Source organism: Capricornis sumatraensis, chromosome 3, assembly GCF_032405125.1.
Source record: "Capricornis sumatraensis isolate serow.1 chromosome 3, serow.2, whole genome shotgun sequence".
Lineage (NCBI taxonomy): Eukaryota > Metazoa > Chordata > Mammalia > Artiodactyla > Bovidae > Capricornis > Capricornis sumatraensis.
The window spans coordinates 171,552,310-171,829,822 of NC_091071.1; the positions used below are offsets into that span (position 1 = coordinate 171,552,310).

Sequence of the window (277,513 nt, forward strand, 5' to 3'; positions counted from 1 at the left end):
CACTGTGGAATTATGTTAGAAATGAATATCAAAAGATATTTGAAAATAACCCGCATATTTTCAAGCCTGAACTGTTTTTATTCCTCAGTTCAGTTCAGTCGCTCAGTCGTGTCTGACTCTTTGCGACCCCATGAATCGCAGCACGCCAGGCCTCCCTGTCCATCACCATCTCCTGGAGTTCACTCAGAGTCACGTCCATCGAGTCCGTGATGCCATCCAGCCATCTCATCCTCGGTCGTCCCCTTCTCCTCCTGCCCCCAATCCCTCCCAGCATCAAAGTCTTTTCCAATGAGTCAACTCTTCGCATGAGGTGGCCAAAGTACTGGAGCTTCAGCTTTAGCATCATTCCTTCCAAAGAAATCCCAGGGTTGGTCTCCTTCAGAATGGACTGGTTGGATCTCCTTGCAGTCCAAGGGACTCTCAAGAGTCTTCTCCAATACCACAGTTCAAAAGCATCAATTCTTCGGTGCTCAGCCTTCTTCACCGTCCAACTCGCACATCCATACATGACCACAGGAAAAACCATAGCCTTGACTAGACGGACCTTAGTCAGCAAAGTAATGTCTCTGCTTTTGAATATGCTATCTAGGTTGCTCATAACTTTTCTTCCAAGGAGTAAGCGTCTTTTAATTTCATGGCTGCAGTCACCATGTGCAGTGATTTTGGAGCCCCCCAAAATTAAGTCTGACACTGTTTCCACTGTTTCCCCATCTATTTCCCATGGAGTGATGGGACCAGATGCCATGATCTTCGTTTTCTGAATGTTGAGCTTTAAGCCAACTTTTTTGCTCTCCTCTTTCACTTTCATCAAGAGGCTTTTTAGCTCCTCTTCACTCTCTGCTATAAGGGTGGTGTCATCTCCATATCTGAGGTTATTGATATTTCTCCTGGCAATCTTGATTCCAGCTTGTGTTTCTTCCAGTCCAGCGTTTCTCATGATGTACTCTGCATAGAAGTTAAATAAGCAGGGTGACAATAGACAGCCTTGACATACTCCTTTCCCAATTTGGAACCAGTCTGTTGTTCCATGTCCAGTTCTGACTGTTGCTTCCTGACCTGCATACAGATTTCTCAAGAGGCAGGTCAGATGGTCTGGTATTCCCTTCTCTTTCAGAATTTTCCACAGTTTATTGTGATCCACACAGTCAAAGGCTTTGGCATAGTCAATAAAGCAGAAATAGGTGTTTTTCTGAAACTCTCTTGCTTTTTCCATGATCCAGCGGATGTTGGCGATTTGATCTCTGGTTCCTCTGCCTTTTCTAAAATGAGCTTGAACATGAGGGAGTTCACGGTTCACGTATTGCTGAAGCCTGGCTTGGAGAATTTTGAGCATTACTTTACTAGCATGTGAGATGACTGCAGTTGTGCAGTAGTTTGAGCATTCTTTGGCATTGCCTTTCTTTGGGATTGGAATGAAAACTGACCTTTTCCAGTCCTGTGGCCACTGCTGAGTTTTCCAAATTTGCTGGCATATTGAGTGCAGCACTTTCACAGCATCATCTTTCAGGATTTGAAACAGCTCAGTTGGAATTCCATCACCTCCACTAGCTTTGTTCCTAGTGACGCTTTCCAAGGCCCACTTGATTTCACATTCCAAGATGTCTGGTTCTAGATTAGTGATCACATCATCATGACTATCTGGGTCGTGAAGATCTTTTTTGTACAGTTCTTCCGTGTATTCTTGCCACCTCTTCTTAATATCTTCTGCATCTGTTAGGTCCATACCATTTCTGTCCTTTATCGAGCCCATCTTTGCATGAAATGTTCCCCTGGTATCTCTAATTTTCTTGAAGAGATCTCTAGTCTTTCCCAATCTGTTGTCTTCCTCTATTTCTTTGCATTGATCGCTGAAGAAGGCTTTCTTATCTCTTCTTGCTATTCTTTGGAACTCTGCATTCAGATGCTTATATCTTTCCTTTTCTCCTTTGCTTTTCGCCTCTCTTCTCTTCACAGCTATTTGTAAGGCCTCCCCAGACAGCCATTTTGCTTTTTTGCATTTCTTTTCCATGGGAATGGTCTTGATCCCTGTCTCCTGTACAATGTCACGAACCTCATTCCATAGTTCATCAGGCACTCAATCTATCAGATCTAGTCCCTTAAATCTATTTCTCACTTCCACTCTATAATCATAAGGGATTTGATTTAGGTCATACCTGAATGGTCTAGCGGTTTTCCCTACTTTCTTCAATTTCAGTCTGAATTTGGTAATAAGGAGTTCATGATCTGAGCCACAGTCAGCTCCTGGTCTTGTTTTTGTTGCCAGTACAGAGCTTCTCCATCTTTGGCTGCAAAGAATATAATCAATCTGATTTTGGTGTTGACCATCTGGCGATGTCCATGTGTAGAGTCTTCTCTTGTGTTGTTGGAAGAGGGTGTTTGCTATGACCAGTGCATTTTCTTGGCAACACTCTATTAGCCTTTGCCCTGCTTCATTCCGCATTCCAAGGCCAAATTTGCCTGTTACTCCAGGTGTTTCTTGACTTCCTACTTTTGCATTCCAGTCCCCTATAATGAAAAGGACATCTTTTTTGGGTGTTAGTTCTAAAAGGTCTTGTAGGTCTTCATAAAACCGTTCAACTTCAGCTTCTTCAGCGTTACTGGTTGGGGCATAGACTTGGATTACTGTGATATTGAATGGTTTGCCTTGGAGATGAACAGAAATTATTCTGTCATTTTTGAGATTGCATCCAAGTACTGCATTTCAGACTCTTTTGTTGACCATGATGGCTACTCCATTTCTTCTGAGGGATTCCTGCCTGCAGTAGTAGATATAATGGTCATCTGAGTTAAATTCACCTATTCCAGTCCATTTTAGTTTGCTGATTCCTAGAATGTCAACGTTCACCCTTGCCATCTCTTGTTTGACCACTTCCAATTTGCCTTGATTCATGGACCTGACATTCCAGGTTCCTATGCAATATTGCTCTTTACAGCATCAGATCTTGCTTCTATCACTAGTCACATCCACAACTGGGTATTGTTTTTGCTTTGGCTCCATCCTTTCATTCTTTCTGGAGTTATTTCTCCACTGATCTCCAGTAGCATATTGGGCACCTAATGACCTGGGGAGTTCCTCTTTCAGTATCCTATCATTTTGCCTTTTCATACTGTTCATGGGGTTCTCAAGGCAAGAATACTGAAGTGGCTTGCCATTCCCTTCTCCAGTGGACCACGGTCTGTCAGACCTCTCCACCATGACCCGCCCGTCTTGGGTTGCCCCGCAGGCATGGCTTGGTTTCATTGAGTTAGACAAAGCTGTGGTCCTAGTATGATTAGATTGACTAGTTTTCTGTGAGTATGGTTTCAGAGTGTCTGCCCTCTGATGCCCTCTTGCAACACCTACCATCTTACCTGGGTTTCTCTTACCTTGGACATGGGGGTATCTCTTCACGGCTGCTCCAGCAAAGCACAGCTGCTGCTCCTTACCTTGGATGAGGGGTATCTCCTTACTGCCACCTTTCCTGACCTTCAACGTGGGATAGCCCCTCTAGGCCCTCCTGCACCTGCGTAGCCACCGCTCCTGGGTTGCTCCTCCCGGCTGCGGGCCCTGGCCTCGGGCTCGAGGTGGCTCCTCAGGGTCACCGCCCTTGGCCTCGGGCACGAGGTGGCTTCTCCCGGCCGCCACTGGCCTCAGACGTGGGGTGTCTCCTCCCGGCTGCCACCCTGACCTCAGACGCGGGGTGTCTCTCAGTGTTTACTTATTTTTGATGTGATTATGTGCAATGTTACTTTATTAATTTTTTATTGAGATATTATTGACATCTAACATTATATTAGTTTTAGGCATACAACATAATGATTCAACATTTGCATATATTGTAAACTGATCATCACAAGTCCAGTTAACATCTGTCACAATACATAGCATACTTTTTTTTTCTTATGATGAGAACTTTTAAAGAATTTTTTCTTTTGACAACTTTCAAATAGGCTATACATTATTACTAACTACAGTCACCATGCTCTATATTATATCAGTTCAGTCACTCAGTTGTGTCTGACTCTTTGTGACCCCATGGACTGCAGCACGCCAGGATATATTATATCCCTATGAGTAATGTATTTTGTACCCAGATGATGTAGAGATGTTGTACCTTTTGACCTGATTCACCCATTTCATTCATTCCCTACTGCCTCTTTATGACAACCACCACTCTTTCCTCTGTATCTATGAGCTTGTTCTTTTTTTTGGTTGTTGTTGTTTGTTGTTGCTCATATCAGTGAGATCATACAGTGTTTGTCTTTCTCTGTCTGACTTATTTTACTAAGCATAACACCTTAAGGTCCATTCACATTGTTGCAAATGGCAAGATTTCATTTCTTTTTATGGCTAAATAGCATTCCATTCTGTGTATGTGTATCTATGTATGGCTTTATGCCACATTTTCTTTATCCGTTCATCCATCGATACTTAGGTTGTTATTTTAATGCTGAAAGCAAGGGAGAAAGAAAGGAAAATACAGATATCCTGAGTAGGCTTTTGATAAATGATTAAGCACATTATGATCTGTTCTACCAATGAGATATTCTGGGGTTATTAAAAGTGGTTTTTGTGTGTTTCCCCCAGAAGTATCATTCTGACCATGGAGAATGTTGAGTATAGGAACAACACTGAATTCATCTCCCTTTTCCCGAAGCTGAGCGGATAGCCAGACACGAACTAGATGCTGCGTGTGGTAGCAACTCATGCTGACCACCAAATATTTGTTTCTTCTCCTATCGCCCTTCCTTACCCCCTGAAGTTAGTTGTGGCCATGTGACGTGCTTTAACCAATGAAACATGAAAGAATGTGCTGTATGTCACCCCTGAGAAGAGACTTTAATAGCCAGTGTGCAACTTTCCATACTTCAGCCTCTGCAGAGGTGGCTGGATGCACCTCAAGGCTGCTCCATCAGCCTGGCCCTGGAGTGAGGATGACGAAGAATAGAGACACTGACAATGGACGTGTAGAATGAGCAAGAAATACAATCTGCTTTAAATTGCTAAGATAGTGTTGTTATTACTGCAGCAAACCTAACTCATCCTGACTAGTATAAATATTTATAAGTAGGATAAATATTTGTTGAAAAAGATAAATGAAACTAAAAAGTAGAACATTAAATTCTGTCTTGTCTAAAACTATGAAAAAGATGTCAGAAAATCGGCTGTAAACTTAAGGAAGGTAAAGTCAGAGTGTTAAAGGAGGGGATTTGGGGTGAATTGTTTCTCTTTTAAAAGTGTCTTTTGGGACTTTTCTGATGGTCCAGTGGTTAGGAATCCATTTGCTTATACGGGGGACACACGTTTGATCCCTGGTCCAGGAAGATCCCACATGCCTTGGGGCAACTGAGCCTGTGTGCTGAAACTATGGAGCCAGCATGCTGCTACTGAAGCCCACGTGCCTGGAGCCCGTGCTCTGAAACAAGGGAAGCCACCACGATGAGAGGTCCATGCACCGCAGCTAGAGAGGAGCCCCCACCGGCTGCAACTGGAGAAAGCCCTCACACAGCAGTGAAGACCCAGCACAGCCGCAAACAAATAAATAAGATTAAAAGTGTCTTTTGGATTCCTGGACCCAATCCCAATGTCTATGTGAGTTGGGGGAGGGGCGAACTCCCACACGACACTGAACGATTCTCAGACCCAGCAAGGCTTCTGAGAATTCAACTCAGTTCTGATACTCTCTACCCAGAAACAGCATCAGATCCCACAGGTTTAAGAACTCAGTCCCACAGGACCACCCCTCTCTCCCATTTCAGATGCCAGTGCTTCTGACCAACCAGCTATGGGTCAGAGGTTCCAATAACCCCTTGCTTGGGTCTGATTAACTTGCTACAGGGTTTTAGAAACCCTGTGTCAGGAACAGGGTCAAAGACAAATGTTAGAACAAGAGATGCTCTTAGTGCCCGCCTCGCTTAGGACATGACAAGGATTTCAGAAGCTCTATGTCAGAAACGGGGCCAGAGATCAGATGTATTTCTTTTAATAAATCACAGTAGCACAGTGTGTTTTAATGGATATTCAGCCTCACTCATAATGGGGGAAATGTGAAGCAAAAGAAAACCAAGATTCCATTTGCACGTAGCACTTTGGCAAACATCAAAAGGTTTAACTCACACTCAGTTGGTGGAAGTGTAAATTAGTCCAATGTGAAGAAGTGTACTTTAGTGATAACTATCAAAATCCCCTTTGATCTGATAATTCTGCTTCTAGGACTTCAACTTGCAAAAATCCTTCAACACAGGCAAATGTTGTAGTGAAGAAAACATCTTTGTTTTTCGCCCCCACTGCCTGTGAAGACACTTTCTGCAGCTGGGTCTTGTTGTCCCTTGGTTGAAACCAAGAGCAGATTTCATGACTTCACTGAACGCTCTCAGATTTTAAAAGTTTCCGATCACGTAAGTCATGAAATAGTTTCTGTAATTTGAAAGAGTTGAGTCACAACTTCAGACCTCTCTCCCAGCCCAGGCTTGCTCCACAATGAAGACATCTTTCCTTTCCCTTTCCTCCCTCTTTTTCTCCCTCCCTCCACTCCATTAACCTCTGTTGAGCACCTACTATGTGTTAGGAACTCTTCCAGTTCATAAATAGCAGGGATCAGAAAGGACGGGTGACTCTGGGGTCATCAGTATGGCAATGATAGGGACAGAGTAAAGGGACCAAGTAGGTAATTAAATAGTTAATCCCACTAGAGAATTGTAAGTGAAAAAAAAAAAAAAAAAACAGAAGAAGGTGTAGGAGACCCCTGTAAGTTAATGATTACTCAAGAAAGAAAGTTAACGATTCAGTTCAGTTTAGTCACTCGGTCGTGTCTGACTTTTTGTGATCCCATGGACTGCAGCACCCCAGGCTTCCCTGTCCATCACAAACTCCCAGAGCTTACTCAGATTCAAAGTCCATTAGCTTACAGTCTAATGGAAAAGACAACAATAAAATAGGAAATCAATTGCAGAAATTAATGATTACTTAACCACAAAGCCAAGCAGGTTACTTGGCATAAAGTGCATGCAGCGGAAGCGTGAGACATGCCCCCAGACAATAAGGTGGTGCCATGAGACCCACATCCTGCCCAGTGAGCTCAGTTAATGGCTCCCTAGGACATGCTCGCTGCACACACACACACAAACAATAACTCATGGAAAGGTGACATTTCAAGCAAAGACTCTCGTTGTGCTGAGACCTAGAACTAGTTTTCCATGGTGCCTGACAGTCCTGCATGACAGCCCTTCGGAGCTGTCTTCTTTTGGACGGGAGCCTGGGGCTTTCTCCAATGGCTCTGGCTTGACCCTGTAGGGACAAGAAAATTCCCCTGCCCAACCTGGAGAAGGCGCTGATGATGGAAGGGTGATATCTACTCAAGAATGAGGAAGAAGGTGGCCTTTTCCCCTCCCCACTTGTCCCCACTAACTGCTCCATGTGCAGCACTTACCCACTTGTAAGCCTCATAAGCATCCTATTCTGATAAACCACTGACCTACGGCTTTGCCTTTCGTGGAATTCTTTCTGTGCTGAGACATAAAGGACCAGATTTCCTTGGAGCTCCCTGAAGTGCCACCTAGCATTTTCTGCAGGCACGCTGAGTGTCCAGAAGGAAAATGAGACTGGGATGGATTATCAGAGGTCCTGCGTGGGATAGGGGTGCTGTTGAGGATTGGATGCCAGTTGATATAAGTGGTCAGGGAAAGCCTCCGCTGGTAAGGTGACATTTAAGTAGAGATGTGAAGGAAGGGGCAGCCAGACATTCAGCTTTTTGGAGCCAGGCCCAGATTCATGGCCATGGAACCCGTGCAGTCACATGGGGCTCTGTGCTCTGAAGGGTCCCATGCTTGATTTAATACTCTGCTATTGCTGTCTTGAAATTTTTAAGTTTTGAACAAAGCCCTGCATTTTTGTTTGGGCCCCAGAAAGTAAGTAATAGGTCCTGTCTGGGGGCAAAGTGAGCTTCAGACAGAAGGAGCATCCAGTGCAAAGTCAAAGGGATGGGGATGTGTTGGCAGCTTGAGTCTGGAGTAGGAAGGGAGCCAGGGTGGCACCATGACTGGCTCCTTTATGCCTGCCACATGAGGCTGCACCCCTTCCCGCAGCAGGTTATAGGATCAGGAATTAGCTGACTTAACCCTCTGTGTTGAGCTTGTTTTCTTGCTTTCCAGGTTTATTGGGCTTCCCTGGTGGCTCAGATGGTAAAGAATCTGCAGGAGACTTAAGAGACTTGGATTCAATCCCTGGGTTGGGCAGATCCCCTGGAGAAGGGAAAGGCTACCCACTCTAATATTCTTGTCTGGAGAATTCCATGGACAGGGGAGCCTGGCGGGCTACAGTCCATGAGGTCGCAAAGAGTCGACACAACTAAGCGACTAACACTTTCACTTTTAGGTTTGCTGTTGTTATTGTTGTTGTATAGTTGTTGGGTTGCGTCTGACTTTTTAGGGACCACATGGACTGGGGTCCGCCAAGCTCCTCTGTCCATGGGATTTCCCAGGCAAGAATTCTGGAGTTGGGTTGTCATTTTCTTCTCCTGGGGATCTTCCTAACTCAGGGATCGAACTGGAGTCTCCTGCATTGGCAAGTGAATTCTTTAACCGCTGAGCCAGAGGGAAAACCCCAGGCTTGGCAGAGATTTAAAACTGACTCTTTCTTCCTGTGGGTGGGTCTGCTTTCCTGGAAGCCCTGGTCTGGTTTTTCCCCAAATCAGAGCCTGAAACAGAGACTTAAGTGCAGATAGTTTATTTGGGAGATGATCGCTGGAAGTGAAGGGAGGGAGTGGGCGAGACCAGAAAGGAGGCCGAGCACAAGGGAGGAGGTGTCTGCCGGTCTGCCCTGCAGACAGGGCCCTTCGGAGCTGTCTTCTTTTGGACAGGAGCCTGGGGCTTTCTCCAACGGCTCTGACACACCAGTGGGTGAGGGCTGCTCCCAGGGTGTTGGCCGCCTGCATTTCTAGTCTGCAGCTCAGCTGGTAGGCTGAGCTAGAGCTTCCAAGAGAGCCCTGAGGCCAGAAAGGAGAGGCAGGCTTGGTGGGTGCTTGGAGTGGGGCTGGGGTCAGCACGTTCTGAACAGTCTGCCATTGCTGAGGCTGAAATCTTGGTGGGCCAAGAAGATATGGCCTGGGCCACTCCTGTGTTTGCCACACGGGATGGTCACTGTGGGGCCTCCCACCTGGCGATCCCTTGCTTCCCTTGCTGAGAACAAAGTGCATCCACCAGCCAGTTGCTTACAGTGAACCTGCCCTGTTCCCAGAACATCTCAGGACACCTCCAGCCTCCTTCTGCTGAGGCACTGGGCCATTTCTGGAGACCGCTCGGGCGGGATCTAAGGCTGCCCCAGGCTGACTCTCTCCTATGACCCAGTTCTGATCGGGCGCAGCACAGACCCATGACCTGCTCATGCACGAGTGCAGTTCCCTCCCACTGCCCCTTCCTCTGCTGCTACTAACCCCTCGGGGTCCTTAGGTAAGAGTTAGAGACCAGCCACAGAGTCCAGCCCATTACCTCTCTGACTGGTCTCCCTGCAGCCACCTCACTAGGCTTGAAATGAGAAGAAAACCATCCCATCCCACCTAGCTCTCACCAGAAAAAAACCCTCTCTCTAACTCGTCTCCCCACCGCCCCCAGGGCTGAAGCCATCCCGCCTTGACTCCCTGCATTCTAGCATCACCAACACCCCTGCCTTTCCAGTGCCCTCTGCTGCCACCAGGCCCCCTATATTTAGTTTTCCATCCCCTAAACTTACCCCGCCACTCTGTGCCTTTGCACATATTGTTCCCTCTGCCTTGAAAATTCTTCCCCCTCCCCAGGGCTTGGGGAGAAACTCCTCATACTGTAAGCCTCGCCCCAAGTGGGCTTGACACAGAGAATCTCTGTAGGAAGCCAGTCCCTCCTGCATTGCACTCCCCGTGCACCAAGCACGGTTGAGATTACGGTCTTGAGTCAGATTCCCCGGGTTCCAACTCTGGCTTGGCTATGTGTATGAGTCAGGAATAGCTTTAACGATGCTGTGTAACAAACCATTTCAAAGTTTGGGGGCTTACCACAAATTTTCTTTACTTTGTTTTTCTCACCTATTGGCAGAGGGATGGAGTAAAGAATTGAAACAGACTGATAGTTGGCCTTTATCGAGCAGTCCCTCTGTGCCAGGCTCTGTGAACATGTCACATGTATTATTTCATTTAGTCCTCATGCCAACCCTATATGGTGGGTATCATTAGCCTGTTTGAGAGTGAAGGATATATATAACTTGCTGGTAAGTGGTAGAACTAAAATGTGAATCCAGGTAGGACACATTCATGTGCCTCACGGCTTTGCTGCCTCCAGAAGACGGAAGCACTTGCTTGGGGGGAAAAGACAAGAATGTGTTCCAGGGACTTCCCCTCGTGGTCCAGTGGCTAAGACTCTGTACTCCCAAAGCAGGGGGCCTAGGTTCGACCCCTGGTCAAGCTCAGGCGCCCCCTTCATCCTTTCTCTTACTTCCAGTCCACTGAAGCCCTTCCAGATGGCCTCCCCACTCAGAGCCCGACCTCTGAGGCCTTTGGCTCTTCAAGCCTGCCCAGAAATCCAGTCTTCCTGTTCCTTCAAGGGCCGAGCCCGGCACCTGGGAGGGCAGGTGGATATTGCACAGGTTATAGAATAACTTGTTCCCCTTTCCAGGGACAGGACTCAAAGGCTTATTGGGGCTCTGGGATCCTGGAGCAGTGGAGTCACTGGGCCTCAACCAGGTGGCCTGAGCCAGGGGAGGGCAGGGAAGGGAGGTGCCCTTGGCTGCCCTGGGGCTGCTCTCACCCTCCCTGGGCTGGAAGGAGTCGGAGCAGAGGGCAGGGAAGGACGCGTGCTGGCCCCACAGCTCCACTCTTTGATACCAGTACTGTGTAGCAGCTAAGAGCTGGACTTGGATCTAAGTCTGCCACTAGGCAACTGGGTGACCTTGGGCAAGTAGGATCCTCTCGAGCCCGCTTCCTCATCTGCAAACAGAGATAATGACAGCACCCCGCCACGGCCTTACAGTGTGTCTAACGGGCTTTGCACATGGCAAGTGCGTCATGACTGATCACTGTTCCTACTTTTATTATTTTTATCATTTAGTTCTCAAGTATCCAAGCCAAGTTTCCTGGTTAAGTGGTTTTTCTCCCCCAAGCACAAATATAGGTTCACTTATGCACGTGTGTGTGTCTGCATGCTCAGTCACTTCAGTCGTGTCTGACTCTTTGCGACCCCATGGACTGTAGCCCGCCAGGCTCCTCAGTCCATGGGATTTTCCCGGCTAGAATACTGGAGTGGGTTGCCATGCCGTCCTCCAGGGGATCTTCCTGACCCAGGGATCGAACCTGCGTCTCCTGCATCTCCTGCCCAGACCCTAAATACACCCTGAGTTATAAGACCTAGGATATGTCATTTCTCTTCACTGAGCTTCATGTTTTCTAGCCATAAAATGGAGAGCAACACATTCAATGAGGCCAAAGGAGAGAATTTAACAGTCTCATGTCCCCTTTCTGAGCCTCAATTTCCCAATTTGTGAAATGAGTTAATAGGATTATCTGGATCAAAGGAGGTAGTTTTGCCCATGGCAAGAGCTTAATAAACTATCACTTTAAAAACAAGTCCAGGGACTTCCCTAGTGGTCCAGTGGTGAGCACTCCTTGCTCCCAGTGCAGGGGGCCAGGGTTCGATCCCTGGTCAGGAAACTAGACCTGACATGCGGCACCTAAAGATCCTGCAGGACGCAACAAAAAGAATCCACACGCCACAACTTAAAGAACCTGCATCCTGCAAAGAAGATCGAAGATCCAGCTTGCCATAGTTAAGACCTGGCACAGCCAAATAGATAAATAAATAGATATAAAAACAACACAAAACAAACAAGTCCAGGACAGAGCAGATGTTCCACAAATGGAAACTGAATCCAGATCACCTTTCAAGTTTTTATTCACTATGGTAGAATATGTTTCATCATGTAGAATGTAATCTCCATAATGTCCTTACTTGTTTTCATTTGCTATACCCTACCTGTTCTAAATGATCAGATTTTCTATGCCACTTTTCCTAGCTATAAGAGCAATGGAGATTTAAGTAATTCTTGTGTGCTTGTCTGAACCTGTAGAAGTAAAGACTTATTTCATCCTATTACATTATGATTATACAGGTTTTGTTATAAAAGAGAAATGTACACTCCTCTAGTACATTGCAGTTGACAAACAACGTTCATTATCTACTTTAGTTTTACTTACTTCTCCTAACACCCCTGTCAGGTTGGTATTATTAGCTCTGTTTTACAGGTAATAAAACTAAGGCCCACCGAGAACAAGGAAACTTGCCCAAGATCACATGGTTAGTTGGGGTAGCACCAGAACCTGGATCCTGTCATCATGCCTTTGCCCCACAACTGTCCCTCTGAATAGGCTCAGAGCTCCCTGAAGGCAGGGGTTGTTCCCGGAGACAGTCTCCCCTCAGTTCCATCCATCAGGCTGATGCTTCCCAGACAGGTCCGGGTTTCTCCCCACTCATCCCAGTCCAGATCTTTACATACCTGAGGAGCAGACAAGCCCTGCCATTGTTGGTCCAGTATCTCCTGAGGGCCTGCTAGGGGCAGGGATAGTCTACCCTTCAGGTACTCCCTCTCCTGCTGGGAGATGTTACACCAGGGAGTAGAAAGCGGACTTTTGTTTGGCCACATGGAAAAGCCTGTGGAAACTTGGATCCGTGACCAGGGATTGAAGTTGTGGCCTCAGCAGTGAAAGCGCTGAGACCTAACCACTGGACCACGAGGGAATTCCCACAGCAGGTGTTTTAATGGAAGTCTAAATAGTGTGTCTTGGGCTGAGCAGGGTAGGTTAGGGAAAGCTGCCCGAAGACAGCGCTTTAGGTGGGGACTTGAATAAGACAGAGGTGTAGGGGAGGGGTGGAGCGAGGTGAAGATGGGGGAAGGTCAGGCGAATCTGACCAGAAGCGGCCATCTGAGGTGGGCTGTGTGGGTTTACGTGGCTTCAGGGCTGGGCTGCGGGCTCTCACTGGAAAATTCGGGTGCTCCAGCTCCGGCTCGCCGCCTCCCTCTCGGGTCAGCCAGGTCCAGACTCCGGAGCTTGCGGCTCAAGTCGCCGGAAGTGGGAGCGACTCCTCAGCTGAGCAGCAACTTCTGCTTTCTCAGCCTCCGAGTCCCCCTCGGCCCCAAAGACGCAGGACCTCGCCAGGCTGTCGTCGCCGGTGTGGGTGACCCCTCTTGCCCCCGTGTGCAACACGTGGGCGCGGGGGTGAGGGTGCTGCTGGCGCCCGGCCAGGCCGGCTCGGTGGGCGGGCGGGATCACCCAGGCCTGGGCAGGCGGCGGCCGGGTCCTGAGCCCCGAACCCAGAGTCTGCGGCCAGTCCTCCCCCGACTCGGGGCGGGGCCTCCGCCCGGCCGCACCCGTTTATCTGCGCTCCGGATGCCTGGATGCCGAGGGCAGCCTCTCGCAGCTCGGCTCGGCTCGGCCGCAGGTACCCGGCTGCCGGAGAGCTGGGGGTGTTGGGCAGCGGGGCCGGGCGGGGCGCAGGGTGCATCCGAGACTCGGGGCTGGGTGTCTTGGTTTGAGGGGGTGCCGGGCGGGGAGAGGCACGTGGGGAGGGAGGGAGACACACGGGACCACGCCGGCAGAGAGGGAGCATCTCCCGCTGGGAGGCTGACGGTGAATCAGCTGGAGGGGGCGCCGCTGCGGAGGGACTGGATTAGGAGGAGCGCAGCTGGAGGGGAGCCTCTCGGGGAGGAGCGGGAGGAGGCTGGAGGCTGGGGCAGTCAGAGCCGCAAGGAGGAGCACGCCTGTGAGGGGGGCGGGCGGTGGGGCGAGCTGGCCCCGGGGAGGACTGCAGAGTCGGAGGACGATGGGCCCGGACCACGCTCCTCCCACGAAAGGGGGAATCTAGGGAGATTCTGGGGGTGAAAGGGGGTGTGAGTACCTGGAACTGAGTGGTGTGACGGACTCCCAGTTGGGAAACCGGAAACAGTGGAAGAGCCCGGCAGGGGGCTCGGAGGGGTTCTCACGCCAAAGGAGCGTAGGTCCGTTGGGATCGGGGTTCCTTTGGTGTCAGGAGACCATGAGGGATTCCCCCCAACTCGTTGAGGGACGCAGGTGTCTCGAGACTATAGGGTTTGAGGACCTATAGGGAAACCAGAAAATTCCCTGGAGCATCCGCCCACTACTACCCAACTAAGCCTGGCAGGAGTGAGAGGTCAGGTCTGACCAAGACTGGGGAGTTGAGTGTGATATATTTTCAGGGCCTGGCTGCTCCTAGGTGGATGTCCCCGACACTGGAGAGGGACCCAGCCTCCCATCCTGGGGCTTGTACCACCGCGGGGCCCCTTAGTGAGAGGCTGCTTTTCCCCAGCTTAGTTCCCCTGCCAAGAGGTCGGTAGGGAAACTGGTCAGTGCTAAACCCAGGTCCCTTTTCTGTCCCCATGTCCTGGGCAATTGTAGCTAGCTCACCTGGGCCTGCTTTCCTCCAGCAGGTGTTCCCCTATCCTCAGAGCAGTTGTGAGTCTGAGACCCAAAGAGGAATTCCTTTAAGAGTGATTTATTTCATTCTGATCACACGGTTCAGTACAAATGGAGGACCAAAGTGCAGTTATAAAAAACAAAAGAGGTTTCTGTTCAGTTTTGGAAGACATGAAGGAGCTTTTTCTTTAAACTCAGTGGGAGGAACTGGCGAATTGGTTTGCACTGAGGGAGGTGACCTAGTTGCTGAGATATCAAGAAGCCAGTCAGGGATGGAAACTTTGCTTGTATAATCTGTGGCCACCCACTGGGTGCCTGGGAGTTGACCGCAGTGGATGAAGGGCAAGAGCACTGGTTTTGGAGTAAGATAGGCATGCTCTGTCATCCTGCCTCCCTCCGGGGCTGTGACAGCAGCGTAGCCACAGGTTCAAAGAGTTGCTGAGAGGGAGAGGTGAAATGTGTGTAAAGCCGTTGTAAATGATAACTGATAGTGCCTAGTCTCAGTAATGATATTTCAGGCTCTGTCATATTGTGTTATCCTTGTCAGGACCACACTGGCCTGACCTTAATTGTTTTTATCTAATGAGGTTAAACTTACCTTCCAAGGCAAGATAAAGTTGTCTTTAAGAGAGTGTGCTGAACTGTCAGGGCCCAGAGAAGCAAAGATGAATATTTTGCTTGACAGGAAGGAGGCAAAAGAAGTAGAATTTTAATCAAATATACTTATAATAGATGGTATTTAGTAAGGCTGTTATGGAGAAGGAAATGGCAACCCACTCCAGTATTCTTGCCTGGAGAATCCCACGGACAAAGGAGCCTGGTGGGCTACAGTCCATGGGGTCACAAAGAGTCGGAGAGGACTGAGCGACTAACACACACACAAGGCTGTTAAGCTCCAAGAGGGCAGGGTATGAATACCCTTAGGTGTTACCCTTTAGCTGTTAATTAACTGGGCTATTAGTTCTCTGAGGGTGGTGTTTTAACTGCTTTGTTCACAGCTGAAGCTCCAGCTTCTGACACTAAGAACTGAACTGAACTGAACTGAAGCCTAAAACAAATTCTGTTGGAATGTCTTAGGGCCTAAAGGGCCCTTTGAAGTCACTGGAGAATGCATTCTGTCCTTCGACATTTGGAGAAACAGGGCCAAGAACAGAAGGGACTTGTCAGGGCCACACAAGGATTGAGTAGCTGAGTCAGGACTAGAATCAACAAAGCTGGTGGAGCCAAAGCCGTGCCAGAGCCAACATCCAGCATCTGTGACTTTGTTTTTCTTGAGGTAGCTATTATTATTCTCAGATTTTTAAATGGACAGGTACAGAGAGGTGAAGCAAAGTCACACAACTGGTAAGTTCCAAACCTGAAATCCCATCCTCACATGAAAACAAGGACCTGGCTTGTCTTGAAATAACTGCCCGAGGAAACAGGTGAGCAGATGCCCCCCCTGGGAGCCCCAGCTCTCTGCAGTTCTCCGTGATTACCAGCCAGGGGGCTTCTGTCTGGGCTTTATTTATTTATTTTCCTGGGCTCAGGGGTATTTCATTTGTGTGGGTGAGCCCCATCAGGCAGCCTGTCTGCTTTGCTCACCATATGCCCCCAGCCTGGCAGCCCCATGCCCCGCGTACAGTACTCATTGAGTAAAATCTGTGAGATTGGTACAACCCAGGGCTCTCCCACTCCGAAGCCCATTCACCACCTAATCCCCACAAACTGGTCTGCTGTTTTGTCCCCAGAGATATTAAGGAGCCTCTCTCTGACAGTGTGTATCAGGGGGAGACCAGGGGAACTTGGGGGTGGTAAGCTTTGGTTGAGGAAGCAGGTGAGGAGGTTGACCTTGAGTTTAGAAAAGGGACATGTAAATTGGAAGAGCTGAGGAGGTGGGAGGGGAGAAGAAGAAGAAGATCCTCAGGCTGACAGAAGACTTCCCACTGGTGGTCAAGTGGTTAAGAATCCACCTGCCAATGCAGGGGACACAGGTTCAATCCCTGGTCGGGGAAATTACCACATGCTGCAGGGTAATTAAGCCCACGCACCACAACCACGGAGCCTGGGTGCCCCAGAGCCTGTGTTCTGTAATAAGAGAAGCCACTGAAATGAGAACTCTGCACACCACGATGGAGAGCAGCCACCATTCATAGCAACGAAAATCTGCAAGCAGCAAGGAAGGTCGAGCAGAGTCAAAAATAAGTAAAATAAACTTAAAAAAAAAAGACAAAAAGACATCCCACTTGGCCCATGGAGATCCCAGTTCTGAAGTTCAGCCAAACCAGAAGGCTCCCAAACCTGCAAGACCGGCCACATATTACCGGCTAGCTCATTCTTCCACCTTTACTCTCCTGCTCAGGGATGGGGCTCCTGGGGCAGCTGGGGCTGAAGCCCCTGTTCTCTGGGGATTTCACTTCTCTTGGGTCAATGGGCAAGTGCAAATCTTCAGGGCTCTGTGAATCCAGAGAGGTTACTCTGAATAGCCTTTGCTAAGAACACTTTAATTATTAAATAAGGTCAGTGTCCCCAGAAGTCCAAACTCCAGCCATATTGTCCTGGTCCCTAAATGTACCCTCAGAGGAAGGTAAATGTTTAAAGAGATACAGATAATTTTGTAAGGCCTCCAAACCCAGTGGAACCAGATATTGAGGCCTAAAAGAGCACTGAGATTTTTTTAGAGAACCCAAAGCAAACTTTTCAACTTGGGAATGTTTTAAATGCTAATATTCAGGCTAGGAATATTTCAAATGCTACTACTATTAATAATTGATACTAATAATAGGAATCATTTACTGAATCCCTAAACTGTGCTAAAACTGTTCTCATAGATTTCATATTTGTAGCAGTCTATGCGAAGAGTCAGATACGACTTCACTTTCACTTTCACTTTTCACTTTCATGCATTGGAGAAGGCAATGGCAACCCACTCCAGTGTTCTTGCCTGGAGAATCCCAGGGACGGGGGAGCCTGGTGGGCTGCTATCTATGGGGTCGCACAGAGTCGGACACGACTGAAGTGACTTAGCAGCAGCAGCATGAGGTGGATAATGTTAAAATTCCCATGAGGGGCTGAGGATTAGAGACGGTAAGTCACTTGTCTTAGGTCACACAGCTAGTGTGTTATGGAATCAGAAGCCAACTTGGTTTGTCTGAATCTGAAGTCCATCTGCTTCATGAGCCTTTATAGTGTCTGTTTTCTCCTTGATTCCTAACTTCCTTCCATTCTGATTCCCACTGAGTAGGGGACAGAAGCCTGTCAAGTTTGCCTGATATCCATCAACCAGGCCCTTGACACTTGGTCTCAGCCCAGCTTTGCCTGCCTTGCCGTGTGATCTTGGGTAAGTCACAACATTTCGGCTAGCTCTCAGTTTCCCCAAATATTTCATGCAGAGGTTAACCATGAGCTTCCTTCTATAGCTGAGGCCTGGCTCATGGAGGCAGAGTTTAGTCTGGATTTGACCAAAGTAGTAGTGGTAATAGAGGGGAGGGGGGAGGGGGGAGGTGGTCTTTAGCCCCACCCTCTAGTGACATCACACAAGACACCTACAGTCCCTGGAAGCCCCACCCCTAGTGACCCTCACCTGTGGAAGTGCCATCCAGTGCCTGGCATCTGGTGAATTTTTTCTGTTCTGTAGCAGAAGTCATCAGCCCTAGTGTTCAAGAGAAACCCTTAGGTAACTAGTGCAATTAGGGAGACTTGGAGGGGGGCCATGGGGCTTCCCAGGTGGTGTTAGTGGTAAAGAACCTGCTTTCCAATGTTCAGTCCCTGGGTCAGGAAGGTCCCCTGGAGAATGGCATGGCAACCCACTCCAATATTCTTGCCTGGAGAATCCCATGGACAGAAGACCCTGGCAGGCTACAATCCATGGGGTTGTAACGAGCTGGACATGCTGAAGTGACTGAGCATGGAGGAGGTCCATGAAGGTGTACTGGACTGGGGTGGGATGCCTGGAACAAGACTGGGGTTGGCAAACTACTCAGAGGATGCCCTGAGCCTGCCCTCTGGATGTCCACCCTCATCCTTCTGGTCATGCTAGACTCCTGCCCCTGCTTCTTTCCCTTGGATCCAGGGCCCCTTTCATGGAGTCAGGAGATGGGAACCAATTCTGAAAATAGAGCTGCTCACATGGAACTGGGCTGCTGGCTGAGGTCTAAAGGAAACAGGGCGACTTGACCTCTGTTATCCCAGGATCTGATGTCTGGGTTCTGCGCTCAGAGTCCACTGTGTGGGGGGGAGGGGGAGGACAGGGAGTGAGAGCTATCACCCCCCTCAAGAGGTGGCTGTGAGCCAGGCTTCACTGGTACAGAGAGTAGGGTGCTGGTAACTGGGTGAGACTGAGGTCCTCGGATACAAGTCAGTTGCTAGAAGCCTAAGGAAGCAGTTTGCAGGAAAGGACCTGGTCACCTGCTTTAGAACAGCGTTTTCCAAAGTGGTTCTGTGGGATGCGGTTGGCTGTGACAGGAAGCAGGGCAACAGGAGTGGCTGAGGGTATCTGGGCTCTGCAGTCACAGAGCTGGGTCCAGATCCTGGCTTCACCTCTCTCTACCTACCTCACAGGCTAGTTATGAGAGTTGCAACAAGGCTATGAGTGAGAAAGTGAAAGTGAAAGTCGCTCAGTCGTGTCCCACTCTTTGCGACCCCATGGACTGCATTTCCAGGCCAGAATACTGGAATGGGTAGCTGTTCCCATCTCCAGGGGATCTTTTCAACCCAGGGATCGAACCCAGGTCTCCTGCATTACAGGCAGATTCTTTACCAGCTGAGCCACCAGGCTATGAGTGAGCATATAGTAAACTCTTACTACATTTCAGCTAGCTTTATAATCATTACTGGGAAAGGAAACCCTTGTCATGTAAGCTTGGCAAATGTATTGAGCTGGTCAAAAAGTGTTTGGGTTTTCCCATTAACATCTTATGGAAAAACCTGTATGACGTTTTTGGCCAACCCAATAGGTTCAACAAAGTGAAGCAGGCTTCTTTGGTGCAGGCCTTCTCTGATCTTTTAATATGCTCTTAGGACTTGGGAAGTTCTAAGAGTGGGGCATGGAGCATTGAACTGGATGTAACAGATTTTAGGGAGCCAGGAACTAAGGCACTATTGCATGTCATCATTCCCAGGCCTTTGTCCTCATGGTGGAATGGAAAGCTAGCTGAATTGGGCAACTCTCGGGAAAGCCTTCCTGTCTCTGGGCTCCTGTTTTCTCAAGGTAAAACAAAGGAACTGCATGAGATGCTTTCAGAGGCCTTTTCTGGTTCCCTGAGGTTCTGAGTTGGGAAGACAAAGCTGTAGACAAGGGTGGAGGCCAGACTGTGGAGGCTAAAGACTGGTCTCTCGGAGAGGAGAAGAAATCCAGTTCTGGCAAGTGGATTCAACCAGCAAGTGGGCCGGGGGATTCTTGTGCTCTGCACGGAAGCGGCCCCACTCCTGTCATTAGCAAGGTCTTGCTGATGAATTGGTTCATCAGCAGGGTCTGATTCCTAAACCTGCCAGGCCATCTTGGAAAATAAAGTAGAAGACTCCTGTACTCCCCTGTGGTAGCACCTCCCATGCAGTGGTGTAATGACTTATTTAACGCGTACTTCCCTACCAGGCTGGGAAAGGTCAGAGGCCAGAGCTGACTCCATAAGGTAACGTGGTAGGAACTAAGGGATGCAAGTCAGGCTGGGGGTGAGGTGGAGTGTGGGCTGGGAGTGGCTTGATGTTGCCTTTGCACAACAAGCACCCTCTGTTTGCTTGGACTGTGTGCGAATTATTGGGGCTTTGTGGGTGATCATGGTGCTGCTGATGGCGGAGAACTTGAGTGCTTTATCTTGCCCAGATTTCTTGCATTTCAGAATGACTGGTGCAAAGGAAGTTGCAGTAGATATCTGATGAATGATGAACAGAGTAAGTTTGGTTGCTGCGTTCATTAAGCTTCTTGGGGAGAATTTGAGGGAGGGGAGTTGTCTGTCTAGCTAAGTTGTCTGGATAGTTTATCAATACATATTTGATTTAATGAATGGCACAGTGAGTAATGATAAGCCTGAATTAAGCAACTAGTATCAGGCAAAAACAGTATATAATTATTAAATTATTAATAGTACTTGCCACCTTGTCTTGCAGAGGGCAGTTTTGGGAAGTAGTTAAAATTACAAACTGAGAGACTTCCCCAGTGGTCCAGTGGTTAAGACTCCATGTTTCCAATGCAAGGGCTGCAGATACAATCCCTGGTTAGGGAACTAAAATCCTACATGCTGTGCAGTGCTGTCAAAAAATAAAATAATAGTAATAATAATAAAAAGACTGCAAACTGAATTTATATCATGCCTCTACTGCTTCTTAGGCAGGGTACTCAACTTCTCTGTGCTTCAGTTTCCTTGTCTGAAAAATGGGCATATGATAGTACCTATCTCATAGGGTGTTGTGTTGATTAAATGAATCAAATATGCATAAATTGCTTAAGACACTGTCTGGCACACAGCACACGCTATGTAAGCATTTGCTATGCTTTGGTTTCCTCTCTATAATCTCTACCATATTATGAAGTTCCTGAAGGCAAGGATCAAATTCTTTTCCACTCTCCTCCCACCCCACACTCTGGGACTCAGCACAGGACATGAGGCAGAGAAGGAGCTCAGTAAGTGTTTGCTAAATGAATAAATGAATGAATATGTTTTAAATGATAACTTATATAATCCATTATAGATATTCCACAGGGGAAAATGAGGGGGCATTAAGGAGGTGGCAGCTTAAAGGATTTCAGTAGAGGGAAAGGAAGTTGGCACAGGGTCTACATTTAGGTTAGGTGGGAAATGAGGATGGGAGCAGGTCATGGGGTCTTGAATGCAGGGTGAGGGGTTAGATTGGATTTATTTGCAGTTAGCAATGTGGAAGGTCTGGAGGCAGGAACTTTTCAGCAGGGGTGTGGCTAGGGCTGTTTTTATAGGATCAGTTGTTACTAGGGACTTGCAGGGGGAAAACTGGCTTTTTGAGTTGGGCCTTGAAGGCTACGAAGTATTATCAGGATGCTATTATGCTGATTTTTCATTCCACAAGCATGAAATGAATGAAAATGAGCACTAGTTACCTGCGAAGCACCAGGGGTTCACAAAATAATAAGACAAATAAGCCTACCCTGGAGGAGCTTGCATTAACAACTTAATGCCTATGAGAAGTGTTGTAATGGTCAAAGGACAGTAGGCATTCGAGTAGAAGGGTCAGCGTTAGAGGACTGGGGGCGAGGGAAACCTGGGAAGATATCACAGAAGAAATGGGTTTTGAGGAATGACTAGGAGCTTGCCAGACAGGCAAGATGAGGTAAATGTTTCAGATGGAGCGAACAGACATGTGAACAGACATGTGGAACAGCAGGTCCAGGGCCTTGATGAGGCTGTGGCTGGGTGTGATGTGTGCTGTGGTTGAGTACTAACGCTGGGAAAGGCGTAGGGACCGGATCATGTAGGGTGATGGAGGGTTAGTGGGAGACCCAGGCCATTTGGAAGAAGCTGAAGGTAGAGGCAGCAAATCTGTTCTTAGCAAGGACATTGTCACCACCGTGTGAGCACTGATGGCAGCATGAACACAGGAGGAAAACGATGGGGGCTGCTGTATGGAGCCTGGGCTGGAAAGGAGTTGGCTGACTCCTGAGCCTCTTTAAGTAACGCCTGCCTCAGACATTTATTGAGCACCTTCTATATGCCAGGCACTATTCTAGGCCCTTGGGATAGATCAAGGAGCCAAAGAATCGTGAGACAGAGCTGAGCTCTCCCTAAGGACAACTCTGTTCCTTTTTAACTCAGTGTAGGGATAAGGGGGTAGGGAAGAGGGAGGAAGAACTGGGCAGCAAAGCCCCCCCAGTTGCTGCTCACGGGGCAGCTGGGGAGGACACCAGCTCCCTAACTTTACTCGGGCCTCTCTTTTCCAGCCCCCCGCCCAGCCCACAGCCATGGCCACGATGGTGGCCCAGAAGCTCAACCACCTCCTGCCCGGTCTGCGGCAGGTCCACCAGGAGCCTCAGCCGTCTGTGCCATCAGAGCCTGTGTTCACCGTGGATCGAGCCGAGGTGCCGCCCCTCTTCTGGAAGCCGTACATCTATGTGGGCTACCGGCCGCTGCATCAGACCTGGCGCTTCTACTTCCGCACGCTGTTCCAGCAGCACAACGAGGCAGTGAACGTCTGGACGCACCTGCTGGCCGCGCTGGTGCTGCTGCTGCGGCTCGCCATCTTTGTGGGCACCGTGGACTTCTGGGGAGACCCGCATGCCCGGCCCCTCTTCATCATCGTCCTCGCCTCCTTCACCTACCTCTCCCTCAGTGCCTTAGCTCACCTCCTGCAGGCCAAGTCTGAGTTCTGGCATTACAGCTTCTTCTTCCTGGACTATGTGGGTGTGGCCGTGTACCAGTTTGGCAGCGCCCTGGCACACTTCTACTATGCCATTGAGCCCGCCTGGCACGCCCAAGTGCAGACCATCTTCCTGCCCACGGCTGCCTTTCTTGCTTGGCTTTCCTGCACTGGCTCCTGCTACAACAAATACATCCAGAAGCCTGGCCTGCTGGGCCGCACTTGCCAGGAGGTACCCTCCGCGCTGGCCTACGCACTGGACATCAGCCCCGTGGCGCACCGCATCCTTGTGTCCCCCGACCCTGCCACAGACGACCCGGCTCTTCTCTACCACAAATGCCAGGTGGTCTTCTTCCTGTTGGCTGCGGCTTTCTTCTCTGCCTTCATGCCTGAGCGCTGGTTCCCTGGCAGCTGCCATGTCTTCGGGCAGGGCCACCAGCTCTTCCATGTCTTTTTGGTACTGTGCACGCTGGCCCAGCTGGAGGCTGTGGCGCTGGACTATGAGGCCCGGCGGCCCATCTATGAGCCTCTGCACACCCGCTGGCCCCACAACTTCTCCGGCCTCTTCTTGCTCACCGTAGGCAGCAGCATCCTCACTGCATTCCTCCTGAGCCAGCTGGTACGGCGCAAACTTGATCTTGATCGGAAGACTCAGTGAAGGGGGTGGCAGCTGGTAGGGAGGGAGGTATAGTGGGGGCCCAAAGGTCCGGATGGGAACAGATGGGAATAGGTGGGAACCTTGGCTCCAGATGGGAACAAGTCCTGGTAAAGTTGTTTGTATCTGGCCCGTGGTGATTCTCTGTGCACGCCTCAGCTGCCAAGGGCAGCACTGGCCAGTCCTTGGATTTGAGGATTGGCTGGAGCTGCTGGGGTCTACTCTTGGGCCTGCCCCAGTTGCCTGCCCTGGGAGAGGGAAAGAGAAAGATGTGTGTCACCCTGGTTTTGCCTCCCCTCTCTGCCTCTCTCACTTAGGGGTGAGGATAGGGGATCAGCTGGGGCCAAGACCCTGACTTGGGGCTTCCAGATTATATGGGAGGGGGTGAAGTTGGGATTTAGGTTAGAGTCAGATCTGAGCTGAGGGACAGGGGAAGCATCAGCAGTGCCCTCTACCCAGATCCCGTTGGGAACTGTTGTGTGCAGTACTTTAAGGTTCCTTGAACTCCAGCTTGGAGTTTGGGTGCTCCAGAGAACCCTCAAAGGTTGAAGATTGTGCCAGGTGGAAATGGATCCCATCCAGTGCCCCACAGCTCACTGTCCCAGTGAGCTCCACCCTCCTATCACTGGACTCTGTATCCCACTCATCCTGTTCCCATCTTCTTTCCTGGGTCCCTTGTTCACAACTCAGTGTTTATCCATTCAGTGTTTCTTGGGCCTCTACTCAGACACAGGGTATTGATGGGGCCCTGTGGATTAATGCAGGATGGTAAAGGCTTTACTATCGAATGAACTGTCAGGGGAAACACTAAGGAGGGAATAATTAATGCTGCCTGGGACCCTCAGGGTCTTGGGTTGAGAAGGGTGAATAGGAGTTTGCAGACGAAGAGGAAGTGTATTCCAGGGAGAGGGAAAAACCTGTTCAAAGGCCAAGAGGAATGGAAGGAGGAGTCACTGGAGCTGAAATCAGGGGTGGTCTGGACTCTGATGTCCTGGATGCAATAAAATGCCTGTGCTAACAGTTGCCTTCTTGCTTCTTGTCTCCTATCCTGGAGAGAGGGCCCTGGTGCACCCCTTGGGCCTGCTCATTGTGTTGGAGGAGGTTTTCAGGGGGAGCTTGGGGGTGGGCAAAGGGAAGAGATCCTGTTTTATCTTTGGCTGGGGATGGGCCTTATTTACTGTATATGGGAACTTTTTTTTGATAGGAAAGGTGAGGCAGTTTTATTACTAAATTAATATTAGACGTTAAAAGAATATGTTTAAAATATATAATTTGACAAATATTTCATTTCTTGGTCTTTTAATCAAGGAAGGTCTTTATGTTAACTTTTATGATATCATTACATGTCAACATTTACAGTATTGCCTTTTCCCCAGTACATAAGCAATAAATGGCAACATATGTACAGTGAAGGAAAATGAGGAAGTACAGGTAAGAAAAGCAAAAAATCTTGAATGAATAAGGAATATCATTCCACTGCTAAAATACCATGTCGTGCATGTATTTCATCTGTGGAGATTGTGGTTATGTATGCTAGCTTTTTTGTATTTCTGAGGACTTAGAACAATGTGTGGTGTGTGTGTGTGTGTGTGTTTGCTGCTCAGTCATGTCCTACTCTTTGTGACCCCATGGACTGTACCCCACCAGGCTCTTCTGTCCATTGGATTTCCAGGCAAGAATACTGGACTGGGCTGCCATTTCCTTCTCCAGAGGATCTTCCTGACCCAGGGATTGAACCCCCATCTCTTGTGTCTCCTGCATTGGCAGACAAATTCTTTACCAACTGCACCAACTGGGAAGTCCAGGTGCATTTCTGAGGGGCTTTCAGAATTTGCAAAGTACGTTCACAAAACTTGCTTGATTCTCTTTAAAATTCAAGGCCACACAGTAAGTACTGAAAGCTAGTTCTTGACTCCAAAGTTCTAGTTTTCATTCTACTTAACATTTTCCAAATCCTTTCCCATGAGGTTTCCTAGTTATGCTTAGTTTTTTGTTTTGAATTACAAATGTAATCCGTTTAAGGTAATGCTGAGGATCCCAGCTATGGAGCTGGCAGACCAGAACCTCCTCTCCTCTTTTTGAGATGTTCCTAGGTGTTCCTAGGCTTCCTAGATGTTCCTTGGCTTCCCAGGTGGCGCTAGTGGTAAAGAACCGGCCTGCCAATGCAGGTACGCCATAAGAGACACAGGTTCGATCCCTGGGTCAGGAAGATCCCCTAGCGGAGGAAATGGCTACCCATTCCAGTATTCTTGTCTGGAGAATCCCATGGACAGAGGAGCCTGGCTGGGTACGGTCCATAGGGTCGCAAAGAGTCAGATACGACTGAAGCGACTAAGTATGCATAAGAACTCAGCGATAAGACAAGGAAAAGATCTTCCGGTTATGAGGAAGAGTGCAACTAACTCAACAAAAAGAAAATGCATATTCCTTGTGCAGCGTCGCGAACGCGTTCACTCAACACAGTTCCGAATACAACTTTTGGATCAGAAAGCCAGAATGAACTTGGCTTTGGTAATCCGCTCCACGCCTCACCGTTGTCCTGGTTAAGGCCTTAAGACCGCAGGGCTGGGGAAAGGGGGCGGGGCTTGGTCCGGGGCGGAGCTGACGCTGAGGGCGGTGCCTGCGCCGGGGCGGTCGCGGCGTAGCCCCGCCCCCAGCGTTGGCGGGAGATCCGAACGTCCGCAGAGTCTCTGATGGCGGTTGCGTGAGGTGGCTCGAGCTTCCAGCGGGTGTCCCGTTGGCTTGGTCTTCTCAGCGGCCATGAGGCGCAGAGACCCGGAGAAGGAGGAGGAGGCCTGCGGCGTGTGGCTGGACGCAGCGGCGCTGAAGAGGCGGAAAGCGCAGGTGAGTCGTTGCGGGGGAGAGAGGGTGGTTCGGGATGGCCTAGGGGCCCAAAGGTGTGTGAAGAGAGGCTTTTGGGTGAACCTGGAGATGGTGGAGGTAGAGTCGAGGGGCGAGAACGAACATATTTGGCAGTTGAGGGGAGAGAGGGGCTGGAGTCTGAAAAAGGCTGAAAAGAGTGGAGAGAAGAAAATGGGGTAGGAAGGCTGACAGGCAGGCTGAGTGGGGCGGCATGTGAAGAGGCTGGGACGGCGAGGTTTCGAGGTGAGGGAGAGGTTGGAGAGAAACTTTGCTTTGAGGAGCGTAATGGAGCGGACAGACTCCTTAAGGTAGAATCCCTGCGGGAAGGTAGCAGAGGCTGAAGTACGCGGAGGGGTGGGTGCGTATGCAAAGGGAAGTTCTCGCCGGGAGGGTCCGCTGCCCAGAACTGGTAACTTCAGGGGGTAAAAAAATAGAAGAAAGGAAAAACAGAAAAATAGCATCCAGTGGATGTCACATACTGTAGTAAGTATTTAATATGTATTATTTGTATCATCCATCACCTTTATGGGAGTAAGGAGACTGAGGTGAGGTTAATTAAGCCAGGTTCAACCAACTTGGAGAATTGGAAATCACACACAGGTTTGGCACATATGCAAGATTCTGTTAGTCATTACAAAGAAACAAAAGTATGAGATAATATTTACTGTTTATTGAGCATTTTAAGCCGGACATTGTGCTGAATATTTCCGACGAGTTATTTTGTTTGGTCCAATTCTATGTAGTAGTAACATATGTAATGTATGTAGTAATATGTTTAACTTATGTGGTAAAATATCTAACATTTATAACCTTTCCTTGTCTCAGAGGCCACAACTTTCTTGGGTATCCTTCCAGAGATAATCTGTGCATCTACAAGCAAATGCATAGCTATTCTTTTAAATAGTAGCATCATGTATATTGTTCTGAAGCTTACTTATTTCACTCACTGCATCTTAAGGATTATTTCATATGGCTCACAGAAAGCTGCTTCATTCATTTTAAGGACTACATAGCATTCTGTTATGAAATAGTATCCATTATATGCAATAATAATGTCTTAGTCAGCTGGGCTGCCATAACAGAATACCATAGATTGGGTGGCTTAAACCAACAGAATTAATTTTTTCATTGTTCTGGAGGCTGGAAGTCTGAGATCAGGGTGCCAGTATGGTTCGATTCTGGTGAGGACTTCCTGTCTTGAAAACAACTGCCTTATTCTTGTGTCCTCAAGTGGTCGTTTCTTGGTGTGTATGTGTATGTGTAGAGAGAGACAGAGATATATGCGTGTACTTGACCTGAAGCCCAAGAAGGCTAGTGTTGCTGAAGCAGAGTGAGGCAAACAGGAGCAGATGAGATCTAAAGAGTGTGAGAGAGCATAGGTGGCCAAATAATGTCATGTGGGTATTAGAGCCTCAACATACAAATTTTGGAGTACGATTCAGCCATCGCAAGTATATATGTGCTGTGCTTAGTTGCGCAGTCACATCCGACTCTGTGACCCCATGGAGTGTAGCCCACCAGGCTCCTCTGTCCATGAGGATTCTCCAGGCAAGAATACTGGAGTGGATTGCCATGCTCTCCTCCAGGGAATCTTCCCAACCCAGGGATCAAACTCAGGTCTCCCACATTGCAGGCGGATTCTTTACTGTGTAAGTCATAGGGAAGCCCGCAAGTATATACAGTATTTATGTTTACCAGTCTTTTCTTGATAAGAAGCTGTCTCTAATCTTTTGCTGTTAAAACACTTACAAAATGAAGAGTTTTATACACACATCCTTTTGTACATATGCAAATAAATCGTCTGCAGGATCAATTTCTAGAAATGAGATAACTCATTAAAGAATGTATGTTTTTAAAATTAAGAACACGAAACATGTAACCTTGTTTAGTAAATACAAAAGTCTCTTTCTTCTATGCAGTGGTTAAAATGTAGATCACTTTAGAAATCTGAAACATATTTCCTATAGCACAGGAGTTCTTGAGAGAGAGTCTGTGTCAGCCTTATATTTTTTGTTAACTATGTTTGTTGAATTAGCAAAGTTATCTTGCTTGCTTGTCAACTTTTTTGTTCTTCTCTAGTGTGTGAATGAGTATGCCCCCAAATAGGAGTTTTATCATATTATAGCATAGATAGAATGCTATCTATCCCCACATATAGGGGAAAAGGCTAATTAATGGGTGGTAGGGAAATAAACATATTTATCAAAAATGACCAAAATGTGCAATGGGTGTTTTTTACTTCTGGAGTTAAGATAAGCCTTTTATACTTTTAGAATAAATACATTCTTGATTTATGTGAGGTGGATGGGAAATCTGTGTACCAGTTTAATTTAGAAACAGAAGTAGAAGAGAGCTAGGAGAGAAAAAGGGAATATCCCTCAGGGAAGAGGAGAATCAATATTTGTTTCTATGTCTGTAACTCTGACACTCCAAATCACACCTTTTCCTTTGATGATGTTATGATGAAAACATTTGTCTGTTGATCTGGTGCATGGCAGGAGTCCTCTCTTCAGGATCTCTAGGCCCTTTACTTTCCTCTGATTTCTGGAGGCCAGAAATGGCACCCCACTCCAGTACTCTTGCCTGGAAAATCTCATGGATGGAGGAGCCTGGTAGGCTACAGTCCATGGGGTCGCGAAGAGTTGGACACGACTGAGCGACTTCACTTTCACTTTTCACTTTCATGCTTTGGAGAAGGAAATGGCAACCCACTTCAGTGTTCTTGCCTGGAGAATCCCAGGGACGGGGGAGCCTGGTGGGCTGCCATCTCTGGGGTGGCACAGAGTCAGACAGACACGACTGAAGTGACTTAGCAGTAGCAGGACCTTATGACTGTAGTCACTGACGCCATTATTCCTAAAACTACTTTGGTATTTTATTCCTAAAGATACTTTTATAAACTTTTGTTCTTCCACTAGTTCCTGTTCCTCTGGTGTTAAGATTTCCAGCCCAAAGCAAAGTCCTAAAGATTCCCTTTTACAGGAATCCTGCTTCTTCCTAGATTAGCTATCCAATAGGCCTGAATGAGTTTTAATGTCAAGTGTCAATGAAAAATTAATAGTTAATTTAAGAAAGAAAGGGGAAATTTTATTTGGGCCAGCTTGAGGATTATAATCTGGGAGACAGTTTTTCAGAAAGCTCTGAGGACTATTCCTCCTATAGAGGTCAAGGCAAGGTTATATAAGCTTTTGAGACAAATGGTTATATGCAAAGTAATAAATTGAGTTTACATAGGCAGGAGGAGAAGGGGATGACAGAGGATGAGATGGTTGGATGGCATCACCGACTCAATGGACATGAGTTTGAGCAAGCTCCAGGAGTTGGTGATGGACAGGGAAGCCTGGTGTGCTGCAGCTCATGGGGTTGTAGAGTCGGATACAACTGAGCAACTGAACTAATTATGAAAAGAACATCTGTTTTTGGTGTTAGTTCTAGAAGGTCTTGTAGATCTTCATAGAACTGTTCAGCTTCTTCGGCATTAGTGGTTAGGCCATAGACTTGGATTACTGTGGCCTTGGCCTTGGAAACAAACAGAGATCATGCTGTCGTTTTTGAGATTGCACCCAAGTACTGCATTTCGGACTCTTTCGTTGACTATGAGGGCTACTCCATTTCTTCTAAGAGATTCTTTTCCACAGTAGTAGATATAATGGTCATCTGAACTGAATTTGCCCATTCCTGTCATAGCTTTTCTTCCAAGGAGCAAGTGTCTTTTAATTTCATGGCTGCAGTCACTATCTGCAGTGATTTTGGAGTCCAAGGAAATAAAATCTGTCACTGTTTCTGTGGTTTCCCTATCTATTTGCCATGAAGTGATGGGAGTGGACGCCTTGATCTTCATTTTTTTAATGTTGAGTTTTAAGCCAGCTTTTTCACTTTTCTCTTTCACCTTCATCAAGAGGCTCTTTAGTTCTCCTTCACTTTCTGCCATAAAGATGGTGTCATCTGAATATCTGAGGTTATGGATATTTCTCCCTGCAATCTTGATTCCAGCTTGTGCTTCATCCAGCCTGGCATTTCTCATGATGTACTCTGCATATAAGTTAAATAAGCAGGAGAACAATATACAGCCTTGACGTACTCCTTTCCCAATTTGGAACCAGTCCGTTGTTCCATGTCTGGTTCTAACTGTTGCTTCTTGACCTGCATACAGGTTTCTCAGGAGGGAGGAAAGGTGGTCTGGTATTCCCATCTCTTGAAGAATTCTCCAGTTTATTGTGATCCACACAGTAAAAGGCTTTAGCGTAGTCAATGAAGCAGATGTTTTTCTGGAACTCTTGGCTTTTTCGATAATCCAACAGTTGTTGGCAATTTGATCTTTGATTCCGCTCCCTTTTCTAAATCCAGCTTGAACATCTGGAAGTTCTTGGTTCATGTACTATTGAAGCCTAGCTTGGAGAATTTGGAGCATTACTTTGCTAGGATGTGAAATGAGTACAAGTGTGTGGTAGTTTGAACATTCTTTGGCATTCCCTTTCTTAGGGACTGGAATGAAAACTGACCTTTTCCAGTCCTGTGGCCACTGCTGAGTTTTCCATACTTGCTGACATTGAGTGCAGCACTTTCACAGAATCATCTTTTAGGATATGAAATAGCTCAGCTGGAATTCCTTCACCTCCACAGCTTTGTTCGTAGTGAGGCTTCCTAAGGGCCACTTGACTTCACATTCCAGGATGTCTGGCTCTAGAGTGATCACACCATCGTGGTTATCTCGGTCTAAAATGTAGTACTTGGGTACTTTTTATTGGCCATCTTTGAAAAAGACAATTACAGTTTTTTGTAGTTTTCAGCAAACTCAAAAAAATTGGAGCCATTATTTCTAAGTATATTTTCTGCCGTCTTTCACCTTGTTCTTTGGACTTCTTGTTATATGTGTGCTCCATAGACCATTAAGAATTTATTCTTTTCAGTTTCTCACTCTGCTTCATTTTGGATTGTTCATATTGTTATAACTTCAGGTCCCACTGTTTTTTTTTTTCTGTAGTCTCTATAATCTATTAAGCCCATCTAGTAAATGTTTCATAACTTCTATTTCTTTCATTATTTTCACATTTTCCTTTAAATCCTTGAGCATATTTAAAGTTTGCTAATTCTGTCATCATATATATACACACACACACACACACACATACATACATACATACATACATACATACATATGGGCCTAACAGGTCAGCTTGCAGTTCCTGGATCTTAGTTCCCTGACCAGGGAGTGAACCCAGGTTCTCAGCAGTGAAAGGGTGAAGTCCTAACCACTAAACTGCCAGGGAATTCCCAGTCATCCCTGGTTTTTCTGAGTCTGTTTCCATTAACTGATACCCCACTCCACCCCCACCTCCCCATTATGGGTTATTTTCCTGCATTTCACATATCTAGCAATGTTTTGTTGGGTGCTCGACCATGGTTCTACATTGCTGGGGGTCTGGATTTTGTTGTCTTTAGAGAATATTGAAATTTGTTTTGGCAGGTAGTTACTTGCTAATCACCTTGCTCTTTTTTAAAAAAAGTATTCATTTATATTTATTTTTGGCTGTGCTAGTCTTCACTGATACATTGACTTTCCTCTAGTTGCAGAGTGGAGGCTGCTCTAGTTGCGGTTGCGGGCTTCTCCTTGCTGTGGTTTCTCCTGTGGAGCGCGGGTTCTGGGGTGCACAGGCTACAGTAGTTGTGCCTCCTGGGCTCTAGAGCACAGGCTCAATCAGTATTTGCGGTGCGTGGGCTTAGTTGTTTCTTGGCATGTGGTATCTTCCTGAATCAGGAATGGAATCCATGTCTCCTGCATTGGCAGGTGGATTCTTTACCACTGAGCCACCAGGGAAGTCCCAGTCAGCTTGTTTTTAAGCTTTGTTAGGACTAGTTGATTCAACAAACATGAACTTGGGGAAACTCTGGGCGACGGTGAGGGACGGTGCTGGAGTCTATGGGGTTGCCAAGAGTCAGACATGACTTGGTGACTGAAAAACAATAGCAGGATAGGTTTGGAATAGTTTTTGTTCTGGGGCCAGTTTAGAATTGCTAAGGGGTGATCCTTCTACTAATTCTGCTAAATGTCACTGATGTTAAAAAGGTCTTTCTAGGAAGAAATGTGTCTTTAGGTCTTTCATCCATTTTTTGATTTTTTTTTTTTTTAATTGAGCTCCATAAGCTGTTTGTGTAATTTGGAGATTGGTCTTTTGTTTGTTGCTTTGTTTGAAAATATTTTCTCCCATTCTGAGAGTTGTCTTTTCATCTTATTTATGGTTTCCTTTGCTGTGCAAAAGCTTTTAAGTTTAATTAGGTTCCATTTGTTTATTTTTGTTTTTGTTTTCATTACTCTAGGAGGTGGGTTGAAAGAGATCTTGCTGTGGTTTATGTCAGAGTATATTTCCTGTGTTTTCCTCTAAGAGTTTTATAGTGTCCGGTCATACATTTAGGTCTTTAATCTAAGTATCATATATTAACACATACATGTAGAGTCTAGAAAAATGGTACAGATGAACTTATTTCCAGGGCAGGAAAAGAGATGCAGATGCAGAGAATGGATGTGTGGACATGGGGAGAAGGTGAGGGTGGGATGGGCTGGGAAATTAGGACTGGCATACATACACTACCGCGTGTGAAACAGATGGCTGATGGGAACCTTCTGTATACTACAGGGAGATCAGCTTGGTGCTCTGTGATGACCTAGATGGGTGGGATAGGGGTGTGGGTGGGAGGGAGGTCCCAGAGGGAGGAGTTATACGGCTCAAACAGTAAAGAATCTGCCTGCAGTGCAGGAGACCTGGGTTCGGTCCCTGAGTTAGGCAGATTTCCTGGAGAAGGAAACGGCCACCCACTCCAGTATTCTTGTCTGGAGAATTCCATGGACAAAGGAGCCTGGTGGGCTACAGTAAATGGGGTCATGAAGAGTCAGACCCAACTGAGCGACTAACACTTTCACTCCTCACTTAGTTGTACAGCAGAAACTAACAACACTGGAAAGCAATTATACTCCAATTTAAAAAAAAGTGTTTCTTCTGTGGCTAGCGAGAACCCTCCCAGCCCTGTGTGAGCTCTAGGAATTGTTCATCTTGCGCTCCTGGCATTTTTTGTCTGACCTCGTGGGGTGGGTTTGTTTTCAGTAATGAACTGAAGGGCTCTCTATGTAGATTTCTGGATGTGCTTCTCTGTGCTGCAAATCCCAGCCACCTCATCTTTCCCCGAATTCCAGTCTCAGCCTGCTCGATTCACCAAGACTGCAGTGCTCTGCCTAGGTATCTCTCTACATACAATGCAATCTGACAAGTGCTACCTAGGGCAATCCAGGATTCACCTTATTTCTCCTGCTTTCAGGGATCACAGTCCTGCACTGCCTGTTATCCATCATCCAAAATCAGTTGTTTCTGCATCTGATTCAGTTTTCTAGTTTTGTATGGTGGAAGGAAATACTCCATACTAATACTACAAGTCTATGAATTTTATGCCCAGGATTTTCCAAATGTTAAAATGAAGTCAACTTTGGGCTAGAATTAATAACATGGGTTCAAATTTCAGGCCTACTTCCAAATTGGTACATTGTTGTTGTTCATTTGCTAAGTTGTGTCCAGCTTTGTGACCCCATGGACTGCAGCAGGCCAGGCTTTCCTGTCCTTCACTGTCTCCTGGAGTTTGCTGAAACTCATGTCTATTGAGTTGGTGTTGCCATCCAACTCTGTCCAACCATCTCATCCTCTGTCGTCCCCTTCTCCTGCCTTAATCTTTCCCAGTCAGGGTCTTTTCCAATGAGTCGGCTCTTTGCATCAGGTGGCCAAAGTATTGGAGCTTCAGCATCAGTCCTTCCAATGAATATTCAGGGTTGATTTCCTTTAGGATTGACTGGTTTGATCTCCTTGCAGTCCATGGGACTCTCAGAGTATTCTCCAGCACCACAGTTTGAAAGCATCATTTCTTTGGCACTCAGCCTTCTTTGTGGTCCAATTCTTACATCCATACATGACTACTGGAAAAACCATAGCTTTGACTATATGGACCTTTGTTGGCAAAGTTGTGTCTCTGCTTTTTAATATGCTGTCTAGGTTTGTCATAGCTTTTCATCCAAGGAGCAAGTGTCTCCTTGTCAAGTGGGCCTTAGGAAGAATTACTACAAACAAAACTAGTGGAGGTGATGAAATTCCAGCTGAGCTATTTCAAATCCTAAAAGATGATGCTGTTAAACTGCTGCACTCAATATGCCAGCAAATTTGGAAAACTCAGCAGTGGCCACAGGACTGGAAAAGGTTAGTTTTCATTCCAATCCCAAAGGCAATGACAAAGAATGTTCAAACTACTGTTCAAATGTGCTTGTTTTGCATGCTAGCAAGATAATGCTCAAAATCCTTCAAGTAGCCATGAAATTAAAAGACGCTTACTCCTTGGAAGAAAAGTTATGACCAACCTAGATAGCATATTCAAAAGCAGAGACATTACTTTGCCGACTAAGGTCCGTCTAGTCAAGGCTATGGTTTTTCCAGTGGTCATGTATGGATGTGAGAGTTGGACTGTGAAGAAAGCTGAGTGCTGAAGAATTGATGCTTTTGAACTGTGGTGTTGGAGAAGACTCTTGAGAGTCCCTTGGACTGCAAGGAGATCCAACCAGTCCATTCTGAAGGAGATCAGCCCTGGGATTTCTTTGGAAGGAATGATGCTAAAGCTGAAGCTCCAGTACTTTGGCCACCTCGTGAAGAGTTGACTCATTGGAAAAGACTTTGATGCTGGGAGGGATTGGGGGCAGGAGAGGGGGACGACCGAGGATGAGATGGCTGGATGGCATCACTGACTCAATGGATGTGAGTCTGAGTGAACTCCGGGAGTTGGTGATGGACAGGGAGGCCTGGCATGCTGTGATTCATGGGGTCGCAAAGAGTCGGACACGACTGAGTGACTGAACTGAACGCTTCAACAGTACGTGAAATTGGTACATGGATATTGGCAAATCTCATTCTTTGACTTTCACAGCAAATTTAATATAATCCTACTTTCCCTACTTTTTGGGCATTCCACAACAAGAAAATAGAAACAAAATCAAATCACAAATAAAGGAGCATGGGATGAGTGTAAGTGTAGTGAGATTTGTGCTGCTTCATTGCTCTTCTTCTTCAGTTCAGTTCAGTCGCTCAGTCGTGTCCGACTCTTTGTGACTCCATGAATTGCAGCGCGCCAGGCCTCCCTGTCCATCACCAACTCCCGGAGTTCACTCAGACTCAGGTCCATCGAGTCAGTGATGCCATCCAGCCATCTCATTCTTCTTAACAGCCAACTATTATTAAACGTTGTCTATGTATGAGAATTGTGTAAGCCTTTTATATGAATTAACTCACCAAATCCTCCTAACTCCCCTGTGGGCTTGGTACTGTTATTGTCGCCATTTCACAGATGAGAATGATACAGAGATCAAACAACTTCTAGAAGGTCATGCAGCTAATGGGCTGTGGCAAAACTGGTGTTAATTTGAGCAGGTGTGTGACTCAGGAGCCATGCTGTTAAACCACTATGTGACTATTTGAAAACTATTGAAAATGAATCAACTGCTGCTGCTGTAGAATCATAAATTATCTTTAAGTATAAGGGAGAGACTATCTTCTGTGGAATCCCTTCAACAGATCCTGTTTTTTTAGTCAGCCTGATGATTTCTACAGGGAAGCACAAAGAATGGGCTAGAATTGAATATATGATTCTTGAGGAAAAACAGACACCATCAGTATGGCAGAAAACGGTGGAAGGTGAGGTACAGCCAAAACTAGAGAAGCGTTTATGCGTGGAGTCCAAAAGATCTAGTGTGGTTCCAAGAGGGCAACTGGTGTTTATTGAGTCTTTCCTGTCTGAGCTGTCTTGATATTAATCGTTTCTATTATTCTTTTTCTTCCCTTCCTTAGACACATTTAATCAAGTCAAGCACCAAAATGTTAACACTCCTTCCTGGAGAGAGAAAAGCTGAAATTTCTTTTACTCAAAGAAGCTGTCCATCTGCAGGCACTCGGCAGACCAGCATTGCTTCCTTTCTCTCCTTGCAGCCAGGTATGGTGAGCACTGAAAGCCATCAGGGTGCAAAAAGGAGGGCACTCATTTTTCCAAGCTGCAACATTTATGAGAAGTGGTGTCACTAGTGCTTTGTGTTAAACTTAGCTGACTTATTAGACGAGTTATAAAGCACAAGAAAACATCGTCTTTTGGAAAGCAATATATACGTGCTTTTACAAACATGCTTTTCTGGTTCTGTTTATCACAGTCTAAAATTAAATACTGGTATTCTTTGACAGAGCAGTGAGGAAAGGTACACTTGAGGATTGGGGGTGCAGAGGGGAGCCATTAGTAAGGTATATGTATTAGTAAGGTATATGTCTTGGATTGGCCACAGTTAGTAGTCTGTATAAGATTAATTGATAATTGCTATGTCTATATGAAGCTTCTCAAATTAATCAAAGTTCAAAGGTGTTTTTTTCTTAGAAAGCTTGGCATAAGGTTGGCTTGTGTCTCATTCCTTGGCAATTCTTTGTTTGCATGTTTCTCTTTGGGGACCAGCTGCCTCAGAGCAGGCTGGGGCTTACACAGCAGGATTCTTGTCAGTTGAAGGGTGCTGGGAAGAGTTCTAATTCTTGGTGCCATTCCCAGGACTGCTTTGCCTAAGCCTTCAAAATGCTTTCTCCCTACCAGAAACAAAAACTTAAAACAATCTTTTGCTTTAAGCAACGTGTGCAGATTTTTTCAAAACCACTTTCCAATTCAAAATTCTTATATATTCTATATAGTCTGTATTGAAATCTTAGAAAAAGTTGAGAACGCTTTTAAAAAACTATTTCTGTAGTATATTTCTTGGAGAAGGAAAGAAAGTTATCAGCTTTGTTTATAATTAGATCTTGGCATCATTTGTGGGGGAGTAGGAGTTTCATGTTACATTTATCCTTAAGGCAGACAGGATCCATTCCACACCTGATAAAACATACAGGCTGGACACTAATAATTTTGTCCTTTCTACTGATTGACTTAGCAGATAATTGTATCTTTATTCCATTTTCCATGAAATATTTGGGGAGCAGGGGACCTACATTCTGTCAGGAGATTTCTGAGTTGGCTGGTTAATGTGATCTGTAAGACTTTACAAAAATGGTATAATATCCAGGAGTAATATTTGGCCAGTATCACTATTCAGAAAAAACTACATGTTAAATAAAAAACAAAAGCAAAACTGATCTGCCCTCCTGTGTTACACAAACCCATAATATGAAAATGTGAAGAGCAGGCTGTGGTCTGATTATATGCCATGTTTATTAGGTAGGTCAAAGCAAGCACCCATATATTTGAGAAGGGGAATATAAGAGCTGTGTTTTAGACTGGAGATTGAAAGCAGGAAGATCAAAGGTAGTATGGTAGCCAATACTGATTACAGAAAAAGCCACCTGAATCCTACTCAGGTGGAGTTTTCCTGCAGAATAAAATTTGTTCATCTGTTTTACTAGGAAAGACAAACGGTGCTGACCAGAGGAGTGTTTCATCTCATACAGAAAGTTGGACCAACAAAGAGTCTAAGGAAGACGCAGCCCAGCTGGAACATCTGACCCAGGGCTTGCGGGATGACTTCACAGCACCCCCTTTAGCCACTTCAACACCTGCAGACATCCAGGAAGCTAGACTTTCTCCTCAGTTTCTGAAGGCTTCTTGCCACCATGGAATAGGAACCCCATACTTGACTGTGCCGTCTTTGTTCCGGCCTGATACCTCAGTCTGTGCTGGAGAGAGTAAGGCCTCACTGGCCTGCTCCTTCACCCAAGACCTGGAGAGTTCTTGCTTGCTGGACCAAAAAGAGGGAGAGGATTCTTCCTGTGAAAGGGAATGGCTTCATGGATCTAAGAAAAATAATTATCAGAGTGTGGAGAGACACAGTAAAACAACTGGGCACAAGGGCCATCAGCTCTTGGATAAGACTAACTGGGAAAATGTGTCTGCCAAAAGCAACAGGCAGGCCCCTGTCCTTCAAACATACAAGGATTCCCAGCACAGAGCAAACATGAAAGCAGTGAAACAAAGCTCTTGCCCTATTCCTGAGTTTTCCTGGGACAGTGAAAGGAATGACAAGGACTCCTGGAGTCAGCTTTTCACCGAGGATTCTCAGGGCCAGCGGGTCATTGCCCACAACTCTAGAGCTCCTTTCCGAGATGTAACCAATGACCAAAATCAGGGCTGTGGGCAGGTTCCTAATAGCCTTTGGGCTCAGTGCCAGGACAGGACCACCCAGTTCAATCTGCAGCCTGATTTGCTCTTTACCCAGGACTCTGAAGGTAATCAAGTTATCAGGCACCAAGCCTAAATGTCTTTGTGAGGGTTTGGGTGTTTGGTGCTAAAAGTACCTAGAAATGACATATAAGAAAACATCTTCAAGGGGTGAGTATGTTTGAGTAGGGGAACGGAAGATTTTTGTTTTAGAAAGGTCATTCAGGAGAATGATCTTTGGTGGGAGGGAAGCATGGGATGAAGCTGTTGTTATTGAGCATTTTCTTAGTGTCAATAAAGCAGATGGTACCACTTGTTGAGATAGTGTGATTGGCTTCATGTCTTGCCCTGAGGATGAGGTGGCTGGTGAATTCCCTGCACGAGTTGTGGTGAGCACTGAAGGGGCAGGGCAGGTACTCATCCCTCCACTAGAGCCCGCTACACAGCCTGCATAGAGGGACCTCTTTGCCCTTTTAGATGCTTCTGACTTGGAAGGTGCTGCTTATGGATATGTGTTTTTCTAATCTTTGGCTGTAATTTTACCCATTCAACCTAAGCTTGTCACCATTATTCTTGACTTTTTTGAGTGATGAGGCAATTCTCCCAGACCCAGGCATACAGGGGCAGGGAGGATAGACAGAGAAGTAGAATGATTAAGTAGTTTTGTTATTTTATTTTTGTGGTAACTTTACAGCATTTTAAGGTTATATATGTTTAAACATCTCCCTGAAAAGGGCTGACTTATAATGATCTAAACGTGACTGTATCATTCTTCTACTACAAGGTGGGAGAGAACTCCCTTTGTAAAACTATGAATCCAAATAAATGACTGTTTAAAAAACTGGCTCTGATGGTAACTAAAACATTACCAATTTCGTTTTTTTGAAAAAGCAATGTTCCATCACTGCCATGGGTCTGATCTGAACACAAATCCAATCTGATTTGTGTTCTATTCAAGACATCATCCACCGGGCAGCAGTTTCCCATGTTGCAGGTGTGGTACGTAGGAGGCTTAAAAATAAGCCTCTAGGGGCAAGCGTGCAAGTTATAGGATGGACTGGCTTTAAGAAGTGTTTCTAAAGGGAACAAGAAGCTCCCTAGGGAAGAAGCTTCCTCCTATAAAGGCAGGAACCTGTTTACAAAAGCTCATATACCTTGAAATTAACAGGAATTCTATACCTGTGGGGGATACTGGGTGGTCACAACTCAAGAGATGGACACAACCAACGCAGTATCTCTCCAGATCCTTCCTTTAATGTCAGGTAATGCTTCAACCCAAACACAGGATACATACTGTAATGAAAAGGACCTGAGGGCATCTGAATCATGCATGGTATAGTAAGTACAAACCTTGGCCCCACGCAAAGGAGCAGTCAAGGGCCTGGAAGATTCACCTCTTCATTTCTCTTCCCTGCTGGGCTTAAAGTCCATGGAAGAGAAAGAGCTTTCAATCAGTGGAACCAATGAGGCATCAGGGCCTTGGAGGATAGATTTGGTTGTACAGTATTACAAAATATATTTAAGAAAAAAACAGCCCAGGCCTCCCAGCAGTATCCCAAGCCTCGGTGGGTCCAGTGGCCCAACCTCTACATGTAAGTGTTAAGACAGGGAAGGGGGAGAGAATGATTGCTGGGCACTGGTGTCAGTTCATGATGGAGCAGCATAAGATTTTCCCTGCCCTGTGAACGTGCACATACATTTATAGCCCCCTCCCCTCAGCCCTGCTCTGCTGCAAGGAAGCAGCTGAGAGTGAGTGACAGCTGGGCACAAAGTGTTCGGTGAGACCAATTACGGGGTCTAGTGCAGTGAAGTCAGTCTTTCATTTAGGACTTACTTTCACACAAGAGAAAGGAAAAACCAGAAAGTTGTATCTCACCCTTTAAATTGAGACATTTCCAACGTATATAATTACCTGTGTCTCAGCTCAAAACAGTCCTTTAGCTTCTAAGGTTTGCGTATGGAAAACATATAATGCAGCTCTTCTTAGTCCAAGCTCTAGCTTTCAGCAAGACTGTTGCAGATTTTTAACTGATGGGCAGAAACATCTGCGGTGAGGAAGGCAGCTACTGAAGGAATTCCAGGAGCGTGAGACTGAGTTGCAGAGCTGAGTGATATCAGTTCCCTTTTCTACTGATATCTTCTTCCTTCAGAGCAAACTTCCTCCTTAGGACCTCAGAGATAAGAACAGCAGGATCTTCCTCCTTCAGTGAACTCCGGCTCCTAGAAATAGAATAATAGCTTGTTTATTGAGTACTTTGGTTTTTCCAGTAGTCATGTATGGATGTGAGAGTTGGACTATAAAGAAAGCTGAGTGCCGAAGAATTGATGCTTTTGAACTGTGGTGTTGGAGAAGACTCTTGAGAGTCCCTTGGACTGCAAGGAGATCCAACCAGTCCATCCTAAAGGAGATCAGTCCTGAGTATTCATTGGAAAGACTGATGTTGAAGCTGAAACTCCAGTACTTTGGCCACCTGATGTGAAGAGCTGACTCATTTGAAAAGACCCTGATGCTGGGAAAGATTGAGGGCAGGAGAAGGGGACAACAGAGGATGAAATGGTTGGATGGCATCACCGACTCAATGTACATAAGTTTGGGTCAATTCTGGGAGTTGGTGATGGACAGGGAGGCCTGGCATGCTGCAGTCCATGTGGTCGCAAAGAGTTGGACACGACTGAGCGACTGAAATGATTGAGTACTTATTCTGTCCTGAGAAGTGTTTTGTGTGTTGGAATACAATCTTATTCCTCACAACACTCTTATAAGGTAGAAGCTATTACAACCTTTTTTTTTAACCAATGAGGAGATTGAAGCACAGCAATGTTATGACTATGCCCAAAGTCATTAGTAAGCGAAGAGTCCAGAGTTTAAAACCAAGCTTGCAGATCTCATCTTTTAATTAGACATGGTTTTACTATTCCCTGCAATGGCTATAAAATGTGGGCAAAGGACCATTAACCTGTTGGTATTGGCCTGTCGTGGCTAAGCTTCTGACCCCACCTTCTGGCTCTATCTTATAAGCAATCCAGAATTTACAGGTAAATGTTCACATTATAAGGGACCCATGGGAGCAAAACCAGTTCCAGATTAGGGTAGGTTCAAATTACCTGATAACCTCAGGTATCTTCCAAAAGTAGTTGCTTGAAATCCTAGTGAACTTACATATATACATCCTCACGAAGGCATTTTATTGGTCATATAAGGGCTAAGATTATTATTAAACCTTGAAAACCAAACCAAGAGGAACTGCCTTCAGTCTGTCACATTTCTGAACCTTGAGGACAGGACTACTTTCCCATTCTCACTCATCAACCCAGCTCCTTCTATCAACAAAGGAGAAAAGATCCCAGGGCATGAGTGAGAAGAAGGGCTTAGCAGTAGGGGATCACAGATCTAACTGGTACAAGAGGCAAGTGTAAGAAAGTTGGAGAGTCAATCTATAAAATACTGATAAGAAGAAAGCAGCAGCAGCTGAATTTGGAAATGCTGGAAATCAAAGAACTGGGGGGGTCTGTGTGACCAGCCTGACTAGGAACAGGTGGTAGGATCCACTGCCAGCACCCTTGTCTAGTTTTCAGAAGAAAATGGGACCAGAAAACAAAAAGGGATCTTGTGTGAGGCGAGTCACCGTCCCTTTAGGAGTAACTTTATCGTTCCAGGAGGCAGCCCTCACCTCCCCAGCCCTGAAAACAGCGTTTTTTTTTTTTTAGGCAAAATAATTTTTAATGGCATAAATGAATAAGCAAACAATGTACAACGTCTGAGCCTTAGTTAACTCATGTGTAGCTACAGATTGATTAATCTGTAGGTTCACAGATGGGTTCTGTAACTAGGACACTTAACAAAGGATAATTCTGAAATGTAAGATTTACACGTCTGCAGATACTGGCTTATTTGCATCCACCCAACAATTTTTCTTTATTATTGAAGGATAATTGCTTTACACAATTTTGCTGTTTTCTGTCAAACCACAACATGCATCAGCCATAGGTATACATATATCCCCTCTCTTCTGAACCTCCCCACATTTCTCTCCCTACCCCACCCCTCTAGGTTGATATAGAGCCCCTGTTTGAGTTTCCTGAGCCATATAGCAAATTCCCATTGGCTATCTATTTTACGGCAATGTAAGTTTCCATGTTACTCTTTCCATACATCTCACCCTCTCCTCCCCTCTCCCCATGTCCATAAGTCTGTTCTCTACGTCTGTTTCTCCACTGCTGCCCTATAGATAATTCTTCAGAACCATTTTTCTAGATTCCATATATATGTGTTAGAATATGGTATTTATCTTTCTCTTTCTGACTCACTTCACTCTGTATTATAGGTTCTAGGTTCATCCATTCACCTCATTACAACTGACTCAAACGTGTTCTTTTATGGCTAATATTCCACTGTGTGTATGTACCACAACTTCTTTATTCATTCATCTTCAATGGACATCTATGTTGCTTCCATGTTCTATCTATTGTAAATAGTGCTGCAATGAACAATGGTATACATGTGTCTCTTTCAATTTTGGTTTCCTCAGGGTATATGCCTAGGAGTGGGATTGCTGGGTCATATGGTAGTTTTATTCCTAGTTTTTTAAGGAATCTCCATACCGTCTTCCATAGTGCTGTATTAATTTACATTCCCACCAACAGTGCAAGAGTGTTCCCTTTTCTCCACGCCCTCTCCAGCATTTTTTGTTTGTAGACTTTGATGAGGGCCATTCTGACTGATGTGAGGTGATATCTCGTATTTTTGATTTGCATTTCTCTAATAATGAGCAATGTTGAGCATCTTTTCATGTGTTTGTTAGCCATCTGTATGTCTTCTTTGGAGAAATGTCTGTTTTAGGTCTTTCCCCTACTTTTTGATTGGGTTGTTTGTTTTTCTGGCATTGAGCTGTATGAGCTGTTTGTATGTTTTGGAAATTGATCCTTTGTCAGTTGTTTCATTTGCTATTATTTTCTCCCATTCTGAGGGTTGTCTTTTCACCTTGCTTATAGTCTCCTTTGCTGTGCAAAAGCTTTTAAGTTTAATCATGTCCCACTTGTTTACTTTTGTTTTTATTTCCATTACTCTAGGAGGTGGGTCATAGAGAATCTTGCTTTGATTTCTGTCATCGAGTGTTCTGCTTATTTTCCTCTAATAAGAGTTTTTTAGTTTCTAGTCTTACATTTAGGTCTTTAATCTATTTTGAGTTTATCTTTGTGTATGGTGTTAGGAGCTGTTCTAATTTCATTCTTTTACATATAGCTGTCCAGTTTTCCCAGCATCATTTATTGAAGAGGCTGAAAACAGCTTTTTAACGGCATTAAAAAATACAGCTGCACACCTGGCCTCTGGACTTTGAGGTTAAGATGTCAAATATTTCAATGTCCAGGAATCTACATTTAAATAAACACTTCTGGTATATCCCATGCAGCAGAGAAACACTGCAAGCAGGTGACTCTCAAGCTGGAGCTCTAGGGCTTCTCTGCTAGATGAGTTTCTCATGGTAGGTATTTTCCAGATCCCCTCACACTCCCATCAGAAACACCCAGTGTTCTGCTTTGGTAAGTTTAAGGTGCATTTTGAACAAACCCAAGCAATTCTGATAGGCAGCCAGAGTTAGGCACTAGGCATCTCAAAAGCTTTGTTCGTAAATCTGTGTTTCCAGGGTTGGTTTGAATAATGGACCACTGTTTAAAGGGAATTCTCCTTCCACCAAGTCTACTTTTTTGAGATACTAAAATAACTGTTATGCAACTGTACTTTGAAGGATGGGGCACAGGGACACTTATTACTAGCAGTATGAGAACCAAAGTGGTGAAGCCTCACTGGAGGACAGAAGCTGGATTAGATGAACCTTCTTATTAAACCTCTGTTTAGTAACATTTCCTTGGGTTAGACCACCCCAACCAAATGTAAAGTGTTCCTCTTTTTTCAAACTGGGGTCCCCAGGCACTAGCAAGCGGACAGCAAGCTTTGTGAATGAAATTACACATTGCTACTAATGAGGATTTACTATGTCAGTATTTACTTTCTTTGGATAATTGGCCACAGGCAACTTAAACAGTAAATAGACCAGCATAGGGGATTCAGTGGCTAAGACTCTGAGGTCCCAATGCAGAGGGCCTGGGTCCAATCCCTGGTCAGGGAACTAGATCCCACATATCACAACGAAGGTCCCATATCCCGAGTGGAATAATGAAGACCCAGCACAGCCCCCTTTGCCCACCCCCCAAAATAATCACCATAAGCTCCTTAACGTATACTTACAGGTCTTGGCTCTGCTTCATCCGGTGGAAGTCCTTTAGGATACCCATCATATCTGCAAAGCTGCTGGCCTTGGACAGAGAGACGCAGTCATCTTCTTCAGATGAGCTGCAGGTAGCTTTGTGTTCTGGTCTGCAACATTCAGGGCTGGCAGAACAAAGCAGGGGGACTGATGGAAGCTCAGGGACCTCTATCTCGGTCTCCTCGGTGATGTCACTAATGACAAAGGAAGTTGTAGAGTGGAATGAGGATCCAAAACAAGGTAAGGGAGAAGAGACATTTGAACTTCCTGGAGATAAGAAATCTGGCGTTAAAGAAGCCGAAGCTGAAAGAGAAAACAATAGGCATGGATGGACACTGGGGCTAAAATACAGCAGTTACATCCCCCCACAAGCACTGCCTACCGAATATTCATTTCCTGGGCTGACACCGTGACATTCTGGGTTCCTCCAACTACCTTCCCCTCTCAGGATCTCAAGAAGATGTAGCAGTACTACGCTTTTCCAGTGTTCAGAAGGGCAGAAAGACCCACCCCATAAAGGCCTTGCTTCCTAAAAGCTCCCATTTTGCAGTGGGCAATGGAAGGACAGCACTTTTTAGACTGAGGCAATAGTGTAGAACCATGGCCTGAATTTGTCCTTTTCTCTAACTAGGCCAGTGCTTCTGACTGTGCTCCTTTAAATGCAGCTATCTGTGACTAGAAGAACTGTTCTACAGCCAAAAACCAGAATGGTGATAGTTCTCCCAGTTCCCAAATTTTAATGGAGAGAATTTCCTCAATTTCTAAGTTTCTAGGGAATATTTTTGGATTTTTCCTAAACTACTTCAGCATGTCTCTTGGATGATTAAAAAAAAAATGTAGCAAACAACTATATATGGAAAATTCAAGTCCATTTTCTCTATAAAACTGCCACATGAGGGAATTAAATACATAAAAATTTCAGAGAGAAAACCATGATTTTCACATGTTCTACCAACTGACAAGGTTTGGGAGCTATAACTTTGAGTCAATGAATAGGAAAAAAGTGAGAATGGGAGGAATATGAGGGTTAAACACGGAGCATCCTGGGAGAGATCCACCTGTTGGTATTTCCTACATCTGGTCAGCCCATCCATTCCCAGTGATTTTCCCTTAACTGCAGACAGAAAGGCTGAGGGATGGAGAGATGGTCTTTGGTAGAAAGTCAGAATGCAAGGAAACGGAAAATATGCTTACAAAGGGGGATATCTCTCAGTGGTAGGGAACACTTATTTCTCATATTGAAAAGGAAAGCCAGAAGCTCATGGAGCACTCATGGAAGACATGATCTTAAAAGACATTTGGAAGAGAGTTGGTTTTTGTGGCTGAGGGAGGGAATCTGCCTGGGGCCCCAGATTAAGTGAAGATTTTGTTCCTAACCCAACCAGTCTGCCCCAAATGGCTGAGAGAAACCATCCAAAGGTTATACAGGCTAGCCAGGCTTTAGGGCAGTCCAGAGCCCTAGACTCCAGCACCCCCGAATCAAGGACCATTCTTATCCCTATCCTGTCCAAAAGCTAAGCAAAAACAAACAGCCTGCTATTTGGTCCTGGCTCAGGGGCTCCTACCTGCATCAGCTGCCACTATTTTGGCAATCTGGCTGCGCAGGTGGCTCAGCTCATCCTGCAACTCGGTGGTGCGGCTGAGGGCTGGCAGGGCTGGCTTCTTCAGGGCCAGGAGCCTCTCCTCCGACCCGCGCAGGTTGGGCACTGAGGCATTGCGCTGCATGACGATCAGAGGGCTGGGCTTCCAGGTGTGCCTCAGGGGGCGTGTATCGCTCCTGGACCAGGGAGAGAAAAGTGTCAGAGACATGGGCCACTGCACTGCTTCCAAAATTCCATCATACACCCCTGCAAGAGATATATAGCCAGACTTCCCTGGTGGTCCAGTGATTAAGAATCTGCCTGCCAATGCAGAGAACAGGGTTGCACCCCCATCTGGGAAGATTCCTCATGCTGCAGGGCAACTGAACTGTGTGCCACAGCTACTGAAGTCCATGCCCCTAGAGCCAATGCTCCGCAATAAGAGAAGCCACTGCAATGAGAAGCCTGCGCACAGCAACCAAGTGCAGCCAAAAATTAAATAAACAAAGGAGGTTAATCTCCTTACTCTTAAAAAATAAAAGTAACACAGCCAGGTTCTACTCTCACTCCTGTTGCCCTCCATCTCACTCTTTCATTCCCCAGTCGGCAGGCTACTGCCTCAGCTACCTGACCCGGGCATAAGTCTCCTCTTCATCTGCAGCAATCCAGGCGATGTCAGCCAGGGTAGGAACTGGGGGCACATCCCTCAGACACAGGTCAGAGATGTTGGGCAGGGTCTGTGGGGAAGGAAAATTCATTAACATTTACTGCCATCGTGATGAGACAACTGGAAACTGGGCAAAATACATAGGAGAACATCTAATCCAGCACTGGGTGTAGGGAAGACTTCCTAAAGGAGGTCCCAGTTGGAGGCAGTTTGAATAAGAGGCCAGAAGAAAGAGTCTGTGAAATTACAAATAATTCAGCATGGCTGGAACAGGAAGGATAGAGTGGTGGGGAGTTGGGAGAGACTGGGAAGTGAATTAGGAGCTTTGAAATAATGAGCCATTGAAAGGTCAAGTAAGTAAGGATTAAATGTGAGGTTTTAAAAGATTAGTCTGGCTACGGTTTGGAGCATGGATGGGAAGGTGGAGAGCAATCAGAAGATTTTATTGGAAAAAAAGAGTCACACTCATTTGAGTCTTACCTGTCATGGCTTTTAAGCTATAACTGCAGAAGTAAGTAGCTGTAATGGAGACCGGTATGGCCCAGAGCCTAAAATATTCACTATCTGGTCCTCTGCTGACCCCTGGCTAGAGCAAAGAAATCTTCAGTAGGACTGGCAAGAGTTACTTTTTAACAGAGATGCCCACTGTCTAGCCTTCTGGTTGTGAGAATACAGGTGCAAGGACATGGACAATCTGTTATATCAACAGGAAATTTCTCCTGGCAAGCTCTTTACAACACCTTTGTAGCATACTGGGATCTACATGTTATAGCAACACTGTTAGAAACAAAGTTGATAATTTGACTATTTAGATTTAAATTTAAAAAAATAGCTAATTAGACAAAAGGAATCAATGTAATTCCTTAAAATAGCTCCTCCACCCAAATGAACAACTAGGGAACAGGGAGATTGAGTGACACCATGTTAAATGAAAAATTAGGAAGGTTCAATTATATTCTGACTGTTTACAACAAAGAAAAATACATGCTTAGAAAAAGACAGGAAAGAACTAAAACATGTGTCATGACTATGTGATTACAGGCAACTTGTTTCCCTTTCTTTTTTCATAATTTAATATTTTCATATGGGTAAATTAAAAAATAAATCAGTAAGATTCCCTTAAAAATATTTAAGGTAATCAATTTACAACAAATCTAGAGGCAGTTTCTCAAAAATGCACCTATATATGAGTTAAATTCAGATGCTTCTGCTATAGACTGTTCAGTAGGTAGATCCGGAACTGACAGGTCTGACTTTTTGATAGGGAATCTGGGTCTCATAGAAGTGAAGTGATGCTCCAAGGTTACAAAGGAGCTAATGACGCAGGAGTTAATGCTAAGATGGGCCATTTAGGGGACGCCTCCATTTGCTTTCCTTGATTAGCCAGAGGGCTCCTCTGCTATTGGCAATTAAATGAGTTAACAAATATAAAGTACTTAGCACAGTGCCTGGCACACAGTGTGGGCTCCATAAATGTAGCTGGTATTACTACTTCTGCTCTGTGGGAGCCTGTGCCCTTGATCACCTCTGCCCAGCAGCATCCAGCCAAAGGACTGGAGAGGCTATAGTCAAATGTGGGGGCAACCATGACTGACTCATGCTTCCGAGCTGTCCTTCCCTTTGTTCCTGATGCTTGAGGCAGCCAGGGCCACATTCAGCCCTAGGCAATAACCGGCAATCTGGGTCAAGAGACAGCACCCTGCACCGAACCCCAAACCCATTCCAATTCAGACTCCAGATAAGCTCCTACACAGTTTGCAGCTCAGCATCCGATATACAAACTCAGCTCCTTCATTTGTTTCGCCCCAGGCCTACATCTTTTCAGGCACATATTTCTGTCTCCTTTGTGTAGGCAGAAAGCTGAAGTAGTTCTTTTGTGTTCCAGCTCCCCAAAGGCACAGACCTTAAGCATCTAACTTGGAGCTGATGCTTAACCATTAGTTCTTACAGGGTGGCAGCTAGGACCAATAAATGCTACTTAGCTTTTCACTGCACAAGGGAGTCTTACTATAGAGTGAATGCTAAAGGCCCCCTGGGCACAGAGGTGAGACTGAAATAGCCCAGTAAAGGAACGGCTAAACTTGGCTAGAAAAGAGGGGATGAGGAATAAAGACATCAGGGAAATACTGTAAATAGGTAGCTAAGCAGGGCAAGCCTTAGGGCTGGTGAAGAAAAGCAGTTTAAGTGTTAGTCACTCAGTTGTGTCCGACTTTTTGCAACCCCATGGACTGTAGCCCACCAGGCTCCTCTGTCCATGGGATTTCCCATGCAATACTGGGTGCCATTTCCTTCTCCAGGGATATTCCTGACCCAGGCATCAAACCTGGGTCCCTCGTGGTGCAGGTAGATTCTCTACTGTCTGAGCCACCAGGGAAGCCCTGAGTGACAACACCATATTAAAAGAAAAGCAGAGTTCATCTCAAAATCACACACAGCACTCAGTGTTCTGTGAGGGGACCTGCCAGGGTTGCAGGCACACACCTCAGAGCACAGACATGGCTAGTCTGGAGATCCAGTTCAGCAGGGGCCTTTGGCCTACTCTGACACACTGGATTGCTGGAGCCTGATGAAATTTGAGTTGCTTAGCAGAGGCATCAAAGATGCAATATGATTAATTTATGGGCAGATTGGAAGCTTGACTTGTGGTCACAGGTTTGTGTGCAATCAGGAAGCCACAGTGACCAGGATACATTAAAAGCAGTTAAATTCTTTTTGAAAAATGCAGATGTGATCAGGAAGGCAGCCTGTCTTGGGAACGCCAAGGAGTCTGGGCCACAGAAGCAGCAGCACTCCCCGTACACTCTGGGCCACTATTTTCCAGCTCACTTACCTCAAAGGATGCCCGGGGACATGGCTTCAGGGGCAAGTTGGTCCCAATTCTCCTCACTACACTTCGAGCAGCGCCATGCGGCTTATTTTGCCAGATTGGGATGGTCTAAAGCACAGAGAGACAGCCACAACCTCAGAAAAAATCCAACTGCTGTGCCCATCCTCTCCCCTACCTTCCCTTTAGCAGCAGTCAACCTTCACTTTGGCCAGATACATAAGAGGACACCTGCTGCTGCTGAGGCACAGTAAATGCTGGGAGGATCCAGAGAAAAGGGTGAGGAATTAGCGGCCCTCCCTTCCCACTACACAGAGTGATGGAAACACACTGACCCCCTAACTGCTCCAATATCATAGTTGGTTCTGCCTGGAGGGAGGGGATGGAAGGCAGGACCCTTCAATTCCAAGCCTAAGTTGGGGAAGAGTTAACTTGAGGATCTTAGAACTTCCTATAGAACTTTAGCAGGTCTAGTGTTTAATCTTCCCCACTTCACCCTTGCCTTGGGAACGCCCCTTACCACATTGGCTTCCATTCCTGACGTTTCAACTGGCTCCTGCACTTGAAGGACAAGGCAGCCACCGGGCAGCGCTAGAGGCTTGGGGAGGCAGGGAGTGTGACGCCTTCATATCAGGCCATCTCAAGGAACACCAGACTTCTCTTCCTGTGAAACAATCCCCACAGGAGACTCAGTGGCTACCACACAAGCCCACACAAGTCACTCAGTCGTGTTCAACTCTTTGCGACCCCATGGACTGTAGCCCACTAGGCTCCTCTGTCCATGGGATTCTCCAGGCAAGAATACTGGAGTGGGTAGCCAGTCCCTCCTCCAGGGAATCTTCCCAACCCAGGTCTCCCACATTGCAGGCAGATTCTTTACCATCTGAGCCACCAGGGAAGCCCATGACTAACAGTGAGGCTTCTCTGACGTTTCACAGGGGAAGAAAACCAGCCAAAGAGGCTGCGCTCACCCAACCATGGCTTCTACAAATCCAGACCGTTAGAGGTTACTTTCAGATGCACCATGTGAGCTTGGCCAAAGCTGGGAGCCTTCCTGAGTCCTTAGGTTTCCTGAGGCAAAACTTCTAAAGAATATGTATGTATAACTGAATCACTGTGCTGTATACCCGAAAGAAACATGATGTTGTAAAATAACTATACTTTAACTAAAAAACTTTTTTAAGTTGGTAAGATAAAAACAAACTTTGATGTAAATAGAACCCTTTGGTAGATAAAAAAGCTCATGAGAAAGGCAGAGTGTAAGGTGCCATCCAAGTCCAACATTCATTCCTGAGGATAAGATGTAAAAAGTCCAGCATGTGCCACCCAGCCTAGCTCTGGTGGGCCACTACACCAGGCAGATGTGAGTGAAACAGACAACGGGAGAAAGAAGCCAGTCTGGCCAAATTCAGTCTACCGGGCTACTGGGGAAGAGCCAAAACTTTTTATCCCGGCTCAGCCTTCAACTGGCTTAATAGCCTTAGGCAAGTCACTTAATCTTTCAGAATGTAGTTTCTCTTATGGGTAAGAAGATAGGAAGAGCTGCCACTCAGGGATACCAAGAAGGTCAATCAGTGAAATAAGATTTTAGAGTACTTAATGAACTGTTGAAACAAGACACAGATGGGCAGATTCCTCATAGCTGCCCTTGCATGGTGAGCAGTTGCAGTCAATGAACTCATTCAGTCCCTTGTTCATCAAACACTTAATACTCGCTCTGTGCCAGGACCTATGCTGGGCACTGTAGGGGCTATGGAAAGAGTAAGACACAGCCATGCTCTCAAGGAACTCATAATCTAGAAGAGAGACAGGACTCAAATACCTAATTCTACCAGAGGCTGAATATCATTGTCTAAGAAAGGCACATCAGGCAGCTGGCCAGGTGAGTTCAGTTCCCTGGCCCCAAGGCCCCATAGTGAGTTCAGAGGAGCTACGGGAAAGAAAACAGCAACAATAACACAGGTCTAGGAAAAGAAGGTGAAGAGATGTATAAAGAACAGAGTATGGTCTCAGGCCATAAAGGTTGGGGGGGGGGGGGGGCGCATGTCAGGTAATGGTCAGGTCTCCAGGGCTGGGAATGTTCTAGGTAAGGAGTCAGTGCAGAGCCAAGGGCAGCCTCTGAAGAGGGGATAGGCTGGACTAACCAGCTCTTTCCAGAAACCTCCCTTGGAGGGTCTCTCTTCACCTCTAAGAGAGGAGGTATTTACTCTGCGATACATGAGGAAAGGAAGCTAGAAAAGATGGACTGCCTTAACGTCACTTAGTGGCCATGGCAGTAGAAAGCACCCAAGTCTGGTCCAGATCCTCCTGCCTCCAACCTGGGTTCCATCTTCTCAGCAAAGTTCAAGACTTTTTATAAGTCCTTCGGTGTGCCAGGCTCTGTGCTAAGTGTCAGTGCCTGCCACAAGCTCCACACAACAGTGCTTCCCTGTGCTTCTCACTGCAGCCACTACCTCTCCAAACTTACCTCCAAACTCGGTTGGGCCTAACCCTCACGTGGCAGCCAGAGGCCTCTTTTCAGAACACACCGGGAATAGATCTCTGCCAAGCTTCAACCCCTCATGCTTGCTAGAGCAAAGAAGGTAACACCAAGCCTCTTCAGCATGGCCAGCAGGCCCTCCGTCTTTCTCTCCCAGCCGACAAGGCCTCTCCACTCTGGTCCCTGCATGCTTCACCGCCACACCCGCCTTCCCCTGCCCTCCACCCACACTGGCCTTGCAGCCCCTCAATGGCCCTGTCTACTCTATTCCCTCTGCTCGAAACCCTACCAGCCTCTTCACCAAGCTCATCCTCAATTACCCCTGGAGCTCAGCTGAAGCACTGCCTGCCCTTCCCGGACCGGCGTCCCGCGTTTCCTCCGGAGCAGCAGTAACCAGATAACGGTGTAGCTTGTGCAGTTGTCCGAAGGGCGGGGCTTCCAGGTACAGCCCTGAGCCCGCTCCGTACCCGGCAGGCACTCGAGCCTTTGTTAAGAAACGAACCAACGAGAACGCCGACTTAGCCTTGAACCCTGCACAAGTGTCTGCTTCGAAGACTCCCCACGGCTCACTGGCCGTGCGCCTGGTTCCCACCACCTCCGAACTCGCACTGCCCTTTCCGGGTCTGCTGTCCTGGTGTTTTTACATACGGTCCCCCTGCGCCTCCCGAGCGGGGCCCGGCCGCATCATCCCGGTCCCCGCCGAGGCCGCTGCGCTCAGCGCCGTTCTCTGCCGGGGGAGGGGGAGCCGCCGCCGGGGCCTTTGTCCAGGACACGCCTCCCTTCCCCCCGCAACAGCCCGACCAGACGGGGTCAAGGTCGGCCAAGTTCTCGCCTCGGCTCGGGAGTGGGGGGGCGCCCATGAACTCAAAGGCCCGGCGCCGGGTCCCGGAGGAAGCGAGGAGGCGGCCGAAACGAGAAGCCTCTGGTGCGGCTGGGTGACTCGGGCGAGCAACTGCCCCCCGGGGACTCAGTTTCCCCTCAGCCGAGTGTGCCGAACAACACGAGTTGCCCCGAAAACCGGCGCGGGCCCAGCAGCCTTGGGCAGCGCACGGCGCCCGGCACTCGGCCGCGCGACATGCCGGGCAGGACGGCCGCGCTCCCGCTCGCGTTCCCGCTCTGGGGCGGCACTCGGACCTAGTCTCACCTCAGACTGCGGCTCCGGATTCACTCACCTCACGGCCCCTCCTACCACAGCGGGCCGCCCAGCTTCACTCGCCCTCACTTCCGCTGACCCACCCCCCGGAAGCGATCCCTTGCAGCTGCGCGCCGAGCCGCGGCCGCGCGCGTCTTCCGGAAGCGGGCCCTGCTGGGGGTGGGGCGAGAGAGGATCCTGCGGGGCCGAGGCGGGGCGGTAGAGGGGATACGCCTACCATAGGCCACGCCCCCTGGGGAAAAAGTTGTTGGTGCCGGGAAACCCCTGAGGTCAACCGGCTCTTTACCGCTCTCCACGCTTAGTCCCAATCCAACATTTGGGAGGGATCTGTGTTGCTATTCCGCCTCCAAATTGATCGGTGTCTGCTGTCCCCACCTCGATTACAAACTTCAGAAGCTTCGCGCCGGCGTTCAAGGCTCCAGGCTTAGTGCTTGCCCGACCTCATCTCACTCTGGTTCCTTCAATTTATTTTTATTTTTTGTAAATGAATTTAATTGGAGACTAGTTACTTTACAATATTGTAGTGGTTTTTGCCATACATTCACATGAATCAGCCATGGGTGTACATGTGTCCCCCATCGTCAACCCCTCTCCCACCTCCCTCTGGTTCCTTCAGTTTATGCTTCCCAGCCAAGACCCTCTACAGTCTTCTCTGCACCAAGAAATGAGCCTCTTTCTCCTCTTGCCTCTTGCCCTCCAGTGCTTTGTGGCTTTCTTTTATTTTAGCTGTTGTGTATCACACACTCATACCCACCACGATATATTGTGAGTTGGTTGCTCAGATGGGTAGCCCGAGAAGCAAGACACCAGAGGCATTGCAAAAGAGACCCACATTCCTTCCAGGCTCGCTCACGCACTCCCTTCTTGTGCTCAACCCCCCGAAGTCTTGGTCACCACGGCATCCAGGCCTGGGTCACATGCCCTCCTCTGACTTCTGTGTGACTATGCCTGGCTCCCAGGCTGTTGTTCTTTGGCCTCTAAGCTTGAAAGTCCCAGCTGCCAGGGACAGATGGGCTTCATGGTGGGGAGAATCTGTGCTGTCACACAGGCCTCCTATCAAACAAACTCCTTGCTTTAATGCCCTATTGTTGCTGTCTTGAAATTAACACAAAAAATTTTTTTTCAACAACGGCCCTGCATTTTCATTTTGCACTGGACCCTGCCAACTATGTAGCTGGTCCTAGTCAGAGACTGTGTCCACCCTGATTCCCACTATACTGCAAATTATGAAAATTTGAAATTCGGTTCCAGCCCTCTTTCCAGGATGAGAAATTGTTGCTTTAATCATCACGTTCCCATCCTGGGCAATGGCAGATCTTGCAAATCCATTCTAGCTGCCTTTCCTTGGATGTGGTAGTGCAGTCTTTGTTTTTCCCAAAGATCCCTTTTACCCAGCACATGACTCTATCCCCCAGCAGCTGTGCTGGCTGTTCACAGCTGCCCCATTCTCAGAATGGAAGCCCTAACCTAATAAGTTACTCTGCCTCTAAGCCTAGGAGCGACTGATACAAGGTACAAGAGGCCAGTTCAATTTGGCGGTATGGTTTATGCTCTAGAGCCTTTCTCTGGTGATCTGGCCAAGGTTTGGCTTTCAGATTCTATTTCTGCTCAAGGTTCTTTCTTTCCCCTTTCTTCTTCAATAGCCATGAAATTAAAAGGCACTTACTCCTTGGAAGGAAAGTGATAACCAACCTAGACAGCATATTAAAAAGGAGAGACATTACTTTGTCAACAAAGGTCTATCTAGCCAAGGCTATGGTTTTTCCAGTAGTCATGTATGGATGTGAGAGTTGGACTGTGAGGAAAGTTGCTGCTGCTCCTGCTGCTAAGTCGCTTCAGTCGTGTCCGACTCTGTGCAACCCCAGAGACGGCAGCCCACCAGGCTCCCTCGTCCCTGGGATTCTCCAGGCAAGAACACTGCAGTGGGGTGCCATTTCCTTCTCCAAAGCATGAAAGTTAAAAGTGAAAGTGAAGTCGCTCCGTCGTGTCTGACCCTCGGCGACCCCATGGACTGCAGCCCTCCAGGCTCTTCCGTCCATGGGACTCTCCAGGCAAGAGAACTGGAGTGGGGTGCCATTGCCTGTGAAGAAAGCTGAGCGCCGAAGAATCGATGCTTTTGAACTGTGGTGTTGGAGAAGACTCTTCAGAGTCCCTTGGGCTGCAAGATCCAACCAGTCCATCCTAAAGGAGATCAGTCCTGGGTGTTCTTTGGTAGGACTGATGCTGAAGCTGAAACTCCAGTACTTTGGCCACTTGATGTGAAGGGCTGACTCATTTGAAAAGACCCTGATGCTGGGAAAGATTGAGGGCAGGAGGAGAAGGGGACGGCAGAGGATGAGATGGTTGGATGGCATCACTGACTCAATGGACATGGGTTTGGGTGGACTCTGGGAGTTGGTGTTGGACAGGGAGGCCTGGCGTGCTGCAGTTCATGGGGTCACAAAGAGACGGACATGACTGAGCAGCTGAACTAATTAACTTCTTCAATCCTTCTTTTACAGGTTTTTCCTTAAGTTCACACCCTCAAAAAGAAAAAAAAATTACCTAAAGCGTATCTCAGGCTCTAAGATGATAGATTTAACTCCAGAATCTTTCTCAACACAGAACACCAGATTCTAAAAATAATAAGTTCTCTAGGTCTATCACAAATTTATTTTAAGCAAGTTACTCAAGCTTCTGGTGACAAATAAACTAGTCCCAGAGGGATTCCAGCCATGCTCCCTTGGCCATCTGCCAACTCCCGAAAAGGTTGTTGTTCAGTCACTAATTTGGCTCCTTGCAACCCCACGAACTATAGCACGCCAGCCTCCTCTGTCTTTCTAGTGATTCACGGCCATTGAGTCGGTGATGCTATCTCATCCTCTGCTGCCCCCTTCTCTTTTTGCCTTCAATCTTTCCCAGCATCAGAGTCTTTTCCAATGAGTCCATTCTTTGCATAAGGTGGCCAAAGTATTGAAGCCTCACCTTCAGTATCAGTCCTTCCAATGAATATTCAGGGTTGGTTTCCTTTAGGATTGAGTGGTTTGATCTTGTGGTCCAAGGGCCTCTCAGTTCAAAAGTATCAATTCTCCAGCAGAGGAGTGAGATGGAGAACAGAACAGAACAACATCCAGCTGAAAGGGAAGGCACTTAGAACCACCCTAATCTCTTCAATTTTATTATAGGACACACTGGGGACAGAGGAGGGAAGTGGAGGAGGGGTGACAAGAGGGCAGCTGGGGCCCTCCCCCACCATGAGCCTTTGAACACAGTAGGGGATCAGGCAGAGGCATCAGGAGAGGATGCAGGAACTGCAAGCATCACCTTCCATGGGACAAGGATCCCTCATCATGGCCTTGGCCTTCTTAGCCCAGCATGAGGGGAGGAGCTTGCTGGGTGGGAGGGCTGAATGTCTTCGGACACCAGGTGGCTAGTGGGACGGGTTACTGCCACCCAAGATGGAAGCACTGAGACAGGCTTAGTGCCCTCCCTCCCTTTAAGCTGCCTCCCAGGAGGGACACAAAGAACCTGGCCGAGCTTGCTGGCTCACGCCTCATTTGCTCTAGAGAAGACAAGGGAACCTGACATTTTGGTTTGAAAGGCTTTCTTTTTCGCCTTGGTGAAAACAGGCAGGGGAGAGGTGGGAAGGACAAGACAAAACACTCCCAACATCAAGACACAGGCTGAATGTCAAGCCCACCACCGAGTCGCCTTGGGCAAGTCACTTCACTTTCCTGAGACTCAGTTCCTTCATCTACAAGACAGGAATGACGGCTACCCGCCTCGCGTCCTTTGTTGTGAGGAGTAAATGAGAAAATACATGTCATCTTGACAGGGTGCCTTAGACAGAGAAAGCGCTCAGTAACTAGCTATTATCATGATACACGATACAACATCGACAACAAGCCTGTGAGGAAGGCTCAGTGTGGAAACTCTAGTGGTGGATGGGGGACTCACAGGTGGGAGGCTGGGGACTGCATCTGAGATGTTTGCCTTCCTTCCCCTTTCAGGCTGGAGAGGGAGCCCCCCGACCCCAGTGGGGTGGGGGGGTAGGGGGTGGGGGCGGGATACGTAGGGTGAGGAGGGGCCTTCGTGAAAGCTCCAGGGCTCCTCATGGGCCTGAGTGGAGGATAAGGATACAGTTGGGGGTATACAGACCCTCTGGGGACTATTTTTAAAAAGTTGGTCGAGAAGGAGGAAGAGAAGGGGATGTTTCTTCCCACAGAAGCAACTGCAAAGACATCAAGCTGGATCCACCTAAGCTTTCAGATCCAGCCATCATGGGGCGGCTGCTGGGGGGACACCATCGCCCCCTTCTTTCTCCTCAGTGCTGGGGCTATCAAAAATACATATAAACTGTGAGAAAGTTCACATAAAAACGCTTTCTGCATGTATATAAAAAAAAAAGACTGGCCATGGTCAGTGGCTCGGGATGTGGACTCTGCGGCCAAGGAGAGTTGGTGGCCGCCCAGCGGTAGATAACCTGGTCTGGGCGGCCTGAGAGGTGGGACAGCGCCTGCTCTGGGGGAGGCTGCGACCTCTGGGAGACGTTTCTGTGGAGCTGAGGTCTGGGGTGGGGAGCGGGTGGGGGCTGTTACAGAGACACTGGCTCCATGAGTCTCGCTGTCACCCATGCTGGGGTAGGCCGTAGGGGAAGCTGAGGCCCTTGGCCTCAGTGGACTCCTTGTCAAGGGCAGAAGCCTCCTTCACAGTAAACCTCCCAGAAAGCAGGCCTCCAGGAAGTCCTGAAACAGGTTCTGGGGTCCTTTCGTCAGGTTGGATTGAGTGGTCTGGAGAGCAGCAGGGCACAGTACGATTTCCCCTTCTGAAGGAGCTTCCGGAAGGCTGACGTCACCTGGGCAGGGGAGCCCAGGCGCAGGAGGGCAGCCAGGCAGGCCTCTGGCCTGGAAGAAGGCTCCAGACAGACAGGAGTGCTTCCTTGGCAGCCTCTCCCCACCCCAGGCCAAGGCTTCTTGATGTCTCTTTTGGAAGGGGTGAAGGTAAGGAGAGGGGGTGGCCCTGTCATTTTAGCACCCATTCTTCCCTACTGTTCGCCCTGCAAGGGCCAGGACTATGTGCCTGAGTTGGGGAGGTCTGAGGAGATGACCCCAGGCTGTCTCTTTTGGGGTCTCAAGCAGCTACCAGAGCCAGGAACGTAGTTAAAGGCTGGCGGTGGCAGCCAGCACTCAAGGTCAGCCAAGGACCCCTGTCCACCCACCTCCAAGGCAAAGCTCGGATGGCCGCCATTAGCTGATGCCGGTCCCCCCAGGCAGCCTGAACGGGGGAGCGAAGGGCTTGGTGTGTGACACATGGAAGGCTGCTCTGGAGCTCCCGGGAGGAGAGGCCTGTCCTGCTCCCTGTCCAGCTGGGGTCTCACCGGCGGCAGGCTCACTAGGGCTGGAGGAGGGGCAGGCCGCGCCGGAGGCCCTCCTTCAGGAACTGCATGTAGGTGGCTGTGGACGGGTCTTCAAAGGTGGACGAGAAGCTGAAGACGTGGTTCTCAATGTCCTCGGGCTTCATGGACGTGATGTCCAAGAAGTAGTTGGCATTGATGTGGTGGACCTGGGGGAAGAGCTGGGTGAGGAGAGCAGGGATGGGGGGCCCAGTGCCCACTGCAGCCTCAACTTTCCTCCTCTGGGCAGATGACGGGCAGGCTGGGCAGCCATGAGCATGAGCGCCGTGGGAACCGTTCCCCTCTTCCTCCACTCACAGGGCTCTCTGCCTTCAGGGCTCTACACCTCGCCCACCAGGCAAAACCTAAGGCCTTTCAATATCACCCCTCCCCCCAACCCCGCCTCTGTGCCCTTTGACCCTCTTGTCTCTGATCCCACAACCCCTGAAATCCACACTCACTTCTGTCAAAATACCTGCATGCCCAGGCCTGTGTCCCCATCAGCCTCCCATTCCAGCTAGTGAGTCCCTTAAGGGCGGGTGCCCAGTAAACGAACGGGAGAGTGCAGGCCACCCACCGCCCAGGCGGAGTCTGCCCAGCTCTGCCACCCGGGGCCCTGCTGGGCTGGGTCCACTAAGGGGGTTTCGTCCATGGACCAGTGTGATCTGGCTGATACCCTGAGGCCTTCCCTTCCCTGAGCCTGAGACAGAAGCTTCCCTGGTGGCTCAGCTGGTAAAGAATCTGCCTACAATGCATAAGATCCCAGTCTGATCCCTGGGTCAGGAAGATCCCCTGGAGAAGGGAGTGGAAACCCACTCCTTGCCTGGAGGATCCCATGGTCAGAGGAGACTGGTGGGCTACTGTCCGTGGGGTCGCAGAGTTGGACACGACTAAGGGACTGATGCTTGGGCCAACCCAGCTCTCGCTCCTGCGCTGCTCCCCGCCTGCTGACCTCCCACCCTGCCCATCCCCCAGGACTGAAGGGAGAAGGAGCAGCTTGCTCAGAAGAGCAAGCGATGCTGAGGCTCACAGGTGGGCGCCTGTTTTCAGAGCTGGCTATGCTTCTTCCTTATGCGGCTCTTGCCATGTCTCTGCACCTTCTGAGCCTCAGTTTGTAAAAATCAGCATTAGTGATCACCAGTCTCATGTGCGAATCCCGCTTGAGCACGTGAGTGCTGTGTCAGGGGCCCTCAGGGAGAGCGGGGGTCTTGCCTCCGCCTGGGTGGTGTCAGGTCCTTTCTGCTGCCACCAGGCCTGCCCCCTGCCACCCCCCATCCCTGCCACGCCAGGGCTGGCTGCAATGGTCTGAGGTGAGACTTCCCTTCTGGGTCACATTCCTGTCCACTCTGCTGCCCACTGTGCCCCAGAGTGCTCCTGAGGTCCCCATTCTGAGGGAAGGTCCCGACACCTGCAGGCAGGCCGAGGGGACATCAGGGGATAACTGAGGCTCGGACTGGCTAAGAGACCAGCCAGGAGGTGGCAGAGTCAGACTGGGATGATGAGGTCTGTAAGCCACAGCCCTGGCTCTCTGCTTCCTCTGCCCGCGGCTGAGGCCAGGTGGCGGGGACCTACCACGGTGCCATTGGGCAGGCAGATCATCATCTCCACGGGGAAGCTGTACTTCTCCAGGTGCAGGCCGGCCAGCTTCTGGTGGGATGGGTTCTCCTGGTTGTTCTGCGGGGACAGGTGGGTATATGCTCCTGCCGCCTGGGCTCCACTGTCCCAGGGGCTCCCACGGGGCTCTTGCCACCCACCTGCCGCTCACCTGTAGGTCCTCCAGCTCCTTCACCAGGGACCAGGTGCTGATGAAGCTCTCGTTGAGGAGGGCGAGGATGGGCGAACTTTCCAGGACCGTCTCCCGGAGAGTCCGCCCCGAACCTGTTCAGGGAGAAGCAAGGCCAGGACCCCACATGTCTCACTGGGATTTCAATCAGCAGTAAACCTCAGGGACTACAGAATACTCTGTGCACCCAGGTGAAATAACAGTGATTCAAACAGTGCCACAGAAGAGCTACTGAATTCCTGGTAGCTGTAATTAACATCAGTAACATACTGGAATCCTGGGCTGAGACTTGGTGTTGGCTCCCACCTGGCCCAGGGGCCTGCAGACACTGACAGCTTCTTAAATCCACTAAACGCTGCCCCAGGGCCTCTGCACAGACTATCCTTCTATTTATCTAAAACACTTCCTCCTGTCACTGGACAAACCCTTAATCATCCTTCAGAGTCTCAGCTTGTGTCACTCTTTCAAGTAAGCCTTCCCTGATGCCCCCGTTACACACTCCTGTGCCACTCTGGACCTTGCCTTGTGCAAACTTGCCACACTTGTAGTGTCTGCCTTCTGCATACACTGTGTGCTCCCTGAGCCCAGGGACTGCTTCTGACTTCCTCGATGCAGGATGCCCAGCATCTAGCCTACGGCTAGGCACAGGAGGTATCCAGGATGTTTGTCGATTGGCTGGACGAGGGCAGGGGCACTGTTTGCTCCTCTTTGTAACCCCCGTCAGGTACCCAGAGATCTTTGAACCAGGGGGTCTTTGTTGTATTTTTCTGATTAAGTGAAAAGTGTCCAGGCTTTGGCACTATTTTTCGCTCACTTGTGTGCAACACTTTCCAGAGCACAGACACTTTCACATCTGTTTTCACAACGGTGGGAGGTAAGTATGTTATCCTCTTATTGCTGAGAAAACTCAGGTCTGGGAAGGAAAATCACTTGGACAAAGCCTCCTGGCTGTAGATGGCAGAGCTGGACTCCTTCTCCTGAGTCCAGCAGCTTCCTCGGAGCTCAGCACAGCACCCCAGAGCCCTCACCCCACCTCCCTGCCCCATGTGGTCCTTAAGCAACCTCGGGCTCTGAGAGCAGAGTCCCGTGGTCTCAAAGCCTCCTGCACCCACGAGGAGTGACGCTGCCCTTCTCTCCTCACGGACTGCCGGGGTCTCCTCACCTCAGCAGGACTGGTCGTCCAGGGCCCCCCACAGCAGGATTGAGTGCACCAGCTTGTTCTTGGCCTTGGCTTGGTCAAAGGCCTCAGTGAACGGCAGGTAGGTGACCTGGGGCCAAGTGGGGACAGAGAGAAGCTACTGTGTGTGGCCAGGGTCCCACTGCAGGGGCTGAGCGTGTGATGTGCATGTGGGTGTGTGTGTATTTGTAGTGGATATGTGTGTGTGTGTGTGTGTATGCACATGTATGGATATGTGTGTACATATGCATGGATGTTTGTTGTGTGCATGAGATGCTGAGCCAGGGGATGGCTCTGCCAAGTTCTGAAGGACAAAGGGGCGGCTCCCTGGTCCAGGCTGAGCCCCACAGGGAGGCAGCCTCAGCCACAGCCCTGCCTGGCACTCGGTGCCCAGGGCCCACCTGCCGCTGCTCAGCTCTCATCCCAGCCCCAGGGAGCCCGCCCCTGCCTGTGCCCGCTGTCCCGCTTCACCTTCTTGAAGGGGTACATGGCCACCTCCAGGCGCCGGGCTGCCTCCTCCCAGCTCAGCTCCTGCTGCCACTCGATCTCCTCAAACACAAACTGGAGGGGCTCCCCTGAGGGCAGGCGGCTGTCGATCAGGTTGCCATCCTCGTCCAGGATCACGGAGGGCACCGAGGGGCCCAGCGCCTCCAGCTCCATCTGGGCCAGGGGTCAGTGAGGGATGTCTCAGTGAGGGGCAAGAGTCCTCCAGGGGCCCCGAGAGACCCTCAGAGACACGTCACTCATCGCAGAGGTAGGGAGATAGGCCCAGGGAAGGGCAGGGCCCAGTCAAGGCTGTGCAGTGAGTCTGGTACAGAGCCCACTGTCCAGCCAGGGCTCCACCGAGGGAAGCCAGCTGAGGGCCCATGGCAGCTGCTGGCTCTGCGTGCGGGAATACGTGTCTTCCCAGGATCCTGCTTTGCCTGCCAGGAATTCTGTCATTCCCTGTCCTGAGGCTCCTAGCCAGCTGGGTCTCCCTGCAGCCAAGCTGACAGACTCTGTTGCAGGGCCCTGCCACCAAGCCCCACCTTCCAACCTGGGGCTTCCTGGGTGGCTCAGTGGTAAAGAACCCGCCTGCCAATGCAGGAGATGCAGGAGACCCGGGTTCGATCCCTGGGTCTGGAAGATCTTCTGGAAGAGGAAATGGCAACCCACTCCAGTATTCTTGCCTGGGAAATCCCATAGACAGAGGACCCTGGTGGGCTACAGTCCCTGGGGTTGCAAAGAGTCAGACACGACTATGACTAACCACGTGAAGGGACCACCTGTGCGCTCACCTGGGGTATGTAGCCGATGTCCACCTCCATGTTGCTGCTCTCACTGGCCCCATACAGCCACTCCATGTCCACATTCAGAGACCTGGAGACGGGAGAGGGTGCCCAGGGCACAACGCCATCATCAAAGCCCATCAGACATCAGACTTCATCTCACCGAAAGCCTGACGCTGGCCCCATTTTATAGATGAGGACACTGAGACTCAGCAGGGTGAACCTAAGGTCTCAGAGCCACTGGGATGCTGATGGCAGAGCCTGAGACCTTTTCTTTCGCCAGGCTGCCTCTTCTAAAGGCATTAGGACCACACCACCCTCCACCGACCCAGGCCTTTACAGTTTACAAAGGGCTTCCACATCCATGGCTCACGCACTGCCCGCGACCCATGACTCTTAGAGGCAGCGGTCATCAGTGCCTCCCCCAGCACCTCGAGTGGGGCAGGAATGAAAAACGGGTACCGTCCTCCCGCTGCGGGCCTCCTCCACTGTCTCCAGCGGGAAGTCTGGCCTGATCATGTGCAACCCGCAGATCCACCGCATGAGGGCGCCCCAGGGCAGGCTACCAACCACCTAGAGCCGGTGAAGCAGGCACTCCACCCCCGCCTCCTTCTCCTTCGGTTTCATCCAATCCAGGCCCCCACCTCCACCCCTGGGCTGGGGGCAGGCGTGCCCTGGGCTGAGCCCCCGCAGCACAGGGACATGCTTGCTGAGCAAGGGAGAGGAGGAGGGCCGCTCCTTCCTCATCATTTTCATATGGGCCCCTCGTTGCCCTCGGTAACCCTGAACGAGGATGGCAGGTCGCTCCTGGTCCTGGGTTCTCTTCCCAGGCTGTCCCGGCGACCCTGTCACTCCTGCCTAGGACCCAGTCCCCCATCTAGCAGATGAGGAAACTGAGGCCTGGAGGGGGCCAGGGCCTTGCCCACAGCCACTGGTGCCAGAGCTGAGACTTAGCTCTGGCCATTCGGCTCCCAGCCTGGGGACCGTCCTGGTACAGTCACTCAGGCCCCCCTGGGCTTGCCATCTGGGACAAAGCTGGAAAGGCTCTCTGTGCCCCGTGTTCCCCCGACAAGAGGCTGACCCTGAGCAGGCGGAGCAGGCAGGCAGGTGGCTGGCATCAAGCCCTTCCAGAAGCCGCCCTCAGTCCCCACCCAGGGTCCGGGGTAGCAACTGCAGGCAAGGAGGGCCTGCCCCTTGGGTCTCTGCATGCGCTGTCCCCTCTGCTAAACCCTCCTCAGCCCCCAGGTCGCTGCACAGATGTCCCTTCCTTTGGGAAGGCTTCCTGCACCCCCACCAGTCAGGCCCCTGCCCACCTGCCAGCCTTTCCCTAGGGTGCCAGGGCAAGGTGTGGTCACGAGTCTGTCAGCAGAATGAGCAGCGGGGCTCCAGCTTCAGGGAGGGGCTGTGGGCTGGTGCCTTAGCTCCCAGCGCAGAGCTGGCTGGTCACTCCATCACCCCATAAGCATGTCCCAGGTGCTGCCTGGGATGATGGAATGACCACCTCCCTGCCCCCGACCACCTCATTCTGCCTCCTCCGAGGTCAGCTCCAGGTGCTTCCCAAGAGAAGGGGCTCTGGGGAGAGACTGAGGGGGGCTGAACTCTGGGAGCTGGCGGGGGGCACATGGGAGCAGGATGCTGGGGTGGGATGGAGGCTCTCACCTGTGGTTGGGCACGAAGAGCCGGAAGTCACGGACGTGGGTGGCATCTTTGGAAAGGATGATGTGGCCGGTGAACTGGCCGGGGGAGAACCAGAAGGGGAAGTCGGGGGGCTCGCTGAGCTGGAACTCGGCGTGGATGCTGGAGGGAAGGGAGCCAGCTGGGAGCGGGATCCCTGGCCGAGCAGAGCTTGCCTGCCCACCCCCCTTCTGCCCCAAAGCCTGGAGCCCACACAGGGATGGCCAGACTCTGGGTGGGGCAGAGGGCTGGGCAGGGGGCGGAGAAGTGTGTGGGGCAGGGAGAGGGGAGGCCCACAAGGCGCTGCCCTACCTTCAGGGCCCAGCTTCCCTGCGCCTTCCCTGGAAGCGTAGCTGACCCTCCTCTGAGCTCTCACAGCCTCTCCAGGGGCTGTGTGACCTGGTGTCACAGTTCTTATGCACCCCCTTCCGTGTGGATGACAGTCACGGCCACCAGCCCCATGCTAAAGCACACTCAGCACTTTTTCCTTCCTCCTGGAGGAAGTCACCCCCTCCCCGGTGCGTGAGGAGGAACGTGAGGCTCAGAGAGCAAAGCTGCTTGTCCAGGCCCGCAGGGCGGTACGTGGTGGTGATGGTGGTGGCAGGGCCTGGCCCTGGCTCCCGGGGCTGTACCCTTCCGTGCTGCCCTGGAGTCCCAGGCCCAGGTGAAAGCAGGGATGGGGCGGCCAGGACCCCTCACCGGAACATCACGGTGTAATAGAAGTCGCTGATGGCGGTCAGGCAGGCCACGGCCCCCTGAGGGGCAAAACGGGTCTTCACGAAGGGCCGTGGGTGGAACATGCTCAGAAGCCGGTGGATGATGACCTGCAGGGAGGGCAGTGGGACCCGGGGTTGGCTTGCGGGGACCCCGCTCCCCTGGGTGAGTGTCGGCCCTGGACCAGGGGTGGGGCCGGACGAAGGCAGGAGTGCAGGGCGGGGGGCAGGCCGGCGCCTTGGGGTCCAGGTGCAGGGCTGGGGCATGGGGCCATGCGGCTGCCCTCACCTCCTTGCCCTTGGGCGGCGGTGGGTAGAAGCGGTTGTTGGACAGGTACCCGGTGAAGACGCTCAGTTCACTGGGGATGATCCACCAGGGCTCACCCAGCTCCACGTGGCCCCGGGGCGGGAGGAAGGGCCGGAAGTGGCGGGCGGCAAACACGGCGCTGGGCGAGGCTGCCGTGGTCCAGTTGCGGAGGCCAGACAGGGCCAGGCGGGAGACCTGGGGCAGGGAGACCGCCAGCGCGCTGGGCACTGAGAACCTCCCAGGCTGCCTGGAGGTCTCCTTGAGCCCTGAGCCAACCCCCAAACCCGGGAAACAGAGGCACTGGGAGGCTCCTGCTCTGGTCAGGATGGGGTGAGTCTGGCTGGTACCGTCCTGCCAGAGCTGAGGCTCACTTCGCCCCTCCCAGCCCCCAGCCTGGGAAGTGGTGCCCCTGCAGCCCCTCGGGTCCAGCCCAGGCCAGACACTCTTGCGAGGACAGGGGAATCGAGGCAGCAGGAGGGTCACCTAGGACTGGAACAGGGGGGCTCTGTGTGGTAGGCCCTGACCACCTCTTCCCGCCTTCCAAGCCCAGGTCCCACTTCCCTCTTGTGCGTAAGCCAGCAGACCAGCGCCGTGTGCCCCCGCCCGCCCTGGGCTTCCTCATCTCCTCCGCCTGCCCTGCTTTCTGCCCCCTTAGCTGCCCCTCCAAGTCCCCTCCCTGCAGCTAACGTCCTGGGTGGCAAGAATTCAGGAGTCTGTTGGGGGAGCAGAAGCCACCTTTGGGTGAGATCTCTAGCGGCAGGGGCAGGATGAGACCACAGAGGAGGGGGAGGAGGGGCAGCGCTGCTTCAAGCCTGGGCCATGCTGGCCGGGCACCCCGGGCCCAAGGCCTCCCCTGACCGTTTCCTCATCAGTAATCCACCCCAGTGCTGTCGGATGAGTGACAGGCAGGAGAGGAGGGGGGTCACTCACTGTGCAGGCCCAGAGTAGGAGGAGGCCCTGGACCACGCAGGTCCCCTGGTCAGAGCCCCACCTTCGGTGGCCCTTCCCCGCCCTTACCAGTCACCAACAGCAGCTGCCACGACAGTGAGTGCCTGGCCCCGCTCAGGGCTCCCAGCCGCCAGAGAGCTGTCCCACCTTTGACAGTAACAAGTCCCCTCCGCCACCTCCCTGGTGAGGGGCCCTGGGCTCAGGGAGACCTGGAGAGGCGGGGCATAGGGAGCAGAGAACAGGGCAGGCAGGGGGGTGAGGTGCCCAGGGACGGCAGGGGCACCCGGGCTTTTGGTCTGCTGGCATACGCACAAGCTGAGGTGGCGAGGGGAGTTCTCAAAGCAGGGCTGGCCAGCTGGGGCCAGGCGGAGCCTGTCTGCCTGCTGGTCCTGCTTACAGGCTTCGGAGCTCTTGGGGAGCGGCCTGCAAGGTGGGGCCTGAGCTAGGGAGGCAGGGCTGGGGTCTTCCAGACCCCACCTCCCCTGTTAGTGCAAGTGGGCCCCTGCACGGGTTCTCTCTGCTCGGTGGGAGGGACTCATCTGCTCAGACAGCACTCCAGCCCATCAATGGCGGACCTTCTCCACCCAGACCATGCTGGACTCTCCCCCGGACGTCCTCAGGAACCTCACCTCCAGCAGTCCAGACTGGCCCCATACCCTCCCTACCAGACCCGCACCCCACCTCCAGCTCCCATCAGGCGATGGGTCCCCCACGCACCTGGCCACCAGCCAGAAGCCTGAGATACCCCAATCACCCCTCCCCACCCCCTTCCTTTAGGAGCCCCATGCTGCCTTTCTTCCCTCCCCAGCATCCCTCGGGTGGTCCTTCTATTCCATCACCAAGGCCTCCCCTTCCCTCTTCCTGTCTTCCCATCCCTCCTAGGACCTGGTCTTTTTCCCTTCCATTTCTCCCCAGCTGCCAGCCTGGAAAGCCTAGATCTGATGAGGGATGTCTCCTATTTCAAAACACACTATGGTATTTGGCTGCTGCAGAATGAAGGCCAAAGTCAGGCAACTGAGCCCCTGGGCCATCAGGCAACTTCTCTTCCAGTCCCACTGATAGGGATGCCCCTGCCCGGGGTCCAGTCACCCCCTCTCTCTGCCCTCGGGGTCCTGCCAGGCATCTCCTGCCTTCAGGCCTTTGTCTGTGCTGAAGTGATGGTTCAACTGAGACACAAAGGCTGAGCAGGTGTGGGCAAGGCAAAGAGAAAAGGCGTTCTTGGTCAAGGGACCAGCATGTGAGCTAGCTCACAGGTGGAGGAAAGTCTGGACATCTGGAGCCATGGACAGCTGAGAGGAGAGGGCGGGGGAGTGAGCAGGAAAGGCAGCAGGGCCTAGGGATGCCAGATCCTGGGAGGGTTTGAGACCTTGTCCACAGGGCCTTGGGTTCAGGTGAGGCTGGTTAGGATGGCACTTGTCAGGGTCATTCCCCACTCCAGAGCCCCTGCCAGGGACTAAACTTCAGGTCCAGTTCATTGGAGCTCAAGAGAGCACCTGTCAGGGGCCAGGTACTGTGCTAGGGCCCTGGGGATGCACAAATGTGTGTCACAGGCCTTGCCCTGAGGAAATCACAGCCTTGGAGTGGAAGACTGACCTGTAGAAAGTAATGATCATAAGCAAGTTGTCTGCATCAGCATGGTCTCTACAATACCAGCTTGTTTCCTCCAGCCAGATCCTCCCTACCCTGTGGACACCGGCCTGAGCCTTCGTCCCTTGCAGTTGCTGTCAGAGGTCATTCCCTCTAGGGAGCCATCTGGGTCACAGGTTCATGCTTATCCCTCCTAGGTCCCCTACCAGACTGGGGGCCTGAACGGGGGGACAGGGCCTGGCACGCTGGGTGCACAGACGGCACTGGATGAAGGAGGGAAGGGAGGGAGGAAAGATGAGCAGAGCTCAGACCATTCTCAGGAGGCGAGTACACACAGATGGTCCCCCGTCTCTGGCCCTGTCTCCGGGAGGCCCCCTGCCCCTTCTGCCCCGACTTACCCCTAGGAACCCATCTTTGCTCTTGGTCATGGACTCAGGGAGCAGAGGCTGGAATCGGGCTTCTATGGTGAGAGTCTCCTCGCTGGGGTCAGGGGGCAGCTCCTCTTCCTCGTAGTTGGCCGTAGGAATCGACCCTGTGAGACACAGGCCAGCGGACAGGGGTCCTCCCTTAGACGGCAGGGCCTTACTTCCTAGGATGGTCCGCATGGGCCAGTGATTAAGGAAGCCATGCTTGGGAGGGATGGGGGTGGGAGGTTGCAACAGGTAACAATCACCAAAGTAACAATATAGATTACATCATTTATCAAACATATACAAATAAATTGTATATGTATTGGGCTAGCCCAGAAGTTATTTGGGCTGGTGGCTCAGACGGTAAAGTGTCTGTCTACAATGTGGGAGACCCGGGTTTGATCCCTGGGTGGGGAAGACCCCCTGGAGAAGGAAATGGCAATCCACTCCAGTACTATTGCCTGGAAAATCCCATGGACAGAGGAGCCTGGTAGGCTACAGTCCACGGGGTCGCAAAGAGTCAGACATGACTGAGCGACTAATCACATCACATCCATAACATCTTACAGGAAAACTCGAATGAACTTTTGGGCCAACCCAATATGATACACCGGAGAAGGCAATGGCACCCCACTCCAGTACTCCTGCCTGGAAAATCCCATGGACGGAGGAGCCTGGCGGACTATAGTCCATGGGGTCGTGAAGAGTCGGACACGACTGAGCGACTTCACTTTCACTTTTCACTTTCATGCACTGGAGAAGGAAATGGCAACCCACTCCAGTGTTCTTGCCTGGAGAATCTCAGGGACGGGGGAGACTGGTGGGCTGCCATCTATGGGGTCACACAGAGTCGGACACGACTGAAGCGACTTAGCAGCAGCAGCAGCAGCAATATGATATACAAAGTGTACCTATAATGTATACAACATAGTATATTCCGCATATACAATTTCTCCTATATATATCACGTTTCAGTTTCACAGTAGTCCTGTGAGGCAGTATTATCAATTCCATGTTACAAATGAGAAACTGGAGGCTCAGAGAGTTGAAGTCACTTCCCAAGGACACACAGCCAGGCCGGGTATGAATCAGGATTCAAACGTGGGCCTGTTGTACCCTAAACCTGCAATCAACCACAACTCTCTTCTGGGAACATTAAGATCTCCAAAGTTTCCTCAAAGGCTCAGGAACCAGATGACCTGGGTTCAAGTAGCAGCCCCAACCCTCACCAGCTGTGTGGTAGTTGGCCCAGGGGCCTGTTATGAGGATTAAATGAGGTAATCCACGTGGTGTTAGCACCAGGCCTGGTACAGAGTAAGCCGTAATAAACATCAGCTGTATGACTTATTACCAATGGTTTCAGGGTTGGGGATCCACAGGGCTAGGGCTCAAGCCTAATTCTGACCCTAACGTGTGCTCCTTCTGCCAGGCCAGGCTGGCTGGTCCCCTTCCCTCAGCCCATCTCTGGGGTGAGGTCAGCTCTATTTCCTGGACTATTTGGGGGGCAAATCCCTCAGCCCTTCCGGGAGCTCATGCTACTATGCATGTCCGGTCATGGGGGTCTCATGGAGAAGCAAGGGCTGCTCGGAGAGGTCAGGGAACGTGGAATCAGGCAATCTTTGGTGTCACAGAAAGAGCGCTGGTCCTGAAGTCAGGAGACCTGCTTCTCCCTGATTTCCTGGGTGGCCTGTTTCCCCATCGGTAAAGGAGGGGCTGGACTGACAGTAGCTGAACTTGATTCATTGGCTCTCTTCCTGCTCAGAGACCTGCCAAGTGTGTAGTCTTTCAAATAGCAGGGAGGGGCCCCATGACGCAGATAATGGAATGAAGCATGGGTGGGTCTCGCCGAGACTGCTCTCTTGGGGGCAGAGACCATTGCTTGGCGTTTATTGACGGATCGACAGAGGAACGGAGCAACAGGAATATGTAGGGTTACTGGTCAGCTTCCTTATCCAATCATTTTACTGTTATCACAGATAATTCTGAATAATGCCCTGCGTGTTGTGGCTTTTTGGTTTTTAAATAAAAAGTTGTATTTCCCAACTTATACGTAAACTTTGCTCACTATAGACAATTTGTAAAAATGTTAAGCTACAAAGCAGAAAATTAGGCATACATAACTGTACCACCTAGAGGGGACTGTTTGCCTCTATTTCCTACTTAGATTTGGTGTTTCTTTTTGGTTTTATTTTTTGTTCATCCGGCAGCTTGGTCCAGTTTTGTACTCACAGTGGCTTAGGTGGTAATGCAGGGAGAGATTATTTTCCCCGATGGAGAAAAAGATTTGTGTAAAAAAACTAAAAGCATCCCCAAGCCCAGCAAGCTTGGCCAACATGTCATTATGAGGGAACTCTGGCTCTCCAGGCGCAGAAAAGGACAAGGATGTGGCTGTGTGGCTGCTCGGAGCAGTGCGTGCAAAATACGAAGTCAAAGCAAATCCGCACGGGACTGACCTGTGTACTTGCCCATCTGCTTTCATGACAGAACCTGACTGCCCCTGGGAGGCACTGACACGTCTGCTCCACCAAATTAGCATTTTTCATCTGACTCTTCTCTGACAGGGACTGTGCCACCGGGCCGGGACTAAGCTGACCTAACCCAACCCCATCCTGAGACACAGAAAGCCCATCTCGGACCTGAGGCGCTTACTTGCCTGAGAGCAGCTGGTATCTCTTTCTGTCTTTCCCATCTATTGACCTACTTACACCAGGCGATCTTGGTAACAAGTAGATGCCCAAGATCAGAAGTTCAAGAAACATCACAAGATATGAACACAGAGGTTAGGGTGATGATGGAGTGGTGGAAGAGACATTTTATAATTCATTAGAATGCTTTAGCTCATCTTTACCACCGAAATCAAATTATATCCAGGCAAAAACAGGTGACAAAGTAGGACAGGAATCTGACAGTTCCCCAGGAAAGTTTAATATTTAGTAGTAATAGCAATAGCTCCTGTCTATTGATTATCCAGGCTTCCCAGGGGGCGCATTGGTATAAAGAATCTGCCTGCCAATGCAGGAGATGAAGGAGACTCGAGTTCAATCCCCAGGCTGGGAAGATCCCTTGGAGTAGGAAACGGCAACCCACTCTAGTATGCTTGCCTGGAACATTCCATGAACAGAGGAACCTGACAGGCTACAGTCTGCTGCTACTGCTGCTGCTAAGTCGCTTCAATTGTGTCCGACTCTGTGCGACCCCATAGACAGCAGCCCACCAGGCTCCCCCGTCCCAGAGATTCTCCAGGCAAGAACACTGGAGTGGGTTGCCATTTCCTTCTCCAATGCATGAAAGTGAAAAGTGAAAGTGAAGTCGCTCAGTCGTGTCCGACTCTTCGAGACCCCATGGACTGCAGCCCACCAGGCTCCTCCGTCCATGGGATTTTCCAGGCAAGAGTACTGGAGTGGGTGCCATCGCCTTCACCAGGCTACAGTCTACAGGGTCGCAAAGAGACTGAGCACACACACCACGCCACTGACCATCTATTGCACTTTGCAGACGTTTTCTCTAATCCTCCAATCAGCTGGTGCAGGACCTGAAGACAGAGGCTCCCTAATCCTCGCCCTGCACCCTGCTCGCACCTTTCCTTCCTGGGCAGGCTGGAGAGCCTTCCTCTCCCCAGTCTCTCAAAGTATACACGTGAGGATCAGGTCAGCATCCATCTCACGGGCACTGCTAAGACATAACTCAGAAGGTGCTTAAAGTGAGTCTGGTCCTGGGAAAGTGGTCAGAGAATGTTAGCTTGTAATATTCACCCGTGAGGAGAACAAGCTCGGAAAGGGGTGTGTATGCGTGCATGTGTGTGTACTCATGGTGAGGCAGCTTGCCCCAACCACACGCTAGAAAGTATCTCTAAAGCCCAGGGCAGCTGAAGGTGCTTCAAGTGATGTCCGGTCCTGAGGAAGGGGTCAGAGAATGTTAGCTTGTAATATTCACCTGTGAGAACAGGCTCAAGCATGTGTGTGTGTGTCTGTGTTTGTGTATGTGTGTCTGTGTCTGTGTGTCTCTGTGTGTCTGTCTGTGTGTGTGTGTCTTTGTTTGTGTGTACTCATGGTGAGGCAGCTTGCCCAAACCACCTGCTAGAAAATATCTCTGAACCCCAGGGCAGCCGCCTCCTACTCCAGGCAGTCCTCCTGCTCAGAGCAGACACAGAGCAAGAACCAGAGGGCGGTGCCCCAGGTCCCTCCTCCCGGGTCCCCAGCCTCTCCTGGTACCTGTCAGCTTCTCAGCGATGGGCTTGAACTCCTCGGGGCTGATGTACATGTCCCGGTCAGTGTCCAGGGAGGAGAAGAGGAAGAGGCCTTCTGTCCCCAGGGTTTTCAGTGCTGAATCCTGCTTGGGAGGAGGCGCTGGGTTGAGCAACCGGATACCCACTGGTATCCCAAACCGCTCTCGCCACCACCTTCCCGAGTTCTTTCAGTCCACCCATCTCCGAAACATCTGTCCCAATGCCACTTCTGCAAGCCCCAGAGCCCAGGTCCCCCGTTCCCATCCCTCTCGGTCCCTGCTACACTCCGAGCCTTCGTCCACTGTTCCCTCTCCGAGTGCCCGCTTCGTATCCGGATCCATCTAGAGTCACCCTCTTGGTCCACCCATCGTCCTCCCTGGTCTCCCCTCCCCACCGTCCCAGCGCCCCCGGCCCCGCCCGGATGCTCGGGTCCCAGCTGCGCTCAGTGCTTTGTCTGCGGTGAACCGTCCTAGTCACCCGTCCGCCCGCTCCCCTAGGAGCCGTCCCAGCCCCGGCCTCACTCCGGGCCAGTCTGCTCACCCCCGTCAGTCCTTCCTAGCCCGCCCGCTCTCTGGAGCCCCCGCCTTTTCCTTCCCGGCCGCCCTCCCGGCCCTCCGGCCCCGTCCCCCTCCGGTCAGGCCGCCCTTCCATCCCCGCCCCGTCCCCCACCGGCCCCCGGTCCCTCGCAGCCCTGCCCGTCGGCGAGCCCCGCCGCCCGCGCCCACCCGAGCGTCCCCGGCCGGCCGCCGCGCCCTCCCGCCGACTCGGACCTGCCTCGCGGCCGCCTGGGCCTCGCTGTAGCGGGCGAAGGCCCGGGCGGCGGCGGCGGCCGCGGCGGCGGCGAGCAGCGATCCGAGCAGCGCCAGGGCGCGGGCGCGGCGCGGCGGGGGCGCGGGCGGCGCGGCGGGGCCGGGGCCCGCAGGCCCGCGCTCGCCCGGCCGGGTCCGGCCCATGGCGGCGGCTCCGGGCGGGGTGGCCGCGGACGCGGAGCCGCGGCGGCGCGGGCGCGGGCGGGGCCGGGGCCGGGCCTGGGCGCCGCGGCGGGACGGGCGGGGGCGCTGGGTCCGGCGCACGGCGGCGCTGCTGGCTCGCGAGTGCAGGGAGGGAGGCGCGCCGGGGCCCCTGCTCCACACACCCTACCGGCCGGCGGTGTCTCCTTCCTTCACTTTCCTCTCCCCGAACGAAACCGGGCCTCCGCGTCCCGCCTAGCCTGGAGGAGCCCGGGAGCACTTCCAGGCCGAGCACCGCGAGGAGATGCGAGGGAAGCCAGGGGCGGGCCGGGTACCCAGTCTCCCCGCATCCCACCCTGCCTCTTATCCGACCTGCTTTCTGAAATGTCTCCAGTCATCGCGAAACAGAAAACTACCCAAGTTCAGCCCACCCTGTTTCTCTCATGGTCCTGCTGGAAGGCCACCTCTGCAGATTCACCAGGGACAGGAGCTACCCGTGTAAGGACAGACGGGCGCAGCGCTGAACCCTCACCTGCGGGGCCCGAGCTTCTTCACCTGTAGGGAGGATTCAGAGAGGCTCTTCTGTGGGCTGGTTGGTGTTGTTCAGTCGCTCAGTCGTGTCCGACTCTTGGCGATTCCGTGGACGCCAGGCTTCCGTGTCCTTCACCATCTCCCAGAACTTGCTCAAACTCATGTCCATTGAGTCGGTGATGCCATCCAATCATCTCATTCTCTGTCCTCCCCTTCTCCTCCCGTCTTCAATCTTTCCCAGCATCAGGGTCTTTTTTAATGAGTCAGTTCTTCGCTTCAGGTGGCCCAAGTATTGGAGCTTCAGTTTCAGCATCAGTCCTTCCAATGAATATTCAGGACTGATCTCCTTTAGGATGTACTGGTTGGATCTCCTTGCAGTCCAAGGGACTCTCAAGAGTCTTCTCCAACACCACAGTTCAAAAGCATTAATCCTTCGGTGCCCAGCCTTTTTTATGGTCCAACTCTCACATCCATAAAATGACTACTGGAAAAAACCATAACTTTGACTCTAGGGAAATACACAGGTGGGTGGGGGTGGCGGCCCCCAGGCACAGGGCAAGGCTGGCTGTGAGTTACCCTTCTCCCCTGCTGGACCTGGCTTGGCCACTGGAATGGTTTTTCTGGAGAACAACACGAAGGGGAGGGCCTTGGGCATAGAGGTGGGTGGAGTTTGAGGAAGTACTTTCAAGTCCTCAAAAATCTTGGTTCCACTGGGCCTCTTTTCTGTTATATCAAGGGCCCTGGGATCCCAGGGGTGGCTGTGCCTGCACTTTCCCACGAGAGGGCAGCAGCTGCCAACGCCTCTGGACAGGAGCCCAGAGTCTGGGGAGCAGGCCTGCAGTCTGTGGAGATGACTGCCAGCCCCAGGGCAGGGCACCACCCAGGTCTGGGATGTCAGGGGCGATTCAGCGGGTACTTAGCACCCACTGTGTGCTGGACTTGGTGCCATGAAATTCATGCCATCCTATTTCATCCTCAAGCCACCCAATGAGGCTTGTTTGCCTTATTTTAAAATTGAGGACCCTGGGAATTCCTTAGAGGTCCGATGGTTAGGGGGCTTCCCAGGTGGCTCAGTGAAAAATAATCCTCCTGCCAATGCAGGAGATGCAAGAGATGTGAGTCAAGAAGATCCCCTGGAGTGGGAATTGACAACCCACTCCAGTATTCTTGCCTGGAAAATTTCATGGATAGAGGAGCCTGGTAGGCTACCGTCCTTGGGGTTGCAAAGAGTCGGCCACGGCTGAGCACACAGGCACGCACCCCAGTGGTTAGGACTCCTCTGTGTGTTCCCTGCTGGGGCCCAGGTTTGCTTCCTGGGCCAATAACTAAGATTCTGCAAGCCACACAGCAGGGCCCAAATAGTAGCAATAATAAATTAAAATTGAGGAGCCTGAGCCCTGACACCCAGGTCTATCTGAGTCCAAGTCTCTTGCCATGCTGCCTCTCGGGGATGATCCAGCTGACTGAGTGGTGGGGGTGGCACTGGTCTCTACCGCCACTCTGTCTGTCATGGGTAACCAGCCATGACAGTGCCGTGTGGGCAGGGTTCTGCCTTCCCAGTGCCTATAAGTGACCTGGCACATAGTGGGCACTCTCATGTCTTTCGAATGACTGACACCCAGGGACCAAGAGTTGTGGACCCTGGACCCAACCCTTGCCCAGCGCTCTGCCCCCCCCCCCCATCCTCCGAGGGACCCACAGAGGCCTGGCATCTAGAGTTGGCTTCTGAAGGCGTCCAACTGTGCCACTTCCACCTCATTATTGCTGATGTTTGGGGACACCCTGCATACGACAGATGCTATTAGAAAACCAAATTCCGTTCTTTCAGGAAGCAAAGCTAACAGCACAAAGCAGGTTGGGGGGAAGATTGATGAGTCAAGGCCTCTGGAAAATAAATGAGGGATGTTTTCTTCACCAAATCACTTTTACTTACTACACTTGCTTTTTGTTAAAGACACAGAACCCCACTGGTCTCGGTGGCCCAGGGCTGGAGAGATGTGACTGAGATTGGGAGGGGGCATGTCATGTCTCTCAAAGCTCTGGGGTTTCTGGGAAGAGGGGGAGTAGAGAGGGGTGGACTTACAAGATTTGACTCAAGTCAGTGAAACTCTGGAAAAAGGGTCAACCTTGGGATCCAGCTCTGGGGAGACATCAACTCTGGCCTTGGCACTGTCCCGCTGGTGGGCACCCTTCCCAGGAGTGCTCGCCTCCAAGCCAAGGACTGGGGCAGAGCAGGACAGAGCCTTGAGAGATTGGGCCAGCAGGGTGGCTGTAGCCAAGGGCAGCCCTGCAGGAGCTCTTTGGCATCTCCCGTGTGGGCAGGGTGATATTTGGTAGTAGCTGCAAGTGGAGACTGTACCGAGGTAAGTGGCATGTTGGTCATATCCTTCTCACCCATTAGCAGGGAAATCACTCATTCACCTACTCAACAAATAGTTACTGAGGGTCTTCTACGCTCTGTTCTGGGCACTGGAGAACCATCAGAATCTCTGATCTTTTTTACTGAATTAAAATGTTAATGAATTTTTAGAAAGGAAGATCTTGAGAAGGATCCTGGTATTGGCAGTGAGACACTGAGGGTCTATGATCTCAGGTCTAAAGAGAAAGAGTAGACTAGCCAGTGGTTAGCCTCCCAGCCGCCACTTGACATTCGTTTCAGTTCATTCCAGGAGGATAGAGAAGGGCAGGGAGGCAGGGAGCGTCTCAGCAAAGCTGGCTTCAGCTCTGGTCATCTCACCTACCCACTGCATTTAAGGATCTCCAGGTGAAGAGTTTCAAAACATAAGGCACCTAGTCCATCACTTAGAAGAAGGGAAGTCATTCCAGGTTCCCAGAAATCTCAGATCTGAGAGAGTTCAGGGTTTCAGCTGAGCTTTTCAGGCCAACCCGCAGTTACTTGGTCAGTCCTGCGGCCTTGACCCCATCTCTGGGAAGGGCTACAGTCAGAGGGAGTAGGGGGAGTCTAGGCCCCAAGCCTTTGGAGGCACAGTTAGATAGCGAAAAGAAGGGCCCTGGGCTCACTGATTCTAGGAGCGAAACTGGTGTGGCAGCATCTCTCCTGGGCTGGACAGAGTGAAGGCTGGACACACAGCAGATCCGTTCCTATTGGCTTCCCTTGGTCTCAGCTGCCCCTGAGATGTGCCTGTCATGGCAAGTCCATCTCTAGCCCGCATCTCTCCAGGGCCGATGTGAATCAGGTGGACAAAGTTCATTGGTTCCCCAACCACGGCCCAGTCAGTCCGGCTCCTCTTGTTCAGCTCAGGTTTGTCTACCATGCAACAGCCTGGTTTGTCCCAAATTCCATCATGTTCTCTGATGGTTCCAGGTTGACCGATCTGCCTGGGGCCCCAGAGTGTTCTTGCTTTGATGCCCAACCTGCCCCCTCCTCACTCCCCTCAGGTGTAAAAACACCCTGGCTGTACTCAGCTGGACAGGTCTAGAGTCCTGAGAGCCCTTAGCTGAGCAGGGAAGGTCAGCATCTTGGACCCCGAGAGACTAGCAGGGTCAGGGAGTGGCGTGGGCAGGCTGGCACAAGGTTCTGTCTCCCACCGACTTGGAACCCTGTTCTGCTCTGGCTTCGAGTCATCTGGCTGCAGCTGGTAGGGGAGCTTCCCACTCCATGCCCGCCAGGGTGGAGTTTACGGGCTCACTCCTCAATGCAGTGGGGAAGCCAAGGGCCGGCGTCTCTGGTCTTCTGGGCAAATCAGCGGAAACTCTGACTCCCAGGAAGCGAGTGCGCACAGAGTAGAGTCCCTTCAGCTGTCAGGTGGGGTTAAGAGAGGCTTCACAGAGCTGATGTCCAGCCGGTCCGAATGCGGGAGCTCACTGGGTGGAGCACTGGGAAGAACATTCCAGGGGCAGGCAGAACAGAAGCAGAGGCCCCGGGGCATGTCTATGGCTTTGTGAGGATGTAGTCCCATGGGTCTGGGCAGAGGGGATTCAGGGCAGAGGTGGGGGTGCTGTGAAGGGAGAGGCGGCAGGAAAGACAGGCTGAGACCCACCCAGCTTGTGAAAGGCTTGGACTTCACGCTGGGGCAGTGCAGTCACAGCAGGGCAGGACCTTCCGCCACTGAGGCACCTTCAGATGCCGGGGACCCATCCCTGATCCTGTGTCCTGGCTTCTGCCTGGAGGCACAGGAGCTCCATGTCCACACCCTGGGTGTCTGTGCAGACACTCCCACTGCTCCCCTGGAAGAGGAGGCAAGTGGCCTTGGTGCTGGGTCATGGCCTCATACCCCAGCTGTGGCTCTTTGTCACACACACCCACGTCCACACCTGCCTGCCTTCTGGAAGCTTCCTCTTCTGCTCCCTGTGTCTCTGGGGTACGGGCACCAGGAAAATGTCTCTCTCCTGCAGGGGGCTCTGCTGCTCTCCAAGGAGTAAAACCAAAAGATTTTTCTACAGTGGCTCTAGGTGGCTAGTGTAAAGTTGGCTGAGTGGGAAAGAATCCGCCTATAACACAGGAGACGCGGGTTCAGTCTCTAGATCAGGAAGATCCCTTGTAGAAGTGAAGTGAAAGTTCTTCAGTCGTGTCCAGCTCTTTGCGACACCGTGGACTCTACAGTCCATGGAATTCTCCAGGCCAGACTACTGGAGTGGGTAGCCGTTCCCTTCTCCAGGGGATCTTCCCAACCTAGGGATCAAACCCAGGTCTCCCACATTGCCGGCGGATTTTTTACCAGCTGAGCCACCAGGAAAGCCCACCTGGAGACGGAAATGGCAAGCAGCTCCTGTATTCTTGACTGGGAACTCCCATGGACAGAGGAGCCTGGCGGGCTATTGTCCTTGGCGGTTGCAAAGAGTCAGACACTACTTAGCAGTTGAGCATGCATGCACACTGGCTCTACTGGGATAATAAACCTGGTGGGGGTGGGGGTGAGGTTAGGGGGTAGTGAGAGCCATTTGTTAGTGAGAGCCATTGTTTTCTCGTGTTTCTCCTCTATCGTCTCAGTTCAGTTCAGTTCAGTCACTCAGTCATATCTGACTCTTGGCGACTCCACAGACTGCAGCACGCCAGGCTTCCCTATCCATCACCAACACGTGGAGCTCACTCAAACTCATGTCCATTGAGTTGGTGATGCCATCCAACCATCTCATCCTCTGCCGTCCCCTTCTCCTTCCACCTTCAATCTTTCCCAGCATCAGGGTCTTTTCCAATGAGTCAGTTCTTCACATCAGGTGGCCAAAGTATTGCAGTTTCAGCTTCAGCATCAGTCCTTCCAATGAATATTCAGGACTGATTTCCTTTAGAATGGACTGGTTGGATCTCCTTGCAGTCCAAGGGACTCTCAAGAGTCTTCTCCAACACCACAGTTCAAAAGAATCGATTCTTCGGCTCTCAGCTTTCTTCACAGTCCAACTCTCATATCCATACATGACCGCTGGAAAAACCATAGCCTTGCCTAGACAGACCTTTGTTGGCAAAGTAATGTCTCTGCTTTTGAATATGCTGTCTAGGGGCTTCCCTGGTGGCTCAGAGGTTAAACATCTGCCTTCAATGCGGGAGACCCGGATTCGATCCCTGGGTTGGGAAGATTCCCTGGAGAAGGAAATGGTAACCCACTCCAGTATTCTTGCCTGGAGAATCCCATGGATGGAGAAGCCTGGTAGGCTACAGTCCACGGGGTTGCAAAGAGTCGGACACGACTGAGCAACTTCACACCTACACTCAACTCAGGTTGGTCATAACTTTTCTTCCAAGGAGCAAGCATCTTAATTTCATGGCTGCAATCACCATCTGCAGTGATTTTGGAGCCCAAGAAAATAAAGTCTGCCACTGTTTCCATTGTTTCCCCATCTATTTGCCTTGAAGTGATGGGACCAGATGCCATGATCTTAGTTTTCTGACTGTTGAGTTTTAAGCCAACTTTTTCACTCTCCTCTTTCACTTTCATCAAGAGGCTTTTTAGTTCTTCTTCACTTTCTGCCATAACGGTGGTGTCATCTGCATATCTAAGGTTATTGATATTTCTCCCGGCAATCTTGATTCTAGCTTGTGCTTCATCCAGCCCAGCATTTCACATGATGTACTCTGCATAGAAGTTAAATAAGCAGGGTGACAATATACAGTCTTGACGTATTCCTTTTCCTATTTGGAACCAGTCTGTTGTTCCATGTCCAGTTCTAACTGTTGCTTCTTGACCTGCATACAGGTTTCTAGGGAGGCAGGTTGGGTGGTCTGGTATTCCCATCTCTTTAAGAATTTTCCATAGTTTGTTGTGATCCACACAGTCACAGGCTTTGGCATAGTTAATAAAGCAGAAGTAGATGTTTTTCCATAATCCAACAAATCTTGGCCATTTGATCTCTGGTTCCTCTGCCTTTTCTAAATCCAGCTTGAACATCTGGAATTTCACAGTTCACACACTGTTGAAGCCTGGCTTGGAGAATTTTGACCATTACTTTGCTAGTGTGTGAGATGAGTGCAATTGTGTGGTAGTTTGAACATTCTTTGGCATTGCCTTTCTTTGGGATTAGAATGAAAACTGACCTTTTCCAGTCTTGTGGCCACTGCTGAGTTTTCCAAATTTGCTGGCATATTGAGTGCAGCACTTTCACAGCATTATCTTTTAGGATTTGAAATAGCTCAACTGGAATTTCATCACCTTCACTAGTTTTGTTTGTAGTGATGCTTCCTAAGACCCACTTGACTTTGCATTTCAGGATGTCTGGCTTTAGGTGAGTGAATCACACCATCGTGGTTATCTGGGTCATGATCTTTTGTGTATAGTTCTTCTGTGTATTCTTGCCACCTCTTCTTAATATCTTCTGCTTCTGTTAGGTCCATACCATTTCTGGCCTTTATTGAGTCCATCTTTGCATGAAATGTTCCCTTGGTATCTCTAACTTTCTTGAAGAGATCTCTAGTCTTTTCCATTCTGTTGTTTTCCTCTATTTCTTTGCATTGATCACTGAGGAAGTCTTTCTTATCTCTCCTTGCTATTCTTTGGAACTCTGCATTCAAATCGATATATCTTCCCTCTTCTCCTTTGCCTTCAGCTTCTCTTCTTTTCTCAGCTATTTGTAAGGTCCTCTATCATCTAGGACCTTGGAAAGTCAGAGGGGTGATTTGCCTCACACCCAACGCTAGCATCTTGGCAGCCAGTAATAAGTCCAGTGTTCCACATGGGAGCAAAGTGTCACTTGGGAAAACTGAGGCTTCTGTTGGGATTGCAGGAGTGGCTTTACCTGCCTGGACCCCATGGGCCTCTCAGCAAATAAGTACGTACTCTGTGCTGGTACAGGAGCACAGCAGGGAAGAAGACTGACTGGGTACTTCCTCCCTTGGACCGAAATATTCTAGCAGGAGGAGAGAGATGACGAACACCCAGGGAAGATAGTTTCAGATAATAGTGAACACGAAGAGGGAAGACAATGCGGCATGGAGTGATGCAAGCAGGGGTACGTGACGCCAGCTAGTAGCTCACGTTTACACTGCAGCCTGAGCAAGAAGAAGAGGCCATTCTTTGGAGAATGGAGGCAAGGACATCCCAGGCCGAGAGAAGAGGAACCAGCAGGTGCAAGGGCCCGGAGGTAGAAACAAGCTTGGTGTGTTCAAGAAACGTGAAGAAGGCAGAGTGAGTCATCGAGAGAGTGACCGGAGAAAAGGTTGGTGACAGAGGCTAGGGCCGTGTCATCCAGAATCTTGCAGGCTGTGGCAACAAGTTTCAGTTAGATATGATGGGAAGCCTTTCAGGTGTTAAGCAGGGGGGGGGAGTGACATGTGATTTTATTCTATTCATTTATGCATCTGTGCTGAGTCTTAGTTCCAGCTCGTGGGAATCTTCCATCTCCCTTGCAGCACGTGGGATCTTTAGTTGCAGCACTTCAAACCCTTAGTTGGGGCATATGCGATCTAGTTCCCTGATCAGGGATTGAATCCACAGCCCCCCTGCATTGGGAGAGCAGAGTCTTAGTCACTGGACCCCCTAGAGAAGTCTCTGTGATTTGTTTTTGGAAGGGCATTTTTTTAATAGCCAAAAAAGAGAAGTAACCCAGATTTCTATTGATGAGTGGATAAACAAAAGGTGGTATAGCCAAACAATGGGTATTATTCAGCAATTAAAAGGAGTGAAGCGCTGATGTGTGTTACAGCGTGAACAAACCTCAGAAACATTATATTGAATGAAAGAAGCCAGACACGGAGACCACATATTGTATGAGTCCATTTATATGAAATGTCCAGAATGGGCAGATCTATGGAGACATAAAGTACATTAGTGGTTGCCTGGGGCGGGAGTGGGGAACGGGGAGGAGAAAGGATGTGCTAATGGATACAGCGTTCTTTTGGGGGGTATTGAATGTTCTAAAATTAGATTGTGGTGATGCTTGTACAACTCTGTGAATATACTAAGAAACATGAATCGTATGCTCTAAGTGGGTAAATTTTATGGCATATGAATTAGAATTCAATAAAGTATTTTCTGGGTAGAGAAGAGTTTGAGGAGAGCAGGAGTGGAAGGAGGGAGCCAGGAGGCTCATTTAGTCCCCTTGCTGGGCTGGTGAGGAGCTGGAAAGAGGTGGGAAGACGCAGCCAGCCATGTGGCGGTGGAGACAGGACTTGCTGATGGCTTAGGGGAGGGCGGTGAGACCAAAGACAAGCATCTATTAGGGCTTGAGCTCGGGTGAAGGAGGAAACAGAACAGGCTCTGTCTTGAAGGCAGGACTCCATCTTGGGCTGGACTGTGGACTTTGAGTTATATGCCCAGTATCTATGGAAACGACAGACCAACCGGAAAACCAGGCTGCTGGAAGGAAGAGCCCCAGGGCTCATACCTACACTCTCCTCGCCTAAAGTGAAAGTGAAGTCATTCAGTCGTGTCTGACTCTTTGTGACCCCGTGGACTGTAGCCCACCAAGCTCCTCCGTCCATGGGATTCTCCAGGCAAGAATACTGGAGTGGGTTGCTATTTCCTTCTCCAGGGGATCTTCCTGACCCAGGGATCGAACCCAGGTTTCCCGCATTGCAGGCAGAAGCTTTAACCTCTGAGCCACCAGGGAAGCCCCAAAGAAAAAAAAGCCCAAAAGCCTCACCTAAAAGAATACCTTAATTATCTGTGTAACCAAATAGAATCATGCATGCTATTATGTTTATTTGGGTATGACCACAGGCCTATTGATAATTGTCACTGTTAACTACCTAGGCTTAAGGCATATGAATCACCGGTTAACTTTGTATTTTTCTTTTTCCTTTGTTCAGACTAGTTTCTGGGAATGTTGTACACTTATGGTATATAGGTTTTCACAAAAACTGTTTGGGGTCCTTGGCTAAGAGGAGACTCTGCCTTGTACCCACCGGTGTAGTGAACTGCACTCCACTATCTGCATTGTCCTGAGTGAGTTTTTTTCCCGGAACACGTGGCTACAACAAGGGTAGATGGTAAGGCCATTTCTGAAAGTCTGAGAGGCCCAGGCTGGGGGCACCTGGGTCAGGTCTGCTGTGTGGAGATGCCCTGAGCTGCCAGAGAGGCCGTGGGTGTGGGAGTCTGGAGCTGTGAGCTGCTGGACTGCAGACTTGGGACTCTCCAGCCTCCAGGTGACATCTAAAGCCCCCAGATTCAGCGAGATCTCAAAGGAGAGTGAAGAGGCCTTCAGCCTATGTGGCCGCAGCAGCTGAACGTGGTTCCAGACGCGGCCGAGCCTTGGAGTCTGAGTGGCTTTGGTTGGATTCACAGGCATGGGGCTGGGGCTATGATTAGCCAGAAAATAGATTAATTGGAGGGGTCACAACAGCCTTTGGCTAGACTCTCAGACTGTCCAGGCAGAGAGATTGGTTTCCTGGGATCAGGAGGGCCCACACAGACTGCTTTATTCTCAGCAGCATTAGCCTGGCTGCCACCAGCGTGGCCTGGGGCCTCTGAACAGAGACCAGGCCCCACCCCTACCCTCGCTGGTCTGAGGAAGTAGGGAGCTTTTCCCCAAGGGCACCTGCAACTCTGAGGCACAGTCGGGGTTGGGAATCACTGGGCTGGTGCGAGCACCACCGAGTTTTCCTGTGTGGGGTTTCTGGAGCGCTAAGCATTGAATGCCAAATCCGGAAGAATTTTTCCTTTTTATAAAACCACCCTTCCCTCACTCCTGTTGCTCATTCAGGACTGGAGGCTGAGAGTTTCAAATGTAGAAGCAGCGATCTTCCAAACAAGCCACAAAAAACAGCGAATCTGACATTTGGGGGCCTTTAAACAGGGTCGGGCTCAGGAAGACGTGTGGAGTGAAGAGCCCCATGCTCTGCCCCTCACGTCTGTTTTGAACTGTGGCCAAGGAGAGGGCAGAGATTGGGGTCAACCTCCTGGTTTGCCCAGGACTGAGGGCTACCCAGTATGAAAAGCTGCAAAGGCCGGGGCGGGCTGCGATGAGCCAGCCGCCCTACAAGAGAGGGACATGTCTCAGGTGCCTCCAGGGTGTTTTATTTCATAAGCTCTGATCTTAGCTGTGTGCTTCAGAGGTTTGAGCCACAAAGGATAGAAAAGGGCTTTGTGACAGCCAGACAAAAAAGCATGAAGGTCCTTCTTATATAGAAGATAAGTCGTTATAGGTTGTCTCTTATCAGTTGAGACAGAGGAAAACTCAGTGGAGTTTTTATAATTCAAAGACCAAGAAGGGAATTAAATTTTGTGCTGAAATTAGTGGTGGACGAGGTCAGCAGAGGATTCACTCTGGAGAGGGCAGGTATTGATAGGAAGCAGCAGGAAGATTTTCTGGGGGCTGGAAGTGTTGTGTCTTGATGAGGAAGGTTGTTTAAGGTCTGTGTGTATACGGGTCAACATTTCTTCAGCTGTATGTTTAAGATTACTGTCCTTTACATTTGTTGCTGAATCTGCATTAAACCTAAAAGGTTGTTTTTTTTTCTTAAAGTAAATATTTCTACGGCATTAGGCACCTTCAGTTTTCAACTGTCTTTCACTCTATTTTTAGTTCGGAGCAGGACTGAATATAAAATAAGAAAACCCCCTTCCAATCTTTTAAAGAAAAGTTTCATTTAAAACCTCGTGGAGAAACAGGACTAATTAAAAACATGGGAAAGGGAAAGTAGATGAAGGGAGGACATAGGGTGGGAGGGGAAGAAAGGGGGGGATTTCCTTAAGGGCAGGTTGAGCTCGGAGACAAAGATGAAAGGGAGGAGGAGGCGGGCAGTCTCGAAGGAGATTGGAGGTAATGGAGTTGTTCCTCAACAGGAGGGATCCCGGAGAGACTTAACAGAGATGGAGGCAGGATCTCAGACAGCAGGTCTGATGTTTTCCTGGGGGGTGGGTCAGGGCACCCTTACGGGGAGCCCTTAAAGCCATGGTGGGCAGCAGCTGTCGGGGCAGGCCCCTTGGCCAGGGGGTGAGCCTTGGGCAGGTAAAGTGTGGAGGTCATATGGTGATTGTAGGTGAGGAGCCATGTACCGGAGGGAAAGCCCTGGAAAGGTGCAGAGTCAAGACCCTCCAGGAGGTGCCAGGCAGACCACAGGGCAGAAAGCGAGGGGGTGCTCCGCGCATATAGGTGGAATCCAGGCCTGCGGGCGACGCTTCTGAAAGGCCGTTGTCTCCTGGTTAGCACTCCCCACTAGGGGAGGGCGTGAAGGTGGACAGAGTACTATGTCTGAGACCCGGAACTCACTGACTTCCTGCCTGCCACAAATCCAGAAGGTTCCAAAGGGAAACGGGAGAAAGACCCTGGGCCCCACAAACAGCCTTGATTCCACACATACAAGGGAAGGAGAAGGGCTGTGGTTGGAGGCAACTTCTATTTTTAAAAAAACCCAGCTGGGCTTGTTGAAAGGAGTACGGGGGAGGGGAACAGAGGGGAGTGGAAGCTGCAGGAACAAAGGTCAAAGGGCAGCTGGGGTGGCTTGAAGTCTCCCGGGCAGAGACCAGAGGAACCCAGAGACCGAGGACTGGCTGTGGAACACCCGGCAGAGGGCGCTTGCCTCTCTCTGCACTCCTGGGGGCACTCAGAAGCTTCTGCTTAGGAACCCAAGAATGGTTTTCCACTGAGACTGATGTAAGGGGAGAAAAAAGAGAATTCTTGGGCATCTCCACTCAGAAGGGAGAGGAAACTTTCAAAAATGTGAAGGAGGTCGTCTCAGGCCCCAGTTGAAAACCCCACCTAGCTTCTTGCTGCTCTCAGATGAAGGGCAAACCCCGCCCAGTTCTGGAGGCCCTGCAGGTTGGAGCTTGGTCAGTCCGACCTCTTCCAGCCGGTAGGACCACACCCCCCCCCCCCCCCCCCCCCCCCCGGCTTACTGCTTTCCTGCCCCTCAGACAGACCAGAACTTCCTCCGCTGAGCCTTGGCACCGGGGACTGGCTGTCCCCTCTGCCTGCGATGCTCCGTCACACGTGTCAGCTCCCCGGGGAGTCCCTGACTGCCCCCGTTGCTCTCACACATCCCCTGTCTGTGATCTCTCCGCCTGCACTCACCTTACGGATGTATCTGCCCTCAGACAGACCAGAACTTCCTCCGCTGAGCCTTGGCACTGGGGACTGGCTGTCCCCTCTGCCTGCGATGCTCCGTCACACGTGTCAGCTCCCCGGGGAGTCCCTGACTGCCCCCGTTGCTCTCACACGTCCCCTGTCTGTGATCTCTCCGCCTGCACTCACCTTACGGATGTATCTGAGCTTTGGTCGCTAGCCCGGAAGTCCCGTGGGAGCAGCCACCTTGCCCTTGGTGTTCTCAGCTGCAGTTCTAGCGCCTCGCTCACTCTTTGTGCGGCAGAGATGGTTAATGGCTACTTGTTGAATTATAAAAGGCTGGAGGATTCTGGAACCGAGGCCAGGGCAGCAGCCATGAGCCCCATAACCCAACCTCAAGAACTTACTGGGTGGGAGAAAGCACAGTCAGCCTGGTAGGGGATGGGTCTGGAGCATCACTTTCAGGGATAATGGCCAGAGGGAGTGGAGTTTGCTTGTTGATGCTAACCTCCAGCTGGTGCTGGGATTCTTCATGTCCTATTGTCTGACCCCAGAAAAGCAAGATGTTCCAGAAATTTGGGGTCAGATTAGGTCAACATTGGGGGTGGTGACAGGGATGTACGAGATGGCTCAAGAGGCAGCTGGGGCTGTAGGAATCCTAATATCCAAGAGACCCTGACATCTAAGGAAAACAATTGAGAGCAGAATTTTTATTCTGGTCAAGAGTGAGCAGAACAGAAACATGGAAAAGGAGGAGTCTGGACTTCAATTTGTTTGGATTTCAGTTTTTGTCATAAAGGAGGTTTCATTGTGAATTTTATTTATTTTTTGAGAAGCGACTTCATTGTTTGGAGGTTGTTCGCATTGTTCAAGACGGGGGGCACTTTTTATTTGGTTTACGGCAGGACCTCTGATGAGCACACACGGAGTTGAGGTGGGAATGATATGGAGTGGAGACGGGCCAGGCATGGGTTTTATTCTGGGGTGTGGGGTGGCCTTGGGGATCAGTCAGTATCGGTTCTCCCACATCTACCTGCGCCAGGGTCACCTGAGGGCTTGTTACAAAAAGACTGCTTGGTGCCCCCAGAGCTGCTGATTCAGTCGATCTGGGGGGTGCCTGAGAACTTGCATTTCTAACGAGCTCCCATGTGCTGCTGGTGCCTGGGGCTTGGTTCCACACTCTGGGAGTGTGACCTAAGGATGCTTCAGCTCTGAATCATTCTGTGGCCCAACACAAAACCCCCTTTTCAGGTCTCAGGGAGCTCCCAAAGGAACAGTGACTGAGGTCCAGAGGCTCCCAATGGGGTCAAGACCATCTGGGTGTGCTCCCAGCCCCAGCGCCAGGGAGACAGCCAACCCCTAATGACTGCAAGGTTGGCCAAGAAATCCTAAGGCTTAGGAGAGGGAAGTCAACGGGTATGTTTGTGTGTGCACATGAGTGTGTATTTGTGTGCTTGTATGTGTGTGTGTGTGCACACAGAAGTGTGCATATATGTGTGTGTACACATGCATGTATATGAGTGTGTGTGTGAAACCTTTTCCTCAGCATGCTCTCATCTCAGCCCCCAGACTGGAAAGTGATAAACAGGTCTGGCCTGTCTCCTCACTCTCTTGGTGGGACAAGGGCTGGGCTGATCAAGTCGGGTTTCTCCTGTGTAAATAACTGCCGGCCTCGCCTCCCTTCCAAGGAGGGATTCAAGGTCTCCAGGAAGAGGAAAGACAAATAGGATCTCAAACACCTTCCAAAGCAGAGACGCCTCTCCGCCAGCATCTTGGACAAGCTCTCAGCCTCTTCCTCCGGCTGGCCAGTCCTGCCCGAGCATCCTTCACAAACTCACCGGGCCTTGGAAGCCTGTGGACAACCTACAAATCTTCATCCCAATTTCCCAGTTTTCGCAGATTCAGGGCTAACGGCAATATGCTTGTTCCACGCGAAGAGCAGAAAATGTTCAGATGTATTGCTTGGAGAGTGTGGTCTGTCTCGGGCGTGCTTGATGCAGTTTCCTCCAAGTTTCATAGCATTTTGTTAAAAGAAGAATTTTTGACAGTAGTGTTTGCCTCACATTTATTCAAGGTTTATAGTTTACGAAGAGTGTTCACGTCATAACGAGAATCACTATAGGTATTGAGTTCCTACACCAGGGAGCTCAGTTAACCCCACAGATGGAAAAGCAGAGGCCCAGAGAGGTTGAGGGGCTTGCCTAAGGTCACACAGCCCAGGGAAAGAACAGGGTGGAAATGAACCCAGGTCCATTTGGTTTCAGCCTGTGTTCCTCCTCTCCTTTGTCCTTACCTTCAGCCTGACTGAATGCATTCCAATCCACAGAAAAACTGAGCGAGAAAAAACACAAAACAAAGCAAAACCAGAGGCTTTTGCAGAAAACAGACTGGAATGCATATCAAAATAAACGCGTACGTTCAAGGGCACCCTCGGGTCCCCAAACAATATGTTGTGTATAAGCTTCTTTCTATAACGATGCAGGTGGTAGAGGGTCCAGTGGGGCAGGTCGTCAGCGAGCAGAGGACTGACTTTCTAAGTTTTAGGACTGCACTGTCCAAACAGTGGCCAGGAACCACTCAGCTATTTAAATTTAATTACAATGAAGTGAAAAATTTAGTTCTTCAGTCGCACTTGCCACATTTTAAGAGCTCAAGATCTAGAACATTTCCATCATCACAGAAAGTTCTACTGTATAGCATTGTTCTAAGCCCCCATCGAGCCTGCTCCTGTCTTACCCTGACTGTCCTGGAGGGGGGGAGCCACAGTGCAGGGACAGACACCTATTCTAAGGCAGGTTCCTTTGTAGTCAAGGTACCTATAGTTGCCATCCCAACACCCAGGTTCCTCTACTTTACTCTGGAGAGGCGACAACACAAGGGAAGCAGACAAAGGCCAAAAACCAAAGGACTGGCCGTTAACTGCTACTCAAGTGGGGCCCAAGGACTGGCAGCTTCAGTATCTCCTGGGAGCTCGTTAGAAACGCTCCATGCCAGACTCTCTGAATAAGAAGCTGTGTTTTAACAAGACCCCCAGGTGATTCAGGTGCACATTTAAATTTGAGAAGCTGTGACTTAAGAGACAGGCTGAGCGGGATCAAAATATTGTCCCAAATATAGGAAACCAATCAGATATTTTTAGACACACAAAAAAATAGCATCAGCACCCTGTTCCCTCAGTAGTGTGTGATTAACCATGAGTCACAGAGGGCTGAGCATCTCCGCACCACGTGATTAATCAGCATATTTCCTAGGTTAGGCCCCTCGGGAGAAGCTGGGGGGAGCTGGCCCATTTCCCACCCCTCGCACCTTCTTAGACCAAGATGAGGTCACCTCTCCAAAGCAAAGAGAAGAGAGCTAACACTCACATCCTGGGTCTCAGGGATGCTGCTTTTATATCAGACTTTCTATTTTTGCCTTTTCTTTCCAATGCGTCTGGCTTTGAACTTTGTAAATTACCAAAGACAGAATGCACTATATAAAGTCAGCCCGAACAAACACACAGTCCTTTAAAGGGATGCACCTGGCAAAGGACTGTGTCCCCACTTCCCGGGATATGATGCCCCGCAGGCCCCAGTGCCTGGAGCCAGGTGCTAATGAAGCTTTCTGGGAAGGAACCAGCAACAAACCGATCCATGAAGAAAACAGGTGGAAGAGGTGGTTCCATCCGCCATGAGGGCAAAGATGAGGCTTAAAACGAGCCTGGCAGCACACTGCCCGCCTCCCCGCCACCCCCCGAGCTGGGGACGGAGAGGTCTGCTTCAGGAATGGTTCCAGAGCTCGGATTCCTCCTTCATTGCAGATGACTCACCCTTTTATTCCCCTCTCCACTCAGCCTACCTTGGGTCTTACTTATTTTTATCCCCAGAATGGAGTTAAGTTGCCAAAGGGATGATATTTCTCCACCTGCAAGGGCCCTCCTGGAGGATGAATTTTAAAATATTCATTTTTACAACTTGCTCCCAGCGATAATGCAGAAGACAAGAATGCTGTGCGGAGGAGAGGGGGACAGCAACATGGGCCCAGCGGGGAAGCCTGGGGCCTTGGGGAACTGCTAAGTGTCTCTGCCATGAGAGACACCCCAGGAACTGACTCCAAGGGGTTGGACTGGGAGAAAGGGGAAGGGGCCAGTGTGCTTTCGTAACTCTCTTTGTAATGCTGAGAAGAATCAAAGCCATAACTAAGAACAGTCCTGCTGGTTTTGCCTTGTCAGCAGACAGCTGTGTCGTTTTGGTAGCAAACCTCATTTTTTCTCCAGGGAACAGCCTGTTGCCCATTGCATGGGGTCTTGGTGGGTCTGTCGGTCAAGATGCCTTGCCCCCGCCTTGGCTGGGGGCACGTGATCCAGGTCAGGCTGTTTGGAAGCTCGCGTCCTTGAAGGGACACACAGTAGAATCTGGAGCAAATATTTGGATTCACCCATCCTGGTGGTGGTGCCTGGGGAGGCTGCCCCCTGATTCTTGCAACCTGGACCCCTGGCAATATCTTCTTTCCTGTCCTTCTTGAGGTCTGGCTGTTCTCTCCTGAGCTACTCCGAGGCATTCTAATACTGTATTGTTATTATTAATTTTTTTTTGTTTAAGTTAGAGTTGGTTTCTATTATTTGTAGCTAAGAATCGGAACTGACACAAACCCAAATGCCCAGCAATCAGGGCTTAAAAGCATGATACAGCCCACCATGGAGTACTACACACCAGGTACAGCAATGAGACACAGGCACAGAAAAGATGTTTACAACACATAGTTTAGTGCAGAGCAGATTCTAATAAAACAGGATGCCATAGTAGGATACAATGCTTGCAAAATACACTCTGTACCGTCATAGAAAAAGGTCTGGAAAAAAATATAACATTATTCTGATGCTGACGTATTCAGTATGTCCCTGATGCTGGGAAAGACTGACAGCAAAAAGGAGGGGGCAGCAGAGGATGAGAGGATTAGATAGCATCACCGACTCAAAGGACGTGAATTCGAGCAAACTCCAGGAGATAGTGGAGGACAGGGGAGCCTGGCGTGCTGCAGTCCATGGGGTCTCAGAGTTACATGACTTAGTAACTGAACGACAACATTTATTCTGGAGGGTAGGAAGGAGAATGATTTTTCTTTCAGCTTACCATAAAGATATGCCTAACTGTTCTATAATATTTGTATAATGACTCTTCTGTTTTGCTTTTTAAAAAATGGGCCCAAGCAGGTGACACGTTCTTGGTGCCTGTCAAGAGCGATTTGCTGGGTTCAGGCAGCAACTTATTTACCAAATGCCAGGGCTCCTGCTACAGCCACAGCTTCCTGTAGCTCTGACTACTGTTAAGAAGATGCTGGAAATGTCTGAGTCTCCACAATAGGAAGCAGCATCTCCCACAGCCTCAGGGCACCAGCCACATTCTGCTGATGAAAACCTTATAAGGTGGAGGGGCCACCATCCGCTTGGTGGAAAAGAGAGGTTCAGAAAGACAGGAGACCTGCCCAGGTTCCCCCAGTTGGGGTTTAAAGCCAAGTCACCTGGCCCAGGGCCTCAGCCTCCCAGGGTGCTACTCAAGTTCATTAACAGCCAGAATGAAGTGGCTGAGCCTGGAGATGGACTCTATCCTGTGAAGTCAGCTGTGTGGACACGCTGCCGAGGGGTGAGGGTGAGTGAGGAGACACTCTCCCCAAGCTGCTGGGGCCTGAACTCTTTGTCCTGTAGAATGGCGGCCTCCCAGGGGTGGCAGTCAGGGGGAGAGCAGATTTGTGGGACACGCTTCCCTTCCAAGTCTCAGCTTGAAGGTCATCTGGTCACAGAGGCTCTCCTTGACTGCTCCTCTAAGGTAGGTCTCAGCCTGCTTGTCTCCTTTGGAGCATTTCACGGAACTTTTGCTCATTCTGCTCCATGGTCTGTGTCCCCCTGCTTGACTATATGCTCCCTGAGGGAGAGGCTTCTGACTGTTCCACTCACAGTCGTGTCCCCGTGTCTGGCCCCCTGCAGACACTCAGCAAGTAGCTGCAGAATGACGGAATAAATGAAGGCTTGATGGGGGTGGTGAGCAAACCATAGGGGCTGGTCTCACCTCTGCCTTCATTGGCTGTGTGACCTCAGGCATGTTGCCGCCCCTCTCTGGGTCTCTTCCAAGCCGTGATGTTTAATTTCATGTATAAATATCCAACTTCATTGAAAAGGTTGGCCTCACCCTTGCTGAATATCTTAGGACCGATGTAAGGGAAGGTAATAGAAGTTGGCATCTTCACTAAATTATACTTTAAATCATCTGCTGGTTGACTTTTCTTTCTGATGATAACATTGCAGTGGTTTCCCCAGGAGTCACTGATGTGCAATGAACCCAATTGTATTTCTTATTCAATAAACTCTTTTATTGTAACTTTACAGATTTTTCCATTACAGTAATGAAAACAGCACTAGTGATTCATAACTGGACCAAATCAAAGGGGAACTCTTCCTCAAATTATAAGGTAAATGACACATAATTGGACATAGAGTAAATGTTGGGCAAAAGGAATTCAAAATATAGAAGATGGGGTCACGATTTTGTGTGTGTGTGTGTGTGAGTGCAAACACTTTAAGGGTTAGTTTATCAGGATGATTGCATTTTTGAAAGCACATGATTTTGAAAACTATATTTATAATCTGTGATAAAACTCAACTGTAGAGAAAAGGCAAAATCAAGCAAAACTCAAAAAACCGCCAAAACGAAAGGAAGTGAATCAAATCCACGAGGCTGCAACGCAAACCTCCGGTGCTTTGGCCCTGGAACGGCGAGAGAGCAGGTTTCACAGAACTTCTCTGTGGAAAGGAATGTCTGGGCCTGGTGTGACATCTCTGCGTCTCCAAGTCCTGTCTCCTCACAGAGGAAAAGAAGTTGCTCGTCCAACACATTGGCTGGGTCTGCCGGGCAGGGGCCCACGTTCCCAATCCGTTTGAGAACACCCCCCAAATCCAGAATAGGCGACCCGGGAGCGGCAGGGATCCGGGTGGGCGTCAGCCCCCGCCCCAGCCGGAGCTGTCCGAGTGGTTCACAGGGAGCGGGTGGGCCTCCGTGTTGAACACCCAGTCTTCCAGGGAGAGCATGTCATCTTCAGAGAACAGAAGATAGAGATACCTGTGCCCAGCGGGAGCGAGCAAGACAGCCTGTCAGTGCCCTGGGGAAGGGGGATCTACTGGGAACAGAGCTCAGAGCCCGGCAGGGTTGGGGGGGGGCCTCCGGGACAGGCCTGTGCCCAAGGGGGCAGGGAGGTCGCAGACCCTGAATCTGTCCAGAGGGCCCGTCCCTGGGAAGGAGCTGTGGATGCCGGGGGGCACATCGAGCTTTAGGCCAGATGGAGCTGCTTCATCCTGCTTCTGTACCTCCCCCCCAACCAGCTTCCCCTAATGGAAGGAGCAGACCATTCCCATCCATCCTGCAGGGACCTGCTTTAGGAAACCGCGAGGAAATGGAGGCCAATTTCCACCCCGGAAAGGGGAGGACGTGCAGCGGCTGAACGGCTGTGGTGACGGTACTGACGCCATCATGGGGATTACTCTGCCCGTTTTACACAGAACTTAAGTAACAGGCTGAAGCAGTTCACTTCTCACACAGCTAATGCTCCGGTGCGTGGAGTCCGGCCCACCTCACTCTGTGTGGAGAAACTGGCCTGGCCCAGGGCCCCCGCCCCAGTGGGATAACCTCCTGGTTCCCAAGCCCCCATCCCTCCTGGGACAGCCGAGCCTGACTGATGGTGATGGTGGAGCTGCCCCTCCCGCCTGCTCCCCTGCCTCCCTAAGAAAAGATGGAGCTGCCTTCCGGGGAGAACACCGGCCGAGCCCCCGACTCACTTTAGAGTCTCCGCCAGAAAGAACGTCTGCTGCTTGTTGTCGTGGTTGGGAACCTTACTGTATACATCCTGGATCCCGGAGAACCCAGCTTCCGTCCGACAGTATTTCTCCAAGGCCTGAAGGAATGGAAGGCAGACTTGATGTAGGGAGAGGAGAGGTCTCCCCAAGACCCACGCCTGCCCAGCTCTTTAGCAGGCATGTGCGCCCCCGCCCCCGCCCCCGCTTCGGCTGGAGACTCCAGCGTTTATGGGAGCAGCAGGCCAAACTCCTCTCTCAGGGTTCAGCCACCCTGCGCAAGCAGGCTCCCTGGGCCCTGCCTGAGCTCTTCACCTGGCAGGAACTCACAGGAACTAGACTGGCCTGACAGACTCCCTCACAGTGGCGGACAGAGGGCAGGGAAGGGGCGGGTGATGTTCCTGGACTGCAATGTGGGGACTGGACTTGGCTTGCCCCAGGGATTCCCTGTAGAAATGTGGTCCTTGGGCCGGAGGCTGTGTCCGCCTTCTGCACAGAAATGTAATTTTTACCCACTTAGCATCTATGGGTGGGGCCCAGGGGGACAAAACAAGTGGCCTTCAATGGTCAAGAACTAGGGTTCTCAGAAAAGGAGGGGGACTCTGGCCAGTGCAGCATGTCCGTGAGTCTGAGCAGGCCCCGCCCCCTGGCAGAACACGTGCTCCGGGTGGTCTGGGCCCCCCAGGGCAGTGGGCCAGGGCAGAGCAACAGAGGGAGCTCTGCATCCATCCAGGAATCTTCTGGAGTCCCCACCCCTGCCTCTGACACCTGGCCCAAAGAGGGGAAGGACTGGAGGAGCGGAACCCAGAGAGGGGGAAGCCCAGGGCTGGGCTGGTTTGGGGAGAGGAGGCAGGTGAGCTGGCAGCTGCTCCCGTGTGAGAGGAGCGATCGACAGCCACCCATCCAGGCTTCAGGGTCAGAAGGCAGGGACCCTGTGTGTGCTGGGCTGCCTCTGGCTGCCGCCCTGCGTTCGCCCCTCCAGGTCTGCTGACACTACTAGGCACTCAGCCATCTTCACAAGCTCCGGGCCTGCTTCTGCCCGGCTGCAACCCAACCTTGACCTTTTGCACTCTCAGCCTTAGCCAGGTGCCAGCCTAGCTGGCCCTCCCTCTGGGCTTTGGACCCTGGCTGGGAATGGCCAGAGGCCCCTGCCATCACCCCAGCGCCCCCGCCACTCACCATCACCACTTCCCAGCCCCACTCCCTGTAGATGGGGCTGTGGGTCTGCCGCCACAGGTACATGTAGCTCTCCACCACCTCTGGCCGCAGGATATAGTAGCTCTCGCTGGTCTGCGTGGCCACGGCCTCTCTGCCCGAGTTAAACCAGAAGGCCTCGGGCCCCAGCTTGGTATCTGTGGGGAAAGGACCAACCAGGGAGCCTGGGTCAGACCTCCCACCTCCTTGCTCTTCAGGGCCCTGCTGCCCCAGGACAGATGGAAGCCTCTGGAAGCCCTGGCCAGGACTGGTTGGTGATGGATTGGCATGGGCTGGCCTGTCTGATTTGCCTGATAAGCTGCCTGGCAGAGGTATAGCTCCCCTCTTGGCCCAAGCTGGCCAAAGCAAAAACCTTAGGCCTCGAAACTTTGGCAGTTTTAGACCCTGAGAATTCAGACGAACATCCCAGCAGTTCAGCGAGACAAAGGTTTGGGTGGTGTGCCCCTCACTGCGTATTTTGAGACCTTAGTCCTGCTAAGATGTGAACCGGAGCTCAGCCAAGAAAGGGTTGCAGGTTTAAGCGCATTTGGGAACAGTGGGTTAAAACCAAGTAAAAGTCTCTTTTCTGTCGACCCTTCTTTAACTTGCTAATGCAATGATGCTTCTCCTTTGCCTGACCCCCACTCCCCACTCCACCCCACCTTCCCTGGGAACCGCTTCTGACACTTTCCAGAACCGCCCTTCCAGAACTGACGGTTTGGGAGACTGCTGAGGTGGAGATGAGGGAAGATTTGCCCAGAAGGCACACATACTCAGGCAGGGGGAGCTGCATAACGGCTGAGCTCGGGGGTTTGCTGTCCTGTCTGGTTTTGGTCAGTTTGCAGCCGTCCCCACTGTCCTGTAACTACCCCTGCAGCCACCATGGATGAGCCCCAGGGCGGGGCTGGGCGCTCACATCCGTCTACTTCAATCCTTAAAAGAAACGTTGCCTTGGTTAAGGCAGATGTTACCTGCCTCTCACGCATGTGGAAACTGAGGATCAGAGAGACTATGTGGTTTGTCCCAGGTAACACAGCAAGCTGTGGCTGGGCTGGGGTGTAACCCTGGATCTGTCTGATGCCCTTTCCCCAGGCTGTCCTCTCTTTCTCTTCTGGGTCCGACTGTCTAGGTCCAAAATCTAGGGAACGTAGGTCAGATCATCTTCCCTTTAATGCCTGCCCATCCGGTCCGGTCAGCGGAGGGCCCAGCTCTGGTCCTAACGTGGCCCTCCCCCACCTCCCCTGAGGTCTCAGGACCCCTAGATGCTCTGGGCTGCTTTTTCTCAGGGACAGACTGGAGCTTTGCAGGACATCCTACTCATTCATGGAGGGCTTCACAGAAGGGGAATTAGGCAGACCCTGGCCCCTCCAATCCTCTCCAGTGGCGGAGCCGCTCTTGGCCATCAGAACCCAGCCGTTTTGCCAGGCTGTTAACGGGGGGAGAGTGAGAGCAATCGCGGCAGCCATCCGTGGCGGAGCCGGGCTGGCTGCAACAACATGCTCTGTTAAGCGGACTGTCTTTTATGGTCTGGGCTGATTATCCCCGAAGAATAGCAAGTTTTTTGTCATTCCTGAGATGTCCTGTTTGCTTATGGTGCTGGCAGAGACAGCTCTTTGAAGGGAACTGAAGACCAGTTTTAAGGACCCACTGCGAATCGCTGGCCTCCTGAATACACCTCCAGGAGCTCTGGATTCCACTGTTGTGCTCACATACTTGTCTTCGGTGGACTGTTAACAAACACCTCCCACAATGCTGGCTGAAGGTGCAGGCTGAATACTTCCCATGGGGCCTAGGAGACCTGTGTTATGTTCCCATTGAACAGACGAGAAAACAGAGGCCACCAGCTGGGTGAGTGGCAGACTGGTACTCAAGCCAGGATTTTTTTTTTTTTTTACTGCAAATCTTGCATGGGTCCTCTCCTCCAACCAAGGCTGGGATTACGACTCAGAGCATTGGGTCCCTTTTGGGGTCCTGGGGTGGGGTGGCCTTGGGCTTTTTCTGAGGGGCACTGTTCAGAGAGGCAGCGTGCAAGGTGGGGCTGGGCATCAGAAGACCTGGGTTCAAGCCCCACTGAGCTACTCAGGTGCAGTGTGGTTTTGGCTTAGCCACCGTTTCCCCACCTGTAAAATGAGGAGGTGGGTTCATGATCATTAATGGCAGCTTCTGAGTCTAATGTTTGGCAGTTCTGCCGTGGGGGCTGGCGGGGATGGTGCAGAAGCTCTTGGGCTTCCCAGGGGGTCTTGGATGAGAAGGTGATTATGGGGGTGGTGCCAGGAGGCGGTAAGACCCTCTAAATAGGATTCCAGGGAGGAAAGACAGGGTACGTTGCAGGGTAGGGGCTCAGGGAGAAGGAATTTGCTAGGCTCAGGAAGCGAACGTTTCCAGCTCTGTGCCCCTCATGTGGGAACCTGGCCGGGTCACCTCTGAGCCTCAGTTTCCTCATCTGTGCTGTGACAGTCAGCGATGGGTGTCGAGTGTTGAATGATACCCAGCACAGGCAAAGTGCTTAACACAACACCGTGTTCCCTATAACTGAGGGCAGTTTCGGTGCGTGGCTAGCACACCCCTCATTCAAATTCTGCGTGATCCCTAAGGCGAGGCATCGCTAAGTCCACGTGCTCCCTTCACTCACTGCCGTTCTGCTGGTCTTTCCGGCCTCTCCTGCTGCCCCTTCCCCTCGCAGGGTTACCTGAGCGGGCGTACGACTCGTGGCACGTCTTGGTGATCTGGGCTGCGAGCTCTCGGTAGTGGGCCCTCTTTTCTTCCTTGGCATCCTCAGCGCCAAGGGCGATCATGCCTCCGGAGAAACAGGCCAGGTGCCCCATCTTGTGGTCCAGGATCCCCCCTCGCCACTCGGCGATGTAGGTCAGCCCCCCGGGAGAGACATTCACCAAGTGGGTCTCTATCGCCTGGGAGCAAGGTGGGAATCGGGGCAGGGAGGAAGGGCAAGGGGGGCACAGAGAAGGGAAGGGGGAGGATGGAAAGTGAACATTCTGGAGATGCAGCAAGCGCAAGATCTCCAACCCAGACAAACGGGGCCTGCTGACCTTGGCTGGGGGTGGTCCCAGGCGGGGCTGGCAAGAGTTTCTGCCACTCACCCAGCTAAGGCCTGCTGCTTGCTGGGGCGGGGTGGGGGGCTTAGGCACAAGGCAGCTTCCCCAGGGTGTCTCTTACACAGATTTTTAAAAATCCTTTGTGTTCAAACATTTTTAGAAAAAAATCTTTAAAAATTATTATTATTCTCCATTATATCCTCTGTCTCCCACACTGCAGGCAGATTCTTTACCAGCTGAGCCACAAGGGAAGCCCATATCCTCTGTTAAGGAATCTTAACCTGAAGCCTGGATGGCCTGTGAATGGTCTTGAGAGGGTCCAGAGTTCCCCTAATATTGTATGTGACACTTTAGAGCATTTTCCAGGGAAGAGGATCAGTTATATTTGATCAGATTCTCAAAAGGGACCACAGACAATAAGAGCTGCCCCCTACAAGCCCTTATCAGAGGCTTCCTCACTTAATGCCCACAATAAGGCAGGCACAGGGGTCGAGTGGCTTGTCCCAGGTCTCCCACCACACCAGGATCAGGACAAGGACACCCACATGCCCACGTGTGATTCCTTCCATGACCTGAAAGCTGCCCCTCTTGGTGACAAGGGGCTTTCAGAGTCCCTCCTTGCTCCCCCAAGAGGTGATGCTGTTGGGGAAAGACTCCTGGGATATCGTGGGGGTGTAGGTGTCAGGCCATCACACCCCCGACTTCCTGCTGTTAGTCCCTGGGACTCCAGGAGCCCTGGAGACGGCGGTGATAGTGGCAGCCACCCACATGGTGCAGGCCTGCACTCGATGGGTCCTGCTGCAGGGTAGAGCCTCAGGGCCTGGCCAGGCGTCTGCCTCCACTGGTCCCCTCCACTCTGTTCTCTGGGGCGGGATGGGGGGCTCTGTACTCTGTAAATAGCACATGTGCCTTCATCTTGGGCCTCTGTAATGCCCTCCCATGGCTTCCAAGTGCCCTCAGACAAAAGTCCAGCAGGGCCTCCGACTCCGTGATCTGCACTCTGAGGCTTAACCCAACGCCAGGGACATGGCTCCCAGGTGTAGACTCCGGGTCAAACCGCATCTCCACCAGCCCCCAGCTGTGTGACACTGGGCAGGTTCTCTGTTCTCTCTGTGCCTCAGTTTCCTCATGTATAAAACCAGGGTGAGAGCATGAACCGCTTCACAGGGTTATGAGGGTCCAGTGTGACGAGTCTGCAGAGCTTAGCATGTTTCTTGTGCAGAGAGGCCTTAATAAAGAGGCTTGCTACCTCCAACTCTGCTGCTTCCTTGGTGAGAATACCCCCGTCGAAACCACGGCAGCCCCATCACTCTACGACCCTGTTATCTCTCTATGTGGTGCTGGCCTCACGTGCCTGCTCCTATTTGTATATGATTCTATGGGATATCTGCCTCCATCCCAGGACCCTGAGTACCAGGTGATGGCAGAAGTCACCATCGTCAAGCACCAGCCAGTGGCTGGCACGGGGGAGGTCCTGAGGCAACACTTGTTCCTTGATCTGTTTTTCCTTACCAGGAAAAGCAGAGAGGCTGGCAATTATGACTCCTCTCCAGTCTGCCCTCCGGCCTCCCCTACTCTCTCCCTCCCCTTCCCTGGCCCTGGCCACACCTGTGCCCCCTCCCAGCCCCCAGGACATTTTGTGAGTGCCCTCAGTGCCAGCGCTGTGCTCCGTGCAGGGGATACAGCCCAGAAGATGGGCCTGGGCCACAGGGAGCTCACCGGTGGGCACAGAGGCTTCCCAACAAAAGCAAATACACCTGAGAATCATAACTTGTGATCAACATTTGAATAAAACAAGTTAAGGGGATGAGACAGAAAAAAGCTTGAGGAGGGGGGTGGTCCTATGCGGCAGAGTGAGGTCAGAGATGGTTTCAACGCTGGTGACCTCCACCGAGACCTTTCTTTCCTGCCTTGGGCTTTGTTGCAACTGCTGTTTCTTCCCTAAGCTCCAGCCCCAACTTGCTACCTCCAGCTCGGCCGCTTCCTTGGTGAGAACACCCCAGTCGAAACCACGGCGGTCCTGTTACCCTACGACCCTGTTATCTCTCTATGCGGTGCTGGCCCCACTTGCCTGCTCCTATCTGTATACGTTTCTATGGGACGTTTGCCTCTATCCCAGGACTCTGAGTGCCAGGCGACAGCAGAAGCCACCACCATCAACCACCAGCCAGTGGCTGGCACAGGGGAGATGCTCAGACAACATTTGTTCCTTGATCTGTTTTTCTTTTGCCCTCAGCTGTCAGGCCCAGACTGGTGGGCTGGCACAGGACCCTCGCTGAGCAGCAGATGGGGAAGCTCTGATGATGTGACTGATGCGCCAGGGCACTGCTCTCCTTGGGAGGAGCACTGGGGTGACCTGCAGGGCTGCGGGGCCCTGACCGGGCAGAGGTGGGTCCACCGCAGCTGCTCTGCAGTGCTAAGTGCGTTGGAGCAGGGAGGGGTGGCAGGGCTAGTCCTGAGTGCAGAACCCTGATTCAGTTACCCACTGTCAACAATTGGGAGAGAACCCAGACATGCAGGGAGATCCTAGGAAGCTTCGCACTGCAGCTGGAAATCGGCACCTTTAAGACTGTCTCCCATCGGTTAACTTCTGTTTTGGGGTTAATGGGGCTTCCTGGGTGGTTCTGAGGGTGAAGAATCTGCCGGCAATGTGGGAGACCTGGGATCGATCCCTGGGTTGTGAAGATCCCCTGGAGAAGGGAATGGCTACTCACTACAGTATTCTGGTCTGGAGAATTTCATGGACAGAGGAGCCTGGCAGGCTACAGTCTGTGGGGTCATAAAGAGTTGGATGTGATGGAGTGACTAACACTTTCACTTTCACCACACTACGTAACTGTGGTAAAGAGTGAAAAGATAGGCCAGTCTCTCTCTGACGATATAACTGAGACAAGCAAATGTAAAGGTGAAAAACCAAACCCCAAAGCTTTCTAAAACCCTAAGCAAGACAAGACACAGCACAGTCTGGCAACTGACCGGTAGAAAGGCTAAAATCATAGCAAGAGACAGAGTAGAGAGCTGAGTTTGAACTGCAGCTCTGCAGTTTGAGAGCTGCATGACTTTGGGCAAATTGCTTTACTTTTCTGAAGACTCTCTTTCTGTAGACTCTCTTTCTGTAAAATGGGAACAATACTTCCTGGATGGTTACGAAGCTGCTCAAAGACTCTGGCTAAGCACTGGCACTGACGGTTCCTTCCTTCGCCTCCTGGAGGGTACCCTGTCTGCACTCTCCTGAGGGGGCTGTCAGACCAGCCAGGATCCTCTGTGATTTGGCAGCTGGTAAGTGGAGGATATGGAGTCAGTGAGACCTGTGTTTGAGCCCTGGCTGTGACACTTGCTGCTGGGGGCCTTGGGCCTTTCTTTTTTTAAAAATTAATTTATTTTTTAATTGAAGGGTAACTGCTTTACAGAATTTTGTTGTTTTCTGCCAAATATCAACATGAATCAGCCATAGGTATACATATGTGCCATCCCTCTTGAACCTCCCATCTCCCTCCCCTCTAGGTTGTTACAGGGCCCCTGTTTGAGTTCCCTGAGTCATACAGCAAATTCCCATTGGCTATCTATTTTACATATGGTAATGTAAAGTAATGCTCAAATTTTGAGCTAGCAAAATTGAGCTAGCAAAGTAAAATTTTGCTAAGTAAAGTGAAGTAAAATTTAATTTGGTAAAAAAGTAAAATTTAGAAAAAAATTGAGCTAGCAAAGTAATGCTCAAAATTCTCCAAGCCAGGCTTCAACAGTATGTGAACTGTGAAATTCCAGATGTTCAAGCTGGATTTAGAAAAGGCAGAGGAACCAGAGATCAAATTGCCAACATCCGCTGGATCATGGAAAAAGCAAGAGAGTTCCAGAAAAACATCTATTTCTGCTTTATTGACTATGCCAAAGCCTTTGACTGGGTGGATCACAACAAACTGTGGAAAATTCTGAAAGAGATGGGAATACCAGACCACCTGACCTGCCTCTAGAGAAATCCGTATGCAGGTCAGGAAGCAACAGTTAGAACTGGACATGGAACAACAGACTGGTTCCAAATAGGGAAAGGAGTACGTCAAGGCTGTATATTGTCACCCTGCTTATTTAACTTATATGCAGACTATATCCTGAGAAATGCTGGGCTGGAAGAAGCACAAGCTGGAATCAAGATTGCAGGGAGAAATACCAATAACCTCAGATACGCAGATGATACCACTTATGGCAGAAAGTGAAGAGGAACTAAAGAGCCTCTTGATGAAAGTGAAAGAGGGGAGTGAAAAAGTTGGCCTAAACTTCAACATTCAGAAAATGAAGATCATGGCATCCGGTCCCATCACTTCATGGGAAATAGATGGGGAAGCACTAGAAATAGTGGCAGACTTTATTTTTGGGGGGCTCCAAAATCACTGCAGATGGTGACTGCCACCATGAAATTAAAAGACGCTTGCTCTTTGGAAGGAAAGTTATGGCCAACTTAGACAGCATATTAAAAAGCAGAGACATTACTTTGTCCACAAAGGTCCATCTAGTCAAAGCTATGGTTTATCCAGTTTTCACGTATGGATGTGAGAGTTGGACTATAAAGAAATCTGAGTGCCAAAGAATTGATGCTTTTGAACTGTGGTGTTGGAGAAGACTCTTGAGAGTCCCTTGGACTGCAAGGAGATCCAACCAGTCCATCCTAAAGGAGATCAGTCCTGAATATTCATTGGAAGGACTGATGCTGAAGCTGAAACCCCAATACTTTGGCCACCTGATGCAAAGAGCTGACTCATTGGAAAAGACCCTGATGTTGGAAAAGATTGAAGGCAGGAGAAGGGGACAATAGAGGATGAGATGGCTGGATGGCATCACCGACTCAATGGACATGAGTTTGAGTAGTCTCCGGGAGTTGGTGATGGACAGGGAAGCCTGGCGTGTTGCAGTCCACGGGGTTGCAAAGAGTCAGACACGACTGACCGAACTGAATGTAAGTTTCCATGTTACTCTTCCCATACATTTCACCCTCTCCTTCCTCCTCCAGACCTTGGGCCTTTCTAAGCCTCAGTTTCATTACCTGTAAGAAGGGCACTGAATAAGGCCAGGCACCCAGCACAGCTGCCTAGAGGAGAGCACAAGGACAGAAACTCTCTGCTCTTCCTGTTGTGCCTCCTCTTGACCCCCAGGGGTGTGCCTGCCAGCCTGTCTGAACCCCCGCCCCCCATGCCCACCCTAGCAGGAGATTGGTCTGACCTGCACATTGGAGGCCCTGAGGCAGCTTTCACAGCAGTTGCCTGGGCCCCAACCCAGAGGTGATAAAGTAACCTTGTTGGGGTGCAGCCTGGGCACCAGGATTTTACAGCTCCTCAGGTGATTTTTAACATGCCAACAAGGTGGACAACCACCAGAACATTCTTCAAAGCCCCAAACTCGCCAGAGGCCCAGCCTTTACCCGGGGTCAGAGACACTGCAGGCTCTTCACTGGGGAGATCAAATGCCAGAGCAAAGCTGAGTTCTCTCCTGTTCCATCAAGTGTTTCTATAAAGCTCCCCGTTCGCTTAAATAATTCATGGCCATTTCTTCCCTTGAAGCCTCAGCTACAGTGTGCCCTGAGGGCTGGGAACCGGGCTGCTCGTTAACTTTTCTGTTTATTCTGCAAGGAAGGCAGAAAGGGCCTCTCCAGGCAGCACTGCTGGACCTGACCGCTAATCCTTGACAGACGCTGCAGCTGCAGCTCAGCCCGGAAACTTGGAGTGGATGGGGCTGAGCCAGACAGGCTGGGACAGGAGTCCCGGGACCTGCTTCACGACTGAGGTCTTGGCGCCGGGGAGCTGGGCAGGGGAAATTCATTACTGAGCCTACAGTTTTAAGGGGTCCATGGCTCTGGAGGGCTGTTCCAGTGTGTTTCCTTGAAGGACTACTATTCCTGGCCGGATTCAAGTGATCAGAACATTGTCAGATGTCATTCATCCATCCAATCGCTGCCTACACCCATTCATCCACCTATATCCACCCACCCACCCATCCTTCCACTCACCCATCCACCCATCCATCCACCCACTCACACACCTCTCCTCCCTGCCTTCCTCCCCACTTCCTTTTCTTCCATCCTTCCACCCACCTATCCACCCATTCAGTCATCCATCTGTCCTTCCTTCCCGCCCTCCCTCTATCCATTTATTCGCTCACAAGATAGTGATTGTATGCCCGCCCCTTAGGTACCAAGCACTGTTTTGGGAGTCAAGCACACAGTGAAAGAGTTGACAAGACCCTTGTACTAGACAGCTCAGGAAGAGAGACTGTAAATGAGAGAACAAGTAACATACATAGGATCATTTTAGATGCTAACAAAGGTGAAGATGATGAATAATGAGCCTAAGGCATGTGAGAGAGAAAGAAGCTGGAGAAGGCTAATTCTATGGCCTCTGAGTTGATCAACAGGCAGGACCCAGCCACGTGAATGATATTCCAGGTAGGAGGGCAGCAGGTACCAAAGCTCTGAGGTGGGACTGAGCCAGTGTGCCCGAGGGAGGCTGGGGACCAGAGCTCAGAGGGCAAGCGGGAGAGAGAGAGGTCAGGGTGACTGGCAGGCCCAGGTCAGGGACTGTGGGCAAAGGCGAGAAGTCTGGTTTGTTCCAAGTGCTGAGCAGCTGTGCGGGGAGGCATATGCACTTAAAACTATTCGGGCTGCCATGGAAGAACTGACTTAGAGTGGGGAGGGGTGAGCAAGGAATCCAGTTTGCTTCAACCAAGGAGGGAGCAGAATAGAACCAACCTGCTCAATGTACTTTATGAGGAAACTGAGGCCCAGAGCCTGCCTCTTGTTTTGTTGGGCTCAAAGGTGTCTTACCAGTGGGCTGCTGGGTTCCAACCCCCCTTCAGAATAGCCCAGGCTAACTGGCTGCCCATCAGTCCCACAGTCTCTGCCCCTTTGGCCCATCTGAGCCTAGCATCCTTGTTCACTCCATGCCATGTGAACAGACCAGCTGAGAGACAGTGGGGAGAGCCTGGTGGCTGGCTTTGGAGACTTGGTTTTAGCTGGAGTTCTGCCCGTTCTGTGCTGTGTGTCTTTGAGCCAGTACCTTCCCCTCTCTGGGCCCATAGGATGGGGTGCCCTGCTGAGGGAGGCCCCTCCCAGCTTGGATGTGCTAATTACGTCCCCTCTGGTTCAGCCGGAAGATGCGAGGGTCTTGCTTTGGCAGCCTCCCTTGGGGGCCCCTGTGTTCTCAGTTCTGACACAGCAGGAGCACAGACCCTGCGGTTTCTGAATCAGGCTGCCTGCTGCTTCCCCTGAGGCCTTGGAGAAATGACTTCATCATCTTCAGCCTGGGTTCTGCATTTGTAAAACGAGGGGGTTGACATAGCCCTGATTTCAAGGTATTTGAGAAGAGTCACAGACAGGGTGTGCAGAGCGACAGGCTGGGGAGGGGACAGTCTCAGGGTTCCTTTGGGCCCGCTCGCCATTGGGGGCGGGAGTGGGCAGAGGTGCGTGGGGGGCAGGCTCTCAGCTCTCAGGGACCCTCGGGGAGCTGGCGGCGAGTGACCAAACCGCCCAGGCAGAGTCAGGCGCCTGTCTTACCTCCAAGGCTTCGTAGTACATCTCTTTTGCTTCCATATCTGTCTTGGCCGACATCAGCCAGGACTTGATCAAATATTCATAAAAACTGTCCCCGAGTCCTCCAACCGAGACGTGGTCTGTGAGGGGAGAGAGGACAGGAATATTATCTCCACCGGCCGCCGGCAGGACTTATCGGGTGAGCTCGGTGGGGAGCGCGCATTTAATCCCAGGCCTCAGACACCCCAGCAGAACGGTTCAAGGGTGCTGGGAGAATGGCGTGGCCTGCAACTGGGGGCCACCGGGGCAGCTTGAGCTCGATGGCCTCACACAAAAGTGCAGGGGCTCCTCTGGCTGCCGTAAATCACGTCGTTTAGCAGGCGGAGGACGGCAGGGCCGCTGGTTATTAGCTGTGAGTGAGTTGCATTTCTTTAAAAAGATAATCTGGTGGCAAGGAGTTCAGAGATTTTTTATTACCTGGTGCCAAACATGGTAATTAATGCTGGACAGGTTCATAAAAGGCCACGGGAAGGAGGAACGAGAGGCTTAATTTAGTCGGTCACAGTGCAGAGCTATTCTGAAAAAGCCAGGTTTAAATGTAGCCAATTGGGATGAACGGAGTTCAAAGGAGCAGGGGGAGGGAAAACCGGGTTGGAGGACCCCTCCGTCCGTCCTGGGGGAGCAGGACCTCCAGGCGTGGCTGGACGAGCAGGCGTCCCCATGCAGGGCAGCTCCGAGAGAGCGACAGCTGGCAGACGAGCTCTGAATTACAGAAGCGAGGGCGCACCTCACTCCCATTAACAGGCCACATCAAGGCCTTCAGTAGATACGACAAGGAGCGAACTGCGGTTCCTGGTTAAGCAGGGGGACAGAGAAAGAAAGGAAAGGGGCTGGATGAAGGCAGGGTGTGGGAAACAGGAAGAGGATTTTCAGCTCCTCTGGAGAAAGAGGAGGCTGAAAGAGAGAAGGGAGGGGAAGGGGGTAGAGGCAAGAGAAAGAAATAGAGAATATGGCAATAGCCACCCTCTTTCGAGGGTCTACTGTGGGCCAGAAGCTTTACTGTAGTACGTGTAACAGTCTTCCCAAGAGCCCTGTAAAGTAAGCACCACAAACCCCATTTCCCAGATGGGAAAACTGAGAGTGAGTCTAAATAGCTCAGCCACCAAGCCAGTAGAGCTCCCACTTTCTGCAGCTTCACACAGTCAACCAAGAGAAGGAGGCAAAGACGGAGAGAGAAAGAAAGGACAGATGTGAAGAGGGAGAGACCAGAAATGGGAGGAAAAGACAGATGGGAACCAGAAGAGGGGGCTTATAGGAGGGCCCACAGTAAACCAGCCCTGCCAGCCCCCTCCGGCCCCCTCCTTAAACAAATCCTGGTCCAGCAAGAGTTCAGGAAGGGGACAAGCACTTGGGAAAATGGGAACAGACCAGATAAAGCCTGGGGCCTAGGGAGCCGTGGGAGGGGGCCAGTGTGGGCTGGACTTTGTTACCCGAAAAGACGGAACCAGCCTAGTGTCCCCCTCGGCCCCTCTCCCTGGGGAAGAACACAGCTGGGCAAGCACAGAGGTGGGCAGGGCTGTGCAGGAGACCCGCGCTGAGCAGAGGTTGGGGGAGGCTGGAGGTTGGACCAGGTCAGCCTCCACAGAAGGGGCTGTGGCTGGTGGCACAGAGGAGGGGCACGGTGACCTCCACGGTCATCTACTGGGCCTGCCTCTTCTCCACCGCCCCAAACGCTGCAGCTCCCCCCGCCACACTCTGTCTCACCTGTGAGGACCCCTCTGCTGAGAAGACCTTTCCCCTCTGCCACGGCTCAGGCCCCCTCCCTGCTTCACTCCACCTAGAAGGCTTTCCTCTGCGTCCCCACAGGGGGACCATGAGGAAGGAGGGAGATAAGGCAGCTGTGCCCTCTGGCCCGGTGCCCTCCTGCGGCAGGTGCTAGGTGACAGCGGCCCCCACCGTTGCTGGGCGCCGTACCGTCAGGACCTGTCTGTGGGTCTGCCTCCCCCGCTCGGCTGTGGGCTGTGTGGGGAGGGACCATGGGGGATTCGCAGCTGTGCCCAATGCCTTCACGGCACACAGCGGACGCCCCAGTGGGCCCTGAGTGAGAGAGAGGCGAGCAGATTTGGGCTGTGCTGGGAAGGACCTTGAAGGCCACGCCAACGAGGCTGGACTTCATCATATGACTGCAGAGCGTGGGTGAGTGACGAGGTCCAGGGCTTCGCCTGGCAGGTGTGTGTGGGAGAGGGGAGCCAGGTAGCAGGTGTCCCACAGTTGTCTGAGACAGGAAACCCCTTGGGATGTGCGTAGAGTTTCACAGGGCCTTGGCTGTAGTGCACAGTTCTTATCTGGAGGTCCTGCCGCTTTCTAGCCTCTATGTGTGTGTGTGTGATGTGTGTGATGTATGTGGTGTGTGATGTCCGTGTAATGTGTGTGGGCGATGTGTGTGTGTGTGTGTGGTGTCTTCCCACACCAAGGGGCACAGGGGAAAAGTACAGGAGTGGGAATTAGAAACATTAGCTCAGGACAAGTCAGACCCCCGCCCTGGGGGGGTCTCCGTCTCCCCCAGAAGACGGATTTGTAAAATGCAGATGGGAGCAAGAGTTTGTGTGCGTGAGTGGAGCTGGATTCTTCTGCTTCCTGACCATGTCAACAACACTCCCATCACACTCGGCAGCGGGAGGCGGCCACCCTACACGCCTGGGAATCGCCGGCAGGAAAGTAGTGTGAAGCTGGGGAAGCGGCCAGGCTGCAGCTGGCGGGCTGCTCATGCTCCTACGCCCACGGGGGAGAATCTGGGCTCACCACGTCCCTCCCACCAAGGACGGTGTGGGATTCAGGCAGTGGACAAGGAGGCCAAGCCACTCCAGGGGCCAAGCCGGAGGGCTGGCAGCTCTTCCAGCTCTGCTGCGGCCGGTCTCATCTTGGTGCTTGGTGCCAGCAGCAGCCTGGTGGACTCATCCTGGCTGCGACGTCCGAGGGGCGGGAGAGTCTCTGCCTCTCGCTACCCTGACGCCCAGCTTCAGGCAGGAGTGGGGACTGGGCAAAAGCATGGGTCTGGGCTGGGAGGTGGCCTCAGTTAGTTCTTCGCCTCCTGAAGCTGCAATGTCTGTGGCTGCAAGTGGGCTACACAGAGGGTTCAAGGAGAGCTAAGAACGTGAACTTGGCTTGTGCAAGATGGGAATGGTATCATCTGCTGGAAAATCACACAGCCATCCAGAAAACAAAACCAAACAAACCCAGTGAAAACCACAGAAAACCTGAGAAGACCCTGGCACCAAAGCCAGGGGAGGCGGAAGGCAGGCACCCAAAGGAGCACAGCTTGCTTTATAACCTTCCCTCTGCAGTCCAGTGGCCCTTGGCTTCATATTTTATTAATAGGAAACATTTTTCCATATGTGACTGAGTCTGCCCAGCCCTGTAACCCTAGGTGTAGCCTGCAAAGAAAATTATGCTTCTCAGCAGGGCCGGGGAAGGCGGGGAGGCTCCCCTGTAATTTGCCAAGGTGGCCCTTCGGGCTGGGAAGCCACCCCCCTTGCCCCCTGGTAATGGGTTTTGCTGCCTTGTCCTGGAGCAGCTAGGGCCGGCAGCTGCACAGTTTATCTCTTCACCCAGTCAGGCCTAGCAATTAAAGGCAGTAACAGTTATTGAACTGTCCCTTCCCGTGGCCATAATCTGTAATTCAAACCTTCATTTTCCCCTGGCACTTCTGAATTTGGTCGTGTGCTTTGGTTATAAATACTTTGTGTTTCTCCAAGCAGTTTTTGCAGGAGGCTCCTTGGGAATGAGGTCATCACCAAGGAAAATTCCCGGGTCGAATTTTCTGGGCCTCCTGAACCGGCGGATCCTAGAGGCTCTGGCTTGGAAAGGCAGGCCTCTGCAGTTTCCTCACAGTATCCCTGCTGGCCGGCCAGCTGGCCCTCCAGGCCTGCTTGCATACTTCTGGTGATGGGTGCTTATTACCTGTTAGGACAACCCATGCCATCTTTTTTTTTTTTAAGTATTTTTTTGAATTTGTTACGGTATTGCTTCCATTTTATGTTTTGTTTTTTTGGCCTTGAGGCATGTGAGAGCTTAGCTCCCCACCAGGGATCCAACCCGCACCCTCTGCATTGGAAGGCAACGTCTTAACAACTGGACAACAACTGCCAAGGAAATCACAACCCACGTCATCCTTGGAGAATGAACCGAAATCTGTTTACTGCAGCTTTTGACCATTGCTCCCACGCCCTTCTGTAGTATACAATGATCATATCTCTAGCTCTCCTCCCATTTTCCAAGAGAGGAAACCAAGGCTCAAAGAGGAGAAGTGACGTTCCCCCTGCGCCCCCCAGGGTGGGCAGGAATTAGACTCAGGTTCACCTCGTCCCTGAGCCCTTGCTGATGACATTACACCTGGGGTTGGAGGCAGGGAACGGGGTAAGGGGGCAAGAAAAAAAAAGGTAAGGGTAAAGGGAAAGGGTTCTTGTCTGGGCAGAGGCAGTGGAGGTGGGGCTTCCGGGCGAGTCTTGCGAAGCCCTGAGAGGCAGGGCGCATGGAACCAATCTGTGCTGAGTGTGACTGCAGGACTAGGGCCTTGGTCAGAAAAGGAAAGGCAGAGCTGGGCTTCCCGATAGCCGGGCAATGCTGGAGGCTGGGCGACCTTAACACTCCCCTGCCTGGGAGTTTTACAAACCCCATTCTGTTTCAGTGGGTGGAGCTGGGGGCTGTGAATGAGGCTCCAGAGGTGACCCACAACTGTCTGGTTGAAAAAAAAGCCTCTGAACAGAAACAGCTGGAAATCCTAGCACTGATTCTTGTAGGTGTAAGATGTGAGTGAGGAACTCATGATTTCTATATTGCTGTATAGGTAGGATCTGCTTAAATGTTTTTTTTAAGAAATTAAAGTTGGAGGAAAGGAACCAGACGAAGCGGGGTGGGAGGGGATTGCATGGCTTTTCTTGGAGCCACATTTAGAGTAAACCTCTAACTGGAGCACTCGTGCAAGTCTGGGGGAGGATGAAGGAGGTTTCGGTGGGCATCAGAAGAGATGGAAGGCTGGGGATGGCTAGCACACGGGCGATGCACAGGCTGGGCCTCACACCTGTCACAAAGGCAATGGCAATGGTAATGAGCACTCCCCATGGCTCCTGGCAGGAGGGTGGTACCCAGGAGCCCTAAGCAAATGCATCACCCCTCACTGGGCCCAGGTGCCTCACACAGCCTGGCGGGAGGGGAAGCTGGGCAGAAATCCAGTGGACCAGGGGCACCTGTACTCACGTTGCATCCAATTCCCGCTCACCGGGCTGAGGAAGTTGGGGTAGAGGCCAAAGGGCTTGTCAATTTCCCGAAGGACCTTTCGGATGTTCCGGACCTGCCAAGAGATGGACACCAGGCACATCTTTACTTTCTCCAAGGAGCCAGCTGATTTCCAGCCCACTGAGGACCGGGGTGGCTGATTCCAACGCAGAGGGGGAAACATTCCAACAAGGAAAGGAGAGCTGGGTGGGTAACCAGCAGTTGGCTCCAATCTGGAGGTCAAGAGATGGGCCCTGTGCTCAAGAGTGGGGCGCGGCAGGATGTGGCCACAGTAGGGCCTGACTTCCCACCTGTGTGCTGACCCATCTGCCAGGGGCCCTGCCAGTCTCCCCTTCACTGTGTGTGGATTTCGGGGACGAGTCTTTTTACGAGGGGCTTCGTATAAGTGATAGTCGCTCATTTGTAAGTGCTAGACAAAACTGTCTTTTTAACAGTCAGAAATGGTTAAATATTGGCAGTTTCACATAAGCCTGGTAATATGTTGTTTTATCTGACACGGTAGGAACCATTCCAGAAGGGAGGATCCTTAGCATTCTTGTGCCCTAATAGGCATCTCAGGGTTTTAATAACAACTGCAACAGCTGTTAACATTTCTCAGTTACTCTGAGCCAGACCCATCAGAGACACGATCGCCAACCCTCCTAACAATCCATATGGGATTATCATCTCAGTTTAACAGGCAAGGAACCAGGACGTTGGAGAGGTGCAGTCACTTGCCCGTGGTCACGGGGCTTGTAGTGGCAGAACCAGGGCCTGAGTCTGGTCTGTCTGTCCTCACAGAGTGGTCCCGGGTCCAACAGGGATCAGGGCAGGGACCATGCAACAGAGGCTGCCCCCGCTGGAGCAGGAGGCCGGGTCTGCAACCTTCGGGGCTGCGAAGGGCATGACATGGGATTCAGCAAGGCTTTATCCATCAGGGGCTGCTGTCTGGCAGAACATGAAATCTTCCGCTACAGACTCTGCAGGACAGAAAGGCCCTTGGGGACCGAGCTGTAGCATGCTCACAGATTTATCTGCAAGCCGAGGAGCAGTGTTTCAGCTGTCAGACCTTCCTTTCCGGGCACAGAAGCTCGCTCTCACTTGGCCTTGCCACATCAGATCTCACATCCATTTATACTAACGGAGTCCATTATGGGGCACAGGACTGTGCTTGCACCTGAGTTAGTCTTCATTGTCCTGGAGGTGAGCAGTGAAGCGAGCTAAATGAGCCCCCCTGGAGGGTGTGGGTGCTTCCAGAATCGGGGCCAATTTGTTGACTGCCAATAATCGCCTGTGTGAGAGAGGCATGACTGGGGGAATCAAAGGAGCTGGAGAATGTAAAAGTAGCGACAGAGAGGTGGCGAGACTCTTGTGAAAAAGCTGGAAGCCTGCTGTAGTGATCTGGTCTTGAAAGAGCATGGGTTTCAGGGCCAGAAACTCCCTGGGTTTGAGTCTCGGCTTAATCACTTACCAGATGGACGACTCAGGACAGGTGATTGAACCTCTCCGAGTCTCAGTTTCCTCCTCTGTCAAATGGGGATAAAAGAAGACACACCTCACAGGCTTGGTGGGAAAATCAGAGCCACTGTACAGTGCCCAGCACATCCCAGGTGCTCAGGCAGCAGCCGCTCCCGTCTAGCAGGACCTAGAGCAACTCCTCGCCTCACTCCTCTCTGAGCCAGCCGTGGTATTCCTAGAGGGGTCCGGCTCAAGAGCAGTGGAAACAGGGAGGCTGGGGGCAAAGTCAGCCTGGAGTTGGGCAAAAGGACCAGAGACCAGAATACAAGATTCACCAGAAGTGGGATTGACTTTACTCCATGAGCTCTGGAGGTGGGGTGTCCTGGGGAGGCAGAGTCCTCTCAATATAAGGACCCCTCCTGAAAGGAGGTCTGACAACATGAGGGGCTGCTTAAGGGTGATGGTGAGCCCCAGTGCTGAGGAAGTGATCAAGGGGTTGAAAAACCCTTCTTGAGATTCTTGAGAAAGCTTGGGTGGATTCCCACATTGAGTAAGCGGTGGTCCTCAACCTGACATCAAAAAGCACATGAGTGCTGTTTTTTTTTAAACAACTTTTTTTTTTTTTTTGATGTGGACTATTTAAAAATCTTTATTGAATTTGTTACAATATTGCTTTTGTTTTATGTTTTGTTTTTTTGGGCATGTGGGATCTTAGGTCCCTGACCAGGGATCAAACCCACACACACCCCGCCACCCTGCACTAGAAGATAAAACCTTACCACTGGGCCTCCAGGGAAGTCCTGTATGGGTGGTTATTTAAAGCACAGATTCCTGGGCTTGGGATGACACTCAGAGTTCTGCTTCTTCACCAGCCAGCCTGCTAGGTGATGCTTTGAGGCAGGCTGGCTGACGTAAGCCTGGAAGCCACTGGGAGTGGTGTGCCTCTGTGACCCCCTGGCTCCCTCGGCATTCTAAGAGACTAACCCAGGACCGGGGAAGAGAAGACTTTGGCGGTGGTCTCCTGCTTCCTGCAGGGCAGGGCTTTATCTCCCTGCAGGGCCAGGACTCGGGTAAGGGTCAAGCGCCATCGGCGGGTGGTGTGTGGCCACTTTCCTTCTTTGGGTTTAGAGTTAGATCTATTGGGACCCTGCCAGATGGGACTGCCCCGGGCTGTGACCCCGAGAAACCGCTCTTTCTGGAGGGCTTCACGGGGCAGGGGCAGCTGTCAGGAGGGACAAAGGCCTGGACACCAGCTCTCTGGACGCCTGTGGTCCTAGCCAGCCGGGTAACTGAGAAGGAACAGACGTGAACCTCTGCCGCGGAGGGAAATCGCTTTGCCAGCCTGCTGACAGAACGAGCTAGACGGGCGTCTGGAAGCGCTAAGGCAAGCAGATCTCACCCGAAGAAGTTAAATGTCTCTGGAAAGGGGACTTCAGTGCCGGGTGGCCAGTTCCTGCCAATGCAAGCTGGTGCCTAGATTTCCCTGGTTGCACTTACTCCGGATTTCACACGTGTGTGGTTGCCACCGAGCTCACACGTGTACCAGGGAAAACCTTCTTGCTGGCAGCCATGTCTCTTCCCAGCTTACTCCTTGTCCTCACCTTCCCGGCCGCCTGGCATCGGGTACAGTTAGGCAACCATTTGCTACCCTGGCCCTGGCTGCGGGCTTTCAGCCCCACCCCCACCCTCAGCTGGCCTGCGCCCCATCTCCCCATCACGAGCTGAGTGCTCACCCTCTGCTCGCGAGGGAAAGAAGGAGCAGGGAGCAGACTTGCCTTTTCTGCGAAGACCTGGTTGCCAGAGAGCTGGGTGAGGTGTAAGAACTCCAAGTGCAGGGATCCAAACTCCGCCAGGATGCTGCTGCTCCCTGCCATGGCCCAGCCCCAGCTCCTGTTGGAGCCGCTGAAAAGACAGAAGCAGTCGGGGTTACCCCTTGCCGGCAGGGCTGGCTCCTCTGCTCCATGGGGGAGCACCTACTATGTGCTGGGCACTGGACTAGGAGCTTCACCATCCAATCGCAGTGAATCCTCCCTGGGGGTCGACACTGTTCGTACCCCCTATTTATCTGTTGAGGATGTTCAGGTTGGTGAGAAACTCGCCTACAGGTTATTTAAACCCAGGGCTGTCTGACAGGCAATAGTCTTCGTTCCCACGGTCAAGCAGCTCCTGTAAGATGTGTGGGCTCTCGACGGACATGGGCAGAGCTGCCGAGGTGGCCAAGACCTGGCGCAGACATGATGCTAAATTTACAGGTGATAGGGATAATGCTGTTGTCAGGGACCACAAAGACCCCCTAGAACATTCCATCTCCATCCACTTGTTCAAGGGCAACTGAGTGCTTACAATCATCGTTGCTGTGTGTGGAGGGCAAGCAATGCGTGGCCGGGGTCCAAAGTGGAGGACGACGAGAGGGACCCCGCTTGGCCCTTTCCTTCCCTCCACAGTCACTGCTGCCCGTGGACTCACAACGGCCCCAACCTGGAATTTCGTGGAACCCATACCTGAAGGGTGGCTGGCTCTACTAAGACCACACACCAGGGACTACCTAGATCCTGGGAAGTCCGAGGTTAGGGATGAAAGCAGCAGGGGCTCTCTGAGCAAAGGTCTCCTCGCCGCAGAGATGCACGCGTCTCATGAACACCTTAGATGGGTCACCAGCGTGACCTGGCAGCCCCGCCGGAAAAGGCTGTCAGCTAACTGCGTCCTCCCTTTCCTTGAAAGTACTGGGTGCTTTCAAGGAGGAAGAGTGCAGAGGGCAGGGCCTCGGGTAATCCTCCCATCTGCCCCTTTCACAGATGGGGAAAACAGAGCACAGAATGGTGACGTCACTGGCCAAGATCGCACAGTTAAGTGGAGCAGCTGGGACCCTGGCTCCCTGGCAGCTGGCCTCTGTCCGCCCTCTGACTCCCAAGGACAGGACCTAGGAGGGCAAGTGTGGGCCTGGGAGGTCACGGTTTGCTAGCTGAGGGGCCCTGCTTTATCTGGGTGGGCTGTGGCTCCCCCGAGGTTGCCTTACTCCTCTCTGATGTGGTTTCAGGAAACTCTTGCAGAAACAGATGGAATCACAATGACCTCAATAAACACACCTGTTTCCTTACTCTGACTCCGGGCACGTGGGGAGGGAGGGGTTGCACAGAGGGGAAATCTGAGTTCTAGGTAGTAAATGAAACAGCTTCCAGATGCAGGCACTGGGGCGGGCTGTCCACATCATGACTGCATTTAAAGCCCAAAAGGTTAAGCACCGTTAATCCCTGAGGAAAACAGAGAGGGAAGTGAGCTGTCTTTAGAAGCTAAGAACCAGTAGGTGGTGGAGGCAGGATTTGAACTGAGATCTGCTGGCCTCGGCCTCAGAGGGTACAACCCTCAGGGGTTCCCCAGATGGCCCCGTATCCACCCAGAGAGAAGGGGAAGCTGATGCCTCTGTGTCCCTCTGCCCTCCAGGCCAGGAGACCTCTCTCTCCAGCCTGTGACCTCAGTGGGAGCCTCAGGCACCCACAGGGCTTTCTGAATAATTGATGCTTCCTGCCTCAGCAGAGAAATTCAAGGTAAACAAATAAAAAAAAGCCCCAGCCACGATCAGCAGTCTTTTGTTCCCCTTTTCCTTACTGAAGCCTCTCCTTCCTTCCCCTCACTCCCAGAGCTCACCCTCCCAAGTGGACCTTCAGTGGTGGAGTCGCCCCGGGCAGGGGCAGGCGGTGGGCCGGGCGCTTTCCCCGCTCCGACTTGGCCTCACTTACTGGCTCCCCCAGTTCCCAGCTAGGGGACCTCAGGTGGGTCAGGGAATTCCTGCAGACCCTGGTCTCCTCATCTCCACACCTCACAGAGTCATCGTAAGTTATAAATTACGCACGCGATGACTGTCATTGTAACCATTATGTAATAATGCACATTAAATTATGTTGTCTGTTACAGTTAAGTTCTTGATATGTGCCAGGCAGCAGTGGTATCTTATTCTATCTTCACATTCAACTGCAGGGGTAGATAGCAAGATTCTTATTTCACAGGTTAGGACAGTCAGACTCAGAGAGGGTAAGACACTTTTGCAAGATCACACAGTAACTTGACAGTGTTGGCTGAGCTGAAACCAAATCCAAATCCTCGGTCCTCTGTGCCCCTAATGCATCCATTCTGGGCAGCATCCATTCAGACACCAGGAGGTCTTCTGATCAGCCTTATGACTGGTGGGCTGACAGAAGTGGGTCTGCTCCCCTCCCTGCCTTTTCAGCCTGAAAGTGGGCCTGCAGCCTGCGTTCTCTCCCCTGGTGTGAGGGGCTGCTCCATAATCCCCCTCCCCAGCCTGGCAGAAGCTTCTGTGTGTGCGTTGCCTGGGTGTGTACACACATGTATGGTATCAACACAATCGTTAATTCTGGACCCAGGCAGAGACTGGATTCTAATTTCTAACTTTGCTGCTGTGTGACCTTGGGAAAGTTACCTCACCTCTCTGAATCTGTTTTATCACTTTAAAGTGGGGTCCATGTGGTTGCTGCATGATGAAGAGAGAGAATCCATAATGTCGTGCCTGGGACACGGTGACCATTCGACAAACCTGCATAATTATTACCACGTGGATGCGTGTGTGTGGCAGAAATGTGCACTTGTAAACACATATTTAGGTGTGAATCTGTGCACATAGGGATGGGAGAGCGTGTGTGGCAAAGGTGAGGTTAAATCTCTGACCCTTCATGATTAGGGTAAATGGCAGTGGGGTGCACGCCTGTGTGTGAGCCTGAGTGTGTGAAAGCTACCTGGAGAGGCTGATTCAGCTGCAGAGGCCCTGGGACTGGACGCCTCCCCTCTGCCAGAGTCCAGCGGTCCTGCAGGTCACAGGTCATGGCTGCCCCCTGCCTCTGCCTCCCAGGCCGGCCACCAGGGAGGATGAGTGGTCACGCTCACTCAGGGACCACCACCCATCAGGGGACCCCTCCTAGTTACTGCCCCTCCTCCTGGGGCCCTGGGCAGAGCTGCCCACAGCCAGCCCCGCGCTGGGCAGGGGCAGCAGCATGGACCCCGCTCCGCCAGCAGGCCCTCTCCAAAGGCAACACTCCGCACCATGGCCCCAGGGCTGGATACATCCCTGACACTTTCCCTGGTAGGACCAGGAGGCATTTTTAGCAACAGACTCTCTTACCCAGAAAATGAGAGGGAGGTGTTGCCAGGAAACACGCATTTGCATACGTATGTATACAGCACTGGCAGCATGCAGACAGCCTGAAAATAACCGCGCTTTCTTGATCAGAAATGTCAGGGTCTGTGTGAGACCAGGTCTGGGCTCTGAGGGACCTGGGAAAGGCTGGCGGCCACGCGTGGGGCTTGCTGGGGGTCAGGGGAGGGGATGCCACGTATGGAGGAGGGAGGGGCGCCTGAGCTGAGGTCTTACCCTGAGCCCAGGCAGGGAGGCCCGAGAAGCTAGACCCGGGACAGAGAGTCAGAATCACAGGTGCTTATGTCTTGGCTCTGAGACACCTGGCCAAGTTTCTCCAGGATCAGTGTTTGTGGGAAAGGAGCCTGAAAAGAGATCCAACTGTCCACCTCTGAGGAGGCAAGCCTGGCGCCGAGATGGTGTTTCGGCGGGTCCCCAGGGTTCCTCGCTGGTCTGTTACAGAGACTGAAGTGACATCACTCCCCAGGAATCCTTTCAGACCAGATGGTAAGTCAAGATGCCGAGCAGGCCCGAGGCCCCTCTTCTTGGCAAGGCCCTAGCGGGTGGGACCTCCTCTGGACGGACAGGGGTGGTGGGGACCCTACCTGAGCCCAGAGACTCTGCCTACCCTCCCCTGTGGGGCTGAGATTCCTGAGATAAGAAACTGCTTCAGGTGACGGGACAAGAAGTTCAGTGTGATGGCGATACTGCAGCTCTTTCCCCAGGGTCAGGCTGTAGCAGGGCCTAAAGCACAGCCCCAGAGCGCTCCCTGGGTGCCTGGGGACCGGCTCGTGCCTTCTACTAAGACTCCTGGCTCTGTTCCACGCAGCGATGGGTGCCAGGGTTCCTGCCTGAGGGAGGGCCAGGTGGGCATCAGGAGCACAGCTGTTGATCCATAACGAATGATTTAAAAGTTGGCCCTGTTACCTGTGAGCTAGAAGACCTTGGGCAGTGGCCATAACATAAATACTGACCCTAAAGGACTGCTGTGTGGAGTGTGATAGGTGAGGCGATGAGCGAAACCCTCGGCATGATGCCAGGCACCGAGTGAACACTCAATAAACGTAGGAATCAGCAATCATCAGAGTCAGCCTCTCGTCCCATACACGGTGCCTCAAGTGAACATGTGTGGAAGGAGTGAAAAAAGAAGGGGACATGTGTCCTGCCCTCAAGAAGCTCCAGGGCTGGTGGGGGAACGTGTGGAACAAGGGTAATGAGGGCCAAACGAAGCAGAGAGAGTGCCTGGTGGCCAGGCGAGGCGAGGATGCTTCTGGAGAAGGTGGCACCTGAGCTGGGCTCTGAGGGCCAGAGGAGCGGCGAGGAGCCCAGGGGACAAATAGATGGAGGGCAGGCAAGGCAGTGGGGTACGCAGGGGTGCCCAGGAGCAAGCTGCAAGATCCTCAGTGGACCTTAAGGCCTGCCGGCTGCTGTCCCCTTGACTTTCACCCTGCCCCTCCCCTCTGGGAAGCAGCGGGCCGCAGGTAAGTCCCCGAAGGCTTTGGAGCGGGCTGGAGCAGCAGCGTGGCTCCACCTGTGCCAGCCACGTCCCCCAGGGTCCCGTCCACTCTGGCTCTGGGACCTGGTGAACGTCCAGGAAGATGCTAGCTCCCACACTGAATGACGCAACCCATCGGGAGGGAAAAGGATGGAAGCAGCCAGTGAAAATCAATGGCCAGCAAAAGAAGCATACCAGTGGTTTCTTGCTTAGTGGAGTCACGCGTGATGTTCTGGGTCTTATCCAACACTTCTGGTATAATCCACATTTTTTTGTGAGAAGAATTTGTTTTTATAGGGGGGACTCACAATAAATATTACTGAAAATGGAGTTGGAAGTCCTGGGCTCATGTCCTAGGTGGCCCTTTACTGGCTTATGTGGCCTCAGCCAGGGTCTTTCCTCCTCGGAGTCTGAGCCTCCATGGGGTCGATGTTTCAAGAAGGCCCTCGGGGCTCCTGAGACTTAGCTCTGAAAGGGGCTGAGGGTGAGGGTCAGCGAACCAAGGTCCCTCTGTCCATGGTCCTGACTCCCCAGTGGCTGTGGGTTCCTGCCAGTGGTGGGAGGTGTGATGTCCCTCCTGGCCAGGCATCCCAGCTGCGGAGGGGGGTGCTTGGGGCACAGCTGAGGGGCTGTGAGTCATGGCAGCATTACAGGAGGGTCCCAGAGGCTCGGCGACCCCCCTCTTCACACCAGAAAGATCAGGTGAGCCCTTGGCTAAGGCTGGCTTTCACTATGCCGCCCACTCCCTGTGATTCCTACACCAGAATCACCGCACCCTGCCCCCCGCCCGCCACCCTGTGCCTCAGCTTCCATGCAGATGCAGCCAAAGCCACAAGGGGGAAACCAGAAGGCATCCTACCTTTTGAAGTTCACCACACCTTTTGGGATTCCCGTGGGGGTGTCGAAGGCTGGCAGGAGTTTCTCTCCCAGCTTGATGGCCTTTATCCGGAACACCTGTAAAGGAAGCATCAAAGGGCACTGTGAATCCTGGCAGAGGAGCCCACCAAAGCTGCTGGACCCAGAGTGGGAGGTTTCTGAGGCTCTGGGGTCAGACAGGCCTGGACATGAACCTGACTCCATGACTGCCTGGCTCAATTACCCTCCTCATTTATAAATCAAGGACCACACTACCTTCCTCAGAAGGTTGCTGGGGGCAGGAAAATCAGGTAACGGTTGTAAAGCACCTACTGTGGTGTCAGGACCAGGATGAAGGCTCAGTGACTATGCTGTGATTGGGGTGACTGTCGGGAAGATGGAGCAGTCAGGGCAGCGGCCACCGATGTCAGTGCCAGCCTGCACTGCAGCACCAGCGCGGCCCAGGCTGGGCACCGGGGAGCACCTTCGGACAGAAGGTAAGGAGCACTGGACTGTGAGCTCCAGGCCTTGCTCCCCAGCTTGGCTTCCTCGAGCTTCTCAGCAAACCTCTGCCTTCTCCCACGCCATAAACCCAGCGGAAGGGCCTTTCCCACTGATATTCTGCCCACTCTCCCTGTTTTACAGCAGGAAAGGTGAATGGCTAACCCAGGGATATGCTGGCTGGGGAGCCCAGGTGTCAGGGGCCCTGCGCAAGGCTCTGGGCTGCTCAAACTGTTCTGATTAATTCAGAATCACCCGTGACCCTCTGAGGATATCAATCATCAAGGAAGTTGCAACAACTTAACTTTATGGCTATTCATTCCAGTGTTGTTTACAATAGTAGGAAAAGTGCAAATATACTAAATACCAAATAACAGGGAAATGGTTAAATTATGGCTTTTAAGTGCAACCACTGAAGTGATGTTGCAGACAGTTATTTTATAGCAAAAAAGGGGGTTTATGGTCTATTAAGAGACAATATTTCACAATGGTGTAATTCAACTTTCACATGAGCAGAGGTTGGGAAAACACTGACATATTAACAATGGTCTTCCCAAAGGACTAGGCTCATGGAGGATTTTTATTTTCTTCTTTTGGTTTATCTCTATTTTCTGTGCTATTTTTACAATAAAAAGCAAACCCACAAAAAGGTTATTTATTTTTTAAAAAGATGAGATGCAAGTCCCCAAGCAACCACTCCTGGTGAGACAACAAGCATTCCCTTTCACTTCGGGGCTCCAAGGGGGTCTCAATGCGCTGGACCCCACTGCGTGTGTTGCAAGACGAAGCGTTTCTGAGGTCTCGCCTTCTAACATATGCAATTTATAGCTTCTCAGACAGCCGTCTGGGGACCACAGAGGAGAAGGAGTTTGCGAACACCACCTGGGATTTGGATGAGAGGGCTCTGTGGAGCAGGTGTGGTTCTTGTGTAGGGAGGGAGGGGGAGACGGACGAATTGCACCCGGGGACTGGCTGTGATGGGTGCGAGATGATCACGTCCAGTGCCAGACAGTGGGTCCCAGAAGCGGGTACAGGGGCAGCACAGCAGGATCCCAAGGGAGTTTGTCTAGACACCAGATTCCAAAGCCTCGAGTCACCCCAGAAGCCACTGGTTCAGTAACAAGGGGCTCTTGTTTGAAGGTCCTGATATCTTCATTGGACCTCCAGGGAGGCTGAGCACAGATGCACAAAGGAACCCCGGGTCCCTTACACAAGGCTGGGGCTCCAGGCTGCCCTCTGCTCAAGGACTCCAAGCTAACTCCTCCGAAATGCTCCTCTCTCCCAGCAAACCACATCTCCTCCTTTGGAAGGCCCTCCTGCCGACTGGTACAGCAGGGTCTCAACCATCCCAGGCAGGATGCTGGGGGACTGTGTAGACAGGAGTAGTACCACGGGGAATAGAAAGCCCATCCTCCTTATCGTGTGGAAATGATGTCTTATCTACGTGAACTTCAATCCTTGCAACAGCCTTGGGGAAGACAAAACTGAGTCTCAGAGAAGTAATTTGCCCGAGGTGGAGCGATGTTATGTGGCTCTTTTCCAGGCCACATGCTGCCTCACCAACACAGAGAGAGTCAGCCTCAGACAGTCACGGTAAACAACGGGCAGCGGCCTCCTAGTTCCCGAACAGAGGGGAGAGAGACCGGCAGAAATTACGTGCCACAGAGCGGAAAGGGCTCTGGACTGGGAGCCCAGGTTCAGATCTCCCGTCTGGGCAGCTGCGTGACCTTGGGTGAGCCATGTGCTGTCTCTGAGCCTCCTCTGCACAAGGAACAGTGATGCGTGCCCTGGCTGCTTCAGAGAGAGTCCTCTGGAAATCAGACGAGAGGATGTACACAAGTGAATGTGCTATACAAGCTGTAAAGTGGGCTCCGAATGTCACTCGGTGCGGCCGTGGCTGTACTCGTCTTCCTCCTGGGAGCGGAGTCTCAGGGGCTCCACCTCCTGCAGGTTCCCTCTGTGGCAAGAAAGACCTCAGCACCGGAAGGGATGTGGGGGCTCCCTCACCGTCCATTCCACAAACACTCGTGGGAACAGCCCACCCCACGGATACCCACTGTGGGCAAGACGGAGGAGGAGAGGGGAGGGCATCCTCACTCTAGTATGGCCAAGTCCCGGTGACAAGCAATGATGCCGGGCCAGGCTGAGCAAGGGCTAGGACCCAGGCCACGGGAGGAAGGCCACGGCAGCCTGCGTGGCCTGCACCAGACAGCTCTCTAGCTCTCGGTCTGCACGCCTGCTAGGGCAGCCTGGTCTCTGCCACGTGGAGGGAAGGGTCAGGGAGCTGTGTCCAGGGGGACGGGGCAGTGCTGACCACCCGGGAGCCTGCCTGCTCAGGGCCTCTGCGCCAACTGGGCTTTCCTGGGGCCTCCTGGACCACGGTGCTCACACTACACCCTACTGCCTGCTCTGCCCCCCAGAAATCACTGGTCTCACACCCACCCCGGTGGGCCCTGAGCTGTGTCGCTCCTCCCCAATCCTGGATAGGAGGCTGGGGAGTGCCTGGCCAGAGGCTGGTGCCTTTCTCAACTCTAAGTCATTTCCCTGTCCTGGGGGTTTTCAAATGACATTCCGGCCTTGGGTGGCTCGCAGGGTTCCCATGGACCATCAGTTCAGTTCAGTTCAGTCACTCAGTCGTGTCTGACTCTTTGCGACCCCATGGACTGCAGCACGCCAGGCCTCCCTGTCCATCACCAACTCCTGGAGTTTACTTAAACTCATGTCCATCAAGTCGGTGATGCCATCCAACCATCTCATCTTCTGTCATCCCTTTCTCCTCCCGCCTTCAATCTTTCCCAGCATCACAGTCTTTTCCAGTGAGTCAGTTCTTTGCATCAGATGGCCAAAGTATTGGAGTTTCAGCTTCAGCATCAGTCCTTCCAGTGAATATTCAGGACTATTTCCTTTAGGATGGACTTGTTGGATCTCCTTGCAGTCCAAGGGACTCTCAAGAGTCTTCTCCAACACCACAGTTCAGAAGCATCAGTTCTTTGGCGCTCAGCTTTCTTTATAGTCCAACTCTCACATCCATCATTTGGAGACAAATTGGTACAAGCAGGAATCTCTGCTGAGGAGATCAGGCTTGACGGAGAGGGGCCCTGAGCAACCAGAGATCGAGGGCTCACTGCTGCCTCCACACCCTTGGCATCCGGGGAAACCCAGTGACTTCCTTCGACAGCGGAAGCAGAGGCTCCCCGCTGGCAGAGAGCAGGACCATTGTTGGTCTCTAAATGGACACACCAGTGATGCGCAGAGCAGTGCAGCCCTCTGGGTAATGGAGACATGACTGACGGGCGACCCAGGTGCTGGGGACTCAGCCAGCTTGCCCCTCAATCCTCAGACACTCCCAAGGGATGAGGTCCCCGCTCTGTGATCTCAGGGTTCCTTACAGTACGGAGAACATGGGCTCTGGATTCTTTCAGCCCTGGGTTCGAACCCTTTCCCTCTCGTCCCATTTCACAAGAGCTCTCTGATTCCATGGACTTAGGATCACCCCATGGAGGGGAAGGCAGGAGGCCCAGGAGCAGGAGAAAGAACTTGCTCAAAGCCACAAGCAGGTGCCCCGTGTGGGTGAGAGGCAGGTTTTCCTACATTGGGCCCAGGGCTCCACCTTCTCACCTCATTTCAAGGCTCTCCTTCTGGAAGCCAACACAGCTTGCCTGGGCTGAGTGGCCAGCAGTGGCTGCCCACCTCCCAGGTCACCCCCTTGATACCTGGAGCTGGTGTCTGGCCCAGGAGCAGCTGCCCTTAAAGATTTACCACCAACCGTGGGAGCCAGTTCTGAGCAGCAGAGTGGACGCACCGGACAGAAGAGGAGGAGAATCTGTAGGTGGCCCTATGGAGACGGGATGTGGAGCCCCTGGAACCCCTGTTTCCTCGTAAAATGAGGGGGGTGGGGTTGGTGATCTCCCAAGCCCTCTTCAGCCAGGATGACCCAGGGGCCTCAAGAGGCCAACTCACCTCCTCTCCCGTCAGGTAGAAGGCTGAGAGGAGTCCTCCGATGTACCGGATGTTCACTTCAAACAAGGATGCTTCTCCGCTCTGCAGGGCAGAAAGATGGGGAGGGCAGAGGGGACATTCATGAGATCCCCGCAGGGCTCCCTGGGGCCCACCGGGCCCTCGAGACAGGGCACACCCTACACCCACCACCTCTGCCCCACTGGCCTGGCCACACTTGGGCCAGGCTCCAAGCCCTTGCCCAACGGGTCAGGCTCCCCGCGGTGGGGGCTTTCAGAGCAAAAGGCGAGAGGGATCAGCACCTGCCCGGCAGCAGCTACCACACATTTACAGAGTTCCAAATCAATGCTGGGCTTGGCTTCCTTCCCCGGCCCTTGCCAGAGGCCGTCGGAGCAAAGTTATGCCTGGCTGCTCTCCAAGGAGCTTGAGAATGCGCGAGGGAAGCTGCCGGCTGAAGCTTAGCCCAAGGACTGGCAAATCCTCTCCCAGTCTGGCCACTTCCCCTCTCTGAGGGAGCCCCCTTGGCTTTGCAGGAGGCTGGTGTGGCCCTTCTTCGGGGAAACAGGGCAAGCAGATGTTTCTCAGAGGAGGTTCTGGGGCAAAAGGAGGGCTGCCAGGCCGATCCTGACAGGCAATCAGCATTTTCTTAGCCTCCGCTCCGTAGCCCTCAGGGTACACCCACACTCGCCTTCAACACTGTTGTCTTATTTCTGAAGCCTGGACAGCGAAGCAGGGGTAATGGAGCATTACGCTAAGGACCAGATCTGGCTTAATATCCCACTTGAGCCACTCACTTGGCTTTGGGACTTTGGGCTAGATATTCAGCCTTTCCCGCTCCGAGTTTCCTCTTCCTGAGCAGGTGGACAGGAGATGCTGACTGAGGCAGGGGAGAAGCCTGCCCAGTGCCTGTCCAGGGCTGGGTGTGGCTCCAAAAAGGTACCTGTTATTATCCCCCCCTTGCTCCCGAGGGTTCCCTTTGCACGCTTCCCACATTGCAGTCTTTTGTTATTGATGACAATGACGGCCATCCTTTTATCTGGGAGAGCTTTTCCACTAACAGAGCACTTGCAATGCTGTTCTTGTCTTTTGCCTTCCAGTCCTTGGTGAAGTCATCACTCCCACCTTTCAGATGAGAAAGCGCAGACTCAGAGAGGTGAAGAGCCCCCACCTGGCTTTCTTCCAGGGACACTCCCTAACTGTCCCCGGGGGGCCTGAATGTCCCTAGGCTCCCCAGCCCTGCCACCACCCGGCCCCTCGGGCAGCTGCCTGAGGCCCACACTCTTCCCACCATCTGCTTAGGGGTCCAGATGGGCTATGGAGCCACTCCTGCCTTCTCCTGCCTCTGCTCCCGTGGGAAATGGCAGGATTCTGCACGTCTTCACCTCACGCAGTCTGGGCAGAAGTCACAACAAGCTTCGAAATCATCACAGGGATGGTGGCATCACTTATCCGCACTGGGCTCTACAGTGTGTTATCAAATGCTTTTTACAACCCTCCAGGGTCATCCATCCTTACAAGCCTGTGAATTAGGCACCAGCATTGCCTCGTCTTTCGGGTGGGAAACTGAGGTCCAGGAAGGTCACGTGACTTTTTCCCAGCCTGCGGCCGAGCTGTCCCCTGTAGCGTTGCTTTCCCAGACCTTTTCCACTCTGTCTCTCTGCCCTGCTCCACGGTGACACGGGCTTCTCTAGGAGCAGAGGCGGCCACTCTGCCAGGAGTTACAGGAGCTGTCTCAGTTCACAGCAGGACCTGTCACTCGTGAAGCCCCGGCTGGAGCCTGATGGTAGGCTTTGACGTGACCCCACCATCTGTCTCCACGTCCTGCTCCCCCAGACCACCTAAACAGCTTCTCCCTGAGGGAAGCTGAGACTGCCAGGATGGATCTGTCACTTTAGTCCAGGCTGGGAGATCACTGGGAGAGGCAGGCGTCTGGTATTTAAGGCTTTTGTACCATCCACACGCATGAGCGTTCCCTCCCCAAGGGTCTGGTCCTTGAGGTCCTAAGCAGGGTTACCTGCAAAGGCTGGAGACTAAGAGGGTCCCAGACCTGGCCATGGGCCTCACACCAGATGGCCTCCGTGCCCCCTCACCTGTCTCAAGACAGCAGTGCAGGGACGCATAGATGGGAGCCCCGGCTCAGGGCAGCTCCAGGCAGATAGCCACTTCTCCCTTCCTAGAGTCGCTTCCCCTGTTGCAGCTTCTCTGACAGATTTAGTCCCAGAAGGAGCTTCCTGAGTGGGAGCAATGTGCCTGGAGTGCAGGCTGGTAGACACTCATGAGCTGGTGGGACATGCCCCACCTTAAGGCTGGTCACAGGGGAGGGCACTTGGCACAGACTGTTGGGAGCCCTGGCTCTGAGAATGCCCTGCTGGGCAGCCTGGGTCTCAGAGATGGGAGGCGAGCTGGTGGCTGACCTCTCAGGCCCCTTCCAGCCCTAGTACCCCAGGAGGTCTCGGACTCACCACATTCAGGTGGAAGCTCTCTTCGACCCAGGCCTTGGCCTCCTGGAACTCCTCCTTCAGCTCCATGAGGTAGAGGGTGTCGAGGGAGTCGATGACCGTGGCCCCGCTGAGGCCTCCTGCAGACGCAGAGGGTGCAGGGTGTGACCCAGGGTCATTCTCATCCTTTCCACCCCAACCATAAGCCACCATTCGCCAGGCCTCCTCTAAACACCTGGGCAGGCTCCCAGGCACAACTCAGGGAGACTCCAGGGTCACCAGCCTTTAAAGGCACGTCTGGGATCCAGAGTCCTCCCTTTGCTTCCTCCTCAGGGCAGCAAAGAGGGGGTGGTGGGTTGGGGAGACAAGTTCAAGGGCTGAGCCGCTTCCCAGACCTTGGTTCACTTTTACGTCCACCAGCAAGTCAACTATCAGCACCAGGCGGGTACCTACCACTTTTCTGTGATGCTGGAGGGTGAGGGGAGGGGTGGGTGAACTGGCATTTGGTCTACAAAATCTTAAAAAATGTGCTAGTCTTCTGACTCAATTCCATTCTTTATTTTATGCTAAAAAAAAAGATGTTCATTAATATTTACCCAGGAAGGTATTTATTGCAGTAATATATAATGGGTGAAAAAGTGAAAAGTGAAAGTGTTAGTCGCTCAATCGTGTCTGACTCTTTGTGACCCCATTGTAGCCCACCAAGCTCCTGTCCATGGAATTCTCCAGGCAAGAATACTGCAGTGGGTAGCCATTCCCTTCTTCAGTGGGTCTTCCCAACCCAGGGATAGAACCCAGGTCTCACAGGCAGACCTTGAAGGCAGATTCTTTACCATCTGAGCCACCAGGAAAGCCCCAAATATAATGGGCAAAAGTTGGGGAAAAAAAGCTCCAAATCCAATAATAGGGGATCAGTTATACAAATTGCGGCTTATGTACAAACTAGGACATTATGCATACATTCACACAAGTGAGAAAGACTATTAGTTGGGGAGATATCCACAGGATCTGATAAGCTAAAAAAATTAAATTGCAAAAACAAAAAATCAGAGTATAATTTCTTTACTGTTTGCCAGTATGGACAAGCTGGTACAGAATTAAGTCTGGCAGGAAGTGATTCAGTGGTTATCTCTGAGGGTGAGGATTACAGGTGCTTTTTGATTACTTCTAGCTCACGGATTATTTTTATAACCAGAAATTTATTTCTGCATAAAAAAAAAAAAAAAAGGAAAGACAGTTTGAGCAAAGAAACCAAACACACGCGCAAACTAAAGAATCCAGGCCACCCCTGGGCTTCAGACTCCTGTCTTGGGAGTAAAGGCAGAGAAAACTGCACCGTTTCTCCCTCATAAGCCGGACAGAAAAGCAACGAGGAAGACCTCCCCATGTTGGGACAACAGAGCGTGGCTTGTAGAGGATGGTGAAGGAGGAAAGGAGGGAGAAAGAGATGTGCTTGGTGCCACCTGGAGGGCTTCCTGGAAGAGATGGCAGGCTCCCATCAGCTCTGTACTACCGTCATTACAGGCAGCAGTGATTTCCTTCAGGGACTAGGGGTAACTTCAGAGGAGTGGTGTTCCTTCAGGGTACTCCTTGCAGAGTGCTCCTTCCGCCAGAGGCTGCCAGAGCTGGCCACCGGGTGCAGAGCCCCACTGGAGTTTGAAGCACAGCTCTGCGGGCCCTCCTGCATTCAGAGGTAGTGTCTGATCTTAATTAGTGTTTCCCTAACTGCTCACTTGTGTTGACTTTGCAGAGTAATTTCTATGAAACTCAAACACTTAACCACCTCTCTAGGCCGGGCAAGGTCAGATAAAAGGCATGCCCTGGGAAAGGATGGCAGGTAGACCTAGGAGAAGTTGGCAGAAAGTTAAGTCTGGAGGTTAAAGAGCCATTTCCAGGAGGAAGGGTTTTGCAAGGAAAAGTAGAGGGTGGGGAGGGCTGGCGGGGGGTGGGGGAAGCGACTCGCTTCCCAGTCCAGAGACGTGTGTCCTGGGATGGCTCTGGCATTTGCGTTGGACTGAATTTCCAGAATATCGACCCCTCCCACACTTAAGCATTAATAGGAAAACATGCTCAAAGCCAAACAAAGTCGGTCTTTTCCTGGTTTATCCCGGCTGCTTCCAGGCAGGTGTCCAAGGCCAAACACAGTTCGTGGGAACTCTAGACCCTCCTGAGGGGTTCAGGCCTTGGGACACAGATGGGCCCCACACGGACAAGACATGCTCAGACCCAAGGGTGCTGGCCTGGCATCCACACTCCAGGCTCTGATGCCTTCCCGTTCACCACAGGGCCTCAAACCTGAGTTCTTAAGGGCCTGGAGGAATTCTTGAGATTCCTCCCCTTGCCTCACCCCTAGATTTCATAGACGAGGACCCAGAGAGATCCCTTTCAAGTTTAGGCCAAGGGAGGAGAGGAGCCCCAGGCTGGGCCACATGTAATGTGTTTTCCGTATGAGGGCGTCTTGGTTTGCTGGGAAACAATTTCGGATCTGCTAGCTGAGCCCTCTTCCTGGAGGGGCCAGGAGGCTGCTCCGATCAGAGAGGAGAAGAGAAGCCCAAGCTGCGTGTCCTTCAGGGCCAAGGGCGAGGCGGCCCAGAGTATCTGATTTCTGGATCCTGTCCCCGGGCTGCCGGGTGTTTTCACCCTGTGGGCCCTCTGTCTCCTGGGCTGACCCTGAGCCCAGAGGCCCCGGGACCTCGGCTGGGCTGGGAGGGCAGCCAGGGAGCCTCGTGATCAGCTGTCCTTCTGAACACTCCCGAGGCCGCTCACTAAGAGAGCTGTTGGCAGGGTTCTGCCCCGGCTCTCAGCTTCCTCTCACCCTGCCCCCAGCCACCACCCTGCTGGGCCGTAGGCCAGAAAGTCACTTATTGGAAAGCTTTTCATTTCAGGCCAGAGGTTACCTGGTGGCCCGGCCGCCAGGCAGGAGAGAAGGCGTGATACCCTCTCTCTATCTGCACCTGTGGCCATCTGGGGTGGCTCCCCCATGGAAAAAGAGACCCGTCCGTTCAGTCAACAGCCCCACAACTTGTCAGGAAAGAGCCAGAGGGGTGCAGAGAGTCAGGCAGCTGGCTCAGCAGCTTCCCTGGGCTGCAGCAGCCCACTCTCCCAGCTCCAGCTCTGAACTCCTGTTCACAGAGGACACCGCTGGCTCCTCTTTCTGCCGGGGCAGGAGGCAGTGGTGGTGGTGGTTCAGTCGCTAAGTTGTGTCCAGCTCTTGTGACCCCATGGACTGTAGCCCGCCAGGCTCAGCCTATCCATGGGATTCTCCAGGCAAGAATACTGGAGTGGGTTGCCATTTCCGTCTCCAGGAATTAAGGCAGTGGGGTCTGTTAAAAAACAAAAAAACAAACCACAGCTCTGGGTTCAAATCCCAGGTTGGGTCAGCAACTTATCTCCTCTAAGTGCCAAAGTTCTCATCTGTAAAATGAGGTAAAGACCACTGGGCCGGGGTACTGGGGAGCTACTGAAGGTTCCTGAGCTGGGACAAGGGTATCATATAATGCCCAGCCTAAATACACTTGCACATGTCTGGCATGGAGTAAGCGTTTGACAAATCAGTTTACTGCTCTTATTTCTGGGGTCCCTTAGCTCACCTTGAAATTCTGGCCTGGCCCAGGGAGGTTCACATTCTGGCTCCATTATGTACTAGCTGTGTGACAGGGCAAGTCACTGCACCTCGCTGAGCCTCATTTTTCTCATCTGCAAGATGAGGAATACAGTAGGACCAACCTGATAAGGCTGCTGAGAGGGTCAAGTGGGGCGGTGGATGAAAAGGAGCTGCCACGATGTTGGGTACACGTGAGCTTGCCCCTACAGCCGCAGTGTGACCCTCTGTCCCCAGCTGGCCCTGGGCAGCCCCTCCACAAAGTCTTCCAGGGTCACTGAGGCCTTGTGACACTTCTGCATTTACTGGTCTCTCACCAGCCCATGGGGCACCAGACACAGCTTGTAAAAGTCTTGACCTCCACTTAAAGGCAAAGCGTCACATGGGTCCCACCTGTGTCCGCTGCTTCCCACCCCTGACTTGGCTGTGCACCTGCCTCCAAAAAGGTCTACCTGCCTCCCAGGCCTCTCTGATTCACCCTGTACATTGTCACCTTACCTGTCTTCCTAAAACCAGATCCACTGTGCCCCTCCCCAGCTCAGGAACCTGCAAAGGCTCTGCAGGACCCATGCAACAACCGGGGACAGGGGTGAGGCCTTTTGGGTCTGAGTCCAGAGGATCTGGCTAATATCGTCTCCCACCCAGCTCTGCTTCCTGGACCCAGGCTGCATGCTCTGGCCTCCCTGCATTTGCATGTGTGGTCTCCTCTGACAAGAGAGCTTCTCCGTGCATCTGGGCATACGCAAAGCCTTCACCTTCTTCAAGGTCACCTCCCACTGGCAGCCTTCTCTGATCGCACCCAGCCAACCTCTTCCTGCCCAGAGAGCTTCCATAGAACTTTCCCAGACCTCCCACTCAGGTGACCTTCATTCCCGCCCTGTACTGTGAGGCTCTAAATAGACTGTGAGTTCCCTGAGGCCAAACGCTCCCATGGCTTCTCTCACACCCCTTCCCTGCCACCCCAAAGGCCAGAGCCCCCAACCCCAATGCCACCACCGTTCCCTGCAGCCTCAGCACCTGCCCTGACTTCTGTGATACTTCTGCAAACTCTGCTAAGAATCGCCTTCCCCATCCCCTCTTCTCCAGCAGGATCTAGAGCCTGCCCAGGGCCTCCTCGGCCAGGAAGCCACCGCGATCCTCCCCCCACGATCTGCTTGAAGTCTCACCCTCCCTGAGACGTCCTCACCAGCCCCTCGGGGCCCACCCTCGAGGCTCGTGCACCCTCACCTCCACAAGTGCTCTGCTCTCACCCCCATAACGGAGTTGTCGTTTACTGCCCTGTCCTCTGTGACAGCAGGTGCTCAATCTGCAGCAGGGTCGCCTCCAGGCTCAAGAGACAGCTGCCAGTGGAGTGGGCAGACAGGAGGGAGGAGACCAGGCTGGCCCATCTCCTGCACGGCCTCCCTGGCCTCGCCCTGGCTCTGGGCTGGGTCTTGGCCTTCAGGACGCCCCTCTTCCTCTTGCTTCTCCTTCTCACCCTGTGGTTGCTTCTTCCCAGCTTCTTCCTCATCACCAGGCCTTGAAAGCCTGGGGCCCTGTCCTTGGGCCTCTCGTTTGTTCTCCTTCCTCTTCTTAGTGACTCAGTCTGGCCTCACGGCTTAAATACCATCCACATGCCAATGACTCCCAGATTTAAATATCCAGCCAGGACCTCGACCTCCAGCCCAGACTCACTATTCAACAACGCCTTACTCACACTTCCACTTGGAGATCTAGAGACATCTTGCCTATAATTTGTGTGAAGGCAAATCCTGCCCCTCCTTCCCACAGTCTTCCCTCCTCGGTGAATGCCAACCCCCACCTCCCAAAAGCTGTGGCCCCAAGCCCTTGACTCTTCACCTCTCGCCCCCACATCTTATCCCGCAGCAGATTTTGGTGGCTCTGTCTTCATAAGGGCTCCAGCCTCCACCCACTCCTCACCTTCCACCTTCAGAAATGCAAGGCGTGTCGCGCCTTTCCTCTGCTCAAAACCCTCCCATGGCTCCCCCGCTGCCTGGAGGGCTGTGATCCTGCCCTGGCTTCCTCTCTCTGCTTGGCCTCCCTACCTTCATGCCAGCTGTTTGTTGCTCCTGGAGCCCTCCAAGCCCTAGAGCCTTGGCCTTGGCACTTGCGATAGCTCTTCCCTCTCTCTCTCTATCTTCAGCACCTTAATCCCTGGCAACGTTACACACGGGTCTGCTTCCCTGTTTGCTGTCTTTCCCAACAGAGCGTGAACTGCTGGAGGGGAGGCTCTGTTTTGTGCACTGCAGTCCTCCCCTGCCTCGAACACTTCCTGCCCATCACAGGGGCCTGATGAGCATTTAGGAATAATGGGGCCCCTTCCGGGGCAGGGAAGGCTTCGAAGGGGCTGTGGCTCATGCATATCTTTCTGTGTTCAGCTACAGTCTGGCACCCAGAGGCATTAAAGGTAAATGTGTGGGTTGAACAGACTGAACCTATCACGTGGGCATCTTCGGTGACCACGTCCAGGGCAGCTTAACTCTGTGCTCCAGGTGCTGGTTCCAATCGACAGAGGAGACCCTCCCAGCAGGCTGTGGCCAGATTGGCCAGAATGGTTGAGCGGGTCACACCACTGCCCTGCACAGAGCTATCTGTCTCACATGTCAGGCTCTACAAGGGAAGGACCCTGGGACCCCACGGCCTCCTCCCCTGGGGGCTGCCTGTCTATGAACCACTCTGCCCTGCTGGACTGTGGTTTGTATCACCTCTCCAACTCTGCCATATTAATGATGATGAAGTTTTTATGTGACATTGTATTAGCAAAGAGAAATGGGTCAGGCTGGGCAACATAAGCTCCAGAAAGAACATTTAGATAGAAAAAAAAAAATCACCCAAGGCGTAGCCTATTACTGCAATATCCCCAGAGCCAAATGCTAATGGTTGCATTTAATTTGAAGATACAATCCAGAGACTTTATTCTTAATCTGTAAAGCAACAACACAAATGTCTTTCTCCGCTTCCAAAGAGACCAACGTGGCTGTGGGGCAGGTTGAGTTCCCAAAGATGGATGCCATGGGACGTCCTACCCACAAGAGAGCCTCTGGCCACAGCTCCTCTCCTTGAACCTGGGTGCAACTTGGTGACTACCTGGACTAACAGAATAAAGCAAAATGGATGATGTGCTAGTTTCCAGGCCCAGACTTTGAGCAGGCAGTTTCTACTTCCTGTCCCTTGGAATGCTGGCTCTTGGGACCAGCCGCCATATTGTGAGGAAGCCCAAGAGAGCCCACAAGGAGAGAACACGTGGAGAAGCCATACGTACGCTATCTGACGGACAGCCCATCTGAGCTTCCAGCCAACAGTCTGCATCCATTCCAGACACGGGAATGGAAAAGCTTCCAGAAGGTTCCAGCTATCAAGTCACCTTCAGCCTTCAAGCTTTCCCAGGTTAGGGGCTGTATATCCTGGCAGGGAGATAAGCTGTCCCCATTGTGCCCTTTCTGAATTCTTAGCCCACCGGATCTGTGAGCATAATAAAATCGTTGTTTTAAGCCAGTAAGTTTTGGAGTAATTTGCTATGTAGCAGTAGGAGCTGGAATGTTCTGCCACATGGATTTCTATGAGGATGAATTAAAGCGATATTCCCACTATCCCTAAGCACATTGTTTAAAACTACCTGAGGTCTTCTGTGAAAGAGTGAAAAAGGAGAGTGAAAAGTGAGTTGTTAAAACTCAACATTGAAAAAACTAAGATGATGGTATCTGGTCCCATCATTCCATGTCAAATAGATGGAGAAACAATGGAAACAGTGACAGACTTTATTTTCTTGGGCTCCAAAATCACTGCAGATGGTGACTTCAGACATGAAATTAAAAGACGCTTGCTCCTTGGAAGAAAAGCTATGACTAACCTAGACAGCATATTAAAAAGCAGAGCTATTACTTTGCTGATAAAGGTCTGTCTAGTCAAAGCTATTGCTTTTCCAGTAGTCATGTATGGATGTGAGAGTTGGACTATAAAGAAAGCTGAGCACCAAAGAACAGATGCTTTTGAACTGTGGTGTTGGAGAAGACTCTTGAGAGTCCCTTGGACTGCAAGGAGATCCAGCCAGTCCACCCTAAAGGAAATAAGTCCTGAATATTCATTGGAAGGACTGATGCTGAAGCTGAAACTCCAATACCTGATGTCACCTGATGCGAAGAACTAACTCATTAGACAAGACCCTGATACTGGGAAAGATTGAAGGCAGGAGGAGAAGGGGACAACAGAGGATGAGGTGGTTGGATGGACATGAGTTTGAGTGAACTCCGGGAGAAGGTGATGGACAGGGAAGCCTGGTATGCTGCAACCCATGGGGTCACAAAGAGTTGGACATGGCTGAGCGACTGAATGAAACTGAGGTCTTCTGGCTGCATAAAATATTTTAGGGATGAGGACTTCCCCATTTTTATCAGGTCTGGGTTATTTATTTTCCTCCAGGAGGAATTTTTTCCTTGAAGCTTTCCATAATGATTAGTTCCTGGATTACATAAAGTTGTGTTCAGGGGCTGAATATTTCCAAGAAAAGGTTTCTTGGTGCCTCCGGAAGGACTAAAGATATTTTTAATGAAATATTCTTGGAATCCAACAGAATGTTCTTACGAGAAGCTGATTAATAAAAGGTGATCAGATCTGACTGTATCACTGCCCTTTTAAAAAGCTCTCAAAGCCTCTTGTTCTCCAAGTTCAAAGTCCTGGGCACAGTGTGCAGGGTGCCTGTGGTCCAGGCCTTGGCACCCTCCCTAGTCTCACCTCCCTTTTGCTCTCTTTGCACGTGATGCTCTGCCCAGAGCAGACCACTAGCAGCTCCCCAAATACCTTGCAGTGTCTGCTGATGCAAGCGCTGTGTCTTTCCTCAGGGTGTTCCAGAACCATGAAGCAGAGCTGACCGCCCCCTCCTTTGCAAGCCCGACTCGCTCTGCAGCAGGCGCCTCCATTACAGCGCGGTCCACCCTGCATCTGACATCTTTGCCCGTGAATCATCTTCACCCGTGAATCATCTTTGCCCGTGAATCCCGGAGGGCAGTGGCTGGGTCTGACTCTTCCCAGGAGCCCCAGCTTCCATCCTTAGGCCAGGCACCAAGAAGGCAAGAACAAATGGCTGCTGCCTGAATAAATGGCTGGCAGAAATACCCACAGCACTTTCTTAGGGATTTCCAAACATTTCACAAGCCCTTTTCGCCTCGGAGAAAACACAGTGCTCACAGCAGTGGCCAGTTATCCAAGGAAAGCACTGTCAGAGGGACTTGATGGGCAGCTGCTGACATCAGGGCCCTGGTGGAACTAATGGCTTCCTGCATCCTTCCCAAACACATGCCGCGCTTTGCAGCCACAGCCGGCTGGAGAACGCTCGCTGTGGCTGACCGCCGGATGTTTACTGCGACGAATGGCCAGACACGGTTCATTGAAGCAGCCTGCTGGACAGAGTTCCTCATTGGAAAACAGGGTGTGTTTAAAAATGTTAATGTTTTGTTTGTTTTTAAATAAGAGCTGGGGGTGCAGGCTGACCTGGAAACTGGTATTCAGACAATTCCCTGCAACAGTGCTGCGTAACAAGCTCTGAACTGCTTTCATCTCAGAACATCTCATAGAGAAGAAAAGGCAGATGGAGAAACTGGAACTCAGGGTGCTCACAGTTGTAACCAGACTTTTCAGACCATGTGACTTTACAGACTTGGTTTTAACTCAGCTTCATCCTTTCCCAGCTGTGTGATCATGGGCAACTGACTTAACCTCCCTGGGGCTCAGAAAAATGGGACAATGGGGCCTCCTTTTGAGGACAGTGGCCAGTTCAGATGGATGTATACCAGAGCACTCAGCAGGCGCTCAGTATCAGAGAATCTGATACCCCCAGCACACAGTAGGTGCTCTGTGCACAGGGCTTTTATCATAAGGCTCAGTTCTGGCAGAGGAAGGCATACCCTTGGCCCGGCAGGAAAGGATGGCACGGCCTACATGCCAAGCACGTAGGAACTGCGGGCTCTCAGGAAGGCAGGATCAAGCTGGGCAGGCACTCTGGCATTTTTAACACACTTCTTGCCTCAACAGGGAGAAGAGCAAAAGCCGGAGTCCTGCTGCTCACCCCAAGAGACCCTAGACCCAACCGCTGCTCTGGGTAGCTCCTGAGGGCAGACCCAGAGTCCCTCTATGGTCTGGCTCCTCCCTGCAAATCAGATGATTGCTCAGTACTGGCCCTTCACCTCCATGGGAAGGGTAAACATCCTTGTTTCATCAGCCTTGGTCTTATCCATGTAACCTTTTTTGGCATCACGGTGGGAAGGGAATTAAAATTGGCTCTGACTTTAGGCTCAGCCCTGAGACTTGCCAGTGGGATTAGTGGACATGGACTTGAACAGAGGTTTGAAATAAGCTCGCATGGGTGGACTTGCCCTCCTGCGTGGAATAATTTTTTGCATGGCATTATTTTGGAAATAGATGACTGATGTAATGCCCTTTCAGTCCTATTTCTTAATAGTCTTGGCATGTTTTCTATACTCTAGCTAGACTACAGACTCTATGAGGTCCACCTTTTCTCACCTTCCAGCCCTTTATTCTGTCTGCTTGGAAGTGCCTCCTCTAACCCAAAGTGTCTCCACAGATGGCCAAACCCAATGTCTACTTTAAGTCCTAGAGAAAATGCTGCTTCCTCCATGAAGACATCCCTGATTGCCCTACCTGGACTTGAGGTCATCCTCCTCTGAATTTTTATTAAAAGAACTGCTTTTCAACTTTCATCACAGAAATTTGTGTCCTTTTCTCAAGTCCCTCCCAGGCAGTGAGTGTCTTCAGGGCAGAATCTAAGCCTGCTTCACCGAAGCTGGCACAGGCCCTGGAGAGTAAAGGTGTCACTGAGATCTACTGAATGACGCCCTCCACCCACTGCCTCCACCTGGATGACAAAGACTCTGGAGAGCCAGGGCCCCTACCAGAGGCTGTGCCTAACATGGTGGCAGCTGTGGAAGGGGTTGGAGGGGGAGGGCAGAGACCAAGTCCATGAATCTCTGAAATCCTGGCCCAGGGTGGACACCCAACCAAAGTTCGCTTGTGGGATGTGGGATTCTCCTAAATGCCAACCACAGAGGTTAACAAGAACAGCTGTAGACAGCGCTCCGTGCTGGGCACAGTCTTAAATGTTTACACACATCTTTTTTAAGCCTTGTGAAAACTCTGTCATTGTCCCTCTTTGACAGGTAAAGATGGAAACTTCAAGAATTAAGTCACTTGCCCCAGGTTCATTCATTTACCCGAGAACACACTGTTGCGTCAGGCTGGGCCTGGTGCTGAGCACAGCAGGGAGTGGACAGTCCCGGTCCCCACCCTCAAGGAGCTGAAGGTCTGGTGGGGGAGAAAGACACCAGCCAGGTATCACATGATGGCACCGACTTACAAAGGATCGCATGCCGCTAACAGGAGCATGGCCAAGCCCTTGAGTTGAGGCCTGAAGGAAGCATGGGAGGGAAGAGGGGGTCGGGGCAGGCCAGGCAGATACACGGCAAGTAGAATGGAGCGGGGAAGTCTTGGCATGCTTGTGCAGCAGAGAGGAGGCATGGGTTGGTGAGAAAGAGGGAACATAGTGGGTGGCGAGGGGTGGTGGGCTGGACCACACAAGGCCTTGAGGGCTCAGGAAGCCTCCTGTGGATGGCTTAGGGACCCCAGCTGCCTGGTGTTTTAAAGCGACACATAAACAGTTGTGTGAAGAGTGTCTTTGAGGGGGACCCAGTGGGGACCCCAGGTAGAATAATCCTGGGAGTGGGTGAGTAGGAGGGAGGCAGGGAGCACCTGGGCCTGTGCTTTGAGACCCCCTGAAGCACCCTCCAGCGGGTGGGAGGCTATTTACCAGTCCAGGGTAAGGAGAATTAACCAAGAGCACACGGCAGCATCAGCCAGTCACCTCACTTCAGCCCTGTTGTGGGGAGCCTCCAGCTGCCCTCTGAAAGCACCAGGGCCCCCCCAGGCCCACGGATGCAAGGTCACAATGTCATCTTGTATATACATGGTGGCCACACAGAGCTATGCATTGATCATGGCAAACACAGCCTGCAGGCCAGAGCCAAGAGGCACAGATGCAAGGCTCTGATAACAAGATGAATGATGACTCCTGGAAAGAGGAAAAGCAAGGAAATCAAAGAGGCCCTATTCACCCCAAGAAGCATAAAGAGGCGGCAGAGGCAGTGCCGGGAGAGCCTGGTACAGAGCTGTGCCCCAGCCGAAGGCCCCTGCGGTCGCTGGGACGGCTGAGCTGCAGGGAACGGGCTGAGCCCTGGAGCCCCACTCACTAGCTGCCTCAGTTTCCTCATCTGTACAATGGAGCAACCACACCTCCACCCTGCAGAGCCACCCTGAGGGTCCTAGATCATACCGCTTCCAATCCACGGCCAGCCTCGACTGAACCTGTGTGGAAGCAGACGGGGCATTCTTTCTTTAAACAGCCTCCCAACAACCCTCTGAGGAGGGTGCAACTGTGTCGCTCTTCATCAAGTGGGGAAATTGAGGCTGAGACAGGTCATGGAAGATTCCCAAGGCTGATGAATGGGGAGCCAGGATTCAACTCAGTCTGTCTGCCTCAGAGACTCCACATTTCATTGCCGGGTCATCTTGCTTCTGTGCAATTTCTGGAAACTTGGCCAGGTTCAGAGGGCCTGAGAGGGTCCGAGGGAGGTGCCCACAGCCACAAGACCCCCAGGCCATCTCCTCAGGGCTTGGCGGCACCTGCCACCTGTGGGAGGGAGCAGTGCCTGTGTGAAAGCAGCTGGTGCCTCCCTGTAGAAGTCTGCCGTGATGCTCAGAAAAGCCTCCACAAAGCCTTCCCAGACCTCCTCGAGGGAGTGACGCTTTCTCCCTGCACCATTCTGGGGCCCACTGCTGATCACCTGACCAGACCAACTCTAGGAGTGTCCCTGTCGGTCTGTCTCTCTAACGAGCAGGAGCCTGGAAGGCAGAGATCCTGCCATATTCATCTTGAGACCGTCTACGACGGCTTCCCTGGTGGCTCAGACGGTAAAGAATCCGCCTGCAATGCAGGAGACCTGGTATCAATCCCTGGGTCGGGAAGGTCCCCCGGAAAAGGAAATGGCAACCCACTCCAGTATTCTTGCCTGGAGAATTTTATGGACAGAGGCTACAGTCCATGGGGTCACAAAGAGTCGGACATGACTGAGCGACTCACACACACACACACACACACACACACACACACACACTCACACTCACACTCACACAGTCACACCAGGTGTGCTCAGGAGGGTCTGAGTCAACATATACAGAATTAACCTGGAGAGAGAACTGAGGAGGAGCCCAGCAGCCATGCGCAGGGGCCAGACCAGCTGGCCCTCTTCCCATCAGGTCCATGACGGCCCCACCTGATTCACCCTCAGCATCCAGGGAAGAGGAGGGGGCTGGCTCCCTCTCCTCCACAGATACCTGAGACCTTCCCTTTCCTTAATCCATAGACCCCTTTCAGAATCTGCTAGAAGCCACCCCAACCCCTCCCCTTTACTAAATGGACACTCGTATGCATTTTACACAGACAGTAGCACAGGCTTCCCACGGGCAGACCTATCTGGGCTGACCACCTAAGCGAGATGGGGGACCCTCTGGGCAGACTTTTATTTACTACAAAGGATGAGGTGAGGTATTTATTTTGGAGTCAGGGAGATGTAGAAACAACTCCTACCTTACTATTTCTAGCTGTGTGATTTCTGGTTAGCTGGTTTACCCACATGAACCTCAACATCCTCATCTGTGAAATGAGGATAATGTCAAGTAATGGACATTATTCGAGAGACTGCACTAATAGGTGAACGGGGAAGTTTGGTTTTTTTTTTTCCTTTGAATAAGAAATAAGAAAATCAGCTGCAGTAGGTGCCTCTGAGTTACCTTTCACTTGATTGTATTTGATTTCTTTTAATAGGCAGCAGTGATAATGGAAAAAGCATAGGCTTCTAATCCAAATGTTTGAGCCTTGGCTCTGTGTATTACCAGCTATGTGACCACAACCAGATTCCTTAACCTCTCTGAGCCACGAGTCTGCATTTGTCCAAAGGGACTAATAACATCCCCCTTGAAGATGTGGGTGGCTTGGATGTGGCACAGAGTCTGGCAGAAAGAGGGAGCAGGAGGGCAAGGGTCTGTGCATGAACTGAACAGGGAGAGCTCCTCACCCACCTGCCCACGTGTACCCACTTCTCATTCCTGGTGCGACAGCCCTGAGCATGCTTCCTGGGTGAGGACTGCTTCTGTTTTAGATCTGGAGCCCAACGCAATTCACAAATGCAGCAGACGTGCTGTGGCCCAGAAGACAACTCCCTCTGCTTCAGAGAAAACACACAGTTCAATTTCCCAAAGATCGAACCCGGGAGCCTTTCAAGGCTTTCCCAGCGAGAGAAGTTCTCGGAATTCTCAGGCACCACCCTCATGCGACTAAACAATTAAAGCCCAAGTATTTGTCATTCTCAGCAAAGGTTTGCGAGAATGAGTGAGAAAATGAGAAAGAAAAAAAAAGAAAAATATGATTTCAGTGGCACAGTTTTCAGAAATATATGGTAATCCATTTTTGTCAATCCACGGAAGGCACAGCTCAAATCATTAAAAAGCCATCGTACTTAATCATGCATGGAGAAGGCTGGGCTGTGACTCTCAGATCATTTTCAAATGGTTTCAGGTTAACTTTCAAAAACTGACAGGCAAGCAGGCAGGGGATTATGACAGATGATAATCTGAAGAATTTCTGGTTCTGGTTCTCAGAGGATGAGGGATTTATTTGAGAGAAAATTGCCACCCAGACCTCAGCATGATGGCAACGGTGAGGGAGGGTCCAGGATGGATCAGCCGTGACCTCTGCCCTCAGGGAGTCTGCAGCTGCTTTCTCAGAAAGACAGCAAGTTCAGAGCAAACTATTAAGTAAGCAAATAATTGTGATGCATTGCGACAGGGGCTAATAAAAGGCAGAAGCTGACCCAGTGGTTAAGTCTCAGCTGTGAGCGTACAGACCTGGGTTTGGGATTCGTCTTTGCCACCCACTCTGTGACCTCATGCAGGTTCCTGAATCTCTCAGTCTTGGGTTCCTTATCTATAAAAAGGGATGGCCAGCTCATAGGCTCAGGAGGTTATGACTGAGCTCATTCCTATAAATCCTTTCACATGGTGCCTGGTACATACTGAGCTCTCCGGTCAAGGCTGGCAAAGCAGCTAACTCTGTGGAAGGAAGCCTCCCGGGTAAACTCTGATTGGGATCAGGAAGGATAAGTGGGAGTCTGCAGGGACAAGGGGTGGAGGAAGGATGTTCCAGGCAGAAGGCACAGAACATGCAAAGGCCCTGAGGTGAGAGGTTGGCCAGGGAGGGGCACAGGGCATGTGGGGAGCAGGATGAGGGAGGGAGTGCTGCAAGGGGGTCCTCCTGTGAAGGTCAGTGACTGCCAGGCTGAGGCGTTCAGTCTTTACTGAAGGCGGGGGCAGTGTCTGCGACCTCTGCGACCTCAGGGACAGGGACATCCTGTGTCTTCTTCCAGGTTTTAGTGCCTGTTGGTGACCTGTTGAATTCTCAGGGACCACCTCCCATCAAACTCGACCCAGGCCTTTGTGTAAGAAAAACGCCCTCTATTAGGCCCAGTAGTGGTCATGCTTCCCCTCCTCAGGGCAGAGCCGTTGTGGGGGAGCCACCATCCAGTCAGGAACCGCGTTTCCCCCTTTTCCCCTCCTCTGACCCAGTTCTGGCCAGTGGAATACAGTTACATACAGACTGGGCCCTGGCCCGTGAGACCTGCTGTGGGATCCTCCGAGGCTGAGGTGACCTTGAGAGCCACAATCTGAAGATGATGGAGCCCCTGTCACCCTGTCCCTGAGGGGGACCGTGATGGGTGGGGCTCCCTCCTCCTGCCATTTGACTTTACACAAGCAAGCAATAAATGTCTGTTCCCAATCCATACAACGATCTCCGGGTTTATCTGTGACAGCAGCTCGCATTACCTTAAATAAATACACCCATCACATAGCATGACCATGGGCTGTTATTTTGCCTCTCTGAGCCTCAGTTTCTCTAATGCAGAGTGTCGTGAAGGGCTAATAAGATGACAGACGTGAGGGAACGCATTGCTGGTGTTGCAGCTTCAAATCGCTCCGAGAGCCTGCAGGGCAGGGCCCTCTGTCCGATTCCTGCTGCAGCGGGGGTGGGGGGGGGGGCGGTGTGCACGCAGCTATGCGCTAGGAGATGCTCCGGGCAAGGGGTCCAGATCCAGCAGCAGATCCTGACCTGGACTGGAGACCCTCACTCCGGGCTTCAGTTCTGCCCCTTGGCAGAGATGCTCCTCAAACGGCTGAGGGAGGGGGCTGGGGCCTGGCTTCTGTCTCTTGGCTTCTGCTCCCCTGGGAAGCAGTCAGCCCAGCCTCCCTGATGATAACTTGTTCCAGCCTCTCACAACTCATTAGCAGGAAATTGCATGCCCTGCCAGGAAGATGCACGTCTGATTTTTCAGACATGTCAGGTAGACACTGTTATCAAAACCTTGTCATGTCTCTGCACAGCCCCACATCCTTCTTTGAGGTCCTCCTGGCAGGCTCTGTGCTCAGGGCACATGCTTGCTATCTTGGGAGATTGAAGAGCCTCGTTCAGTTGAGCATTCCGCCAGCCAGCTTGCAAGGAAGGGGCTCGGGACGGAAGCCTGTGTCGGTGGCCGAGGCTCACACTTCACCCTGCCTCTAAGCCATCCTGCACCCCCAGCCCAGGACTGATGCTGAGACCCACAGAGGAGACAGGAGGAAGGCCTGAGTGGTCTGTGATGTGGTGAGCTGGATCCAGCCAAAGACAACTTCACCAGGATCCGGTCATTACATGTCCTTTTGCGGACAGGGTTTCCTCTCCCACAGGCTGGAAGTAGGGATGGAGAATGCCCCACCCCCAGCGTCTGGAGCCCGAAGTTGGGGCAGGGCCACCTCATCCTGTACACACGGCCCCGTGGCCCCGTGCTCAGGCAGTGGGTGCAGACACTGACCTCCTCCACCTTCCGAGCCCTCACCTTTGCCTGCTGCCCACTGGCCGGCGCCAGTGGAAGGCATGTGAAGAGCTCTCAGATCACCTGATGGGTGATCATTATCGCCCTGGGCTTGGCTCTAAGGAGAGACAGAGAAGAAGCAATGACAAGGACAAAAAGCATCCATCTCCACAGTCTTTTCACACAATAATGAACCTGTCTGAGCCGTATATCCTCTTTGAGGAATACACTTATCCTTATTCCACTGAGGAGGAAACTGAAGCTCATGGAGATTCAACGACTGGTGCTCAGGGTAACCCAGCTAACGCACCAGGCAGTAATCTGAGCTGTGCCCTGTGAATGTCTCATAATAAACACAGTCACTTGCTTAGAAGGTCCTACATATCGAGCGCTAGACCAAGCATTTGGTCAGTTCTCCAGCTGAGGTCATATGATCTCCATTTCCAGGTGATCTATGGAGGCTCAGAGAGGTTAAACAACTTGTCCAAGGTCACACGGCAAGCAAGCAGTAGCCACAGCCTTAATGGCTACAGTGGTGCTCTCTCCCTACACCAGCGGCCTCACCAGCAAGAAGGGGACCACCAGGGGAGGGCAGCAAAAGAGGGAGGCTACCGGATCCTACCAGGCAAAAAAGCAGCAGACGGAACTGCACACGTGCTGATCACCACTCCATTAAAACCCGAGGGGCATGGATCGGACAGGGGGCGATCTGGTAGACAGCTGGGTGGGCGTCTCAGCGTGAGGCAGGGCCCGGCAACTTCTGCTAGCTCATGGTCTCTCTTGGCTGAGTTTTCCTTGTAAGGATGGCTGAAGGTCAAAGTGAATAGGGGCCAGGTGGGCACAGGTGTGGTGGCTCCTCGGCTCCTTGGCCCCGGCAGCAGGGGGTCCTCCCTCCCTCTCCCAGGTGCAGGAGCCGCCTGGCCAGGTAACCTCTCCACCCCACCGCATGCCAGACAGCCTTCAGTCTCAGGCAGAGATCCCAGCCAACCAGCGCCCACTGCGCTGAGCACGTGGAGCTTGAAACAGCGAGACTGGCAGGAGAGGGGCCGAGCAGCTGCGACAGCTCAGGCAGTGCGTGTCTGTGGTCCCCCATCCCGGAGGCCAAGGCCAACGAGCGGGTCTCCAATTACCTTCTAAGAGGCCCTCTGCGATGTAGCCTCCGCCCTCCGGGCAGCTCATTACCCACCTCTCCTTTCATGCTCCAGTCACTCTCAGGGCAGCACACAGGACTGCCAAACCTCCTCCCAGGCTGTCCTTTCTGCCCAGAATGTCCCCACCTCCGCCTGCCTATTCTTCAGCCCTGGAACACACGTCTGTTGTTCTCAGTTGCCCTGAATCCACCCTCCAGCTTTCAGACTGCTATACATCTTAAACTTCTGTTCAAGCGAACACTTCAGTAGAATCCTTCCAGAACTCCTGCTGGAAGGCAAGGTGGGGTGGAGAAGGAGGGTGGGGAAGGGGAGAAGGGCGAGACAGGGGAGGGGAGGGGGCCCGAGGGTACCCGGCCTTCTCTAAGCTGCCTCTGCAACAGCTCCGGGCTCTCTGTGCCTTAGCACATGCTGCACCCTCCGCCCAGGAGGCGATTCCACTCTCCCCTGTCTGAGCGGCCCCAGCTCACGTCGCAGGGCCCAGCTGGTTACTCCCCACTCTGCGGTGCTACGGAAGTAGGCTCCTTCCTCTTTATTTTCTGCACTGCATATGTCACAATGACGTGTGGGCCCTTTAAGGAGAACTCTTTAGGGGTGAGGGACTTGGCCAACTCATCTTTGCATCTCTTTTGTCAGCCCAGAATTGGCCTGGAAATGCCTCATGAGTGAACGAATGAACCTCCTTCTCTAAGACCTCAAGAGGCCTAATTCCCCTCTTCCTGCTGGGCCTTCTTCTCCAGTCATGAGAGGAACAAGCTGTGCCCTTTGTCTTCAGACCACGTTGGTATTGACCAGAGCTGGGTTTTAATGGTGCTTTGACAAAAGGCAGCACCCACGTTCATTTTCCTTGGCTAATTATATTTCCCAATTGAAATGCTTATCTCTGGGCTGATGTTAAAGACATCATCAGTTTCCAGAATGGATTCAAAGGAGGTGAGAAGCAAGAAAACAATTAAGCTAACTTCTGATTGAATCAAATAATTAAGTAGATTAAATCGGCTGTTTGTGATCTACAGCCCAGCCCAAGCCTGGGGGAGTGCATTTCTCTATCGGAGAGATTATTTCTGATTGTTTTAGAGATGGAGAGCCTTTCTTCTGAGTAGTATGTAAAGGACTGACTCCTTCAACTGAATGCAAAATCAGAGTGGCAGGACCCCAGCTTTCTGGTTTAGGTAAAGTATTCTGGGTTTAGGGAAAGAAAGCCTGAAGCAGGGAGGGGCGCACTCTGTTTCAGAGCCACACGGGGACACTCGTGGCACGAGGGCTGCATTGCTGCCTTGGTTCCTCACTTCTCCCTGTATGCATGCCCTCTGCCCTCTGAGCAGGCTTTCCTGCCCTGTCCTCTTATTCGGGGCTCAGGCACGTGGCTAACTTTGGCCAGTGACAGCCAACGTGGTGCAAGCAGAGGCCTGGAGAAACACCTGCGTGGCCATCACTGTGAGAACATTCTGGGACTAGACCCTGAAAAGGAGAGACATGTGGAGCAGAGCTGAGTTGACCAGTTGTCCCAGCCAAGGTTTCCTAGGACAGTTCACAGTCAGCTGTCCTGCTTGAGACGAGCAGAGTCACTCAGCTGACCCAATCTGGAGCTGCTAAGCCCTGAAGGCTCCCAGGCTAAATAAAAGCTTAGTGTTACATACCAGTGAGGTCTGCAAGTATGTGTTATACAGTGTCATTGGAGGGCTAGATTATCCCTCAGCCTGGGATGATCTCTTCTCCAGCCCCAACCTTTAGAAGGTCCCCTCTACCCTCAGTTCAGCATCACTTAGAACCCTGATAGGTGACTAGTAAATATTCGGTTGGGCAAAAAGTTCATTCAGTTAGTGAATATGTTGTTCAATAAAGTTCTTGGTGAAAACGAAAAATGTCTTTTGTTTTTACTTTAAACTGAATGAACTTTTTGGCAGACCCAATATTTACACAAAAACTCATTTGATCTTTACAAAGGCTCCTGGGTGGTTGTCAGGACAGGGATCATTTGCCCCATTTTATAGACGATGGTGTGAAGGCTCCAAGCAATTAGAAGAGCAAGGGATTATGGTTACGGAGAGTAGGTTGGATGAATACATTAGCCTCTATTTCTATCCCTACCCTGAAACTCCACTAAAACAACAGTATAAAATTTTTTTTTAAGATATCAATTTAGAAGGACAAAAGAGAGGAGAGGCAACAGCAACAATCTTGGCCTCTGCTAAAGAGAGAGATGTGTAACACTGAATTAGCAAAGCCGGGAAAGCAGAATCTATGCCAAGATGCTGAAAGCACATGTATCAGGCCTATACCAGAGAACCTCACAGGGTCTGGAATTGGTGGCAAGACCAGGCATCTCTGGAAGGATTTATCGAAAGTCATCTTAAAAGGCAGTAAGACCTGTTTTCTCCTACATCTACCCAGCCAAGAAAAGGTCTTCCTCTCATCCCAGCAGAAAACTAGGGGTTGAGTCTTGAGAGGGGGTAAGCTAGAGGGTCTCTGGACCGTGGGAGACCCGGTGGAGGTGGGGACAGCATCCTGAGAGCATGGGGGTTTGGGACTGCCCCACTTTGTCCCCTAGCACTTCTGCCTACCTGGTTCTCATCAAACAGAAGCCCAGAGTCCACTCTCAGAGAAGAGAATGGAAACATCTCAGCAGACGCTGAGCAGCCACAGAAGGCAAAGACCTTTATCTAGAGTTCCCTGTTGCCTCACCCTGCAGTGAGGTATCAGCCAACAAAACTCACTCACCACATTGGAGCCCCAACCACCTTCTTTCCTGGCCCCCACTTAACAGGCACACAGCCAAGGGTCCCTAAACATTTTAGGGAAAACTCCCATGTGCGATAGACATACATATACTCAAATGAACAGGAAAAGCATATTTAGAGGACACAGACTCTGCAGGAAGGAGAAAACTACAAAAAAAAAAAAAAATCATATCCTTAGAGAGACAAAAGGAAATGTTGCACCCATGAGATAAGAACAGGATGCTCAAAAAAGAACATTCACAAAGCAAAACAACTCTTGGAAATTAATACACAGTCTGACATATTTCTTGACATAGCCAAGAAATAAAAGCCCTACAGAAGAGCTGGATAATAAACTTGAGGAAATTTCCCAGAGTAGAACCAAAGAGAGAGACGAGGATGGGGAACAACTGAACAGTGCTGGTGGGGATGAAGAAAGGTGCATTCACTTTGAAAAAACCAGTTTGGCAGCTCCTTACAAAGTTAACCATACACTTAATACATGACCCAACAGTTCCACTCCTGGGTATACACACACCTACACAAAAACTTGTACATGATATGCAAAATAGCATTATTTGTAATATCCCCAAATTGGAAACCACCCAAATATTCATCAGTTGGTGAATGGAAAAAACCAGCTATGGAACAGTCATACAGTGGAATGCTACTCACCAATAAAGAAGTGCAAACCGCTACACATACAACAATGTGCAAGAAGCTTAAGACATAATGTTAGGTGAAAGCACACGACACCAAGACTACACTCTACGGTTCTATGTATAAGAGACTCTAGAAGGTTCCAACTAAACCAGAGTGACAGGAAGCAGATCAGTGACTATCTGGGCCAGAAGTTGAAGAAGGATCAACTGCAGAGCGGGGTGAGAGAACGTTCAGAGGACAAAATATTCTGTATTGTGATTTTCAGTTCAGCTCAGTTTAGTTGCTCAGTCGTGTCCAACTCTTTGTGACCCCATGGACTGCAGCACGCCAGGCTTCCCTGTCCATCACCAACTCCTGGAGCTTGCTTAAACTCATGTCCATTGAGTCAGTGATGCTACCCAACCATCTTGTCCTCTGCTGTTCCCTTCTCCTCCTGCCTTCAGTCTTTCCCAGCAGCAGGGTCTTTTCCAACGTGTCAGTTCTTTGCATCAGGCGGCCAAAGTATTGGAGCTTCAGCTTCAGCATCAGTCCTTCCAATGAACATTCAGGACTGATTTCCTTTAGGATGGACTGGTTGAGGATCGTCATTTTGGTAATGGTTAAAAGCACTTCTCAAGATGCACTGAATTTTGAGAATTTTTGTTATTCTCTTATAAATAGAATCATAGAGTGTGTACTCTTGTGTCATGTTCTTTCACTTAACAATGGAATTTTTAAGTACACTTAAAACTGGGTGTATTTTATTGTAAAAAATTATACATCAATGTAGTTGATTTGAAAGTAAAAAAAGAGAGTAACTGACTCAACTGGGGTTTAAATCAAGGAGACTTCATGGAGAAGGCAGAGTATAAGCCTGGATTTTAAAAATGAACTTGAGAGACATATAGAAGAAAAGAGGAGTGGCCTGTCAAGAAGAGCAAATCATGTAGGTATGGCTGAAACTGCTAGTGCTCCCCTAACGTGCATTCTATCTTGATGTCTATAGAAACAGAAACTGCAATTTTCTCTGAGCACGTGGCCGTAAGAATAAAGACCACATTCCCCAGCCTCCCTTGCAACTAGGTGTAGGCATGCACACAGGTTCCAACTTGTACTGTAACTTGGGGATATAAGTGGAAGAAACTTGGGGATGTAAGTAGAAGTGGGGTACGCACCTTCTGGAGAGTGTGTTTAAAGTGAAGGGACATTGCTTCTCTCCCCCCTTTTCTCCTACTGCTGGCAGAAGTGTGGGCATGATGCCCAGAGCCAGAGCAGCTGCCTTGGACAACACTGGACTGAATGCTTGTGTGTCTCCAAACTTCATGCCAAAACCCTAACCCTCAATGTGGTGGCATTTGGAGATGAGGCTTTCAGGAAGTAATTAGGGTTAGATGAGGTCATGAGAGTGGAACCATCTGATGGGATTAGAGCTCCTATAGAGAGCTTGTGCATTCTCTCTCTCTCTCTCCCTACCAACCCTCTCTTGCTCCTGTTCCTGCTCCGTAAGTCCACAGAGAAGTCATTTGAGATGTAAGCACACAGCAAGATGGTGGCTGCCTACAAACCAAGAGAAGATGCCTCAGAATCAAACCCACCTTAGCTGCACTTTAATCCTGGGCTTCCCAGCCTCCAGAGCACTGAGAAATAAATTTCTGTCGCTTAAGCCATCCGGCCTGCGGTATTTTGTTTCAGCACCTTGAGCAGACAAATACACACAAGACAGACTACGTGTTTGCTTCCTGAGGACAGGGCCTGAGCCCCCCTCAACACCCCCATAACCCTTGCACCTAGCTGCAGAAGACTTGTGGGATCTCAGGTATTTGCTGAAGCAAAGAATGAAAGGTTGATGTTGCAGAAATCTGAGGTTTCACAGCCAGAATCTGCCCGTCTTTTTGGTGAACAGGTCCCCAAGTTGCTTTCAGGGGTGCCTCCTCTTCTCTCTCACCCCTAGTTCATGTCCTTCTTCATGGAGTGGGACTGTTTAGACCCCCAGCGATGGGAATGAGTGATCTAGACCCCAGCCAACCCATACCTTTCATCCCTTTGGACCTAAGGATACGTTAGGGACAGACAGAACCATGGGCCCCATTAGAGCTAATCTTGGGACTTCAAGTGAACAATCAAAAAAGTGGCTCTTTTATACCATACACAAATTGAGTGGATGGAAGATAAAGTAGCTGCAGCCAAATTGTTACCATTAAGGAACAGCCAATCTGAGGCTAAAGCCAACTGAGAGAAAGTAGAGCACAGAGACAGAGGGGAATGGGAGCCCTGGTGACCTCATTTGATGCCTGGATCAAGCTGTGCCTGAAGTCCATCCAATCCTAGTGATTTAAACTAAGTCATCTAGTAAATGTCCTTGGGGGTTAAACCAAATGGGCTTCAGTCTTTATCGCTTACAACCCAGAGAGTGTATACTGAAAATTGACCTTAAGGGTCAATGTCGCCTTTAAAATATGTCATCTTGGGAGCCTCTTGGGAGCCGTGCTCCCATCTAAAAAGGGGGCCAGGGCACTACCAGGCTGTTGCATTAATTCTACTTCCTCTCAAGCATAGCTGACTCCGAGAACTCCAACAAGGCCTTGTTGATTCTACCCGGTATGTGACACTGTAAACCAATCTCACGTTATCAGCATTGCAAAAATTCCCCTATAAAAACACAGGAGTCTAAAATGTTAATCTGGGAATCAGTGGACATTTATCTTCTTTTGGATCGGTATAATTTCCTTGCATTTTTTTTTATCTGCTTTCTGAGCCACCTCATTTATCTAAGCTTTCAAAAGCTCATGCAAAACACATAATGTACTTCAGCTACAAAAATCAATGCTTGAGGATGTGTTTTTTTACCAGGATTGCTACAGAAATTTTTCCTGTTGCTTTTCAGAGCCCTCACTACCAAAATTTTTATTCATGAATAAGAGCAAGAATAGTCTCACTTATAAACAAAGCTTTTCCCTAATTATCAAGTAAAGGGGAAACGGTAATTTTAAAAAATAATTCTTTTTTTAAAATATGTTTTTGAAGAGGAGGAGATTCATATTAGTTTGGGCTTCAAACAACCCTCCCCTACCCCTCACCCTCACCAAGACTGACTTTAATTAAAGACCATTTACCCTGGGAATGGATTGCTTGCTGCAATTTGTACCAAAGAGACACATTTGCAGACAAATGGATTGCAGTTCTTAGACTTTGCTCAAACGACAAAAGGAGCGGTTATGTTCCCTCATTACTTCCTCACTCTGAAGAACTCTATTAAGAGAATAATTTGAACGGTCTCTCTGCTACTCTGCATTTTAAAGTGTGATCTATTTCAATGCCACCAACATTTTCCCCCTTTAAAAATAATGAGTGATATTTAAGGAAAAATGCCAGCTGGGTGTCTATTTGAGGAGGGGCTCGTAGGAAACGTGAAGGTTTACATAATTACCTCTGAAGCCCCAGAGGCTCGCAAGTGCACGGGTAACCTGTAGCTTTGTTTTGTGGCTGCAAATAGCAGACAGAGCCGGTCCTAGAGCACAGGAGGAGACTAATCGAATTCCCACGCTCGCTCTGAACACCTTGTTCTATTTTCCGTTTCCTGGCTGCCCAGTGCCAGAGGGGTTTCAGCGGGGCTGTGTAACTCTGCAGCCATGGAGTTTAAATGGAACTATCAGCCCTAACGCTTCCTGACTCATCTGTGGTCTGAAAACATGCCCCTGGATCTGCTGAAGGAAGCCCAGGCTGTATGGAGGTCACTGGTATTGTATTAAAACAAGCCCGGGGGTGCCTTCTCCATGACCCTATAAACACCTGCGTCCTATGTTATAATGTTCCATGCATCTGTTATCCTAAGGGACTGAGGGTGGGTGCCTTGAAGACAGGGGCTAGCCTATCTCCTCAGGGCTTAGCTCAGTACCTGGCACACAGTGGGGCTCACTGAATGCAGCGTGAGTGACTGAGGAGAACATGTCCTTTAGGCCTGTCCAGTTGGAGCTGAGCTCAGCACCAACACTGATTGGGTACCTGGGCAATTCATCCCAAATCCAGGAAAGGCCTGTCTAGTCCTTGGCCTGCAATGATGGGAACTGGCCTTCCTCCTCTCAGTCTGATCCATGCGCTATTTGATTTTAGAGATTTTAGAACAGGAAGGAATCTGAGTGTGGTCAACTGCAAAAACATTCCCAATTCTTCACCCTTCCCTGCACCCATGTCTTTGGTGATGTGATTTAGCAGATGACTTCAGTCCATCTCCTCACCCCTTTGTCCAGGCTGGCCTTTTAACCTGCTTAGCCAACAGAATATGAAGGAAGTAATGGTGTACCTTGTAAGCATGGGTCTTAAGAGGATATGCATGCTTCCACCTTTCTTTTGGACACCTGTCTCTGTCAAGAGAAGTCTAGGTCCGTATGCAGCCAAGTTAGGTAATCCACCCAAATCCATCTGAGACCAAAGGGCTCCCAAGTGACTTAGCAACTGACTACAGATTCATGAATTAGCCTAGCCAAGACCCATAGACTGGTGAGAAATAATAAATAGTTTTGTTTTAAATCACTAAGTTTCAGGATGGTTTGTCCTACAGCAGTAGCTGACTGGTACATGGAGCTCAGCATTCCAAACAAATGGGCACCCTGAAGCCCAGAAAGGGGAGAGAACTTTCCGAAAACCACGAATGCCAGTGACAAGAATCCATGAATGGGAGCCACTCACTCGGGGCCCTTCCGACTACACCAAACACTGGTCTTTGTTTAAGTACCCATTTCTTTTCATCTTTCTAAGTCATCAGCCCTCAGGTTCTGAACAAAGGACAGGGGCAGGCACATGAAGATCACCCAGCAGCCATGAAGAGGCCAAATACATGTCATTAGTTTCCATCTCACTACCTCCGAAGTTCTAGAATCATACTCCCAGGAAGCCATTAGGTTCCCACACATGTAACCATGTGTGTTGCAGTGAAAATCAACCATAGTGGCCTTTCCCGAATTTGTAAAAAATTACAGAAATCAATAGAACTTTTAATGTCAATAGTCATTTATAAAAGGAACTTAGAATAGCATTTGGCACACAGTTAAGTGTTCAATAAATGTAAGTTATTATTATTGTTAAATTCTCCTCTCATATTTCTTCTTAAACCTCTGGCACCTGCTACCATGTGTCAGCTAGCAGGCAAAATGCAGGAATGACAATACCCACAGCTAACACTCTTTGAGCACCTTGCAGCCCTTCTACACGTCATTGACGTTACTCTTCACCCTTCTTTGAGGTACCAACCCCCTCTTACAGATGAGGAAACTGAGGTTCAGGGAGATGAATTCATCCAAGGTTAATAAAGTTAGAAAGTGGCTACACTCACACCTCAGTTGTCTGACGCAAGCCTGGGGCAGCGCAGATCATGACATGATTATTCTTTATTTTTTCTTGTGCTTAGCCTAGAGGAGAGACTGAACGAAAGTACAGAATAAATAAATATATTTTAAGAATTCAAAGAAAAAAATGTCTCCCTGCCCCATCCTAAGGAGGGCTGAAAATAAAGAGATTGACAAGGGACTTCCCTTGTGGCCCAGTGGCTAAGACTCCACCTGCCAATGCAGGGGACACCGGTTTGACTCTGGGGTCCAGGAAGATCCCACATGCCATGGGGAAACTAAGCCTGTGTGCCGTAACTACTGAGCCCAAGCTCTAGAGCCCTCTGCCACAACTGCTGAGCACATGGGCTGCAGCTACTGAAGCTTGTGGGCTCTGGGCCCATTCTCTGCAACAGGAGAAGCCATCAAGACGAGAAGCCCACACCCTGCAACTAGAGAGTAGCCTTCACTCGCAGCAACTAGAGAAAACTTGCACTCAGCAATGAAGACCCAGTGCAGCAAAAAAAAAAAAGAGAGAGAGAAAGAGGGAGAGACAATGTTAAGTACCGGTGAGGGTGCAAAGCAACGGGAACTCTCACGCACTCTTTCTCCACCGCCTCCCCACACTCCCTCCTCCCCCACCAAATCCCAGGCTCTCACACTTGAAACCGAGAGGGCAGGGCAGCAACCATGTCTGATTGACCGACACAATTAAACAGCCCTCCAGAGCTGTGGTGAAGAGCATGGGCTTCAGATCTGGATGGGTGGGGTGGACAAGAACTATCTGTGAGCCCCTAGAGTGTTAGGCTTGATCTGTACTGTTCTTTTCCATGGGACTCACTCATCGCGTCTTCATACTTTATTGAGCACCTACTACACGCCAACACAGAGGCCTTGAAGCTGCTCCTGTTATGATCGCAATATAGAAAGGTGGCCCTGTTGGGCTTTTCTAAATTCAGCCAGCCTGCTTGATCTCTGGTTTCCTCCTCTACACGCTGCCTCAGGTCCCTAAGTGTCCTTCGTCTCTGGGAAAGGAGAAAAAAACACCTATAATCCAAGCCTCTCCATCTTAGGAATAACCAAAGCAGCAGGGAGACCATCTATACTGGCCTTTCATGTCTCAGATCAGGAAAACTGTACCCTGCCTGGAACATGGAAGCCTAGGATTTTCTCTGGGCAAGGGTGCTGCCATGGATTGAATGTTTGTGCCTCCCCGAATGTCATGTGTTGAAATCCTAATGCCCAGCATGGTGGTGTTAGGAGGTTAGGCCTCTGGGAGGAGGTGTTTAGGTAACGAGGGTGGGGCCCTCACAAATGGGACTGGACTCCAGAGAGCTCTCTTGCCCCTTTCACCCTGTGAAGACACGGTGAGGAGACAGTCGTTTATGAGCCAGGAAGCCAGCCCTCAAGGAGGCAATTAATCTGCCAGCACCTTGATCGTGATTCCAGCCTCCAGAATCGTGCAAAAGAAAGGTTTGTTCTTTAAGCCACCCACTCTGTAGTATTTTTGTTATAGTTGACCAAGACGGGTGCTATTTTGTGGGGGCAGTATGACCTTGCACCCCACCAGCCCGCCCTTGCTTAGTGCTGCGTGACAATTCAGTTCAGCAGGTCCTGGATTCCCGCGCGGCAATGCACATTGGCTAGGTCACATCTGGGAAGATTTGTGGGTTTCCAAGTTCCTAAGCTCAGGAAAATGCAAGTGTCCAAATTCCAGGTGATGCTGACTGAGTAAGAAATCTACTAGGGACTTTCTCAGATACTTTCCAAGACAGTGGCTCTTTGGTACTGTCTTGGGATTGAACTCCCCACCCCCTAGGTCCTAAGATCACATATGCAGTTGTCTAACACACAAGGACAGATGAATGGATAAAGAAGTTGTGTACCTATATACAAGGGAATACTGCTCAGCCATAAAAAAGAACAAATCTGATTCAGTTCCAGTGAGGTGGATGAACCCAGAGCCTGTTAAACAGAGTGAAGTAAGTCAGAAAAAAAACAAATAATGTCTGTAGGATCTCTATAGGAATAGAGACTCAGACATGGAGAAGAGCTCGTGGACACAGTGGCGGAAGGAGAGGGCAGGATGAATTGAGAGTTTAGCATTGAAACATACACATTACCATATGTAAAACAGGCAGCTAGTAGGATGTTGCTATATAACACTGGGAGCTCAACCTGGTGCTCTGTGACAACCTAGAGGGGTGGGATGGGGTGGGGGTGGGAAGGAGGTTCAGTGGGGAGGGGGCACATGTATACTTATGGTTGCTCATGTTGTCGTAAAACAATTATCCCCCCACCCCCAAAAATACTGTCATATGATTCTTGTTTAATCCTTCTAACTCTAATCCTTTTCTTCTAATTAAGAAAGTATTATCGATCCTCTAAGCATAATATAATTACATAAGATTTGAGAAGAACTGTCTTTGTTTTAATACTGTTTTATCATTATTTTGTTAACTATACTGTCTAACAAAATTACTTGCTGTTGTTCAGTCGCTAAGTCATGCCTGACTCTTTGTGATCCCATGGACTGCAGCACGCCAGGCTCCCCTGTCCTCCACTATCTCCCAGAGTTTGCTCAAATTCATGTCCATTGAGTCAGTGATGCTATATAATCATCTTATCCTCTGCCGCCCCCTTGTCCTTTTCCCTTCAATCTTTCCCGGGATCAGGGTCTTTTCCAATGAGTAAGCTCTTTGCATCAGGTGGCCAAAGTATTGGAGCTTCAGCTTCAGTGTCAGGCCTTCCAATGAATATTTAGGGCTGATTTCCTTTAGAATTGACTGGCTTGATCTCCTTGCACTCCAAGGGACTCTCAAGAGTCTTCTCCAGCACCACAATTTGAAAGCATCAGTTCTTTGACACTCAGCCTTCTTTGCAGTCCAACTCTCACATCCATACATGACTACTGGGAAAACCATAGCTTTGACTATACAGACCTTTGTTGGCAAAGTGATGTCTCTGCTTTTTAACATGCTGTCTAGGTTTGCCACAGCTTTCCTTCCAAGGAGCAAGCATCTTCTAATTTCATGGCTGCAGTCACTGCAGTCTGCAGTGATTTTGGAGCCCAAGAAAATAAAATCTGTCACTGCTCCCACTTTCTCCCCATCTATTTGCCATGAAGTGATGAGACTAGATGCCATGGTCTTAGTTTTCTGAATGTTGAGTTTCAGGCCAGCTTTTTCACTCTCCTCTTTCACCCTCATCAAGAGGGTCTTTAGTTCCTCTTAGCTTTCTGCCATTAGAGTGATGACATCTGCAAATCTAAGGTTGTAGATATTTCTGCCAGCAATCTTGATTCTAGCTTGTGATTCAACCAGCCTGGCATTTCGCATGATGTACTCTGCAGTTCTTGGTTGCTAAACTTTATGGGGGGGAGTATGTCACTCCTAACAGTAGTCTCCAACCCTTGTGGCAGCAGGGATAGGTTACGTGGAAGACAATTTTTCCATGGACTGTGGGCAGGGGTGGGTGGTTTCTGGATGATTCTCATAAGGAGCATGCAACCCAGACCGCTCACACGTGCAGTTGACAAGGGCTCATGCTCCTATGAGAGTCTAATGCTGTCACTGATCTGACAGGAGACAGAGCTTAGGCAGTAATGGGAGTGATGGGGAGTGGCTGTAAATACAGATGAAGTTTCTCACTCGCCTGCTGCTCACCTCCTGCGGTACGGCCTGCTTCTTAACAGGCCACAGACCAATATCAGTCTGCAGCCTCCGGGGGGTTGGGCATCCTTGACTTAAAACATAAGTGGAATTGAACTCAACGGGGGAGAAGGCACTAACTTCATAACCCTAACCCTTTAAGGATGGTCAGGGTTAGGAAATAGTCTCCCCATTTGAAGGGCTTCCCTGGTGGCTCAGCTGGTAAAGAATCTGCCTGCAATGCAGGAGACCCCGATGCAATTCCTGGGTCAGGAAGATGGGAGAAGGTAGAAGGGATAGGCCCTGGAGAAGGGATAGGCTACCCACTCCAGGATTCTTGTGTTTCCCTGGTGGCTCAGCTGGTAAAGAATCTGCCTGCAATGCGGGAGACCTGGGTTTGATCCCGGGGTTGGGAAGATCCCCTAGAGGAGGGCATGGCAACCCACTCTAGTATTCTTGCCTGGAGAATCCCTATGGACAGAGAAGCCTGGTGGGCTACATGGGGTTGCAAAGGGTCAGACCCGACTGAGCACCTAAGCATGGCACAGCCCTCCCCTTTTTACAGATGGGGACACTGGGGTCTAAGAAGTAAATTCCTGGCCAAGCACAGGCTTCCTGCCTGACTCAATCTAGTGTTCCTTCTACTATATATCTCAAAAATAAGGTAGGGTGGGGAGCAGAGAGGTGGGGAGAGAGGGGTAGAGTATTACAGCTCTCTTGTTTTTACTACGTTAGGTGTTTTCATGTGTTATCACCATAACCAGGTGAGGTGATATTGCGCCCATTTTACAGATGAGGAAACAAATTCAGGAAAGCTGACTGATTTCCCCAAAGTAATGACAGCAACAAATGGCAAAGCAAAATCCAAACCCAGGTTTTGAATCTGTGCAGCAGCAGGCAAAGGCCTACTTTCTAGAAACAGAGTTTATTGGGTTCCCAGTCTGGTGAGCAACAAGTTAGCAGGATGTGAAAATGCACGGTTCAGGCACTGACTTCTAAAAGCAGCTCTCAGGTGGTAGGTTAGAACTGCTTGAGGCTGGACAGTCTCGGGAATATGAGCTGGCCTCTCAAAGGAACCACCTGGAAAGAAATGAGTCACTTATGTTATTCTAGTAGATATGTTTTTTAAAAACATGTAAGTTTTGAGGTCAAATAAAATAAGACCATCAGCCTGGAAGGACGAAAGGCTGTCGAGAGTTTCAGCTCCAGTATATCTTGTTATCTCAGGCCACGCTCTTAGGATTCTGCCCCAAAATACTTATTTTGGCTGTACACCCTCATCTCTTCTGTGCTGTGGGGCAAATCTGTGTTCCTGGCCCTGGGAAACAGGAAGAATCGGAGGTCTGCAGCATAGCTGTCAACAATGCCTGGACGCCTTTTCCATAAGTCAAGCTCTGGCCCACCCATCTGCAACATCTGAGGCTTCACAGTGGTAAAGAATCTGCCTGCTGAGCAGGAGATGTAGGTTCGATCCCTGGGTCGGGATGATCCTGCGGAGGAGGAAACAGGAACCCACTCCAGTATTCTTGCCTGAAAAATCCCATGGACAGAGGAGCCTGGTGGGCTACCACGGGGTCATAAAGAGTTAGACACAACTTGGTGACTGAGCACACACACAGCGCTTCACAGAGAAATGAACAGAAACAGCTTCTCTTTAATAGTTGATCTGAGATTTCTGATGTGGTCCATTGCAATCACCCGCAGACAGGAAAGGCAAGCTGAGTGCCTGCCCTGGGGGCAGGGGCTGGAGGTCTTTTCCTTTCCACTCCCAGCACTTGTTTCCTAACATCTGCTTCTTAACAGTGTGCAGCTGTCTTCCCCGTGAGACACGAGCTGTGTCAGGCCAGGACCCAGAGCTAGTTTCTCTCTGAAATCTCCAGCATCTAATCCAATATTTGGAACCCTGTAGGAGTCCCACCACCATGGCTCGTGGAATAAACAGACGAATGAATGAATCAATAAGTTCTGTCCGACAATGACTGCTTCCCTGTACCAGGGGCCTGGCGGCTGGTGACGACTCTGAGGCTAATGATAAGGAAGAAGAGGTGAAGTTTGTTGTTCAAGGTTATAGCAAAGTTCCGGGCAGGGAGAACAGACGCTGACCTTCCCAACCTCAAAGCTTGCAGTAGCTTTTCCCAGTTGGCCCACACCTTTTTGAAGCCCTCAACTGCATTTTCTTCCCCAGATCAAGTTACTGCAGAGGCAAACCAATTCTCTGGTTAAGAGAAAAGAATGTGAGCAGATTATCTATTGATTGCCATCCTTCCAGGTTTTATGGATAAAGACCCCCTCCCTAGACTCTGCATGGAGCATTGACAGGCCAAGTGGCCCCGTGATGGGAGGTCGAGAGGCCAGAGCTTTGAACAGCCTGATTTTAGCTCTCTGGTAATCTCTGCTGCGTGGGATGGCTTTCGACATTGGCATTTCCGCTCCCTGGGTTTTAAAGAATGAGAAATCTGTGGCTGATCACATATTCAGCAGCCAAAGGCACTTATTTGAAGACCTAAATTGCAGAAATAACTCGCCTGATTAGTTGAATGAATATGAGTCAGATCATCAAGCTCAATCTATGGATAAATCAGGAGGAGTTAGCTGCGCCCAGTGGAGGGCAAGTCTCTTCCGCAAGTCTCATCAACCTCTTCTGCCGGGCCAAGACGCACTTTCCCTGCAAGGTGGCCCAGGCGGGAATCCTTGAGCCTCTGCTCAAGTCTTTGAGAGAGAGGCATTGCCTTGCTCTGCTTATGTATCAGGACCAGCCGCACCCGGAGCCCCAGCTCCAAGGCAGATTTTCAAGTTCAGAGGCAACTGGACCTCTGATTATTCCCCAAGGGCAGATCCCCTGAGGATGAGCCCGGCCTAGTGAGGGACACGTGAAGTGGGCCTCACCCTGGGGCCACGAGCCTGTCCTGGTGCTCGCTGGTGAGTTCCTGCAAAACAAGCCTGAGCTTCTAGGGGTCAGCCTCAGATTAGCCCAGTCCAGCAGCATTATCACCAAGCAAATAGCTAACAGCCCTGCCGCATGCCCAACTCCCCCAGAGTGGCCTGCAAGGGTTCCCCCAGCCAGAGCCGGGCTCCCACAAGGAAGAGTTCTGGAAGGAGTTACAGAGCCTCTGAGCACAGCGTACACTCTGCTTAGCCATACCACAGCCCAGCCTGTAGCCCAACCTTGCTGAGCTGTCAGAGACCTTACGGCTCCCCAAAAGTGGGCCTCTGGTCAACTCTTCCTCTCTCTGGAACGTTCCCAAGAAGGCATGTCCCAGGGACTGAGGACCACATCTACATCATAGCAGAATGGCACCCCAACACTCACTGATTCTTCCTGTCCTGTTCCTATCATGCGATGGTGGCGGTGACGGGACTCTGAGAAGACCAGGCCTCGGGTGAGGTAGTCACAGAGTAAAGAGCTGGAGGAGACGAAGCGGGGGACAGGTGCCATTAAACCATGCAACGGAAGGCTATACAGACCCAACCCTTTCCATCAAAGCTTAGAGCATCAGAGAGTTTGGGTTCCAACGTGGCTCTGCAATGCTGGCTGTCTGACCCTGGCCAAAGCACACGCCCTCTCTGGACTTCATTGTCCTCATCTGTAAAATGTAAATGTTTCTATACAGAATTATTTGTAAGACTCAGACTCAACAAATAATATATTTAAAGCAGTCAGGAGAGTGCCATGTGGTGAATGCTTGCACATGTTAGCTAGCCCTGTTCTAAAAACCTATTTTAAGAAAATATTAGGACATGTATGCCAAGATTAGTGAGCTGACTTAGGAAGAATGGCAAAAAAAATCAGAAATAACCTAAAGGTCCAGTAGAAAGATAAGAAAAAAATATATAAAATGTATATACATATACATACGTACTGTGCTGCAGTCTGTGGGGTCACAAAGAGTTGGACACGACTGAGGGAACTGAACTGATGTATATACATAAACGTGTGAATAGACACAACCTCTACGTGTGTGTGTGTATATGTGTTACTTCCCAGATGGCTCAGCGGGTAAAGAATCCACCTGCAATGCGGGAGACAGAAGAGGCATGCGTTTGATCCCTAAGTCGGGAAGACCCCTGGAGGAGGATATGGCAGCCCACTCCAGGATCCTTGCTTGAAAAAGCCCCACGGACAGAGGAGTCTGCAGGGCTCCAGTGCAGGGGGTTGCAAAGAGTAGGACTCGACTGAGCATCCAGCCACACACATATATGGATATGTTCATACAGCAGATGACTCCAGTGCCATAAACGTGACAATACAGTCGCTAGTGTTTAACAGCTTGAAAAGGTGATCAGAAAAACACTTTAAGTCTTCAGCGGAAAAGGCAGATAACGAGACAGTACTTTTTATATTATTCCATTTATGTAGAAATACATATTCATATATATGCATTTTTCATGAAAGAAGACATATCTGGAGAGACACATGAAACCGTGGGTCACCCTGAGTGATGCAACTTCAGGAGCCTTTTTTTCTGGTTCTTTGGAATTTTGAATTTCTCTACAATAGGCATATACTACATTCACCTTTTTTTTTTTTTTTAAGGAAAAAAGAGATGGAGTAACTTTAAGGGTAGAAAAGGATTTTCACACCCAGATAATTCCAACACAGATAAAAGGATTTGTTCAGACTTCATCACTCTCCAACTGAGAAGAGGCGTGAAGAATGGCAACCTTAAAAGAGAAAACCCCACCTTTCAAGGTTTAGTGTCTGAGAAGAGTAGCTTAAAAATTGAGAGTGTCTCGGCCATCCCGATGCATCCTTCCCTGTCGCTCCATCCCCCGGGACACCAACCTTGAAAGTCAGCAATAAACCAGACACAGAAGGTGTCTTTCTCACAGGGAACACAAAATCAGAGTATCACAGTGACAATAAATTTCTACTTTACCTCACAATGAGACCCTTCCTGCTGAGATGGGGGAATTTGGGGCACAAATCAGCTCTCTGGAAGGAGGAGACATTTTCACGGGATCAGCTGGAGGTCGGGGAAAACTGCAAAGTCTAAACATTCTTCGTGTCATAAGTTTGTCAGCTGTGTTGAAGTCGACAAGATGCTTACCCAGCATCTCAAGTCATATGCCCAATTGAAGTGGTTAAATGTGTAAGCTATAATAACCACTGCAAAGATTTCATAAGCCTGTGCCCAGGGCTTTAGCAAGCCTGCCTGCCTCTTCTCTCCACACCAGGAGTGGCACAGCCAGACTGCCCAAGAGTGGGTCGCAGGAGAGGAGCCACTGGTTTACCCACCGGCCCATTTCCAGCATCTGAGCTGTGGCCTGGGGCTGGCACTGGATGTAGGGTCAGTCCGAAGCTGTGCCTGCCTTCAGGAAGCAGATTATACTACAGAGCACGTTCTTCCAAGAGAAAAACACAAATCCAGCTTGTGTTCCCTCACAAAGGTAACATCGGAGCTTGGAGGCAGCAAGGAAGAGAAAGGGGACAGATGGAGAGAGAGGCTGTCCCACGATTCAGCCTTGGGAGAGAGACGGGGGCCAAGGCTTCCTAGGTTCCTGACTGGTTCCTACGATCAGAGACAGGAGTGGAGATATGCTGAAGGTGTAAGGAGCCAGGTCAGTGCGCCAGGCAGGGGTCTGCAGGGGACTGGGCAGTGGGATGGGCACTAACAGGGGGAAGGTGGGGCCCCGCCAGTGCCTAAGAAGATGGACCATTTGTGATAATACAGCTCCTTTGAGGTTTCTCTTATCAAAAGCATTCAAAATCCTCTCCTTGACCCCACAGGAAGGTGGGCGTAACATACATCCACACCCTCAGCCCCTTCTGAACCACACTTTAGAAAGAGCTCACAGTTACACTGTTACCTGGGGGCAGGGTTAGTTCCCAAGTACCATGTGGCTGGAAGGCACTGCTTTTTCATGATTACTCTGCCTGCCATTTGCACAGGCCATGCTCACTGAACATCTGTTGAATGAACCCCTAGACGGGCTGGACCACTCACCCCACATGGCTGCTCTTCAGACCACTGCAGCCTTCCTGCTGAACTGGAGACTGGCCTTCAACATCCAGTGAAGTGTGAGTCCCCCCTCATCTCACCCAGGTGGCAGACTCAGCATCCACAGTGGGGCAGGGGGCTCACCCTGGCCAAAGGCACCACCTGGGCTGAAGTGTCTGCGCGAAAAGGACTGATCACTTTGGGAACCACATCCTTTAGGCCTAGGAGGGTCCCGTGGGTCCTAACCCAGCCTGTGTATCAGAACCACCAATGGGGAGAGTCTATTTTTAACACAGGTTCCTGGGCCAGATCCAGACCCCCTGAATCAGAATTTCTGGGGATAGAACACAAAAGTCTGCATTTGCAAAAGCCTATGGGTAATTCTGATGGTTTTCCCTGGTAAGAGCTACAAATTGGTCCACACTGCTCATTTCATAGACAGCAAGACTATGCCAGAGAGAGGGGAGAAAGTGTGTTGTCCAAGGTCACACAGGCAGAGCAGGGAGGGGACCTAATCCTCCTGCTTCCCCTGGCAGCTCTGACAATATTAGTAGTAAAAACTGATGATGATAATAGCAGCTACTATTTATCAGCTACTACTATTTGCAGCTCTAAGCCCTTCACGTGTATTAACCAACTGAATGCTCGCAGCCGCCACTCTATGCCACTCGATGAGGCACACATTATTATTCCTGTGTTTTCCAGGAGAGAAAACTGTGGCAGAGAGGTTTATTTAATCACCCAAGGTCACACAGCCAGAAAATGGTGACAATGGTGATGAGGCAACCTGTGACAAACCTGCGCTCTTGACCCATTGGTATAATTGCCTTCAATCACCAAGAGCCTCCCTTGCATTTTGCTTCCTCCCCAGTGTGCAGAACTGCAGACTCTGGGATGCTCTGGGGACTGGTCTCTGTGGAGCTGCCCAGCTTTGCACCCTGGATAGGGAAGACAGAGCCCCAGCCCAGATCCTGGGAGCCGGGGGAGCCCAGAGAGAGGGTCTTGCTTGCCAAGGGACCTGCTTTTGCATTTCCATCTGGGTCTGAGTATGGTTCATGTCCTAGGAATTCAAGTCCCCTCAGATGAAGAGTTGACTCATTAGAAAAGATCCTGATGCTGGGAAAGACGGAAGGCAGGAGGAGAAGGGAACAATAGAGGAAGAGATGGTTGGACGGCATCACTGACTCAATGGACATGAGTTTGGCACGCTCCGGGAGATGGCAGAGGACAGGGAGGCCTGGCGTGCTGCAGTCCATGGGGTCACAGAGAGTCGGACACGGCTGAGCACCGAGCGACAGCAAGAGATGAAGCCACACCCCAGGAGAAGGAAGGCCCCTTGCTGCGGATTAGGGTGAGAACAGAAGAGGCGGTTCCCCCGGACGGCCCCTGCGACAGCATCTCAGACAGGGGTGAGCGCCGTGCAGTAAGAGCCCTGTCTGAAGGGTTTGAGCTTTTGTCCTCCTTGGTTTGGGGAAAACAAGTAACTACTCTGGCTTCACTTTTTCAGCCCAAGGCAGGGCAGAGGGACACCATGGACCAAGGCCAAGCTGTGTCAACAGAATCTCCGCAGCAATCTCCTTTTAATCAATAAACATACACAGGCCCTTCTTTGCCCTTCACTAGTCCTCTGGACACCCCAAAGCACCACCTGGGCCTGATGACACGCTGCTGTCACACAGGGCAGGGATGCAGGGACTCCTGGCCCATGGGGGGCTCACAGTCCCTGGGGCAGAAGAAAGAGGACAGGGGAGCTTTGGAGGCAGAGAAGCCTGGGTTGGAACCGCCGCTCTGCCTCTTTGCAGGCCTGGGCTGGTTAGTTCTTTTCAGAGCCTTGGTTTCCTTGTTACACCCACACCTCAAAGAGGCACCATCAGGAAAAAAGGAAGCTCATGAGAAGGTTCCTGTGCTGGCAGGTGGGCACCTGTAGCGACTCCTGCCAGCGCAGTTCTAACAGAGACAAAAAACCCTGGGCTGTTGGCAGGTGTACTGCCAGCATTCCTGGCAACACTTCTTATCAGGAAGAACTTCCCATGAACAGTGAGCAGGTGCAGGCTTTCCCAACCCGACCTTCACAGGTCCAACCTTGGTAAAATAAATAAACAACTCAAAATAATCTTTTACGGTTGCATTGGTATAAAGAAGCTGGATTCATTATTTTATATTTGCATTTTCTTCTGATTTGAAAAGAAATTAAAATGAAAATACTTTTGTAACCCAGGCACTGCATGTCAGGGAGAGGTCAGGCCCCGCGCAGGAAATGCCTGGCTGGATACGGGATGCTCAGGCAAGATCTCTTCCCTTCAAGCCCACAGCCTCTCATCTCCACTCCCACCAACCACTCTTGCATGTGAGCACCAACATTCTACCCAGCAGGACCCCTTGACCTTGGTCTGAGCCACTCCCCAGCCTATAGCAGAGATTTCATGGGTGTCTGTCAAAACCCTGAGCAACTCTGGGGTAGGTGCTGCCTGCTCCCGTATGACTCCTCCTAAGTGCCACTGTCTGTGACTCCCCAGCAACGAAACATGGGGAATGTGATGAAAACGTTTCACAGTCCCAAGAACTTGCTCAGCAGCTCTCGGTCAACACTGACGTCCTCTCTCACAGCTGTGTCATTCAGGCGCGCGTGTTCTGTCCGGCTGCACAGGCAGACATCATTTGTCTTTTCTCCAGTGAGCTCATCACGTTGTTCCTTACACCCTCTCCCCTGCTCCAGACCTGGCTCAGAGCCCGGCACATAGTAGGTACTCAATGCAAAGCTGCAGAGCTGAATGAAAACTCTCCATGTCCCCCTGCGTTCTCAGTTGCTTGTTGCAAAATAACATTCTGAGCAGCTACTATTTTGGGAATGGGTTGTTTAGGGAGCGGAGCCCTGGCTGCTAGACATGGGAAGCAGGCAGAGGGCCTCAGGCATGATGGCTCCCTTCCTCCCTGTCCTAATCATTTGCTTGGTCATCGGTGGGATTAGACAACAGCAATTATCCCACATGGTCTAGTCCCGGAATTCAAAGTTACTGGGGGAGAAAATACAATTGTGCTTTATCCAGTCATTAAAAAAAAACACACAACAAAATAAGAGCAGTGGATTTCAAATCGCCTTTCAGACTTGATGAAAAGAAAAACAAACTTGAGTATTAGCTTCAAATTGTGCTGACAACACACTTCCGGATCCTTTTGTCCTCCTCCAGGCTCTTTTCAGAAATTTTCAACAGTTCCTATTGATCCCTGCGTGGTTCTCATGCTGACCATTTATGGCCCCTCTGCAGAGCAGGGAACGGTTCGCCGGGCTCAGAGGCCCCTGCGGGGAGGTGGGGGGATGTGAAGTCCGGCCCCCACCCTCCAGAGGAGTGGCCACCGCGGCCCGTGCAGCACCTCTCCCCCTGTAGCTGATCAGCCAGGCTGAAACACACTCCAAAGTGGCCCAATCACCCTGCTCCTTTAGGACCTAGAAGTAACACGAGAGCCCATATGCCAGAGGCTCAAGGTGTATGGTGGGGAGATGAGCCCAGAGAGGGAGGGAGCTTGGCCTGGGTCACACAGCAGACTGGTGGCTGAGAAGCCATAAGAAGCCAGGTCTCCTGGCTTCTGGGGTATGGGGTGGGGAGAAAACACTGGGAAGCAGTCATGGGATTCCCTTAATATGCCAGCTGCCCACAGAGGGTCTCTCACCATGCCCTCACCCTCTCAATCCACAAAGAACACCTTTTAGACTCCAAGGGGCCGTAGTCTCGGAGAAGGCAGTGGCACCCCACTCCAGCACTCTTGCCTGGAAAATCCCATGGGTGGAGGAGCCTGGTAGGCTGTAGTCCATGGGGTCGCTAAGAGTCGGACACGACTGAGCGGCTTCACTTTCCCTTTTCACTTTCATGCACTGGAGAAGGAAATGGCAACCCACTCCAGTGTTCTTGCCTGGAGAATCCCAGGGACGGGGGAGCCTGGTGGGCTGCCGTCTGTGGGGTCGCACAGAGTCGGACACGACTGACGCGACTCAGCAGCAGCAGCAGGGCCGTAGTCTTGCTCCACCTCCCCTTTGAGGTCTTTGCACATGTGTTTCTGTTCCCATGATCCCGCTCTTACGCTCCTTTCATGCTTCAGGCCTCAGCAGAGGCCACGTCCCCTCCCCACTCAGGAAATCTTTCTGAAGCCCATACCTCCAAGGATAAGTTAAGGAGCCCTTGGTATGAGCTTACACCTCACAGCACTCATACTGCCTTAACTGAAACTGCAAGTTCATGCATACATCTCCCCGCTAGCCTGGGACATCCATGTGGGCGTCCATCTTGCTCCCTGGTGCTTGCCCTGTGTCTAGAGCAGGGTCTAGTGGCACATAGCAGGCACAGAATGATCACTGGCAGATAAAGAAATGGTCTCCTGTGATCCAGGAAGGTGTCATCATCCCCATTCCACAGAACAGAAAACTGAGTTCAGAAAGGAAACGCTCCAGTTACCCAGTGAGTGAGTGGAAGAGCTGGGGTTTGGATAACTCAAGTCTCCTGACTCCAAAGTCAGCATTTTCTCTATCAAGACCCCTTTCCAAGCCCAGTAACTGAACTAGAGAAATTTCAGTTCGTACCATCTTGGCTCGTGTGTCATAGCCAAGTGGGCTGGGAATTAGAGGCCACCCATGGTGCTGGGGAGACAGGGTGGGAGCGGGGAGTGAAGGAAGCCACTGCTGACCGTTCGTTGCGCTGCAAGGAGGCACTTGAGGCAAGCTGGCCCGAGAGCCTCGATCTGCCAGTAAGTCCAGGCAGGAGGGGCAGGGGCCAGCTCCAGACCAGGGCTGAGCCAGCAGCACAGGGCGGCTCTGCTTTGGGGAGCACAGGCCCAGGAAGCTGAGGCTTTGAACGTGGGGAGTGGTGGGATCTTGATTCAGAGGGAGGCAGCATTCAGTAGGAGGCTAATACTGAGCACACTGAGGACAGCAAGCACTAGTGAGGATCATAGAACCAGAACTTCACACACAGCTGGCAGACTGCTGGCTTATCCTCTCTGGAAAGCTGGCAGCATTCAACTAAAGCTCAACATATGGACACAGAAGGACCCAGCAATTCAAACCCTGGGTAGATCTCAACATAGATGACTGCTTGTTTCCACCAAAAGCACATATCAAAGTGATCACTAACTTCAAATACTCTTCATAGCAATGTAAACGGTGCAGCCACTGTGGAAAACAGTAGCAGTTCCTCAAAAATTTGCACATACAGTTACCATATGACTCAGCAATTCCATTCCTGGCCATATACCAAAAGAAATAAAAACCAACATTTCATACATGAAAACTTACACATGAATGTTCATAGCAGCATCATTCATAACAGCCAAAGAAAAGCAGACACAATCCAAACATCCCCTGACAGCTAAATGGATAAATCAAATGTGGCATGCCCATACAGTGGAATATTACTTGCCAATAAGAAGGGATAAAGTACTGATATCTGCTACTGTGTGGATGAACCTTGAAACATTACGCTTAGTGAAAGAAGCTATTCACAAAAGGCCAGTTTTGTATGGTTCCTTTTATAGGAAGTGTTCAAAATAGGCAAATCTGGGGACTTCCCTGGTGGTCCAGTGGCTAAGACTCCATGGTCTAAATTCAAGGGGCCCAGGTTCAATACCTGGTCAGGGAACTAGATCCCACATACCACAACTAACAGTTCGCATGCTGCAACTAAAGATCCTGAAGGCTGCAACTCAGACCGGTGCAGCCAAATGAATAAATAAATATTAAGCAATAAAAAAAGAATAGACTAATCTATAAAGGGATAGAAAGCAGATTAGTGGTGGCTTAGGGCTGCTGGGGAGGGAGGGTTGGTGAGAAATGGTGAGTGACAGCTAAAGGGTGCAGAGTTTCCTCGTGGAACAGCGAAAATGTTTTAAAACTAATTGTACTGATAATTGCAAATATAATCAATCGCTAAATTTTCAACAAACAAATAAACAAAAAGTGTTTATAGCAGCTTTCCCATAATTACCAAATACTGGGAACAAAGATGTCCAGGAACAGTAGAATGGGTAAACTTGAAAAAGAATGAACCCTTCATGATACAATTATGAGTGAAAGAAAGTAAACCACAGAAGTACATACAGTGTGATATGAACTTATTTTTTTTTGGCTGCACCTTGAGGTATGTGAGATCCTAGTTCCCTGACCAGGGATGGAACCTGCCCCGCCTGCATTGGAAGCATGGAGCCTGGACTCCGCTTCCACTGGACCAGCAGGGAAGTCCATGATAGGAACTTTTAAAGCAGACAAAACAAATCTAAGGTGATAGGAATCAGAACAGTGGTGGCCCTTGGGGACCACGGACCAGGAAGTATCTGGGGGAACATTCTAGGGATAACAGAAATGCTCTCTGTCTTGATCTGTGGGGGTGGTTACAGGAGTTTATCTACATGTAAAACTCACTGGACTGCGCGCTTAAGATTTGGGCGTTTTATTCTAGCTTACAAGTTACATCTCAATTTTCAAAAAGTATTTAATTAAAAAGATAATGGCTCAAGTCACAGGACCAGGGTTCAAGTCCTGGCTGTCAGGCCTTCCTGAGAGTGCCTGTCCCCCTGTGGCTCTTACCCCATCTTTAGACACTGGACCAGATGGTTTCAAAGACTCCAGCTGGCACGGACAGTCTGAGATTCTGTGAATTCACATACCTATTTGTCACTGAGTTTGCTGGGAAATTTGGCAAGTGCTCGCCATCAATGTGGTGCAAAGAAAAGAAGGCTGGCTGTCTGCTGTGGGCTCTGCCTTGTTTCCAAGGAAGGGAAGGTCTTTGGAAATTGGGCAGGAACACGTCACCCCCAGGAGGGAATGTCAGTTTCAATATGAATCATCTTATGCATCGCCAGTAACTTCCTCTGGGAATAGATACCCTGACTCACTCCTCCCCAACAGGAGCAAGACTTGCCACTAAAATTTCAGATTTCAAGAGAATCGGTGTATCCCAAATAGCTTCTCCGAGGAAAAAAAAAAAAAAAAAAGCAATCAGCCTAGTAACCAACCAAGAGTCACAGAGAGGACACTGAGAGCCCAGGGTGCAAACCTCTTTGTCCTAAAGCAGAGACGGGGCCCAGAGGAGGTCGCCGGCTCACTTGGCTGCTGGCGCCAGGGCTGGGACGGGGACCCAAAGCTCTGAGCCTTGAGTTTTCTTTTTACAACAACCTGCTGCTATATTTTCTAAAGAAATAAATTATGCTCTGTGCTGGTGGGAAGCCTTTTAAATGAAAAGAAAAAGAAAACAGCCAAGATGCATCTTAATTAGAAACTGCTTGGGGGAAAAAACCAAAATCTTTGCGGGGAGGAGGGTGCAGAGCAGCGGGCTCTGAATGGTCAGCTGCCCAAGAGCCTGAAAGTCTAGTGGGCTGATACAGAGGTAAGCCTGTTGCTTTGCTAACCACCCAGGTGGACATTCTGGTCTTTAGAAGGTGGCCAGGGAAGGTGTCATTTGAGGCCACAGGGAGGCCCCCATGGGGGGCAGAACCTGACCAGCAGTCGCCAGTCCTATCTGTCCTTCACACGCGTGGGGTACATACTTTCACCCTATTTCCCTCCTTGCACTAAAGGCCATTTGCCAGTGACCACCGCTTCTAATCCATTTCCTCTGAGCTTTGACAGCGTCTGGCTTCCGGATGGAGCAGCCTGGGCTCCTCAGACACGTGACTACCGGGAAGGTCTGTTTGCTGCCCTGAAGCCTGACCCAGTCTACCCAAGGAATTGCGACATCATCACCTCCGCTGAGGCTGATGACAGTTCTTTCTCAAAACAAACTCCAAGCTTGGGTCAGGAATGTGCACCACGGCCGGCCAAAATCAGGGAGTGGCATGGCCTGACATCAATTTTCCAAGAACTAAGGACACGTGGTGTTTTGTTTTGTTTTTCAGAAAAGCAAAACAAAACAAAACCCAAACCTCTGAAAAACAAAACCTGTAAAAGCAGATATGGCATTTTCAACCAGATAAGTCCAAGTGCCCTGGTACTTGACGAGACAGGAGACAGGAAAAGGACTGGGAAGGGTTATCTGCACTTGGGGAAGAAAAATCTACTGTTTCATGAGGAGTTGCTAAGTGCAGGCTCTGTACTGGGGGGACCAAGGCCTGCTGGCCCCCTTTTACAGGTGAGTAAACTGAGGTTCAGAGAACTCTCTCTTGTCCAGTTTAAATCAGCAAGTAAACCTGAACCAGGGATTTGAGCCTGGGCACATCTCCAAAGTCAAAACTGCTGCCACCCAGAAACAGACTCAGAGACCTATGGAAACAACGTGGAGATCCGTGGAAAATGGGGAAATGACTGATTTTGCACACAAACAGTCTGCAAAGCATGCAGTTCTCCTGGCAGCCATGCTGCAGTGTGTGTGTGTGTGTGTGTGTGTGTGTGTGTGTGTGTGTGTGTGAAAGACTGTGAACCTTTTGTGGAAGGCACTGCTAAGTCACACGCCACAGCTTCTACTGTAAAAATGACATCTTGGGGCCTGGATTGATTCCCTCTTCAACATCATATTTGCTCCATTTACAAGGCAAAGATGATTTTCCCCCCCTCTCTGCCAAGGCCAAACATTCCCAGGCTGTGATCTGAAAATCGTGCTGTGTTCATTTTAGCTCTTGACTCACCCAAGGCCATAAATCATCCCTCGAAATGGGGATCAGGTTGGGCAGTTCTATCAGGGATTCAGCAGGTAGAGGCAAAATCCAATCCGGGGCTCTCACGGTCACCCGAGGCCGGCTCAGAGATTCTGGCCACACAAGCACCTCTATCCTCCAAAGGGAAGATGCCCGAGATCAGAGCCGCTGACTAAGCAGGACTGCTGCTCTTTCAGGGTCAGCCTGCTGACTCCTAATGCACTTTGTGATGGGGGAGGTCAAGGCAGCTGCAGAAGATGCGAGCACAGCCGGGCCAGGAAGAACGGCTTCAGGGAAAACAGGGCAGGCAGAGACTGCAGGGGGCAATTCATTCATTCGACAATATTTATCGAGAGCCTACTGTGTGCCACGCACTGCTGTCTTCCTTGGGATGTAATTATTCTCACGATTACTTTACAATAGACACAATAATAATAGCAGTAGCTTACTGTTAATGGTGCATATGGGCAAGTATATTTAAGCATATGGGCAGGTTTTCTACACATCAACTTTTACCTAATCCTCGCCACTGCTAGGTGAAGTAGGTATTATCCTCATGGTACAGATGGAGAAAGTGAGGTGCAGAGAGTTTAAGAATCTGGCCCAAGGTCACATGACTAGTAAGTGGCAGATCTGGGATTCAAACTCAGGCTGGCATGGTTCTCAAATCTATGGTTCATCAAATCCATCATGCTGACAGCCAATGGTGTGTTTTGCAAGTAGGTGTTTTTAGACTGTTGGGCAGAGATAAAATATTTGCCTATGGTGGCAGAAGAGGGAAATCTTAATGTTTTTCCCAGGCCCTGTATAGTCAACTGATGTCTAATAAGTCATGATGCCTTCGGATGGGTGGCTGCAGACCCTGACCTGAAATACAGGTCTTTCTGAGCTTCCCTGAGGGCAGTGGAGCAGAAGAAGCAATACCACCCACCCGGAGACCATCCCCTGGCTCTGCTCCCTTCTCTACAGATGCTCATGTGGTCACTGGGAGACAGGGCAGTGTTGCTGGTTTGTGGACTGGGCTTTGGAATCTGATGGAGCTGTGATCAAGTCTCTGCTTGATTACTGTATGACTAAACAAGTCCTAAAACTTTTCAGGCCTCAGTTTCCTCATCTGTGAAATGGGGATAAGTGGATAATCCATATCATAGCAGAGCTGTGAGGAAGACATGAGAGAAAGCAGCTACGGTGCCAGGTGTAATACATGTACAGGAAGCAGGTGGGCTCTTGGCCCCTAAATCATACACCTCCTAAAAGACAATTTACTCTTGCTAGAGTTCTGAGAAAGTCCAGCTCCTGGTGGTGATCTGCCCAGAACCACAGGCCTTGCTTTGTCAATTGGGCTAATCTCAGAGTGGGTGGTGCAAAGAGCACAGGGCTGGGACTTCGGCCTCCAGAGTTCAAATTCCAGCCTACAATTAGCATGCTGTGTCACCCTGGGCAAGTGCCTTCCCTGCTCAGGGCTTGGTTTCCCCACGTCTGAGATGAAGGTGTTGGACTTGTCATCAAAAGGCCTCTCTGGTGGGGACCTCCCCAGACTCTGTATCCAGTACTGATTTCCCCCACTGCTGAGGGAGAATGAAGGTTTTACGATGGCTCTTCTTGGGAGGATTAATGCTAAGTGCTTCAAGGCTGGCAGCTGGCACTGAGTGCGAGGTCTCATTTCTCTCTTGGAAGCCCTTCTGCTAGCAGGAGGCCAATTTATTCCACAGCCTTGAACCCTAACCTTCCCTTGACTTTTCCCTGTTAAAAATTTCACTGTAAGCTGTTTAAATGAAAGCGTAAGAGGTACACTGCCTACCAGTGGCCTGCCCACTATGATCTGCCATGAGCACTTGAGGGCTGCTGGGAACAGTGCAAGAGGGATCAGGGCTGGGAAAGCCTTGGAGTCCTCATGTGGGTCCCTGAGCCCAAGACACTTGGTCACAGCCCAGTCAAAGTGGGAGAAGCGCACACTGTCCTACGGGTCTTACATCATCCTCATAGTGGCTGAACTGAAGGATGCTTCCTATGTGCCAGCTGTGGATACAAGCACTTCTCACGTATTAACTCATTCAGTTCTCAAAACAATCCTCTGAGTCGACATGACTGTCCCCACGTCATAGCTGGAAACTGAGGCCCAGAAAGGTTAAGAAACTCACCTAAGGTCACACAGCTGAGAAGTGGCAGGGTAGCAAGCAAGCCCAAGCTGTCTGGTTAGAGTCCGTGCTCTTCAGCTGACTTCTTTAATATTGCCCCAGGTTCTAGCAGCAGCCCCTTTTACAGGTAAGGAGGCTGGCCCTCTGAGTACTGAGCGAGCTGCTATACTTTATAGCATCCCCAGCAGCGGCTTTATGGCAGGCTCCTCTACACTCCCCTCCTCAAATATGTTCTTCAAGTGGCGGGCTCACCTCTGTGACTTCACAGTGATGAGAGCATCGCCACTGCATGTCGGTTGTGCCCGTGAGGAACAGGCCATGTCCTCCCTGCTGGCAGCTAGTGGTCTTGAGGGCATTTTCTGGCAGGATCTGCAGAGCAGGACTGCGGTGAACTGAAAGCCACTTTAACACTCAGTTGTTCAGGACACAAAAGCTAGCTTGAGAGGTGCCTCACCCAGAGGTCTGACTCTCCAAGTGAGAACAGATTCAGGAAGGGACACACGGGTGGCAGGGAGGAGAGATTCAGTTAGGTGAATCACCCCGTATGGAGCCCAGGCTTCGCATCCGATGTCCTGGCTGCAGCCCCTGTAAATCCTGCAGAGCCAGGCACTGGCTTGAACCCGTCACTCCTCCCCGTATGCAACTCTCCTGGTCCTGCAGGCCTGGGGAGGAGGATGTCAGAGCCCACGCCAGACCAATACGCACCAGCATGCAGCTCAGGGACCCCGAACATTCACCCAGCTGGGCAGAGCAGGGTGGGGATGGCCAACAGCTGACCATGCCCTGCAGGGCTCAGCTTCCAGTGAGGTGACTGATGACAGAGGCTGCCAGAGCCCAGGAACGATGCCACCCATAAGCCCGTATGAGCCCAGCAAAAGCAGCAGTGGTGTGACAAGCAGCTTAATTCAGGCCAGTTCATCTCCCACCTTCTAGAATAGTCTGGCTTCCAAGTCCCTCGCAGGTCCAACCCAAACTAGAACCTCCTCCAGGCTCCTCAAATGCCCCGAAACCCTCCTCCTCTGGGGGTGTTCCCATAAGCCTCTGTACCATCAGATCCATTCGCGGCAATGATAAGCATAACTACCACCTATTAAGACAGTTCTGTCAGGAAGCCCTGGGCTGGGCTGCGGTAATGTTTTCCTTTTGTTTTTTTTTAAAAGATGTATTTATTTACTTTTTTGGCGGGGGGTTGTGCTGGGTCTTCGTTGCTGCACACAGGCTTAGGTGTGTGGGCTTCAGTAGCTGGGGCTCACGGGCTCTACAGTGTGGCCTCAGTAGGCACGTGGGCTTAGTTGGTCTGTGGCGTGTGGGATTTTCTCAGACCAGGGATCGAACCCATGTCCCCTACATTGGCAGGAAGATTCTTAACCACTGGACCACCGGAGAAGCCCCTGGGTTAATGTTTTCATTAGTTCCACTTTACAGAAAACTCAGGCTCAGGGAGAAATGCCTTGCCCAGGGTGACTCAGGTAGGAAGCAGTGAAGTCAGTCTGAACTTGCTGGGCTCCAGGGGCCCAGAACCACAAGCCAGAGAAGGACTGTTGATCCCCTCTAGTTGTCCCTCATTCTGAGAGCGCCTAGATGACCCCAAAGGGGCCCCAGTGTACCTCTTGGCAGAGCTGTACCATTTACCCCTGTGTCCCCAGCAGTGAGCGCCAGACGTGGTGTTAAACAAGCAGCTGCTGAGTGAAAGGACAAGAAACCAAGGCTAGTTTCTCCTTGCCCAGTGCCTGGGGCCTTGCATGTCCTCTTTTCCCAGGAGACAGCCGCCCAATGCGGCTCAACTGCTGGCTGCAGAAGGCAGGCCTCGCTTCACGCCAGGATTGCTGCGGGCATGGGGTGACGGGGGCGCCCAGGGCCTTGCCAAGGCTGCTCATGGGAGACAGGGGGCCTCAGCACCCCCGTGGGCTCACCTGGGCAACTGCCAACCATATGTATTACAGTGGAGATCTTAAATCACTCCTATATACCTGGCCCTTTGTTCAGGGTGTTCCTGCACCCTCTCATAGCAACCCGAGTGTGAAAGGTGAATGAACAGGACCCCAGAGCGGTCAAGTGACTTGGACTTGGACACACAGATAGCTCAGGGCAGAGTGAGGACTTGCACCCAGGTCTCCTGGTTCAAGATCCAGGTTTCTTTGCATCGTTCCAGGCTGCCCTTTCTCCCTCAGGCTCCGTGATGGGAAAGGGGTTGGAGGGTTGAGATGTACATCACAGGCCCTGAGGGATTTCATAAAATGGGACTTGGTTCAGCCCAGTTCCTCCCAGTATGGTCCCCAGTGGGTGCCCCCTCTGTCCCCATGAGTGGTCACAGCAGTAGCTAAGCCCACGCTCTGCAGTTTCAGAAATCAACAGCCTCCCGTCCACCTCCACCAATTTCCTGAATATTTGTACCCCGTGCAGAGAGGAAAGGATTACCTCCCTCGATGACACTAGTAACCGAAGCTCTAACAACTCTGATGAGAGCCACACTGGCCATCTTTCCCCAGGGCTGATGTGGGTATTGGGGAAGGTCCATGATCTGGGCAGGGAAGGCAGTGAGCCTCCAAAACTGGAATCCACACATTTCATATTTGGGGTTAAAGAAACATCGGCTTTCCTCCTTCACACTCAGAAGTCCTCTCTCCAACTCAGGAGTCCTCTCTCCAAACCTGTCCTAAGACAACATTTTGTGCACAAAGATGGTAACAATGTGCTATTTCTACTGGTGAAAAATTGGAAAGAACATTTCTCCAGCATCAGTGGAATGGTTAAATGAATTATGGCACGTCAAAGCAATAATTGTATTTAATAAAAATATTCTTTTTTTTTTTTTGGCCATACCACATGGCATGCAGGATGTCTTAGTTGCCTGACCAGAGATCAAACCTGTGCCCCCCGCCACGGCAGTCTTAACCACTGAACCACCAGAGAAGTCTCCCCGTTAAAAATATTCTTTATGAAAAACTTTACATGAGTTAAGGAAACACGTGAGGTAGCATTAAGTTAAAAAAAGAAGGAACATAACATTATATTGGGAAGAGGGAAGAGAATACTGAAGAAAAGATTGAAAGGAAAGAAGCCACAGCATGTTAAAAAGCAGAGACATTACTTTGCTGACAAAGGTCCGTTTAGTCAAAGCTATGGTTTTTCCAGGAGTCATGAATGGATGTGAGAGTTGGACCATAAAGAAGGCTGAGTGCCAAAGAATTGATGCTTTTGAACTGCGGTGTTGGAGAAGACTCTTGAGAGTCTCTTGGACTACAAGGAGATCAAACCAGTCAATCCTAAAGGAATTCAATCCTGAATATTCATTGGAAGGACTTATGCTGAAGCTGAAGCTCCAGTACTTTGGCCACCTGATGTGAAGAGCTGACTCATTAGAAAAGACCTGGATGCTGGGAAAGACTTAAGGCAGGAGGAGAAGGGGATGACAGAGGATGAGGTGGTTGGATGGCGTCACTGACTCGATGGACATGAGTTTGTGCAAGCTCTGGGAGTTGGTGATGGACAGGGAGGCCTGGCGTGCTGCAGTCCATGGGGTCACAAAGAGTCGGACACGACTGAGCAACTGAACAACAACAAAGCCAAGATGTCCACAGAGGCTGCATCTATGTGGCAGAATGAGTTATTTTTTGCCAGCGTTACACTTTCGATACTTTCTCTTATCCCCTACATACCTATCATAATTAGGGGAAAAAGGCAAGATTCACCCAAATCACACCCTCCTACTCAAGGGACGTGAACTGTCTGAACAGCCTGAAGGGTCAGGATGCTGCCTGGAGTAGATCCTGCCTGAGTCTCTTTTCACGTAACACAAATATGCATGGGAGGCTTTTCTTTGTAAACCTGCTTCTGGAATTTTTCTGGAGAATTTCATCTGACTTAGGTCCTTGGTTCTCGGTGTCAGGAGTCTGTGCTTCTGAGGAGTGGGAAATACAGGTGAGGAGTCTCTGTCTCCAGCCCTGCTCTGCCCAAATAGCTCCTGTCTCTCAGGGAAGAAGAAAGCCCAGTGCCTCCAGCATCTTCTCACGTGAAAGGCCTGCAGAGAAGAGAGCTGGCAGTTTGTCCAGGAATTACATTTGGAACCTGAAGCCGTGCCGGCAATGAGGCACTCTGCAGACTCTCCAGCTGAGAGGGGCTTTCGAGGCTCTGGGTGAGGAGGATCTTGTGGCAGCAAAGGGCAGAGAGGTCGGGCAGTGAGGCTGCAGGTCAAAGTCAAGCTGCCAACACGCAGCAGCACCCGTAGGGCTCCCTAACGTGACTGTGTGTTCACCAAGCCAGCCAGCGACAGACATGCCCCCAAGACCCCCAAAGCAGTGTGCGTGCCCAGTTTATCAGAGACATGTCTGGTTTCTCTAGGCAAACATCCCAGATCATTTTACAGCCTCTTGAAGGAGCGGATTTAAACCCCATCCTGTGTCCTTCAGATCTGCCTGCCTTCTCTGTGGAAACACGTGTCCATCACTCACTGTCCCCACTCACATTTCCAAGTCTGTCTGCTCTGAAAATTAACAACAGGTGCATAGAAAGAAGAGTGTGAGGTGAGGGAGAAGCATGTGGGTTTCCCTCAAACCTAGAAGGCTCAGCAACCTAGACAACCCCGAAGGGAACTCACACTTAGGAGCCTCCAGGTCTGGAGAAAGAGGGACACCACTCAGAAGGCAAAAAAAGCCAACAATAAAACTGTCCCCGAGCAGGGCTACTGCTCGGCTCCCAGGGGCAGGGCTTCTCCCGAGGTCAGCTCACCGAACATGTTGCCCTCGTAGCCGTCTCTCGTGAGGGGCCGGAGCTCGTTTTTCCCCATCGCGTAGCGCTTGTAGCTCTGCCAGGCGAACCGCATCATCTGTAAGAAGAGCAGAAGCAGAGGCTGAGCGTGGAGAGTCGCGGCGGCACGGGCTGGCCGCACGGCCTCGCCTCCTACAGCGGGATCTGAAACCACACGGCGAAAACAATCTTCCGCACTGAGGAAGACAACTTCCTCTCACCGCCATTTTCATAGTCACACCTGGAAGACCATTCTCCTCAGACCACCCCACGCATCCTGCGTTTACCCACAGACTCCGCAGAGATGACACAAACGATACTAAGTACCTTCTAGCCAACCGGATCTGAGTGTCACCATGGAAAGACACCTCCTCCATGAAGCCTTCTTGGACTTAAAGTGACCCTTTGAAGGGAAGGAAATGAAACTCCCAGGGAGATGTCTGTTAGAATCTAATAGAACCATCCCCTGTGGGAGGAATTAACTCCCGATTTGTAGATAAGGAGACAGGTCAAGACAGGAGGTAACCTGCCTGGGGTTACCCAGTGAGTCAGTGAGAATGCCAGGACTTGAACGCATGCCCTCTGGCCCGAAGTCTTAAGTCTGTTCCCTGAAGTCACTGCAGGAGTCTCCATGAACTCCTCCAACACTTGGCTTGGCTGTCCCAGGCCTCCGAGCACCCCAGCGGGTCACTGTTAGTTTTCGCTTCACTGGCTCTGGACCATGAACTCTTGAAAGCCGTTACACTACACTTTGTTTGCCTCCGTTTCCCCAAAGCACCCTGCACAGGTCTTGGCAACGAGTGTCTGTCAGCTCTGTCTCCCAGTGCGTAAGTTCTTACTGTGCTAAGTCACTTCAGTCATGACTGACTCTCTGCGACCCTGTGAACTGTAGCCCGCCAGGCTCCTCTGCCCATGGGATTTTCCAGGCAAGAATGCTGGAGTGGGTTGCCATGCCTTCCTCTGGGGGATCTTCCTGACCCAGGGCTCCAATCTGCATCTCCTGCACCTCCTGCACTGGCAGGCGGGTTCTTCACCATGAACACCATCGTTAGGTGAATTATGTCAGCCCCTTGGGAGCATCACAGAAGCAACCTTGTCCCCTAACTGCGCTTAGCACTGGAGGCTGGAGGGACACAGGGTGACAGTCTGTCCCCAGCCCTGCTACCCCACCCCTCCCCGGGTCTGTCTTTTGCTTTTGACGGCAGGCTGAAGGAGAGGGACAGCTGAGCAGGGCTCTGGGGTGACCACAGGGTTGAGGAAGGGGCCAGGCCGGGCAGTGGAGGCACTCCTGAGGGACAGGGAGGTGGGAGGCAGCCTGGGCTAGTGGAAGGAACTCAGGCTTCCGGGCCAGGGAGGCCTGGCTTCTAATTCTCTCTCTGCCACTATCTCTTTGATTTTGGCAAGCGACTAAAAGTCTCTAAGCCTCAGCTGCCTCATCTCTGAGATGGGAATAACAAGGCCTGCTCTGCCACAATCCTGAAAGGTTTAAATGAAAGCAAGTAGCTAGAAATGCCGTTTTCGACCTGACACAGCAAGTGATCAATAAACACAAGTCCTCCTTCCTGCTCAGCCTGTAAAATACCAATTGGCTTCTCCAAGCCTTATCCATCCACCCCTCCTCGCATCCACCTTATTAGTTCTCAGACTTGGACTGCATCCGCGTCACCTGGGGAGCTTGTTAAAACAGGCTGTTGGGCCCCATCCTTGAGTTTCTGATCCAGCAGGTCTGGGGTGGGACCTGAGGTTCTTGGCTAAGAGACTCCCCCCGGTCCATGGGTCACACCTGAGAACCACTGGTCTACTGTGTGTGTTTATGTCTACTTCTCAGCTCATTTCAGACACTGTCTGGCACCCTTCTGCTTGCTTTCTCCCTTCGGTCTCCCGGCCCACCTTCCAGCTTCAGCTCTGTCTTTCTGGACAATGCTCCCTGCACTCTCCATGCTCTGCCACTCCTGGTGCCAAGCCATGTCTTCCAGGCACACCTAGACAGTAGCTACCGCCATGCTCACCACTGGGGCCCAAACACACAGACCCCAGAGGGCAGGCCTGCCAGGGCTATGACCTGTGCTCTCCATGAAATCACGATACTAGCATAATCTAGTATTATCTCTCCACTTCAGGGATGCTGAAACTGAGGCTCCGAGATGGAAGGTGGGCAGGGAGGCACAGTCAGCAGGACTGGTGGTGTGAAGCCCTGTCAAGTCCCAGGCAGGCAAATCCCACCTCCGGGCTTGGCCTGCTCTGTGCCTTCCCCTGAGACACACATGTGAATGTCATGGTAATGCATGCCAAGCACTTGGCACCGGCTCTGGGTCCTGGTTCCGTTCCTCTGTTATTTTCTACTTATCTTGAATTGGCAATAAGGGAAACTAATTGCTGGGTAAGAGCGCTTAAGGGAGACCAGCCTCCTCCCTCAGGCTCTCTTATTCTGGGGGGAGGCCCTCAATTAAGTCGTAGGGGAGGTGGCTGGGTAGGGGAGCAGCAGGAGGCTGTTCCAACATAAATGGCAGTAGCAGGAGCGAGGCAAGGACCAAGCTCCGCCCCAAGCCCCGCCTACTTGTGCAGGAGTAATTAAGAGGACCATAGGTATCCACGTGTTCTCAAAGGAGCTGTCACTGCAGGGACGTGGGGATGTTTGGATCATGGCCCGTTCTCACAGTCCTCCCCATCAACGGAGGGGAAGGAAGACACACACAATCCCTGCGTCACTGGGACAGGATTTGGAAGGCAATCAGAGCTGCTCGGTCACACACACATGTGCCGAAGGGCACACAGACCCTTGAAAGCTCAGCCTAGTGTCTGCACTTTGGGTCGCCAGCCCAGGCGCTGGACGAGCAGGGGTGACGGGAAAGCTCACAGCCAGGCAATCTTTACTTCTCTTCCGCACCCGCCCTAACCTACCAGGTGGCCTGTCCTGTGCTTGCCGCAGTTTGGGGTGCAGTCATTATGCGATTGCTCCCCAGTCCCCTTCCTCCACTTCCAACTGCTCATCTTTCAAGTCTCAGTGGAAATTTGAAAGGGGATGTGTCTTCTGAGTAACAGAAGCGCTCAGGAGAAGGCGAGTGTCTCAAGGGGGGCTTCTGGGTGCACGCTGTGCTTCGTCGCTCAGTCGTGTCCGATTCTTTGCGACTGTATGGACTGCAGCCCGTGCAGGCTCCTCTGTCCGTGGGGATTCTCCAGGCAAGAATACTGGAGTGGATTGTCATGCCCTCCTCCAGGGGATCCTCCCAACCCAGGGATCGAACCTAGGTCTCCCACACTGCAGGTGGATTCTTTACCATATGAGTGAAGCCCCAAGGGGAGCTTCATGGGCACCCAAATGTCCTGATGGACAAGTAGGATTGTGAGGACACCAGAGGATAACCCTGGAACTGGTGCTGTGTGCCCTGGGCAACCCCTGGACTTGGCTTTAGAGATGGACGGTCCCTGGCTTCCAGTTTAGGCAGTTCTAAGGCCTGAAAGGTGACCTGGCCACCTCTTGTCCCGTGCAAACTCCTTAATAAAAGGCTAAGTAATCTCTCTTTGAACACTGTGAGTAATGGGGTGCTCACCATCTTACCAGGCAGCTCATTCAACTGCGGAATTTCACAAAGTTCTTAACCAATCCAAATCTGCTTTTCCCTGCAGGCCATGTGGAAGACAGCTCATACGCTCCCACCACAGATCTTCATGCAGGAGCAGCCAACTCTCAAGCCACTGTAGGCTGCCTACTGGCCGCGGAACAGACCAGCTCCTTCAACAGCTCCCCTGATGGCAGAGCTCTGAATCCCCTAAAACTGCAGGAACAGATCATAACATTCTTCCAGGGTGCCCAGACTTTATCACCCATTTGTAAAGGTTGGTTTTTGGTAACAAACAGAAACCAAAGTGCAAACTCTCCCTGGTCCAGATCTGGACCAGACTTTGTGAGTGTGGATTTGCCATTTGTCTGTAATAACTGCATGTCGTTGGACTCTGCATACCATTCCATGCTGTCAGGATCTTTCTGGAACCAGATCTTATCATTCAATGTGCGTGTGTCTGCCTGTTTTGGGTATTTTGCCTGCTTTGATGGCTCTGCCATCTGCATCTCCCCCAAGTTTTGGACAGAAATATTCAATGGCTGGGCTGAACAGAGAATCAGGGGAACAGCAGCAGGGGCCCTTCACCTGACTCCAGCCTTGCTCTCTGAGTGTCATCTGTCAACACAGGAGGAATCTGCCAGACAATCAGTCCAAGCTCCATGTCTCCATTTTGTGTACAAAGATATTGTAAAGAACAGGACCGAAACACAAAAAAACACTCTGTCCCAGTACAGAGAAAATAGAGGGTGGTTTTTTTTTTTTCTTTTAAAGAGAAATCAGGAGTTAGACTGGTATGATCTGCTCTTAGAGAACCCATTTTGGCCCCTATGGGTCCTCCTTTTTTGGTTCTAAATGCTTGCAACTCACCAACTTAAAAACCTATCAGTTCCACTAGGATGGCTGTAATCAACAAGATGGACAATAACAAGTGTTGGCCAGGCTGTGAACAAATTGGAACCCTCATCAATTGCTGGTGGAAATGAAAATGGCTGCAATTGCTTTGGAAAACAGTTTAGCATAAAAAGGTAAACACAGAGTATCATGTGACCTCGCGGTTGCCCTCCTGGCTGCAGCCCTGCAGGAAGCAGAGTTGACACAGCAGGCCTGAGACTTCTATCCCTAGAAAGACCCTGCTTGCACATCTGGCCCTTGGCTGGTGTCTGGGAACTTGAGTTCAGTGAGTGTTCTCACCATTCTCTGATGGGGAAGGGTGGTTTACTGCACCCGGGCGGCACAGACAATGTGGTGTATGCTGAACACCCGCTTTCCTTCTGGGAGTCTGGAATTTTGGTGCATGTTAGGTGGGGTGTTCTTCCATGACCAGCCCCTAATAAAACTTCGGGCATTAAGTCTCTAATGAGTTTCCTTGGTGAACAGCGTCTCACACCAGTCATCCCAATTCAGTGCTGGACAAATGAAGTGTGTTCTGTTTGGCTCCACCCAGAGAGCACGCTTGCAAGCTGGGCCTGGTTTCCTTCTGGGCTCCCCGCATGCATGTTTCCTCTTTGCCGATTTTGCTTTGTGTCCTTTCAGTGCAGTAAATCAGCCAGGGGTGGGACTATGTGCCAGGTCCTCGGAGCCATCCTGGTGAATCACTGCAAGTAGCCATGGTATTGGGAACCCTGACACATACCCTAGAAAATTAAAGACGTATGTCCACACAGAAAGTTGTACACGAAAGTGCATAGCACCACTATCTGTAATAGCTCCGAAGTGCAAACAACCCAAATGTCCATTGACTGATGAACGAATCAACAAAATACGCTGTTGTTTAGTCACTCAGTTGTGTCTGACTCTTGGCGACCCATGGACTGCAGCATGCCAGGCTTCCCTGCCCATCACCAATTCCCGGAGCTTGCTCAAACTCACGTCCATCGAGTCGGTGATGCCATCCAACCGTCTCATCCTCTGTCGTCCCCTTATCCTCCTGCCTTCAATCTTGCCCAGCAACAGGGTCTTTTCTAATGAGTCAGTTCTTCACATCAGGTGGCCAGTACTGGAGTTTCAGCTTCAGCATCAGTCCTTCCAATGAATATTCAGGACTGATTTCCTTTAGGACTGACTGGTTGGATCTCCTTGCAGTCCAATGGACTCTCAAGAGTCTTCTCCAACAACACAGTTCAAAAGCATCAATTCTTTGGCACCAGGCTTCATTATGGTCCAACTCTCACATCCATACATGACCACTGGAAAAACCATGGCCTTGACTAGATAGACCTTTGTCAGCAAAGTAACGTCTTTGCTTTTCAATATGCTGTCTAGGTTGGTCATAGCTTTTCTTCCAAGGAGCAAGTATCTTTTAATTTCATGGCTGCAGTCACCATCTGCAGTGATTTTGGAGCCCAGAAAAATAAAGTCTGCCACTGTTTCCATTGTTTCTTCATCTATTTGCCATGAACTGATGGGACCGGATGCCATGATCTTAGTTTTTTGAATGCTGAGTTTTAAGTCAGCTTTTTCACTCTCCTCTTTCACCTTCATCAAGAGGCTCTTTGACTGATGAATGAATCCACAAAATATGTAAATAGATATTATGCAATGGAATATTATTTGGCCATAAAAAGGGATGCAGTGCTGATGCCTGCTCCAGCATGGATGAACCTTGGAAACACTGTATTGAGTGGAAAAAGCCAGATACAAAAGGCTGCACAGATTTTATTTATATGAAATATCCAGGATAGGCAAGTTCATGCCAACAGAAAGTAGACTAATGGTTAGATGGACTGGGGAAAAGGGCATGGAGAATGATTAGTAATGGGGATGGGGTCTTTCGGGGGTGATGAAATGTTTTAAAATTGATTGTGATAACGACTGTACAACTCTGGGAATACACTAAAATCCACTGGATTTTACACTTTAAAATGGTGGATTTTATTATATGTAAATTATAACTCAGTAAAGCTGTTATTAATATATAATTTTTAAAACTATTAATGTGGACAAACAGATATCACATGCCATTTAATATGCCATTTCAGTGGTAATCTTGCCCAAAATGCAAACCTGAACTGAATCATGAGGAAAGATCAGACAAACTCAAATTGAGGGACAACTTACAACATAAAGGGCTGCCTGGTGGTGTAGTGGTAAAGAATCTGTCTGCCAAGCAAGAGATGCAGGTTCGATTCCTGGATTGAGAAGACACCCTGGAGGAGGAAATGACAATCCATTCCAGCATTCTTGCTTGGGAAATCCCACTGACAGAAGGAGCCTGGCAGGCTACAGTCCATGGGGTTGTAAGAGTTGGACATGACTTAGTGACTAAACCGCCACCACCACTACAACATAAATGGCCTTTACTCTTCAAAAACATCAAGGTCATGAAGAAAAGACAAGACTGAGGAATTGTTCCAGCTAAAGGAGACTAAAGTGACGTGAACTAAATGCAATGCATGATCTTGGATGTGATCCTGGAGCAGAAATAACAACTACTATTATTATTACCATCATCACTACTATAGAAGACAATTCTCAAGATAATTGACAAAATGTGAATGATACAATCAGACAGTACTGTATCAATGCTAATTTTCTGGTTTTACTGTGGTTATGGAGAAAAGTAGAGTGAACCTTTTGGAGATACACAGTTAAATATTTAGGAGTAAGGGGCATTATGCTTGCAACTTATTCCCAAATAGTTCTGAAACCTTCATGCGCGCACACATGTATGTGTGTGTATGTGTGTGTGTGTGTGGAGAGAGAGTACACACAAAGTGAGCAGGGTAAAACACTAACATTATGCTGAAGCTGAAGCTCCAATACTTTGGTCACCTGATGCGAAGAACTGACTCATTGGAAAAGACCCTGATGCTGGGAAAGATTGAAGGCAGGAGGAGAAGCGGACGACAGAGGATGAGATGGTTGATGACATCACTGACTCTATGGACAAGAGTTTGAGTAAGCTCCAGGAGTTGGTGATGGACAGGGAAGCCTGGGGTGCTGCATTCCATGGGGTCTCAAAGAGTTGGACACGACTGAGAGACTAAATTGAACTGAACTGAACTCAGAGGAATCTGGGTGAAGGATAAATATGAATCTTTGTAGTATTTTTTGCAACTTTTCTAAAAGTCTGAAGTTTTTTCCAATAACTTTATTTTTTATCTTTTGGCCACACTGTGTGGCATGCAGGATCTTAGTTCCCTGACCAGGGATCAAACCCATGCTCCCTGCAATGGAAACATAGTCTTAACCACTGGACCACCAGGGAGGTTCCTGATGTTCTTTCTGAAAAATATTGGGGAACTTTGCAGGATGTTGATGTCATTTTCAAAGAATAGCAAGGAGAGATAAGAAAGCCTTCCTCAGTGATCAATGCAAAGAAATAGAGGAAAACAATAGAATGGGGAAGACTAGAGATCTCTTCAAGAAAACTAGAGATACCAAGGGAATATTTCATGCAAAGATGGGCTCAATAAAGGACAAAAATGGTATGGACCTAACAGAAGCAGAAGATATTAAGAAGAGGTGGCAAAAATACACAGAAGAACTGTACAAAAAGGATCTTCACGACCTGGATAATCACAATGGTGTGGTCACTCACCTAGAGCCAGACATCCTGGAATGTGAAGTCAAGTGGGCCTTAGAAAGCATCACTACAAACAAAGCTAGTGGAGGTGATGGAATTCCAGTTGAGCTATTTCAAATCCTGAAAGATGCTGCTGTGAAAGTGCTGCACTCAATATGCCAGCAAATTTGGAAAACTCAGCAGTGGCCACAGGACTGGAAAAGGTCAGTTTTCATTCCAATCCCAAAGAAAGGCAATGCTAAAGAATGCTCAAACTACCGCACAACTGCACTCATCTCACACGCTAGTAAAGTAATGCTCAAAATTCTCCAAGCCAGGCTTCAGCAATATGTGAACCATGAATTTCCAGATGTTTAAGCTGGTTTTAGAAAAGGCAGAGGAACCAGAGATCAAAATGCCAATGTCTGTTGGATCATCGACAAACCAAGAGAGTTCCAGAAAAACATCTATTTCTGCTTTATTGACTACGCCAAAGCCTTTGACTGTGTGGATCACAATAAACTGTGGAAAATTCTGAAAGAGATGGGAATACCAGACCACCTGACCTTCCTCTTGAGAAACCAGTATGCAGGTCAGGAAGCAACAGTTAGCACTGGACATGGAACAACAGACTGGTTCCAAATAGGAAAAGGAGTACGTCAAGGCTGTATGTTGTCACCCTACTTATTTAACTTATATGCAGAGTACATCATGAGAAACACTGGGCTGGAGGAAGCACAAGCTGGAATCAAGATTGTCGGGAGAAATATCAATAACCTCAGACATGCAGATGACACTACCTTTGCGGCAGAAAGTGAAGAAGAACTAAAAAGCTTCTTGATGAAAGTGAAAGAGGAGAGTGAAAAAGTTAGCTTAAAGCTCAACATTCAGAAAACTAAGATCATGGCGTCTGGTCTCATCACTTCATGGCAGATAGATGGGGAAACAGTGGAAACAGTGGCTGACTTTATTTTTCTGGGCTCCCAAATCACTGCAGATGGTGATTGCAGCCATGAAATTAAAAGACGCTTACTCCTTGGAAGGAAAGTTAATACCAACCTAGACAGTATATTGAAAAGCAGAGACATTACTTTGTCAATAAAGGTCTGTCTAGTCAAGGCTATGATTTATCCAATGGTCATGTATGGATGTGAGAGTTGGGACTATAAAGAAAGCTGAGCACTGAAGAATTGATGCTTTTGAACTGTGGTGTTGGAGAAGACTCTTGAGAGTCCCTTGGACTGCAAGGAGATCCAACCAGTCCATCCTAAAGGAGATCAGTCCTGAGTGTTCACTGGAAGGACTGATGTTGAAGCTGAGACTCCAATACTTTGGCCACCTGATGCAAAGTGCTGACTCATTTGAAAAGATCCTGATTTGGGGAAAGATTGAGGGCAGGAGGAGAAGGGGACGACAGAGGATGAGATGGTTGGATGACATCACTGACTTGATGGACATGGGTTTGGGTAGACTCCGGGAGTTGGTGATGGACAGGGAGGCCTGGCACACAGCGGTTCATGGGGTCACAAAGAGTTGGACACGACTGAGCAACTGAACTGAACTGAACTGATGTCATTTTCACCCAAATATATACATTACAGAATTCTGTTTTCCTCCACTTCTATAAATTATGATAAAATGTTGTTGCCAGTATCCTGTGGCTCCTCTTACCCCTCGGTTCCTCAAAAGCCCTGCTGGGCTTTCACATCCCCTTGACCAAGCCTGGCCCATCCATGCTGGTCAGAAGATGAAGCAAATGAGGAACCCATAATTTTAGTTTCTCTTTTTATCTCTTACTATATTCAAACGAGGTGCCCATCCTTACTCTATTCTTCCTGCTCCAAAGCTAAACTAAAATGCACCTTCTGTGGTGCAAAGCATTTTCCTAAAAGTTCCATGTCAGTTTGGGCTCAGCAACCCCATGCCCTTTTCTCACATCTCTGGGTCACTCCTTTCACTTGAGCTCAGTTCTGTGCCCCGTACTTCCTTCTCCCACCTATATCCTTTCCAATAGTTTAAAACACAAGGTTGATCTAGCTATCTAACTACCTATGTAACTTACCTACCTATCTTTTCATGAAACTAAGCTATGCAAGCTCATTGCAGAAAAGTAGAGAGAAAGAAAACAATCACTCATCACTTAAACATTATAACCACTATTCCCATTGGGTGGTCTTTCTTTTCATTCTTTTTCATTCATCTTTGCTTTTTCCCATGATGGTGACATAAACGTCTTCCATTTTATTACAAAACCTTTGTAAACATCATTTTAGCTAGCTATATAATAGTCTGGTGAGTAGGTTCAGCATCAGTTACTTAACCTTCCTCCCATACAGTTGGACATGGCAGTGTTTTCTACTTTGGGGCTATTGTAAATAACACCTTCATGGACATCTTTGTACATACTCCTTTCTCTATATTTCAGGTAAATTCCTTAGGATAGAGCCTCTAAGAAATTACCAGGGAAAAATAAAAACTTATTAATAAGCACATTCTCTTTTAAAGATTAAACCCAGACAGCTTGTTTTACCCACCACTAGGCAAAACTTCATGAATAGGAACGTGAAAGTTGCTCAGTTGTGTCCAACTGTTTGCAACCCCATGGACTGTTATACAGTCCATGGAATTCTCCAGGCCAGAATACTGGACTAGGTAGCCTTTCCCTTCTCTAGGGGATCTTCCCAACCCAGAGATCTAACTGAGGTCTCCTGCATTGCAGGAGGATTCTTTATCAGCCGAGCCACAAGGGACACCCAAGAATACTGGAGTGGGTAGTCTCTCCCTTCTCCTGAAGATCTTCCTGACCCAGGAATTGAACCGGGGTCTCCTGCATTGCAGGCAGATTCTTTACCAACTGAGCTCTCAGGGAAGCCCTCATGAATAGGAAAGTATACAACAATTTTGTGAAGACATAAAGTATTTTGTGAAGACATAAACTATTTGCTTGGGAAGATAAAGCTAACAGTGCTCATGATCGTTGCTCATATTTGTTCAGCTCTTTGCACACTTCCTTAATTTGATTGGACAGTTCAGTGGGCTTGACAGGTATTGTTCCCAATTAAAAATAATCATGCGAGGGATGATGTAAAGTATGAAACAAGTGTTAAAAATCATGTTTCCAAGGAAGGAGAGGGTGAGATGAATGGAGAGAGTAGCATATACACTACCATATGTAAAATAGAGAGCCAATGGAAGTTTGCTGTGTGACACGGGGAACCCAAACTGGGACTGTAACAACCTGAAGGGGTGTAAAAGGATGGGCGGTGGGAGGGAGGTTTCAAGAGGGAGGGGACACATATACACCTAGGGCTAATTCATGTTGATGAATGGCAGCAAAGAAACCAATACTGTCAAGCAAGCATCCCTCAATTAAAAATAAATTGAAAAAAACTGTGTTTCCTGGGTATTCCCTAGGGGTCCAGTGGTTAAGGACTCTGTGCTTCCACTGCAGTGGGCCTGGGTTTGATCCCTGATTGGGGAACTAAGATCCCACAAGCCAAACAGCCAAAAAAAATTATGCTTCTAAATATTTAGTGATATAAACTAAATATCACTATATATAGAGAGACACACACAAAGATGCTTGTTATATGATATTAGTTGGAAAAGCAGGACACCAAGTTATATGGCAAGAAGATCACTGGATTATTATTAGTATTTTAAAGGAGAAAGACAGGAAAGATATGCACAAAAATGTTGACAGTGGTTATGTCAGATAGTGAGTGGTTTAGTGGTCATTTTTTCTTTGTATTGATCTATATTTTCTGGATTTTCTACAACGAATATCTATAAATGTTTGTAAGGCGAAAATGAAAGATTGTTAAATGAAAAGCAAGGAAAAATGATACAATGCTACTCCTAAGTCAAAGGGAGTGCATGGCTGATTAGCCATGGTGTGGATGGGAAGGAGTGGGTTTTGACAGAGTAGAAGGCCTTTACAGCCAGGAGTCAGAAAGGGCCCAACCAGCAAGAGAAACAACATAAATAGAAGCAGAGAGCCAGAACCTCACAGTCAAACAGGATTTAATGCCAGAGACATTACCAGTTTGCCAAGCCACATTTTACAAGAACCATGTGAGACCAGACAAGGAAAACGGCTTTTCATCGCCTAGATGTGTAAGTTAATGGCGCAGGGATGGTCGTGTTTCCAAAAAGATGAGCCAGGACAGTGAAGCAGCTGATGGAGGCAGGGGCAGCCTGAGCTACAGCAAGAGAAATCTGGGACAGACTCAAAATGTGGCTGTAAGAATCAACAGACAGGGGAACTAAACACCTCTGCCCCCACTGGGATTTGGAGATACACACCAGGCAGTCATCATCTGTATGTCTATGTATCTACGTGTCTGTGTCTGTGTGTGCACACGTGTGTGTGTGTGCAGCCACGCATGTCCATGCTAGAGACAGAGGGAGCGCCGGATGGTCTCTGGAAGCCCCTCCCTTCCAGCAGATTTATAGATTCAAAGAACACCTACCAATAGACCACAAAGCATTCCCTTGCCGAGCTCTGCAGAGGCAGGCAGCAAAGCTCCAGCAACGGACAGACAGGAAGAGCAACTGGAGCTGAATCCTAAGACACCTCTTCAGTTCTCTCTCAAACAAAAGCTGTTCTTGTCCACCTGAACAAATTGCAATGACATGAAATCTTACAATGAAAAATATTTACAGGTTTGAGGCAGACATTATTATTTTGCTTAAGATGTTCTTTCTCTCTGTCTCAGAGTTCTAGAATCCTGTCCTGCAGAAAACTAGAATCCACGGGTATTGCCCCTGCACAGACACCCACCCCAGCCTAAGGAGCCCCCAAATGACAGAGCCAAGTCAGAAAGGATGTGTTTGATGAGACAAAGACATGGGAATACTGGAAGACTGTCTGGAGAGTGGAAAACTGGACAGAAAGTCTGCCTCAGAAAGTTCTTTGGCGGCAACTAGGGAGAATGGAGCGGTCAACGAAATGAGTGAGACGTCCTCCCCTTTGTAAAATAAAGCATGCGCACAGACAGATCAGGGCTGGCGATGACCCAGAAGCACAGTTGCAACATCACAAAGCTGCCAAGAAGGGAAATGGATTTTCCCAGTCATTAAAGTGCTCACACAGTGACTTGCAGCCTTATTGGCGTCTCCCAGCAGTGACACCTGGCCCATCTGCAGGGGCTGAATGGGAAAGGGCTTGGTCTCCAATCATCCCAGGAGCTAATGATCACACAGATTAAGAGATTAGAACGTTGGGTCGATTTTGTTCCCCTTCATTTTCAGTATGGCCCAGGGAAACAGCTGACAGCTTGGCACTAACAACCATCCACATTAGATTTCTCAATCCACCCCCATCAACAGGTCCCCCACAAAATGATCTGATTGACAACTGTGGAGACATCTGTGAATGCACATGACCCCTGGCCCCTGGTTCAGAAGCAGACGCAGGATGGGGTCTGGTTGTGCTGAGGGGTAGAGGGGCGGGTGGGGAATAGATGGAGAGGTGCTACCGCCAACCCTCTCACTTCTGGGTTTGCTTGAGCTGTTGGGCAAAGGGAGGAAGTGAAAATGTGAAACAACTTCCGACCTATCTGAGGTCCTGGCAGCTCTCCCACATCCTGCCCAGGGTGGGATTTAGATTCGAGTAGCTTCAGAAATCTCCCGCCATCTGCAGCTGTTCTAAGGCACCATGGCTGAGAGTATGAGTCCTGGAGGCAGGCAGACTTCTGTTACTCAGTGTGGTCCAGGGACCAGCAGTGGGGCAAATCCCGCGGGCATGTTAGGAATGCGGTATCTTGGGGCCCATCCCAGACCGGCTGAACCAAGGCCATCATTTAACAAGATCTCCAGGTGACCCACTTTCTTCAATTTCAGTCTGAATTTGGGAATAAGGAGTTCACGATCTGAGCCACAGTCGGCTCCTGGTCTTGTTTTTGCTGACTGTATAGAGCTTCTCCATCTTTGGCTGCAAAGAATATAATCAATCTGATTTCAGTGTTGACTATCTGGTGATATCCATGTGTAGAGACTTCTCTTGTGTTGTTGGAAGAGGGTGTTTGCTATGACCAGTGCGTTCTCTTGGCAGAACTCTTAGTCTTTGCCCTGCTTCATTCTGTACTCCAAGGCCAAATTTGCCTGTTACTCCAGGTGTTTCTTGACTTCCTACTTTTGCATTCCAGTCCCCTATAATGAAAAGGACATCTTTTTTGGGTCTTAGTTCTAGAAGGTCTTGTAGGTCTTCACAGAACCGTTCAACTTCAGCTTCTTCAGTGTTACTGGTCAGGGCATAGAGTTGGATTACTGTGATATTGAATGGTTTGCCTTGGAAACGAACAGAGATCATTCTGTCGTTTTTGAGACTGCATCCAAGTACTGCATTTCAGACTCTTGTTGACTATGATGGCTACTCCATTTCTTCAAAGGGATTCCTGCCCACAGTAGTAGATATAATGGTCACCTGAGTTAAATTCACCCATTCCAGTCCATCTTAGTTCGCTGATTCCTAGAATGTCAACGTTCACTCTTGGCATCTCCTGTTTGGCGACTTCCAATTTGCTTTGATTCATGGACTTAACATTCCAGGTTCCTGTGCAATATTGCTCTTTACAGCTTCCATCACCAGTCCCACCCACAACTGGGTGTTGTTTTTACTTTGGCTCCATCCCTTCATTCTTTCTGGAGTTATTTCTCCACTGATCTCCAGTAGCATACTGGGCACCTACTGACCTGGGGAGTTCCTCTTTCAGTGTCCTATCTTTTTGCCTTTTCATACCGTTCATGGGGTTCTCAAGGCAAGAATACTGAAGTGGTTTGCCATTCCCTTCTCCAGTGGACCACATTCTGTTAGATCTCTCCACCATGACCCATCCATCTTGGGTGGCCCCACACAGCATGGCTTAGTTTCACTGAGTTAGACAAGGTCCCATCACTTCATGGCAAATAGATGGGGAAACAGTGGAAACAGTGGCTGACTTCATTTTTCTGGGCTCCAAAATCACTGCAGATGGTGACTGCAGCCATGAAATTAAAAGATGCTTACTCCTTGGAAGGAAGGTTATGACCAACCTAGACAGCATATTAAAAAGCAGAGACATTACTTTGCCAACAAAGGTCCATCTAGTCAAGGCTATGGTTTATCCAGTGGTCATGTATGGATGTGGGAGTTGGACTATAAAGAAAGCTGAGTGCCAAAGAATTGATGCTTTTGAACTATGGTGTTGGAGAAGACTCTTGAGAATCCCTTGGACTGCAAGGAGATCCAACCAGCCCATCCTAAAGGAAATCAGTCCTGAATATTCTTTGGAAGGACTGATGTTGAAGCTGAAACTCCAATACTTTGGCCACCTGATGCAAAGAGCTGACTCATTTGAAAAGACCCTGATGCTGGGAAAGATTGAGGGCAGGAGGAAAAGGGGACAACAGAGGATGAGATGGCTGGGTGGCATCACCGACTCAATGGACGTGAGTTTGAGTGAACTCTGGGAGTTGGTGATAGACAGGGAGGCCTGGTGTGCTGCGGTTCATGGAGTTGCAAAGAGTCGGACACGACTGAGCGACTGAACTGAACTGAACCAGGTGATCCAAACGCACAATAAAATTTGAGAAGCTACTGGCTGGGTGGCCTTTAGTGAGTGACTTGATCTCTCTGAGTCTCAGTTTCCTCATCTGTAAAAGGACAGGAACATTTAATCCTTATGATAACCCAGGGAGTAAATAAGATAACACACAAAGAGTGCTTAGCGCAGCAGCTGGTGCATAATATGTGCTCAGTGAAAAGCAGCCACAGGATGACTGTTCCCTTTCAGTTTATCTACCAAGTCTGTCTCCATTCACTTCTCTCTGCACCACCTCTTGAATCTATATCCCTCCCGCCTCTCTGGGGGGCTCCTGCAGCAGCCTCCAAGCTGGCCTAGAGGACCGTCTTCGGCCTCTTTCACAGTGCCCCGCTATAGCCACAGTGATTATTCAAAGCGCAAATTTATTCACATCTCTACCCCACCCCCCACATACACTTCAAGGTTTCCAGCACTCCCTGTGAGGCCCACAGGTGTAGCAAGAGAGGGTGAGACATTTTCCTACCGCACACGTGTATGCTTTTGGTGCAGGGTCTGAAGGCAGGCAAAAGATGCAGATGGAGAAGGTCACAAGCAGCTCTGAGCTCTGCCGCTGTACGGAGCTTGGCTCCCCAGCTGTAAAGAGAAGGGTCCTCCCCACCCTAGTCTATCAAAGGCAGGGCATCAGGGTGCAGGCAGGAGATGGGGACAAAGACGACTGACAACCGGAAAGACCGCAGCGCATCTGTGAGGGAAATTCCAAGGGGAACTCATTCAACGAGGCCGTTTTGAAGGCCACCCATGTGCAGCTAGCTCTGCCATTTCCACTGTGCTTCGCCTTCCTGATTCGAGTCTTACGATCCTGTGAGTGAGGCAGGGTGGGTGTCGTCATCACTCCCATTCCACAGGAAAAGAAACCACACTTACACAGACACACACTTACGGAACATACAGCATGTGCCAAGCACCGTGAAAAGGGCGCTTGTGCATGCTAGCACATACAGTTCTTGCCACAGCTTGGAAAGGCCTTCTCAAGCAGGAGCTAAGGCACGGAGGGTAAGAGCCTGGCTTTGGGTCCCAGATTTCCCTAGCTGTGTGCCTTTAGACAAGATGCTTAACCTCACGTGCCTCAATGATCTCATTTGTTTAAAGATAATGATACTATTATGCTTAATATATATATATATTAAGTGGTCAGTGTTTCACATATATGTCAACTCTTAATCTTCACACTAATTTTATAAGGTTCAGTTCAGTTCTGTTCAGTTCAGTTGCGTCCGACTCTTTGCGACCCCATGAATCACAGCACGCCAGGCCTCCCTGTTCATCACCATCTCCTGGAATTCACTCAGACTCATGTCCATCGAGTCAGTGATGCCATCCAGCCATCTCATCCTCGGTCGTCCCCTTCTCCTCCTGACCCCAATCACTCCCAGCATCAGAGTCTTTTCCATGAGTCAACTCTTCGCATGAGGTGGCCAAAGTACTGGAGTGCTTTAGCATCATTCCCTCCAAAAAAATCCCAGGGCTGATCTCCTTCAGAATGGACTGGATGGATCTCCTTGCAGTCCAAGGGATTCTCAAGAGTCTTCTCCAACACCACAGTTCAAAAGCATCAATTCTTAGGCGCTCAGCTTTCTTCACAGTCCAACTCTCACATCCATACATGACCACTGGAAAAACCATAGCCTTGACTAGACGGACCTTAGTCAGAAGGTTAGTATATCATTACTCCCATTCTCATATGAGGAAACTGAGGCACAGGCCCAAGTGTCACATCCTGGAAGTGGCAGAGGCAGGGTTCAAACCCAGACAGTCCACACTCTTGGTCACGATACCCTATGCCTCTCACGCATGGCGCTTAGTTGCTCAGTCGTGTCCGACTCTTTGCGACTCCATGGACCACAGTCTGCCAGGCTCCCCTGTCCATGGAACTCTCCAGGCAAGAATACCGGAGTGGGTAGCCTATGCCTTCTCCAGGCAATCTTTCTAACCCAGGAACTGAACCGGGGTCTCCTGCATTACAGGTGGATTCCTTACCAGCTGAGCTACCAGGGAAGCCCATGCCTCTCACAGAACGGAGCAATTCCCATGCTTGCCTCCAACAGGGCTGTAAGGATTGCAGTCGTCCCTTAGTAGCCAGGACCTCCCTCAGATATCAATATCCACAGATGTTCCAGCCGCTTATGTAAAATGACTTGGTATAGTTGGTCCTCCTTATCTTCGGGTTCTGCATCCATGGATTCACCAACCTCAGACTGAATTTCAGTTGGTCGAATCCACGGTTGTGAAACCCATGGACACGGAGGGCCGACTGTAATTACAAGGCTAGGCATTCGGCACAGCTCCCTGCAGAGAGAAAACCCTGGCGTAAGTGGTAGCACTGGCGGCTGCGGCCGTGGGCTCCACACTCATTATCTTTCCAAGACTGGAAAAGGCAGCAGTGTACATCTGAAACCTCCGAGTCCTCTGCGGTCTCCTTCAACTGCGCACCTCATGTTCTCTCTCCAGCAAGTCTGTCCATGCTCTCTCTCATCCATCTCTTTCCCAGCTGCCTCCCAGCCTACCACTGCCCCGCAACCTCAGCACAGTCTCCCTGCTGCCTCTCTTGCCCCTGCTCCTGTATCCTTGGTCTATATATCCACCAGAGAAAGCCCTTCAAAAATGCAAGCCAGTAGGGACTTCTCCGGTGGTCCAGGGGCTAAGACTCTGTGCTCCCAATGCAGGGAGCCCAGGTTCAATCCCTGCTCAGGGAACCAGATCCCCTGTGCTGTGAGGAGGAGTTTGCAGCTATAACTAACTAACTAACAACAACAACAAAGAGCAGAGACTATGTACCACAACTAACACCTGGTGCTGCCAAATAAATGAAAGGAAAAAATCATTTTAAAATGAATAAAAATAAAAATTGTTGTTTTTGTTCAGTTGCTCAGTCATGTCCGACTCTCTGCGACCCCATGGACTGCACCACGCCAGGCTTCCAAGCCATTAAATGTCATTTCTGTGTAAGCGCTTCCAAGAGCTTTCCAAGGCAACATGGCTGAACGGCTTGTTTCTGATCATCTCCCAGGCCCGTTCCATTCTCCAAGTTTCGGCCTTTGGATAATATCTCAAATACACACAGCACCTTCCCACCTAGGTCTGGCAGAATAATGGCCCCCCAAAGGTGCCTATGTCCTAATCCCTGGAACTTGTGAGTATGTATGGTAAAGCGGAACTAAGTTTTCAGATAGAATTAAGATTAGTAATCAGCTGATCTTGAGAGGGGGACATTAGCTTGGTTATCCGGGTAAGCCCAGTGGAATCACGGGGTCTTTAGAAGTGACAGAGGGAGGAAAGAGCGTCAACATGGTGAGATGTGAAAAAGACTCCACTGGGCATCGCTGGCTTTGAGAATGGAGGGAGGGGCCATAAGCCAACGAATCTAGGGAACCTCCAGGAGCTGGAAAAGGCCAGGGAATGGATTTTCCCCTGGAGCCTCCAGAAAGGAATGCAACCTAGCAAACACCTTGATTCTAGCTCAGAAAGCCACTCCTGTTAGACTTCTGATCTCCAGAAGCATAAAACAGTAAATTTGTGGTTTTAAGTCATTAAACGTGTGCAATTTGTGACTACGACAATAGGAAAGTAATATACTACTTCAGCGCCTTAGCATTTCCCAATGAAAAACTGAATGAACAAACCCCACTCAGCCTCCAAACCACTTTCCACTCCATCATAGCCCTTTTTCTGCAAAAGGAATTCTAAGGTTCTGGAGCTTAGGTACCAGCATTCTGGAATTCACTGTCCTACAGCCTCTTATCTTCCATCCGTGACAGTATTTCAGACTTCTGCAGGATAATAATTTCTTTCATGTCTGCCTCCCCTGCCCTTGAACTCTATGACCTATTCACCAACACAGCCTCACCCTCCTAGCACGAGGCTGTCCTAACAGAGGAAGTCAACAAAGCACATTTGTAATAATAATGGCTGCGTGTGTTACCTCTGTTATCCAGTGGTGGACATGGACTGAGCACTGAGCCGGGGCGGAGCGCTGGGCTAAGCCTTTCAGAAGCATTTCATCCTACACCAGCCCTGCAGGGTGGGTTACCATCGTTCTCCCTATTTTATAGGGCGAAGGAAGCAGCTGAGTCTTGAAGGGTTAAGTGACTTGCCCCAGGATAAGGAAAAAACAGTGGCAGGGCCAGGCAATGGATCCAAGAAGACTGCTTGGGAGTCTGCACACTTAATCCCAGCAGCACGCTGCTTCCCACTCCACAGCCTTCCCAGGCAAGATTAGCGTCTCCTGTTTCCAACATTTGGGGCCCTGTAGCTGGCAAGTGGCAGAGCCAGTGTTTGAAGCTGGGGTCTGACTGATTCAAAAGGCTGTGTCCCTTTCCATCTCACTAGGCTGCTTCACTGTCCAACGAGTGAATGAACAAAACATCAACCCAGCAGCTCGGGGTGGCACGTGCCACACAGAATCAAAACGAGGACCGGCTGCTAACTAGTGCCATGTGGCCCATCCTGAGGACTGTTTCTTTTTGAAAACAAGCACCATCCAAATTTCTAGTTCCCGAAGGCTCAGTCTGCTAAAAGGGAGGGGATGACCTGCTTTAAAGCTGCCCCAGCAGAGGCTGTGGCCTCTGGAAACGTGAGAGAGGCAGAACCAGTTTTTTCTTTTTTGTCTAAATGTTAAGAATTTTTAAAAGGAAAGGGGAAAAAAACAGGTTTATGTGAAAACAAGGAACATACCAAAGGGAGCTGTAGAGAGATCGTGACTGAAGAGCGGAGAGAAGTCATCTCTGTTGCCAGGTTGTCTAGGGAGGTAATGCCATTTGAAATATGCAAGATAAGCCTTGAAAACCAGTTTCTAAAGGCTGTTAGTGGCATCTCTGTGACAGCAAGGGGCCTCAGTGACCTGTTTCAAGGTCTTTGGGGTATGCATGGAGACCTTCAGCCTAGGATGAGGACAAAAGACTTCAGGAGGACAGGAGTCTTGTTTTCCAGGCAGTGTTGCCATCTCTTGAGGAACCAGGTCTGAGTATAGAATCCTTAGGACCCCACCTTTGACTCAGGCACCTAGAACCATGTGAGACTGCCTACATTTACGGTGGTTCTCCTTGGAGCCAAAAAAGGATTAGTACTATTTCCCTTGGAGATACCATTCCTAGACCCAAGAAGGAGGCTTGAGAAGCACTGGACACTCCTAGACAGTAGAGGGCCCTGTTTCTTGTCTGGTAAAATTGTTCCAATCAAGGCTTGGAGAATGAGCCAGTATTTAGTGAGCACCTCCCTGTACCAACCCCTTTGCCAGAAGTTACCATATACTTTATCTCATTTAATCCTCGACTGCTATTCTGGGAAGCAGGTTAATATCTGCCCATTTTACAGAATAGAAAACTGAGGCTCACAGAGGTTTGGTAACTATTCCAAGGGCACACAGCCCATAAGTGAAGGCTTTGGGTTAAAACCTAGGTCTGATTCCAATCTTTGCCTCTTCCTGTTCCTTTCTCAATCTCCCTCCACTTGACATCCATTTTAAAAAATGTATAATGAGCATTTTACTATGTACCCCATGTTCTGGTACATGCAGCAGTGAAGAAGACCAGCAAGGTTCCCACCTTTATGGCTTGGATACCCTAGTGTGGGGAGATGGACGATAAGAAGGAGACAGATAAGCAAGGTAATTCTGAACAGTGGTAAGCACTGTGGAGAAAAATCAAGCAAGGGATTGGGGGAGAGGATGATTGAATGAGTGGAGGTGGCTGAGGAAGGTCTCCAGAGATAATTGAGCTGAGATCTTAATTAGTATCCAAAAAACCCACCAAATTCCTCCTGTTCCTCACCTGTAGCCTGAGACATACGTTTGGCTTTTCTCTATATTCCCTCTAGTCCCCTATCAGCAGAGATTCTAAAGTACATACTTTCTTTTTTGGGCTAGAATGCCTTGCGAAACCCGCTGATAAGGTTACCTGTTCACACCAGGAGAGAGAATTTCAAAGCGGTAAACAGACCTGCCCAGCCTTACAAACACCATATAAAGACAGGTCCTGGGGCTCATTTATCCTGTGAAGCCAAGGAGCTGCCACCCATAAGCACTCCTCGAGTCTGCATTGATCAGACAGCTCGACGAAGGTTTCCTTTTCATTTTTCTAGGTCTGTGATGACGGATCCCTAATCAGGGGGTGGTGGTGTTTTCTCACTCCTACAAGACTAAACTTCGTGGGACATTTAGGACATCTTCCTTGACAGTGCTGAGCTAAAGTGCTGTGTTCTTGAAAGGATGATTGCAGCCCTATTATAAAAGATAACTTAATCACACGGGAGAGAGTAAAACATCAAGCAATTTGATTTCAAAACCCTGAAACACAAGACCAAAGAATAATTAACTACGGAAACCAGAGGCTCTAATCTTGATGAACTAGTGGGATGACCAGGAAAGACAGAAAACTTAGATCTTCGAGCTTCACAGATCCTTGAATGGTTTGAATGATCAGAATCAAGAGCTCCCGCAGGCTTTCAGTTGGCTTGTGTGTGAGCTTCCTCCTCCCACCCCCTCAAGACCCCCACCCACACACACACTCTCAAGTAACCAAGTGTGCCTGCCCCAGCTCTGCCGTTCTGGTTTCTAGTAAGAAAGAGAAGACTTACTCTCAGCGGCCCCCAGATTTGGGCTTCCTGCTGGGGCCTGTACACCTGCTGCAGGGAGGTGGCAGTTCCCACAGAGCCCGCAAAACAGACCCTTTCTCAGAAAGCAGACACATGGACTGACGGCCAGTGACAGGTGATTCGCTAAAACCTTCACAGGATTCCTCTTCCCTGTATTTGCTGTTGAGGCACAGCTACGGGTGACGGTGGCTCATGGGGGCTCTTTCATAAATCTCAAAGACAGGCCCTTTTAGACACTGCCTAGAAAGGAAAGCCTTGGTGAGACTTCTGTCACCGACAGCCATATATTCTGTATAAAGGAGAAAACCGTCATGTTTTCCCAATTTTGAGCACAGTGGCTGAGGGAAAAAAACAAAACAAAACAAAAAAAACATTGCCTTAAACGATCTCAGTTCAGCTGGCAGGGTTGGGGCCAGGGTGAGGGTGGGGCCGGGGTCAGGGTCCAGCTGCGGTTAATAAAATAACAACCAGTCTTGGGTGCCTTTTCTAGGAAGGGTGGCTTTGACTCAACATGCTGGCCCAAGAAACTGCTCTTTCTGTTTTTCTTTTTCTGAGCAAGAAGAGAAGGAAATTCCTCTTAGTTTCACCATGGAGTTGGTATTCCATTTGTGGACCCGAGAAAGATGTGATAACCATTCACTCTCAGATCTGACTCTGGGCCTGGTTGGTACCACTGAAAATGAATAAGAGAGATGAGCCTCATTAGCTGGGATTCAACAGGCCCCTCGTGGATGAGAAGTCACTATGTGAGAAAGCTTCATTCAAGGGTGATGAAAGGGGGTCAAGGATGGAAATGACGCAAAGGAGAAAATGAAAATGCATGAAGCTTCCTGAGTGATTTGCTGTGGCTATTTAAACCATTAAAACTCTAAACCCTCTTGAGGTCAGGGAAAGAACCAGTGGAAAATCAGAGGTACATTTTAAAATGCAAAGCATCTCTAAACAGCTATTTGATTAGGTTTTTATCCAACTAGACTATGATAATTAGCAAATGCCTGGGAGATGAGATTTAAATATGCCAATCAGCCCATCTCAAGAGTTTAGCGTGAACAATGTAGAATTTAATTATCCTTAAGCGATCACCACTTTGGCGGGGTTACAGCCTTAACTAGAGATCTGAAACCCAAAAGATGACCTCTCCTCATGCCTAGAGCAGCTGCTTTCCCACTTAAAAAAAGGAGCAATCCCAGGTGTTATCTGAAACTTCCACCAGTGTGACCTTTAAAGAGAATGATTTGGAGTACTTCTGGTGAAAACTCTGCCACCATTTCTTCCACTAATGGGGCAGTTTCAGAAGCAGCAGGGTGGTAGAGATAACTGACTTCATGGAGGGGCAATCAGACTCTACCTGCAATACCTAAATTGCCACTTTCCCCGTCAGTGACCATTTCTTAGGTTGAAACTCATCAAAAGCTTAAAGATTCACAACTTCTGGCTTCTCATGCAGTCAGATGGGACATGCAAAATGGGACCTGAACTAGAGATTGACCTATAATGGGATTGAACATAACTTGAAAGAGGAGAGGAGAGTGCAGTTAACTGTTGAGGAGCCCTTTTCTGTCTTGCTATCCGGGAATGTGGCATCGTGAACTCTGGTTAAATGAAGTCTTTTCAGTGACTCAGGCTCTCATCACAATGGGTCCATTTTTCACCCCACAGATTGGGCTTGACTATCTCTCAAAATAGCTTTTTAGAATATTGTGATGGCAAAATGGCTAAGAGCAAGGAAGCTTTCACTTCTTCAGCCCGTAACTATAGAAACATGCATGTCTTGGGCACAAAGGGACATTACCAGGCAACATGACAAAAATGACTAGTATCAATAACCATCCCACAGTATCTCAGCTTTTGTAATTATAGACGACTGCAAGTACAACAGATCCCGACACAAACGGGTATAATGGAGACGTGATCATTTCTCTGCTTCTCTGTCACCAACTCTCCTCCTGTCCACACGTGGCCCTACACTTGCATGGACTGGAGAGGTCTCTAATTAACCACCTGCCAGAGTCACTGGCCATAACTCTAACTGGGCCAGCACTTTCTCGACAAAGTTCTCACAAGTGATAATTAAATCCACCAGCCTCACTTATGAGGTCTGCTCACAACTGAGCAGTTCATACATACGTTGGCATGTCTAACAGTGACAGATTCTCCAAGTACCTACCACTGGCTGGCGTCTGGGGCGCCAGCACTCTAATCATGAGATAAGTATCTCCTTATGTGAGTGCCTTGAGTCACAGCCTCTGCCCCGGGAGCCTTCACCTTTTCTTTTAATGGAACAATGTTTGGCAATTTCAGCTCCATCTATCAGGCGCCTCCATTGTCTACTAATAGAGTTTACAGAATCCTATTCCCTGTCTAGGGCCAGGGCCAAGAAATCTTCTGTCGTTTCTGTAAGTCCAAAAACATTGCAGATGCGCTATAAACTGAATTTGAACTCGGTCCACCACTGGCTGCCGACCTCAGAATGTGACAGCAAGGGTTTTAATTCATAATTAGATGTTGACTAGACAAATTACCTGCCAATGGTACCTTTGCCTTCTGCATCGCACAGGAGAAAAATGTTCAGTGTGGGGATACATGGAAAGAGAGAGCTCTCCTGGGAAGCAGTGTTTTGCAAAAATCTATTTCCTTGACAACTGTTTTCCAAGCAAAAGCTAGTACTGCACATTTTCCCCCCAATGATTTTAAACTATTCTGGTGTCTAAAAATCAACATTGTCAAACGACCTAATGTGAAAAATAGGGATTTAAATGAAAGAAAAAAAATTTTTTTTTTAATTCTAGAGTTGAACATTTTAAAAGGTAGGGATTCACATGTACCATAAGATTTGGGGAAGAAAGGGTGGTAATGAGCAGAAGATTGGCAGTATTTAGTGGTAACCACACTAAGAATTAGCGACATCAGTGATCATGGAGAAGAATGTGGAGGACAAATGGGCCGCCATGCTGGGCCCCTCTATCCAGAATTAGAGGGCTAACCTAGTCTCTATGCAGAATACAGCCTAGACCCCTTCTGAGGTTTAAGGAAACTCCAGGAACAAACCCATTAGCCTCAGGTCTAAGTTAAGTTCCTTAAAATTACACAATCTCTGATTTTCTGGGGCTTCCCTGGTGGCTCAGACGCTAGAGAATCTGCCTGCAATGCAGGGGACTGGGGTTTGATCCCTGGGTCAGGAAGATTCCCCTAAAGAAGGAAGTAGCAACCCACTCCAGTATTCTTGCCTGGAAAATGGACAGGGGGACAGAAGAGCCTAGAGGACCACAGTCCACGGGGTTGCAAAGAACTGGACACGACTAAGGGACTAACTTTAACAATAAGACTATTATTTAACTTATATGCAGAGTACATCATGAGAAACCCTGGGCTGGAGGAAGCACAAGCTGGAATCAAGATTGTCGGGAGAAATATCAATAACCTCAGATAGGCAGATGACACCACCCTTATGGGAGAAAGTGAAGAACAACTAAAGAGCCTCTTGATGAAAGTGAAAGAGGAGAGTGAAAAAGTTGGCTTAAAGCTCAACATTCAGAAAACTAAGAGCATGGCATGCGGTCCCATCACTTCATGGCAAATAGACGGGGAAACAGTGGAAACAGTGGCTGACTTTATTTTTCTGGGCTCCAAGATCACTGCAGATGGTGACTGCAGTCATGAAATTAAAAGATGCTTACTCCTTGGAAGGAAAGTTATGACCAATCTGCTGCTGCTAAGTCACTTCAGTCATGTCCGACTCTGTGCGACCCCATAGACGGCAGCCCACCAGGCTCTCCCGTCCCTGGGATTCTCCAGGCAAGAACACTGGAGTGGGTTGCCATTTCCTTCTCCAATGCGTGAAAGTGAAAAGTCAAAGTGAAGTCGCTCAGTCGTGTCCAACTCTTTGCAGTCCCATGGACTGCAGCCCACTAGGCTCCTCCATCCATGGGATTTTCGAGGCAAGAGTACTGGAGTGGGTTGCCATTGCCTTCTTCGTATGACCAACCTAGACAGCATATTAAAAAGCACAGACATTACTTTGTCAACAAAGATCCATCTAGTCAAGGCTTTGGTTTTTCCAGTGGTCATGTATGGATGTGAGAGTTGGACTATAAAGAAAGCTGAGGGCTGAAGAATTAATGCTTTTGAACTGCGGTGTTGGAGAAGACTCTTGAGAGTCCCTTGGACTGCAAGGAGATCCTAAAGAAGACCAGTCCTGGGTGTTCACTGGAAGGACTGATGTTGAAACTGAAACTCCAGTACTTTGGCCACCTGATGTGAAGAGCTGACTCATTTGAAAAGACCCTGATGCTGGGAAAGATTGAGGGCAGGAGGAGAAGGGGACGACAGAGGATGAGATGGTTGGATGGCATCACTGACTCAGTGGACATGGGTTTGGGTGGACTCCGGGAGTTGGTGATGGACAGGGAGGCCTGGCACGCAGCAGTTCATGGGGTCGCAAAGAGTCAGACATGACTGAGCGACTGAACTGCACTGAAGAGACTAACCCTTTCACTTTTCACTTTCACTGATTTTCTGAGACAGGCCCAATTTCTACCCTATTATCAGACGACATGACAGACACCATGTTCTAAGTTTTTATTTGGAAAATGATCTTATGGAACGGTGGCCTTCCAGTTACAGGCAGAACCACACTCCTAGGGCCAGGACGGGACAGTGGTATGGAGAACACTACCATTCTCTGCTCAAGCTGATCCTCTACCCTGACGACATCAATGAAGTTTTTAGCTCGACTCTACACAGGTCATGGCAAATCAGGACAGTTTTTAACATACCCACCTACTTATTCAATCCTACTATCTCCACACAAAGGCCTGAATGTCGAGAACTGTGTGAGCTATTGGGGCTGTAGAGGGGCAGGACTGGCCTACAGTGGGGAATCTTACTTTTTAAAGCAGCGTTCTTGATTTGGAAGGGAAGCTTGTGAACTCCTTGAAACTGAACATAAAACTGTGTGCGTGTGTGTGTGTGTGTGTGTGTGTGTGCGTGCCAGGGGCACTATTCTGGGGAGGAAGGTTTACAGTATTTATCAGATTAGCATAGAGGTCTGTGACCCAAGAAAGATTAAAGAAAGTGAAAGTGAAGTCACTCAGTCGTGTCTGACTCTTTGTGACCCCACAGACTGTAGCCTACCAGGCTCCTCCATCCATGGGATTTTCCAGGCAAGAGTACTGGATTGGGTTGCCATTGCCTTCTCCAGGGGATCTTCCTGACTCAGGAATCGAACCCAGGTCTCCTGCATTGTAGGCATATGATTTACCATCTGAGCCACCAGGGAAGTCACGAAAGGTTAAGAATCACATAAAAGTTATACTGCAAATTTCTGTTTTCTGTCATAGACGCCTCTCCAGAGGCATAAGAAGACATAAGAAAGACATAAGAAAACATAAGGAAACATAAGAAAAAGCTATGCCATGGAGGTGAAGTTTGGGCAGGACCTTGACAAATGCAAGAGTTTGGCTTCACGTGCAGCAAGTGGAAGAAACAAGGCTTCCTTCTTTCAGCTCAAGCCACTCCCTCCAGATGCCCTCTGGGCCTCTCACCTGCACGAATCTCCCTCCTCCAAGCTTATTCCCTCCTCCATTCACTTATTCAACAACTTCTTTCTGATTGCCTTCTGATGCCAGGCCCCGTGAACAACCAGACATGGGTGCCTGTTTGCCTGCCCTCCTGGAGTTGACATTCTTATGAGCAAGACAAGACATCCATCAAACATGCACTCAGATACTTAATTACTGCTAAATGAGATCAATGCTAAGTAGGGGGAGAACAGAGAAAGAAGCAACTGGATGCCCGTGGGTGGGGGCCTGATTCCAGAAAGAGGAAGGCTTGGGGTGGGGGCTGGGTGGGGAGGCATTCTGACCACTGTGCTCACTGGCCATCAACCTGGATTATAAACTGCCCCACAAGTTTGAAAATCCCTCAAGAGGAGAGGCCTCGGATCACAGGCTTGGCAGCTCACAGAGCTTGCAAGCACCTGGCTGGGTAGGCATCTGTATTTGCTGAACAAACAGAGGTGTGAATCAGCAGGCTATCCTGTGATATTTCTTATATTAAATATTTTAAGCCCTTTCAGGTGCAAAGGTCTCATTTTAGATCTCCTTCATTCCCGAAGCACAGAGAACAGCTAACCATTCTTGAGGCAGGGAGGATGTATCCCATTTTCACAAACTTCAAAGAAACTGATTTTGCTTCCCTCTTCCTGGCTCCGTCCCAAAAGCTGCTTCAATATTCAATCCCCGGCCTTCATTCAAGTTCCAAGCCTTTCCCGCATGACTCTGCTCAGATTCTGTCCTCCTCGAGCTGAGGCTCGTTCCCAGCAGCTCAAAGTTGAAAGACAGGACTGGAATGGAGGCAGAGCTCACCCTGGGAAAAGGAGATCAAGACTCAGAGAGGGAGCTTTCGTGCCTTGAAGGAGCGAAGGGTCTGGAAATGGGTTATTCTGTCGATTGCCTGTTTTGTTCACTGCTGTGTCTCTGGCGTCTGGCACACAGTACACAATATGTATTTGTTAAGTTAATGAGCCAGTGAATGAAAGGGGACTGAAGCATGCCAATTAAAGGCACAGAGCCGGTAGAACAGTTGGGACCAACAGCAAACCCCGTGATGTGCTGACGAGAGGTGTAGTTCCCACACAAGCACTGGTCAATCTTTTTGTTTGCCTTAAATAGTACGACAAAAATGAAATAACAAAAGCATACCAGAATTTCATTTGCTTGTCAGTGATATGGGTGGGTTCTCTGCTGAATTTTTGGTAGCAGTAGCTTTTGAAAGCCAGAAAAATGTTATTTTCAACTCTTCACGCTTTTTACAATACATGTTTAATGCCTACGCTGTACTATTAACATCTTCCCCACCACTTTTTAAGTCTAGATAATCATCAAAACAATAAATAAAACCCTGATTTATAGGGTTGGCCAATTTCTGTGGTGTAAATATTCCCATACCAAACCTATGATGGGTAGACATATACAGCAGCACGCCATTATATACAGACACAATAGACACAGGTAACCTCAAGCGGTTATGGAGTAAGTTAGGGAGTAATGAGATTTCAGTATTTGCTACCTTTGCTTTTAATATAATTTCTTTAATTGTAAATCCATATATTTAAAAATAACGGCTATTTTAACAGCTCACAAAACTTCTGAAAATTTAACAACAGCTCTCCCGACTCAGCTCCAGCACATCACTGGGCACATCCCACTGGGAGACCTAGCCCTGCTTTGGGGTCACAGGAGGTGTAGCTCAATGGACTCACCCAGGACCGTGCAATCAGAAAAGCTAGAAAGCCGCTGTATCAGTGTTCATACAACATGTGACTTTTATGATCAAAGACAAGGATTTCTTTTGAACTACATTTCAGGATTTAGGGTTTCTAAAAGCCGAGTCCCAGCATCCTCTCCCCCTAAGGAAGAAGGGTATATGCCAGCCTATTCCCCAGAGGGACTGGTGCTGCCTTTCGGGGGGCTTGAGAAGGACGTAACCAGCCCTGCGCTTTTCAGGTTGTGAAGCACATCCTGTAGAAAACTGTAGCCTGAGGGCCAAATCAGAAGCGCCCCAAGACAGCCAGGTGAGAGGTATTCTAGATCCAGGGTGGGGCTGGGAGGATGCAGCCAGGGGGCCACAGAGGCAGAACCCCAAGCTGAGCTGACTCCATGGGGCCCAAGGAGGGGGAAAGCGGCCCAGGAGACAGTGATCTAGAACAAAGGAGCCCTGATTTGGCAGGCTGCCCAGGTGCCATCTCAGCAACAAGACAAACCCCCCAGCCCTGTAGGCTCAGAGGCTCCAAGTCCCTTTCGCATCCCAGCCGGGTACATGTGTGTGACACCAGGCATAGTCAGGCAAGCAGGTGACTCACACCTGAGTCCTCTGGCAGATGATGGGAATGAATAAGCACCCTCAGCTCTACAACGGCTCTCGCCCTTCCTAACGTGTCTCCCCTGAGCCTTAGGCTCAGGAGCGAGGTGGGCGTGCAGGGGAGATGGGGTCCCTCTCAAACAATAGTCGAGCTGAGATTTCGAGGACATAGGAAACCCCAACTATGGGGGCGGTGGGGTTGGGGTGGGGGATGGGATAAGGGCGGGAAAGAGAAAATGGTGAGAACACGACTCAGGACCCCAAAGTCCTGCTCACTCTACTGTGTACACCCTCTTGGACAAGGCCCTACCCACGAGTCTCAGCTTCCTCATCTGGAAAGAAGAGAGCACTTTTGAGGACTGTTTTATTTTAAAAAGTTTTTAAGACTCACTTATTTGGCTGCACCAGGTCTTAGTTGCAGCACGGGGCACCTTCGGTCTTCGCTGTAGCATGCAGGATCTTTAGCTGCAGCATGTGAACGCTTAGCTGCAGCATGCGGGAGCTAGTCCCCTGACCAGGGATCGAGCCCCGGCCCCTGCATTGGGAGTGCAGAGTCTTAGTCACTGAACTACCAGGGAAGTCCCTTGAAGACTATTTTAAAGGCTACAAAAGAGAAAGAAGAAACGCTATATGAGCGCGAATGGACTAAGCAGATGGGAGGAACCTCAGAGAAGAGACAGGACATCAGGAGGCAGGCTGGGGGGCAGGACAGTGAGCTGTCTCCTTACCAGGCTCATTCCAATCCCGGGGCCACTGCTCTTAATTCCCAGGAAGCTGCCAGCCCCCTCTGCACTCATGCCACCTTATAGAGTCTATAGTTTGTGCATTTTACGACCATGGGCAAAATGGAATCACCAAGGCTCCCCCTCTGGTTCTGCCATTTTCTAGCTGTGTGACTCTGGGCCTGTTGCCTAACATCTCTGAGCCTCAGCTTTCTCAACTGTAAGACGAGGAGAGCCATCTCTGTCGGCTAGAACCACGGTGGAGATTAACAACCAATGGGAAAGGCCCACTTCCTGGCAGCAGTTACTGAGTTTTGGTTTTGATCGACTGGCATCTGCTAGGCCACCCAGAGTGAGACCAGGCGATCTTGCAGAGGACGTGGTCTTGCTTAGACCACTCAAGGCCTGGGGGCAGGGAGGTGGGCATGAGAACAGAGAAGAGCACAACAGGGGCCTGGCTGCACATGCTCCTTAAGTGGGTGAGCCCTCAAAGTGGGCAGGTGTCCAGGTGGCAGGCCAGGCTCTGTGTGTGGCCATCCTTCCATCCAGAGGCAGGCCGCAGCCTAGGGTTCAATTCCTCCAACCACGCTACAGGACAGGTGACTTGGGGTGAAAGTTACATGGGGTCCTTACTCTATAGTAAGGATGACATATGACAGGAAGGCAGTGGTAGCCGCCAATTACTTACTGAGGCCAAAGCCCCTGTGGGTAACAGGGCCTAACACGAGGTTACCAAGTTCTCCAGTCCTGCCTTCTCATTTCTCTATGGCTCTTGCTGTATCAATCTCTTTTTTGTGTGTTTGTCAAAGGGCAGCCCCCAGAGCTCCCCAATGGGACATAAATAGAACTGATGTACAACAAGCTACTATATTCTCAGCCCTGGGAGTGGAAGGCCCTTAGTCTTAAAGTGACAGATGAGCAGGAAATTATTTCTTGCTGAAGAATAATGAAGACCATAAATTGCTGTGTGTATGGATGATTCACTAGAAGGTAAGCATCTCCCACTGAAAAAGGAAGGTGCCACCACTTCAAGCCTCAGGGCCCAATTTCACCACTTCGTTCCTCTGCTTCCAGCAACCCTAGACGCACATGTTGGGGGCCACTTTCTCCGTCGAAAAGTTCCTTTACTCCTAGGAAAGGGTTTCTGGACACAGAACTGTTCATTGGGTGATGGTGAACATGGCCTTGACGGGCTCTTGTTTGGAAGGTTGAAGGCCCTGGGATCCATCCTCTGACCAGATCCCACACGAGACCTTTCCTCTGCCTGGTTATGACCCAGGTTGCTCTATCACTCCCTCTCTCCCTCTCCTCTGGCACTCCCGCCTGATCAAGGGACCTAAACAGCAAAATGCCAGATTGGCTGTGATCAAACACGTGTCTTCATTTTCCAGTTCTAACAGCATCTTCAGAGGAATCACTACAATTAAGCAGGTACAAGCCCAGCCTGACATACAGCAGAGAAACACACGTGGAATTCCTTGCACTAAGGAGAAGAAATTTAACACACAGGCTTATTTATTTCAAATACAAAGTTGACCCTGTAGACCTGAGGAACGGGTTTCAGCTAACACTTCGCCAAAGCACAGCTAAAACGAGATCGCTCATCCTGGAGGAGGTGCCAGATGGACGTGCAGCTGTATGATGAAACAATGTCTTTTAAAAGGACAGGATCATTCCAACCTATGACCACCGCCCCTCCCACTAGCTTTGTAGCCTAATTGGTTTCATCACCCCACCACTCCTAGAAGAGAAAGCAGCTCCTGGGGACCCCCAGTCCAGGCCCTGGGCTGCTCTCCCACCCCCCAGGGGAGCTATCTCACACTGCCAGGTTCAAGGATAAGACTTTTTTTCTTGAAGTCAAACTGCAGCAGGAGAATTGAGGTTTTGGTGAGACTGAATTTCTTTCTGTTCTTATTAACCACTGAAATGAGTCCCTGAGGGAAAACTGGCATTTTCCAGAGGGTTTTAAACAACGAAGAGATTTCAACCAATAGACTGGAAGTCAGCACTCCTGATCTGAAGCTGACAGCAGAGCTGAGGAGAGAAACCAGGAGTTGGAAAGGAGTGTGGGAGGAAGAGCCTGCCTTCGAACCAGCCTCATTCTGCCCCACACATCAATCACCTCTGTCCCCAAGGGCTGGGGAAAGAGCCAGAGAAGAGTCTTCTGTTTGTATTTGTCAGACTCAGCTCACTCCCATGAAGCCAACGAAAGAGACTTAAACTACGCATGTCAGCCGGTTCTGTGTAACGAAACCAGGCATCTGGTATTTTGAGAGCCTCTGAGAATCGTGATGATGAGGCAAGGAGAGAGGGTCATTTCTTCAGCTCATTCTCACCTTCCAGAAGGGGTGATTTTAGCCCTGGAGGAGCAGTAATCAAGCACATGTTCCCTAAGTTCCATGAAATCCAGGATCTGAGCAAGAGGCTGCAAGCCAGAAGCAGACTCGAGACCCAGTCTGGACCCCCCATTTCAGAGATGAAACTCAGACCTGGAGAAGTTAAAAGCCTTGCCCAAGATCCTATGGTAAATGAATCTCTTAATCTGTGACCTTTGGGGATGAAATAGGCTGGAGCCCTCAATCAGAGACAGGCTCTAAGTTTTCTTTTCATTTTAAGACAGCCTAGCTCACAAGATGGTTTATTTCAAACCAATAAGGCCTAGCTTTGTTTTAAGCCACTTCAGTGATCAGAGGACAGCATGTGTTCCGGTGAACTCCACAGCACTTTGGAACCATAGAAAATTTACAGCCTACACGTGAGAAGATTACATCCCCTGGCATTAGCTGTCAAGTCAGGCTTCCCAATGTGGCCACACACAGATTAAAGCAGAAAACTCGCGGCGCATAAAGAAAGGACAATTATTTGCAGGAGAGAAGAACTGCTTTGGCACCAGCACAGTCCTGGGACCTGGGTGGGCTCCCACCCACCCCATGGGATGGTGCTTCCTTAACTCAGAGCCTGGATCCAGCCCAGCAGTGCCCCTTCAAATATAAGTCAGAACCACTTCCCTTTTACAAAGCCTATCCCTCTGGAAGGAGTCAGGTGCCTCACAAATCTGTACAGCAGCCTGGGGTCCCCTAAGACAAGAAGCTCTACACCAGATGAGATGTCTCTGACAGATCATCTGAAAAGGCCACCCCCAGGATCCCCGCGTACAGGTAGGAAAACTAAGGCTCGGAGGGTTTCATTTGTCCACGGGTGCACAACCCATCAGTAAGAGAAAAGCAATTCTAGGATCTGGGGCTGGGGGATGGAAAGGGACGGAGGACTCGGGCTGAGGCTGCTGAAGGCTGCTGCTTGACAATCCTCAGAGCTCCCAGGGTTCTCTCTCTGTCCAGCCAGAAATAGATCAGGGTTTCTCAGCCTTGGCATGACTGACATTTTGGGCTGGATACTTCTCTGTTGTGGGAGGCTGTTCTATACAATGTTGACGTTTATCAACATCCTTGGCTTCTACCCACTGGATGCCAACAGCATTCCCAGTTAGGACATCTAAAACGTCTCCAGACAGTGCCAAAGTTTCGGGGAGGTGGGGCAAAACTACCCCAGTTGAGAAGCACTGGAAGAGATGGACAACAGGTTTCAGAGAGAGAGAGAGCGCAGTTCCCCATACGGTCCTCCCAAACACGCATCCAGTCCCATCACTTCATGGCAAGTAGATGGGGAAACAGTGGAAACAGTGAATGACTTTATTTTGGGGGGCTCCAAAATCACTGCAGATGGTGACTGTAGCCATGAAATTAAAACACGCTTACTCCTTGGAAGGAAAGTTATGACCAACCTAGATAGCATACTAAAAAGCCAGCAAAGGTCCATCTAGTCAAACCTATGGTTTTTCCAATAGCCATGTATGGATGTGAGAGTTGGACTAGAAAGAAAGCTGAGTGCCAAAGAATTGATGCTTTTGAACTGTGGTGTTGGGGAAGACTCTAGAGAGTCCCTGGGACTGCAAGGAGATCCAACCAGTCCATCCTAAAGGAGATCAGTCCTGGGTGTTCATTGGAAGGACTGATGCTGAAGCTGAAACTCCAATACTTTGGCCACCTGATGCGAAGAGTTGGCTCACTGGAAAAGACCCTAATGCTGGGAAGGATTGGGAGCAGGAGGAGAAGGGGAAAACAGAGGATGAGATGGCTGGATGGCATCACTGACTCAATGGACATGGGTTTGGGTAGACTCCAGGTGTTGGTGATGGACAGGGAGGCCTGGCATGCTGCGATTCATGGGGTCGCAAAGAGTCGGACACAACTGAGCGACTGAACTGATGCTGGGAAAGACTGAAGGTGGAAGGAGAAGGGGAGAGCAGAGGATGAGATGGTTGGATGGCACCACTGACTCAATGGCCATGAGTTTGGGTGAACTCCGGGAGTTGGTGATAGACCAGAAGGCCTGGTGTGCTGCAGTCAATGGGGTCACAGAGTCGGACAACTGAGTGACTGAACTGAACCGAAACACGCCTCACCTCCTGTGCCCTAGAAAAGAGCCTGGCCACTCAGCCAATTTCCCGTAGGAGCCAGACTAGAGGAACACTGAGGCCAGCCACGGCAGTTTGGTCCTGGAGAAAGCAGCTTAAGACCAATACCCACTCTGACGTGGCCCCTCGGCTCAGGACATTGACACCTACTGGAAACTCAGGGAGTCCACGGAGCTCCCCACCTGGACTGCAGCCAGGGCAGGGTGACAGACATCTAATTATCAGGCAACTGGATGAGCTGTGCACAGTAGCCACACTGCAGCACAAAAAAGACGGTATCCTGTAAGTCCCTCGCAGAGCTGGGGTCATGACCAGCAGGGCTGGGGAATATTCAGAGGTCTCAGCAGAGGAGATGCAATAGGAAGCTAAGATTGATGTGCCAGGAACTCTGCTAAGCACTTGGTATAGTCTCCAACCCTGAGGACGGTCCTACTGTACAGAAGAGGAAACAGAGGCAGTGGTTAGCACCTTGCTTTGAGGCCCCTGTTCTTCCTGCCTGTTGGTGGGAGGGCAGCCAAGCTCTGCTCAGGACCAAGCCACCCTCATGCAGTGTGCCTCGCGAGGCTCTGGTCCCAACTCGCAAGACCCGTCATCGAGCCAGAGGAAAGATGGTCTGACTCGAGGGCCGGCAGCAGACTTCAGTCTCTGCTAAACAGCCTTGTGCCAAGTGCTGCCAGCGGCTCGGCCCCATGCCTGAGTGGGTGCTGGGGGCCTTCCAGCCCGGGGAGCAGGAACGGCAGACGCCAGCTGGAACAGAACCTGAGAACACATTAGCAGAGTCTCACTTCCCAGGAGAACGCCACTCCGCCACGCTGAGCAGACTTCTTTGGCAGCAAGGAGGACTCACAGAGTCCCGGTGTCACTCAGAGGAGCCCTTTGTTTCCCAACAGCAACCCGGGAAGGCAGCAGTGGCCCTCCGGTGGGAGTCGGGGAGGCCTCTGCTGGGAACCGCTCAGTCCTTCCAGCCCAAGAATGAAATGCAAGCTCCGCAGGGCAGACCCAGGGCCACGGGGTCTCCCGGGGTCTTCGGGGTCAGCTAGGCAGACTCTTAGGAGCCAGGAGCTGCTGTGAAGGGGCTGACTCTGGGACATGCTGAAGGACAGGGAAGCCTGGCATGCTGCAGGTCACGGGGTTGCACAGAGTCGGACACGAGTGAGCGACTAAACAGCAACACTGGAAAGATAGAGCATGTGGCTCCACGTGGCCAATGCTGGGAAGCGGGACCGGCCACCTGGGTCCGTGGAGCACTCAGTGAGCCCAGCTCGGGCCAGCCTCCACCACTGCAGGCGGAGGGCAGGGTCTCGCCCTCTGCCCCTTCCCCGACCGCAGCCCTGATGGGGGCCCCACTGCTAACACGCCTCAGATGGAACAAGACCGTTGCTTTTCTAAATCCCACCACCCAGGAGGGGAGGACACCGGAGATAAGCCTCCTTAAACCCCCCAAGGCAGAGATTCTCCCCACAGGCCGCCTCCTCCTTTCTTTCTGACAGCTGAACTCAGGTCCTGGCTGGGGTGGGGATCAGAATACCCTCTAACAGGCCAGAGCTGGATGCAGCTGAGGGACTACGATTCACTCACTTGCTCGCTAACAGGCCAGCAGGACCATCTGCGGTTAAAGGACAAGCGGGTTAATTCTGAGAGGCCTGCTCAGCGACAAGAGGCAGAAGGGCACGCGTTAGTCTCTCCCTGCAGAGAGCATCTGCCTTGAAGAAATGGAGCTTCTTTCGCCCTGGGTCACAGCCCCACAGACACAGAAGAGACGGAGCTGCCTGTCCCGAGGAGTCTTGGCTGCAGAGCTGAGTGTGGGTGTCCTTCCCACCTGCCAGGAGGCGGCTCACAAATGCCAAGGGCAGAGCGGGGACAGAGGTCTGTCCGCTTTGCTACTTGCCGGGCAACGAGCAGCCAGGAGCAACCCTCCCGGCCTCCAAACAAGGCAGTGAGCTGGGAGAGAGGATTAAAGCACAGCTCAACAGCCAAGCAACCTCAGGGTCCAGGCCTGGAAGAACCAAGAACCCTCTTGCCTCTCAAGCTGGCCAGTTTGTCTTTCCAATCAGCTGGGCCTGATTACACAAGGAACCTCAGCAAGGGTAGGCCTGCAGGTCCCCCTCTGGGAGAGGAGAAAGGATGGGATCAGGTTTCTAACCAGCATTTCAGAACCCAGTGGTGACTAGCCCCGGTTCTTGGCATCCACTGATTTCTAGAATCTTTGCTCAGTTAGTTGGTGGACCCCCTGTCAAGTGTTCAGCAGGTGGGATCTCTCCAGAACCAGACTTCCCTCCCCGACTCCTGCTGTGATCATTTCCTCCCTTTCTCTCAAGCCAAGCGTCTCCAGTTCTCCTTTGAGGGTTTCTTATTTACTCAATGGACAAGTGAAGAAAATAAGTTTTAAAATAAACCCAGCTAAGAGTAATACAGCCACCCTTTAGCCTTTGCCATAATACTGATTTGAAACAGGAGAGCCAGGCTGTCTGGGTGAGAATTACAGGGTGTGTGGATTAGGGAGGCAACCAAGCCTTCTTTCTCTTCTGTAAGGACTAAATTGATATTTACGTGCACAGGCCAAGAGGAAAACGGGGCAACCAGCTCTCCTGACAGCCGTTTATACATCCAAGTGTGGTAGATTTATTTATCAGAGTCTAAAATGGCAGAAAGAGAACTCAGGATGTGAAATGTCAGAGATGAGTTCCGTGTTGTGCCGAAGAAAGCGTCCTGTGGGTAGAAGGCCCTGTCCTTTGCTCGAGGAGAGACTTGGTTAGGCCACTGAGTCAAGAGGGAAATGTCTGACCTGGTCTCTCTCAGGAACTCTCGTACTGCCCCCAGACCAGCTCAGAAGCAGCTCAGAAGCAGCTACACAGAAGCAGCCTGGAGCGGTGGTTGTCGCCGAGGCTGACAGGTCTCTTAGAGCATGGCGAGCACCAGGCACTGATTTGGGAACAAAAGGCTCCCGTCTCCTGTGGAGTTCCTCATTAGATCCTTCAGCTCTTGGTCAAATGTACTCACCAAGGTCACAGCTCAGCAATGAACCAGATGCCTCCTCATCCATCCATCCCTTGAGGGCAGGAGAAATAAATGTTGGGTAAGAAACAACGCTGAGGACCTGATTTATAAAGGCAAGGAGGACACTCTGTCTTGTGGCAGAAAAGAACTGCCTGAACTACTGTTCAGGGTAAGGCAAAGACGCACAGGAGCCCGACTGCACTGGGGATGCACGCCTGTGTTCGTGGGGGCTGCCAGCATTTATACCCTCTGCTTTTCGACTCAGAAGCAGAGGTTCTATCCCCTCACTTTGGCATCTCAGCCTGGCTGGTGACTGAAGGTCTTCTTGGGAGCCAGTACAGTTAAGGGCGAGATGAGCACCCCAGCATCTTCAACATCAGAAGTAACAAGGCTGAAATATGCTCAACTTCTTGGTTCACCCCGTTATGCTGGACAGGAGCCAGCTCCTTCCATCGCAGGCAGGTCAGCTGGAGAATGCAGCAGGCAGGCTCTCAGAACCCCAGGAACCCCGAGGTCCCCGTGGGGCAGGGAGGCCAGCACTCTAGGACCTTCCAGCCCAGAAACCACGCTGGATGCCAGAAAGAGAAACACATGTAGGGGCAGATGGCCTCTGAAACCCTGAAAGCATCTCTTTCCTGGGAAATGACAGCCTCACAGGACAAACAGGCCCACAAGAAATAGGGAGCAGCTGAGAATCGAAAGGACAGCCAGGTTCCCGGGCCGGTGTTCAGGGCAAGAGGCGGAGGTTCCCATCTCAGAGCTCACCACGGGTAAACTCTAACAGCAAGAAGACCCATCAGCTTGAACTTCAGAACCATTAAGAATGGCTCCCCAGCCCCAAGACTGGGAAAGCAAGTGCAGTCAAAGGGTCAGCCAGTATGGACCAAGGATCTCCTCAGCTGCCGGTAAAGTCCAGAAATACAAGGAATTCTTTGCCCATCGAGAGGCTCGGTCAAGAAAGTCTACAGGAAGAGAGGTGAAAACAGGGCCAGGGTGAGCCAGAGACAGGCAGGCACCAGCCAGACCTAGGTCCCCGAGGTCCTTCTCCACCTCTCCCCACGCTCCGTGGATTCACATCACTACTAAGAAAATACTGGGATTTCTGACATTGAAAAGGTGCCGAAGTATTAAACATTGGGCTTCCCTGGTGGCTCAGATGGTAAAGAATCTGCCTGCAGTGCAGGAGACCCAGGTTCCATCCCTGGGTCAGGAAGATCTCCTGGAGAAGGGAATGACAACCACTCCAGTATTCTTGCCTGGAGAAGCCCCACCACCTGGCGGGCTACAGTCCGTGGAGTTGCAAAGAGTCTGACACAACGCAGCTACTAACACTTTACTTTTCACTTTTAGTATTAAGTATTAGCATGCTCTGTGTGCCATCACATGGTGCATTGGTCACAATGACGAAAGCCGAAGCTCAGAGTCTCTGGTGGAAAACATACAGCATCTTCAGGAGACCTGCTCAGCCTGCACGTGCTGCAAAGAAATTGGTGCCAAGGGTTCTTAACGCGAATTAAGTGCTTACGAGCAGTGAGAGCTACACAGTCTGGAAGGTACCCTTTCCAAGCTAGATGAAAACTCAAATCAAGAGTCCTGCGGTCCTTCCTGGTACATGCCTGGCGTGAAGGTTAAGAACAGTGCTTGTGAGATTCCTCAGGAAACACAGCAGCTGATCTGGCTTCCACCATTATATCGTTGACAGGAAGCAGGAGACAGGGAGTCGGGGAAGAATGACAGTTTGGGGATTCGTGTGATGACAATTAGCCAAGTTCTGCTCTGCTTCTCTTTACAAAGAAAACTTCCCTTCTCTTTGCTCTTGGAATGCCATGTCAGGAGAGAGACGTTTCCACGGCAACCACATACACATTTAGTGATGTGTCACCAAATTTGTGAGTGCACAAAGGCACATTAGGAGACTTTTTGAATGTGGCAAGAGAAATAGATTTTCATAATTGAATGTTGCCCTCAAGTAGAGTTTACCATTTGCTGAAAGCCGAGGTTGCAGCCGGAGATGCAAAGCTCTGCCTCGACAGAATTGAGGCTTGACCCAAAAATCTCAAAAAAGCAGACCTTAGGTGTAGGCTGGCTCTTTACAACGCTGCTGCCCGGAAAGGGGTTAGATAGCTGTTGGGGGGGCCGGGATGGTCTTGGCAGAGGCAGGGAAAGAGGATCCATCTAGTTGACCAGAGCCTAGAGAGAGAGCAACTCCCTGCACGCGAATCAGACATGAGCCTGACCCTTCCCCAGCATCTCACGACCCCAAGACTATCAACTGTTCTAACAAAGAGAGTGCAGGAAGAGATTAGCACCAATATCAGACAGATTCCCCCAGAAGGCAAGCAAACTAAAAAGAGCGCTGAATGCAGAGCTGGAAGTCCCAGGTGTGTGTCCTAGTTCTGGCTCTGCTTGATCATGGAAATTTGAAAGCCATTCTTTTTCTCAGCTTCAATCTGTAAACTGGGAATATGCTTCCTGATTACCAGGTGCTTCAAGGAGGCGGCAGACACAGAAGCATCACTATTAAACTGTAACGCAGACAAACTAGAACGCTGTTTATAAGGTGGTACTGGCTTGGCCCATGTACCCTGAAGGGGCCTCTAGCCAGGTGCAGGCTGGGATCCCAGGGCATGGGAGTGGCGAAGGGGCCACCCCAACTCTGTCTGCACCCTTTGGGGCTGCTGTGGATTTATGGTGGCCTGACCCTGGGTCTCTTCAGGAGCTGGGACAGCCCTGAAGCACCTGTCCCGTCAGCCTTTCTGGCCCTCCCTGCCCCCACCTAAGTGCTAAGTACCCTAGGTCCTGAGCCAGTCGGCACAGCTGCCAAAGGGCCTCAAATATTCAATTCTACCCACCTGCCACCCCTCCCCTAATCTCTCTATTCTCCCCATTACCCTTCCCACTCAGACTAGACTTTGGCCTCCACTGCTTCCAGGAAAGAAAAGCCACCACTGGAAAGTAAACAAAAGAAGCTCAATTTTGGCTTTTGAGCTTCCAAGGGCCTAGGTCCTGGCAATGAGAGGTTTTCAAGAACTGTTTTTGAAGACCTCGGATTCCCCTGACACGCTTGATTCAGAACTTCACCTCTGTCTCAGGAGAGCACTCTGCTTTGGGGTAAGAGCCAGCACCTCCATTCTGAAGCCCAGTGAAGCACCCCCTCCCCATCACTGCTCCCCCTCCTCCCCCCATCAGCCTCATCTGGGAGCCTCATCTGGGCCTGCCTCAGGGCAACCTGTCTCCCCGGTGGGGGGGGCCACCACCTGCCAGCATCCCAGGCTCAGGGCCCACAGACACCACCTGCATCAGCCCTCCTGACCCAGCACATGGCCCTTCCACTGCCCCACCGCACACTCCCATCACATACACCCCCCCACTACACCCCCCACCACACACACTCCCACCACACACACCCCCACCACACACACCCCTACCACACACACTCCCACCACACACACTCCACATCAAACACACTCCACATCGCACACTCCCCACAACACACTCTCATCACACACACCCTCCATCACACACACCCTCCATCACACACACCCCTCACCGCACACTCCCCATCACACACTCTCATCACACACTCCCCACCACACACACCCCACACTGTGCACACTCCCCGTCACACACTCCCCATCACACACTCCCCACTGTGCACACTCCCACCACACACACTCCCATCACACACTCCCCATCGCACACACTCCCAGTCACACGCTCCCTACCACACACGCTCCCCACCACACAAGCTCCCATCATATACTCCCCACCATACACTCCCCATCACACACTCTCACCAAACTGGAGCAACTCAACCACCCCTGAGGGCTAGGCCCCGGCCTGCCCACTTGCACTCGTGAACTCCGAGCTCCCCAGGCCCTGCAGCCCGCCCTACCCACTCCCGACGCCACTGGTCCACCCTCCACTGAGGCGCACCCCAGAGAACCACTCTGGTTTATGCCAGAGGGGCTGGCACACTTGGCTCCAAAAGTCACCACCTCCCCTCATACTGCTGATGAGAACATAAACATTTCCAGTTTCCCGCTGTGGAAAACTGGCAATTCTGCAATAAGGTAAACACAGAATTACCATATACACATAAGAGCAACCTCTTACATATGTCCCCAAAAGGACTGAAAACACACGTCCACCCAATAACAAGTACATGAATGCTCAAAGCAGCATTATTCATAATAATAGCCCAAAGTAAAGCATCCCAAATGTCCATCAACAGGTGAAAGGATAAACAAAATGCAGTATATCCATACAAAGGAATATTATTCAGACGTAAAAAGAAATAAAGGTGACATGTGCTGCAACATGAAAGAACCCTGAAAACATCGTAAAGGTCACATATCCATTTATGTAAAAGCTCTGGAATAGAAAGCCGCATAGAGACAGAATGCGGACCGGTGGTTGCCAGGGGCTGAGGTGGGAGTAGGGCATGGGGTTCCATCTGGAGGGATGAGAAAGTTCTGGAGCGGGACAGTGGTGATGACCACACAACACTGGGAGTGTACTTAATGCTACACAGTGGTCCACTTTGAAACGGTTAAAATGATAAACGTTACATGTATTTTACCTGCAATTATTTTTTAAAAGTCATCATCTCACAGGGCAGTCTATGCATTTCCTTGGTGCCTCCCCCAGCAGCCTCTGCAGCCTTGCTAAGGTGAGACGTTGGGGTCTCTGGCACTCCAAGACTGGAGGCGGGGGGCTGGCTCAGGCCCCCCAGGGGGCAGCACTGCAAGCATGAGCAGGGTCAAGAAGTCAGACGCTTCCCAGCTAAGCTGGTGGGGCTGCTACAGAGCCGCTGGGGACAGAAATACACCCTAGGACGGCGGGCATGGACGAAGGAACAGGAATGCATTTCAGCTTTCGGCGCCTCTCTGCGGAAGCTAACAGCTCAACACAGGCTGCTGCTGAAAACACTGTGAGCCCGGGGGAGAAAGGTACCACACACATTTCAGTCCTGCGAGGACGAGGATGATAAACCAGCACTGGGCGTGCAGCACCTGTTACCCCGGGGGATGAAGAGACCTAAATATTCAGACCGTAAGGTGCACAAACCACTACAGGAAACGTTGGGACAAGATGGCAAGAGCCAGGACTACCAGGCTGCCCCCACACAGGGACCGCTTTGAACCAGAGCTTTCAGGGTGTCTTCCAGGTGCTTGGTCCAGCCTGTTTTCCATCCCAAGCCGAGGCCACGACCCAGGGTGGCTTCTGCAGCACTGGTGGAGCTCAGATATCAGGGAGACAACCTGGAAGGGTGGCCAGGGTGGGAATGCCCCCTAAACACACCTTAGATGGCAGGATCGCAGGGACTTGGCCACATGATCCTCCCTTCAGTGGTCAGGGGCATGGTTTCAAGAGAACATGCCCCACCGGAGCCGAGATGATGGCCAGAAGCTGAGTGCAGCGGGATCCATCCGGTCACTGCTTGTGGTCATGGGGAAAAAACAAAACCCACCATCACCACTGCGCAAAGTCTCCCTTTCCTCCACAGCAGTGAAGACTGAACCTTGCCTTCTCCCTCACACACATGGCCTCTTTTCACTGAAGAGGAGTGGAGCTGGCCTGCCAATCTTTAGCGCGTGGTCAGGCTGGAGGACATACAGACCCTACTTCCAGAAAGCAGGAGAAAGGGCGGCTCCCTCTGTTCTGCTACAAGGCTGAGCTCCTCCAGCCTCAGGCCAGGGAAGAGCCATACCCCGGGCTCAGGTTGGCTCTTCGTTTCTTAGTTGAAAATCAAAGAGCAGACGGCTCAGAGCACCAACTCTTCAGCGCAGAGGTCCGGATACACAATCAGAAAACAAAGGGAAGAAACGGATGCTCTGATTCTTCATGCCAGCAGGGAAGGAAAGTCGTGGGGTCTGTGGCTGGTGAAGACAGTGCTCTGAAGCTGGGAGGTGGTTGAGGAAGAGACAAGACGACGGGCAGGCAGCCCAGGACAGGGTGCTGGACTGCAAGCCTGTGTGAGCCTGAGAGCTGTGCGTGGGGTTCAGGGGGACCCCAAGTGTGGCAGAACCAGTCAGAGGAAGGAAAAAGGAGGCTGGACACGGTTCCTTTGGTCTCTCGGCCACCTGCCTCTGTCTGCTTCCCAAATCTCTGCTCTTTCTCTGAAATGCTTAGGCTCCTGAAGGCTCTGACCCCTGCGCCTCTTGGTCCAGGTTTTCCTCGAGCAGCTTCACACTCCAGCCTTGAACCCCCAGCAGGCCATCCTTCTGAATCTGCATCTCCTGTGCCATTGCCCCCCACCAGTCCTGAACCCATATTTCCACCCACCTAGAATTCACAGGGGTCTGGAATTTTTGTTTAATCATGTCTAGAATTCAACTCGTCTCCCCCTCCCAGGATTTCTCACTGTCCCTACTTCTTAATGTTCTTATCTACCCCCAGGTAGAAGGGGCTCCCCAGTGGGTCAGCAGTAAAGAATCTGCCTGAAATGCAGGAGATGCTGGAGACACAGGTTCGATCTCAAAGATTCCCCTGGAGAAGGAAATGGCAACAAACTTCAGTATTCTTACCTGAAGAATCCCAGGGACAGAGGAGCCTGGTGGGCTACAGCCTATATGGTTATAAAGGGTTGGAAACGACTCAAGTGACTTAGCATACACACCCCGGGTAGGAACCTTGGTCATTCCAAACTTCACCTCCCATATCCATACCTGTATCACACCTCTAGATCCAGCACATGGAGCCTCTTGCTATCTGACAAGTCCACTCCACCTGGTGTTCTCCACATTTGCCTGGAACACTGACCTTTCCCCTAAGCTCACATCAAAGCCGCTGTGACCCCCAGGCCTTTGTTCACCCCATGACTGGGGCACCTCCGTGGTGTCACAGTTGCGTGCACACACGTCTGCCTGGACGTGGTGCTCAAGGACAGAAGCCTCACGTCTGCACCCTCAGCATCCAGGGCACTGCCTGGCAGGTGGTGAGAACAAGGTAAGTTTTCTGGAGAAGTTGAGCTGGAATAAAACAGATAAGCAGCAGGTAGTTAATATTCCTCTCACTGCGTATCAGCTCAACTACATTATTTCATAAGGTCTGGTTTGGACCTGTTTGACAACTAGGTTTCCAACACGAATCAGCTCTGCAAATTCCAGCAGTCACATGAAGGCGGTTTCTAGAACAAGAACGACAGGGGGAGAGAAAAAACAGCCGCTCAGAGAAGAAGGCAATGAGGGTTGCATCAAGAGAAAATGAAAGGAGAGGAGGTCAGGCCCAGAAAAACCCCAGATCCTCTCCAAACTGAGGAATGGCATCCACCTGGGGTGGGGGTGGGGGCCGGCAGAGGGGGACCCGCACAGAAATGCCTCGGCATCTAATTAAACATTTTAGACTCCACTGCACACGAGAAGGAAACCTACGTCCCCCACGGAACCCTGACAAATGAGTCGTTTCCAACCAATCTATCACCATAGCATCTGGGCACCTCAGGAAGATGAAAATAAGACCAATACATAAATGAAAACCAATATATAAACAATCGTCTCCCCGCACAGGCCTCCAGGAAACCACAGCGACAGCCATCTGCCGAGTTCCACCCTCGTCACTGCTTCCCGCAGCCAGAGGCCTCTGAGTGAGCACGGTTTAATATAAGATTTAACAGCAGAAGGAAATTTCTTCTCTGAAGTCTGCCTCTCCATTAACGCTCCTACGCTAAATGTCCACCGCTTGAAGCTGGAATGAAATAAGTTTGTCATTAATAGGACTTTGTTCCATGTGCCACGTCAGCCAAAGAATTTGCTAGAAATAGCTGGGGCAGATTGACGAAAGATCGCAACTTGGCACAGGTTGAAAATTCAAAGGTTTCTTGCATGGAGACGGAGCTCTCAGGGGGCCCATCACAAAGCCGTGGGAAGGAGGCTCACACTCATCTATGGCGTATTTTCACCTCCTGCGGCTTCCACACGGAGGGGGCCTGGGTAGATGTGATCTGATCAACCCAGGGCAGCAATTCTCAGATTCAGTCACATCCAACACCTGGCAAGGCAGTGATGATATGAAACTGCAGCACTCCTGCCCTGAGCCTGAACACCTGGGACTGAGTTCGGCTCTTTTACTTCAGTATCTTCTTCCTGAGCAGCTGTGATTTGATTTTAGGGCCCAAGCAGCAACAAAAGGCTGCTCTGCTAACTGGAAAGGGGCAGAGGCAGTCACAGGGGTGGGGGTGAGAAACCACTTTCTGGACAAGCAAATATTTTCATTCTAGGTGTTTATGTTCTGCCTGCTTCCCCCAAAAAAGATTTATGTGGGACAGGCAAGTACTTCGCAGGTGACTGAGGTTTCCTTTCTTCCATGCATCTGTATACAGTGGGAAATGATTCCGACACATTACACAGTGAAATTCCTTAAAGCCAGAGATTCATCTCTAATTTTCTCTAGCTCATATAGCCTTTGGTGTGTATAACAATGTCTGTTTCCAAGATCTTTTTCTTTAAATAAATTTATGGCTTCTCTTGATGTTAATAGTTTATGCTCTTAACACTGGAAACCTCAGTTTTAATTGAGTCTTTTCTCCAGCACATCTGACCCGATCCTGGTCTTAATAAATATAGAAAATTTCCAACCTCTTCTATAAGTGGGTAAAAGAGAAATATAGTCAGAAAGGAGATACAGCTTAGGTGAAGACGAGTCCTGAAACATAGCTGTACATTAAAACCATCTGGGAACTGTTTAAAAATCCCAGTGCCCGTGCTGTATTCCAGGCCAATTAAACCAGAACCTCTGGGGTAGGAACTTGAGTATCAGTATTTACTAAGAGACCCGTGGGGAGTTCCAGACTGCAATCAAGGTTAGAATCCCTGTTCTAGAGATTCGTGAGACCCGTTCTGTTCAATGTCAACCAAGACTATGACAATTTCTACTTTATTTCACCCCAAAGTGAAAACTCTTCCTCTAAATGATCAACCTTGACCCTTCAGATAACGTAATAGAAAGAATGTTAACCAGAGTCAGGAGGGGAGGTCTGAGTCACTGCATCACCATTTAAACTGGCAGGGCCTGGAGCTGGTCACTTACTGCCTTTGCAGGGTGTTCATTCCCTGAGCTATAAAAAGGGATTATCGCCCTGCCATGTATGCCACAAGCCTGCTGTGGGGACAAGCTAAACTCTTAATGGGATGCAAGGGCTCTACTAAGAATATCACACACACAAGGAATCTTTGATCTCATCTGTCCATGAGGTTAGGTATCAGCCTGGTCCAGCCTCTACTCCCCTTCAAAGCAGGCCCCCTGGAAACTCCTCCGGGGAGAATTTAAAGACAATGGATGGTACAGGGAGAAGAGAGTCAGAAACCTCTTCTCTGACATGCAAGAAAACTTCAAATTCCAGGGTTGACAAACTGCTCCCGCTGGTGCCAAATTTGAGAGCACTTTACTCAGATCACAGAGAATCTGATTATGCTTTAATCTAATCCAGAGCCTAATCACAGGAAAGGCTAAGGCTGTTTGTCTCCCTCAACTCCATCTGGACCGACGCCACTCTGGTACCATTCTTAGTTACTCAAGGATTGATAACCAGAGCTCCTACCATGATTACAGGGCCGCTATTACACAAGACCACCTCTGAGACTACATCAGTGTGAAGTCTCTGCCCTCTGCAGAAGTATGCACCCTGAAAGACCTGCAGCTGAAACTGCTAAAGAAGCCCTAGACGGAGCTGCTATTTCTCTGTCGAAACGTGAACCTTGCTCTACAAAAGCTTTCCTTATAGTCTAAAGCAGGAAAATTGATTATATTCATAGGTTGCTCGCTAAAAGGTCCAGTTCTGAAAGCAAGAAATTTAAGTCTTCTTTTCCCACTGATTCTTATCATTAAAAACCAAGACTACTCCAGAGCTCTGTAAAGTATGTGACAGATGGAGAATGGCTTCTGGGAGAGCTGGAAAAGAGGAAGTTTTGCTGATTTAGGTCAAGAACACAAGTACAGAAAAACAAAAAAGGTGCCAATGTCTTTCCAACAGATCGGCATTTACTTGGCAAAGTTTAGGTTTAACCTCTGAAAAGCTCATTCCAGGAATGAAAGTGGAGGAAAGAGATCTTAAATAAGAGACCTGGAACTTTAATTCAACACCCCCCCCCACACCCCAAATGAGACGAATGAAATTAAAGATAGCCTTTGCAATAATACACTACATTTATTTCCTACTGAACTTTGCTGAATGACGGGAGATAAGAGATCAGACCCACAGCCATGTAAAAATCCTTCAGCCATGTATATTTAGCTTCCTTCTGATCAATAATCAGCAATTTGGCCTATACGAATACCTTTTTTTATGTGGGGATTTACAAACCAAGTTTCTAAAAATTCATCATTAGAGTTAAGGTAGAGAGGCTAGAGAAAATATTTGACAGATTAAAAAATTCTGAGAGGAAAGTCACACTAAGAGAGACTGCTAGAATGTCACAGAGAGCAACAAGTATTTCTTATAACACCTCAAAGCAGATGAGCAAAAAATGCACAGATAATTTCAGATGACATCAACCAGAGATGATCTCAACCCCTTTGAGAGCTACTCTATTTATTCAGGATATAATTTCAACACAAAATTATATTTCATGCATCTCATACCAACTACCAAAAGTAAGTGAGAATCTTTAAATATTTAAACTGTACCAAAATGTGTCAAGTTTATACACTTCATTCAGGAGTCTTCTGAGACCTACTCAAGGTCTATCTATTTGTACTTCATAGATAATGCTAACAAGATAGACTGAATGTTTCCCAGCCATCTGCAGATTAGAAAATAGCAAAATAGGAAGAGTAGAGAATAAACTGGCCAGAAGCAGGCATCTGGACAACCCAGAGATGTAAGAGCTGTCAGCCTGACAGAAGAGGGGGATAAAAACGACTTAAAAGCAGAGTTTAAAAACAAAGCAGATGAATCTAGAATCTCAAAAAAGTACATTCACAGTGTTTGGCAGAAAATGTTTTACCAATCAGTAGTTACATGAAGATGAAGGAAAATGTGACCCGTAACCAAGAGGTAAAACAGTCAACAGGGATAGACCCAAGAATGACAAAGAAGACGTTCTGAAAAGCTATTATAGATGTGCCTTAGGATTTAAAGGGCAAGATGGAAACAATGAGTGAGCACATGTGAAACACTGGAGAGCTCAAAACAATGAAAAAGGTCCGAACGGAAATTCTAGAGGTTAAAATCACAACAAATTGTGGGAACTTCTTCAAGAGGATGGGAACACCAGAGCACCTGACCTGCCTCCTGAGAAATCTGTATGCAGGTCAGGAAGCAACACTTAGAACTGGACATGAAACAACAGACTGGTTCCAAATAGGAAAAGGAGTACGTCAAGGCTGTACACTGTCACCCTGCTTATTTTACTTATATGCAGAGCACATCATGAGAAACGCTGGGCTGGAGGAAGCACAAGCTGGAATCAAGACTGCTGGAAGAAATATCAATAACCTCAGATATGCAGATGACACCACAGTTACGGCAGAAAGCGAAGAAGTAAAGAGCCTCTTGATGAAAGTGAGAGAGGAGAGTGAAAAAGTTGGTTTAAAGCTCAACATTCAGAAATTAAGATCATGGCATCCGGTCCCATCACTTCATGGCAAATAGATGGGGAAACAGTGGGAACAGAGGCAGACTTTATATTTCTGGGCTCCAAAATCACTGCAGATGGTGACTGCAGCCATGAAATTAAGACTCTTGCTTCTTGGAAGAAAAGCTATGACCAACCTAGACAGCATATTAAAAAGCAGAGACATTACTTTGCCAACAAACGTCCGTCTAGTCAAGGCTATGGTTTATCCAGTAGTCATGTATGGATGTGAGAGTTGGACTATAAAGAAAGCTGAGTGCTGAAGAATTGATGCTTTTGAACTGTGGTGTTGGAGAAGGCTTTTGAGAGTCCCTTGGACAGCAAGGAGATCCAACCAGTCCATCCTAAAGGAGATCAGTCCTGAGTGTGTGTTGAAAGGACTGATGTTGAAGCTGAAACTCCAATACTTTGGCCACCTGATGCGAAGAGCTGACTCACTGGAAAAGACTCTGAAGCTGGGAAAGATTGAAGGTGGGAAGAGAAGGGGACGACAGAGGATGAGATGGTTGGATGGTATCACCGACTCAATGGAGTTGAGTTAGAGTAAACTCTGGGAGTTGGTGATGGACAGGGAGGCCTGGCACACTGCAGTCTATGTGGTCGCAAAGAGTCAGACACAACTGAGCAACTGAACTGAACTGAGAGGTTAAAAAAAATACCTGAAAATTAAAAATTCACTGGGTGGGCTTAGCAATAGATTGGACACTACAGAAGAAAATTTCAGTGAAATTGAAGATGGGTTAACATAAAGTATCTACACCAAAGTGCAGAGATAAAGATTGAAAAGAAAATGAGCATAAATTCAGTGACTTCTAGGAAAATATCAAACAATTTAACTTATATGTAAGTAAAGTTCTAAAACAAAAGGAGGTATATTGGGGTAGGAAAAATATTGAAGACCTAAGGGCCAAATTTTTTTCTAACTTGATAAAAATATCAACCCATAGACACAAGAAGCTCAACAAACCCCAAGAAGGATAAACCATTACATCCACATTTAGGTACATTGTCAGATGACTTAAAGAGAAAATCTTAATAGCATCCAAAGGGAAGAGAAAGACACTATACACAGGGGAATATACTCTGATCTTTCCTCAGAAGCAATACAAGTTACAAGACAGTGGTTCGTTCATACAAAGAAAGGGTGGTCGGCGGGGAGGGGATCAACTTAAAATTTGATATCCAACAAATATATTCTTTTAAGAGGAGGGCAAATAGAGGCATTTTCAGAAAACAAAAGCTGTAAGAATCAGTCAACAGTAGCCCTACACTTAAAAAAAATGTTCAGAGGAATTTGATTTATAGGTTCAAGACAAATCCAATAAAAATCCCAGCATGATTCTTCATAGAAACGGATGTACTTATTCTCAAATGTACTTCAGAAATGTAAAGGACTCATAGTAACTGAAGCCATTAAAAAAAAAAAAAAAAAGTTCAAAGGTGGAGAAATCACACTGCCTGTCTTTAAGACTTAACTATAGAGCTCCAGCATCAGGACAGTATGGATTGACAGCAAGGACCTACTATGTAACACAGGGAACGCTATTCAATATAACAACCTGTAATAGAAAAGAAACTGAAAGCGAAGATATATAAAAAACTGAATCACTCTGCTGTACAACTGAAATTAACGCAGCACTGGAAATCAACTATACTTCAATTAAAAAAAAAAAAAACCTTAAAAAAAAAAGCCAAAAAAATTCCAGGAAACAAACAGCAAGATGGTTTGCTTAAAGCCAATCACACTCAAAAAAAGATAGTATAAATTGGCATAAAGACAAATCAATAGAACAGAAGAGTCCAGAAACAGAACCAAATACATATGATAAATTAACAAGGCATCAAAGCAATTCCAAGGGGGAAACAAAGCTTTTTCAACAAGCGGCACTAAACAACTAGACATTTAAATGGAAATAAAGAACCTCAACCACATACAAAAGTTAATTTGAAGTAAATGAAAAGACTCAAATGTAAAAACTAAAATGATCAAGCTGCCAGAACTGAAAGGAGACTACCTTCATGACCTTTGGGTAAACAAAATAAAATTTTTAATCCACACAAGAGTACCACCATAAAAGAAAACATTGATACACCAGATTTCATCAAAATTTAAAACTTCTGCACATCAAGAAAATGAAAAAATACATCATAGAGTATGAATTTAGGAATATATGTTATTGCTTAGTCACTTGGTCACGTCTGATTCTTCTGCAAACTCATGGACTGTAGCCCACCAGGCTCCTCTGCATGGGATTTCCCAGGCAAAAATACTGGAGTGGGTTGCTATTTCCTTTTCCAGGGGATCTTCCTGACCCAGGTATCAAACTCACATCTCCTGCATTGGCAGGCAGATTCTTTACTGCTGAGCCACCTGGGAAGCCCATGTATATATACATCTGACAAATGACATATATCCAGGATATGCAAAGGATTTCTAGAATTCAATAAGATGATAAGTACAAATAAAAAAAAAATTTTTAAGGGGGAGGCGCAAAAGATCCGAACATACCCTTAAAAGATAAAGAAATGGCAGATAAACATATGAAAAGATATTCAATAACAATAGCTAACAGGAAAACGAAAATTAAAACTTCAACTAAATATTCAGTTCAGTTCAGTTGCTCAGTCATGTCCGACTCTTTGCGACCCCATGAATCGCAGAACACCAGGACTCCCTGTCCATCACCAACTCCCGGAGTTCACCCAAACTCATGTCCATCAAGTCGGTGATGCCATCCAGCCATCTCATCCTCTGTTGTCCCCTTCTCCTCCTGCCCCCAATCCCTCCCAGCATCAGAGTCTTTTCCAATGAGTTAACTCTTCGCAAGAGGTGGGCCAAAGTATTGGAGTTTCAGCTTCAGCATCAGTCCTTCCAATGAACACCCAGGACTGATTTCCTTTAGGATGGACTGGTTGGATCTCCTTGCAATCCGAGGGACTCTCAAGAGTCTTCTCCAATACCACAGTTCAAAAGCATCAATTCTTTGGCGCTCAGTACTATACATCAAATAGAATGGCTAAACCGAAAAAGGTGGACAATAGCAAGTGTAGGCGATGCAGAACTCTCACACACTGCTGGTGGGAGTATATAATGGTCTACCTATTTGGGAAAAGTGTTTCCACTTTCCTATAAACATACATTTACTCTGTGAGCCAGCAATGATATTCCTAGATGTTGACACAAAAGAAAATATACCTACATAAAGACTTGTGCATAAAATGTTCATAACAGCTTTATTCATAATAGCCAAACACTGGAAACAACCAAAGGTCCAACCACATGTGAATGAATAAACAAATCGTGGGATATTCATACAATGGAATACATCTCAACAAAAAGAAATGAAATACCGCTACACACAACATGAATGAGTTTCAAAAGCATTAGCCTCGGTGAAATAAAGTTTTGCACAGAATGGCATATATCGTACTACTCCATTTAGTTGGAGTTCTAGAGCAGGTGAGACTAATCTCTGGCGACAAATCAAAACAGTGTTTGGGTATGGATGATGGGGGACTGATTGAGAAGGAGCAGATGGAACTGTCTGGGTGATGGAAACGTTCTATATCTTCCTAGGGGTGTGGTTTACATGGTTTTCTGCAGTTGTTAAAATTTAGCAAACTGTATATTTAAGATCTGTGCAATTGCCTATATGTAAGTTGCTGCTGCTGCTAAGTCGCTTCAGTCGTGTCCGACTCTGTGCGACCCCAGAGTCGGCAGCCCACCAGGCTCCCCCTTCCCTGGGATTCTCCAGGCAAGAACACTGGAGTGGGTGGCCATTTCCTTCTCCAATGCATGAAAGTGAAAAGTGAAAGTGAAGGTGCTCCGTCGTGTCCCACTCTTCGAGATCCCATGGACTGCAGCCTACCAGACTCCTCCGCCCATGGGATTTTCCAGGCAAGAGTACTGGAGTGGGATATGTAAGTTACACTTAAATAAATAACTAGTTTCCTTGGGCTCCAAAATCACTGCAGACAGTGACTGCACCCATGAAAGTGAAAAATGCTTGCTCCTTGGAAGGAAAGCTATGACAAACCTAGACAGCATATTGAAAAGTAGAGACATCACTTTGCCAACAAAGGTCTTTAGGGGCAAAGCTATGGTTTTTTCAGTAGTCATGTACGGACATGAGAATTGGGCCATAAAGAAGGCTGAGCACTGAAGAGTTGATGCATTTGAACCGTGGTGTTGGAGAAGACTCTTGAGTCCCTTGGACTGCAAGGAGATCCAACCAGTCAATCCTAGAGGAAATCAACCCTGATTCTTTGGAAGGACTGTTGCTGAAGCACCAATACTTTGGCCACCTGATGTGAAGAACTGACTCACTGGAAATAACCCTGATTCTGGGAAAGGTTGAAGGCAAAAGGAAAATGGGACGGCTGAGGATAAGACAGTTATATAGCATCACTGACTCACTGGACATGAATTTGAGCAAACTCCAGGAGACAGTAGAGGACAGAAGAGCCTGGTGTGCTTCAGTCCATGAGACTGCAAAGAGTCAGACATGACTTAGCAATTAAACAACCACTACCACCACCTCCATCACAGCAAAAAATAAATAAATAAATAAGGCAGTGAGAGACTTACCTAAATGATTCATCAGGGCCTAATGGGATATGCTGTGTTGCACAGTGGATTTTATGGTGACCCCCAAGTCACAGTAGAGGTGAAATGAGGGGAGAAAAATCTATCAGCCACTGACAATGGTTGTTATTCAGCGAAAGCTATTTACCTAGAAGTTTCGTCTATAGAGCAGCTGACTCCCAGAGCATGCCAGGGAAAAGGATAATTATTGCTTATCTGTTAAGGACACTAATCAGGATGCCCAAGTTTCTTCTGTACCACTGCAATACTGCACTGAAACAGATGGAGAACCGCTCTGGCCTCAGCTTTTAATTAATGAAAACTCAGAGTTAGGAGACATATTCAGGCTCTCTTGTGAATAAGGGCTCTTCTGACCACCTGCCTGTCAAGTGTGGGGAGACCTCAACCCCAATGTTAGAAAACAGCCTTCTCAAGGGAAGAAACACGTACAACTGGGCCACAGCCTACAGCTGTGGCCTCCATGGTTTCAGTTTTCTTCGGGGATGGAGAAACCAAAAAGTAGATCTGACTTCCAGCTATCTCAGCCACACCCTGCATTTAAGAGAACCAAAACCATACTGCCTTGGCTATTAGCCAGTCACCAAAGCTGAGTGGGGGTGAAGGAGGGAAGGGGGACTTGGATCCTTGGGTCCTCAGAACTTCTTAAGGAATCTCCAGTTTCTTTTCCTTACCATCATGTGCCATGAGAATTCAGAGCTTAAAAAAATCTGTTTTTTCCCCCAGAGTATGCAAACACTGGTTCATAAGGCCTTGGTGCTGAGACAATGGGAAATGAAGAACCAGAGCTTATTGTTTCAATGAGCCCAGTCTTTTTGGGGCTGCAGTTGTACAGAACTGGAATAATAATCATTCTTGGTTCAGGACACTCATTCCTGCTCCATGTATGTGAAAGTCACTCAGTCATGTCCGACTCTTTACGACCCCATGGACAATACAGTCCATGGAATTCTCCAGGCCAGAAAACTGGAGTGGGTAGCCTATCCCTTCTCCAGGGGATCTTCCCGATCCAGAAATCAAATCGGGGTCTCCTGCATTGCAGGCGGATTCTTTACTGGCTGAGCTATCAGGGAAGCCTGCTCCATGTATGGCACATCTTTTAAAGTTAACGTAACAAGTGCCCACTGCTCTCTCTTGAATCCTGTCCATCACACTCTCGTGAAAGCTTTCCTGACTTGGCCAATGAAAGCAAGGCAGGGGGAGAATTTCCTGAAGCCCTCGCCACCTCCCTTGGTGCAGATTCAACTTAGGATGCAGGGGCAATCAATCGCCTTTCCCATGCCAGAGGCAGTACCCATAGGCTGGTTGCCCACCTAGATTACCAAACAGCTTCCCTGCATGAGGCTTTCCAATCCGTGAGCCTGATTTATTTTTTTCAATAAGAGAAAAGATGTAAGTCCCTTTGAGCAAACTATGCGTGATATATATCACAATATTTATTTTTGGTAGAGTAATGGATCAGTCTTAGGGGAGAGCTAGAGAAAAGGCATTTCTTGAGCTCGGATGTAAATCAGTCACTCTGAAAACTGCAGGGAATCTATATTCTCGCCCCCCCCCCCCCCCCGCCCCTGCTAACAACAGTGTGAAATAAGCAGCTGACTTTTAAAAGTCATTGCACTATGTGTTTCTAAACCTAACACTAAGGACAGAGTTAAAGATGTGAGGCCTGAGAAATGACTGCTCCCGGAACGCCTGCACCAAGTCCCCAAAATCATGGTGCAGCTCACGACGAAAGTAGAGACCCACCCAGCCTGTGGTTGTTAAGCTGTAGACCCGGTGGGGACAAGGTCTAAACTTTGCTCTACTTGCAGCCCTCTTAGTACTAAGCAGCACTTAAAAAGAAGGATGAAGTGTGTGACTGGGCATGCAATGTGAGGGTCTCCCAAGGGACCTGTCCAGTTATTATAGGCCAGTCTTCTTGTCTATATTAAATGTATCATAGAGCAGAAAATACATCAGGAGAGAAACTGAAGGACAAGGGGGTAAAAATCTTCAGTGGATTTTCAACTCAAACAGAGCTCTTCGAAGGAAAGCTATTTAAATCTGAAGATGTTCCTAATATTAATTATCCTGAACATCTCACAGGCTCAGATTCACATGCTACAAAGAACACAAAGCCTTTTAATTTTCCTACCTGTCCCTGAGACTAGCAGTGATAAATCAGATATACAGAGAAACCACATGCGACTAACAAACCAGCCCATCAGTGGGGAGCAAAGATCATCTGCCAAGATGACTTATCTGGACATAGTCACACATCATAACCAGCAACGTCCTAGAGGCTTAAGACAGCAGGCATGGAAGGCAAGAGCTGGGGCACTCGCTGCCAAGTCTCAGGACTCCAAGATAACTCGGGCATCTTCCAGATGCCTGCTATCCAGGCATGAAAGATTTTACTCACGGCTGCCCCCTCCCCAGTCCCTTCAGGTTGCACTTGAAAATTACTGCAACTTCTAAAAGGCTTCTTGGGTCACAGAGCTGCTGAGCCCCCAAACCTTGCTGTGGCCTCTGCTCTGCAACTCTTGGAATTCCAGGTACCCACAGGAAGAAGACCCAGCCTCTGCCACCAGCAACCTTAACTGTTAGTTAAAGATCTTTACTGTAGCCACTCATTCAAGTATCTGGGCTCCAGTGAAGTGTCAAATCCTATCCTAGGTGCTTGGGCAGATCCATAAATAAAGCAAGTGGGAACAGATGGGAGAGAAGACTTCCCTAAATGCCAATCCTTTCATTTTACTGTGAAAACTGAGGCCCAATGACAATCAGAAATTTTCACCTGAGGTCAGGGTTGATGATTTGGCTAGGGCCTGAACCCAGGCTGGACACCCAAGAAGACTGCCACATACAGTGGTGCATAAGAGCACATTGTTTATAGGGATACCCCAATCTCACTGACCAATTCCCTTTAACAAAAGCCCCCTTCACCGGAAGGGACAATTGAGGTTCTCTAGATTAGCAACCAGCCATCATTAGTAGGACCCAACACTGTCTGAAACCTTTCATCGGGATATAAGCCTGGCAAAGCTATTCACTCCCAACTCTTGTCCTGGGTTCAGTTCAGTTCAGTCGCTCAGTCGTGTCTGACTCTTTGCGACCCCATGGACTGCAGCACGCCAGGCCTCCCTGTCCATCACCAACTCCTGGGGCCTACTCAAACTCATGTCCATCGAGTCGGTGATGCCATCCAACCATCTCATCCTGTCGTCCCCTTCTCCTCCTGCCTTCAATCTTCCCCAGCATCAGAGTCAGCTCTTTGCATCAGGAGGCCAAAATATCGGAGCTTCAGCTTCAGCATCAGTCCTTCCAATGAATATTCAGGACTGATTTCCTTTAGGAGGGACTGGTTGGATCTCCTTGCAGTCCAAGGGACTCTCAAGAGTCTTCTCCAACACCACAGTTCAAAAGCATCAATTTTTGTCATATGTAAGAAAGGTCTACTGAACTTGAATAGCAGCCTACCTATGACCCTACCATAAGTATAACAATAATTTCCTATATTATCATCAGATCTGTAAGGGAGAGCAGTCAGCAAGCCGTTTCTCATTCTTACCGACCCCTTCACTCTCCAAGATGAGCCCAAGATGAGGATCTGTCACTGTTCAGTCCCGTCTCTAAAGTTCAACACGTGTGACAGGAATACTTAGCTATGTGGTGCTAGGGATACAACAGTGAACACATAGCCATCATCAACAAGAGCACAACACTGTCCCTAACTTCAAGGAACTGAGACATGCTGAAAACAGGGCTGGGAAAAGCCCAACTGCTAAGGAGTCCCTGGCCAGACTGGCAGTCTACTTAGGGGACGGGTCTGGAAGCAAGAGTTTATGTAACCAGTCTCTTTTCCTCTCTCTCATCCCACTTTACAGAAGGAAAAACAAGGTCCAGGAAGGAGAGGAGGTGGCTTGTCCAAAGTGAGACAGCTGATGATTGAGCAGACACTTGAATCCCATGTTCTCTGGGTTCCCCTTTTCACCACACTACCTCCTCCAAGGTTCCAAAATTACAAGTGAGGAGAAATCCTTGGTTCCAGTGACAGATGGCTTCCTGATGTGTGAACAACCAGAACAGGCAGCCTCAACCCGTCTTATCAGCAGAGACCTTGTGTCCATGTCCATCTCTCACACCAGAATGTTCATAAGTATACTTCGTTGATCTAGAGCCTGAGTGTCCAGTCTTCATTCACTCTCATTTATCACCCTCTCTGAATCGCTCCTGATGCTTACTTTTGCTTTAAAAACCTCATCTTATAAGAACAGAGCGCTTTTTATCTGATGCTAGCTCCTCCTCTGCTCCTGGGGTCTAATCAATCCATGTCTGGAAATGAACAAGCCAGAGAGGAAAGCAGCAGTCCCTTTTCTGAAAACAGGCACCTTTCTAAAATGATCTACCCCTGGGCTCGGCACAGATAGAAATTTAAATGAGAAGGAAATAAAGACATCCTGCAGCAACAGTCAAACGCATTCCTCATCAGGTGGGACACCAGGGAAGTTAATTCTGTGTTAACAGCTAAACCAGACCACTGCCCACATTTTTATTTCAGGTTATCTGGGAAGGTGGGGAAGGGAGGGGTCCAAACTCAAGACACCTGAAGAGACAACAGGCTTCAAAACATAATAGTACATATAGTCCTGTCCCCTCCATTCTGAGGAGCTTACGGTCTTCAAGACGGTAAGAGAGGGTTCACTGAACTAAAGGTACAGACAAGCAGGCTTCTATCTACTACCAGGGGTGTACAGAGACGCCAGACAGAAAGAGCCAGACATCTGGCAACTAACACAAACCTCCACCCATTGTGTTACTTTATACTCACTGGCAAAGCAGAATCTCTACACCTCCCACCATCCCCAGCCACTGCAAGTCACTGCCCACAGCCCCTGCCCTCAAAAGAGGTTCTCTTGGTAATAGAGGGGCAGAACTTGGTTCCCCACTGGCCAGCCCACTCTTCCTACCATGGCTCCCAACCACAGGCTTTCAGAAATGGGTCACAGTCTTAGATGCACATGCAGAAAGCACTGCTTCCGAAGAGGACAGTAGTTAATTCTTAATCCTTTGGAGGATCTTTTGGAAAATCTAACGGCAGCTCTATACCCCATGAAAAACTGCATGCGTGCACTTTATATGTAATTTCACTGGGAGTCACTGCCTTCCGAGGAGGTCTGAAAGGGTTAATGTGCTCAGAGGCAGTTTTAGGAAAGGGAGCTGGAGTGGTTCAGGTGAGTATTCAACAACACAGGTCCTTAACCAATGGGGGAGAAATGATGCCCCTTTCTTAGCTACTGAAACGTCTAAGCCTCAATTAACCTCTGGGATTTCAGTAAGAATTTGGAAACTGACTGCACACTTGCACACAAGAATCAAGGACTCCTTTGTGTGATTTTTGTGATTTCCGATCCTGACATCACAAAATGTCCAGCAGTTGCTAGTTATTCAGTAAGATAGAGTCTCCACAGGGCTTAGCATAGAAAGCCGAGTAACAACAGCAGAGGTAACTGGGGGAGAGGTGGGCGCTGGGAGAGAGGGTAGACTGGACAAGGGGAGGAGGGCAGCTCAGCTCTCAGCTGGCTCTGAGCAGGTCTTGGCACCCTAGGCAGGTCCTGACCCTTGCTGCCTGCTCTCCCTGGAAATCAGAGCAGACTTGCTGACTGCTCTGCAGCAAACCAAGAGGTCCAGATAGAAGCAGTCCTTTCCTTCTGGGTCCACAGGCGCAGGGGAGCATCTTCTCGATTCTAGCGAGGAGACCCTGCCCCACTGCTTGCCCACAGCCCCCTCGTGGTCTGGGGGTGTCACTGCAGCCCCCTCCACAGTGCTAGGCAAAATCCTCATACAGGCGGCTCCAACAGCAGGCAGCTCTAACAGTGGTTGAGCAGAACATTTAGTTTTCAGTGGTGGCTTGGCAACTGTCTCCAAGCCATGGTGAGGCTGCATTCGCTTTTGGTGTGTTAAACTAGGACTCAGATTCAGAGTCAGAGTGATCCATCTAACCCCTCTCTGGTACAATCCCTACAGGAAACCAGTCCAAGACCTGCTTCATTAAGCCAATAACCTCAGAGCTTCTGTATCATTACCACTACCTTATTGATCCCTGCTCCTTGTATCACATGCAATTATGTACAATTGTTCCAAAGCTCAATAGAAACAGTTAGTAAGAATGTAGGACATCTTCTGGCTTGTGGGTTGCTGGCTAGATTACAAAATACTTGCAAGACATCAAGTATCCCCCAAATTCTGGATTTCCAGGTAGCAGATCCTAAACGGGTTTAGGAGATGTCATGACTTAAGGACTCACAGTGAGAAAGAACATGGCCCTTGGCCCCTTCAAACAGAAAGGGTGCCCATTAATGAACCCCACTTCCGTATTCTTGCCTCGAGGCTCCCCTGGACAGAGGAGCCTGGTGGGCTACAGTCCATGAGATCGGAGTGTTGACGTCTGAAGAGACTCCACACAAATCTTATTAGCATCTCCAAAAGGGAGGGAGCAAGGCCCACCTGGGCTCAGGACTAGACTGGAAAGACCAGAATCTGGGGGTGAGGGAAAGTTGGTCTAGGGTTTTTGCTGCCTTCTATCAGGAATGTGGATGGTTAACTGAACCCAGCGCTGGAAAAGTGTGCAGGAAGGAGTTGAAGGTGGGAAGTTTGGGAGGAGGGCCTCGAGCAGGTCAGGGAGCCCGGGAGTGACTGGGGGTGAGCGAGGATGGATGGAAGCACAAGAGCCATCTTTTAAAATATTCTGTGGAAGGAGGAGGAGAGTCCTTACCTCCTTGATTTTCTCCCGCTGGGTATGAACTAGGCTGTGGGGCTCCTTACTCCTGTCGGCCCTAGTCCCCAGGACCGGGTGGCGGAGGCGGCTCCGGAATGCCTTGAAGTCAAAGCTAGAGGGGACGCTCCCCTCCTGGGGTCTGAGGGCCGTGGCGCCGCCGCCCCGGGCCGCCGTGGCCTCCTCCCGGGGTCCAGTGGGGTGCGTGCGGCGCAGCCACCCTTTTCTGCGCCGGGAACTGGCTTGGCTGCCGGGGTCATCCTCCCCCGGGGCTGGAGCCGCGGGGGCCGGGTTGGGAGGAGATTCCTGTCCGCGGGCCCGCGGGTGGCTGGCGACTTGGGCCACCGCCTCCAGGCCGGGCTGCTGGGTCCGAGGGGCCAGGAAGAGGCGCTTGAGGCGAGAGGAGTTGGGCAGCAGGAACAGGGCCCCGAAGCACAGGGTGACCAGGCCGGAGAGGAAGAGAAGGAAGACGAACTTCTGCGGAAGCCGCAGCCCCCAAGGGGAGGCCGGGACGAAGCCGGGCACTTTCCTCACGAGCATCTTGACCCGGCACGGGCTTGGGGCACGCTCAGGTCCGGCCGAGCTCCTGAGGTCTTCAGAGTCCAGGCACTTGTCAGCAGCTGGGCTCGGCGAGCAGAGGTCGTCGAGGGCGCGCCGCCCTGGGTGGGGGTCCCTGAGAGTTTCGCCCTTTCGGGGGGCTTGTTCCCGGAGTTCAGGGAGTTTGGAGAGAGTCCTCCCGCGCCGGGACAGGGGGAGCGGCGGCGGCGGCGGCGGCGGCCTCGGCGGGGCCCGGGCGAGCGAGGCAGGAAGGCTCGGGGCCCGGGCCCGCGAGGGTCGACCGCGCACCGCAGCCTTCCCTCCGGCCGCCGCGCCGCCCCTCCTCGCCGCGGCCGGGGCCCGCGGGGCCCGCGCCCCTTCCCGCGCTGCGGCCGCCGCCGGAGCCCGTCACATGCCGTCCGAGGCGCCCAGGCTCGTCCACGCGGAGGGGCGCCCGCAGGCCTCGTCCCCGAGCTGAGCTGCCCTCAGCAACCCCCAACCACCCCGGCCCAAAGTTTGAGCCTCAGAAGCAGTTTCCAGAAGGGGTCGACTCCCGGGGGCTGGGGGAGTGACGCGGCCGGGCTGTCAGTGGCGCTCTGAGAGCGCGCTGGAGCGGCCGGGTCGCGACAACGCTGGCGGCTTTGGCTATCGGGACACGTCCACAACTTTGCTCCGCCGCGGGGCGGGCGCCGGGGAGCTGGGGGTGGTGGTGGTCAGGCACTTCTGAGCCAGGCGAGGCAGGGTGGGGGGGCTCCCGGGAGCGGAGGGATGCCTGAGCCGGGTCCGGGGCGCAGTGCCGTTCGCGACCAGCCGCGGCGGGGGCGGCTGCAGCTGCGCTGGGGATGGGGTGGGGGGCGGAGTGCGGGCTCCCGCCCCGCCAACTCTCGGTAGGGCTCCGGGTTCCCGCTGGGATCACCTGTTCCCGGTGCCCGCCGGCTCCGCGGAGCGCGCAGTCCCGGCTGCGCCTCCCCCGCTGCAGCTGGCTTCCTCGCCGCGGCCGCTCCAGACGGGCCGCCGCCGCCGCCGCCGCCGCCGCCGCCGAGCCTGCGCCCCAACACGCGCGCACACACAGCCCGGACGCCCCCGCCGCCGCCGCCGCCGCCGCCGCAGCTCGGGCTTTCACGGAGGCAGCGCCCGCGGCCCCGCCTCCCGCCGGGCCACGCCCTCGGGCCACGCCCACTGCGCGCGCCCCGCCGTCCACCGCCGCCGCGGCGCCGCAGCCTGGCCAGTTGGCCTGGCGACCCGGGATGGGGAGTGTGCTGGGGCCTAAGCCCGAGTCCGGGAGAGGGCCCGGGACTCCAAGCCACGCCCCCTCCCTCCAAGGGCCGGCGCCGCCGCGCACACGCCCCCCCCAGCCCACCAGCACCAATGGTCCAGCTGCGCGGGGTTGGCGAGGGCGGGGGGGTGGAGAGCGGCGCGAGGTCATTGGCTGCCTCGCAGGGATCCCCGTTGGGCTGCGGTCCCCCATTGGTTAGTGCCCCGCATTTGCCGGACTGGGAGCGACCGAGACACCCCCCACCTCCGCCCCGCTTCTTGCCCCCTCCCGCGCAGCTCAGGTTGTTGGTCCCCTGGAGCGGGCAGGGAACCCAGGCGTCTGCTAGGGCTCTGGCGGCCGTTCGGTAACCTCACTCACCCCCTCAGTGCCAGTCCAGAATTGTCAGGGAGCCGGGAGCTTGCCCGGGGGTCCCAGAGCTTCCGCGAGAGCCTTGGAGGTGCTGCTGTGGCCGGCTGTGAGGAAGGGCTGGCTGAAGCCCCCAGCCAGGGAGCTGTGGCCACGGTTGGGCTGGGTTTAGGCAGGGTTTCCACCGGACGCCGCCCCCCCTCCCCCGCCCCCGCACCGGCAGACCACAGCTCTGCCTTCCTTTTCCTATGGCCCGAAACCAGGCCGGGGGCCCCTGGGTGGGGCAGGGAGAGACGCTAACCGCAGCGGAGTGTAGGGCAAGGAAGGAGAAAACCCTGGCCGTGTGCGTAGAAGACCACACACGTCATGTGACATGCGTACCCAGATGCCTGCGTGTGTTTATGTGCACGTGTGTGCTTCTATGCCTAGATGCAGATGCACTCGGAGATTACATGTGGGTGTGTACCTGCACACAAACTTGCGCTTAATTTAGGTAGAAGCGATTTACCAAAGCGCATGTAGATGTATATGCATATTATACAGGTACTGATTTACATATTAGTATAAATAGTGACACGTACACACATAGCCACATGATACTCACACAACAGGTGCAAGAAACACACACGTGTACACACTGCCAGACATAGAGACACAGGTGTCTCCACCCCAAGGCCCTCACCCTTTCCTCCCTCTTCTCCTATTAAACAACCCAAGGCAAAGAAACACTGTGCTGTGTGGGTCTTTCATGCAAAACACTTTATAGAGACAAATAACAGCAGAGAGAGAGACAAATTAAGAGGTGTAATAGGCAAGAGGGAAAATATCCGCTTTCAGCTGCAATTTAAAATGAAATGCAGCGTTGATGAGACAGAAAATACTGCAGGGAGGCCTTTAGGACAGAAGCGGCCCAGGCGGGCTCGCACCTCGTAAATCTTGCTTCTTCCCTGAGGCCTGCTACCGGTGGGACTCTGACATCCTTCTGCCTCTGGCCAGGCCACTGACAGCAGACCCTCCCCTGATGTTTAAATGCCTTTGGCATGTCAGTTTCTTTCCGTTGAAAATAAAAGATTGTTCTGGGTAACAGGTGCAAATATTTTGGTCACTGGAGATACATAGTTTCTCCCCACCCTACAAGCACACCCAACTTAAAAATGTGAAATGCCAGTTGAGGTGTTTCAGTCTCTCATCAGTTTGACTGGCAGGAGTCAGGTGCCTGGAACCAGCTGTGAACATCAGAGACAAGCATGTGGTCCGCTTGGATGCAGGAGCCCAGAGATCCGGCCAGGCTTTTGCCAATCTCCAATGCCCAAGCATCTCCCTACTGGGACCCACCTTGGGCAGAGGGAGGCTTGTCTTTGGAGAACCAGACAGGAAGACAGCAGGCACTGGAGGCACCCCACAGCATATCACATTGAGAGTGCAGGGGAAGTCACTGTTCAGTCCCCTGAGAAGGGAGGACCCAGGAGAAGGGGAGGAGGGTTGGCAGAGTCTCAGAAGCCTATTTGAACTAGATCCTCACTGTGATTGTGACACAATGACCAATCTCCGGTATGCTGGTGACCTGGGGTAGAAAGTGAGGTTGCAACAGGATTCCACAGACAGCCTATAAAAAACAAACAAACAAACAAAAAAACAGAGCCTGGGGGGGACAACTCCATTTCAAACCGATGTCATATTGGTGATTTCATGACGTTGGTGATCCCATAACCTTCTATAATCTCCCTAGCAAGCTTTGGAAGGAATGATGCTAAAGCTGAAACTCCAGTACCTTGGCCACTTCATGCAAAGAGTTGACTCATTGGAAAAGACTCTGATGCTGGGAGGGATTGAGGGTAGGAGAAGAAGGGGACAACAGAGGATGAGATGGCTGGATGGCATCACCAACTCGATAGATGTGAGTTTGGGTGAACTCTGGGAGATAGTGATGGACAGGGAGGCCTGGTGTGCTGCAGTTCATGGGGTCACAAAGAGTCGGACACGACTGAGCGACTGAACTGAACTGAACTGAACTGAACAAGCTGGCTGAGGGCCCATCTGGAGGTCCCACCCCACCCCCGTATCTAACTCTGGTAGACCTCACACACATTATGGCTCTTCTCTCACTGGATTTTACTATTGATATGCTGTCCCACAGCAGACTTGGTTCCTCACAGCGGGAACAAGCGTGGTTTGTTCACCTCTCTAACTGCCCCAAGTTGTAACTACAATATCTGGCACACGAGTGTTGTGTTTGTTGAGTAATGAATGCATAGGTGTGGGAGTGGATGCCCATTTCACAGATGAGGAAACTAACGCTGAGGGGAGAGAACAATAATGAACCAACATTTTCAATGTGCTGAATACATGTTGGTTCATTTACTTTCAGAACATTCTAATGAGATAGATATTATTATTAACAGTCTCATTTTACAAATAATACTAAGCCTAGAGAGAGATTTAGGATAAGTTAAAAAGTATCTTTCTCAGTTCAATTCAGAAACTCAAGTGGGACTGGGAACAGAAATAAATAGCATTTTAAAATCTATTCTGTCAACAAATATTTATTGAAATTAGATACTAGGTATTGTACTGGTCTCAGGCTGGTCAAAGATGAGCAAAGCATGGTCCCGGTTATTATGCATTCATTCTCAGTAAAGAGCTATTTACTCAACACCCATATGTGCCAGGGGCTGAGGAAAACAGCCCTAAAGAAGGCAGCTGTGAAGCCTGACTTCAGGGAGCTTCTTGTCTAAGAGGCAACAGGAAGCAGTTCAGCATCGGGCAGAGAATCACCATGCCGGGCCCTGTGCTGAATGCTTTGGCCTCACAATGGCTGTCTCTGAAAGATCCCAGCTTCAGAGATCGGGAAACTCAGGCCCGGGGGTGTGAAATGACTTGATCACACAAGGAAAAAATTCCAAATATAAAAGAAAACCAGATTCATCCAATGCTGGGATCTGTGCTCTTTCTGTTAATACTACTAATAGTAACTAAGCTTAATGGGGCACATACTATGTGCCAAACCCTTAAAATCGCACAGAGATTTTAAGGATCTTACCCAATGTCACACAGCTGGGAAGTGGCAGTAGAGAGATTTGAACCCACTTGGTCAGCCTCCAGAGCCCTCAAGTCTTTCAGAGTCTATTGTTTCCCTTTTACAGTGCCAAGAGAGCAGGTGCTTGTAGGAAGTCAGAGCTGGGAAGGAACACTGGCCTCGGGCAGAATTTTCACAGGCTTGTTGGGAGAATTATATGAGTTCACTCAGCCATTCAGCAAGTATGTATTGGGTACCTGCTATGTTCCACGCAATATACTAGGCTTTAGCGAAATAATGAGGAGCAAAGATGGATACATTGTTCCCATCATGGAGATTGCAGTCTTAAGGGGAAGAGGAGTTTAAACAAATAATCTCCCAAATAAATCTGCAAGCTGAGACAAAAGTGAGTGATGTTGCTCTAAGAATGGCAGAGCTGGACCTAGACTGGGGTTGAGGGAGAAGTGGTCAGGGAAGACATCCTCTAAGTGGAACTGCCTAAGCCAAGAGTTGAAAGCACCGAACGGAGGGACAACATACGCACAAGTCTTGGGGTGGAGAGAATATGCCAACTTTTGAGAACAGACTAGTCGGTGTGTCTGAAGCAGAGAGAGTGAAAGGGAAAGACAGGAAGCATCACTGAATGATTTCGGGGAGGAGCAGGAATGTGTGTGTAGGGGTGGGTGGGTGGATGGATTCCGATTAACATTTTTAAAAAGGCTACTGTAGCTCACTGGAAACAGAATGGAAGGCAGGAGTGAATGAAGTGGGAGCCTTTCAGAGGATATTGCTATAGCCTATGGTGGCTTGGACTGGGAAAGTGGGAGAAGGACAGGCCCACAGGATCCAAATCGTACTCAGAATCCAAAACTGAGAGGACTGGGTGAAGGCTTGAGATCGGACTTGGATAGATAGGGAGATGGCTGCAAGGATTCCCAGGTCTCTAACTTGCCAGGGGACAGAGGCACTTGTTGAGATGGGAGCAGTGAATTTTGCTGTAAGAGGCTTTGCATCTGCTCACTGAGAAGCTCCTATGCAGTTGGTGCAGAATCGAAAATTCCATGGATTAGAACCCACCAGGCTCCCCTGTCCATGGAATTCTCCAGGCAAGAATACTGGAGAGGGTTGCCATTTCCTTCTCCAGGAGATGTTCCCGACCCAGGGATTGAGTCGGGAGACCCGACCTGGGTCTCCTGCATTGCCGGCAGATTCTTAGAGATAAAGCTGAGTTGAGCCAAGAAACAACCGTCAGGCAGCTTCCTTAATGGTCTCCAGACAAATTCAACATGAGCAAGACAGGGACTGGTGTCTGAGGGGCTGCTGGGTATCGGGTGAGAGCATACCAGGTTGGTCCAGAGATAAAAGTGCCTGCAGCTGTCTCAGGTCCTCTCCCGCAGGCTGCAGATACCTTGCTGTGCAGGGGGTGGCCAATTTCAGGGTCACAGAGGCAGAATATCTGTTCTCACGCTCATGAAGGTTTCCTTTCAACTCTTCTTTCTTGAGTCCCCAGTCCTGAGGAGGCCCAGTCAGCCAGTCAGAAGCAAGGGCTTTCAATGGTGAGCAATTTTGCACCCAGGGAACACTGACCACATTTGGAGATAATTGTGGTTGTCACAACTGGGGGAGGCGTGCTGCTGAAATCTAGTGGATCAAAGTCAAGGATGCTATCAGACATCTTCCAATGCACAAGATAGTGCCCCCCTCCCCCTAAATTGCCCAGTCCCAATGTCAGCTGTGCCAAAGGTGAGAAACCTTGGCTTAAAACCAAGGCTTTGAAGTCAGAGATGCCTGGGTTTGAATCCTAGTTTTGCCACACATTAACTGGTTTTTCTTGGACAACAACTTATCTGGCCTATCTGAGCCTCAAGTTCTCCATCTGTCAAGTGGGGTGAATAGTAACACAGACCTCAGAAAGATGATGTGAGGATTACTTGAGATAACTGGTCACAAAGAGCCCGAAGCAAATGTTACGCTCGTGAGCAGAGTCCGGGTTGAACTTATTTTTGATCTGCCTCCCAAACTAAGCCCTTGGTATGTTAGACAAGGGAAAGCAGGGTGGTAGGGACGCGGACCCAGGGACTTCCCTGGTGGGCCAGTGGTTAAGAATCTGCCTTCCAATACGGAGGACATGGATTCAATCCCGGGTCAGGGAACTAAGATCCCACATGCTGTGGGGCAGCTAAGCCCACGTGCTTAGCTAGAGAAGCTCGCATGCCACAGCTACTGAGCCTGCACCCTCGCGAGTTCGTGCGCTGCAATGAGCAGCCCACACACCAAAACGGAGACCCAGTGCAGCCAAAATAATTTAAAAAAGAAAAAGGAAAAGGAACAAGGACCCTGGAGTCAGAGCACCAGTCTGGACTCCATCTCCTACCACTAGTAAGACGCTGGGGAAATTGCTCATCTCTTGAAGCACCCGTTTCCTCATCTGTGAAATGGGGATGATCACACAGGGTGGTTATGGGGACTAAAGGAGCTAATTGTTGTACATATCTTAGTACAGAGTCTGGTACTTAGTGAGCACTGGATAAGTGGGAACCAATGTTAGAAAAGAATTAGTACTGCTGCATTTCTTGCCTGGAAAGTCCCATGGATGGAGGAGCCTGGTAGGCTGCAGTCCATGGGGTCGCTAAGAGTCGGGTACGACTGAGCGACTTCCCTTTTACTTGTCACTTTCATGCATGGGAGAAGGAAATGGCAACCCACTCCAGTGTTCTTGCCTGGAGAATCCCAGGGACAGAGGAGCTTAGTGGGCTGCTGTCTATGGGGTTGCACGGAGTCGGACACGACTGAAGTGACTTAGCAGCAGCACCAGCAGCGTTTCCCCGTAGCAAACAAGCTACAGAGCAAACTGAAACTTTGTAAGTCAGAGTTTCCAGGGAAGTTCTGATTTCAAATACTCTGTCCATGGTCCCTCCAATGTTCATTTAAAAAAATATGGCCTCTACCTGGATTATAATAATAGTGCTATTGGTGCAGTCCTCTTGTACTAAGCACTGCTCAGGCCACCCCCTCCTCTCTAGGAGTTTCTAGATCACCCAGCTCAAAGGAAGAAATGCTGCACGCGTGAAATCTAAGGATCGAGATGCCTGTAAGTAATTTGCAGTTAGAGGCAGAGCAGAGGTTGGCTCTTGTCAGTTCTTGAGAATCCCAGCTGAGGCCACTTCCACACATATAATAAGGGTTCTCCTCGCTTTCACAGCCCTGGGTTACATTTACCTCACTGATGTTGTGAGGGTTAAATGAAATAATCCACGTTAATGTCTTAGCAGAGTGCCTGACATATCGCAGGATCTTAATGTTAGTTATTCTTATTTATGGTACTGGCACTTTTAAAAGGAAGGTAAAATAAATATCTTTGAATCTCATTAAAGTACACTTCCAAAAGCTTTCACTCCTAAGCCCCACAAAGCTAGAAATGAAACACAATCTTTAAAATGTAACCCTGGCATAATTTGGTCATCTGGTTCTACTTACTAATATCAGGGAACCTTTATCTTGTTTGACGTGTGTGTGTCTCTGTTTCTCAATGTCCAGAGGTGACTGAATTTCCAGATTCTATCCATCCCTCTGGGATTAGGAATGTAAGCAGGAATTGTTGGGACCACAGGAACCAAACAATCATGGGGAGTTCCCTCATAACCTTATCCATTATGTCATTCAAATGATTTCTAGAACCAGGTCAGTAAGCCAGAGTGGCACAACAACATCAGAGTTACAGCCTTGACTCTCATAGACCTGCATATGAACCCAAGTCCTGCCAAGGTTACCAGGGGCTATGTAACCTTGAGTGTTCATCTCATCTGTTTGAGCCTCAGATTCCTTGGCTGTAAAATAGCAATGAAAATAGTACTAAATTCAGTATATGTTAAATGTTAGTATTAAAAGAAATAAAGAAAAGCAAGTTCAGTTCAGTCCAGTTGCTCAGTCGTGTCTGACTCTTTGTGACCCCATGAACTGCAACACGCCAGGCCTCCCTGTCCACCACCAACTCCCAGAGTCCACCCAAACTCATGTCCATCGAGTCGGTGATGCCATCCAACCATCTCATCCTCTGTCATCCCCTTCTCCTCCTGCCCTCGATCTTTCCTATCATCAGGGTCTTTTCCAATGAGTCAACTCTTCACATCAGGTGGCCAAAGTATTGGAGTTTCAGCTTTAGCATCAGTCCTTCCAATGAACACCCAGGACTGATTTTCTTTAGGATGGACTGGTTGGATCTCCTTGCAGTCCAAGGGACTCTCATGAGTCTTCTCCAACACCACAGTTCAAAAGCATCAATTCTTCAGCACTCAGCTTTCTTTATAGTCCAACCCTCAAATCCATACATGAACACTGGAAAAACCATAGCCTTGACTAGATGGACCTTTGTTAGCAAAGTAATGTCTCTACTTTTTAATATGCTGTCTAGGTTGGTCATAACTTTCCTTCCAAGGAGTAAGCATCTTTTAATTTCATGGCTGCAATCATCATCTGCAGTGAATTTGGAGCCCAGAAAAATAAAGTCAGCCACTGTTTCCATTGTTTCCCCATCTATTTACCATGAAGTGATGGGACCGCAAGTTAGCAGGCTGATAAGTGAAAGAGAAGAAAGATTGGGGTTTGATGCAGAAGTTCCATTAATTATCTTATCTGCCATTTGACTGTGAGAGCTGGGCAGACCACTCACCTCTCTGAGTTAGTTTCTTCCTCCATAAAAGGGGAGCCCATGAAACCCCCATTGGCTTCCCAGGTGGCTCAGTGGTAGAGAATCTGCCTGCCAATGTAGGAGACACAGGAGACCTGGGTTTGATCCCTGGGTCGGGAAGATCCCCTGGAGGAGGAAATGGTGACTGACTCCAGTATTCCTGCCTGGAGAATCCCATGGACAGAGGAGCCTATCCGGCTACAGTCCATGGGGTCGCAGAGAAGACATGACTGAAGTGACTTAGCACACACCCCTAATACCCTACATGAGATAACCAGTGGGCAAGCACTTTGTTAGCGACAAAGCAGAAAAGACATGTTCGTTGTGGTTATGACCCATTTTGAGAAAGAATTTTCACCACCTTATTAATATTTATTGAGCCTCAATCATAATTTTAAAAAATCTATGAGTCTGTCTGAACTTTCCTATTCCATTCTACTTTTTTACTATCATTTAATTCTGTATGTTCTAAAGAAAGAAAAAAAGCTGGTAGAAACAAGCCTATCACGGCCACCAAGGATTGCTGGAGCGCTGCCTCTGGGCACAGGGTAGGCTCGCCCTGCCCCCTTGTGGTTAAGTAAAGCCATGTGACTGGTTCTGGCCAATGAGCTGTGAGCAGAAGCAACAGGTGTCCCTTCTAGGCCAGGACATTTAATCGGCAGTGCCATGCCCTCCAGAGCACTGGCTTTCCCTCTAGCAAGGTGACTGACAGGCATCAAGGCGGCAGCTGCTCCATCAGCCAGAGTCCCTGTGTGACTATAATATGCAGAACCTTCTGCACATCAGCTCTGGCTGCCCCGTCATGGAGCTAAGACGAGAAATTGATAGGTGTTGTGTTGAGCTGCTGAGACCACAGGGCTTTGAAAACATTTTTAACTTCAAGAAATGTTTCAGGTTAGCTTCCACAGTATATTTTATGTAATCCCATATATCCAAAAATAGTATCATTTCCGTTATTACTTTAAAAATCAGTCATGAAATAGGCTACATCCTTTTTTGCATGCCAAATCTTCGTGATCCAGAGTGTGTTTAACCTTTATGGCCCATCTCCGTTCAGACAAGCCACATTTCAGATGCGGCCACAAGCCCCACGTGACTGGTAGCCACTGGAGTGGACAGCACAGCCGTAATGGCTAATGGCCCTCATTTAGAAGCACTGTTCTAAGATGCCTGAGCACATAAATCTTTATCCCGGTTCAGATGATCTTTGGAAAAGGAAATCCAGTGTCTCGTAAAATAGATTGTAAGAAAAAAAATTAGATCCCTTTTAGCCTGCAGTCGGGGGGAACTTTTCCTTCCAGGATAACTAATGCCATTTGATTCCCATTAGCTAATTCATTCCCTCTTATTCTTCCTCAAATTAGAAAAAAGTGGGGGAAGGGCTTTCCAGTGGCCCAGGTTAAAAGTAAAGAGAGCAATACAGCTTTTTGAAATGTTCTCAGCACCCACAGTATTCTAAGAGTAAACTCACTAAACCCCAGGTGGAGGTGAGGGTAGAGGAGCAGCTGATGCACTTTTTTATTTTCCGCAGGAGGTGACATGGAGGCTTCAAGGTCAAGAGGAATTGTGGGGGTCAGGGAGAGGTGGGAGGCTGGTGAGGCTAAGGCATTAGAACTTGACCTCATACCCAGGGCTAGGCAGGATCCCTTTGACTCTGGATGTTGACTTGGGACCTATACTCAATGATCGAGGGTAAATGTTCATTCTTTTTAAAAAAATTTATTCATTATTATGTGTGTGTTGTTCTTATACTGCACCCATTGCTTAGAAAATTGGCTTCTTCAGTTTCCCAATATGTCAGGAGCATTTTTCCATGAAATTAAATATTCTTCAACCGCATCATTCTGACAGCCAGATATGATTTTTTTAATTTTAAAGTGAAAGTCACTCAGTTGTGTCCGACTCTTTGTGACCCCATGAACTGGGAATTCTCCAGGCCGGAATACTGGAGTGGGTAGCATTTCCCTTCTCCAGGGGATGTTCCCAACCCAGGAATCGAACCCAGGTCTCCCACATTGCAGGTGGATTCTTTACCAGCTGAGCCACAAGGGAAGCCCATTTATTTTTTAAATGGGTAGACCATAATTTACCCAATCTGCTGGACAGTAAGGTCATTCCAGTTGTTAATTGTGTTTGTCATCCTTACCATCCCTCGGCTCCTTCAGAAGGTACGGTCAGAGGACATGTTTAGATGGAGGAAGGTTTGATCACTCCATGGCATCCTTCTGGCAAACTGGGGTTTTGCCACATAAGATGCCAACTTCTGGTGGAGGCGGGGAGGGCACAGCCTTCTCTGAGCACTTCCAGGAGAGCTGTGTGAGGTGTAAAGAATGTTGGAGACAAAGGCTGTGGGTGACACCAGGTCCTGCCACTTATGAGCTCTGTGGACCTCTTCTCCGAGCCTCTGAGAATGAGAACAATAATATTGGCCCTTTGGTGGCGTTGTGAAGATTAAATGGCACTATGAGTTCTGGCTAAATAAGGCAGATTGAGCACACACACACGGAGCCCTGCTCCATCCTGAGCCTCCACGAACACAAAGGCAAAGGGATTTTTTTTCCTTTGAAGGTGTGAAACCACAAGGATAATTAGCACAAAAGAAGAGATAACAATAACAAAATTTGGAAGGCAGAAAAACCAGATTAGTGGGTTATAACTTGGGGCAGCCAAGAACTTTGAACCTTAAACTGCCAATGGAGAAAGCTGGAGGTAACTTACACTACAGAAGCCCCGCAAGGCTGTGATTACCTACAGGGGCCAAGGAGAGGACGGGCTGAAAACAGGAAAGTGGGTCCCTTCTCTTCCTTGCCTTCCCCTGCACCCAGTTACTGCTTCTGAGAGCCTGAGGTGGATGGGAGGAGCCTGTCCCTCTCATGGACACACACAGCCCACTTGATGCCAGGCCTCCGGTGCCCATAGTGAAGGGAGGGTGGTGGGCACAGACACCTAGCAGAAGCCGTCTGTCCTGGGAAGGGGACTCTGCAGGAGGCAGTAGAAAGGCTGGTGGCTGTGGAGAGTTAGGAGGAGCAAGGAGCCTGGGGCAGGAAGGGCTGGTGGCCAGAACATTTGCTCCGACCACCCAGCTTAAGACAAGGGCCCTGAGGGACCTCCCTTCCAGTGGTTAGGAATCTGCTTCCAGTGCAGAGTTTTATCCCTGGCCCGGGAACTAAGATCCCATGTGCTGCACAGCATGGCCAAAGAAATTTAAAGACGGGGGCCCTGAGGCGTGAGAAGACAGGGCCTGGCCCCAAACCCATATGCTTTAGCCTGTCCCCGCCACCTTCCTGGCCCCTGCTCACTCCGTGCTTCCCTTTCTCCACCCAAGTGGACAGTGGCCTCCTCTGGGCTCCGCTTCAGGTAGGGGGTGCCCTGCTCAGCCTGGAGGTGGACCCAGGATCCCCAGTTTGGGACCCTCCCGCTCCCCCATCAGGCCATCCCCCACCCTCTGGCAGCACTACGCCCCTTTCCAGGAAATCACCACTGAATTCTGTTCTCAGAAAGTCCTCCTCCCAACTGGATGTCAAAAAAATGTGCTAGCTTATAGGGCTCCAACCCTCGCAGAGACAAAGGTACTTCCTGAACTATCTGAAAAGAAACAAGTTTCCAAAGATCAAAGAACTGCAGCTGTAACAGGGGAAACCTCGGCAGTGGGCCAATCAGCTGGACAAAGGGGCCCTGCTAGATCTCACCTGCAGATGGTCAGTGTTCCCCCCACATAGAAAATGTCAAAAGTGCTGAAGGCAGCAGGTGGGAAAAGGTCTTCCTGGACCTGTCTGCTCTCCTGGAGTCAACTGTCCTTGCCAGAAGCATGAAAAGTTCGTGTTCTCACGGGACAAGGACCAGGGTATTTCAGTATCATGATTTACCAAATATGTCCCACAGAATCGTTTTGGACTTGCATATACCAACAGATTGTTTGCTGATTTATCTGGAATTCAAGTCCTGTGTTGTACCTGGGAGCTCGACTTGCCCCCCAGCCCAGGGTCTGGCACATACTAGGTACTCAGTGAAGGAGAGATTTGTTTGAGCTTTGAACTCGATGAGAAATCAAAATATTTTATTTCACTGGGTCAACGTGGACTTTCTAATTACTGGAAGTGAGTTTTAATTACCAAAATGAAACTGTTATTTTGCCCCAAAGGGACCAAAAAGTCATGGACCTGCCTGATTATTATCAGGAGTCAAGAGAGGGAAACCACCTTTGACAGAAGAAATGTTCAGGAGGAGGAGAAAAATAAGATTATTTCTTCTTTGTACCTCCTGCAATTCCAGCCCACTAAATTCATTCACTCAACAAATATTTATTGAGTGCCTGCTATGTGCCAGGCACTGTACAGTAAACAAGGAGAATTGATTACTATGATCATTCTTTGTATTGCCTCTGTTTGACAGCAGAAGAAAACTGAAGTCCAGAGAAGTTAGGCGACTTGCCCAAGGTAACACAGCAGATAAGTAGAGAACTGGGATTAATGTATCTGGTACCTGAGTCCTTGCTCTCTCCATGTGTGATGCTGTAGAGGTGTGGGGAACAGAAGATGGAAGGAACTAGTTAGGTAAAGGCCACATAGATTTCCAGCAGTGCCCGAATCATTATAACAATCTCCTAAATATCACTGACCATCCACTTTGCTCCCTTTCAACCACTAAACCCCACTTCCCACTCCACTCCCCAGTCTAAACCACCTTCAGCTTCCTGCCTCAATAGCATCCTTCATCTCTGGGCTGGCTCACCTCTCTGGCTCCCCCTCCAGGCTGTTTTCCGCACAGCAGGCAGATGATCTGGGTGAAATATCAATGCGATATGCTGTGCCTAGTCGCTCAGTCCTGTCCAGCTCTTTGCAACCCCACGGACTGTAACCCGCCAGGCTCCTCTGCCCATGGATAGAAGATTCTTCACCAGCCGGACTGCCAGGGAAGCCCATAAATGCAACAGTGTCACCTTTCTACCCAAAATCTTTCTACCGTTTCCCACTGCTCTTAGGATGAAGACAAAACTCCTGACCGTGGCTTGCCAGGCTCCACATAATCTACTCCTGATGACGTCTCCAGCCTCATCTGCTTGTACAAGTCAGTATCTGGGTTATCTATTGCTGCATGGAGAATCACCCCGAACCGTAGTTCTCTCATGATTCTTGCATTTGGCTAGGCTCAGCTGTGCGGTTCTTCTGGGGCTGGAGCCATCTGGAGGCATGACTGGGATGGGCTTCCAAGATGGTCACTCACATGTCTAGAAGTTAATGCTGGCTGTTGCCTGCGAGTTCAACTCAGCTCAGTTCAGTTGCTCAGTCATGTCTGACTCTTTGCGACCCCATGGACTGCAGCACGCCAGGCTTTCCTGTCCATCAGCAACTCCTGGTGCTTGCTCAAACTCATGTCCATCGAGTTGGTGGTACCATCCAACCATCTCATCCTCTGTCATCCCCTTCTCCTCCCGCCTTCAATCTTTCCCAGCATCAGGGTCTTTTCCAATGAGTCAGTTCTTCACATCAGGTGGACAAAGTACTGGAGCTTCAGCTTCAGCATCAGTCCTTCCAATGAATATTCAGGGCTGATTTCCTTTAGGATGGACTAGTTTGATCTCCTGGCAGTCCAGTGGACTCTCAAGAGCCTTCTCCAACATCACAGTTGAAAAGCATCAATTCTTTGACTCTCAGCTTTCTTTATGGTCCAACTCTCACATCCATACATGACTACTGGAAAACCATAGCTTTGGCAAGATGGATCTTTGTCAGCAAAGTAATGTCTCTGCTTTTTAGTATGCTGGCTGCATTCCGTGGGGCTGCAGAGTTGGACACAACTGAGTGACTGAGCACACTTAAGCAGTAAGCAAGGCAGAAGGCATCTGGACTCAAGTGGCCTGACTCCACCTGTTCTTAACAGGTGATGATGTTACGCAAACAGAATTTACCTGCATTAAAAGGCTGGGGGCAGGGCATAAAGCTGACCTGAAAATAGGCAAGCATGATGCTTCAACAAATGTTGACGAGCCCAAAAAACTCTGAGATTGACGGAAGGTGCAGGTGAAAGGTCTCAGGACAAGGGTGGTGCTATGGAGCTTGGCTCCCCCGCTCCTGGAGAATGTCGACAGGTGGCCTTTCAAATACAGCTGAGCTAGAGGAGTCCACAGAGCCCTGGCACTGCCACCCTCCCCCAGGGAGCAGAGAGCAGCATGCACTGTGTGTCAGGGAAGGGCAGCATCTCGTGTCTGTCCCAAGAGGGATTATCACTTTCAGTGACAAGGCCCACAGTCACAGTGGACAAAATATGCTCAGCACCCATAACCTTAACAGGCAGGCTTTTGTAGAACAAGGAGACACTGCCAAGGAGAGGGGTCCATCATCAAAGAGGGGCTAGGGGTATAATTGGTACCCCTACCTGCCTCCTCTGGCAGCCAGATCCCAGTGAAGGGAGCCAAGGAATCCAGAGGACCACAGTTGATTTTTTTTTAATGCAATACGTCCTCAGTCCATTAGCAATGATTGAGATCATTTGCCCTCCCGAAGCTGGGTCTGGGAATTCCTGGGATAGCAGCATAGCTTTTCCTCTTCCTTGGCCACCAAAGCTCAGGTCCCTCTACAGTCAGCAGATGCTCAGCAAAGGAAAAAGACACGCTCACCATGGATAGGCAGGTTTTACAATGTGAGAGGAGAGAGCGGATAAAATTTGATTGATTGGCTTGTTCAGTTTTCTTAGCCATCCCCCCCATTTCCTCTTTCACACCCTACTTCCATTCAAAGATACCTGAAAGGTTTATAGTGAGACTCTGTGGAAACTGTATCACTGGTCATGTATAGGGTTATTTTCTTGTTATGAAATAATCTTAGAAGAAACCCAGATACAGTTTGAAGTAACACCGCCTTTCATGGTAAGAAAGATGTTTTTTTTGAATCCTCTTTGAATCTTTCTGGTGATCTAGTTAAGGAGAAAGTCCCTTTTGGTGCTATCTCATCTTTAACATCTTGCCGACACGTTAATCCTCCTTTTTAACAAGGGAAGGTAGACTTGGGATCAGCCCGTAGCAAGTGGTGAAATGGAACATTATTTCATTTTCATTCGGTTTAGTTTTACCGTGAGTTTGTGTGTATTACACAAATTAGGATAGTTTACAAAAGGGTTTCCCTTTTAAATGAATGTGTTTAATTACAGTGACTCAGTACAGGTAAAGTATTAAGTGAACAGTATTTGTCACGGGGACAAGAGATGCTGGGTATGGCAAAGATCCAGAGATTATGAATGTTTAGAAAACACCAGAATGCAGAAATATGATCTGGTCCTGTCACTTCCTGGCTTAACGTCTGCATGGATCCTTCCTAAGCGGACCCCTGCCCACCACCCACTCTCGTCTGCGCCTGTCCCCCTCCCCACTCTGATCCAGACACACAAAACTTCTTTACATTCCATCAACTTTCCAGGCTCTCTCTCTCGCCTCCAGGACTTTAACCCTTTACTTGCCTCTGCCCAGAACTCTCTCCTCCTCCCTCCTAGATGGAGAATCCCTGCTCAGGACTCAGGTCTTGGTTAGATGCGACCTCATCCAAGAAATCTTCTGTCATCCTCCCGGCAGGGTTCTTTGCCTTTCCTCGCTGCCCTGCCCCCAGCATCCCATGTCTTCATCACCTCACTCAGCCCAGGACGCACAACTGCCTGGTTAGCTGCCAGTGCTGCCTAGTAGAAGGGGAGCCACTCGAGGAGAGAGTCTGTCCAATTCACCCCCACTTACTCATTCAGCAGTGTGCTGAGTGCCTAGGTAAGGGGCCAGGTGCTGTTCTAGGAGACATAGCAGTAAACAGCGCAGAAGAGCCCCTGTCTTCATTCTAGAGCGGAGAGTTGGACAAAAATAAATAAATAATGCTTTAAAAGCCGTATGTATTCTGTACACAACTTCAGGTTGTAACAAGTCGTTTTGATAAATTAAAACTGGGTAAGGGAGCATTGCCCTGGTGGTCCAGTGGATAAGAATCTGCCTGCCAACTCAGGAGACAAGGGTTCGATCCCTGGCCCAGGAAGTTTCCATGTGCCGAGGGGCAGCTGGGCACATGTGCCACAGCTATCGCGCCCACACCACAGGGCCGGAGAGGCACAGCTGCTGAAGCCCGCGCACCCTAGGGCCCGCGCCACGAGACAGGCCACCCTAGTGAGACGCCTGCACGTCTCAGCCAAGAGGGAGCCCCACCCGCGCGACCAGAGAAAGTCCTTGAGCAGCGGCCGAAGACCCAGCACACCCAAACGTAAATTCATTAGCTAATCATAATAATAATAGAGCTCTTTTTAAAAACAGGGATTTTTTTTTTAAGATGGGCCATGATGGGGACAGTGGCTGCTCTTTTAGATTGGGGTCAGACAAGGCCTCTTTGAGGAGGTGACGTTCGCACAGAAACTCGAAGGAAATGAGGGGAAGAGGGCCGATGGGAACAGCAAAGGGGAAGACTCCGAGGCACAAACAGGCTTGGGGTGTTTACAGAACACAGAAGGGGCCGCAGTGGCCGGAGTGGGGCGAGCTTCCAGGAAACAGCTGGGCTGCAGCCCCACTCGGGGAGGCAGGGAGAAGGCTCCCAGGGAGGAGGCTCCCCCTGGGCTGAGACAGTGCTCTGAGCAAACAGGAGGGAGGGTGCCCTCTCTGCCTGTGTGCCAGCCAACCCCGAGCCTGGCCTGAGAGACCTCCAGCGTTTGCAGAGGTGTTTCCTGTTAACATTTACCTTGGCTGATGTTTATTAATCGAGTCTATGAATAGGCTTTTTGGACCCTTCCTAAGGAATAACTTCTAGAAAAAGCATTTCTTGCCCGTTATCCCCTGCCTCATATGATGCTTCAGATATGTAAATTGCTTTTCCATCCCTTCCCTCCTGATCCATTAATTTATTCATCCATAACACACATCTGAGTTGTTGAGTGGGGAACAACACAGACTCAGCTCCCACCCTCGAGAAACACACAGTTTTGATGAGGACAAGTCTGGAGGGTCCCGGAGGCCCATTTTCTTCCTACATTCGTTAGCTTGGAGAGGTGCCCGGGCTGGACCAGGCCAGTCTGTGGGCCACAGCCCACCCTGGCTTTGTCAGGCATCCACGTTTCTGTGGGCTGACAACCTCCAAGGCTCTTCCGTGTCCTCAGAGTGCAGCCGGGCCTTGGCAAGCACACTGCCTAGTCGTCACTAATGCCCAGACAGCCCTTGATAGATTTCTTGTTACTTAGAGAATTTACACATTCCCTCTTACCGCTCTGGCCAGCAGTCTGGAGTGGGTCCTTTCTCTTGGCGATGGTTGCACGTCCAGCTGGCTGGCTGGGTCAGGCCTCTCTGCAGGAGCCCTGGCCATGCAGAGGACATGCCAGCTGAGAACCCATGATGAAGAGGATGAGAGTTCAAGGCCCTGCGGATGCTGCTATTTCTCTGCTTCTTGAGCTCCCCCCAGCAATCTCCATCTGCACCGTGTCCTGCTGGGCTGCGTTCATCCCTTCTCGCGTGACAATTCCAGGGCAAGGAGACAGGACAGAGGAAGCACCCAACACCCTCATGACTGTTAGAGAGGAGATGATCAAGTGCCGTGGGTATCATCTGGGACTTGGACTAGGGGTGTCAGAGGCTGGGTTCTCTGGAGGTCAGCACACAGGTGCTTAGTGGGGAGTGTTCTGAGAGCAACACCTGGGAAAGGGAGGGGTAGCAAGGGTGTTGTCCAGAGTTGGTCGGAGATGGCTGCAAGGTCTTTGATTCTCCTCCTGCCACCAGTCCCTGATCAGTCTCTGGATGCGGGCAGCCCTGAAGTGAATGACGGCTGGAGGGCAAAGGCCGCCTGCAGACAGCCTTCCAGACCCAGGACCCCAAGTCTTTCACTGAAGGGTGATCTGGACACGTTATGTCGACCACAAGGCCCTTCAGGAAGACTTGCTGGAAGAAGGGGCCTTTCACTTGGAGGGTGTAGGAGCGGGCAAGGAGAGAGTGTGGTCCAGGCACAGGGACAGAATGTAAGAAGACCCAAAGGCAAGGCAGAGACCACACTCTCAGGGAACTACGGGACCCAAGAGGAAAGCAGGTGGATCCCTTTTAAGATGAAGAGACAGCCATGGGGGGGCCAGTGGAGTTCTCCAAAATAAGTTTACAGTAAACGAGCTTAGAGCCACAGCTGCGGGTTCTGAGCCCAGAGTCCTTCCAGCCCCTCCCCTTGGACAGCTGTCGCCCCCTCGGGCCACTCCCCCCTCCCCTTTGAGCCCCCGGGCACACAGTCCCCACCACTCTGCGCACTGACACTCCTTCTAGACTCAGCACAAATCCTGCCATGCGAACAGCTCCCACTCGGGTTACACGTCAGGTCAAGTGTTGCTCTGTTGTCTGGAAATTAGAGTCAGTCCGCGGCCACAGTCACAGTTCAGTCAAAGACAGGTCCGGACTGAAACTAGAGCTGGATCCTGCTTGAACTTCTGACGAGAGTCAGATCAGTTGTGGGCGAGGTTTGAGCTTAATCCTTCGAAAGAGCTCAGCCTAGACCCAGGGTCAGATCTCAGCCTGGGACTGTGATCAGGGCTTTGAATGGAGTTGGGGGGCAAGAGTCAGTCTAGGGACAGGTTTGGGGTCTTAGCCTGGAACCAGAGTCAAGGTTAAGCCTTGGACTGGGGCTCAGGGATGTGAATGTGTGTCTGAGCCTGGACTGAGGACCATCAGGGCTCTGCCTTCCTGCTCCTGAGGTCTGGAGTCAGAGCCAAACCCAGGAGGGTGCAGGAGAAGCCTACGCGCATGGGCTCAGCCGAACTCCACCTGCTGCTATGCTGGGTACCAGATCCCACCACACTGTGTCTGGGACGCAGGGGTCTGGGTCCAAGCCCCTTAGGGATGCTGTGCACTGCTGGAGCCGTGTTTATGAGGAAGGGTCTGCACAGATCAGACAGGGCCCCAGGAAAATCAAAGTCAGCTCCCAGGCAGGCCCAGAGATGGGTGTGGGGAGGGGAGCTGGCTTGAACTGTGGTGCCTCCAGCAAGACTATCACGAGAGCCCCAGTGTCACTGGTCTTCAGAAGGCTGGGCCTCTATATCGGCTGCCCACCCTAAGCTGCTGGGACTGGCTCTGCCCAAACCCCTGAGAGGACACTGGTCAAGGGTAGAGGAAAGAGCCTCAGGTTGGGTGCTGGGGGCCTGGACCCCCCACCTTGCCTCTCTCTCTGTGTGAAAGAAAGTGAAAGTTTAGCCGCTCAGTTGTGTCCGACTCTTTGTGACCCCATGGATTGTAGCCCACCAGGCTCCTCCGTCCACGGGATTCTCCAGGCAAGAGTACTGAAGTGGGTTGCCATTTCCTTCTCCAGAGGATCTTCCCGACCCAGGGATCGAACCCTGGTTTCCCACATTGTAGGCAGACACTTTACCGTCTGAGCCACCAGGGAAGTCCTGTAAAATGAGAACAATATAAGTTAAGAAAGGCATTTGACAAATGAGGAAACTGACAGTCAGAGAGGGGAGGGACTGACCCCGGGTCAGTTAGGATGAGCATGGGGATCTCAGGCCTGCTAGCACCAAAGCCCTCATCCCTCGTGCCAATCGGGCTTCTTTCATCCCTGACACGACCACATGCTGCCTATATCTGCCCCATGTGGGCTCCCAGGGAAAGGCCAGAGAAGAGAAGGGGTGTGCAGGAGATGGGACAGACACCCAGGGGATGGGACAGACACCCAGCTTGGGTCCACGACCCCAGTGGCACAGAAGAGATCCAGGGGCTGTGCCTACCCTGTGTTCCGTGTGTCCAGCTCTGGACCCAGAGTCAATCCAGCTTCCCTGAATACCTGCTGTGTGATCTCAGCCAAGTTGCCTCACTTCTCTGAACAAGACACAAGTGGAAGTGTGAGCCGCTCAGTCGTGTCTGACTCTTTGCGACCCCATGGACTGTAGCCCACCATGCTCCTCTGTCCATGGAATTCTTCAGGCAAGAATACTGGAGTGGGTTGCCATTTCCTTCCCTAAAAGAGCGATAATAATCATTTCCTCTTGTGATTGTTCGGCAAGAAGTGCTATAAAAGGCAAGTGAGCTATAAATATCGGTGCTGCTGCCACGGTTGCTGCCACCATCCCAGACTCATCCCTGTTACCCTTCACTCAGTCTCGCTGCCCCAAACACACAGGCCTTTCCATCGCCCCAACGTGCCACACTCCCTCCTGCTTCACAACCTTTGCACAGGATGCTCTCTTGCTGTGGCCTGTGAAAGTCACTTCCTTGGGGCACCCCAGGTGGGACCAGCGCATTCTCCACACTTCCTCTGTAGCACCTGTCAGCAAATGGGGGTGGGATTATATGTGTGACAAGCCATTGGAAGGGACGTCTCCATTTGCCCCAGAATTGACAGCCGGGGTGCAGACCTGGGGTGAATAATTGCCAAGCTCCCCGTGTTCTGAAGAGGGGCCTCAGTAACCTCTTCAGGACTTGCTCAGGGGATGAGACTCCCACCGTGTCACCCCTCTGTTCCCAGGAGGTTGGACTGGGGAGAAGGATTCCACAGAGATGGGCAGCTGCAGTTTCCTATGGATGTTATGGATTTTCCTTTTTACCCAACCAAGCCCATGGGAGACGCACCAAGAAAATCACATGTTATGATGAAAGCAGGGAGGCCCCTGCTGGGAGGCAAGGTTAAAAACTTGCACTGTGGGGGGCAAATTTGTTCCAGCCTGGCCTTTCTGGGCAGGGTGGGGTCAAATAGAAGTGGTGTGAGGGGAAGGACAGGGCATGGGGCAGCCTGCAGACTTGCCGTTGGCTAAGGGTCAGCAGGCATCACAGAAAAGAGTTGAATTGTGCCATCTTTGGTACCCATCCAGGAAGGCACCCCCACCACACCCAGGGGCCCCACAACAGGAACCATGGGGCAGGCAGGAACTGGAAAGGGGAGGTTGCAAGAGGTTGTGGAAGAGCCCAATACCCAGGGGACTGCAGAGGCCAGGGCTCCCTCGGGACCCAGGAAGAGTACACACACGTGTGCCCAGTGGAGGGCCAGCATTCAGATGTCTGCCACACTGAGGGCATCGGCAGCCGTCAGCATCGATCCACAGAGACGAGCCCAACCACAGGTGGGTAACTCGGGTGCCTAACTGTTGCCTGCTGAGCCCCGATTCCCTCAGCCCCTACACCAGAGAGGCTACATCTTAAGAACAGAGGGGGAGAACTGAAACACTGACACCTCTGGCACATGGACGGACATTGAAGCCATTATGCTCAGCGAAAAAAGCCAGACACAGAAAGCCACACAGCGTAAGGTTCCATTTATACGGCACGTCAGGCGGAGGCAGATCCATGGAGACAGAACACAGATTGGTGGGTGGAGGGCTGGTTGTGGAGCATGGAGTAGTGGGTGTTTCATGCAAAGGGGCTTCCGTTCAGGGTGATGAAATGTTTTCACTTGGATTGTAATACTGCTGGTATCCGTGTGAATGGACTCAAAACCACTATGTGTACACTCTAAATGGATGAACTAACTGTATGTTATGTAAGTCACATTTCAATACAGCTGTCATTTTAAAATGGGGAGGGGGAAGGTTGGGGGGAGGGAGAGATGGTTTGGATGGACATGTACACACTGCTGTATTTAAAATGGATAGCCAACAAGAGCACGGGGAATTGTGCGAAGTGTTGGGTGGCAGCCTGGCTGGGAGGGGTGTTTGGGAGAGAATGGATACGTGTGTGTATGGCTGAGTCCCCTCCCTGTTCATCCGAAACTATCACCACACTATTAACCAGCTATATCCCAATACAAAATAAAAAGTTAAAAAATAATTAAAGCCATCGAATAAGTGCAACAAAAAATAAAGTGATTACTGAACATGTTGGGTTAATATCTAAATAATAATAATAATAATAAAATGAGGGGCATTTCATTTGGAATCAGAAAGAAGTTTTGGAGATGGACAGTGGCGATGGCTGCCCAGCAATGTGGAGACACCTCATGCTACTGAGCTATACACCTAAAAATGGTTAAAATGGTAGATTTTATGTTATGTATATTTTACCACAATTTTTTAAAACTAAAAAAATTTCATTTTAAAAAGATGGAGAGGGGAAGTATCCCAGAAGAAGACTATGAACCCCTAAATACTCCAAGATACTGGCGTCAGAACACCAGGAAAGAGGCAGCCTCCCCACCCCACCCCCCAGTGTGGGGAAACACACACCCGCATACGACACTCCAAGTCCCATCAGCCTGGTGCTGGGGACAAAGGAAGGAAAAGCTCTGAATCGCCTCTGGGACTGGGATTTCAAACAGATGGCCTTGTAATAACACAGTGACCACAGCACGCTGGGATCTGCCACCACACGGCTGTGGCCAGAGGTTGGAAAAAACTGCAATTGCTTCCTGTGAAGCCCCTTGTTCACCCAGAGCCCCACAGACCACTACAGAGGCTCAGCATCAGCTCCCCAAGGAGCACAAGCTCCTGGATGGCAGGGGCCGCTGGGTCTGGCTCGTGCCCGGGGCCTGATAACAGAGCTGGTCACATCGTGGGTCTTTGGTCTGATGAAAGAAAGGAGAGCCTCCATCATGAGACACAGAAGAAGCTGAGGCCCCCAGGGGCCACAGCCCTACCCAGGGCCACACCATCAAGGAGAGGTGGAGGCAGGGACCAGGACCCAAATGCCCAGCTCCCCTGGCCCAGGCCAGCACCAGGCAGGGTTGGATTCCACCCAGAGCCCTTCCTCCAGCTGTGCACATCTGTTGGCCTCCTTGGGATGAGGCAATCACCCAGGAACCTGGCCAAGGATGCAAACATCCAGGACAGAACAACCGGAGGCGTTTCCAAGGGGTGGGGTCAGTGGCCCAGCGCCAAGCCTGGATCCCCGCAGGGCTGACCCCTGCCTGGCTCTGGGGGTTGCATCCCTAAAGCCACACCTCACCCTGTCACCCCAACTCCTCCTGGCGGGGAGGCAAGGGTCCTGGAGTACTGTTTTGGTCAGCTTCTCCCTGGGGGACAAATCCTGCAGGCCCCTGCCGGTCTTTGGGTCTCAACCCCCCTTCAGGGTAATCTGGTTCCATCTGGCTCCTCCAAACCGCGCAGCTCTTGCTGACACAGTCTTCTTAGAACACCGTGTTCTAAGGCAGCCCTGGCTTTGGGGCCCCTAGTCTGAGGGAAGACACCCCTCCTCTAAGAGCCCCCAGTCAGAGACTTCAGACGTAACCCTGACACAGGACCCCTGATATGCTGGATGAGATGGCACTCTGCTCATAGGAGGCTTGTCTAAGGAGGGAGACCCCTAGGCTGATCGGGGAGGCCTGGGCCACCAGCAGGAGCCTCCCCAGTCCCTGCGTGGGCTTTTGGCTGGCTTCTCTCTTTCTTTTTCGGATGCCCCTTCCTCTTCTCAATTGGGAGGTAAGAGGGCTCTGACACCTCTGTTTCTCAGAACCCAGCATCTCTCTGTTCACGTAGCAGTGGGCACCACCTTTAGGCTGTCGGTCTCAGTCAGCTCCGCGACAGATGGCCCACGCACTGATGCCCGTCAGAAAACACACGCTCCTGACACGTTTGCTTTCGGTGGCTCGGCTGTGTCTGCCACGGTCCCTGGGCTGCTGCCCCGTCGGTCCATGACCTATTCCCAGCAGGCCAACAGCCGCAGCATCTAGAATTAGGAAGTGCTCAGACTGGACAGGCTCCTTCCCCCTCTCTGAGGCCCGAAGGCCAAGGTTGGCCTAAATTCAGGGCAAGCCCTCCAGAAGCCTGGCTCTGAGCCGTCCAGTCTGGTCCCCACAGCGACCCCAGAGTCTGGGGCTTACTGATGAAGAAACTCAGAGCTTGTATCCCCAGTTGTAAAATGAGCCTGATAGAAGTAACAGCTCTCAAAACATAATTGTGAGGCTTAAACTGAGATGATGCAGGAAACCTGTTAGCACGGTGCCTGGCCAAGGTGAAAGCATGCTGTTTTATGGGGTTTTCCTCCTGCTCGGCATTCAAAACCTTTTCTTGTTTGGGGGACCACCCTCCTGGGCTGACCCTCATAGGGAGGCGCTCTGTCCTCCCAGTGCAGAGGCTGACACGCCTTCGGTCAGTACGAGCAGGCATGTGACCTGACTCCATCACTCAGGAGCCCACCCTGAATTGGGGGACCGCTGAGGTGCTGCAGAGGACATTCGGGGGAGCATTCCTGGGGGCCAGAGGCTATGCCCAGGCCACGATGCCCAGTGACAGTGGCCCGGGAAGCAGCCCCAGACATAAGACAATTCCTACAGGGGCCCTGCCTGTGTCCTGAGCTGCCAGCCTCCTTCACATCTGTCCTTTCCCTGAGCCTGGTTCTCCAATCGATTCTGTGAGCTGCTTGGTGTCCTTCCAATAAATTCCTGTCCTGCTTAAATTAATGAGAGTCAGTTTTCATTGTTTTCAACCAAGAAACTTGACTGGCTTGGAAACTGGTCTGAAAGGGTGGGTTTCAGACAACAACACCCCTAGGGAAAGGGAGGAAATAATAATCTATTCTAGCTGGGGCTGAAGGTGGCGAAAATCCAGTTGGTGTCCAGGGACGAGAATCCAGTAGCCTGTGGTATGTGGTGATGAAATAGCTAATGCAATTAAATTCATTAATTACATTATGGCCGGTGGCCATCTGGAAAAAAGTGCCACTGAAGGCAAAGCTGTGCAGGCCTGAGTCGCGCTGCCATGGAATAGGATGGGAATGGCAAGATTTCAAAGATGGCCTGGCTGCTTCTATGACACTCCACAATTCAAAGAGAAAGAATCACAAACTGCAATCTCTAAATTCTTGGCTCAAGGCATAAATTGGAGCCCAGTATAGAACCTGTCTATAACTGGACTAAAGAATCGCTTATCTTTTACTGCATCAGGATGAAGTCTGTGGACAACCAACCGCAGAGCATGCTCCTTTGCTTTGCCAAACTCCAGAGGCCGTTGAGTTCACAGCCTTCTCCTCCTCTGCCTGCCGCATTCATGCTGGTGGTTCCTTGAGGCTGACCCTGGGTCTTCTCTTCTTGCTCTGCATCCCTGCAGCACGTGGGATGCCTTTGGCTGCAAAGAAAACTCTGCAGCAGCGGCAGTCCAGGGCAGGCGAACTCCTGGAATGCACAGCTCCCAGCAGCACCCAGGGCTCTCAGAGGTGCCCGTGGTTTCACTCAGCTCTTCCAGCCCCTGGATTGGCTTCATTCAGTGGAGCCGGCTCATGCTGGCTTGCAAGAGGTGATTGCGTGCTTTCTGACTCTGTTCACTGGCCTCATGTTGGCAGTCTGAAATTGACCATGGAGGGAGTATTTACACCTTGGAAATCAGCCAGCACCACATATCAGGGCTTTTTTTTTTCCTTTTCAATTTGGAGAGACAGTATACCAGCACATCCCTGGCTTCGTCCTAGCTCTGGTTCCTGAAGCGGGGGCAATGGAGCCACCTGCTTCTGTGTGTATGTGCCCAGGAGGGAGAGGAAGAGGGAAACCAGAGAAGAGGGGCGGGCAAGGGGAGGGGAAGGGGAGAGACGGGAGAGGCAGAGGGAGAGGGAGGAAGGGAGAGGAAGAATCTCCCCTGACTGTGGAACCAGACCGGCTCTCCAGCCTCAATGGGACCTAGCACCAGGGGAATGTCACGACCAGACTGGGCTGAGTCTCTCCAGATCCCCCTCTGAAGCTGCAGGGTGGGGTCAGCAGCCCTGAAGAGCCAGGGCCCGGTGGTGGGCAGACCTCTGAACCAACCGAGTCCTTCGGGGAATGCGGAAAGACGAAGTGGAGGTGATGAGTGGCAGTGGCGACTTCTCTGATGAGCAGCAGAGCTAGATCCCCGCCCAGACATGTGTAACTGACCACTCCTGGACATCTCCCCCTGGAGGAGAAGAGGAAGACTCCAAAGAGCTGATGCACATGGTACTGACCACATGCCAGCTGCAGTTCCAGTGCTGTCCGTGTATCAGCTCATCTCACTACACAACAGCCCTAGGAGACGGATCTGTTGTTGCTCTCATTCACAGACGAGATAACTGAGGCTCCGAGGTGGGGTGTAGCTTGCTAGAGCCCACAGCGGTGGTGCTGGGGTGGGGAGCCAGCCACCTGGCTCCAGGCCCTTGCTCTGAACGTCCTCTCCTCCCTGCCTTCCCCCAGACCTGCTTGAAGCTCTCCTCTTCCTCATCTTAACTGCAACTCAAGGTTCAGCTGTCCCCACAGGATGGCATCAATACTCTAGAAAGCTTTCCAGCCCCGGCCCAGGCCAGACACCCGTCTCTAGCTGCCGCAGTGACCACTGTCTCTCTAGGGCACTGGGCCTTGTAACTAACTGGCTTCTTGTCTATTTCCCTTGAGGGCAGGAAATAGGCCCTGCTCATCTCCACAGGTTTAGCGTCCTCAGCCCAGGACCCGGCACACGGAATGGGTGGTGAGAGCCCAGCGCCAGGCCCTCAGCTCCCTTCTCCCCAATACCAGATCCCTGGGCCCAGTTGGTCCCAGCATGTGCAGACGTGCTATCCCCCACCTTCTGGGCAAATGTTCTGATGGCCCTTCTGCTTCTCCACCGCTCACCTGGATCTACTTCTTAGGCTTAGCACGGATCTCCTTACTTCCGCTTCTCAGCCTCCTTCCTGTTTTACTCTTTTATTAAGATTCTAATTAAATAATTCTAATTAAATGTAATGAGCTGAATCGACAAACTTATTGCAATAAAGCAGCGTTCAAGACATCCCCTCTCCTGATCTTTCCCAGCCAGTGGAATTGAGATTAGCACTGGGCCTTTTCTGCCTGGGGGTGACTCAGCAGGGCTGGGACTGAAGGCCACGCTCACAGGACATCACCAGGGGCACCCATGGCCCAGCTGAGGCCTCCCCTGACCCAGCTACCCTGCAGCCAGGTTTTAGGCAGAAGTCAGTCTGTTCTGAGAGCGCAAACATTGGCCCGGGCCACACTGGCTCGCTTCCAGTCTGTGCTTCCAGCTGGACCTGACAACACATGGCCTCCCTCACACCAGGAGGGGCAGGCAGAGCCTCCAGACCTGTAACTGGGGCTCGCTAACCACTGGGTGCCTACCTCTGCCCTTCAGCCCGGCTTCCTGGAGAGGAAGAAAGGCCTGGACCTGAGGTCTGACCCTGCCCTTCTGCGTGTCCTTAGTCAAGGCCCATCCTCTCTCTGGACCCCACCCGAGCTCCCACCAGGTGGCAGGCTGATATGATGTGTTGAGGGAGGCCAGGCCTAAATCCTCCTCTTGCAGATTTCCTCCCTCTGAAATCCTGGCCTGCCCCTTTTGGGCTGTGGGTCCTGAGGCAAGTTACATCATCTCTCTGAGCCTCAGTTTCCTCATTTGTAAAACTGGACGGTTATAAAATGAGCTGTTATAAAATTACTATAAAAGAACATTCAGGCACAGACTAAGTGCTTGATAAATTACACCCATAAATCATCCTAATCCAACACCCCCTTCCCACAGCAACCCTAGGGGGCTGAGAGAGGACCCTGGTCAAGGGGAGTTGAGGAGGGGAGGCAGAGCTTTTAGAATCTTTCCAAACCTGGCCCACCTTCCTTCCCACTAGCCAGCGCGGAGGACACAGTGCCTTGGGGACCCCAGGCAGGACTTATATCCTCCAATCACAGGCCCTACCTGGGCAGCAGGCCCGTGACAGCAGCCTCTGAGCTTCTGCCCACACCTGACCTCGCTGAACCTGCATACCAGCTCTCGGGGAAGGTAGCATCTGGTTCATAGTCCCACTTCACAGACAAAGAAACTGGGGCTCAAAGAGCAGGGTGATGACACACTCAAGGCAACCAGGCAGTGATGGAGTCAGGACTTGAAACTGGTTCTCTGGCTCTGACACCAAGGAGCCACTAACTGCCACCTCCCTCTGCAAGTATATATGGCCGGGAATATTCTATGGGTTTCGGTGATCTAGGCCATCAGACCCGATAGCCCTGGAGGCAGGCGGGCAGGGCAACTGCCCCGGGGTACAGAAGCGGACGGGGAAGGGCTGCAGAGCAAAGCTGAAGATCCGGGTCCTGGTTCCTGGGCTGCTTCAGGATCACAGGGTCGCCTGGCCTCCAGCTGCAGCCCCTGCGCCTGAGCAAAGCAGCACAGACTCTGGAGTTGGAAGGACCCTGGTTTAGTCCTGGCACTGTGCTCACCTGTTGTGTGATGGGCTGATGACTTCACCTCTCTAAGCCTCAGTCTCCTCACAGCATCAATGGGGTGCATGCTTGTGTCCCCAGAAAAAAAAATAAGTGGGCCTCATGGATCTTATGTCACAGGCCCATTTTACATTCCTGGGGCTGCAGAACAAGAAACAGGTATCCCTGCTTTGGGAAAGTTTGTTCTGGGATTTCCCCAGTGGTCCAGTGGTTGAGACTTCACCCTCCAACGCAGGGGTGTGGGTTCAATCCCCGGCCAGGGATCTAAGATCCCACATGCCTCAAGGCCGATAAAACCAAAATGTAAAACAGAAGCAATATTGTAACAAATTTAATAAAGAGTTTGAAAATGTTCCACATCAAAGAAAAAAAAAGCCTTAAAAAAGAAAAAAACACCAGTTTTCTCTGTGCCACTCTGTGTTTACGGAAGATCAACATTAGTTCCTGTTTTCACTAACCGAAAGACATCCAGGAGAATTTTCGCTTTTATGAAAAAGGCAAAGAGCGAAACTAGCGCTTAGCATTTGTTTTGCAGCAGCCGTCACAGAGGCAACGCGCGCCGAGCAGAGAGTGGCACCGCCCGGCTCCCTTCCTGAAAATACCTTCTGCATCTCAGCAGCTCAAGCCACCTTAGCTTTGAACCGCGTCTGTGAGCATCTGTACTTTCACAGGATTTCCTTCATGCATCTGTTAGCGAGGTGTGTCCTATGCAATTGCTTCTTCGCTTTATACCAACTCAGCTTATGAAAGGTTTCACAGGAGCTTTGGAATAGCAGGGAAACCTATACCGCAAAGTGGGTAGCTTAGAATACCAGAAATGGACTGTCTCACAGTTCTGGAGGCCAGAAGGCCAAAGTCCAAGTGTCAGCAGGGTCGTGCTCCCCCCAACTCCTCACCTGCGGGAGACCCTGCCTCGCCTCCTCCAGCTTCTGATGGCTCCCAGTGCTCCTTGGCTCACGGCAGCATCACTCCAGCCTCACACCACCTTCTCCCTGCGTCTCTTCACACAGCCTTCCGTCTGCATCTGTCTGTCCCTCTGTCCAGATCTCCCCCTTTTTATAAGGGCACCACCCGAATGACTTTGATTTCACTTGATTACCTCTGTAAAGACTCTCTTTCCGAACACGGTCACATCCTGATGTCCTGGGGTTTGTGGACACAGTTTGGGGAGGACACAAGTCAAGGGGCTGCAAGCCCTTCTGCACATGCTGGATCCTCACGGGCGGGCTGGAAAGGAGTGTGTGCCCATCGTACAGACGCGGGAAAACGGCGCTTGGGGTCGGGAAGTTGAGCGCAAAGGCGCATGGTGAATGAGGCGCAGAGCCGGCATCAGTGCTTCAAGTCTCCCAAGTCTGGTGTTCCTCCACTGCTTCTGTAACATTTGAAAGGAGAAAGGAGAGTCCAGAGCTATCCTTTGGGGTCAGGAGTTTGACCCTGAATAGCCATCTGGCATCAGAAATTACAATTGACCGATCACTTACCAGAAGTCGGGCACTCGGCTTTATGTCCACTGTGTCACGCTGCTGCTTTTGAAGTCAGCCTGCCTAGTTCAAACCCAGGTTCTTCCACTCCTAGCTGAGTGACTCCAGGCAAGTAACTTTACCTCTCTGGACCTCAGTGTCTTCTTCGGTAAAATGGGGACAGTATCCACTGTAGAGGATTTAATAGAGTGACTCACGCAAAGCCCCTTAGCACAGGGCCTGGCACGTAGGAAGTTCTCATTTAATCTTCATAATGACACCATGAGGCGGGTCCCTGCTTTACAGAGAGGAAACCAAGCCATCATTCAACCACAGTTATGAACTACGTCTAGTAAATGACAGGACTGGGACTTGAACCCAGCTTCCTCTGACTCTTAACCCTGGTTGTTGTTTCCCCCGCCCCCCCCCTCCCTCCACAGTGCTGAAGTCCAATGCCTCCAGGCTTGGGAATATGACTCTTACTATGGGCTGGCAGGACTCAAACTTCAGACAGCCTTCCTAACTGGGTGCTGAAAGCCCTGGTCAAACCGGGTCCCTGGAGAAGGAGAAGGTCTCTGGGTTTAAACACTGTGATGTGGGAACCAGGGGATGGGTGTCCTCTCTACTTCAGCTGTCCGATGCCCCCCAAAGGCAGACCCTTAACCCAAGTCCCCAGGGAGCATATGCCAACCCCCTTGGGCCCCAGGGAGCATATGCCAACCCCCCTGGGCCCCAGGGAGCATATGCCAACCCCCCTGGGCCCCAGGGACCTCTGTTCGGATTTGCTGTGAAAATTAGATCCCAGCGCTGCAGAAGGTCAAGCCAGCAGGGGGACCAGACAGTGAAGGGGCCAAAATCAAAGACATTCCCCAATGCTGCCCCCTACAGACCAGCGAGGCGCCCACACAGGCACAAAGAAATACACCTGCGGGCTCCCGCCCAGATCACCCGTCCACATACAGACACCCACGCCTGCAGCACAACACAGACCCGGGAGGCAACACGTGCTGGCTGCACATGCCCATTGGGATGTCACATGTGCCTGGCGACCCTCACACCACAGCCTGAAGCGGGCAGGGACTTAGACGCAGAACCACAGACTCCAGGACACCACAGACCGCCCTCTGCGGGAAACAGAGTCGAAAGTGCTTCTCGATGACAAGCTCCCACCTGCCCCGTTTCTAGCCCTGAGCCCGCTCTCTTTTGAGTCTAACCCTGGATGACTGCCGCAGCCCTGAGGCATCTGCGGCCTCTGTGATCTTGTCTCTCTCTGCACAGATCCATCTCGAGCAAGCCAAAGGTCCGCAGCGCTGATCTGCTCTCTGACCTCGTCTCCAGGCTCTCTGCTTCCGGCCACACTGACCTCCTCCCCCTTCTATTCGCTCACATCCCACTCTTCCTAGGATGCCAGGGAGCGGGGGTGCACTTGCTGTCTCCTCTTAAGTGCTCCTTCCTCCCCCCACCTTCAGGTCCGTGCTCAGGCGTCCCTGACCCCCACGCACCGCCGCCCCAGTATAAAGCAGCCCTTGCCCCTCATCTCCACTGCTGGGTTTCCATGCTTCATAGTGCTGAGCACCACACAGATTAATTCTACATCTCCGCGGAGGAGGGAGGGTTATATCCCCCTCCTCAAGTGGAACGCAACTCCACGGGATGGGGTCTGTCATGTGTTGCTTGCTGCCGTGTTCCAAGCACCCGGAACCCAATCTGGTGGTGGACAGTGGGTGCTCAATCAGTGGGGGCCGAATGGATGACTCCTGACGCCCAGCCTGGCTCAGAGAGCACCCAGAGCCAAGGCCCGAGCTGATGTGCAGACAGACCGGCGGTCCAGCCTGGGCCGGTCTCGCCCCCTCTCAATCTCAGCTCTCGCGAGGATTGGAGACCACGTGTGCCGGCTCTCGCGAGGAATGAAGACCACGTGTGTAGGCTTTCAACGCGGCACCTGATGCTACCTCACGGTGGTGAGGTTTGCTCTGGCCCACCGTCCCCCCGCGCAGTTCCTCTCTCTCTGCCTCCCTCAGGAGTGTCAGGGAAGGAAAGCTGGCCAGGTGGTTTCAGCTCCATTTCCCTTCCTTCCAACGTGCCCGCCTGCATCTCAAGGGCTGGACGCAGGGAACCACTCTCCCCACCTCCCTTGGCTAGCTGGCTTTGTATCGGCTTCTGGCCGCGCAGTCAGATCCCACAGGACCAACGGCTGGAGCAGAGCGCGGCCGGGCCACGGAAGGGGTTCAACTCCAGCCTCTCCGGATTCCCTGAGCCTTGCGGGCCTTCCTTCACACCCCCAAGCGCTCCCAGTGGTTCTGAGGGCCGAATCTCTTCATTAAGAGATTTATTTCCTACATGAAACAGCTAGAGTGGACGGTTTTCTTGCCTGCCTCCTGACTGGCTCCCGAAGTTTCTGTAGTTTTCCCTGGGGGCACACTTTGAGGGGGAGGGGCCAGAGCTTGCAGTGGGTGGCATGCTGGTGGCACGTGACTTGTCTCCTCCCCCTTTGCCATCGCGGGTGGGGCTGGACCAGCCCTGCGGTGACGCTGGTCCTGCACTCCCTCCCCTCCCCCAGAAGCCCTCACAGCGACAATAAAAACAAGTGACAGCCACAGTGGACAGTTCTCAGCACCTTGCCGGTACTAACTCATTTACTCCTCACAACATGTCTGCGTGGACGGGGCTGTTACCATCCTATTTTTGTTGTTTCTTGTTCAATCCCTGTCTTGTCTGATTGTAACCCCACGGACTGCAGCACACCAGGCTTCCCTGTCCTTCCAACTCATGTCCACTGGTGTTGACAATGTCATCCACCCATCTCATCTTCTGTTGCCCTCTTCTCCTGCCCTCAATCTCTCCCAGCATCAGGATTTTTTTTTTTTTTTTTTTTACAACGAGTGGGTTCTTCACATCAGGTACCAGAGCTTCAAAGTATCAGAGCTTCAGCATCAGTCCTTCCAGTGAGTATTCAGGGTTGCTTTCCTTTAGGATTGACTGGTTTGATCCCCATGCCCTACAAGGGACTCTCACTGTTTTATACACGAGTAAACTGAGAGCCAGACTATTAAGTCATCTGCTCTTCAGTCATTTACATGGCTAATAAGTGGCAAATCTGAGAGTCAAATCCACCCTGGCTCCAGGGGCTGTGCTCATAATTACAGCTCTCTGCTCTCCCTTCCAGGCATCCGTGCCAGCATCTCGAGCAGCAGATGAGACCTCAGAGCCCTCGAGGAGGGGGGATGAAGAGACGGGTGATGAGCCGATGCTCATTACGTGCTTGAGAACTCACCAAGGCCCTTCCTCCAGCCTCCTTGTCATCATCATTCCCACTTCCCCACAAGCACATGGCCCCTTCCAGCACACGTGGGGAAGAGACCTCTCTCCTGCTTATGGGGTGGGGGACAGGGCGTGGGGGCCCTGGAAAAGAATAAAGCTCCAGTCTCAGCTCTGCTTCTCCACTGCCCCATTGGCCTGGGGAGGTCCTGGGGACAGGACCCAAGTGAAAGCCAAGAAGGCAGACTGGAGGACTGCTGTGGCTCTCCCAGCTCTCTTTCTAGAATCCTGCTTCAAAGACGTTCAGAAAATCAAAAGCTTTGGGTCAGCACAGAGGAGTGGACCACACATTTTACCAAACCTGGCTGGATTGGACGTGCGAGGCCACTGGCTGCACGATGGAGACCCAGAAAGTCAAAGCCCAGGGGGAATGGGAAGCCGACCACCAGGCGGTTTGGCCTCCAGAACAGATAACCTGAGAAGTTGACCTCTGGGCTAGTGACTCCCAGCCTTGCCTGCCGATCTGCAGCTGCCCCTGCTCTCGAAGTTTCTCACAGGAAGTCCGGCTGGTTGTGTTCCCTTTTCATCAGCTGACTCGAGTCACTGACGGCCACTCTGTGCCGGGAGCTGTGCTGGGCACTGAGACCACAGGTGGATCAGACCCAGGCCCTGGCCCCCCGGAGCTCCCAGGCTAGTGAAGCCAGTCTGAACACTGCTCCACTCTTTCGAGGCCCAGATTCTGGAATCCTCTTCCAGAATCCTCCCTGGCTTCTGGCTCTGACTTCTCATGTCCCCCTGGTGTGGTACAGACCTAGCCCACGCCACGGAGCTTTCTAGGGCACCATGACCCACAATCCCTGGACAGATCCCAGAAGCCTGACCCCATGCTCGGGCTCAGCAGGTGTGGTCAGCTGGTCAACAAGCACTTGTGACACAGCTCACATCTGTCTTGGCTGGAAGTGAAGGCCCCAGTCTAAGCCAGCATCCACGTGCTGGGCACTTGGCTAAGATTACTCTGTGCTGGGCCCCGAAGCTCCTAAGGAAGAGAGGATATGGTATTGTCCAAATGTTCCAAGAGACTGGCAGAGAGGAAGGGCCACCTCAGGACAGGGGGAAACACAGGCTCTGAACCCCAGGCCCACCTCTTCCCAGCTGTGTGAGGCTGGCAGGTGGCAGAAGTTCTGTGGGTCTCAGTGCAATCATCTTTACAATGGGCTAATAATACCTGCTAGCACAGTCACTGCACAGCAGCTTCAACTAGCTACTGGGTTCAGATGCTGCCAGGGTTCCAGACATGTGTTCCCCTCCTTCTCGGCTCCTCTGAGGCGGGTATTCACCACCTGACACCCTGAGTCTGCTCCAAGAGGATGCTGCCCCCCTCTGAGGGACACCAAAGCTCACTCTGGACATCTCCCCACCTCTCTGCTCCACCACAGGCAGGGTGATGCTGACCAGGGGCCAGACAGGGTGCGAATGTGATGAGACACGCCCTTCCAAGTCCTCAACTGGACATGTGCAGGGAAGCAGCCCTGAGGGCACGCCTGCACAGTGGGGAAGAGGTTTCCCCTGGCCTGTGAAGTCAGCCCCTCCCGCCCTAGGTACCGAGCCCAGCTGGGGCCCTACCGCTCCCTTCCATGCGGAGAGAGGCTCCCCAGAGCAGAGAACAGGCAGCTCGGCTTGGACTAGGTAGGTAGTAGGTACTCCATGGGGTAGGTAGTATCGTGGAAATACACAAGCTTTAGCATCAGGCAGACTAGGTTACAAATCTGAGGTCCATTCCTTACTGGCTGGGAGTCTGTGGTCAATTGTCCCATCTTGAAAGTGATACTAGGACCACCCAGCTCCTGGCATGGGTGGGGGCACTAATAACTCTGATGTTAGGTGTAAAGGACTAACAGGGCCTGACGTGAGCCCTGGAGAAAAGCTCACTCCCTGCCAAGGGAGAGGCCGCCTGGGTGCTCCAAGAACAGGGAGGAGCAGAGGGAGGAAGGCCAGGTGAGCAGACTCCAGACCGGAACCGAGGACACGGGAATTCACCCAGATTTCTCCTCTGGACTTGTTGGCAAGTCCTTGGAGAGATTTTAATTGGGATGGTCTCTTCTCCGGGGAGAGGTGACCCCAACATCCATCCAGTGAAGCTGAAGGTCACATCAAATCTGAAAGGCGACTTTGTTCTCCATGGCTTCATGTTACGCATGAAAGAGCAGATGGCGGGTGCTCAGGATTCATGATTTGAGACATCCGGAGACTAAAGGCACTGGCCAAATTTAAACCGAAAGATGAACTTGTTGGTTGTCTTTTCAGATTATGGGAGAGGAAGAAAGGAGAGAATTTCTCCGTCATCTTCCATCCGCTCAGAATTCACAGCTGCTCTGCCAAGAGCTGACATCAGAGGGCTCCGCCCTGCATTCTGGAGACTTTATTATCACCATTTAAAAGGGACAAAGAGATAAATGTCCGAGGAGACCCCCACCCCGGAGCCTGAAGGTGGTGGCCTTTCTGTGTGGCTCGAAGGGAGGCCACAGGTGATACAACTACAGACGTGGCTGCTGGGGGGACTGGGGCATGGCAGAGTGGAGGGTCACACAGACCTGAGGCTGTGTGTCTCTGCCGAGTTCTGGCCGCATGGCCTGCAGCCTCAGTGCCTGCAGCCTCAGTACCTGCAGCAGGAAAGGGAGCGAGAACCACCTGGGCTCAAGAGAAGCAGTGTGATGAGGTAGAGCTG

At 50.4% G+C, this 277,513-nt stretch overlaps 5 protein-coding genes across 12 annotated transcripts; 2 read left to right on the top strand and 3 right to left on the bottom strand.

Annotated features, from left to right (window-relative positions):
* The first annotated feature begins 15,744 nt into the window (after positions 1-15,744).
* On the top strand, positions 15,745-24,242 carry PAQR7 (progestin and adipoQ receptor family member 7). 2 transcript variants are annotated; one of them, XM_068968736.1, is made up of 5 exons: positions 15,745-15,853; positions 17,653-17,748; positions 19,529-19,617; positions 20,246-20,297; positions 22,315-24,242. In XM_068968736.1, the coding sequence occupies exons 4-5, from the start codon at positions 20,286-20,288 to the stop codon at positions 23,386-23,388; spliced, it is 1,086 nt and encodes a 361-aa protein (XP_068824837.1). In that variant the 5' UTR covers positions 15,745-15,853; positions 17,653-17,748; positions 19,529-19,617; positions 20,246-20,285; the 3' UTR covers positions 23,389-24,242. The 2 variants fall into 2 exon arrangements, with proteins under 2 accessions (XP_068824837.1, XP_068824836.1); XM_068968735.1 differs by lacking the exon at positions 15,745-15,853 and having other exon boundaries at positions 17,576-17,748.
* Positions 24,243-26,145: 1,903 nt separating this feature from the next.
* On the top strand, positions 26,146-40,476 carry AUNIP (aurora kinase A and ninein interacting protein). Its single transcript, XM_068967503.1, has 4 exons — positions 26,146-26,229; positions 36,117-36,258; positions 37,698-38,516; positions 40,436-40,476. The coding sequence occupies exons 1-4, from the start codon at positions 26,146-26,148 to the stop codon at positions 40,474-40,476; spliced, it is 1,086 nt and encodes a 361-aa protein (XP_068823604.1).
* On the bottom strand, positions 38,073-53,505 carry MTFR1L (mitochondrial fission regulator 1 like). 4 transcript variants are annotated; one of them, XR_011144648.1, is made up of 8 exons: positions 53,409-53,472; positions 50,306-50,449; positions 49,792-49,896; positions 46,922-47,031; positions 46,280-46,491; positions 44,696-45,017; positions 40,361-40,668; positions 38,073-38,084 (listed from the first exon to the last, which is right to left on the bottom strand). XR_011144648.1 is itself a non-coding variant. In XM_068967506.1 (7 exons), exons 2-7 carry the CDS (start codon positions 50,318-50,320, stop codon positions 40,563-40,565), a joined length of 870 nt encoding a protein of 289 aa, XP_068823607.1. In that variant the 5' UTR covers positions 50,321-50,449; positions 53,437-53,505; the 3' UTR covers positions 39,144-40,562. The 4 variants fall into 4 exon arrangements, 3 of the variants coding, with proteins under 3 accessions (XP_068823607.1, XP_068823605.1, XP_068823606.1); XM_068967506.1 differs by lacking the exon at positions 38,073-38,084 and having other exon boundaries at positions 39,144-40,668; positions 53,437-53,505; XM_068967504.1 differs by lacking the exon at positions 38,073-38,084 and having other exon boundaries at positions 39,144-40,668.
* Positions 53,506-56,440: 2,935 nt separating this feature from the next.
* Positions 56,441-73,833, bottom strand: SELENON (selenoprotein N). Its single transcript, XM_068967726.1, has 12 exons — positions 73,651-73,833; positions 72,867-72,984; positions 68,644-68,777; positions 65,693-65,905; positions 65,390-65,514; positions 64,676-64,813; positions 63,026-63,107; positions 62,220-62,408; positions 61,734-61,839; positions 60,554-60,666; positions 60,361-60,462; positions 56,441-58,958 (listed from the first exon to the last, which is right to left on the bottom strand). Exons 1-12 carry the CDS (start codon positions 73,831-73,833, stop codon positions 58,788-58,790), a joined length of 1,674 nt encoding a protein of 557 aa, XP_068823827.1. The 3' UTR covers positions 56,441-58,787.
* A 19,323-nt stretch (positions 73,834-93,156) lies between these two features.
* Positions 93,157-240,887, bottom strand: MAN1C1 (mannosidase alpha class 1C member 1). 4 transcript variants are annotated; one of them, XM_068967323.1, is made up of 14 exons: positions 240,165-240,887; positions 178,877-179,016; positions 154,569-154,599; positions 130,068-130,095; positions 127,479-127,594; positions 125,020-125,100; positions 120,563-120,657; positions 114,841-114,967; positions 111,590-111,683; positions 106,358-106,473; positions 98,457-98,676; positions 95,753-95,925; positions 94,559-94,674; positions 93,157-93,845 (listed from the first exon to the last, which is right to left on the bottom strand). In XM_068967323.1, the coding sequence occupies exons 1-14, from the start codon at positions 240,702-240,704 to the stop codon at positions 93,725-93,727; spliced, it is 1,998 nt and encodes a 665-aa protein (XP_068823424.1). In that variant the 5' UTR covers positions 240,705-240,887; the 3' UTR covers positions 93,157-93,724. The 4 variants fall into 4 exon arrangements, with proteins under 4 accessions (XP_068823424.1, XP_068823426.1, XP_068823423.1 ...); XM_068967325.1 differs by lacking the exons at positions 130,068-130,095; positions 154,569-154,599 and having other exon boundaries at positions 178,920-179,016; XM_068967322.1 differs by lacking the exons at positions 130,068-130,095; positions 154,569-154,599 and having other exon boundaries at positions 111,590-111,719; positions 114,799-114,967; positions 178,920-179,016.
* Between the last annotated feature and the right edge of the window lie 36,626 nt (positions 240,888-277,513).

Bases quoted from the DNA above. Each gene is read 5' to 3' on its own strand.
- AUNIP (XM_068967503.1), top strand. From the start codon at position 26,146: ATGAGGCGCAGAGACCCGGAGAAGGAGGAGGAGGCCTGCGGCGTGTGG. The intron at 26,230-36,116 runs GTGAGTCGTTGC...TCCCTTCCTTAG, and splicing joins TGAAGAGGCGGAAAGCGCAG to ACACATTTAATCAAGTCAAG. The intron at 36,259-37,697 runs GTATGGTGAGCA...CTGTTTTACTAG, and splicing joins CTTTCTCTCCTTGCAGCCAG to GAAAGACAAACGGTGCTGAC.
- MTFR1L (XM_068967506.1), bottom strand. The intron at 47,032-49,791 runs GTAAGTGAGCTG...CCTTCCCCACAG, and splicing joins GTCCCCGGGCATCCTTTGAG to ACCCTGCCCAACATCTCTGA. The intron at 45,018-46,279 runs GTAGGAGCCCCT...TTTCTCTTTCAG, and splicing joins AATAGTGGCAGCTGATGCAG to CTTCGGCTTCTTTAACGCCA.
- MAN1C1 (XM_068967323.1), bottom strand. From the start codon at position 240,704: ATGCTCGTGAGGAAAGTGCCCGGCTTCGTCCCGGCCTCCCCTTGGGGG. The intron at 179,017-240,164 runs GTAAGGACTCTC...CTCTTCTTACAG, and splicing joins AGCGGGAGAAAATCAAGGAG to ATGATGCGGTTCGCCTGGCA. The intron at 127,595-130,067 runs GGATCCAGAAAT...CTGCGTCTGCAG, and splicing joins CACCCGGCAGCCCGGGGACA to GAGGCCTCAGCGGGGCCACG.